The sequence below is a fragment of the Podarcis pityusensis genome, assembly GCF_964106645.2.
Source record: "Podarcis pityusensis genome assembly, chromosome: 3".
Taxonomy (NCBI): domain Eukaryota; kingdom Metazoa; phylum Chordata; class Lepidosauria; order Squamata; family Lacertidae; genus Podarcis; species Podarcis pityusensis.
This window is the reverse complement of record NC_138026.1, coordinates 16,124,589-16,412,946: the sequence shown is the minus strand read 5'-3', so window position 1 is coordinate 16,412,946 and position 288,358 is coordinate 16,124,589. Positions and strand designations below refer to the sequence as shown.

At 43.9% G+C, this 288,358-nt stretch overlaps 3 protein-coding genes across 3 annotated transcripts; 1 reads left to right on the top strand and 2 right to left on the bottom strand.

Annotated features, from left to right (window-relative positions):
- Positions 1–26,473: 26,473 nt before the first annotated feature.
- On the bottom strand, positions 26,474–42,634 carry LOC308473544 (prokineticin receptor 2-like). Its single transcript, XM_080999263.1, has 3 exons — positions 42,270–42,634; positions 37,967–38,609; positions 26,474–30,219 (listed from the first exon to the last, which is right to left on the bottom strand). Exons 2-3 carry the CDS (start codon positions 38,458–38,460, stop codon positions 29,526–29,528), a joined length of 1,188 nt encoding a protein of 395 aa, XP_080855389.1. The 5' UTR covers positions 38,461–38,609; positions 42,270–42,634; the 3' UTR covers positions 26,474–29,525.
- Positions 42,635–110,721: 68,087 nt separating this feature from the next.
- Positions 110,722–133,741, top strand: BFSP1 (beaded filament structural protein 1). Its single transcript, XM_080999130.1, has 8 exons — positions 110,722–111,241; positions 113,216–113,276; positions 121,751–121,846; positions 122,413–122,505; positions 124,716–124,823; positions 129,093–129,313; positions 130,739–130,824; positions 131,979–133,741. Exons 1-8 carry the CDS (start codon positions 110,871–110,873, stop codon positions 132,938–132,940), a joined length of 1,998 nt encoding a protein of 665 aa, XP_080855256.1. The 5' UTR covers positions 110,722–110,870; the 3' UTR covers positions 132,941–133,741.
- Positions 133,742–154,664: 20,923 nt separating this feature from the next.
- On the bottom strand, positions 154,665–283,694 carry PCSK2 (proprotein convertase subtilisin/kexin type 2). Its single transcript, XM_080999144.1, has 12 exons — positions 283,201–283,694; positions 253,775–253,879; positions 211,745–211,858; positions 210,691–210,799; positions 207,362–207,399; positions 187,882–187,958; positions 182,754–182,842; positions 176,954–177,129; positions 164,498–164,713; positions 161,590–161,690; positions 159,916–160,143; positions 154,665–155,346 (listed from the first exon to the last, which is right to left on the bottom strand). Exons 1-12 carry the CDS (start codon positions 283,381–283,383, stop codon positions 154,860–154,862), a joined length of 1,923 nt encoding a protein of 640 aa, XP_080855270.1. The 5' UTR covers positions 283,384–283,694; the 3' UTR covers positions 154,665–154,859.
- Positions 283,695–288,358: the final 4,664 nt, after the last annotated feature.

The window sequence follows — 288,358 nt, the reverse complement described above, 5'->3', positions numbered from 1 at the left end:
CAAACTCAAAATCTTATCTCTCTCTTCTTTTGTTCGGAGAGTGATCAAACAATCTCTCACCTTCTTTCCCCCTCCTTTTCCAAGTCTAAAAGCATTCACTATTTTAAAACTGTCTTTCCCCAAATCTGGATTCCAAAAATCTAAGAATTCCTGTGTAAGAAATTCAACTAAATTGTCTTTCTCCACTTCAGGTACAGCTCTGACCCTTAAGTTCACTTGTTTCTCCTTCAACTCGATCATAGACAGGATTGACTTATGGTCTTCAAGTTGTTTATGTAGCGGTGGTATCTTCTCTTGAACCTCTGCAACAGTAGCTGTAGCAATTTCTTTAGCCTCTTCGGCAATCTCACGTGTCGAAGCAGATTCCTGTAATAATTTCTGAATAGTTTCTGTATTAGTATTTACTTTCTGTCCCAAATTATTGATACTTGCTGTATTTTGGTTAATACTTGTCGTATTTTGATCAATCTTATCCGATGCCTCTGCTACTTGTTTACTTATTCTATCCAAAGATTCATTAATTTTAGCCGGTGCCTGAGCAAGGGCATCGTCACTTGCCATACCTTTAGTTTTAGGTTGTGCCGATGAGGTTGCTGTTGGGACTCCAGGGGGGCCAGATGTCGAAGCTCTCCTTTGCAATCCACCGTCTGTGCGATATAGTCTGCCGGACCTTGTTGCTTGTAACAAATCTAACTTCTCTTTCCCATCTGCCATACCCCTCTAGATAAAACTCAAGGTCAGTCACACAGTCAGAGTCAAGTTTGTTTTGAAATGGAAAGTTCCAGGAAAACAATGTGAGAAATTTCCTCAGGCCAGCTGCAGTTGTAGCTAGTTCCAAATTCCACTAGGGGGACACTGTAACAGTCATAAAATTCTTAAAGTAGTTTACTTCTCCCTTAAGTCCCCCAATTCACCAGAAAGATAACAATCTATCTTAGACAGTTACTTTAGGACCAGGAGATACCTATCAGCAATATTGTATCCAAATTGTATTTCAGATGCAGGGCTAGCTGTCAAAATACGTTCAAGGACAGTACATTCTCTTAGGCTTTTTACTGTCACTGGGAACCCGTTCCAGGGGGTTTGAGCAGTGGTTTTTCTCTCCTCTTTCTCACCTCTTCTTGGGGAAATAACGTTCAAAACTTCCCCCCCTCTTCCCCCAAATTGGGGGGGGGGGGGGAAATCCCGGTTAGATGATCGGATTGTAATCCTTTTACGCGTCTTTTAAAGCTTCCGCTTTCAAGTTCAATGCTTTGTACTATCTACAAGAGCGGGAGGCAGACTTCCCTTTTATACCTCTCCGCTTCAGCCAATTACTTTCAATTTTTGTACAGTTCCTTTAATTACGTAGTAATCCTACTCACGGATCGTTATTTTCGAAGCCAAATTGTCAAGGAAGAAAGGCAGCGCTCTCCGGCAACAGCTACGCAGCTTCACTCCACAGAAGAAGCAGACGACTCACCGCACAGCGCCACTTCCCCGCTCTGTTCCGGAGCCCGTTCCCGGGTTCCTTTGCAGATTGGGGGGGCGCAGACAGTGCCCGCCGAGTCCCAGGGTCACAGGCTTCACCCGCCTGTGGTTTCAGGGGTCCCCGCTGCGCCGAAGCGGTATCCGACCCTATTTCTGTGGAGCGGGTTCCCTCCGAATCAGAGGGAATCCGCCATTACCGTTGGCGCCACCTCCGGAAGTCCGTTTGGCACCATTTTTGAGTGAATTGCCAAAAGTCAGATTTTTTATGAAATTGTGACCCCGGGGCTTAGGGATTTTTTCAAAAAAATCTTTGTCCGCTGTTTAAGTTGTCGAGGGCTGATTTCTTGTCCTGTGATAAAAAGTCTTCTGTTTCGACCGCCAAACCTTTCAGGGGAGCATTTGCTACCGTTTGGGACCATTTTTGAGTGAATTGCCGAGAGTCAGATTTTTGCTGAAAGTGTGACCCCGGGGCTTAGGGACATTTTCAAAAAAATCTTTTTCCGCCGGTAAAGTTGTCGAGCGCTGATTTCTTGTCTTGTGATAAAAAGTCTTCTGTTTCGACCATCAAACCTTTCAGGGGAGCATTTAAAACCGTTTGGCACCATTTTTGAATGAATTGCCAAAAGTCAGATTTTTGCTGAAATTGTGATCCCGGGGCTTAGGGACTTTTTCAAAAAAAATCTTTTTCGGCCAGTAAAGTTGTCGAGGGCTGATTTCTTGTCCTGTGATAAAAAGCCTTCTGTTTCCAACGCAAAACCTTTCAGGGGAGCATTTGCAACCGTTTGGCACCATTTTTAAATGAATTGTCAAAAATCAGATTTTTGATGAAATTGTGACCCCGGGACTTAGGGATTTTTCAAAATCTTTGTCCGCTGTTTAAGTTGTCGAGGGCTGATTTCTTGTCCTGTGATAAAAAGTCTTCTGTTTCGACCGTCAAACCTTTCAGGGGAGCATTTGCAACCGTTTGGCACCATTTTTGAATGAATTGCCAAAAGTCAGATTTTTGCTGAAATTGTGACCTCTGGGCTTAGGGACTTTTTCAAAAAAATCTTTGTCCGCCGGTTAAGTTGTTTTTTTTAAAAAAAATTTCCGCAAGTTCAGACGTCGAGGGCTAATTCTGTTTCCGATGATAAAAAGCTTTCTGTTTCCACAGAAAAACCTTTCAGGGGAGCATTTGCAACAGTTTGGCACCATTTTTGAGTGAATTGCAGAACGTCAGATTTTTGCTGAAATTGTGACCGCGCGGCCTAGGGATTTTTTCAAAAAAGTTTTTTTCCGCAAGTTCAGACGTCGAGTGCTAATTCTATTTCCCATGATAAAAAACGTTTCTATTTCCACCGAAAAACCTTTTAGGAGAGCATTTGCAACAGTTTGGCACCATTTTTGAGTGAATTGCAGAACATCAGATTATTGCTGAAATTCTGACCGTGCGGCTTAGGGATTTTTTTTTTAAAAAATGTTTTTCCGCAAGTTCAGACGTCGAGGGCTAATTCTGTTTCCGATGATAAAAACCTTTCTATTTCCACCGAAAAACCTTTTAGGGGAGCATTTGCAACAGTTTGGCACCATTTTTGAGTGAATTGCAGAACGTCAGATTTTTGCTGAAATTGTGACCCAAGCATAGTAATATTTCTCAGTACCCTCCTTTGACTGCAATTGAGGTGCACCCCTCATCTTGAGTTCACGGTTAGGAGGAACAATAACATTGATGGGGTACATGAGATTGGGTTTGTGGCCCAAGGTCACCGAGACGTCCAGTTCTCCTCTGGATTGTTGTGTAATGTGGATAGCAAGCTCTTCTTGCCCTTCTCCTCCTAATCAGTTCAGTGCGTTCCCACACGTTACCTTCTCCCAATCCAGAGCTTTTCATACCCTTTCCTTTTTGAAATATACCAAGCATGCCCCCCAACATTTCTCTGATGAAAAGAGGGACGCCCCATTCCATAATTATAATTTTATTCTTTATACCCCACACAACTGAATGGGTTGCCCCAGCCACTCTGGGCGGCAGCCAATATGTATAAAAACATAATAAAACACTAGACGTTTTTAAAGAAACCCTTCACTGTGCAGGATTGCCTTCAGACGGCTCGGGAGTCGGAGAACTCCATACCCCCCAACATTTCTCCATTGAAAATAGGGACACCCTAAGGAAAAGAGATTAACAGTAATCCTTCAAGTGGGTTGATTGGTTTGGCTATGCGTTGGTTAATTGGTTAATGGGTGAGCTATGAGGTGAAGGGGAGGGTCAGATGCCTTGTCAATCAAAGAATGCCTTGTCAACCAATCAGAGGCAGCTTTGTCAATCCCAGCAGCCTTGCCAACCAATGAGAAGCTGCTTTGTCAATCCCAGCAGCAGGTATAAAACAGCATGGCCATTGGCCTGCGCTCAGGCCCCCCAATTTCTCTCTCTCTTTTCCCTCTTGATTTGGCTTTTCTTCTTCTCCCCGCCCCACCTATTCTCAGGTTTTTTGTTTTCTTTAATTCCTTTACCACTCTTTTCTTCCTTCACTCTCTTCCAGATAGTGCAAAGTTTCCTCTTTCCTTCCAGCTCCTTTTGTCTCATGCTTTTACACTGGTCAGCCCAAAAGGAGGAGGATTTCTATATGGTAAATGCTTCAAAGTAGGGACTTCATCTGTGGTATGTCACAAATGGGACCTGCAATGAAATGTTGCAGTGCGTTCTGCTGCTTCTGTTTAGAGTTCCAGCCAGCTCTTCCCTCCAAGTGCATCACACACACACACACACACACACACACACACACAAAACACAAGTTCTCCCAAGCATAGAAAAAATAGGGATTTTTTTTTAAAAAAGATTTTTCCGCAAGTTCAGACGTCGAAAGCTAATTTTGTTTCCGATGATAAAAAGCTTTCTGTTTCCACAGAAAAACCTTTCAGGGGAGCATTTGCAACAGTTTGGCACCATTTTTGAGTGAATTGCAGAATGTCAGATTATTGCTGAAATTGTGACTGCGCGGCTTAGGGATTTTTTTCAAAAAAAGATTTTTCCGCAAGTTCAGACGTCGAGGGCTAATTCTGTTTCCGATGATAAAAACCTTTCTGCTTCGACCGAAAAACCTTTCAGGGGAGCATTTGCAACAGTTTGGCACCGTTTCCGATGATAAAAATCTTTATGTGTCGACCGAAAAACCTTTTCAGTCTGAACTTGCGGAAAAACCTTTTTCAGCAAAAATCTGACGTTCTGCAATTTACTAAAAAAAAGGTGCCAAAATCCCTAAGCTGCGCGGTCACAATTTCAGCAAAAATCGGAAGTTCTGCAATTCACTCAAAAATGGTGCCAAACTGTTGCAAATGCTCCCCCAAAAGGTTTTTCGGTGGAAACAGAAAGGATTTTATCATCGCAAACAGAATTAGTCCTCGACTTCTGAACTTGCGGAAAAACATTTTTTTGGAAAAAATCCCTAAGCTTGGACTGGTTCAAACCAGCTTGAACCGGTTCCAACTAGTCTTGACCGCTTCGAACTGGTATGAACCTGTTCAGTCCGGCTGGCACTGGTTTAAACCGTACTGAACCAGTTCAAACCGATCAGTACCTGTTCCAAAGAGCTTGTACCGGTTCTAACCGCTCTCAAATTCTTCCAACGAGCTTGGATAAGTTCAAACAGGCTTGGACTGGTTCTAGGCAGCTTTGACGTGTTCCAGCCAGCTTGGACCAGTTCAGTCCAGACTAGGTGGAACCGGTTCTAGCTGGTTGGAGCCAGTCAAAGCTAGTTTGAACTAATCCCATCCAGTTGGAACCGGTCCAAGGTGGTTGGAAACAGTTCAGACTGGTTAGAACCGGTCCAAGCTGGTAGGAACAGGTCCAGACCGGTTGGAAGCAGTCCAAACTAGGTGGAACCGGTTCAAGCTACTTTGATCTGGTCCAAGCCTGTTTGAACAGGTCCAAGCCGGTTGGAAACGGTTCTGACCAGTTGTAACCAGTCCAGACTAGTTGGAACCAGTTCTAGCTGGTTGTAGACGGTCAAAGCCCATTGGAACTGGTCAAAGCTAGTTTGACACCATTCTGAACCAGTTACAACTGGTCTGGACCTGTTCCAACCACCTTGGACCGGTTACAACTGGCTGGGACTGGTTCCAACCAGCTTTGACCAGTTCCAACCAACTTGAACCGGTTACAACTAGTCTGGACCGGTTCCAACCGGTCGGAATGGATTCTAGCCATCTGACACTGGTTCAAACCAGTCTGAACTGGTTCCAGCCGGTCTGGACCTGTTACAACCAGCTTGAACCGGTTCTAACCAGTCTGAACTGGTTTCAACCAGCTTGGACCGGTTCCAACCGGTCTGAACTGGTTTAAACCGGCTGGACAGCTTCAAACCGGTCTGAACACATTCCAAACGGCCTGGACCTGTTCCTTTTTTTAAAAAAAAAATATTTATTGAGTTTCCAAAAATTTAAACACAACAAACAAAAAAGAAAAAACAAAAAACAAAAAACAAACGAAAAACAACACAATACAATACAAAAACACTACAAAACACTAACACATAAGACAAATAAAACAAAACAAAGACCATTTAAAGCACATTAAACAATTTCAATGTCATATATTTCGTTCGCTTATTTCCATGACTTCCTCACACCTCCCTTTTTGTATTCCACATCAATTAATTATTTCAGCAATTCCTTTCCATCTTCCTCTGTTTTCTATCCTATAATTATCTTAACACATTCTAACCTTATTTTTTTCCCTTTAATGCTCTATTAATCTATTTATACTTAATTCCTTATAACATTTCTGCTAAAGCCATATAACTTCATTCCAACTTTGTTCTAACATTCATTAGAACAAATGAATGCTTGGCAGGGGGTTGGACTCGATGGCCCTTGTGGTCTCTTCCAACTCTATGATTCTATGATTCTATGATTAATTTTGCAATATTTCTATAAATAGTCTTTAAACTTCCAGTCTTCTTCCACCAGCTCTTCTCCCTGGTCTCGGATTCTGCCGATTCTCTCAGCCAGCAAAAAGCAGATGATTCACAACAAAATTTAGGGGTCTGGCAGGGCAAGTCCACCTCCTTCTTTAGCATCCATTAATATCTTAAATTTTACTCGAGGCTTCCTGCCCTGCCAACCAAATCTAGAGACGTCCCTCTGCCACCTCCTGAGACAATCCCTCCCATCCAAAGCTTGCAATGTTTGAAACAAAAGCAACATCCCCAACATCACAGCAACCCTCGTCCCCACCACAGCAACTCGGCCCAGCAATAACAACTTCCAATTTAACCCTATTTCCAAATCCCCCTTCTCTTCAAGCCAACATCCTTCACAGTTGCCCTTGAATAGATTCACATTTCTGGCGGTCATACTAACCCCCAAATACCTCTCTTTCTCAACCAATGTTAGTCCTATCTCCTCCTGAAACTCTATCAAGCTTTCCTTTTCCTCAGGTAGGGCTCTGATCCTCAATTTCATCTGTTTCTCTTTAAGTTCAGTCATAACAAGTGTCAGCTTGTATTCATCAAGTTGTCCTTGTATGGATGGGACTCTCTCTCTCTCCAGTTGAATTACTTTAACTTCAGCAGCAAGGGTTTCCTCCTTAACTTCATCCGCAGTTTGCCGTATCAGGGTAGATTCCTGTATCAATTTCTGGGTGGTTTCTGTATTGGTATTCACCTTCTGTCCCAGGTTATTTAAACTTTCTACCATTAAGTCAGTTTTAATATTTGCAGCATCCACTCTCATATTTATCACATCCGTTTTCTTGTGAAGCTGTTCCAGCGAGTCATTTATTTTCACTAATACAACCGCTAAGGCCTCTTCTGGCGACATTCCGTCTTTCCCATCTGCCATAACACTCAATAGATTCAAGGTCAGTCTCACAGTCTCACGGTTTTTATCTTACAGCTGGAAATTTCCCAGCCCAGATCTTATATAGCCGCCAGTTTCAAGAACTTCCACTAGAGGGAAACAGTTGCTATTTGTATTGATAAATAATATCCTCTTATAGGCACAGTTCAAACGACCCAAAACTCTTTTCAATTTTCAGTTACTTTCACTGCTGGAGACAGTAGAAACAATGTGTCTTCTCTTATGCTAACTGTCAATGAACGATCCAAACGCTGTCAATAAACGTCCCACCAAATGTCGGACCTACTAGCAGCCCGTTCCCAGGGTCCGAGCGGCGGTATTTTACCTCTCTTGGTCTCTTCCGCAGGCAAACTCAGTCCACAACTCCTGCCCCCTCTTCTCCTGCCTCCAAGGGGGGGATTATATTCTTTAATTATGGAAATTTAGTCTTTTACAAGAAGCTTTCCAAGACTTCAGCTTGCAGCCTCAATTGCTTCAGTCTATTTACAAAAGGGGAAGGCGGACTGTATTGAACCTTCCCCGTTTCGATGCCAAATTAGACGTTTTAAAAATCCAATTTTCCCGATTAAGCTCTACTCACGGGTAGTTACTTTAGAGTCAAATCGTCCACAGGAAAAAGTCAGCACTCTCCGACAACAGCTATGCGGCTTCGCCCCGTGGAAGAAGCAGATGATTCGAAGCACCGCACCGCTCACCCCACGTCGCTCCGGATCCCCGAAACCGGGTTTCCCCGCGAGTGGGGGAGGCGCAAAAGGTGCCAGCCGAATCCCACGCTCACAGGCTTCTCCCGCCTGTGATTTTTAACGGGTCTCCGCCTTCGCCGTGGCAGCCGGACCCAGATTTCCACGGAGCTGATTCCTCCCGATCAGAGGAATCCAGCCATTGCCGGAGGCGCCTCCTTGGAAGTCCCCGGTCTGGACCTGTTCCAACCAGCTTGGATTGGTTCCAACTAGTCAGGACCGGTTCAAACCGGTCTGAACTGGTTCCAACTGGTCTGAACCGGTTTGAACCGGCTGGACCTGTTCAAACCGGTCTGAACTGGTTCCAACCAGTTTGGATCGGTTCCAACTAGTCTGGACCGGTTCAAACTGGTCTGAACTGGTTCCAACCGGCTGGGAACGGTTCCAACCAGCTTGGACCTGTTCCAACTGGTTTTGACCGGTTCCAACTAGTCTATGCTTCCAACCAGCCTGGAGCGGTTCCAACCAGCTTGTATCGGTTTTAACCGGTCAGAACTGATTCCAACCAACTTGGACCAGTTCAAACAGGCTTGGACCTGTTCCAAGCGGTTTGAACCGGTTCTAACCAGTTGGAACAGTTTCCAAGCAGCTTGGACCAGTTCAAAGCAGCTTTGGCTGGTTCCACCTGGCTTGGACCACTTCCAATAAGCTTAGATCGGTTTCAACTAGTCTGGACCGGTTCAAACTGGTCTGAAACAGTTCCAACTGGCTGGGATGAGTTCCAACCAGCTTGGAGTGGTTCTAAACGGTCTGAACTGGTTCCAGCCAGCTTGGACCAGTTCAAATCAGCTTTGACCAGTTGCAACTGACTTGGACCGGTTCCAACCAGCTTGGACCAGTTCTAACCGGTCTGAATCAGTTCCAAACAACTTGGACTGTTCCAAATTGGTCTGAACCAGTTCCAACTTGCTGGGATGAGTTCAAACCAGCTTTGACTGGTTCCAACTGGCTTGGATCAGTTCAAACAGGATTGGACGGGTTCCAAACAGCTTGGACCGGTTCCAACCGGTCTGGACCTGTTCCAACCAGCTTGGACCAGTTCTAACTGGTCTGAAGTGGTTCCAACCAGCTGGGACAAGTTCAAACCGACTTTGGCTGGTTCCAACCGGCTTGGACCGGTTCAAACTGGTCTGAACTGGTTCCAACTGGCTGGGACCGGTTTCAACCAGCTTGGATCAGTTTCAACTAGTCTGGACCTATTCCAACCGGTCTGGACCGGTTCCAACTAGCATTGACCGGTTTCAACCAGCTTGGACCGATTCTAACCGGTCTGAACTGGTTCCAACCAGCTTGGACCAGTTCAAACAGGCTTGGACCATTTCCAACTGGCTTGGACTGGTTCCAACAGTCTTGGACCGGTTCCAACTGGCTTGGACTGGTTCCAACCAGCTTTGACCGGTTCCAACCAGCTTGAACCGGTTCAAACCGGTCTGAATCGGTTCCAACTGGTCTGGACCTGTTCCAAGCAGCTTGGACCGGTTCTAAATGGTCTGAAGTGGTTCCATCCAGCTTGGACCAGTTCAAACCAGCTTTGGCCGGTTCCAAGCAGCTTGGAACGGTACAAACAGGTCTGGAGCTGTTCCAACCAGCTTGGACTAGTTCTAACTGGAACGTGCAAATTTAGCAGGGGATCAAATACTTTCCCCCCTCACTGTACATACATACATACCTACCTACCTACCTACATACATACATATGTATGCCATAATTTTGTCTGCAATGATAGAAGGAGACACACACAAAAAGCGCGCGCACACACACACACACAAGCGTATGTATGTATGTATGTATGTATGTAGATCCCCCAGCTTTTTTCTAATGCTTGTAATTATATCCAAATGTCACTAGATGGCAATCTTTCCTTTATTATAGGGAAATACTTAGAAAGAAAGAACAAAAACCCTGCAATTATTTTTTCAGCCACACTGTGTCACTATTTCCGATCTTTGTCTCTCTGTAGACAGCATCTTGAAAAGCAGAGATACCACCTTGCCAAGAAAGGTCCATATACCGTATTTTTCGCCTCATAGGACGCACCGGCCCATAGGACGCACCAAGTTTTTTGGGGGGGAAATAAAGGAAAAAAAATTATTTCCCCCCCAGGCGCTTGTGGGGCCGGCAGCGGGGAGAAGCACTCTTCTCCCCGCCTTCAGACCAGGTCCGGGGACAGCGGGAAGACGCGCTGCGCCTCCCCTCTGTCCCCGGAGCTTGCTGGGCTGGCGGCGGGGAGAAGCACGCGTCTCCCCGCCCTCAGCCTCCAAACCACATCAGGAGACAGCGGGATGGCGGCGTTCCGCCTCCCGCTGTCCCCTGACCTTGTGGGGCTGGAGCTGGGGCTCTCCTGATGCCTGGAGAGCGAGAGGGGTCGGTGCACACTGACCCCTCTCGCTCTCCAGGCTTCAGCGAAAGCCTGCATTCGCCCCATAGGACGCACACACATTTCCCCTTCATTTTTGGAGGGGGAAAAGTGCGTCCTATAGGGCGAAAAATACGGTAGTTAAAGCTATGGTTTTCCCAGTAGTGATGTATGGAAGTGAGAGCTGGACCATAAAGAAGGCTGATCGCCGAAGAATTGATGCTTTTGAATTATGGTGCTGGAGGAGACTCTTGAGAGTCCCATGGACTGCAAGAAGAGCAAACCGATCCATTCTTAAGGAAATCAGCCCTGAGTGCTCACTGGAAGGACAGATCGTGAAGCTGAGGCTCCAAGACTATGGCCACCTCATGAGAAGAGAAGACTCCCTGGAAAAGACCCTGATGTTGGGAAAGATGGAGGGCACAAGGAGAAGGGGACGACAGAGGACGAGATGATTGGACAGAGTTCTTGAAGCTACCAGCATGAGTTTGACCAAACTGCGGGAGGCAGTGGAAGACAGGAGTGCCTGGCGTGCTCTGGTCCATGGGGTCATGAAGAGTTGGACACGACTAAACGACTAAACAACAAATAGAGATAGATATGCCTACCTTGAAATGTGGCATTTGCGCTGCCAAACCGTGGGGTCAATTTGCAGGTGTTTGGCACAGTTTTTGAGAGACTCGGACGATGTTGGAATTTTGGCGTAACCACCCCACAGGCACTGAGGGCTCATTTTATGGCCAACTGTGAAACATATGTTTTGCACAGTCAAACGTTGCAGGAGACAATTTGCAGGGGTTTGTTTTTGACAGAATCAGATGACGTCGGATTTTCGGCCAAGGGGAAGCCGTGGGGTCATTTGTGGGCCCCTGTGAAACGTATTGTTTTAACCACCAAAGGTTGCAGGGGGCCTTGTCCTGGCATTTGGCACTGCTTTGGAGTGAATCGTACATCGTCTGTGTTTCGGCAAAATCTTGACCCTGCAGGTGCTTTAGAAATAAAACTGCTTTTCAAGGTACAGACAAAAATGACAAAACTGGATGCTTGTCATGTGGAAAAATAGGAGATTTTGCAGGGAATTGTACAAAACAAAGTGGCCTTCATAAAGAAAAGTTCCGGGGTGGCGACATAAAGCAAACTAAAACCGCTTTTGCAGTTCATCAGAAAGATCTAGCAATATCAAGTTATAGGAAAACTGGTGCTATTAACAGTAACCCTTCTAGTTGGTTAATTGATTCGGCAGCTTCCATGCCCATGACGTGCGATGCCAATTTTTTTCAGAGAGTTAAATGAAAACTCATAAGAGACAGTTACAGTTGCAACTGGCAACAAAATACTGTATTTTTCGCTCTATAGGGTGCACCCGACCATAGGACACACCTTGTTTTAGACGGGGAGAACAAGAAAAAAAAATTCTCCCCCTCTCTGCTCAGCGCCCCTTCAGCGAAGTGGCAGGAAAAACGGAGCCCCTTCCATTTCTCCCGCCGCTTCGCTGAAGGGGCACTGAGCAGAGAGGGGGAGAATTTTTTTTCTTGTTCTCCCCCTCTAAAACAAGGTGCATTCAGTGCGTTCAGTCACCTTCAGTGAAGTCAACCCGAAGCCTCAGAGCGAAAAATAAGGTATATGTGCAAGGAAAAGGAGCTACAAGTGCAAACTGTGTTCATCTCTGGCACCAAAGGCTTAGACACAGAGGCTTCAAGATTAGACCAGACCTGCCAAAGAAAGGTTTGTTGAGAGGAAATGAAACCATGTCAAGTAGGCCTGCATAGTGAAATATGTGAAAGTTGTTTGGTGGGCAAAGGAGCTTCTATCCCCAAGCAAACCAAGGAAAGAGCCTTTGCAACTTATTCATACTGATATATGTGGTCCAATTCAACCGACGTCTCATGGGAAAAAACAACAAAATGGGAAAATAACTTTCCTGCTTGTATATGTTGACAATATAATTTTGGTTGCTGGGAACAAACAAGATTGTTCAAAAATTCTTGATTTTCCAAAAAAGAAAGTTTTGAGAATTTATAAGGTAGGTCAAAATTGATGAATTAAAATTAGGCAGGTTGAGAAGGTAAGTTGAGAAAGTAAGGCACGTTTAAAATTAAGGCACGTTGAGAAAGTAAGAAAAACACTGGGGCCTAATTTGAATAGTAGAGTGCTTGGTATCTGGTGGGCGGAGCTTGTGTGCTTGGTTCCGCAATCAGCCCCTCCCTTCAGCGTGTGTTCCGTTAAGAATGTCAGTTAAGAGGGAACCAACTCCCTCAATTTGTTTCTTGCCTCAGGCTTGCGTCCTATTGCAGTATTTAGTTTCTCTTGCTATGTCCTTTTGTTCAAGTGCAACCTGTGTTCATCTGTGGCACCAAAGGCTTGGAAGCAGAGGCTTCAGGATTAGAGCAGACCTGCCAAAGAAAGGATTGGTGAGAGGAATGGAAATGAAACCTTGTAAAGTTGACTTTTGCAAGAGTGGAATAGCTCAGATAGGGCTCACAAGCTTGTGACGTAGGTGTGTGATGCCTCAGTTGGAATAGGCTCAGGTGAGGGTCAGATGCCTCGTTTTGCACCGCCAAACGTTGCAGAGGACAATTTGTAGGTGTTTGGCATCGTTTGTGAGTGAATTGGATGACGCCAAGTTTTTGGCAAAACCATGACCTTGCGGGTTAGGGCGACGAGGGTTTTTTTTATGGCCTGTTCTGAAATGTGGTTGTGACACCACCAAACATTGCAGGGGGCCATTTGAGGTGTTTGGTGCCACTGTCAAGTGAGGGCCCCCTGCAACGTTTGGCAGTGAAAATAATAATAATAATATAATAATAATTTATTATTTATACCCAGCATGTCTGGCTGGGTTTCCCCAGCCACTCTGGGCAGATTCCAACAAAGATTAAAAATACATTAAAATGTCACACATTAAAAACTTCCCTAAACAGGGCTGCCTTTAGATGTCTTCTAAAAGTCTGGTAGTTGTTTTTCTCTTTGACATCTGGTGGGAGGGCGTTCCACAGGGAGGGCGCCACTACCGAGAAGGCCCTCTGCCTGGTTCCTTGTAGCTTTGCTTCTCGCAGGGAGGGAACCACCAGAAGGCCCTCGGCGCTGGACCTCAGCGTCCAGGCAGAATGATGGGGGTGTTTCGGTGCATTCCACAACATGAGCCCTGGGTCATGATTTCACTGAAAACCAGATGTTATCCTCGAAGTAAAAAATTCTTTCCTGTAGCACCTTAAAGACCAACTAAGTTAGTTCTTGGTATAAGCTTTCGTGTGCATGCACACTTCTTCAGATACACACTTCAGATGTTATCCTGTTCACTTCAAAGCAGTGCCAAACACTGGCAAAAACACCCCTGCAACGTTTGGCAGTGAAAATCCCACGTTTCACAGTGCCCGTCAAAATGTGGCCTCGGCACCCTAACCCGCCGTCATGGTTTTGCCTGCAAACTCCGGCAAAAGGCCACCTGGAATGTGTGGCTCAGGAAAGGATGAATGAAGAGATAACCAATACAATGAACAGGCTTCAAAAGGAAGTTGACAGACTCAAGACATAGATTACACCATCAATTTTCAAAAGAAATATGCCTAATAAAATTACGTGTCTGGGTAAGGTAAAGGTAAAGGGACCCCTGACTGTTGGGTCTAGTCGCAGACGACTCTGGGGTTGCGGTGCTCATCTCACTTTAGTAAAAGGCGAAAGATTTATACAATCTGAAGAGAAACCAGAGTATCTCACTTTATTGGCTGAGGGAGCCGGCGTACAGCTTCTGGGTCATGTGGCCAGCATGACTAAGCCGCTTATGGTGAACCAGAGCAGCACACGGAAACGCCGTTTACCTTTCTGCCAGAGCGGTACCTATTTATCTACTTGCACTTTGAAGTGCTTTCGAACTGTTAGGTTGGCAGGAGCAGGGACCAAGCAACGGGAGCTCACCCCGTTGCAGGGATTTGAACCGCCAACCTTCTGATTGGCAAGCCCTAGGTTCTGTGGTTTAACCCACAGCGCCTCCCGCGCATGGTGGGTAGGTGTGTCTGGGTAGGCATAGCTAAACAAAAATATTATTAGCAGGTATTGAAAGCAGAAATTGTTACAGAGCTAGAGAGAATCTTTGCATAGGAAGAAGCACGAAAGGCAAAACAAAATAGCTTGTATCAACTGGTTCCTTACAGCACCTAGCGTGCGATTTTTAAGGCTTAGGCCAGGAGTTTTCAAACTTTGTGGCAGTGAGCCTCCTTAGATCAAGGCTGACATTGCCACTCATAGCAGCAGCCTCAAGGAGGCAGCAAAGTACTTCTTTGCTTGTTACTCTCCTCTGTTTCTCAGACGGAGAAGCTCACAACAAGGAAAGTACAGTAAGGTATTATAGCTGGATCCCAAGTCTGGTTGGTTTCTTCACACACGTCTCTCTCTCTCTCTCTCTCTCTCTCTCTCTCTCACACACACACACACACACACACACATGGTGCCAAGCTTCACTTTCCATTACTGAGTACATGACAGATACTTGCAGTCTCATCATAAAGTCCTTTACAGCAGAACATGATTGGCAGCTGTTGCAATATGCGACCTTACTCGAACACAGCATAACTTATCTGAGGGGATAGGCAGTGACCTTGCGGAGAACCAACTTGGCCCAGTTAATCTGATGAGGCTAAATAGATTAATTTCCCCCTTCTCTATGGTCTGGTTCTGTGCACCCCACCCCACCCTCAGGTTAAGGGGAAAAGAAAAGACGGGTTTGCCAAAGCATTTTTGCTTTTAATAGAGATTGCTAGAGCAAGTAAAATTGAGAGTGCAAGCAATCTTTTAATAAATTCACCAAAATGCCTTCTGTACTGCTGCCCTGGTTTTTGCATCTAATCCGGCAAGGGATGATATGAACAGATTATTAGGATTTCTGCTGACCTTTTGGGCACCCTGTGCCATGTATAGGCTGTAATGGAGGAAGAGTTGATGTGCTTAGAAAGCAGATCTGTGCTTGTATAGAAGTATTGAGAAGGTATAGAAGTATTGAGAAGGAGGTACTCCAAAGTGTCTCAAGAAAGTGCTGAGCAGGGCTGAAGGCGGCTGCTTCTTGCATCATATCTGAGGGGGCACAGAGCTATGTATGTTATGTGGCCTGGCCTGGACCTAGCCTCAGAAAGCACGCCAGTGCAAGTAGATAAATACAGGTGAAACTCAGAAAATTAGAATATCGTGGAAAAGTTCATTTATTTCAGTAATTCAACTTAAAAGGTGAAACTAATATATGAGATAGACTCATGACATGCAAAGCGAGATATGTCAAGCCTTTATTTGTTATAATTGTGATGATCATGGCGTACAGCTGATGAAAACCCCAAATTAACAATCTCAGAAAATTAGAATATTAAATGAAATCAGCAAAACAAGGATTGCAATTAGAGCAATATTGGACCTCTGAGAAGTAGAAGCATGCACATGTACTCAGTACTTGGTTTGGGCCCCTTTTGCATCAATTACTGCCTCAATGCAGCGTGGCATGGATTCTATCAGCCTGTGGCACTGCTGAGGTGTTATGGAAGACCAGGATGCTTCAGTAGCAGCCTTCAGCTCTTCTGCATTGCTCGGTCTCTTGTCTGTCATCTTTCTCTTGGCAATGCCCCATAGATTCTCTATGGGGTTCAAGTCAGGCGAGTTTGCTGGTCAATCAAGCACAGTAATTCCACTGAACCAGGTTTTGGTACTTTTGGCAGTGTGGGCAGGTGCCAAAGTCCTGCTGGAAAATGCTGGAAAATGAAGTCAGCATCCCCATAAAGCTCGTCTGTGGAAGGAAGCATGAAGCGCTCCAAAATCTCCTGGTAGATGGCTGCGTTGACCCTGGACTTAATGAAGCACAGTGGACCAACACCAGCTGATGACATGGCTCCCCAAATCTCTTTTCTGATGAGAGCAGCTGTTGCATCTCCTTTGGAAACCAAGGACCCAGAGTCTGGAGGAAGAATGGGGAGGCACACAATGCCAGATGCTTGAAGACCAGTGTTAAGTTTCCACAGTCTGTGTTGATTTGGGGAGCCATGTCATCAGCTGGATCCAATATCATCATTTGAACGAAGTATTTAAGATAGGATACAAGGGTTTGGGGAACAATCATCACGACTGGGGAGAGACCTGTTGGAATGTAAAGTAAAAATGTTGTTTAAAATGTAGAAGATATTATTGGAATGGGAGACGAAGGATGAACAAGTAAAATCCTCAATGATACATTGGGCAATAAATATTGGTCATAATATAGATATGGAAGCATGAGAATGATAGTGGAATATTGCCCAGAGATGGAAAGAAGATAAAGTCCCTACCAGAGAAGAATGGCAGATCAAATTGATGGATTATGCCCAAATTGGCTAAAATGACCGGAGGAATCAGAAATCAGGAAGACCAAAATTTTAATAAGGAATGGGGGAAATTCATAACCTCTCTTAAAAACCATTGTAAACTGTTAAAATTGTTAGTAGGGTAGGAATATCACTTGTAACTTAATGGTGAATTTTGAACACAATGGAGATTTGGATTATCATAAAAGATGCAGGAGGAAATGATTAACAATAGGACCCACAAATGGGAGGAGAGAAGTCCAAGAGATTCCTTGGAATCTTGTTTTTATGCTGTATGTTGGACATGTGACTGTAAAATTTTAATCTGAAAAACCACACACACACACAATCGTGTCCCCTGCAAGACCAGCTTTAACTTTCATTTTTCTGACATTGCACTCTACAATAAGCACTTTTGGACATGCTAGCGGAGCAGATCTCAAGTTCAGGCTGTTAATCGACCATCACAATAGCCCTGGAGCAAGCAGGCCTTTCTGAATTGCTCTTATGGCTTTTCGTTCTACCTGGAGATCTTAATTTAATTCTCCAGACACCTCTCTAAGGAAATCAATTAAGCTTGCAGAATTGCCGTTTCGCTCTTGGCTCACAAAGGGCTGGAGTTGCCTTCCTTATGCTTTTGTGCGGCTTCCACAAACGACAAAAGATAGTGGGCTTTCAGAGACCTTTGTTCCCTGTAAAGCCTTCTATACATGTTCACTTGGACACACAAAGACATAAATCACACAGGGGATGTGCTTGAATGTTCTTAGAAGATTTCTTGTGTGCAGGAATCCTGACAGCTCAAGGTTCCAAATAGCAGGGAGACGTGTTTAGTTTGTTAAGTTGAGCACTGAATTTGAAGCCTCCTTCAGACATTTCCACTCAATGTGGGAAGATTGTGGGTGGGCTGGATGGTTTGTGTCTTTTGTATAGATTGATTCTGGAGTTGCATACTAAGGATGCGTTAAATATGTCATGATACATTGGGCGAGGGATTTGTGGCATAATATCTAACTTTCATCTTGGGAAAACTGATTTGATATTTTCGGCCTCCTCTCCTAGAGTGGGGTAACTGTGCCAGGTACGCAGCCTGGGAGTCATTTTGGACCCACAGCTGTCCATGGAGGCGCAGGTCAATTCTGTGTCCAAGGCAGCTGTCTACCAGCTCCATCTGGTATGCTGGCTGAGACCCTACCTGCCTGCGCACTGTTTTGCCAGAGTGGTGCATGCTCTGGTTATCTCCCGCTTGGACTACTGCAATGTGCTCTACGTGGCGCTACCTTTGAAGGTGACCCAGAAACTACAACTAATCCAGAATGTGGCAGCTAGACTGGTGACTGGGAGTAGCCGCCGAGAGCACATAACACCAGTCCTGAAAGACCTACATTGACTCCTGGTACTTTTCCGAGCACAATTCAAAGTGTTGGTGCTGACCTTTAAAGCCCTAAACGGCCTCGGCCCTGCAGACCCGAAGGAGTATCTCCACCCCCATCATCCAGCCTGGACACTAAGGTCCAGCTTTGAGGGCTTTCTGGTGGCTCCCTCAGAAGTTAGGTTACAGGGAACCAGGCAGAGGGCCTTCTTGCTAGTGGGGCCTGCCCTGTGGAATGCCCTCCCATCAGATGTCAAGGAAATAAGCAACTATCTGACTTTTAGAAGACACCTGAAGGCAGCTCTGTTTAGGGAAGTTTTTAATGTTTGATGTTTTATTGTGTTTTTAATATTCTGTTGGGAGCTGCCCAGAGTGGCTGGGGAGACCCAGCCAGACTGGCGGGGTATAAATAAAAAAAATGTTGTTGTTGTTGTTGTTAGGCAAGGGCAGGGTTGTACTCTTACTTCTCCTGCCCTCTCTATATTCCCTGGAGCCCACTGAAGAGTTCTTCCTGATCTAAATCGGCCACTAAGATAGTGACACAAGCGTTGATGTACAACATGGGATTTTGGCTTAACATGTGAACAGAGAAGCAAGTGAGAGAGGCAAGTCACTTTGCCCAGTGTTCCTGGGAGAAGACAATGTTTCGTGCATACTGTATGCCATGGGTAGGCAACCTAAGGCCTGGGGGCTGGATGCGGCCCAATTGCCTTCTCAATCTGGCCCACGGAGGGTCCGGGAATCAGCATGTTTTTACATGAGTAGAATGTGTCCTTTTATTTAAAACGCACCTCTGGGTTATTTGTGGGGCATAGGAATTTGTTCATTTCCACCCCCCAAATATAGTCTGGCCCCCCACAAGGTCTGAGGGACATTGGACCGGCCCCCTGCTGAAAAAGTTTGCTGATCCCTGCTGTATGCTTTGCAGATACCTAGACATCTGGAGGAACCAAGGTCATATTTAGGACTCCTGTTTATATTCTGAGGAATTTAGCTGCAGGCAAAAACAGCACTGGCAGTTCTCTGCTCTGCAGCTTCCTCTTGTGAACCATTTCTTAGTGCAGAGCTCTAATTAAGGATCCTCAAATGCCATGATATCTAACCAATTGGGTACTTATCAGATCCCATTTAACACAATTCCTGTTCTTTGTGAAACAAAACACTCGCATAATGCTGTGTAGTAGGGATGCGCTTCAGACTCAGGTGAATTCCAAATCCCAAGTCAAGGCAGGGAGCCTCAGAGGGATGGGGGCTTGCCAGAGGCAAATCAGAATCGGTGCAAGGCAGCTTTCTGCCCCAAAATGAAAGTTATAGATTCCTTTAAAAAAACAAAAACAACCAACCACCAAACTTTAAAGGTGCCCAACAAAAAAGCCTCTAAGCCCATTTGCCTGTACTCTTTGGGCTGGCATTCTTCAGAGACAATAGAAAGCCTGAAAGTATTGCCCACATCTGTCAAAACGGCGGGAAAGCTATAGGCATTTTTAAGTGTCCGAAGGCAGGGGAATGAAATGAGATAAACTCAGATTGACGCTGAGTCAAATTGGGTAGCCCACAAATATCAAAATAGCCCACAAAATATCAGTGACTTCCCTTCTTCTCTTTCCATGGTTCATTTTGTATAACATAAATACCTGCATATTTTACATAAACGAAACCATTGAGTATTCCATTATTACATCTGTCAAAACTTATTTACACTGTTGAATTCGTAATGAATGGGGGGGGATTTCATTACTTTTCCAAAAAAACCCCAAAAACCAGGTCCCTTTTTGATAGGGATAATTCAGAAGGAAATTCCCAGGTGTCAGGAAAGGTTATTTATGTATGCCACTACTGCAGCCTGTGTTTTGTAAGCCCCCAAATGGAAAACGATTGAGGTCCCAGCTAAAGAAGAATGGCAACTTAAATTGATGGAATATGTTCAACTGCGGACCTAACATATAGAATAAGAGAACAAGAAGAACGTATGTTTAAAGAAGATTGGAAAATGTTTGTTGAATATATGGGGGGGGGGGAATTGTGTACACTTGAAAATGTGGGCAAGCATTAAGATGACTTCAACTGAATCAGGCTTCTTAACCAGGGCTGGAGTTTTTGTTCTTTTTCAACAGTGCAATATGTAAACGGCATCATATGTAAACTGCCCCAAGCTCATCTCCAGTTCCTTTCCAGCAGGTGGAAAATCAAAGAGAGAAACATTATATATTACTGAAAAATAAAGGGGAGAGGGAAAGAAAGCCCCAAGCTTTTAACTCTGAAATCCAATTTCTGAGCAATTTCCTTTCCCTACACTTTGGGATGCTCAGAAGATCCAGGCTTGCTCAGCCTGACCTCTTAAGCCCTTAGTATTGAGATGATAAATGGCTTTTCATTCACTAAACACCAGTGATAGAAGATGCTACTCCCAATGATAGCACAGCGGTTTATCACGAAACCTCCCACAAACTTCAGGCTGAACCTACACAACTGAAAGAAGAAACTTGTCTTTCTGCCCCCGCATGACACAGTCCTAGATGGAATTCCGAAATCACGCTGTCTCTAACAGAATTGCAGTATAATTCTCCAGCAGAGACGGAAACCTATGCAGAGATAATTGTGCTCATAGCGACTTGGAGCAGGCAGGTATGATGCATTTGTGACTCACGATAATCCGAAGTATGGTCAAGAGACAAAACAAAAAGGCCATGGAATTTTTATTCTTTATTAAATTTGTATACCGCCCTGTCCCTGCAGGTATTATTACGTCAAGAGACACAACTAGTATACTATCTGCGCTAACAGTATCATGAAAGTGACACGAATTATTTTTAGGGCGTGGATCCAGCCTCCAAGGAATGCATGGCCCGCTGCTGTGGTGGCAGTACTGCCGTGGCATACTCCTTCGAGGCCAGAGCTGCTGCCTCTATAGCAGCCTAATGGAGATGTGGAGGTTTCATTATATATTAGGCTTCCTCAACCTTGGCCCTCCAGATGGTTTTGGCCTACAACTCCCATGATCCCTAGCTAGCAGGACTAGTGGTCAGGCATGATGGGAATTGTAGTCTCAAAACATTTGGAAGGCCGAGGTTGAGGAAGCCTGTTATATATCATTTCCCAGAACGCTTTTGTTATTTTACATGTCCACCACATATGATAAACCACCACATCTTTACATTTCCAGCAGATCTTTGTACCTGTGTTCTACATTTTTGCTAACTTACTAGGAGTTAAATGAGGGACATGGGTGGCACTGTGGGTTAAACTACAGAGCTTGCCGATCAGAAGGTCGGCGGTTCAAATCCCCACAATGGGGTGAGCTCCCGTTGCTCGGTCCCTGCTCCTGCCAACCTAGCAGTTCGAAAGCACGTCAAAGTGCAAGTAGATAAATACTGGCGGGAAGGTAAACGGCGTTTCCGTGTGCTGCTCTGGTTCGCCAGAAGCAGCTTAGTCATGCTGGCCACATGACTCGGAAGCTGTACGCCGGCTCCCTTGACCAATAAAGCGAGATGAGCGCCGCAACCCCAGAGGGCCATGACTGGACCTAATGGTCAGGGGTCCCTTTACCTTTACCTAGGAGTTAAATACCAACGGTACATCATTTTCACTTAATTCTCTTTCAACCTACAGCACTGGTTTCCTTCCACCCCTAGGTGGGAAATGTCGCCTGCCTTTACAGAACAATATGATTGATTGATTGATTGATTGATTGATGCTGCCACATTGGGAATACTGGGTAGAGTGTAGGGTGGCGCTGTGGTCTAGACCACAGAGCCTCTTGGGCTTGCCAATCGGAAGGTTGGTTGTTCAAATCCGTGCGACGGGGTGAGCTCCCATTCTTCTGTCCCAGCTCCTGCCAACCTAGCAGTTCAAAAGCACACCAGTGCAAGTAGATAAATAGATATCGCTGTGGTGGGAAGGTAAACGGCATTTCTGTGCGCTCTGGTTTCCGTCACGGTGTCCCATTGTGCCACAAGTGGTTTAGTCATGCTGGCCACATGACCCAGAAAGCTGTCTTTGGACAAACACCAGCTCCCTCAGCCTGAAAGCAAGATGAGCGCCGCAACCCCAGAGTCACCTTTGACTGGACTTAACCATCCAGGGGTCCTTTACCTTTACCTTACCTATATGGCTTCCACTTAATTCTAAGACAAGTGTGGGAAAACATGGGCTCTCCAGATGTTGCTGCGGCTACTATTCCTATTATCCCCAGGAAGCATGGCCAATGGGAACAATTCTTTTCACTGGTGCTAGAAATAAAAGGAGGTACCTGTTTTCCCCCACACTTCTAGACCAACCCCTCATATATTTTCCTCAGACAGATGGACCATCCAAATAACTAAGTTAAAATACATAGTTCTGACTGTTCAAAAGGGATGTTATTGGAGCTGAATACACACCTGCAATGAATTTTGTTTAAACCTGTCAAATCCCTCTCCGAATTTCATTGTCACACCTAACATCTGAAGGAGGTGCTTCATCCTCTTCTGTAGTGTGATTGAATATTCATGATATGGCTTTGCGAAGAAGCAAGTCAAAAGTATTTCATGATGAATGACTGCTACGGTGTCCTGCATTTTCATACGGCTGATATTGACCATGAACTGCCCGATTTCATGCTGCCCGTGTGCATTTCAGGCTGCGTCTGATGTGTGGGCAGCAACTAGGCGAGATGCCCACAATCAGGTGCTGAAGTGTGGGTGACGCCTCTGAAAATCCTTTTGTGGGTCAGTCACACGGACTGAGTGTCACAATCCTTATTGGGTTATTGTTTTTGTTTGATACTATGTTACCGTATTGACCCGAAAATAAGCCGTACCCGAATATAAGCCGCAGCTTTAAAATTAGAGGGGGGGGGGGGAGAAAAAAGGAAAAGTACCCCAAAATCAGCCGCTTCCTTCTTCACTGCTCCTGGCTGTATACTGGGGGGGGGGGGGGGAACTCACGCTGCCTTGCCGGCAGCCTTTTCCCTTCCTTGCCCTCTGTCCCTTCCCGTCCTTAGGGAAGAGGACGGGGGACTATGAGTTTGCCCCTCGCTCCTGGCTGCAGACCGTAAGGTTGCGAATATAAGCCGCATTTTAACTTTTCATGATCAGAATTTGGGGGGAAAGTGTGGCTTATATCCGGGCCAATACGGTATGTATTTTTGTGTTTTTATATTGTGAACCACCCAGTGAAGTGCGGTTTAGACATTATTACTATTATTATTATTATTATTACTATTATAGTGGTACCTCGGGTTACAGACGCTTCAGATTACAGATTATTCAGGTTACAGACTCCGCCAAGCCAGAAATAGTACCTCGGGTTAAGAACTTTACCTCAGGATGAGAACAGAAATCGCGTGGCGGCATCAGCAGGAGGCCCCATTAGCTAAAGTGGTACCTCAGATTAAGAACAGTTTCAGGTTAAGTACGGACCTCCAGAACAAATTAAGTTCTTAACCCAAGGTACCACTGTATTATTATTATTATTATTATTATTATTATTATTATTATTGACAATGAGCAGCAATCTCTGAATCCTTACCTGTAGAAGTGCCTGTTGAGACCGACACTGCAAAATCTAGAATAAATTCAGAGGTAGGCAAAAGCTTCCTCCAGGTTTCCTGATCACCAGTTCTGAGATGGGGAGCGTGTGGCAAGTATGTCCCATTGCGTCAAATTACTCTCAAATGACCCCCTACAAATGCTCCCACTCACAAATAATTCCTATAAAATTGCCTGCTGCTTCTGCCAGCTTGTTATGTCACATCATTTTATTGAGCAATAAGAGCTTTCTCTCCCGCACAGATTCAGGAATAGACAAAACCATGTACAAAAGTTCCACTGACTTCAAAAGTAGATACTGTCACACATTTTACAAAAGGACAAACGTAGCAGTACAGTACAAAAGTCTTACCTTGTAACAAACAGAGCAAAACAATCCTGGTTTAGGTTAATGTACTTCGTTGACTTCTACGATCCGATATAGCTGTGTTAATTCATTTAAAAGCTGGTCATAGAAGGAATATAATAATTGTAATGACAACAGACTTCCAGAAGGTTGTGCAAAGTTAATCAGACTCAGATTACGCAAACCTGTTATGGTCTGAACCTAAACTAAAACAGACAATTAACAATGCGATAATATGCATGTCTGCTAGGAAGTAAGCCCTAATGAGTGTGATAGGACTTTCTTCCAAGTGTGAATAGTCTGAAACTACACAGTCTGAATCCAAGTCCTAATAGATTCTGTGGCATCATTCTGGGTAAACTTGCACAGACGCCACAGCGAATGTTCAGGGATGATGGAAATCCAACAACATCTTCCCCATCCTTGTCTTAGGAGCTCAAGGTCCAAATATGGCCCTATCTTTAAGCCACCTTGGAAAGTTAGACTAAACAGGGATCAAACCCAGATCTCTTCTGCCCAAGTGCGGAAACCCCTCTTTGGGTTGCTTGTGCATAAGGCATAATAAAACATGCATCTTATAAAGCACAGCTTTAAAGGAAGTTTGAAGAACACAGTAAAGTAATGCCTACGTAGCCAGGGAAACATTTTGATCTGCCATATCATGAATTTCCTATTAAAAGAGTTACTTTAGATGTATGGATTTGTGTCTAAAATGTGAAGGCTCAGTGCAGCCACATTCTCATATAAATTCAGACCTGTGGATAAATCAATTTCACCAGCCCAAGGATTATTCTTACCAAAAGGAAAGCACTTTTCAACTGCAAGAAAGCAAGAAAATTCAGCAATTTTAGTTCAGAGAATTGCTGCAAAAGTGAGCAAAAGGCAAAAGCTCATTCAGAGCAAGGTCATTGTCCTCACTTTGTTATGTCAAGACATCTTGACATAACAAAAATATGATGGATTTACCACATGACTTTGTGAAATCACATTCACTGCATAGTCCCCAATTTGTTAGGACCACTTTTTCAAGAAGATGCCCTTTGTTAAATATAGCAATGAAACATTTGCCAATTGGCTAGCAAACAGCCCTCAAATCACCGGCAAGAAAAGGTGGGCAACATTGGGGGGCGGGGTTATTTTGACTGTCTCTGAAAGCACTCTTTGTGGTTGTACATTAGCATAGCCCTAATACTTTGAACAAAAACCAAAAATAATTATCTCTCTAGAGGTCCTATGAAGATTAGGTATTTTTTTCTTTTAAGGATTGGGTACTGGCCAATACAAAGTACCACCATCATAGCTATTTTATACAAGAAGGTTTCGTTCTGGATCTCTGCCGTTCTTACTACAGTAGCCATTGGTCCTTGCAATCCTGTTGGATCTTGAGTTCCTAGGACAAGCACCTGGCTAGCACCCTCGGTTCAGATTGAAAAAGTTAACGATAGGGGGTTTCAGACAACCTCCCCACCATACGTTAAAAGAACACATGAGAGGGGGTGTAAGCAGGAGCCACACAGCCCCACCATACACAGCAACCACATTGTCCATGCCTTCTCGGTAGTGGCGCCCGCCCTGTGGAATGCCCTCCCATCAGATGTCAAAGAGATAAACAACTACCTGACATTTAGAAGATATCTGAAGGCAGTTCAGGGAAGTTTTTAATGTGTGACATTTTAATGTATTCTTAATCTTTGTTGGAAGCCGCCCAGAGTGGCTGGGGAAACCCAACCAGATGGGCGGGGTACATATAATAAATTGTTGTTGTTGTTGATGTTGTTGTTGTTGTTGTTGTTATTATTATTATTATTAGACTGGCATTTGGGAGCTCCTTGTTAGTATATAGTTCTGTTCCACCGTTTACATCCTCCCCCTTTCTGTGTAACCTGTAGTACCTGTGGTTCGACCCAATTGCAACCTCTGTACATAAACCTTAAGTTGTTCTCCGTTAACAACCTTAGAGAACAACTTAAGGTTTATGTACAGAGGTTGCAATTGTGTTGAACCACAGATACTACAGGTTACATGGAAAGGGGGAGGATATTAGAATATAGTTCTGTTCCACCTTAAACGGTGGAAGCAATCAGTCATGTTTTTCCTTTGTTCTGAACTATGTTGAATAAAACGATGGAACGGAACTATTTCCTAACCCTCCTTTATGGGGGGGGGTGTCTCCCCCCCATAAAGAAGCTCTCCACAAATAGATCAAAGTGTGCATGTAGCCCCTTCACACACCAGCCAAATAAGTGAACGGCAAGGTGTTTATCCACTGCCTACATAGGGAATAGGGCTAGCCCGCAGTCCTAGTCACTCCATCAGTCCTTCACTCCCCATGTATGTGTGGCATTGTGTAACCCCCCACCCCCAACATCTGGTCCTTTGCTGAATATTTGAAGCTGCCATATACCTTGGTTCTCAAACGGCTTAGTTGTCGAAGAACTAAGTGTTCTGGTTTGTGAACGTTTTTCAGAAGCCAAATGTCAAACACGGCTTCTGATTGGCTGCAGGAAGTTCCTGCAGCCAATTGGAAGCCACGTCTTGGTTTTCGAATGGATTAAGTTTGAGAACCAAGGTACCACTGTACTGAGTCAGATCACTGATAAATCTTTTTCACTATAGTCTATTTTGACTCGCAGTGTCTCCCCAAGGTTTCAAGTGAGAGATCTTTCTCTACCCTGCTATTAGCTGAAGGTGTTAAGGGTTGAACCTTCTGAATGCAAGCACGACCTTTTTGCACCACTGAACTCTGGCCCTCCCCTGTTCAGGAATAATTTTTTACACCCAGAACAATATGTGTGCGTGTTAACTAAATGACCATTCTCCCCATGCCCAGGTCTGTGTACCCACAAGAATCACCCAGGGCTTGAAATATTGGCACGGTGTGTTTGTGTGTTGGTCAGAGGTAGAGATGGACAAACCTGTCCATTTGGGTTTCTCATTTTCCCCATCTTGAGTCCCGTTCTCCACAGTTCTGTGTCGGTGTGTGATGGTTTAGTGCTCATTTTCTCCTAAATTTAATGTTTTCCTATGCAATGTTGCCTACAACATACATTTTTGCAAGCAATTTCCCCTAATACGCATTTCAACATGTTGCTTTCACTAATAAATGCACTTTTTGGTACTCGTTATTTGGTTGGAGAAACAACCAAAACTCAAAACTCGGAGGAGTGTGAATTGTGAAGGAGGGTTGTGTTTTGGTTCACACATTGTTTCAGGAAATGTTTTATCCGGTAGGTTTGCATGAAAAAGCTAATGGAACCAAATTACTCCCCCATCTCTAGGAGGGGCTCTGCCTCCCAACCTGTTGTGCCAGTACCCAGTTTTGAAGGCTCCAAGTGGGGGCCTGATTTGGTTAAAATTTAGGGGAGTCTGGAGGTGGGCTTACTTCCCCATCCCCAATTTGAGCACCACCTCAGCTACTTCTAAAACATCTTACCTGGTGCTTTAAAAAAAAAAAAAAAAGTCAGGGATACTCTCATTTTCTTACTAATATTGAAATAACGGCCCTTCAGGGAGGTCAAACCTAGATTCACAAAATGTTTAGAGGTATGCGTACCCCTGTGTACCCCCAAAGTCCATAACTCCCTAGTAAGAGCAGATGCACTGCAAGTTGGATCCTCTAACTGAGGGTCCATGTTGTGCACGGCCCTGGAACTCTTCCCCAATTGGCTTGTGGGCGGGGCTTGCCCCGCTCCAGCCGGTGGTGCCCCAATTAGGCCACTGGCCTTTAGCCAATCAGCAACGTGGCAAGGTTGGGGGTTGGGGGTATTTATTCGACGGCACGACATGGGGACCCTCTCTTGCTTCGTGCAGCCAAACACCCGCCCGCCCACCCGTTAGTTAAGTCGTGTCTGGCCTTGCTTTGGACTTCGGTTGATCACCTGTTTTGGAACGGAGGCCAAGTAGGATTTTTGTCCAATGTGGCAGATTGGCTGTGGCCACTTGGTTTTTGCCTACCTCTTAGCAATCGTCACAACTTTGTAAGGTTTGGCGGTTAGGCATTGGTTTAGGGGAATGTGGGGAGGGGAGGTGTAGCCATCACCTGCCCCTCCAATTAATAGGGTATTCCTTTAAAGGAATACGGGGGTCTGGATCTCGCCCGAAGCTCGGGGAGGGGCTAGGGCCATGCCAGAACCCTCGGGAACCCCAGGGCTGAGCCCCAGTCAATATGCATTGATGGAGTTCCCCCTGCTGGTTGTTTACCCTTCCAGGCTTCCTGCAGGGTGGGCAGGAGCTAGTTATAGTTTTGATACCGATGCCTAAGCCAATACCAGTCACACTTGTGTATTCACTAAAGTTGTGGCCAAAATTTGCCCATTAACCTTTAAACTAAATTCTCTCTCCACTGTGTCTTTATTTCCATGGGGGACGGGTTTTGGGGCTCGGAGCACAAGTATAAGGTCCAAGGTGCCATCTCCATCGAAAGGACATAAGTTCATGTGAACCTGTCTCTGCTTTGATATCCTGTAATAACATAAGCCAAGCAGCCTAAAACAGCAGACAGACCCCACCGATTAAGTAATGACCACAAGCATGAAATAATACCATGGTACTGAAAAATTTGGGACATGTGATTTACAGATGTAGGGATCCAGCTTCCCCCTCATTTGCACAGGTAAGTTAGCATTATATCCATCACTAAAAATCCGAAGAACTCAAGAGACCAATTACAGCAACATGTCACTGCTCCATTTATCAAGAACATGAAGATACAAGAAAAAATAACATTCCACCCATGAGTCCAAACTGGGCCAAAGTATGGCAAAAAAAATTTTTTTTTTGTAATAAAAGAACATTACTCAAGTAGGAAACACTATTGCGGAAGAGATTATTTTTTGACAGAAAGCGAGCTTGGTTCCAGAAATGCTAGTGTCCATCAGGAAGAAACATATGGAGTTGCTTGGGCATGTTCAGAAAATACAGGAAGCATATGTGAAGCATAAATATTTGATCCATAAAGCATTTTGCTGATCTTAGACATTCGCCTGCCTTCTGTTTGTCTTAGATAAACCATGAGTTTTCTTGCAGTTATCCTAAGAAAAAACCAAAACAAAATCGGGAAATTCTGGTGAGAGTCAAGATGGAATCCTGTGTTTGTAAGAATAACATTTTATGTGATTAAGGATTTGCGGGGGGGGGGGGCGCTTTTAGAGTGCCAAGTGTAAATAGTATAGTCTAATAAAAGCGAAACTGGGATGTAGCAAAATCGGGTGGCGTGTGGCTACACAATTTCATTTCCCAGTGGTCTGTCCGAAGTCCATTTTGGGGGCCTAATTCTGCCCACCGGTCGGTTTAATCCAGCCCCTGTGGCAGTTCATTTCCTGGGGTAAAATACCTAAAAATACCTCAACAACTTCAATCCTAAAAGAAGCTCAACAACTTTGGTTGGCCCTTTGGTCGGCCTCCACGGCCCTTCACTTCATCAAGTCTGGCCCTCTTTGAAAAAGAGTCTAAGAGAACATGGAAAGATCTGTCCATGTGAAGAAAGAAAAGAAAGTTAGATGAAATCATGAGGCCACACACCACAAAGGAATCTTTGCTGTGAGGAGATTTCTGCCCAAATTTCACTTTAGCCTAATGCAATCCACCTCTGTCACAGGCATGGCACTAGTTCTGATGTCGGTATCTACACTAGACTTGGCTCCATGGTAGGTGGACCTCCATCTGAGCAACATGATCTTCTTGAAGTACTTCATGGTGTTGTTCTTTACTGTTACGAAGCACATGGTGTTTATCATGCTGTTGCTCATGGCTATGCATTCCACTATGTAAAAGGCGGTAAGGTAATGCTTCTCTTTCACAAACACAGTGGGGAAAAAATCACGGACGATTGTGAATCCGTAGAAAGGTGCCCAGCAGAGGACATAGGCCGTCAGGATACACATCAGCACCAGAACCGTTTTCCTCCGGCAACGGAGCCTCTTCCGGATCTGTTCCGTCTGAAAGCCCGGGACCGTTTTGAACCAAAGTTCCCGCGAGATCCTGGCATAGCAGAGGGTCATGGTGAGAACGGGTCCGACAAACTCGATGCCAAAGATAAAGAGGAAATAGGATTTGTAATACATCTGCTGGTCGACAGGCCAAATCTGGCCACAGAAAATTTTCTTTTGGTTTTTGATCATGAATAATACGGTTTCCGTCGCAAAATACGCGGATGGGATGGCAATGATTAGAGAGACGATCCAGACAACGGCAATCAGAAAGGTTGCTGTTTGGTAGTTCATCCTGGGTTTCAGTGGGTGAACGATGGCGAGGTACCTGCAAAAGACAGATGTTTCCAAATTCTTGTTAGGAAAGGCTTGCAATTAAATTATGTTAAATTATATTTACTTGTTACTGGGTAGAAATAGCAAGTCTTTTTCTTAACTCCCACCAACACTGTAATCAATATTGAGGAAATACGTTGGGCTGACAGGCAAAGGTAAAGATAAAGGACCCCTGGACGGTTACGTCCAGTCAAAGGCAACTATGGGGTTGTGGTGCTCATCTCGCTTTCAGGCTGAGAGAGCAAGCATTTGTCCACAGACAGTTTTCCGAGTCATGTGGCCAGCATGACTAAATTGCTTCTGGTGCAACGGGACACCGTGACAGAAACCAGAGTGCATGGAAATGCTGTTTACCTTCCCGCCACAGTGGTACCTATTTATCTACTTGCATTGGTATGCTTTTGAACTGCTAGGTTGGCAGGAGCTGGGACCAAGCAACGGGAGCTCACCCTGTCACAGGGATTTGAATTGCCGACCTTCCAATAGGCACAGCTCAAGTGGCTCAGTGGTTTAGACCACAGCATCACCCACATCCCTTCTTGGGCTGGCATAATATTGATGGCGGTGCATAACCCTGCAATCCAAACCCAAACCCCTGATCCTGGGAGTGTCTCTGCTGATGGTGCAAAGGAGCATATCAGATTTTGTCTTAAAGTATAATGACATGAGGTTTTAGAGTCATTATTATTATTATTATTATCATTATTAAAAATTTAGATTGTTTCTGGGTGATTTTTTTTAGCAATGATTTTATTTACTGCAGTTATTTTAATGTTACTTAATGTTGTCTGTAATCTTATTGTATTGTTGCTTTACTGATTGCTTGAGAGGGTAAGCACCCTAAAAGGCAAAATGATATATATATTAAAAATACAGACTATGGTTTTAAAAAATACAAGCCCTGTGACATCAGGAAAGTGACAAGGTTATAGGGCTTACTCAGCCAATGCCCTGATTTTCTCTTGTATTAATCAGTGGATCCCACGGTCACCTGGGGCCGTCTCTTTAGATTTCAGAGTAGTGTTACAGTCGTGGCTCATCATAAAGCAAGACCATGTTTTCCATACCATTTCTTTCAGCAGCAATTGGCTGCAAAATACTTTCCTGCACTGAAAAAGGTTGTAGGCAAACTCCTAATTATACCTGATGCTTTCCTGTAACATGAATGGTTTCCAGCACTTCTTATCTGTAGCTGCCCAGCTACTCAGATGGGAAGTTGAAACACATTCTGTCTGCATGTATTGACAGTTTGTTCTTATTCGAGATTAATGTTTTTAATCAACCGAGAATGCAGTGTGTTCATATTTCCACATGAAGGCAAACGCAAGAGGTTTGCATTGATTCCTAACAGCGTCTGTGAATTAAGGTCCTGATAGGAATGCGAGAATTCCTCTGAAAGAAAGACACTGGGAATTAAGATTTCATGCACAGCTTTCCATAAGCATTAGTGCTTTGGTTGACAAGAGTGAAAGCTATTTTGCTTCTCTTATTCTCAGAGCCGGTGGGAGTGAGCATGAAACCTTCCCTCTTTCGATAACATCAGCTGGTGCAAACCCAAGATAAATAAGCATTCGCCCTGATCTAGACAGGGAAATCTGTAGGAAGGAGTAACACTATATCAGGATTCATGTTCCCAAAGTGGACCTCTATTGAAGTGGTTGGATGTGGCTTTAAATCAAGAGGGGCTAACCTGTGGCCTGCAGGCTGCGTACGGTCCCTTAAATATTTTAATGTGGCCCCAAGGACCTGCCCGCTAAATTTGCTTCTCTTTTTTAAGCCTATTTGATGCTTGTTCTTCACACACACAACCCTGTTTTGGGTATCCAGATCGGGAGCCTCTTTTTACCTTTAAAGGGGGACTTGGGTGGCGCTGTGGTCTAAACCACAGAGCCTAGGGCTTGCCGATCAGAAGGTCAGCAGTTCGAATCCCCACAATGGGGTGAGCTCCCGTTGCTCGGTCCGTGCTCCTGCCCACCTAGCAGTTCGAAAGCACTTCAAAGTGCAAGTAGATAAATAGGTACCACTCTGGCGGGAAGGTAAATGGTGTTTCCATGCACTGCTCTGGTTCACCAGAAGCAGCTTAGTCATGCTGGCCACATGACCTGGAAGCTGTACGCCGGCTCCCTCGGCCAGTAAAGCGAGATGAGCGCCACAACCCCAGAGTCATCCGTGACTGGACCTAAAGGTCAGGGGTCCCTTTACCTTTACCTTTTCCCCTTTTGGGGGCAGCATCATCGTAAGAAGGTCTTATAGCTGAGGAACCAAGAAGGAGAGATCATTCAAGACCTTCTTGCAGATCATTGCAGATCCAGAGGTCATTTGTTAAGGTAAAAAGAGGGCTTCGCTCCCCCTTGTTTCCTACCTCATTCAAGTGCAGCAGAATCTCTCCCTGCTCCCCAGCCGATTGGTAGAAGAGCAGGGGTTGGGGCTACTGAACATATATGTATGTTTCACTGTATCATTAGTAGTATCATTACTAATATTATTCATCTCCTTCCATATCTATCTCTATCTCTATCTCTATCTCTATCTCTATCTCTCTCTCTCTCTCTCTCTCTCTCTATCTCTATCTCTATCTCTATCTCTATCTCTATCTCTATCTCTATCTCTATCTCTATCTCTATCTCTATGTTGTGTTAAATGCCATCCCAATCTCCATGCAGTGAGAGATTCCAGTGGTTCCAGGCACTTACCCAGGGTTTGTGTTTCCTTCTGGAAGTGAGGATCTGCAGAGACTGAAGTGTCTTTATGATATATGGTTTATTTACACATAAAAGGTAAAAAGGTAAAGGACCCCTGGATGGTTAAGTCCAGTCAAAAGTGACTATGTGGTGTGGTGCTCATCTCATTTTTCAGGCCGAGGGAGCCGGTGTTTGTCCACAGACAGCTTTCCGGGTCATGTGGCGAGCATGACTAAGCCGCTTCTGGCACAACGGGACACCATGATGGAAACCAGAGTGCACAGAAACGCCGTTTACCTTTCCGCCGCAGCAGTACCTATTTATCTACTTGCACTGGCGTGCTTTTGAACTTCTAGGTTGGCAGGAGCTGGGACAGAGCAATGGGAGTTCACCCTGTCACAGGGATTCGAACTGCTGACCTTCCAATCGGCAAGCACAAGAGGGTGTGTCCCATTCCCTTTACCTTATTTACACATATATACAACCTGAGTCTAGATAGAGGAGCTCCCAGCATTACACTCTAAGAGGGTCCCTTGCTTCTCCCATAGGCAAAGCATGAGAAATTAGCCATGCTCTGTGTCCCCTTCTACAGCCCCCACTCTCACCTCTAACAGACTAAAACGATTCCCCTCTGTACACAAGGGATTGCATCACAGGAGTTAGACCATATGGGACTGCGTAGTAAAGGTAAAGGGACCCCTGACCATTAGGTCCAGTCGTGGCCAACTCTGGGGTTGCGGTGCTCATCTCGCTTTATTGGCCAAGGGAGCCGGAGTACAGCTTCCGGGTCATGTGGCCAGCATGACTAAGCTGCTTCTGGTGAACCAGAGCAGCACACGGAAATGCCGTTTACCTACCCACCGGAGCGATACCTATTTATCTGCTTGTACTTTGACGTGCTTTCAAACTGCTAGGTGGGCAGGAGCAGGGATCAAGTAATGGGAGCTCACCCCATCGTGGGGATTTGAACCGCCGACCTTCTGATCGGCAAGCCCTAGGCTCTGTGGTTTAAACCACAGCGCCACGCGTTCCTGGGACTGCATAGAGCTTCATGCATTTTTTTATAGCTCAGTCAGAAAAGCATGAGACTCTTAATCTCAGGGTCACGAGTTTGAGCCCCACGTTGGGCAAAAGATTTCTACATTGCAGGGGGTTGGAATAGATGACCCTTGTGGTCTCTTCCAACTCCATGATGCTATGATTAATCTTTTCATATGGCTTTTCACTAATGCACACATTTTTGCAAGCAAATTTTCCCCTAACATAATGCATTTTTGTATGCTATTTTCTATTATACACACTTTCCTCTAACGTTTTGCAAACATCGTTGGGCTGGAGAATTGCACTGCAAAATTCTGATGAGTCCAAATTTTGAAGGCTAGCTGCGCTCGGTTCTCATATTGTTTCGGAAAGTGCAAATTCGATAGCGCAAATTTGGCTTTAAAGGAGTACCGAAATGAATTTCTCTTCCACAAGGACTCAAGTATCCACAGATGTCGGTGAAGATAGAAGCTGAGTTCGGGTAACTGGAGAGCAGGGGAAGAGGGAGGAAGTGTGGGGGGGGAATAAAACCCACAGGTATAAGAAAATAGCATATTTTTAATTTTTTTTAAAAAAAATCCAGATGGAAAAATTCTTAAGATGAAATATTTCAGCTTCTGTGACTTTAGTTTCTTAAAAATTGTTCTGCAGGTGAACTGGTAACAGACAACAAGCGCTGCATGGAAGTGACAGTGGGGATGGTGACAGTGGTTCCATCAATCTTGCAATCGACTTCTACTAGCTCTTGGAGTATCAGAATGCACTGTGATTTTTAATTCCCTTTCTAGGTTACCGCGGGCCTCTTATCAGAGAAGAGAATGCTACATAAAACCAATTTCAAAGCTACATTGGTGTTTCACAAAGCCAGACTGCCCATTAAGCTACTAGGTTCCCCCCTTCAACTTTCACCTCTACTGAATTCTCTTCCCGAAGCCTAATACTTTGCATTCTACTAGTCTCACTCCTTGAGAAGCATGTTGTTACTCTTTATTTCTGCTTCAGAATTAAAATCTTGGACATTTATCAGTGTAGTTCTTTTTTTTCTGATATGTGGCTGTATACTAAACACATTTCTTATATATTAATGTGTCCTATTACAATGGAGGAACATTAGCTGTAGATTTTCCATTGATGTTACAAGCCTACGTTTTTATATAAAACATTCAGAAAATAAATTTCCTTGGCACTAAACATAATTGCAGAAATAATACTGGTCTCTCCAGAGCTGAGACTAAGAGAGAGAGAGAGAGAGAAGATTGCCGCTCTTCCAGATTATGATCCCATATTGCAAAGATACGGCCATTATATGATCACTAAACAATAATAGTCTGTAGAAATGGATTCGTCAAAGGCCATTTATGTTTGTGCGCCAACAAGTCTGCCGTATTATTGGTAATTTCAAAAGATGCCGAAAACCCCAAAGACGCCATTCTGACCTGTCAAAATTAGGTTGTTACGCAAAGAGGAGGCAAAGTTTATTTGGCTTGGGGGCACTTTCAGTCTGTTGAATGGGATTCGACCACATGCCAGGAAATTCAGATTGCACAACCACAGTTGATTAAGAGGTCTTGTACAACAAATCTGCTTTCACTGCTTTGCACTGGAAAAAGTGCTTTGAGGCAACATGATCTAGCCTACCCCTCCCCCCAAAAAAAATCAGGATAAATGTTCAATAAGCAAGTTTCTTGGAAGTGCCCTTCAGTACAAATACTAGTTATGTGACCCTCAAGCTCCGGATGTTTTTAATGTTTGCCATCCATTTTTAAAATATTTTTATATGTGCTGGAAGCTGTCCAGAGTGGCTGGGGAAACCCAGCCAGATGGGTGAGGTATAAATAATAAAATGATTATTATTATTCTTTTTATAAAGGAGGATAGACTCTGCCAATTGCTGCGTGCTTCTGGTTCTGCTTGGCAATTTGGTATACTAATGGCATACACTATCCCCACCAGCTCCTTAATGATAATTATTGCTAGTTCCCAAGGTATCTCTTTCAAATCATGCTCAGGTTTCACACTCAGAGAGGATATTGTTTTAAAACTTCAAGATGACTAGAAACTCATTTTTCAAATAAGAGGATGGCTGGATAAGCCACATGCAGCAAAAGCTAGCTTTGATTGCAGACGTTTGACCCCAGCACTGAAATCCTTTGCAGTGATTATGAAGCAGTGCTTCAACCTAAATTTTCTCATAAATTGAAAAAGAAATCTTTTTTGCTTCTGCTGAATCATGCTTTGAATTGGAAACAAAAGATAATCCACTGTAATGCATCCTTGCATACTCACAAGCTAACCTGCTGAGCGATTTTTAATATTAAATGGTAATGAAATGAAATTAAATCAATCCTAGGCATTTATTTATCTGGATTTTTGTTTAAATAAAAGATTAAGAGATGGGGTATTTCTTTCATGGCTTTTAAACCTGCTTTTGGCACCCCTTCTCTCTCTTTCCCCACAACTGCTGGCTACAACAGCCTGGAAAGATAGAGCACAGGGACCTGGAAGGATAATTCGTGTCCAGATCAGAGGTGCAAAACAATGGGCTGCCTGAGAAGGTGTGCAAGGAAAAGGAAATCCTTCTATTGAGTATTGCAAACCCCAGGGCTGAAACAGGTTGCCCTTCTGCCACAAGAATGCTGATAGCCAAATGGTGGAAGGGAGATACAATACCAACTAAAATGGAGTGGCAAGCGAAATTATTTGATCATGCAGAATTGGCAAAGATGACAGGAAAAATTAGGAACCAGACAAACCCAAAGTTCAGTGCTTTTTTTCTTTAAAAAAATGTTTAGAGGTACTCTCATTTTCCTACTCATATTGAAATACTGCCCCTCAATGAGGCCAAACTTAGATTCACAAAATGTTAAGGGTACCCCCAGAAAAAAAGCACTGCAAAGGTTTAACAAAGAATGGGATATATACCGATTATATTCAAAAGAGCATTGTTCATATATGGAATCTTTGACATGCTTTGATTCACTTCTGCAATGTTATATGCGACAAAGATTATAGGTAATTTATGATAAGTTAAAGGTCATACAATATGCAGACAACAAGGAAACGAAGGACGCGTACTGAGGAAGACAGGAGTCTTAACGTATGGAATGATTTTATTTTATATGTAACGTTTTCTTTGTATTTGATGGGCTTTGTTTTTTCTTTTGTTCTTTTTGTGGTGAATGGACTTAATATGCAAAATCAATAAAGATTAAATTGCAAAAAATGAAAAAAGAAGAATCAGGTTGCCCTTTGCTGGGAAAACAGTCTGCATCATCCACTCTGCTAAGCCAAAATGTCACAAAGTCCTTTCACCTCAAGCCTCTGAGATGCTGTGAAGTGTGTACACTGCGAAGTGTGTTGCATTTTGGAGCACGATGTACATAGATTCTGAAGCGGAGAGAAGACTTGAGTGCCTAATTAACTGTTCAGTATTTAAATTGCTAATGTGTATTTAAAGGGAAAATCTGTTTGGATAATAGAGTGCATGAAATATATTCTAAAATATATTCTACAATATAGAACCAAAATACACATGCCTTAGAAGTTCACACAATTTTGCAGTGCAATTCTCCAAGCAATCGGTGTTGATGAAAATGCATATGTTAGGGAATAGTGTACATGAAATATATTCTAAAATATATTCTACAATATAGAACCAAAATACACATCCCTTAGAAGTTCACGCAATTTTGCGATATGGTTCTCCAAGGAATCGTTATTGATAAAAATGCATATATTAGGGAACGGTGCACATAAAAATCAATACATTAGTGAAAATAACATCCAAGATTGCATTCTCTTAAGGAAATTTGCTTGCACAAATGTATACATCCGTCAAAATTGCACATAAAAATGAGTTTATTAGGAGGAATTTGCACCAAAATGCTGAGGCTTTGGAAGAAGAAAACAAAAACAAAAATTGGGTGGAGAACTGAATTTAAGACGTGGGAAATGAGAAACTGGCAGATCCCACCCTCTCTAGCTACAGGCAAACCCATTTCCAATTACCCTCCTTACCTGTCCACAGCAATCGCCAAGAGCGCATTGGTGGAGACGTAGAGTGAGACAGTGCGCAAGTAGTTGACCGAGGCGCAGAGCACATGGCCATGTTCCCAGGACAGCTGCCGGACCACATAGTAGTCCATCTCAAAAGGGCAGCAGACGATGGCCACAATGAAGTCAGAGATAGCCAGGTTTGCAATGAGAAGGTTGGTGAGATTGCGCAGCTTCTTATATCGGGCCAGGGCGGCGATGAAGACAAAGTTGCCGATGCCACAGACCAGCATGATACCAACCAGCGCCACGCCGATGACGATCTTGGCGGCGAAGAAAGTGCGGGTCTTGGTCACGTCATCGCCATCGTCCAGGGGTAGATCATAGTCGTTGTAGCTGAAGTTGAAGGGGAAACTGTAGTTTGGGTAAAAGGAAACGTCTCTGCTGAAGTGGCTGTATATTGCAGCAAAGTTGGTGCTCGCGAGCGTGTCGTTGGTAGGGTGCCATTCATGCCTCATGATGTTGCTCTGGTCAGTCTCTTCTTATCTCACGAGGAAGCTGTTGTGAGCTTATGCCTTCTCAGTATCTCCCAGGAAGGTCCAGCCAGGGAAGAGAGCTTACACTTCTGCAAATTGGGATCTTTGACAGCGACCCAGCCATTCCTCACCTTTTAAAATCAGAACAGAAAAGAGAATCAGAGGGAGCAGCAAATGTATGGGAAAGCAGAGGCATTCCTGTGCTAAAGAGCCATATATCAGGAAATGAATAAAGCTTTGGCAGACCATGTGTAAATATTTCCAACTGCTCTGCATTTATATCACTCGCAATAAATATTTGAGATGCAGTGCTTTACAGTAGCATTTTGAAATAACATATCGGGGTAGGTGAGAGAGGTAAAAACAAATATTTTCCAGGTTAGGTTATGCTCCTTCTAGTCTACCTATTTGTGTAGCAATTATATAGAGCTGGGTGAAGCTACCAGATCTTTGTGTTGTCACCAATACTGCCTTGTTAATGGCTGCCAACACAGTAACAAATTTCCTCAGCTGCCTCTCTGGAAATTGCCACTAGACTGTGTCACCTCACTTCAGAGCACATGTCATGGACTTTTCCTTCAATTCTTTTACAATCTGCTAAGGGCTCAGAGAGAAACTGCATCTTGAAAGAAAGTGCATCTTGTGCACTTTGGAATGTTATAAGTAATTAAATTGAGTGGAAGCAATCTCACGCCAACAAGGCTTTTTATTATTATTTTGGAAGTGGTTAAACAGATACACAGTGTCAGATTTCCAAACTGTGCAATGGCATAAGCTTTGGTTTGGGTCAGTCAGCAAAACTGATTTTCAGCATGCATCTGAGGATAGGCTCAGGGATGCTGGGAAGTCTAGCTTTCAAGGGAGCGGAACAACAAATCTGAAACCACAAACTTCAGGGGATTGTTTGTTTTCTTGCATGTTCACATTTGTGTGTCGAGGACCCCCAAGACACCCCCGAATAAAAACACAGTTCACACATCGTTTTGGTTTTTGGCATAATTTTGGCCACAATTTTATTGAATTACAGTACGTGAGTGGTTGCTTAGGCATTGGTTAGTGACTATCTGTTCCCACTTGGAGGTAGGAACAGAACAAACAACCGCACCCTTGCGGAAGTCAGAAAGGGTAAACAATTTTGGGGAGAGAATAAAGCTGGGCGCCAGGCTCTCCCCTCTCCCCAAATGCTCCCAGGGGCTCTTGCATGGCCCTAGCCCTTTGTCAGGGATACGGACAAAAGCATGGCGAGCCCCTGGATTCCTTTAAGGGAAAAGCCTTGCAGCAGCAGCATTGGAGGGGCAGGCACAGCCAATCCATGCCCCCTCCACCAACCAAAAATTAACGAGTGCCTAACCGCAACCTTGGGACGTGGGTGGCGCTGTGGGTTAAACCACAGAGCCTAGGACTTGCCGATCAGAAGGTCAGCGGTTCGAATCCCCGCAACGGGGTGAGCTCCCGTTGCTCAGTCCCTGCTCCTGCCAACCTAGCAGTTCGAAAGCAAGTCAAAGTGCAAGTAGATAAATAGGTACCGATCCGGCGGGAAGGTAAACGGCGTTTCCGTGCGCTGCTCTGGTTTGCCAGAAGCAGCTTAGTCATGCTGGCCACATGACCTGGAAGCTGTACGCCGGCTCCCTTGGCCAATAAAGTGAGATGAGCGCTGTAACCCCAGAGTCGGCCACGACTGGACCTAATGGTCCGGGGTCCCTTTACCTTTACCTAACCGCAACCTTACATGTTGTGTCGATTTGCTACGCAGTAGGCAAAACCCAAATGGCACCAGCCAATCAGCCAAATGGTGAAATTCCTACCACGCCCCTGCCCCAAAGCAGACAACCCCATGACACGCATAGCAAGGTCAGCGCAAACAAACCCTAAATAAAGGGAGGCTGGGCAGGCAATCCGATGTTCGCAGCAAAAAGAGGAAGCTCAACGCTCCACACAGGGAACATATATAGCACCCCCATCAATCAAATAAAATTGCAACAATAAATTTCCCCCAGCAACAACTGAAGGTGTCCAATCAAATTCATGGCCATCCAAACTAACCCACCCAGCAACAGGGGATGTCGTGGTTGCTCCCACTGCAACACGTGCTCTCCATGAAGGAGAACCTGCTTTGGCAGATAAAGGAGTTGTATCCATGTCTGCATATCTCGATGGGCTGTGGCTCAGCGGTAGAGCATCTGGTTTGCATGCAGAAGGTTCCAGGTTCAATTCCCAGCCTCTCCAGGTTCAATTCTCCAGCCTCTCCTTGATAAAATATAAATGCTCCAAAGTTTTGTGTATGGCTCTGATTCATTCACTGAGCCCTGCCTAGGGGAAGGTTTCCCCATTCCCAACAGTGATGATGGACATCTGCAGCACTGGATGGGTGCATAAATCCTGGAGCAGTTATTTGGCGGCAGTTGTGTGGATGCGCAATGCACAGAACCGACTGACTTGTGCAATTCAGGCTTTGTTTATAACCTGTGCATTGCTAATTCACATGGTACGTATCATTTACTTCTGCGGATGGGTCAGAAATTTTTCTTGCGTTCACAAACGTATGAGATGCAAACTTCTGAGCCTGGTTTGGTCATATTGAAAGCAACACAATAAAGGGCCACTTTATTTACGATGCAGACTGGCAAAGTGTTGCCTTTTGTCAGTTTCTCCTGGTTGGAGACCATGCCAGCTTCACCAGGAAAAGGGGAAGAGGACAGAGGGGCATTTAAATGAGCTTTATCTGCTTAATGATTGGAGGGTAAAGTATAATTAGAAATAATAATAATCAAGTGATCCCTTTCCTCTTGTTGAAAGGTTTACTTATTTACATGTAGCAATCAACACAATTTCTTTTCGTCTCCATACCCACTTTGCCTTGAAGCACACCATCATACTTTCAAATACTCTGAACCCATCTCTGGAAATGGACCTGCTTCTGGGTTCATAATATTAGGATGCCAAGCTGTGCGCACAAAAATGCCAAAGAGCAACTGAGAAAAGCAGCTGTTGGCAGTAGCTGTTCAACAATGTCCACTAAACAGCATGGCTTTTTTTTTTTAGACAGCAAAGGAAAGCCTGCACAACAGGGGAGATCAGCTCCCGCTTGCACCCATCGAACAGTGTTTTTCAAGAAGCACATCAGTGTTCACAAGGCAGCTGTGCTGATGGATTTTTTTTCCCCTTCCAGAGGAAACTTCTGCGGGCAAAGTTCAATTCTTTATCATGTTTCAGCCATCAGAGGTACAAATGCACGCTTACCATTTATGTTAGCAAACCTCACCAAAATGAGCCTGAAGATACTAACAACGGTGATGATTGATGATAAAGCAGCATAGAATCTTTGAGGATTTTTGGTGGTTCACGGAGACATCGGTTTTTGTGGGCAGCCCAATAAACTGATGTCTCTGAGGTCCCACAATGCTTATTGCCTTTTTGTTACTGGAGACTAGCATAAATCTTGTAATTGAAAAGTCTTCAGAATGCCAGCTGAAGCAGCTTTATCTGGAAGTAAGTTTCACGAAAAACAATGAGACCTTTGCCACCCCCACCAAGGAAATGTGTTAGGATCAGGGTGTAAATAATTTCTAGAAATCAATCCAGGACAATGTTTGGGGAGGTGTATGTGTGCCAAATTGCTGCAGAAGAACAGCAGAAAACACCCAAGCTCAAAATCAGTTGATAGGTACAGCTATTTATCTACCGTATTTTAAAAAAGCAAATTAGGAGTTTATACATTTTCCAAATCAGCTTCCTGTACCTTGCAAAATAATAAATACAGCATTTTTTAAAAAGTACAAATCAGACTTTACCTGTTTCAAGGCTATGCTTTGTCTCTTTGATGCCGTGCAGAGATTCTGAGTTCTTAGTGCGCTACACTCCACAGAATGCTTGCAGTCCTGCTGGAAGCGCAGCACTGAAGGTTATCTAGTGATGCTGTGCAGGACTAAAGACGGAATCGCACATCTGCCTTGTAGCTGAGAGAAATCGGAAGCCTGCCTCCCTCTGTGGCTGCATCTAAATCCTTTTCTCTGTGGGAGGCATCTCTACGCTTCCTGTGCAGATCTAATTTTAAAGAGCCAGTCCGCAGTAAGTCACACACCCCTTCCCTATGTGTGTCTGGGTATGTGCGTAGACATGCATAAGATTCCGTTTCTATATTCAGAACGATCTTCCAGAACACAAGCAGAGCTCTTTATCTCTGAATTCATTATACGAAAGCATATTGCAAAACCTGATCACTGTGGGCTGCATAGATCATGGACTGGATCACTAGGCTCAATGTTGTCAGCTGTGATACCCTTCTCCCTTCTCCCTTCCCCCAAAACAATTACCCTTCTCACGGCAGTTTTGACTGTGATATGATTTCCCCAACCACAATTCTCAGAGACTGAAACCATTTTAGAGAAGCACTGAGATTTCTAGGGTTTCTGTATGTTGGTAGTCACTTGGAATATGGGGTGACTGGGCATCCAGCATAAACTGTATTCTTGACCCGAAGCACCTAAATAAATAAATATTAGGGTACAGAATATGTATGTGAACTATGGGCACAATCCAGCTGAAAACAGGCATTTTAAAAAAACAAACAAACCTTGAGAGTTATGCATATTGGCCTCTACAGTCACTTACGGACCGACTGTTAAGACCATTTTCATGGAAGACAATCTTACTACTCTCTCTCTCTCTTTTAATTCAGTCTTTATTGGTTTAAAATCAACATAGACACACACACACAAACTTAGAAAAAGAAAAAGAATAAAGAAAACAGAACAAAAAACACACAGCATATCTCTTACAAATAAAAATAAAGAAGAAAATAGAACAGTACATCGCGAATACACAAAAGTATTTCAGCCATCAACTTCTGACTTCCTTGATGCGGGTTCTTTGTTTCCTCAATTACTTGCCTCTATTTTTTTAAATAAACTTAGTCTTTATTAAATCTTATTTGTGTTCTTTATACCTTATTCAATTCCAAGAGTTATTCAAAGTATTCTAAAGTTTTAATATGGGGACACTGTTCTTTTAAATATTGTCTATAGATTTCCCTTTCCCTTTTCAACTTTTGGGTTGGTCGATCTCTGATCTTTTCCGTCATATATGCTAGTTCCACATATTCAAGCAGATTTGCTTGCAACTCCTCTTTTCTTTATTATTATTATTATTATTATTATTATTATTATTATTTATGTTTAGAGGGGATTCTGATTTAGTCATAATCCAGTCATAATCCCACAGATGGTAGCTTTGCCCCACTGGCTCCTCAGCCAAGCACATACACCAAAGGTCTGAACCTGCAGTTCCTCTCATACTGAGCAGGATTTTGACTGCAACAGCTCCTCACCAGCAGGGTAAAACTAACCTGTCTCACAACGGTCTAACTGCCACTCTTCTTTTGATGGAATTTTATCTCCTTTCCACAGTCGTACTCGGCTACGAGTTACAGTGGTAACCTTCAGCTTACATATGCTTCAGGTTACAGACTCAGCTAACACAGAAATAGTACCTCGGGTTAAGAACTTTGCTTCAGGATGAGAACAGAAATCGTGCTCCGGTGGTGCAGCGGCAGCAGGAGGCCCCATTAGCTAAAGTGGTGCTTCAGGTTAAGAACAGTTTCAGGTTAAGAATGGACCTCTGGAACGAATTAAGGACTTAACCCGAGGTACCACTGTATTGCCAAAGTAGAAGAAGAAATTGCAAATAACACAGAGGAAAGAGAGAAGCGCCAGTCACTTGAAAGGGCCATCCCTGTTTGGATGCATCACTCTGGAGCAGTGTCCATGGGGGTGGGGAAATGGGGAGGGTTCAATTGCCATTAGTTGCTAGCAAGCCAGTCTCAGTGACTTTATCTACAACTGCCTGTACAAAATTGCTGTCCTCCAGATGTTTCGGACTCCCAGACTGGAGAAAGCTAATCTTCAGCAAAGCTGTTAGTGCGAGCTCCATTCAAGAACAGGAATGATGAACAGCATCGTCCCAATGGCTGAATGGGATTATGCTATAAAACACCTGCTGTGAATATTAGGAAAACAGTACATTTCCCCCTGGTTGTGTGTGTGTATGTGGGGGGGGGGGTACTTTTCAAAAATACAGTCATACCTCAGGTTGAATGTGCTTCAGGTTGTGCGTTTTCAAGTTACGCTCCGCAGCAACCCAGAAGTAACGGATGGCATTACTTCCGGGTTTCGCCACTTGCGCATGCACAGACACTCAAAATGATGTCACACACATGCGCAGAAGCGGCAAAATGCAGCACGCGCAGACACGCAGATGTGTCCTACGTTCTATTCAGAATGCAAACGGGGCTCTGGAACGGATCCCATTCGCATCCAGAGGTACCACTGTACAGTGGTGCCCCGCAAGACGAATGCCTCGCAAGACGGAAAACCCGCTAGACGAAAGGGTTTTCCGTTTTGGAGGTGCTTCGCAAAACAAATTTCCTATGTGCTTGCTTCGCAAGACGAAAATGTCTTGCGAGTTCCTGCGGGGTTTTTTCCCTCCCCCCCCCCTTTTTCCCAAACTGCTAAACCGCTTATCAGCTGCTGGCTAAGCCGCTTATCAGCTGATCTTTAAGCCGCTTAACAGCTGATGCTAAGCCGCTTATCAGCTGATCTTTAAGCCGCTTAACAGCTGATGCTAAGCCGCTTATCAGCTGATCGTTAAGCCGCTTATCAGCTGATCTTTAAGCCGGCTAAGCCGCTAATACTGTAGCGCTAAGCCGCTAAACCTCTAATGGGCTTGCTTCGCAAGACGAAAAAACCCGCAAGACGAAGAGACTCCCGGAACGGATTCTTTTCGTCTTGCGAGGCACCACTGTATTTGAAATTCCGTCAGCCTGCTATTTCATACCCATGGCTAGCTCAGTTCATATGGAAGAGGGAGGAAGGTGCCTCTGATGACAGATACTGGACAGTGTTGATGAGCTACAGAGCCATTGGTCTTTTCTGTGCTCTGTCCTGCCACCTGTCAGGCTTCAGGGAATCTGATTCCTCCCATGGTGGCAGCCAATAAGCAGATAAACAAGAGGAGTTCTTACCAAGTAATTTATTTCATAATTTACATAGAGAGAAAATAACAACAACAACAACAACAATTTATTATTTGTACCCCACCCATCTGGCTGGGTTTCCCCAGCCACTCTGGGCGGCTTCCAACAAAGATTAAAAATACATTAAAATGTCACACATTAAAAACTTCCCTGAATAGGACTGCCTTCAGATGTCTTCTAAATGTCAGGTAGTTGTTTATCTCTTTGACATCTGATGGGAGGGTGTTCCACAGGGCGGGTGCCACTACCGAGAAGGCCCTCTGCCTGGTTCCCTGTAGCTTTGCTTCTCGCAGCAAGGGAACTGCCAGAAGGCCCTCAGCGCTGGACCTCAGCGTCCGGGCAGAACGATTGGGGTGGAGACGCTCCTTCAGGTATACTGGGCTGAGGCTGTTTAGGGCTTTAAATGTCAACACCAACACTTTGAAGGAATGCTGCCTCGCTAAGATAATGGTGTCACTCCAAGTAAAGTCCAGCCCCCTCCATCTCTCCTATTCTACGTCACTCTTGCGTCGGCTAATCTGAGCCTTCTGTCTCTGAGCTGTCTGCTCTACCACCCTCAATGCCCGCCTGGTCCAAGGACCCTGAGTCTGTCAGCTGTCTCTCCTCTGGTGTTCCTTCTTCCTGCTGTTCCTTGTGGGAATGTTAAGGATAGTAGGAAAGGATATATTGGATAAGTATTATCCTTCCTTCACTCACGCTAGTAAGTGATATAGCAGAGCAGATTCCCCTTCAATATAACTCGAAGCTAGTTTGCAGATTCATTTGAATCTCTTACTAAAGATTATTTCCTGGTGTCCCCTTTAATCCCTCTTAAAAAAATAAAGACACAAGTGTCTTTCTGAGTAAAGTAACAAAAAGTTTACTCACATTTCAGTTCACGGTTTGATCCCTGAAAGGCAGACTTTTACTTGGCAGTTACACAATAAACTGTGAGTTCATCTCATATGGAGACTGAACTCGTGTGCAAAATTACATTAAGACAACAAAACGGCTGCAAGAGAGCAGCATGGCAGCAAAAGAGCAGCAAGACAATAGAAAATCAAAACAGACTGAGAAAATGGCTGCATGACTCTGCTGTTTTATGGAGTCAGCCAGTGCCACACCCATCTCCCAGATCACATGCAGGGGGAGGAAGCTCCAGATCAGTGGAACAGGAAGTTACACTGACTGGATTCCCCCCTGCCTGTGCCCGCTCTAGGGAAATAAGGAATGTTGCATTTGACTGCACCAACGGATTACATCCCACATTCCTCTCCCAATATTTCCCAGCTTCTCCCCTCTGTAGCCTCTGAACCTTCTGCAAACCACTGTTCTAAATCTATACTGTCTTCCTGTTCTCGGGAAGGTTCAGGAGGGGGCGGCGGCCCCCACCATTCCTCCTCAGTCCAGCCCCTGACACCACCACTGTTTAAACAATAATCAACTTGCAGACCCTCCAGCTTGTATGCACAGAACAGGAAGGGGCAATACTGTGTTCTTTTTCTTGGTTGGCCAATGCTTTGGCCCAGCACAAATAAGAGCCCCGGTGGCCCATCTAGTCCAGCACACTGTTCTCATAGTGCCCAGTGTGATGACCGTGGGAGGCCTGCAGGCCAGAACTGTGCACAACAGCCTTCTCCCTTCCTGTGGTTTCTGACAACTGGCATTCAGAAGCACATTGTTTTCATCAGCGAAGGTTAGGGGTGGGTATTGCAGTCATGCATCTGTTCATTTCCCTCCTCACTTAACGGTACTAATTGAGCTACACAATTAGAATCATTAAGCATTAAGATCTCCCTCCTTCCCTTCCACGATCACAGCAGGAGACAGGAATAGATACAAACATTGAATGGCAATGGCTGCTGTCCTCACCTCAATTAAATGGAGTTCAAGGGAATGCACTTTCAGCAACACAACTGCACAGTTATAATTGGTTGGCTTTGATAAGTTGCCACTTGCTTCATTGTTTTTCCATAATGAAATAAATTTGTACCGGTAAACATTGCTTAACACGTGCATGAAAGCTGATTGGCTCGCAGAGCTCCTGAACAGCCATGAGTGGGGCTCCGCACAATGACTGCAAAAATTGTCACCATCTCTAGTGGAGGTAGAACATAGCTATCAGTTAGGAAAGCTGTCATGACAAAGGGACAAGGCTGGCACTGTGCTCTAAACCACTGAGCCTCTTGGGCTTGCCAATTGGAAGGTCGGCGGTTCAAATCCACGCGATGGAGTGAGCTCCCATTGCTCTGTCTCAGCTCCTGCCAGCCTAGCAGTTCAAAAGCATGCCAGTGCAAGTCGATAAATAGATACTGCTACTATGGTGAGAAGGTAGACAGTGTTTCTGTGTGCTCTGGCTCCTGTCACCAGAAGTGGTTTAGTCATGCTGGCCATGTGACTTGGAAAGCTGTCTGTGGACAAATGCTGGCTCCCTTGGCCTGAAAGTGAGATGAGCGCCCAAGTCGCCTTGGATTTAACCATCCAGGGGTCCTTTACCTTAACCTTTTACCATGACGAAGGGGAAAGGGAGGCAATTGAATGAACCTGCTTCCTGCTTCCCCTTGGGGAAGCAGACCGTTGGATTTTTTTAAATGTTCAATATGTGCAACCCCAGCTGCGTGACTGGAGAAGGGAGCTGAGCAGAGGGAAGGAAGGAGACAGGAAGACAGATGGATTGATGGAGGAGGAGAGGAGGCAGAGCAGAACAAACTTGACTCGAATGGCTGTGGAGGAAGAACCTGGTGGAGCACAAAAAGCGATGAAAAGCAAACTTTTTGAATTTCTGGTTCATGGTCTCTCCTGGTTTCGGAGGCACTGGTACATCTCCTTACCAAGGGTGCAAGGGAGCCATTGCCCAGATTGTCCCCCATCCTGCTAGGTATACACATGAGGAATGAAGAAGAAGAAGAAGAAGAAGAAGAAGAAAAAGAGGAAGAAGAAGAAGAAGAAGAAGAAGAAGAAGAAGAAGAAGAAAAAGAAGAAGAAGAAGAAGAAGAAGAAGAAGAGGAGGAGTTTGGATTTGATATCCCGCTTTATCACTACCCTAAGGAGTCTCAAAGCGGCTAACAATCTCCTTTTCTCTTCCTTCCCCACAACAAACACTCTGTGAGGTGAGTGGGGCTGAGAGACTTCAGAGAAGTGTGACTAGCCCAAGGTCACCCAGCAGCTGCATGTGGAGGAGCAGGGAATCAAACCCGGTTCACCAGACTACGAGTCCACCACTCTTAACCACTACACCACACTGGCTCTCTGAGTTTACTCTCTTTATGAGTTTAGTGTCATATTATCATGCATTTGTTGAACCTTCTCTCCATCAGAAAGAGCATTCATACTGTAAACATCAGTCCATTACAGCTGGATGCCTTTTGATATTAAAAATAGTAGGCTGAATGGATCTCTGTGTACTCACTTGAAAGGTCAATCTTTTAATTTTTTTTCATGGTGCAACAATTCTTGACAGCTCATATGAATAAACAAGAAAATGGTTGATGGGACTGGGATTGAGGAGCTGTCAGAATCTAAAAGGAACTGTTTATTTCTTCTGCCACTGGGGATTCTAATATTATGTTACCTTAAGATGAATTCTTTAGCACGCTGACGTCAGTGACAAAGGCTTCATTCCTGCTCCCCCTGCCCTCTTTTGCCTTTAGACCAGCTCTGAGTTTGCCATGTTCAATAATTCCTGGTGACTAGTGAGATTGGATAGCTGTTTTCTGAAGGCTTAGCTAGAGATATTTTGCAAAGGTTTGTAAAGGTAGCCCTCCAGGTATTTTGGGCAGGTACCAAGATAACTAAGTGTTCTCCAAGTGAACTCTTGCATATTTGGGCCATAGGTGTGCAAGGCACTGCGCCAACTAATAAACACAGAGACTTTCCTCAGATGGCTTAGAACAGTGGTGGTCCTCCAGATATCGTTGAACTCCTATTCCTGGCAGCCTGAGCCAGGGATAATGGAATGGGAGTTGTGTTCCATTAACATGGAGAAGGGACAAAAGTTGTGCATCCCTGGCTTAGACCAACCTTCTACCACTTGGTGCCCTTCAAGCTGTTGTTGAATTACAACCTCCATCAGCTCCTGCCAGCCTGGCCATTGTGAAAGGATGATGGGAGTTGGCCCTGCAAGCAAGAGGAGCCGGTTGGCCCTGAAGATACAAGTAATGGTAAGGCTAGTGTTATGATAGCTAGGAAGTGGAAGGAGCAAGCAGAATATTAAATGGAAGAATGGTATAAAGAGGTGTGGGATATAGCTATTAATGATAAATTAATATGTGCCATTAAGGTAAGACAGGGAATCTGCAGGAGAAATGATTTTCAGGAGAGATAGAGGGTGTTTGTAGAATTTGTACTGTTAAAACAGAAAGGTGTCAACCCATCGCAAGAGGTGTTGAAATTTTGGGAGGTTGGATAGTTACAATGGAATGGTCTTGGTGGTAGGGTGCACATTTTTATTCTTATTTATTTATTTATGTTTATTACATTTTTTTAAAAAAAGAATGTATAGAATGTAAATAAATGTATACAACATAAATAAAAGAATGATTTTTTAAAAAATAAAAAATATATGAATAACAACCAAGAAAATAATGCTAATAATAAATATTTTTAAAATCGGGAAAAACCCCATGCATACCATCTCAAAATCCAATGCTTTTTAATGAAATCCATCATGTATATCTGTGATTAGAGGCCTGATTGGAGAGTATGGCTTCTAGGCAGACCTAGAATCGAATGGTAGAGTTGGGAAGGATTCTAAGGCTCTTCTAATCCAACATCCCATAATGCAGGAATATGCAGGTGGCCCATAAGGAGATTGAACCTGTGATCTTGGTGTTATCAGCACCATGCTCTAACCAATGGAGCTAAACCCGAGCACCTCTTTCTTTAGCATTACCCCACAGTTTCTGACCCATTTGTTCATGCTAAATTAACTCTACGGCATAACCCAGATTAAAAGAAAGAGGGACAGTCCATTCTTGTGGAAGAAATGGGTTGGTAATGGGGTTTAAATGTACATTAAATCAATTGACAGGATCAGATAGAGAACTTGTGTCATTTTCTATGCTGTGGTTTAAAGGTAAAGGGACCCCTGACCATTAGGTCCAGTTGCGGCCGACTCTGGGGTTGTGGCACTCATCTCGCTTTATTGGCTGAGGGAGCTGGCGTACAGCTTCCGGGTCATCTGGCAAACCAGAGCAGCACACGGAAACACCATTTACCTTCCCGCCAGAGCGGTACCTATTTATCTACTTGCACTTTGACGTGCTTTCAAACTGCTAGGTTGGCAGGAGCTGGGCCACAGCAAAGGGAGCTCACCCCGTCGCGGGAATTCGAACCGCCGACCTTCTGATTGGCAAGTCCTAGGCTCTGTGGTTTAACCCACAGCGCCACCCACGTCCCTCATACTGTGGTTTAGATGCCACCTGACTGTCAGTGCTGTTTGACCATTATAGCACCTTTGGGTGTCTGTTTATGGATCATTAGATTTGAGTGCTTCAGTCTCTTTATGGAAAAGTAAACCCCTAAATGTTTATACAGTGGTACCTTGGTTCTCAAACTTAGTCCATTCTAGAAGTCAGTTCCAAAACCAAAGTGTTCCAAAACCAAGGCGCGCTTTCCCATAGAAAGTAATGCAAAATGGATTAATCCATTACAGACAACCCCTAAAACAGCAATTTAACATGAATTTTACTATCTAACGAGAGCATTGATCCATAAAATGAAAGCAATATACAATGTACTGCAGTCCCCACAATCAATCAATCAGTAGCTGAACTGGGTTCCACACAGTCACAAAAACAAATCAAAAAGAGCTGCAAAAACAAAAATGCAAAATAAATGGCAAAAACAGACAGACCTCAGCGTAACATTCAAAATGAAAGTGTGGCACTCAAAATGGAAGTGTGGCACTCAAAATGGAAGTGTGGCACTCAAAACGGAGCACGTTTGGCTTCTGAAAAAAGTTCGCAAACCGGAACACTTACTTCCGGGTTTGCAGTGTTTGGGTTCCAAGTTGTTTGAGTACCAAGGCATTTGAGAACCAAGGTACCAATGTTGATTGGGATGTTGTAAAGCAGATGTTCAGGTTCTTCGAGATGATGTGAATAGGGAGCAGGCAAGAGTGCTCCACACAGTCCAGTCAAAAGAAAGTTGCTTTAGAATCTATAAATGATGTTTCTTTAGAGTTTAAACTGCAGCTGATTCAATGAAAATTGATGTTTTGGGTGCACTGGGCTCCACCATGTCCAATAGGAAGGAATTGGTCAGTTCAGATAGATGCTGGCGATGCCATGCTGACGACGCCTAACTGTATGTCCTGTGGTGTCTCCCTTTTGTTCAGGAACTGCTGCTTTGGAAAAATCTTTGATGGATGACAAAAGTGGGTCACATGAGCTCTGATAGCTGCAAAGAGGCTTACAGTCACAGGTAAGGCAAACAAACACCCACCACCCCACTACTCAGTGATCTCAAGGCTGTGTGTGTGTGTGTGTGTGTGTGTGTCCGCAATTGGGGTCTTCAATGTGACTGAGAATCATGCAAGATCGTTAACAGACAGGATAGTAAATTGTTTTCATATGCAATAACGGCAGCAAGAGTACTATTGGCACAGAAATGGAAACAAGAAGAATTACCGACGAAAGAAGAATGGCAGACGAAATTAATGGACCATGCAGAATTAGATAAGATGACAGGAAGGATTCAAAACCTGCGGGACCAGAGATTCTCAGAAGACTGGAATAAATTTGTGAACTATTTGAAAAGCAATTGTAATAAGCAGATTACGCTAGCAGGATTGCAAGAAGCTTTGTAAAGAGGACTATGTGAAATATTTCAGAGAAGATTATTAAGGATAATTAAGGATAATTAAAAGTAATAAGGAAATAAAGAAATGTAGATTAAGTGATAAAGACTGAAAAATCTTCAGATGTGGTTGATGGACATCCAAAACATTGTATAAGATAAGAAATTATGCTATATGTTTGTTGGGAAAGATATGTAAAAAATAATAATAATAATAATAATAATAATAATAATAATAATAATAATAATAAATAATAATAATAATAATAGAGAATCATGCAAAATCAGGGGGAGGACCTTGTTCAGATGAATGTGCTTCCAATGCGCATGTTGTTGCTGCCCCTCCACAGATAAAGGCTGCATCTATACCATAAATGTAAGGCACATTTGAAACATACCCACCCAGTAATCATATGAACAGTAACTTATTCCTGACAGAGCTACAATTTCAAGCACACTTAACAAAGAATCCCAGGACTCTTTGGCGGAAGTCATGTGCTCTAAATTACTTTAAACGTACGGTGTTTATGCAGCCACTGAGTAGGGTTATTGATATGACTGGATCTATCAGTGTATTTTAAAGAAACTGAGGTTTATTTAAAATGGCAGGCATACAAAGAAATGGCAAACGCAAACACAAATTCTATGCTAACTGTTTTCAGGAAGCAGAATGGATTATGCTTATTGAATGTTCTGTGAATTGCTGCATGTTTAGGGATAGCAAATTTTCTAACTAAATAGCACCAGGCAATCTAGGGAAACTGTTGATCGATCCTTTAAATTTCTCGAAGAACTGGAAGTGGTTGACCATCTTATTATCACGAAGAAACGACAAATCCCAGTGCATGCTAGTAATTTATATAAAATACAATTACCATCATTTCAGTGGCATTGTTCTGAATTCTTAACATTTCAAAGCACAGGGAAGAATGCTGGTACGATATGCTGAATGCTCAATACAAGAGTGAATAAAATATATTGATTGTTCAGCAAATGTGAGGCAGTGAGGGAAATTAATGTGCAGCTGCATTATTTTGTGCTTATCCCATCAACCATAAATATCAAGTTGTCTTTCCTCCTGGTTTATTGTTTATCCACAATGCTTTCTTCTTTGTTTTTAATCTTCCTTTGTTATGCAATAGCGAAGTGCTGGTGACTTTAAAGAATTTCATCAAGCGCAACTCTGTAAATGAAATGAGACTATATTGTACAACAGGCATAGGCAAACTTGGCCCTCCAGATGTTTTGGGACTACAACTCCCATCATCCCTAGCTAACAGGACCAGTGGTCAGGGATGATGGGAGTTGTAGTCCCAAAACATCTGGAGGGCCGAGTTTGCCTATGCCTGTTGTACACTAAATATCTCAGGGCAACACGTACTATAACTTTCCCATTTGCCACCGTTTCCTGCTGAATAGTTTGCTTATTTTTTAAGGAGAAATACTGTACCTCCCTCCCATTCACCAACCCTTCCACCTACCTGATGCTTTGCCTTAAATGCCTCACTGGGGTTATGAGTTCAACATGCATGGCTTTCTGCCACACCCCCCCCCCACCCCAAATGGACTTACTGCCTTTTGATAAGAGAGGTGATAGCCCAGTGGGAAAACCCATGACTTACATAGTGAATCTAGGTGCAATCCCTAGCATCTCATGTTAAAAGGGATCTTGAGCACAGAGGGAAAGATGCCTTTTGCTTCAGAGCCTTGGACAGCTACTGCCAGTCATAGTAGAGAAGAGTTTCTCAAACAGCGAGCCAGGACTCACCAGCAGGTCTACTTTCTGGTGGGCCTCAGCAGTACAGCCTGCCCAGGAACTCCTCACTCGCTTGCTTGCTTGCTCACTCACTCACTCCCTAGCCACGTGGTAGACTTTTTGTTGGACCATCAGTATGCGGATGATACCCAGCTCTACCTCTCTTTTAAATCAGAACCAATGAAGGTGGTGAAGGTCCTGTGTGAGTGTCTGGAGGTGGTTGGATGGTTGCTAACAGATTGAGATTGAATCCTGACAAGACAGAATTACTGTTTTTTGGGGACAGCGGGTGGGCAGTTGTGGAGGACTCCCTGTTACTGAATGGGGTAACTATGCCCCTGATGGACCAGGTGTGCAGCCTGGGAGTCATTTTGGAACCACAGCTGTCCATGGAGGTGCAGGTCAATTCTGTGTCCAGGGCAGCTGTCTACCAGCTCCATCTGGTACACAGGCTGAGACCCTACCTGCCTGCAGACTGTCTCGCTAGAGTGGTGCATGCTCTGTTTATCTCCCACTTGGACTACTGCAATGCGCTCTACGTGGGGCTACCTTTGAAGGTGACCTGGAAACTACAACTTATCCAGAATGCGGCTGCTAGACTGGTGACTGGAAGTGGCTGCCAAGACCATATAACACTGGTCTTGAAAGATCTTCATTGGCTCCCAGTATGTTTCCAAGCACAATTCAAAGTGTTGGTGCTGACCTTTAAAGCCCTAAACATCCTTGGCCCAGAGTACCTGCAGGAGTGTCTCCACCCCCATCGTTCAGCCCGGACACTGAGGTCCAGCTCCAAGGGCCTTCTGGCATGGAAGAGAAAAACATAACAGAAAAACCTTCTTCGCTTAGAACCATTGGATCAACAAATTCCCTAAAGGGTTATTGCATAGTACCTCTAGAGCAAATGTTTCTCCTTAGCTAGAGTAAAGCTGAACTATGGACATGCTTATTTTAAAGAAAATTCTGTGGCGAAAAATTTAGCTATTTTAGTATCCGTGGAAAAGAATGCCAGTAACTACCAGCCGATTATTTCAACCTCTGCTTCCCTCTGCCACCATTTCACAGCCTGAGGGCATCTGTAATTTTCAGGGGTTTTAAATAGGCCCCGGTGGTTGGAGAGTCTTTCTTGCTGAATATTGGGCTGCAATGTATTGCAATTACTGTACATGTAGCTGCTCTGTTGTCAAATGGTGTTATGCGGTAAAATGCAGCTTAGTCGTATATAGCATGCTTGGAATCATTATGCAAACCGACTGGAAGAAACATGCCACACAAATGATGTGTGTAAAAAAATGTTTTTACTTGTTACCTTTAAAATTTTATCATTTTCTAATTTTATCTCTATTAATGATCAGAAAACTCTTGAAAAGGGCAGGGAAATCGAATAGAGATGTGTCCATTTATGCATTTGTCCTCATTCCACCCATTTTGTGCGTATTTTATCTTGCAATAAGCAAAAACTTTGAAGAGAAGCTCCATGGACTGAAGAATAGGAAGCAAATGGTACATTCTTGCATTTCATGTCACAAACATATCTACTGTTTGCCCTAGTTTTCAGAGATGGTAAGCATTTGCTGTTTATGCACGAATGAATCAAAGTGTAGCCTTCATTTTGGCCTCTGGATAAATGTTCAGAAGAAAAGTATCTGGAAGCAAATGTGCTTTCCCCAAACAGAGCCATAGATGTTATTAGTGGAAAAGTACCGCACTGCTCAGTGTGAGCCCAAGTTCCCTTTTAACAAAGTCAACCTGTTGACACTTGTTTTTGTTTAGCTCTATTCCAATGCACAACTCTGGACCAGGTGGTTGACAAAGAATCCATTTGCAACAAACAAGGACTCACACAATTGCTCCGAGTGGAATTCAAAGCCACACTATTACAAATGTAATATCTGTATATATCGACTTGATCCCCGCTCCCTCTGTGCACTCTTCTGGGGGATCCCCCGCCGCCGCCAATTTCAGCAAAGGGCCAAGGCAAGAGAAAAGTTCTCTTTTGCGCAGCTTCCACTGATGGAAGTCCCTGCTCCTGCCAACCCAGCAGTTTGAAAGCACACCAGTGCAAGTAGATAAATAGGTACCGCTGCAGCAGGAAGGTAAATGGCATTTCTGTGAGCTCTGGTTTCTGTCATGGTGTTCCATTTCACCAGAAGTGGTTAAACGGCCTCGGTCCTGTATACCTGAAGGAGCGTCTCCACCCCCATCGTTCAGCCCGGACACTGAGATCCAGCGCCGAGGGCCTTCTGGCGGTTCCCTCATTGCGAGAAGTGAAGCTACAGGGAACCAGACAGAGGGCCTTCTCGGTAGTGGCGCCCGCCCTGTGGAACGCCCTCCCATCAGATGTCAAAGAGATAAATAATTACCTGACATTCAGAAGACATCTTAAGGCAGGCAGCCCTGTTCAGGGAAGTTTTTAATATGTAACGCTGTACTGTTTTTAACACTGATTGGGAGCCGCCCAGAGTGGCTGGGGAAACTCAGCCAGATGGGCGGGGTATAAATAAAAAATTATTATTATTGTTATTATTATTAGTAGTAGTAGTAGTAGTAGTAGTAGTAGTCATGCTGGCCACATGATCCAGAAAGCTGTCTGTGGACAAACACCGGCTCCCTCGGCCTGAAAGCAAGATGAGAGCCGCAACCCCATAGTCACCTTGGACTGGACTTAACCATCCAGGGGTCCTTTACCTTTTTACCACCCTCTGTGTCATTTGTCATCTTTTAAAATATTTGTACCCTGCATCTCCTTCTGAAAGGAAGCCAGAAAACTATAAAATAAACTTTAAAAGCTTGGGACACCCAGAATTTTTGCCAGCCTTTGCATTCTCTGAAAGCAAGCAGAAAGGCTTTCCTGGCAGAAGCGGTACTGTAATGAGCTGTGAATCAAGTTGTCACTTGGCTCCAACCTGTACCTAGTGGCTGCCATATTGTTTTCCTCCCACAGCAAGATGCCCTCTCCCATTCCACAGAAAAATGTTGACCAGAACAATGGGATATTAGCTCCACCCAAGGTATGATGGAGAACAGCAACAACCAGGAAAAGATAGACAAAATACAAGGACAGGAAGAAACTTCACGGGCAGAATAACTGCCACACACAGGAAGAACAAGGATATAGTTTGAGTTCCTCACTTGTAGTTTTACAAATTAAATGGTGTCATTACGAATGGAAGTCATTAATATTGCAGTTATATAAGGGATTGTTATTTTGACTGGAGTATAACTGAAATTAATAAGATTTTAAAAGATGACAAATGACACAACTACCTGGTTGTAGTTTTATAAATCATTCTTTCTCTTTAAATTTACAGCAGGTATTTGTACTTGTTCTATACATTTTTGCTAACTTACTAGGAGTCAGATACCACCTGTACATATTTTCATATAGTTTTCTTTCAGCGTACAACATGCTGTAAATTTCAAATCCATTTTCCATAACTGTCCCCAATCTGCAATGTTGTACCCCAGATCCTTTGCCCAGTGAGAAACAGGGTTTTAATACATCTGTCTTGTTGGTGTGCAGAACAAATGAATTTACTCAGCTCAATTTACATGTTTTTGGAATATTTCAGTTGATTGCAGATGGTTATCATTTTATTTTTAATTGTTTTTCCATAGACTCCCCTGCGCTAGATAGACACATTGCAGTGGAGAGGTTTGTTTTCTCCTTCCAGCACTCTCTGTCAGTTCTGGTGAGCTACAGTCTCTTCTTTGGACTCCAACTGTGCATTGACTGAGGGCAGCGAATGTCCCTGGGTATCATGTCCCAACAGTTTCAATATGGCCCTGAGGCAGCGTCAAGAAACGTGTAGCGAACTTTTATGCAGAAAGCGAGCTTGCAGTAGGCGTTCTCGTGGCAGTGGGGGGAAAGGAACTTGGCCTGATTTAGAAGAAATCTGCCCTCTTAAATAAGTTGAAACTTGCTAGGTTTTTTGTTTCGTTTTTTTAACGGAAGACCCTGTCATTTGATTTGTCAATGACACATCTCTTATACTGCAGATAGATTTGTTTCCCCGTCTCTTGCTTCATTGCCCTTATAAATAGGAACCCCAGACATTTGGTGGCCTGAAGCAGAGTCCTCTTGCTAGGGACACTTCTCAAAAGTCTCACCGAACCATTCGGTTCATGCCTACCCCCTCAGTTGTGCCACCTGAAGCTAATACACAGCAGTGCCAACTTGAATAAAATATTGTGGGGGGGGGGCCTAAATAAGCCCTGCCTTGCAAAATTGATCACATGACGCAGTGCACACACACCATTTTTAAATGTGTATCTGAAGAAGTGTGCATGCACACGAAAGCTTATACCAAGAACTAACTTAGTTGGTCTTTAAGGTGCTACAGGAAGGAATTTTTTTATTTCGACTATGGCAGACCAACACGGCTACCCATCTGTAACTGGAACCATTTTTAAAAAATTTTATTTACATTTTCCAATTTTATACGTAATTTTGCAACCCTTTGAACATTTTGAAACTCAACTTCTCCCCCCGTCTTTCTGCATTTTCTTAAATTTATTTATTTTTATATTTTCTACCTATTCCAAATTAACTGTGCACACGCACCATTTGAAAGAGAATGTCCATCAACTTTGTGGGGGCAAAAGCCCCCTCAAACAGATATATTAAATATATAATTTTCATTAAATTTTCTGTTTTACAATTTAAAGTACTCATTTATACATCCTTGAGATATCAATGACCTCCCTTCTTCTCTTTCCATGATTCATTTTACATATCATAAATCCCTGCATATTTTACAGAAACTATACCTGCCAGTATTCCATAATTACATCCATCATAATTTATTTACACTTTTGAGTTTATCTTAATGCTGCCAGCGTTTTCAGCTGTACACAGTTCTTTCCCATATAGTCAATAAACACTTTCCAATCTTCTTTAAACATATGCTCTTCTTGTTCTCTTATTCTATATGTTAAGTCTGAGAATTGTGCCTATTCTGTCAACTTAAGTTGCCATTCTTCTTTGGTTGGGACCTCACTTGTTTTCCATTTTGGGGCTAACTAAACATGGGCCAAAGGGACGCGGGTGGCGCTGTGGGTTAAACCACAGAGCCTAGGACTTGCCAGTCAGAAGGTCGGCAGTTAGAATCCCCGTGACAGGGTGAGCTCCCGTTGCTCGGTCCCTGCTCCTGCCAACCTAACAATTTGAAAGCATGTCAAAGTGCAAGTAGATAAATAGGTACCGCTGTGGCGGGAAGGTAAACGGCATTTCCGTGGGCTGCTCTGGTGCACCAGAAGTGGCTTAGTCATGCTGGCCACATGACCCGGAAGCTGTACGCTGGCTCCCTTGGCCAATAAAGCGAGATGAGCGCCACAACCCCAGAGTCGTCCGTGACTGGACCTAATGGTCAGGGGTCCCTTTACCTTTACCTAAACATGGTCCGCAGTTGTTGTATACATAAATAACCCTTTTTGACACCCGGGAATCTCAGTCTGAATTATCCCCAACAGAAAAGACACTGGGTTTTTTTAAAAGGTACTTTTAAACATTTTTTTTTTCAATTCATTATGGATACTTTCTCAATACTCTTTTACCCTTTTACAAGTCCACTACATATGAAATATTTTATTGGTGGGGGCAAAGCCCCCACAACCCTTAGGAATTGACGCCTATGGACTAAGCATTCTCATTGGGTGTTGAATATTTTCTGGCTGTGGAGGGCGGAGGGGTGGGGTGCAGAAAACCATTGGGAAGGTGAAATGTCATGGCTGCAATCCTGAATTGAACCACTCTGTACCGCAACATTTTGTTGCAGGACCTCCTGGCACTTCATACTTGCTTTTTTGGGCCATGACCTTGTTTATTTGCTAATCCATTTCCACAAGGCTAGTAACTGGTGACCCTGTTAAAAGTTTAATCTGTCATTTCTGTTGGCATAACTGACACTGTCCTGCGTATCGGTATATACGAGAATTACTGCTGAGCTCTAAAAACCTTTCTGGGATGGCATTTAACATATTGAGCTTCACAAAAAAAAATCATAAATCCTTAAAAATGCTGTGCTTTGACAGATTTAATGTGTGGCCTAATTCAGGAATGTCTAATTCACTGAAATAGCACAAATGGGCTATTTTTGAATGGGCTTATTGAATTGTTGTTATTATTGTTGTTGTTGTTGTTATATTTATTTATACCCTGCCTTTCTCCCAGACCAGCACTTAAGGCAACCCACACAAATTAAAACAACACAGATAAAATACAAAGAGCTAAAGACACATAAAAGTTAACAGTTAAAAAAGGTAATTAAACTCTAACAGAGTGAAAACAATGGAAAAACAAATGGATTAAAATACAGAGAATAAAAACAGTGCAGCACAGTTAAGAGCCCTTTCCTTAAAAAAAAAAGTCAGTTCTCAAATGCTTTTCAGAATAAAACATGTTAAGTCTGCAGGTTGTGCATATTCTGTCAACTTAAGTTGCCACTCTTCTTTCGCCCATTTCCCATTTTTGGGCTAACAAAACATAGCATACATAAATAACCTTTTTTCTTTTTTTTTTTACACCTGGGAATTTCAGTCTGAATTATCCCCAACAGAAAAGACTCTGGGTTTTTTGGGAAACTACATTTAAACATTTTTTCCAATTCATTATGGATTATTTCGCAATACTCTTTTACCCTTTTACAGGTCCACCACATATGAATGAACGTACCTCAGTCTCATTGCATCTCCAGCATTTACCTGATTCAATCTTATACATCTTAGCATATGGGTAGGCAAACTAAGGCCCGGGGCCCGGATCTGGCCCAATCGCCTTCTCAATCTGGCCCAAGGACAGTCAAGGAATCAGCATGTTTTTACATGAGTAGAATGTGTCCTTTTATTTAAAATGCATCTCTGGGTTATTTTTGGGGCCTGCCTGGTGTTTTTACATGAATAGAATGTGTGTTTTTCTTTAAAATGCATCTCTGGGGCATTAGTGGGGCATAGGAATTCATTCATTTTTTTTTCCAAAATATAGTCTGGCCCACCACATGGTCTAAGGGACGGTAGACCAGCCCACGGCTGAAAAAGTTTGCTCACCCCTGCTCTAGTGCCCTAGCGACCAATGAGCTAGCAGAGGGAGGTGTCACAATGAAGGGCGTGTCACAAGGACCTCCGCAACCTAGCAACCACCAGCACTCAACTGACACTACTCTCAACTGACACTACTAAGCTAGCTTATATGGCTTTTTATCCATGTTCAGCTTTTTAGGTAAAGGTAAAGGGACCCCTGACCATTAGGTCCAGTCGTGGCCAACTCTGGGGTTGCAGCGCTCATCTCGCTTTATTGGCCGAAGGAGCTGGCGTAAGCTTCTGGGTCATGTGGCCAGCATGACTAAGCCGCTTCTGGCGAACCAGAGCAGCGCACGGAAACGCCGTTTACCTTCCCGCCGGAACGGTACCTATTTATCTACTTGCACTTTGACTTGCTTTTGAACTGCTAGGTTCGCAGGGACTGAGCAACGGGAGTTCACCCCGTGGCGGGGATTTGAACCACCGACCTTCTGATCGGCAAGTCCTAGGCTCTGTGGTTTAACCCACAGCGCCACCCGTGTCCCGTTCAGCTTTTTACAAGTATGTAAAATGAAATTTATCCCTTTATATTCAAGCTTCCGTTGTTCCTGCACCTACTGAGCATTAGCTACCGTATTTTTCGTCCCATAGGACGCTCCGTCCCATAGGACGCACCTAGTATTTTTTTTTGGGGGGGGGAATAAAGGAAATTCCCCCCCCAAAAAACAGGTCGGAGAAACCAAACCAGGTCGGGGAACAGCGGGATGGCGGCGCTGCGCCTCCCCGCTGTACCCTGAGCTTGTGGGCCTGGTGCTGGGGAGAAGTGCCAGCCTCCAAACCAGGTCGAGGAACAGCGGGATGGTGGCGCTCCGCCTCCCCGCTGTCCCCCGAGCTTGTGGGGCTAGCCGATGTCTGCCCGAAGTGCGGGGCGCTCTGCTTCAGCGCACCCCGCGCTCCATGCAGCAGGGAACTCCCGCTGGGCTCCCCAGGCTGCGGATGTCTGCCCGGCACGCAGAGCGCTCTGCTTCAGGGCGCCTGTGCGCCGGATGGCAGGCTGCTATCCGCAGCCTAGGGAGCCCTGTGGGAACTCCCGCAAGGCTTCTCAGGCTGCGGATGTCTGCCCGGCGCACAGGGTGCTCTGCTTCAGGGCGCCCCGCGCGCCGGGCGGCAGGCTGCTATCCGCAGCCTAGGGAGCCCTGCGGGAACTCCCACGGAGTTCCATGCTGAGAGCCAGCGTGGTGTAGTGGTTAAGAGCGGTGGACTCGTAATCTGGTGAACTGGGTTCGATTCCCCGCTCCTCCACATGCAGCTGCTGGGTGACCTTGGGCTAGTCACACTTCTCTGAAGTCTTTCAGCCTCACTCACCTCACAGAGTGTTTGTTGTGGGGGAGGAAGGGAAAGGAGAATGTTAGCCACTTTGAGACTCCCTAGGGTAGTGATAAAGCGGGATATCAAATCCAAACTCCTCCCCAGGCTGCTTCAGTGTGCCCTGCGCGCCGGGCGGCAGGCTGCTATCCGCAGTCTAGGGAGACTCTCGCGGGCTCCCCAGGCTTGCTGATAGTTTCCTGAAGCCTGGAGAGCAAGAGGGGTCGGTGCGCACCGACCCCTCTTGCTCTCCAATCTTCAGCGAAAGCCTGTACTTGCCCCATAGGACGCACACAGATTTCCCCTTCATTTTTGGAGGGGAAAAAGTGCATCCTATAGGGCGAAAAATACGGTATATAACTTATCTATCTGCCTCTTTGGTCTTATATTGCTGAACAGTGGAAAACCAGAAATCACCCCATGTGTATTTATTCATTTTATTATCCTCCTTCACTAGCAGGTCCCAGGGCAAGTTACAGCCATCTAAATTATAAAAAAGTTTGCTGACCCCTGTTAGCAAGCCTACTCTGAGCCTACTCTGTGAATCATTTTCAAGTAGTTCTCCTTCAAAGAATGACACTGTAAACTTCAAGGGCTATAGGTTTATTATCCCTGTCCTGATTCTGTAGCATCTCCTACTTTAATGCAATTTCTTAAAATGGGGGTTCTGAAAACAAGCTGCTATTCCCCACCGTCCTTTTGTAAGAGAGCTAAAATCTCCCTAGCCTGGAATGTGTGTGGCCCACAGGGAGACTTGCTACTTTATTGTTGTAAAAGTAATGTTAACCCCCCCCCCCCAAAAAAAACCCCTCTGTTTTTTATTTAAGACACCTTAGTCTCAAGAAGAATAAAACTGTTGGAAATGATATATAATGAATTGAAAAAGATGTTTAAAGTAACGTTTGTTTAAAAAACCCCAGAAGCTTTCCTTTTGGGAATTATAGGGGCAGAACTACCCAAACTGTATAGAAATTTATACCGCGGTAAGAATGTTACTTGCCCCAAAATGGAAAGAAGAAGAAGTCCCAGCAAAAGAAGGATGGATACAAAAACTTATGGAATATGCAGAAATGATGAAACGTACCAGAAAAATAAGAAATCAAGATAACAACCTTTTTATAAAAGAATGGAAATGGTTTATTGAATATTTACAAATAAACTGTAAATAGATAAGAACATTGGCAGGATTATTGTAATAACCTGCAGTTTCATAAGAGTATATATTTAAAGTAGATGAATAAATGAGTAAATTAAGTTAATTTGGACATGCAGAAAATATTAAAAATAAATTTAATAAACCTCAGAAAGAAGGGGAAGGAAGTCAAGTTTTGAAATGTTAAAATGATTGTTAAATTATTGAAATGTAGAAAAATGAAAATCATAAATATAATAATAATAAAAACGAATAAAACTGTCTGAATGAAAAATGTGCATCACATTTTTAATATTATAGACTACATATTGATCTTTAAAGTTATGTAAAGAAGGTGTAGTCTGTTGTATTGCATTGTGGTACCATAAGTATGTACCGGTATACGATTGCAACAGAGGAAAATATATAAAAAAATAAAAGGGACTGCATGGTGGCATTATTTATAAAAAGTTTGTGCCATGCATTGATATATGCTGAGGAAACAGAAAATATCTCTTTTGAGTTGAAAATATCTGCTTTGATTTGTTGCCTTTGCTGCTTTTTCTTGGCTGTGAAAAGCTCTGCTGTATCTCAAAGACATTCTGCAAGATTACTGAATGGGTTACTCAGAGCAGAGATTTAGCATTTCAGTTCCAGATGTTTGCAGCAAGGGGGGGGGGGGGAGAGAAGATCCCAGAGGGTCACTGAATGTGCTCAGCTTGAATAAGCTTGCCTCTAAGTGATTCCCCCCCCCCCCCCGTTGATGAGCAAACAGCTCTCATGTGTCAGCATTTATTTTGCATTTGTTAGAGCCTTCGGGAACCAGAACAGGGCACTGACTTTCAGAAAACGGCCCCAGAAACTGTGTGTTCCTCTATGGCTGAATAACCATGGGACAGAGGTTTTAGGTAGTACAAATCAGGTTTTTCTTTTGGGTTTTCAACGGACTTAAAGCGACTTAAAGTGATGCAGCCCTGAAACCTTGGGCGAATGCCATGCACGCTGCTTACGGGCTAATTGCATTTCAAATGTAATGTTCAGGCAAATAAAACTGCCTGCCCTTTGACTGCTAATTTTAGCTCAAGGCCAGCTCTAAGGTCAGGTGCTGTGAAATATTGGCCGCCTCGTTGCTACATGCATTAGCGCCAGTGTGAAATGGCACAATTTGGCCTCATGCTACTGCCATTATCTGGGTCCCGGTTCTCCAAACTGGGGCATTAAAACGGCGACTGGATTGCAGATGATGTTTGGAACTGGAATACTCCTCCTTACAATATACAGTGGTACCTCGGGTTACATACGCTTCAGGTTACATACGCTTCAGGTTACAGACTCCACTAACCCAGAAATATTACCTCGGGTTAAGAACTTTGCTTCAGGTTGAGAACAGAAATCGAGCTTCGGCGGCATGGCGGCAGCAGGAGGAGGCTCCATTAGCTAAAGTGGTGCTTCAGGTTAAGAACAGTTTCAGGTTAAGAACGGACCTCCAGAACGAATTAAATACTTAACCTGAGGTACCACTGTATAGGTAGAATCTGTGACTTTCCAGAAGCTAAAATGGCAAGGTTTTTTAGCGGGGGCAATTAAAATAAGATCTATTATTTGTTGATGTAAACGTCCAAAATGTATTTTGTATAGTTTCTATCTTCAGTACATTTCATTTTATTGCCATGGCTAGTGGCTGATGCAAATAAAGATTCTTCTGGTTTTGTTTGTTTCTTTCTTTGTTTGTAAATTTATTTATTTGGTTTTTCAGATTAAAATTTTACAATCGTGTATCATCATATAATATAAAAACAAGATTCCACAGAATCTCCTGGACTTCCCTCCTCCATTTTGTGGGTTCTATTATTAGTCCTATCCCCTTGCATCTATTATAATAATCCAAATCTTTTGCATCTCCATTATATCCAAAATTCACCATTAACACCACAAGTGTTATTACAATCCCACTAACGATTTTAGCTGCTTACAATGGTTTTTAAGATAGATTATAGATTTCCCCCATTCCTTATTAAAATTTTGGTCTTCCTGATTTCTAATTCTTCTGGTCATTTTTGCTTCTGATCTGATCTGATCTTTAATTTGTGTTTTTTTACAAAACATCATTCAAATGGGTGTCATCTCTCAAGATACATATTTAATTTGTGCATGAATGCACGAATTGAAACGTCCATGTTTTCTCAGGACCTGTATTTAAATGTGTGCTTTCTCTTGTATTTAAACATGCTTTTTAATATGTGCTGAGAATGGCATCAGAACATTTGGGGAACAGCTAATCCTGTAGATACTTAAGTTCTTAAGCCTACTATTAGTCTGAGGCACAGGCCAGTTCATATAAGTATTTGCGAAGAGTGAGCTCCTCTGGCTTCTCTAGGTTCAAGATGATCAGAGTCTAAACCAGAGTTTTAAATAAAGGAGACAGAGAGGAATTGGATGACTTGGGGACAGGGGGAGAGATCTGGCAGCATGTCTCTGCATTTTTATTTTTATTTTAAATGAAACTTATTCAAATGTGAAAGATAAGGCAGCCAGTTCTTAACTGGTGATGAATCTCATTTATATTTTTTGCCCTGATCCACTGCAGATTTCAGGGTAGATATTTGTTTCTGCTTTCCCACAAGCCTAATGACCTCATGTATCTGGATGACCTGATGCTAATCTCTTTACAGTGGTACCTCGGGTTACATACACTCCAGGTTACATAAGCTTCAGGTTACAGAGTCCACTAACCCAGCAATAGTGCTCCAGGTTAAGAACTTTGCTTCAGGATGAGAACAGAAATCGTGCCCCGGCGGCACGGCAGCAGCAGGAAGCCCCATTAGCTAAAGTGGTGCTTCAGATTAAGAACAGTTTCAGGTTAAGAACGGACCTCCGGAACGAATTAAGTACTTAACCCGAGGTACCACGGTATTGCGTCTGCTGCTTCCTTTTAAGGTGCTATTCTGCACTGGCTATTTTTTTCCTTTTAAACTATTGCAATGCACTCTATGTGGGGCTACCTTTGAAGGTGACCTGGAAACTACAACTAATCCAGAATGCAGCAACTAGACTGGTGACTGGAAGCGGCCGCCGAGACCACATAACACCGGTCATGAAAGACCTACACTGGCTCCCGGTACTTTTTCAAGCACAATTTAAAGTGTTGGTGCTGACCTTTAAAGCCCTAAATGGCCTCGGTCCAGTATATCTGAAGGAGCGTCTCCACCCCCATCGTTCTACCCGGACACTGAGGTCCAGCGCCGAGGGCCTTCTGGCGGTTCCCTCGCTGCGAGAAGCCAAGTTACAGGGAACCAAGCAGAGGGCCTTCTCGGTAGTGGCACCCGCCCTGTGGAAGGCCCTCCCACCAGATGTCAAAGAGAACAACAACTATCTGACTTTTAGAAGACATCTGAAGGCAGCCCTGTTTAGGGAAACTTTTAATGTTTGATGCATTGTTGTATTTTAATATTTTGTTGGAAGCCGCCCAGAGTGGTTGGGGAAGCCCAGCCAGATGGGCGGGATATTATTATTATTATTATTATTATTATTATTATTATTATGCTACACTTGCCAGAAATTATGCAAACTTTAAAACCGTTCATGTATGAAAGTAATTTTTTTCATTGCTTTCTATGTCGTGGGGGGGGTTTTGTGTCCCGTTGCTCCAGAAGCAGCTTCATCATGCTGGCCACATCTCCCGGAAAGCTGTCTGTAGACAAACGCTGGCTCCATCAGCCTGAAAGGCGAGATGAGCGCTGCAACCCCTTTGACCGGACTTAACCTGATCCTTTGCCTTTTCTCTCTTTTTTTTAACCTTTTTTACCTTTATACATTTAAAGCACTATTAAGCCACTTTGGCAGCAACAGAGAATTCTGGGAGCAGTAGTTTATTAAGGGTGTTGGAAATTGTTGTTTACGCTCTTGACAAACTGCAACTCCCAGCATTGGGGTTTAAGTGGTATAGTTGTGGTTTTCATGCATGGTGTGGATGTGACCTCAGATAATTCTGCCAGATAAATACTGACTTGTACTGGAAGCATGAGGCATCAAACGTTTCACCATTTGTAACGTCTCCTGAACGAACCATTTTTGCCTCACGATATACACTGCACAAGACTGTCATTTGACGTGGTGTGCTGCTTCGTTGTTCTTCTGAAAAGGCCTGTGACGTTTCTATTTATAGATTAATGGCAAGTTTCATGTTCCACAGCAGTCTCCTCAGCTCCTTGCATGTCATTGCAACCTAGCAATTTTGTATGCCTGTCAGGCAAGGACTGTGCACTCCCTTAGACAGCCCCTTCGAAGCTTCTCATGAAATCAACTTACATTATACAACCTTTCCTTTCCCAATCAGTTCTCTGAAATGCTTCTTTGTACAAGAAGTAACAACCCCCCTTTAAAAAATACCAGCAGACGAGGAATGCCAGAAAAGAGCAGGGCAATTTGCAACCATCTTCAAGCAATCAGCCAACCGATTAATTACAACCTTTCATTTATTTCTAGCCAAACGCTCCATAGAACCGTAGATGATGTCTTCTTAGGTATGGTTTCCTGTGTGCGCACGTAGCTAGTGGTTCCCACTAAACAATGATGAGGGAGTCATGTTTAAGGCACACATACCTAAGATTTCAGCCACTTTTTTTTTTTATTCAACCCTTCCCCCCCTAATTTTTATTAAATTTTCTGTTTTACATTTTAGAATTTTCATTTAAACAACTTTAAAATATCAATGACTTCCCTTCTTCTCCTTCCCTGGTTCATTTTGCGTAACATAAATCCCTGCATATTTTACATAAACTAAAACCATTCAGTATTCCATTATGACATCCATCAAAACTTATTTACAGTGTTGGATTTATCTTAATGCTGCCAACGTTTTCAAGTGTAGACCATTTCCCCCATATATTCAATTAATATTTCCCAATCTTCTTTAGACCTATGTTCTTCCTATTCTCTTATTCTATCTGTTAGGTCCACAAGCTACACATATTCCAATGATTCAGAACTTGGTAATGTAATAATTCCCCCCCCCCCTGACAAAATGGGAGCTGTTGGCCATTGGGTGCTCCTACAGCCGAGATGTGGCCCCAGCGATGCTCCAAATCTTATTGGACTCCGACTCCCATCAGCCTCAGATGGCTTGACCAATGAATGAGGATGATGGGAGTTGTGGTCCAACAACATCAGAGGACCACAGGTTGCCCATTAAACACAGGAAAAAATTAGATAAGCCTGCTGGATCAGACTAACAACAACAACAACAATTTATTTATACCCCACCCATCTGGCTGAGTTTTCCCAGCCACTCTGGGCAGCTCCCAACAGAATATTAAAAACACAATAAAACATCAAACATTAAAAACTTCCCTAAACAGGGCTGCCTTCAGATGTCTTCTAAATGTCAGTTGTTTATTTCCTTGACATCTATTGGGGGGGGGGGTGTTCCACAGCGCAGGCACCACTACCGAGAAGGCCCTCTACCTGGTTCCCTGTAACCTCACTTCTCGCCATGAGGGAACCAGCAGAAGGCCCTCGGAGCTGGACCTCTGTTTCCCAGCTGAACAATGAGGGTGGAGATGCTCCTTCAGATATACTGGGCCAAGGCTGTTTAGGGCTTTAAAGGTCAGCACCAACACTTTGAATTGTGCTTGGAAAAGTACCAAGAGCCGATGTAGGCATCTAGTCCAGCATCCTCTTCTGACAGTGGCCAAGCAGGACCTAAGCACAAGAGCCTCTCGTCTCCTATGGTTTTAGCAACTAGTATTCAGAAGCATTGCTGCTTCTGACTGTGGAGACAGAGCATAGCCTCATGGCTAGCAGCCATGGATAGCCTTATCCGCTGTGAAGAGAACATCCATTGGAATTAATCCATCTGAAAAGTAATCACTGGACTGGTTGCAAACCAAGCTTGAAAGAGCTTTTCTCTGTGAGCAAACATACCAGCTGCCATTATAGCTACAATTTTAGTATTGATGAGGGGGCTGCTGAGGGAGGGGCATGCCCACACAATTCTGTCGTCCCCTTTTGCTTTTTTCGTTATATTAGTTTTGGCATTTTGGTTTTTGTCACACATCCGCGGCAGCCATTCTGCAATCGGCAACTTATTCACACTGTAAACATTCCAGATGCTGGCCACTTGGCCCTTTGCAGACCCAAGAACCTCACTAGGGAACGGTGGAGTCCAGAGACTTCTGCATCCCTCCTTCCAGAATACCCCCCCCCCCGCAGCCTTTTGAAGCATGGAGGTACAGGATCCGCAGAGAGTACGCAGAGGCCTTGAGGATCCCAACACATGTCATCTTGCCAACTACCTAAACGCCCCAGACCAATCTCTATCATTTGACAGTATCTAATGCAGTCCTTTCCAAACAATACACAGTGCCATCACAGCAGTAGGGAACCTGGTGGAACCTGGTGATGTGACTGAACAAAAGACGAACCCTGGCTTACTTGGCATGAAAAGCAAGATGAGCGTCGCAACCCCATAGTCGTCTTTGACTGGACTTAATCATCCAGGGGTCCTTTACCTTTTTTACCTTGAGACCCACTGGCCTGTCACCTGGTTTAGCTGGCCAGTTGAAATTGTTCCTGGGGTGTGGCCACTGTTGCATGCTGACAGAGTGTGTTTTCCTTCATGGAGAGCACGTGTTACGGTGGGGTCTAACAAGACATCCCACTGTTGCTGGGCAGGTAAAGGTAGTTGGTCACCATTGCGATTGGGCTCCCTTTGTCTTTGGGGAGAATTTGATGTCCCCCAGGCCACCCCAATAACTCACACTTCACACATCAATTTTTGTTTAAGGTTTTTGGCATGATTTTGGCCACAACTTTATTTAAATACACACACGTGAGTGGTTGCTTAGGCATTGGTTACGACTATCTGTCCTTGCCCCAGGGACAGAACTGACCTCCGGATTCCAGCGGAAGCCCTTGCCCCAGGGACAGAACTGACTTCCGGATTCCAGTGGAAGCCAGTCAGGGGGACAGGACTGACTTCCAGATTCCAGCGGAAGCCAGTCAGGGAGAACCATACTGGGGAGAAATGAAGCTGGACATCAGTCCCTCATCTCTCACCCTCATGCCCCCTGGGGCTTGCACGGCAGTAGGCAAAAACCAAATGGCAATAGCCAATCAGCCAAATGGACAAAATTCCTACCAGGCCCCTGCCCCAAGGCAGACGACCCCATGACAGGCATAGCAAGGTCAGAGGACAACGAACCCCCCCCCCTTTTCAGGGAGGGTGGGCGGGTGATCCGGTGCACGCAGCCCAAGAGAAGGCCCCAGGCTGCGAGCTCTGTATTTAAGACCTCTGACCCCTCCCACACTTTAGCAACATAACATTCTCCCCAGCAACACTCCATGCCCAATCACAGCATGTGGCCAATTTGCCCAACAACAGTGGGGTGGCCTTTTTGGCCCCCACCGCAACATGTGCTCTCTATTATGGAGAACACGCTTTGCCATTTTGTGATTGACAGCCAAGAATTCTTATATTCCCTGCACGCAACGTTGAGCTTCCTCTTTTCGCTGCGTGCATTGGATCACCCGCCCACCCTCCCTATATTTAGGGTTGTTCACATTGACCTTGCTATGCCTGTCATGGGGTCGTCTGCTTTTGGGGGAGGGGCCTGGTAGGAATTCTGTCCATCTGGCTGATTGGCTGGTGCCATTTGGTTTTTGCCTACTGCGCAGCAAATCGTCACAACTTCTAAGGTTGCGGTTAGGCATTGGTTTTATGAATTGGTTGGTGGAGGGGCATGGATTGGCTGTGCCTGCCCCTCCAATGCTGCTGCTGCAAGGGTATTCCGTTAAATGAATCCAGGGGCTCGCCATTCTTTTGTCCAAACCTCTGTCAAGGGGTTAGGGCCATGCAAGAGCCCCTGGGAGCATTTGGGGAGAGGTGAGGCATGGTACCCAGCTCCATCTTTCTCCCCAAAATGTTTTCCCTTTCTGACTTTCGTGGACATGCGAATGTCAGTCTGTCCCTGGGCGGGGTCAGATAGTTGCAACGAATGCCTAAGCAACCACTCACATTTTTGTATTTTAATAAAGTTGTGGCCAAAATTATGCCAAAAACCTTAAACAAAAATTCTGTGTGAATTGTGTGCTTGGGGACCTCGACACACAACTTCTAGGAGCCACAGGGGAGAGCAGACTCATGCAGGGATGGGCAGCCAAGTTCACTTGCTCCAAGCCTTGGAGGACCTGCCAGACTTACGCTTGTCATGTCAAGAATGCCCTCTGCCTCCCAGCCACACTGGGTCTCAGACAAGCTATGCACGGGCTTGGGTGAGAGCTTAGGGCAGGGTGGAAACAAAGGGTGAACAAATGACCCCAGAAGGAGCACGACATGTCCCCTTGAAGTATTTCTACATTTGACATTATGTTTATCTCCATGGATTTAATCATAGCTATTGAATCTCTAACCCTTCGAAAGCAATTGTTCAGATGAATGTTCACAACGAATCTGCAAGGCACACAGATCAACACAACGTGACATTGTAATAAAACCACTTCTCCAGGGATGAAGGGCAGAGGAAGACGTGCAATTAATTCAATAGGGAAACTTGAAGGGGACGTAATGGAAACAAAAGAAACCAGCTCTTAGGAAGGCAGAGAAAATGTTTCAGTTCACAAAGCAGAAAAGTTGAGAGAGTTCATTCACCGTTACACTGCTTTTTCGGCTATGAAAAAAACATACTTTGGACTGAAATCCTGTAACACTTCCTTGGGAGTCAGGTCCATTGAACTTGGTGAGACTTACCTCTGAAAAGAAATGCATAGGGAGCTGTAACTAACCTGTGGTCCTCAATTTGTTGCTGGACTACATCTCTCATCATCCCTGATCTTTGCTCATTCTGACTATGGCAGTGTTTCCATGCTTTGCTGGACAAACCATGCTTTAAACATCCCATGCGTTGAGATACAGGTATACCAAAGGAGCAAAGACGATTATTTATGCATGCAACAACAGCAGCGCGGATACTACTGGCCCAGAGATGGAAAGGAGATAAAGTCCCAACCAGAGACGAATGGATGATGAAGATGTTGGACTATGCCAAAATGGCAAAATTGACCGGGAAAATCAGAAACCAGGAAAAGAATAATTTTAAGAAGGAATGGGAAAATGTTGCAATGTATCTGAAAGAACACTGTAAACAACTAAAAACTTTGGCAGGATTTGAGTAACCCTTGCAATGTGTTAAAAATTAAGGTAAAAATGGAGTATTTAAGAAAAGTAGAGAAAATAGGTGAAGCAATTGAAATAAGATGGACAATGAGATCACACTAGACAAGAGTTTCAAAAAGCATGGGGGAAATGCAGAGAATACTTTACAAAACAGTGCCCTAAAATACATACCTGGACTTGTTTCGATTAATGTCTGTAGGAGACTTTGTACATATTTAAGTTATAATTAGAAAAATCTTAATAATAAAGGAAACAGTTTATAAGAAGTAAATAAGGAGGCCAGATACAGGATAAAGGAAGTCTTTTATTTGGTTGCTTGTATTGTTGTATGTTATGCTCACTGTATGTTATGTTCATGTTTAATGAGGGTGGATTTGTGTATTGGGGGGTGGGGGGTTGTGTTATGTTGTAAATAAAATTCCAATAAAAATAAAGAAAGAAATAAGATGGACAATGGTAACCATGGAAGGGCAGAGGGGAGTTAAAGTATTCAGGGAATCCTAAATGAGGTTGTTAACGTTTAATGTTTGAATTTAAAATTGTAACGTAAAACTTAATAAAAAAGATTTAAAAATAAATAAACATCCCATGCGTTGAGCATAGGTTTGGTTATTGATGGTGGTGGCAGAGAGTATGGGCTGCTGCTAAAACCTACAGACATACAAGGATACACAGATACAAATTCCAACTTACACTGCAGGGATTCAAGCAGATCTCTGGTTTGTGGCAATCATAATTTAAATGGGGATAGATTTCTTACGATGTCAGCTGCTCATTTCCATCGGTAGAAATTCTTAATGTTTGGAAGCAATTTTTCGTGCAGAGCACGGACTCTGTGGAACAAATCGTAATGATGCAAATGAATAAAGCTGTCTCTGGTGCTCAGAGTGGCAAGAGAGAGAAGAGCCCAAAAAAACTACAAGTCAATATGAATCTTATAACTAGAGAAGCTTGTAACTCCGGAGGAAAGCCAGGCTGAGAACGTGCTAGTGGTTTATACTGGGAATGGTCAGAGAGTCCATATGGCAGGAAGGAGACGAGAAAGGGAGAGAAAGAGACTCAAATGACATGTTTTATCACCAGTACAGTGGTACCTTGGTTCTCAAACTTAATCCGTTCCGGAAGTCCATTCCAAAACCAAAGCATTCCAAAACCAAGGCGCGCTTTCCCATAGAAAGTAATGCAAAACGGATTAATCCATTCCAGACTTTTAAAAACAACCCCTAAAACAAGAATTTAACATGAATTTTGCTATATAACGAGACCATTAATCCATAAAATGAAAGCAATAAGCAATGTACAGTGGTACCTTGGGTTACAGATGCTTCAGGTTACAGACGCTTCAGGTTACAGACTCCACTAACCCAGAAATAGTACCTCAGGTTAAGAACTTTGCTTCAGGATGAGAACAGAAATCGTGCAGTGGCAGCGGGAGGGCCCATTAGCTAAAGTAACCTCAGGTTAAGAACAGTTTCAGGTTAACAACGGACCTCCAGAATGAATTAAGTTCTTAACCCGAGGTACCACTGTACTGTATTATAAAATAAATAAGACAGTATTGTATATGATAAAAATTTAAAAATAAAATAAAATTCTTACCTGCACTGATGATAGCCACTGTTTGGATGGGGGGGCTTTTATCCATTTCCACAGTCACACAATCAATCAATCAGTAGCTGAACTGGGTTCCAAACAGTCACAAAAACAAATTAACCGAAAAAGCCTCAAAAACGAAAATGCAAAATAAATAGCAAAAACCAATGCGCCAAACTTAATCTGTTTCGGAAGTCTGTTTGATTTCCAAAATTTTCGAAAACCAAGGCACAGCTTCTGATTGGTGCAGGGTGCCAACAGCCACATTGGACGTTCAGCTTCCAAAAAACGTTTGAAAACTGGAACACTTACTTCCGGGTTTTTGGCATTTGAGAACCAAGGCACCACTGTATTCTTTTTCACCCACCAATGAATTACATGCTGTCAGGGGTTCAGGGACAGAGGCACAGGATAGGCAGGAGATGGAGAGCGATGGGGATGGGGATGAATCCCAGGACAGCGAGGAAGAGGATGACAATGACTCAAGAGATTCCATGAGTCTTTCCAGCGAATCAGAGGATTCCCAGAAGGGGGCACCGGTGGTCAAGGCCAGGGGAGCCCCAGGGGGAACGTGTCAGGAGCAGGGGGCCAGCGGGGGATCCCAAAGTGGCAGCTGGGCGTCAGGACCAGCCGCCCCGCCAGAGTGCAGCGAAGGGGGTGGAGGTTCCAGTGTATCAGGGGAAGCAGCTCCGGCAGCAGAGAAGGGAGGGAGGTCGGAGCAAGCCACCCTCCCGGAAGGGGAGGGGGGTAGTGAAGGGAGTAGTGTAGCTGTCAAAAGGAAGGTTAGAGGTTGGGCGCGCGCGCCAAGTTCAAATGTGAAGGCGCGCGGAAGCACAGGGAGCCCGGAGGAGGGGCCAGGTCCCAAAGCCCGCAGGAGGGGGGAAGAGCAGTCTGGGGATTCCGCGTCAGGGGAATCCAGGAGGGGCGAAACCCCAGCGGGCAGGAAGACCCTGAGGAAAAGGAAAGAGAGAAAGAGGTGGAACAGAGCAAGCCTCTTAAACTGGTGCAGGGGAGGGACTGACTCAGAGGGGACTTCAGCGGTCTAAGCGTAACAGACGTAGGGCTGCGCGCCTCGGATGTGAAGCAAACAATGAACTGCAATAAACACTTTTGTATATAAGAAGAGATTGGCGTTGGTCTTTTGTGAGCTGAGACTTGAGGCAGCCCTGACACATGCGATTAAAACATTTTCTGGGAAGTGTATTGAAAGCAATGTTTTATACACCTTACCTTCTCCTTATCTATTTCTCTTTTTTTCTATTATTATGAGCATCTGTATCTTCTTCTCTGCAGGGAGAAAATCATTTAGGGGAGGAGCAATTTTGAGTGGAAAAAGTTTGAATGTTAAAAATCTGCACTATTTGCATTTTATTTGTGTCCAATCTCATTGCTTTACGACTCCTCCGCCCTTACAGTTATGTGTACATATATCCACAAATATGGCATAATATTTCATGCATCTGATAAAGTGGACCCTAATCTGCAAAAATTATGACATAATACATTTCTTAGTCTTTCGTGTTACTAGACTCTTTGTTGTCTTTCCATGATACACTGGAATTCAGAATGAAAAAGTATCAGTTTCAGAAGAAGACTTATTATTATTATTATTAACTTTCATTGCTATTCTTGAATCATTGATGGATGTTACAATAATGAGTTTCCTGGCATTTTAATCTACACTCTAATGCTCAGCTTGTTTCATTTTGTAATTAGGTTCAGATGATACACAGCATTTCAATGTCTGTTTCCTATTCTGGCCTATCTCATTAGCTTCAGGATAGAATTGACTACAGTTTTCTAAATCTGTCGGATGAAAACCAATCTGCATATCTCTGCAACACTGGAAAGGGCAAAAGGGGGCTAATTCAATTGGGTTGCTGTTGAAAATGAGCTTGTTGTTTTGTTTTTATTCTCTTTTATTTATAACTCACCTTTTATCATGGAAACATGTGGTTTTCAGGCAGTTAGTTACCTTTCCAGACACTGTCCTAGATAGGTTTTAGCAATATGGTGGCTTTTGACTTTCTAGTGAAGATAACTGGCAGTCAATAAATGCTCATGTTATGACCGCAGAGTTCTTGGTCAATTCTGTGTCCAGGGCAGCTGCCTACCAGCTCCATCTGGTATGCTAGCTGAGACCCTACCTGCCCTCAGACTCTCACCAGAGTGGTGCATGCTCTGCTTATTTCCCACTTGGACTACTGCAGTTCGCTCTATGTGGGGCTACCTTTGAAGGTAACCCGGAAACTACAACTAATCCAGAATGTGGCCGCTGGACTGGTGACTGGGAGTGGCCACAGAGACCATATAACACTGGTCCTGAAAGAACTACATTGGCTCCCAGTACGTTTCCGAGCATAATTCAAAAGTGGTGCCCTCCCTGTGGAACGCCCTCCCATCAGATGTCAAGGAAATAAACAACGATCTGACTTTTAGGAGACATTGCTAAATAATAGGCATGTGGTATAATACAACTATTGTACTAAACGGGAACAACAAACAAGTGGTTTATGATTACAGTGTACATAAGTGTAGGGTTTCAGTCTGCAGTTTTTGTTACTCTATTACCTATGCAACAATGGCTACTATAATAATGCTCCTATGTACATTTAACTGAGACAAAGCCCACTGAAGGTGTGTGTGTGTGTTACTTTTGGCCTATGAGAGAATTGCTTCACGCATTGGTGACACGTGAACAAAACAAATATAATGTCCCTGCAGATAACTCCTCTCTCAAATTAAATGGTCCACCACTGTGCTTCTTTCAAGCAAAGTCTGTGGGTCGTGTTTATACTTTTTCAGCCAAACACTCAGAGCAATTAGGAATGCAGGAAATGAGAAACACAATAAGAGTGCACCTAATGCTTTTGTTTATCACCCTTATTATACTGCACTTGTTATGAAACAGCAGCATGCATTTCTGGCTTCTGCAAGGGGCTATGTAAACATTAGGCGCTCCGGCAAACACCCATTAACGGGACACCTTTGCTCTACCGCATTTCGATGACGCCCACCCCTAATGTTATGCTCCCCATTTCTTATGTGCTAGCTTCACCCAGTGGCCTCATCGTAATGCAGAGAGAATGAAGACTCGCAATGTTCTAAAAATATCCCAAAGATGTCAATTAAGCCTCAAATCCAGGATCCAGTATGACATATGAAACTGCTTTGTATCACCAAGTTTCCGACTGTTTTATTTAATCCTGCTACCTAGTGGAAAACCAACAATTTCCAGTTTGGTAAGCTGCTTAAGGAGACGTTATGTGCTCCATAAAACCCTTCATGGAAAACCCTGCGCAACAGTCAATATTAATGATTTTTTTAAATTAAGAGTTTAATATCCTCAGCCTTTTCTCCTTCTGTCACTTGAAGTCAAACTATTATTTTCACTCACAAATGCTTGAGCAAGTGACATTTTACTTCAATGATAATAATGATAATAATTATAATGATGATTATTATTATTTGTTATTTATACCCCGCCCATCTGACTGGGTTTTCCCAGCCACTCTGGGTGGCTGCCAACAGAATATTAAAAACATGATAAGACATCAAACATTTGAAACTTCCCTAAACAGGGCTGCCTTCAGATGTCTTCTAAAAGTCAGATAGTTGATTTAAATATGCAGGACTTCTTGCCATTATACTGATAAATTTCCTAATCCCAGAGTCAGGGCTTGTCAGGGACTGGGCAAAGGAGGAATGGTGGAGACCACCTCCCCATCCTGACCCTTCCAGGGACGAGGAAGAGGAAGACAGTATAGATTTGGAACAGGGATTTGAGGGAGGTCACAGCTCAGAGGCAGATGAAGGGGAAAGCTGGGAAATCATGGGAGAGGAAGAGCAACACATGGCTGACACATTGTCACTAGAAAGCATTCCAGACCCTCCATCTCCCAGAACCCGGCGAGCCTTAAAAGGAGGAGAGCAAAGAGCTCAAAGGCAGAGGGCACTTAGTGGCACCCATAGAGAAGATGATGAGAATGACAAATGAGGAAGTGGGAGAAATGGGGGGGGGGTGGAGATTCACTCATGACAACACCATTATCCAAGAGGCTGGGTTCTATAGCCTCTCTCTGTAAAGATTTGGGGGGGGGGGATGGTAAGAAACTTTATACTTTCCTGGGCAACCAGCCGGGAGGCACTGACAGCATCCCGACAATAGCATAAACACTATTAGGATATACAGTGGTATCTCAGGTTACATACGCTTCAGGTTACAGACGCTTCTGGTTACAGACTACGCTAACCCAGAAATAGTACCTCGGGTTAAGAACTTTGCTTCAGGATGAGAACAGAAATTGCGCAGCAGCAGCACGGCGGCAGCAGGAGGCCCCATTAGCTAAAGTGGTGCTTCAGGTTAAGAACAGTTTCAGGTTAAGAACAGACCTCCGGAACGAATTAAGTTCTTAACCCGAGGTACCACTGTAGTTGTAGTTTCCAGGTCACCTTCAAAGGTAATGCCACGTAGAGCGCATTTCAGTAGTCCAAGCGGGAGATAAGCGGGCGAAACAGTGTGCAGGCAGGTAGGGTCTCAGCCTGTGTACCAGATGAAGCTGGTAGACAGCTGCCCTGGACACAGAATTGACCTGCGCCTCCATGGACAGCTGTGAGTCCAGAATGACTCCCAGGCTGCGCACCTGGTCCTTCAGGGGCACAGTTACCCCATTCAGGACCAAGGAGTCCTCCACACTCGCCTGGTGTGGGGCACACCAGCTATATGAACATTTCTTGGATGTCTTCAATGCACATAGGAAGCGGTTTTATATAGAGTCTGGCTTTGGGGCCTTTGAGTTCAGTATTGACTCCACTGAGTGGCAACAATAGTTCAGGATATCAAACTGGGTTCCTTCCCAGCTCTATCCTGAGATGCTTCATCAGTTTGTGTGTGTGTGTGTGCAGATAAGTTTAGAGCTGCTGATAGCATCCTGATAGGGCTGTGGGATTATTACTAGAGCAGTCAAGTACAACATTTTCCTTCTGCCTAGAATGGACATACAGGGGGGCAATGTGGATCCAGACAGGGAGGACTTTCTGTTGTACCTGCTCTAGAGCATCTTCTTCCTGTTTGTGACCAGGCATGACCCTAGCTGACCAGATAAAAGGGCTGACCACGCAACCATCTCTCTCTTGGACTCTTACTCTCATATTCTTGGACTCTCCTGGCTCTTAGCCAGCACATGGCTCAACCTACACATTGGATGGAGCCCGCAAGCAGAAAATCTAAGATGTAGCTCATACTTCTTTTCACTGTAACCCCAAGATAAAGCCTGCCTTCAGATTACTGCTGTGAACTGATTGCAAGTAAAACTCTGTTCTTACTTTTAAAGAAGACTGTGTTGTGCTATTATTATTTTGAGAGGGAAATAAAAGGGGAAACTTAACCAGACTGGATTGCTTAATGAAAGGATTCTCACGAATCCTCAACTTGCTTCCAATAGGTTGCGAAGGGAATGTGATCTGCTGTTTACTCACTAGTATGAGTGAGGAGGGATAATATCAAAACAATATATCTTCTCCTATCTTCCTTAACATTTCCACAAGGGCATCAGTTAGACAGTATTGAAGGCTTAGGCCCTCAAAATGTAGAAAACATATGTATACACAAAAACACACCCCTTTCATCCCCCTTCAAAATATTTGCCTTGCGAGGATCAGAAACACATATTTGCTCTTCAGCATCTCCCATTAATTTCACTGAGGCTTCAGGGGAAGATGTTTGCAATCGGCTGCGCTCAGTATCACATTTGAGTAATATATTTTCTGCATAAATATATTTTCTACATAAAATGCCTGGCATTAAAAACCAGATGTTATATTATCAGCCACTCCATGGGGGAAAAAAGAAAAAGAATGCTGCCTCCTTGTAACTGGAATTTAACTAGAGGAGCAATATATTTAGTCCACAGGTGTTTTTCCCCCCAACCACAAATGCAAATTTCTGTTATGGAATGAAGTCTTCCTCGGCTTCTAGTGGCTTTGAATCAGCAAAGGCAGCTAGTGTATAACCAGAATATTCAGAGCGGGAACTGACCGGTATGATAATATTCTAGGGGACTGCTGCAGAAGAAAAGAAAAAAAAGATTCACTTAGTTTGTAGATCAGAATTCAGGGTCTTTGTCTTGGGCTGCTTGGCTCAAGGCTAGTCTGCCTTTTGCTGCCACTGCAGGGTGTTAAAGAGGGAAGGTAAGAGCCAACCATTGCAAGATGGTGGGGGACGCAGGTGCTCAGCATGGTCAACTTGGGGCTCCCCCAACCCCCTCAAATATTTTGGGGTGTCCAAGGGGGTCTGGGCCGGCTGGGAGGGTTCCTTTGCCTGAAACCCTGGAGAGCCACCGACGATATTGAACTGGATAGACCAATGGTCTGACTCAATATTAGGCAGCTTCTTGTAATGTAATCCTACTGTCCTCAGATGACAAGCGAAGGAGAGTTTAATCCTGCTCGGTTTGATTCCATGCACCTGTTCCCAGGACGGGTCCTTGGGGGGGGGGGCAGGAGCAGAGCCCCCAATACCATACCTGCACCAGGCCCCATGAATCCTCTAGTTGACCCTGCAAAGCAAAGGTACTCCTCACCCAGGGCACTATTTCCCTGAGGATCGGTCCGGACAGCACCATTGGCACTTCAAAGCACCTTGCAGCTGACATCATTGCTATGTCAGGTGGTTGACAGGGGTGGGTGGGAGTCCCTGCCCACCAATCACATTTGGTCTGTGAGGCCGATTCCCCTATGGAGCCAAAAAAGGTTCCCCACCAATGGTTTTTATTTTATTTTATTTTATTTCATTATTTATATACTCTTTTAAAAAATATTTTTTATTGTTTTTTCAATTTCATCATAATCACATTCCGTTACATAATTCCATAACCCCAAATGTTGCTCAAACTGAGCATCAACCTTCCCCTGTCCCTCTTTCTGACTTTCAAACATTCTTAGCATTTCTATAACCACTTTTTAAACTTCTATATTCTTTTTTGTACTTCCCCTCATTAAATGTAATTCAGTTCCTTACATTCACATTACCAAACATTTCAACTCAAGCCTACAAACGTTTTCACATGTTTACAATGTTCTTTCATATATACAGTGGTACCTCAGGTTAAGTACTTAATTCGTTCCAGACGTCCGTTCTTAACCTGAAACTGTTCTTAACCTGAAGCACCACTTTAGCTAATGGGGCCTCCTGCTGCCGCCGCGCCGCCGCAGCACGATCTCTGTTCTCATCCTGAAGCAAAGTTCTTAACCTGAAGCACTATTTCTGGGTTAGCGGAGTCTGTAACCTAAAGCGTATGTAACCCAAGGTACCACTGTAATATAAATTTGCTCCAGTCCTTTTGAAACAGTTTGTCGCGCTGATTCCGGATCTTCCCCATCAACTTTGTTAACTCTCCGTATTCCACCATCTTAATCTCCCATTCTTCCAATGTTGGAAGTTCCTGCTGCTTCCATTTCTGGGCCAGAAGTATCCTTGCTGCCGTTGTGGCATACATAAACAAATTTACATCTTTTTTATTCATATACTCACTGGCGGAGGAAGAGGAGTGCGGGGGGAGTGCACTGCCCCCGACAGCACGATCCCAGTGGGGTGCCATCATGGCTGCCCCCCCGCCTGTGCTGGGTGCCACGCCCCTGCAAGCGTCGGGCCACACCCTCAGGACTCGTGCCAGCCCCGCCCCCGCCTGCTCTCCACCCCCCAGTGCCGGAGCATGAAGCTCCACCATTGTATTTACTGCCCTATATCCGGGGGTCTCAGGGCTGTTCACAGAATAAAATCAAGATATAAAACCACAAAATACCTAATAAAAATGAAAACAGCACCCCAATAACTCCCCCCCCCAAAAAAACCACATTTTAAAAGGGTATAGGATGTAAATCGGATTAACCAAAGGAACATTTTTGCCTGGCGCCTAAAGGTGTACAATGAAGGCACCAGGTGAACTTCCCTAGGGAGAGCATTCCACAGACGGGGAGCCACTGCAGAGAAGGCCTGTTCTCATGTTGCCACCCTCCAAACCGCTCAATGATGAGGCACACAAAGAAGGGCCTCAGAAGATGATTTCAGGGTCTGGGTAGGTTCATATGGAAAGAGGTGGTCCTTGAGGTACAGAGGTACCTCAGGTTACATACACCTCAGGTTACAGCCTCCGCTAACCCAGAAATAGTGCTTCAGGTTAAGAACTTTGCTTCAGGATGAGAACAGAAATTGTGCTCCGGCAGCGTGGCGGCAGCAGGAGGCCCCATTAGCTAAAATGGTGCTTCAGGTTAAGAACAGTTTCAGATTAAGTACGGACCTCCAGAATGAATTAAGTTTTTAACCTGAGGTACCACTGTATTGTGGTCCTGAGCTGTTTAAGGCTTTATAGGTCAAAACCAGCACTTTGACTTGGGCCTGGAAACTAATTGGTAGCCAGTGCAATCGGACCAGGATCAGCGTAATATGCTCAAACCATCTTGCTCCGGTGAGCAACCTGGCCACTGAATTCTGCACCAGCTGAAGTTTCCGAACCATTTTCAGAAATAGCCCTACATATAACGCATTGGAGTAATCTAACCTGGAGGTTACCAGAGCATAGACAACAGTAGTTAGGCTATCCCTGTCCAAATAAGGGCATAGCTGGGCCACCAGCCGAAGCTGATGGAAGGCACTCCAGGCTAATGAGGCCACTTGAACCCCGAGCGACAGCGAAGGATCCAGGAAGACCCCCAAGCTACGAACCTGCTCCTTCAGAGGAAGTGTAACCCCCATCAAGAAGCTATAGGAAGCTAAATGTGAAGGTTGTTTGGTTAACACAATGGTAGTATGTATGCATAAGTGCCGTCTAGCAAAATAAAATCCTTTTCTCACTTGATTTAGTGTTTCCACATGGGATTTTCTCATCATTCGCTTCAGTCGATTCTTTGTTAGGGCAGCTTACCAAGTCTTTAACCCATGGCAATGTGTTCACAAAGCATCAACTCCTGGCAGGAACGGCATACAATCAAGTATATTCCTTATCTCGCTAATTTCTCTGGCTGCTCTGTTTTGACCCTCAGCCGATTGCTGATGCCAGCGAAACACCTTGACATTTCTTCATATTTCAAGGAACTTGACTTCACTCAGTCTGATGAAAGGTGGGGGGGAAACCCAGATTGGCTCAGTATTCTTCCATAATATTTGTTAGCTGAAGCTTGTGGTAATAGGGTTTCTTTCCTACCTAAAATGCTCCTGCAATGTTTTGTGTTCTTTTCAATTAATATTTGAATCACCCATAACAGTAGTTTTTCTGGTGATTTCTCATTTACATTTTAGAGATAAAGCATTCAGGATGTTTTTCTCATGAAACACTAGGAACAAGTTTTCCCCTTTGAAGCGCCTAAATGCTTAACACCTCCATGTCAATTGCACATCTTTCCCCAAAGCTTTCTTGCAATTTTCAATTTTCTGTACTATTCAGTCTGTAGTAATCAAGCACATTCTTTGAGCAAAAGTTACCAGTTTTTCAGAGCTCTTCCTGTAACCAAGCAACAATCGGCAAAGAATAAAAGGGACACCTTTTCTCAAATAGGATGGTGTTCATGGCTTCAAGGGAAATTTTTGCCATTACTCTGATAACGCCACTTCATTAAAGCATATTTAAACTAGATGTACAAAGTAAATGTTGGTTTCCTGGTTCAGCTAAGGATGCTGTTAACAATAAGAATAAGCAACAACAAGAAATAAACCTGCAAAACTTGAAAAGAGCGGAGGAAGACGATAGGGGGTTAAAATGAATGAAACAGCTTCAGGCTTGTGTTCTGCTCAGCTGGCTACTTAAGTCATAGATGTTTGACTGCAATTATCTACATCCTGTTTTGTAGGAATCTGTAATTGTATGAAATGAGAAGCCATGCCAGGGAAAGTTAAGAGTACATCCCTGTTGCCAAATCAAGCAAATTTTCTTTTCTCAGTCGAGTATTTGGTTTGGGGAAAATATGGATGGATATATGAACTTTCTTAAGGAAATCAGCTCTGAGTGCTCACTGGAAGGACAGATCGTGAAGCTGAGGCTCCAATACTTTGGCCACCTCATGAGAAGACTCCCTGGAAAAGACCCTGATGTTGGGAAAGATGGAGGGCGCAAGGAGAAGGGGACGACAGAGGACGAGATGGTTGGATAGTGTTCTCGAAGCTACCAGCATGAGTTTGACCAAACTGCGGGAGGCAGTGGAAGACAGAAGTGCCTGGCGTGCTCTGGTCCGTGGGGTCACAAAGAGTCGGACACGACTAAACGACTAAACAACAACATATGAACTTCAGGTGCTCTTTTGTATGAACATCCCCCTTTATATAAGGAAATGTATCGACACCCACATTCTTGCGCACATCCCCTTCCCCAATTCTCAAGTTCACGGATGTCAGGGACCTTGCTGGGGAGGGCTACACTGAGGAGGAATAGTGGGAGCCTCCACCACCCCTACACCTGATCCGGATCCTGAATCTTCCCAGGAGCAGGAGGACAGTATAGATTCGAAACAGTGGTTTGCAGAGGGCCATAGTTCAGAAGGCGGAAACTGGGAAATACTGGTTGGGGAACAGCTAGGAGAAGAAACACTGGAAGAGAGAGGCTTAACAGATTCCTTCTTCTTCTTCTTTGGCGATCACTCGTAGCAGAGTAAGACTGTCTTCCATAAACATGGTTTTAACAGTGAATCCATAAGTGTCTGTGGACGCCAATTCTGGACCCACGTGTCCTTCCACAGTGGGAACATTGGTTCCCGGGCGGGAGTTGATCACGGTGTAGATTTGCCAAGCGTGCCTTCCTCTTACCACATTTCTCCCTTGAGTTCTGAGTTCAAGTGTCTTCAAAGTCCATGACACCTTTGGCAAAGGCTGTTCTCCAACTGGAGCGCTCGCAAGCCAGTGTTTCCCAGTTGTCGGTGTTTATACTACATTTTTAAAGATTTGCCTTGAGAGAGTCTTTAAACCTCTTTTGTTGACCACCAGCATTACGCTTTCCATTTTTAAGTTCGGAATAGAGTAGTTGCTTTGGAAGACGATCATCAGGCATCCGTACAACATGACCAGTCCAACGAAGTTGATGTTGAAGAATCATTGCTTCGACACTGGTGATCTTTGCTTCGTCCAGTACACTGACAGTCTCTGGACAGCAAGTCATGGAGAGCTCAGAAAGTGGCAGAACAGAAAGAACAGAAAGCACAGAGGGGACAGGCTCAGATTACAAGACACAGGAGTGACGTCGCTTAATAGGGACAAAAGGGAGTGGGATCCTTAATTGGGAGCACCGCCATTTCTAGGAGATGTGTTCTTTGTTCTCTCACTGTGATTATTAAATTTTCTAGCTGGTAAGAAGACTCCTTTTCCTTTGTTCTGCTTATCTACTGCCATGGGGGAGGAGGTTGATTACCTGAAGCCTGACACACATTAGAAATCAGTAGTCTGCAGAATTGCAAGACAGATAGGATCAGCCTCATTGCCTTGGCAATCGACCACATTCCCTGTTCCTTCCCATATTCCAACCCAAGAACTTCTCCCCCCCCCCCCGCTCCCCAGTTTTATAATCATGTAGTGAAATCCAACTGGCTACTCAGTGCCTTCTGCTCACCATGGCATCTAGGACTGCCTGGGATCACACAGTGAAGAAACCATTTCATGTAAAATAAATTGCCCCCAAAGCAAATCTAGGCAGCAATGGTCGAAAACAACTGGGAACAGAAATGCACAAAAGAGTGGAACTTAATGAGGTCCCCACTCGTCCCCCAAGCACGTCCCTGGAGTGGCAACTTTTGCACTGGACATTGTGAGCTTGTTGACAATTTGGCACACTACTAATTGCAACATTTTATATTTCTCCGTAACAGGTTGCTAATGAAATTGAATTCTGGAAAGGCTCTTGTACGCCCTTTGGTGGTTGCCATGCATACTAGACTCATCGTAATTTATCTAAAGAGCCTAATTGATCATAATTAAGGAGCCACACAGGGGAGGAAAAACAATGCAATTTAATCTGGGAGGGGAAAAATGTGCTTCTCCCCAATTTCACACTGTGATGGATAAGCAGTCAAGCACAAACTTAACAGGATCCTAATATAAAATGAAAATGTGAAGCAGAGAAGAATTGCTTTTAACAAATTGCACTGTGTTTGTTTAAAATGACAGGAAATATAATTTCCCTCTGTTCCTCTTTGGTACATACAATATTGCTTCAAGTCATTTACCTGGGGCCAAGAGGAGAGGCTGCAATGTACTATAGATATATATTTCAGCTCAGAATTATTAACTTCCAAGTCTCTTGTTTTATTTTGAAATTCACTGGGCTGGAAAGGGATTAATGAGATGTGTTCTCCAAGGCTTAGTTTGATAAACAGTTTCTTGATTTGCTCACATGTCCTTCTCTCACAGGTTTTTTTCTTCCTTTCTCTTGCTAAACACTTACTACTTGAAGTCAACAATGTGTTTAGCATTAAGAACCGTGCATTAAATACCTGTACTTGTCTAGACATCTGCAGCCCACTGGCATGCATTTGTATAGACTGTCGTCTCCTCCCAGCCCTACAAGCTATGCAGAACCACTTTATGAACACAGAGATAGGTACTTTTCTGTGAGTCCAGTCCTCAAGCTGTCAGTGGAAATGGTAAACCGAGGGATATAAGGTTGGGATGCCACAATCCATCTCTGAAAAATGAAGTAAACTGCTTGAAGTCAGCCCTTGCACTCCAAAGAGCTTCGAAGTCAGGCTTTCCTTCTGGTTTTGAGTAGATAGGAGTGAAAATGTTCTGGACAAGTACCAAGAGCTCTCCTATACTTAGTTCAGATAGAATGGAAAACCATGGTTTGCTGCTATGCTAATGAGCCACAAGGTGCATTGGGCTTGTGTGCAAACCTCTTCCTTCTCTCATCTTCCATGTGCTGCTGGAGATCAGAAGTGTCTTATTTTGCTTTCAGATGAACCACAGATCCCTGTGGCATCTAAACTTAGGGAAGTATGAAACAATGCTTTGACCCAGTTTTGTTTTCACTCCATAAAAGTGAACATTTACCCCAGTTTAGCTGCCACAAGGAACTATGGTCTGCTTAAAATTGGAGGCAGAGCTCTGTTTGTTGAGCTATCTGTGTGGGTTGCCCTGTGTGTGGCTTTCATGCATCTTAGACTTGACAAGATGAGCCATGATGTTCCAGTGGTGCATCATCATGGGAGCTAAGGAGGCGAGCTGTTGGTCAGAAGTGATGACCCAGCTGAATATCTCCCATGCTCTAGCCAGTGGAGGGGATGAGCTATGTAGAATAAAACATTTGCAGATAAATAAACGCATTAGGTAAAGGTAAAGGGACCCCTGACCATTAGGTCCAGTCGTGGCCGACTCTGGGGTTGCGACGCTCATCTCGCTTTATTGGCCGAGGGAGCCAGCGTACAGCTTCCGGGTCATGTGGCCAGAATGACTAAGCCGCTTCTGGCAAACCAGAGCAGCACACGGAAACGCTGTTTACCTTCCCGCCGGAGCGGTACCTATTTATTTACTTGCACTTTTTGGCGTGCTTTTGAACTGCTAGGTTGGCAGGAGCAAGGACCGAGCAACAGGAGCTCACCCCATCGCAGGGATTCGAACTGCTGACCTTCTGATCAGCAAGCCCTAGCCTCTGTGGTTTAACCCACAGTGCCACCCACTTCCCCACAATAAACACATTAAATAACATTAAAGTGCCTGCAGGAGGCTCTGGATTTGATCAGAGCTGCAGCCCCAGGAGAGACACTTTTAGACTTCCCCCAGTGCTGTTTTCCCATTCAAATTGCCACCTCCCCTCAAAACTGGTTATGAGGTCCTCTAAAGAGAAATACTGTGGGAATGTTAAGGATAGTAGGAAAGGATATATTGAATAAATATTATCCTTCCTTCACTTATGCTAGGAAGTGATGTAGCAGAGCGGATTCCCCTCAATATAGCTGGAAGCTAGTTTGCAGATTCATTTGACTCTCTAAGTTAAGATTATTTCCTGGTGTCCCATTTAATCCCTCTTAAAAGAATAAAGGCACAAGAGTCTTTCTGAGTAAAGTAACAAAAAGTTTACTCACATTTCAGTTCACGATATGATCTCTGAAAGGCAGGCTTTACTTGGTAGTTACACAAAGAAACTGTGAGTTGATCTCATATGGAGACTGAACTCATGTGCTGCTGGCTGAGAGCCAGCAGACAGCAAAATTACATTAACACAACAAATTGGCTGCAGGAGAGCAGCATGGCAGCAAAAGAACAGCAAGGCAATAGAAAGACAAAACAGACGAAGTGGAGACTGAGAAAATGGCTGCAAAACTCGGCTCTTTTATGGAGTCAGCCACAGCCACGCCCATCTCCCAGATAACATGCAGGGGGAGGATGCTCCAGACCAGTGGAACAGGAAGTTACACTGACTGGATGTCCCCCTGCCTGTGCCCACTCTAGGGAAACAAGGAATGTTGCATTTGACTGCACCAATGGATTACATCCCACAAATACAGGTGACAATAATTGCCCCATCCTGTCAGGATGCTGTCAGCAGCCCCTGGCTGGTTGTCCAGGCAAGTATAAAGACAAGCGTCTTTTTATTTCAATCTTTACAGAGAGAGGCTGTAGAACCCAGTCTATTGGATAATAGCATTGTCCCGAGTGGATCTCCACCCCTCCATCTCTCCCACTTCCTCATTCGTCATCAGCATCACCTCCTCCATGGGTGCTGCTACGTGCCCTCTGAGCTCTTTGCTCTCCTACTTTTAAGGCTTGCCGGGTTCTGGGAGATGAAGGGTCTGGAATGCTTTCTAATGACAACATGTCATCTGGGTGTTGTTCTGGCTCCCCCACGATTTCCCAGCTTTCCCCCTCATCTGCCTCTGAGCTGCGACCTCCCTCAAACCCCTGTTGTAAATCTATACTGTCTTCCTTTTCCTCCTCCCTGGAAGGGTCAGGATGGGGAGGCAGTCTCCACCACTCCTTCTCTGCCCAGCCCCTGACACATCCACATCCCAGTACAACTAACAGCAGCTTTGGGAATGAGGCAATTACAGCGCATTCAGAAGTACTGTAACTCCCATTATGTTCAGTGGGGCTTATTCCCTACTAAACATGTCTAGGATTGCAGTCTTAGGTGCAGAAAACAGGGGAGAGTTAAGCAGAGACAGAGTTGCAACCCAGGTCAAAATTGGAGCCTATTATGGCTGATCACTCATCAGATAACACATTTTCTGTGTCACATCAGTTTTGACCCTGTGCCACCTTATTTTCAAGTCCTCAAATATAGACTGTTGCTTGCTTTCTGTGGAGAAGTGGTGCATGGCTCCAGGAACAGACCTTTAGAAGGAGATTAATGAGGTGGTTTGTTTTTCTTTGTATGTAATTAGAAGCCACCTATTAGAGTCATTTGATAAATGTATCTGCAGAGAAGAAGTGATGCAAGGAAGCAGAGCTAGAACACAGGAGAACAGGTGTTATGGAGGAACTGATTATGTAAGCCAGGACACCTTGGGGAGTGTTGTTTTTGGGATGGCCAGGATTTCTGCAGTGGTGAAGATACTTTAGCACATATCCAGTGGAGTCTTGGGCATTAGATTTACTGGGCCAAAGCCACAATAAACTTTTATTTTTTATATAATATCGTATTTTTCGCCCTATAGGATGCACTTTTCCCCCTCCAAAAATGAAGGGGAAATGTGTGTGCGTCCTATGGGGCGAATGCAGGCTTTCGCTGAAGCCTGGAGAGCGAGAGGGGTCGGTGCGCACCGACCCCTCTTGCTCTCCAGGCTTCAGGAAGCTATCCGCAAGCCTTGGGAGCCCACGGGAGTTCCCGCCGGGCTCCCACAGCTTGCGGAGAGCTGCCTGCATCCCGAAGCCTGGCCGTGCTGAGCACTCGTGCCTGGGCTTCGGGTAGCTCTGCGCAAGCCGCGGGAGCCCTCCCACGGCTTGCGCAGAGCTGCCTCTACACCTGAAGCCCGGGCGCGCTGAGCAGTCGCGCCCGGGCTTCGGGTAGCTCTGCGCAAGCCACGGGAGGGCTCCCACGGCTTGCGGACAGCAGCCTGTTCTGGGGGCTGGGGAAGCTCCGGCTTCCCTCGACCCAGCGCCGCGCCTGGGGGGGAAATAATTTTATTTTCTTTATTTCCCCCCAAAAAACTAGGTGTGTCCTATGGGCCAGTGCGTCCTATGGGGTGAAAAATACGGTAATTTTTATTTGGTTTTACAAATATAAAATTATAACAATCCAAACTACATATCCTTATTTCTAGATTTCTCCAGCTCTCTGGACTTCCCACTTTCCCTCCGTGGGTCCTATTGTACACCCTCTTAACTGCATATTATTTCACAATCCATATATTGTATCTTTCCATATTGTCCATGATATTCATTATGTAACAAGTGTTATTAAAATCCTGCTAATGTTTTCATCTGTTTACAATGGTCTCCTAGATAAATTATAAATTTCCCCCATTTTTATTGAAGTTTTTTCACTTCATTATATATCATTTCCCAAAATGCTTTCGTAATCTTACACGTCCACCACATATGATGATAGGTACCTTCTTTTTCTTTACATTTCCAACAGGTATTTGTGCTTGTCTTATACATTTTTGCTAACTTACTAGTTGTCAAATTCCACCAGTACATCATTTTCATATAATTTTCTTTCGGCGTACAGCATGCCAAGAATTTCCCAGTCTGAAAGTTGAATATTATGCCCCAAATCCCTCACCCAGTGTATCATTACAGATTTAACCTTTTCATCTTTTGTATACCATTCCAATAGGAGTCTATACATTTTAGATAGTAATTTTGTATTATTTTCTAACAAGTCTTTTTCAAATCTTGAAGTCTCATAACCACAGTAAACTTTTAAACTCCCTCTCTCAAAACCACACTATTTCTGTTTTCCTTCCATTTCAACTTAGAGAGATCCCAGAGGACAGATCATTCAATTTCTCATTATTTGGCCAATCATCTGTCTGCACTGCTTAGCCAATCCTATTCCAAAACTATTGCTATGGCCAGAGAGAAAACCCATGCAAAAATTTAGCATTTTACTAGTGCTGTCCCTAGTACTTTCACAACATCAACTTCATTGGATTGGTCATGTTGTGCGGATGCCTGATGATTGTCTTCCAAAGCAACTACTCTATTCCGAATTTAAAAATGGAAAGTGTAATGCTGGTGGTCAACAAAAGAGGTTCAAAGACTCTCTCAAGGCAAATCTTTAAAAATGTAGTAGGCATCCTGATCAAATTTGCAGATGACACCAAACTGGGAGGGGTGGCTAACACCCCAGAGGACAGGATCACACTTCAAAACGACCTTGACAGATTAGAGAACTGGGCCAAAACAAACAAGATGAACTTTAACAGGGAGAAATGTAAAGTATTGCACTTGGGCAAAAAAAATGAGAGGCACAAATACAAGATGGGTGACACCTGGCTTGAGAGCAGTACATGTGAAAAGGATCTAGGAGTCGTGGTTGACCACAAACTTGACATGAGCCAACAGTGTGACGCGGCAGCTAAAAAAGCCAATGCAATTCTGGGCTGCATCAATAGGAGTATAGCATCTAGATCAAGGGAAGTAATAGTGCCACTGTATTCTGCTCTGGTCAGACCTCACCTGGAGTACTGTGTCCAGTTCTGGGCACCACAGTTCAAGAAGGACAATGACAAACTGGAACGTGTCCAGAGGAGGGCAACCAAAATGGTCAAAGGCCTGGAAACGATGCCTTATGAGGAACGGCTAAGGGAGCTGGGCATGTTTAGCCTGGAGAATAGGAGGTTAAGGGGTGATATGATAGCCATGTTCAAATATATAAAAGGATGTCACATAGAGGAGGGAGAAAGGTTGTTTTCTGCTGCTGCAGAGAAGCAGACACGGAGCAATGGATCCAAACTACAAGAAAGAAGATTCCACCTAAACATTAGGAAGAACTTCCTGACAGTAAGAGCTGTTCGACAGTGGAATTTGCTGCCAAGGAGTGTGGTGGAGTCTCCTTCTTTGGAGGTCTTTAAGCAGAGGCTTGACAACCATATGTCAGGAGTGCTCTGATGGTGTTTCCTGCTTGGCAGGGGGTTGGACTCGATGGCCCTTGTGGTCTATTCCAACTCTATGATTCTATGATTCTAGTATAAACACCGACAACTGGGAAACACTGGCCTGCGACAGCTCCAATGGGAGAACAGCCTTTACCAAAGGTGTCATGGGTTTTGAAGACACTCAAACTCAGGACGGAAGAGAGAAATGTGCTAAGAGGAAGGCACACTTGGCAAACCCTCACCATGATCAACTCCCACCCAGAAACTTATGCCCCCACTGTGGAAGGGCGTGTGGATCCAGAATTGGCCTCCACAGTCACTTACGGACTCACTTCTAAAACTGTGTTTACTGAAGACAATCTTACTCGGCTAAGAGTGATCACCAAAGACGAAGAAGACTTTCACAGGTTCCCACCCTCCCCTGTTGTGATGAGGGTGATCCAGGAAATCATGACAACCATAGCATGCACATGGGGATATATTACAATATGAGTAGGCCTGCCTTTGGGTAGACCTAGCAGCCTGAGAACATGACAGTGTATTATGTTACCAGTGCTTCTTTGGATTAAATATGCTCCATTTCTCCTTCTCTTATCCAGCCCATGTCACAATACTTTTAATTGTTAATCTCTGAGATGCTTTATAATTGTAAATGTTGAATCATGGCACTTTCACATTGGGTGGTATTCAAATGTGCTTCAATGTGCACTGGACTGCAGCCAGTCTGTCAGCCTTCATGGTTCGTATCTTTTAGAACTATGATATGAACAACTAGCATTGCTAAAAACTTGTTTACCGAGCTTTCGGGTCAGGAAATATTTATGTATGTAAAGCTTTGGTGCATAATCTCCTGAGAAGTGCCTGGTTCCAGCTCGTTGGACAGTCGTGACCATATTTTCTGTGAGGCTTTTTGCCTGTTTCAACATGTTTGCAACGAGGCTGTGGTTACTTGCTGGAAGCAGAAAAGCACATTTTCAGAGGAATTGTTTAGACGGTCCATTGAGTCGTACTGAGAGCGGTGCCCTGTTTCAAATGCAGCCCTGGCATTTTGGGGAGCTCAGTGCAAAATATGAAACTTCGGCCTACCACCTCATTTGGAGCTAGAAATTGTATGCTTTTGAAAGACATGGTTCCAAACCACACCGATGAAGTCCCACTAAAGTCCATGGAGACTACTCATAACTAAAGTTGCATAGGATTGCATCTTTATGATGAAAGAATGCCAGACTTGGGATATTTCTATTTCAGCTGGATGTTAAATGCCTTGGTCTTATTTAAATTCAACTGAAATTAATAGTAGGGCTACTATTATGAAGAACAAGATCTCCCCACCAGCCTCTGGCTTTCAACCCTGGTTGAGAAATTAATACAATCATCAATTCCAGAACCTTGCATTTCCTACTTCTCATTATACAATGAACACAAGTCCCTTGCTGAAAAATTGTGGGAATTGCTTTCTCAGGAGACTCAATGAAGTGAAATCATTTTCTAGGGAACCCTTGGCTCATCAGTTGAGGGTTCATCAATGAAAAGAATTGCTGTGAGGTAGCTTGGGGACCAATAATATTAATCCTGACCACTTTGAGGTCTTTTTCTACAAACAAGCAGTATATAATTTTTGTTAAATAAAATATATAATAATTTTCCTTGAAATGTTGGGTGTATTTGTCAACATATTCTCAGTTCACAATGGATTGTGACAAGGCTCAAAGCTAGCCTTTTAATCTCTTTGTGGCCTGCCAGAAGAAGAGAGGAGAAAGGGGAGCATCTGAGCCTAAGACTCACCTAGGTTTCCCCCCATCCTATCACATGTCAGTACAGAAGTTATGTTCTGGGGTAGATAGAAAATGTGAAAAGCTGGTGCAATAAGCCATTTCAAGTCAGATTTCAACACTACCAAAAACCAAATAAGATTGCATCAAGAATCGCAAAGGGGTTAACTATCAAATCTCTGACACTGGCATTAACTATTGTTGAGTGTCAAATATAGATGTTCAATATTCAATGAATATATGAGCTCTGATGGTATATCAGGAGAATACTTGGCATTCAAGGTTAGAAAGGAAGCTCTTTGGACCAATTTAGTTTCAGCTCAGTTTTCTAAAGTTATGCCTGTACTAAGTGTCCTGCAGGGTGTTTTATCACTTGACACTTGCTGCTTCAGCTGCTGAAAGTATATATTATCTGAAAAACTGGTGTGTGGTGCTCATCTTACATCACATAGTGGAGTGATTCATAGCCCCATGCCATGCATATTTGCATCAGCAGAGATAAAATACAACATATGGTGTGGTTATTATCAAAAACATTATCATGTTGACGGGACCAGCTGGCTATTCCATCACAGCAGCCAAATGCTTTCTTATTGGTTCATTGCAGATTGCCATTTAACACAGTAGGAAGGCTGCTCCAAATGAAAGAAATGGAAATCCACTTGAAGTCAGACAGCAAGCAGCATGGACTCTCTGTCCATAGATGACATGAGCCCGCCATGTAAACAGGAGTCACTGAACATATGCTAGCCAAACACATGTACACATCCAAATGTGTGCATGTCTGCTCCCAGAAACTTACTACTAGGTAAGTGTGCTTAGAATTGCAGCCAAGATGCTTACAGCACTATGCAAAAAAGCCAAAGATTGTATGTTGATATGGTAGGGAGGGAAGTATGAGTTGTTGTTTATTGAATATATATTCCTCCCTATATACCGCTGATCGCCGAAGAATTGATGCTTTTGAATTATGGTGCTGGAGGAGACTCTTGAGAGTCCCATGGACTGCAAGAAGATCAAACCTCTCCATTTTTAAGGAAATCAGCCCTGAGTGCTCAGTGGAAGGACAGATCCTGAAGCTGAGGCTCCAGTACCTTGGCCACCTCATGAGAAGAGAAGACTCCCTGGAAAAGACCCTGATGTTGGGAAAGATGGAGGGCACAAGGAGAAGGGGACGACAGAGGACGAGATGGTTGGATAGTGTTTGCGAAGCTACCAGCATGAGTTTGACCAAATTGCGGGAGGCAGTGGAAGACAGAAGTGCCTGGCGTGCTCTGGTCCATGGGATCATGAAGAGTCGGACACGACTAAATGACTAAACAACAACAACAACAATACCTCCCTATACCCGGGGGTCGCAGAGCAGTTCATAGAATAAAATCAAGATAAAGAAACACAAAATACCTATAAAAAATAAGAAACCCCAATAGCCCCCACCCCACAAAAAACAGACATTTTAAAAGGGCATAGGGTGTAAATCGGATAAACCAAAGGCCTGTTTAAAAAGGAATATTTTTGCCTGGTGCCTAAATGTGTACAATGAAGGCACCAGGCGAACTTCCCTGCAGAGAGCATTCCACAGATGGGGAGCCACTGCAGAGAAGGCCCATTCTCGTGTTGCCACCCTCTGGACCTCTCGATGAGGAGGCACATGAAGAATGGGCTCAGAAGATGATCTCAGGGTCCCGGTAGGTTCATATAGAAAGAGGCAGTCTTTGAGGTATTGCAGTCTTGAGCCATTTAAGGCTTTATAGGTCAAAACCAGCACTTTGGACTTCCGGGGTGGCGCCATCGGCAATGGCGGATTCCCTCTGAACTGGAGGGACTAGCTCCACGGGAAACGGGTCTTTACCGCTACGGCGAAGCAGGGACCCACTCAAAAATCACAGGCGGATGAAGCCTGTGACCATGGGACTCGGCGGGCACCCTTAGCGCCCCCCCAACTTGCTAAGGAACCCACTAACGGGCTCCGAAGTGAAGAGGGGGAAGTGGCGCAGTGCTGTGAGTCAACTGCTATTTCCGTGGAGCGAAGCCGCATAGCCGTTGCCGGAGAGTGCTGCCTTTTTCCTGGGACAATTTGGACTTTAAAATAAGCACCCGTGAGTACTTAGACTTTGAACAACTGGACATTAAATAAGGACTTGCGAGAGAAAAGAATTAGATCTTAAAAACCTATTTTAATTCGGGACGGAACGGGAAGGTCTAAACAGGAAGTCAGCCTTCCGTTCCTTTGTAAACAGAATAAAGCAAAGACAACGTAAACTAGAGCTCAGAAAATCGCCTTTAAAGGATTGGATTTCATCATTTAAAATTGTGGAACCCCCCTTCGACAGCAGGAGAAGGGGGGGGGATCTTTTTCGGACTGTTTAAAGTGAGTTTAAAGTAAAGTAACTTTCCTCCGTCCTGATCCTGGAGAGGGGTGTCAGGACTGACGTTTGAAGTTCATTGACCAGAGACAAGCGTTTTTGACAGATAGCTAAAAGAAGAGAAACACAGTGATTCCACTGTTTCCCTTTGCATTTTAAAGGAACAAATATTGACAAAGTATCTCAAAAAGGGAAACTTTGTTGCAAGAACAAATAGAAGTTTTCCCCCTAGAGGGAGACTGTGAAACTGTAACCAACTCTAGGGAGCCGGCAGCTGTTACATATTACAATCGTGGGAACAGGCATTTGACCTTGCAGGACAATGTACTCAGAAGCTTTGTTGTGTGCTTTCTATAAAACAAATGCCCTACTGGAACAGTTACATGAGAAGGTGAATTGGATGGCGACTTCGACTAGAAATTTTGAACAGGCAGTGGGAAATTTTGAACAGACAGTGGGAAAATATGTGGAGCCCACTCAGGAATTAAATCAGGAGTGTGTCCTGACAGAACAGGCCCAACAGGAATATGAGTTTTCGGATTTGACAAATGAACTTGGAAACAGCCAGATTTGGAAAGAAAAAGTTTGGTTTGGCTTGGAAATGGGGGGCTGGATTGACCCCCCTATGCTGGGATGTTTGGACTTTTCAAATCTGGCAATGGGCCGTGAGATGTTTGGGATTGTGGGGGTTCTTAATTTTGGAGGGCCTTTGAAACATGCTTTTAAATATCATATGGAATTCAGTGTTGAATATGGAAAAGGAGCTGATCTGTCGAGAAGGGCTAAAAACATTGCCAAGCTGGAGTTACCACGAGCAGGAGACAAGGGAAAATACAGTTACAAATATGAAGAAGAGCTGCGGAAGGGACATGGAAGAGACTTGAGGGCCTCGGATATAAGGTTGCCAGGTTAATGGGCTAGATCGACGGGATAATAAGGACTGACAAAACCCGGAACCAGGAGGAAGGGACGTTGGATGAAGATTGGACCTGTTTGTATCTCTTTTCTCTACCATTAGAACTGTTTTATAAAATTGATGAATGTTAGAAAAATGTTGGAATGAAATTACTTGGCTTTAGTAAAGATGTTTAAAGAATTATGAAAGAATATTATGGTTATGAGAAGTTGGTAAGGATAAGATTTAAGTTTTAAGCTTTAAGGTTTATTCTATTATAGAAAGATAAGATTAAAACAGTTTAGGGCAATGTAATGACAGAATATTATGAAATATGGAAAGGATTTGCTGGGATAATTAATAACTAGGATACAAAGAAAGGGAGGAGGAGGAGGTCAAAGAAAGAAGGCAATGACAGTTGAGGATTTGAAAATAATGAATTTGTTTTTAAATGTTTTTAATTGTTTGTGATGTATTTTTGTATTTTTCCTTTTTTTGTCACTTTTTTATTTTTGAATTTGTATTCGTATGATTGGAAGGGGTTTGTTTTTTTTCTTTTTCTACTTTGTTAACTATTTTTATTTTGTACTTTCTTCTGCCTTTATTTTATTTTGTAACACTTTGAAAATTTCAATAAATATCTTATAAAAAACAACAACAAAACCAGCACTTTGAATTGGGCCCGGAAACTAATTGGTAGCCAGTGCAGTCGGACCAGGATCAGTGTAATATGCTCAAATCGTCTTGCTCCAGTGAGCAACCTGGCCGCTGAATTCTGTACCAGCTGAAGTTTCCGAACCGTCTTCAGAAACAGCCCTACATATAACGCATTGCAGTAATCTAACCTTCAGGTTACCAGAGCATAGACAACGATAGTTAGGCTGTCCCTGTCCAGATAGGGGGGAGCTGGGCCACCAGCTGAAGCTGATGGAAGGCACTCTGGGCTACTGAGGCCACCTGATCCAGGAGGACCCCCAAGCTATGAACCTGCTCCTTCAGAGGAAGTGTAACCCCATCAAGAGTAGGTGACCTCTTTGGAAGATGGACACAAATGAGCCAATTAGAGAAGAATATTTTGAATCAGAGGTTACTGCCATGCTTAATTGTTTTGCCTTTCACTTTTCCCAGATGACTTTCCATTTTTATATGTTGAGTGACAATCACTCGCTTCAGGCTACCCAAAATACGACTCACCAGGATTGTGCAGTCGTTTGAACCTAGAACTCTTTTAGCCATTGTGGTATTGCTGATTCACAACATGAAGGCACTTGTCACAAGCCTGTTTGGTTCCCTTCTTTCTGCAGGACAGATGCGGCCGTTTTGACGTTATCAAAAGGAAGCAGCATGAACGAGCCTTTCCAGGACAAGAAACACAGCAAGGCAAAATCCTAATTGACCAGCGGGCTGCCACTTTAATGAAAGAATAACCAGATAAATGCACCTGCTTATTTTATTTGAAAGCCAGCCCGTTTCTGCCACAATGCTGTCATCCATGCATAGCTGTTCTTTTGATCAACAACATTACCTTCTTTTCCTCAGGGCCTCAAATTATGAACCTTTCAAAAGCAATACCATCACTTTGGAATGTGACGCAAAGAAAGCTGATCATAGCGGACCGACCGTAACGTTGATGGTCCTATGCAGAAAACAATTATCTGCTTTTCCATTGCAGTCTGCTGCAGAAAGGTATTGATATGTGATATGGTCTGATTAGCGTCTGTGATGCTGCTCATATAAAACTCATTCCCAGAAAGGCCAGGAGTCCAATGGCACTGTTAGGGCACTTACATGACTAAATGGAAATTTTAAAAGGGAGCAGACATGGTGTTTGTGTGTAAACTTACCATACTGGCCCGAATATAAGCCACACCTGAATATAACCCACCTTTAAAATTCAAGGCGGGAAGAGACAATAACCGAATGTAAGCCGCTCCCTTAAAATTCTGCAGGCACCCACACACCTGTTCCGTTTTACCGCATGTCTGTTTCAGCAGCGATTTCACAAGAGCCAATTTTTGTAAGGTCGCAAATTTAAGCCGTACTTTAACTTTTCAAGGTTGGAATTGGGGGGGGGGGGAGTGAGGCTTATATTCAGGCCAATACGGTAATTGGTTGCAGGGTTAGGGTCAGCAACTGGGCACCAGTCTAGCCCATATATCAGTATTACTTGCCCTCTCCAGTCATAAATTTAGAGCCTAACGGGGGTCATGCAGAGATGGTTGTCTGGGTCAACAGGGCTTGGTAAGTCCGGTCAACTTTCCTGGTGGGCGGCATTGCGGCCGGGCAGCTGGGAACCAACTGCTATCTGACAGAGGGGGCGGAGAGTTGACGTCCGTTTCCGAGTCATCCTGGCCACATCGGTTAGTTTTCTGAACCCAATCTGGAACATTTCTTTATTGTTGAAAAGTCATCTTGAGCTACAAATGTGGGACATATCTTCTTTTCCTAACCCCCCCCCCCCAAAAAAATATATATTTGCACTTGGTTGTTACCCTGCAGCTGCCCAAAACATGCTTCAAAATCCCAGGAAATGTTTTTGGGAGCCTTCTGAAATTTGCTTTCAGCCTCTGATGCATAATGTACCATCACTGCAATTTTGGCACTGAAGTGCATAAGAACAAGATCAGAATGAGGACTGTTTGTCATAGGGGGGAAATGAATGATACTGCACCTGGCAAATCAATGCATCTTCTCTTCACATGCAAATCTGGCTCAAAGAATCCAGTATTTGCATGAGATTTTTGTTTGTTTGTTCAGTATCGGGATCTTCTTTTTTGCTAAATGCGTTTTATACACAGCTGTAGTTGAACGTTCAGAAGCATCTTTTTCGCATTGGAAGAGAAGCCTCCACAGCCCAAAGGAACACTTACCTCCCATTGCAAATATTGGCTTCAGAGGGGACCGTTTTCACCAGGACCATAACAGAAGAATAGGTGAACTTTCCCTTCCACCTTGAATTCCCTTGAATTCCTGCTACGACTCAGGCCCACCAGTGATTGATATCTCTTTTCTTTTTTTTAACATTACAAACCTCATGCCTAATTTGGCCCAGAATAACTAGTGTCATATACTGGAATTAGAATTTGCATTTGAAGGATAGTATCTGTGTTCCTTCTCTCCAGCTTAATTTCTTTTTGATGATATTGTTGCCATAATTTAGTCCTCTCAGCTTTAGATGGTTGATCTTGGCCTCAGAAGAGCAGTTTCAATACAAGAGGCAAGAAATTACACCCAATAAGCAAAGAGCCCTATGCGAGATTTCTGGATGGCGTAAAAACATTAGTTGCAATTTATTGACCAAGGCGATATTAAGTTTTTAAAAGAGAAAATGGAAAGTCCTATAACTAAAGTATCATGACCTATGGCAGCCACACACACTTTGTTCCACTGCCATATCTGACCAAATAGTGTGTTTTTTTAGTTTTTTTAAAGGTTTTCAAGGCACTGCAAAAATCAACAGGGATGAAAGTACATACCATGATCGGTGATGACTCTTTCGACTTTTAGAACAGAAGAGCCCTGCTGGATCAGACCAAAGGCCCATCTATAATAATAAATTTATACCCCGCCCATCTGGCTGGGTTTCCCCAACCACTCTGGGCAGCTCCCAACAGAATATTAGAAACACGGTAAAACATCAAACATTACAAACTTCCCTAAACAGGGCTGCCTTCAGATGTCTTCTAAAAGTTAGATGGTTGTTTATTTCCTTGACATCTGATGGGAGGGCATTCCACAGGGTAGGTGCCACTACCAAGAAGGCCCTTTGCTTGGTTCCCTGTAACCGTGCTTCTCACAGGGAGGGAACCACCAGAAGGCCCTCAGTGGTTTAGACCACAGCACCACCCACTACCCTTTGGCTGGCTGTATGAATATATGAAAAATCACCCTCTCCCCACCCACAGAGAAAAAGGTGTTGGGAAGATGAGGAAACCTTATCTTTTCTACTGCAGGTGAAAACAGTGTGGGTTATTTGGAGTGGGGAAAGGAACCATGGAGAAAGGGGAGAGCAGGCTTTCTTGGTCTGCACAGCCCACCAGCCCAACTGGCAGCCTCCTCAGACTTCATGTTCACGTAATCTAAAATGGTGCCACCAGCAGTAATGGCAAGAGTTATGGGGACCATGGTGGGATCCGAGAACAGCTTCCACACTGGCTGCATGGCAGAGCTCGAAGAAGCTACAAAATGGTGAGCTTGCTTCATGGAACGACCACACCTTGGCATAGGTAATACTTGCAAGGACGCAAGCATTTCCACTGCAGATCAAGAAGATATTTACTGGTTTCTCTTGGGAATTATAGGGACAGAGCTACCTAAATTGTATAGAAACTTATTCATGTATGCTACTACAGCGACAATAATGTTACTCACCCCCAAATGGAAAGAAGCAGAAGTTCCAGCAAAGGAAGAATGGATACAAAAACTTATGGAATATGCAGAAATGGCAAAACTTACCAGAAGAATAAGAAATCAAGATAGCAAACTTTTTATAAAAGAGTAGAAATATTTAAAGAAGATAAATAAGTGAGTAAATTAAGTGAATTTGAATATGCAGAAGATATTAAAAAATAAATTTAAGTAACTGCAGAAAGGGGGAAGGAAGTCAAGTTTTAAAATGTCAAAATGCTTGTAAAATCAATGAAATGTATATATCTGAAAAGTATAAATAAAAGTTTTAAAAAAGAAGAAGACATTACAGGTTTGTTTGTTCAGTTTATATCGCACCCTTCTTTCAAAGGAAAAACTATATTCTCAGTGTCTACTTTGATTGTATTCTTTTTCTTAAAAAAAGATTAAACTTTGACAAGGAACGTAAGAAAATTAATGCTAATGAAAGTCAAAACTTAGACATTTAATCACATCTGGCTGTGTTTAATCTGCTCCAGGAGCATTTTTTTTAAAAAAAACACACCCATGGGTCCCAAAGGAGCCTAGCTGAAGGCATTTCAGAACAAATGGCTTTTATCTTTGAGAAGAACTTGAAGTCTCCTGATGTCCCAGGAAAGGGAATATCACCATGTCACTTTTTATAGGGCAAAGGGTGCTGCACATGCGTACTTGTGATATGACTGCTGTGATTTTTCGTAAAGAAATCAGTTGAGGTAGAGTGAAATTTTAAGAAAATGTTTTCTTCAAATTTGCCTCCCAAGTCAACATGGAAGAAGGTACCTTTTGGATAAAATACAGAGGCTCTAAAGCAATTCATCTCAAGGCAACCAAGCGGTGATTAAAGCAGTATCCTCAAGCTGATAACATTCTCCAGAAATTGGGACTTTTACTAAGGAACTGGTACACAAAGGTTGGCTCCGTGGGGAATGGAACACATACCTGGAATCAAAAAGAGAATTGTACAAACTAATTTCTGAGAATAATCAGCAGCAGGCACAAGGGTGATGTGGTTTGCTGAACTTTGAAATCATGGAGATTAGTCATTTTATTTGTACACCAGTGGCACGGACCTCAGCTCCTTTTATTATTATTACTATGCTTTTCAACAGGCTCAAACGTTTCCATCAATAGTGCCCTAGAGGAGAATGAAGACTCTTAATTCCTGGAAAGATATTAAGGGTAGGGCATTTAATTTATTGCATTTGGCAGCTACTCTCACACAGAGGGAAAGAACTTTGTAGCTTAGTCCCTTTGTATTTTGAAATCTTAAACTCCCAGAAAAGGTTCCAAAACATATTGCCTTGGGGGTGAAGGAGTACTTATCTTTCTTTCTCTTATTCTTGTTTGATTGTCTGCATTTGCTAGAAAAACAACACAGCTCCACTCTTCCTGAATCGAGCTTCAGCCCAATTTCTGATAAAAGCTGGGCCACAGGAGATAAGCCGCTCTCTCAATAACTATGACTTCTTGCCACTTCTTCAAAAGCTGGCCTATCAAGGCCCATTTCACTCAGCAGATGCATATTGGTGATGCTCTGTAGAAGTGAATGGCGTTCAGGAGAAATGATTTTGAGGAGATATGGAGGGTGTTTGTAGAATTTGTACTTTTACGACAGAAAGGGGTCAAACCATTGCGAGAGGTGTTGAAATTTTGGGATGTTGGATAGTTAGAATGGAATAAAAAATAGTGGGTTTTTTTTGGGGGGGGGGTGCTATTGGGTTGTTGTTTTTGTTTTTATTATGTACTTTGTGGGTTTATATCTTGATTTTATTCTGTGACCCGCCCTGAGACGCCCAGGTATAGGGTGGTATATAAATTCAATTTAAAAAAAGAAAGAAAAAATTGAATAAAAATGGTCTCGGGGTGGAGTGCACATTTTAGTCTTATTTATTTATTATCATTACTTTATCAGGGACGCGGGTGGCGCTGTGGTCTAAACCATAGAGTCTAGGACTTGCCAATCAGAAGGTCAGTGGTTCAAATCCCCGCGATGGGGTGAGCTCCCGTTGCTCGGTCCCTGCTCCTGCCAACCTAGCAGTTCGAAAGCACGTCAAAGTGCAAGTAGATAAATAGGTACAGCTCCAGCGGGAAGGTAAACGGCGTTTCTGGTTCTCCAGAAGCGGCTTAGTCATGCCGGCCACATGACCTGGAAGCTGTACCCTGGCTCCCTTGGCCTGTAAAGCGAGATGAGCACCACAACCCCAGAGTCGGCCACGACTGGACCTAATGGTCAGGGGTCCCTTTACCTATTACTTTGTCAAAATAAAAAAAGAAAGGAGGAGGAGGAGGAGGAGAAGGAGAAGGAAGAAGTGAATGGTGTTAATATTTCAGTTTCTACTTTAAGAGGACACATAATCAGTAGTGCCCACTCTTTTTGTACCCTGGTAAGTAAAGGTAAAGGACCCCTGACAATTAAGTCCAGTCGTGAACGACTCTGGGGTTGTGGCGCTCTTCTTGCTTTACAGGCCAAGGGAGCCGTGTTTGTCTGCTCCGCAGACAGTTTTTCTGGGTCATGTGGCCAGCATGACTAAACTGCTTCTGGCACAAAGGAAGACCGAAACCAGAGCAGCACACAGAAAAGCCGTTTACCTTCCCACTGGAGCAGTACCTATTAATCTACTTGCACTTTTTGGCGTGCTTTTGAACTGCTAGGTTGTCAGGAGCTGGGGCCAAGCAACGGGAGCTCACCCCATCGTGGGGATTTGAACCGCCGACCTTTTGATCGGCAAGCCCAAGAGGCTCAGTGGTTTAGTACTAAAACTAATATTCTGCTTTCCCCAAATACCCAGTGTGTGGAAGCAGGGCTGTCCCACCCATGAGGCAATAATAATAATAATAATAATAATAATAATAATAATAATACAGTGGTACCTTGGGTTACAAATACCTCATGTTACAAACATTTCGGGTTACAGACTCTGCTAACCTGGAAGTAGTACCTCGGGTTAAGAACTTTACCTCAGGATGAGAACAGAAATCGTGCGTCAGCGTCACAGCGGCAGTGGGAGGCCCCCTTAGCTAAAGTGGTACCTCAGGTTAAGAATGGTTTCAGGTTAAGAACAGACCTCCGGAACGAATTACCATATTTTTCATCCCATAGGACGCACCGGCCCATAGAACGCACCTAGTTTTTTTGGGGGGGAATAAAGGGGGGGAAATTCCCCCCCAAAACCAGGTCGGGGAATCCAAACTAGGTCGGGGAGCAGCAGGACTGCGCCTCCCCGCTGTCCCCTGAGCTTGTGGGGCTGCCCGATGTCTGCCCGAAGCGCAGGGCGCTCTGCTTCAGCGCTCCCCGCGCTCCGTGCAGCAGGCTGCGGATGTCTTCCCAAAGCACCGGGCGCTCTGCTTTCAGCGCGCCCCGCGCTCTGGGAAGCAGGCTGCTATCCGCAGCCTAAGGAGCCCTGCGGGAACTCCCGTGGCCTCCCCAGGCTTGCTGATAGCTTCCTGAAGCCTGGAGAGCGAGAGGGGTCGGTGCGCACCGACCCCTCTCGCTCTCCAAGCTTCAGCGAAAGCCTGCATTCGCCCCATAGGACGCACACAGATTTCCCCTTCATTTTTGGAGGGGAAAAGGTGCGTCCTATAGGGCGAAAAATAGGGTAAGTTCGTAACCAGAGGTACCACTGTAATAATAATAAATATTATTATTTATTACTATACCCCACCCATCTGGCCAGGCCTCCACAGCCACTCTGGGCGGCTCCCAACAGAATATTAAAAATACGCAAGTTAGGCGACTGTTGTGGTGGCAGCACTGCTGTAGTAAACTTCTTGGAGGACAGATCTGCCGCCTCCTCGGCAGCCCATGCCGCCTCTACAGCATCCTCAGGGAGACATGGAGGTTTTGCTAGTTTCCTCCGCCCCTTAGGTGGGAAATGTCACAATGCCTTCATGGAACAATATGGTGCTGCCACACTGGAAATACTGTGTACAGTTCCCGTTACTGCACCCAGAAAAAGGATAATGCAAAGCCAGAAAAAGCATGGTAAAGGGCAAATAAAGTGGATTGAGTGGTAATACCCTATGAGGAAAGGTTGCAAAGTTGAAAGGAGGAGCTTAGTTTAGAAAAAAAGGGGGCAAGGGGAGAAATAATAGAGGTGCAAAATCATGCACAGTGTGGAGAAAGTGTGGTAACTGGCTTCATTGAAAGGCATTGTGAAAAGGACAATAGTGATTCCGAAAAAGAATGGGAATCTTTTACAATATATTTACAGAAACAACAAAAATACATGGACTCGCTAGCAGGATTTAAATAATCATTGACAATTTTATTTACAGAGAACAAGAAATTTAACAATGTGACAACATAGTACTATATACAAACAGCAGAATGTAACATTTGACATAATGAACCAGAAGTGGAAGCTGAGGGAAGTCAATAGGGAGGGGGGAAATTGGAAACTGAATGTTATTGATATTGCATATTTGTTATGTGGAAAAAACAAATTAATAAAAATTATATTTAAAAAAGAAAAAAAAGAAAGGCATTGTGTTTAAGACAAGGAGCCAATCCGAATGTTTGACCTAGGGCCTTGGATCACTGTCACACAGGCAAAACACAATATGGTGTTTCTTTATTTATTGAAGGCATTTCCATGCCACCCTTATTTACTTATTTAGATTATCGTACCCGGACCACTCGCAAGAATGCAAATTGGTTTCTCATGAACACAGTGCCTTAAGAGGCAACAAAATCTCAGCAAAACCGACCCATTTTAGCAAAATGACTGCTTTTTCTTCACACAAAAGCAACAAACAAAAAACCAGTTATCTTAAAATGCAAGCAATCGTTTCATGAGACACAGAGTGGTTTGCTTTGGGAACTTGTTCGCCGGGGAACCATGCAAAAGGCACATTCCCTTTGCTTGGCCTCAAGAAATTGCCACAACTCATGCATTTTCATTCCTTTGACACGTTTCAGTCATTTTTCTTCATTTTCAGACATTTAATTGATTCCAGATGGAGTTTCCTACAAATATCCTCTCTGTCCAATTTTATCTCCTGAGCCTGACAAGCTCTCCAAGCCTTCCTTTTCTTTTTAATGGCGGTATGCTGAAAGAGGGAGGGCGCTCTACCATTTGATTACCAAACAATTCAATACAGTGGTACCTCGGGTTAAGTACTTAATTCGTTCCGGAGGTCCGTTCTTAACCTGAAGCACCACTTTAGCTAATGGGGCCTCCCGCTGCTGCCGCACCACTGAAGCACAATTTCTGTTCTCATCCTGAAGCAAAGTTCTTAACCTGAAGCACTATTTCTGGGTTAGCGGAGTCTGTAACCTGAAGCGCCTGTAACCTGAAGCGTATATAACCTGAGGTACCACTGTATTACCAAACATTTGCTTAGTTGGGTTGCTCAAAATGGTGTTCCAGCCGCCAGTGGACTGTGGCTGAATATGCACCATACATTTAACCCCCCCAAAAAAGAAAAGAATATCACAACTGGAGAGAGATCTGATGGAATGGAATGTAAAAGTGTCATCTAAAATGTATAAGATATTGTTGGAATGGGAGACAAAGGATGAGCAAGTAAAATCCTCAATTATACATTGGGCAATAGATATTGGTCATAATATAGATATGGAAGCATGGGAATGATTGTGGGATATGGATCTGAAATCTACAGCATGTTATGGTCTAAGAAAATTATATGAAAATGTTATATTGATGGTACCTAACACTGAGTAAATTAGCAAAAATGTATAAATCCAAGTCAAATAAGTGTTGGAAATGTAAAGAGAAAGAAGGTTCTTTTGATCATATGTGGTGGTCTTGGAGTAAGGTTAAAGCTTACTGAGAAATGATATATAATGAATTGAAAAAAGAGGTTTAAAATAACTTTTGTGGAAAAAAACCCCCCAAAGCCTTCCTTTTGGGAATTATAGGGACAGAACTACCCAAACTGTATGAAAATTTATTCATGCGACTACAGTGGCAAGAATGTTACGTGTCCAAAAATGGAAAGAAGAAGAAGTCCCGGCGAAAGAAGAATGGATACAAAAACTTATGGAGTATGCAGAAATGGTGAAACTTACCAGAAAAATAAGAAATCAAGATAACAAACTTTTTATAAAAGAATGGAAATGGTTTATTGAATATTTACAAATGAACTGTAAACAGTTAAGAACATTGGCAGGATTATTGTAAGAACCTGCAGTTTTATGAGTATATATTTAAAGTAGATGGATAAATGAGTAAATTAGATTAATTTGGATATGAATAAAATATTAAAAATAAATTTAAGGAACCACACAAAGAGGTAGAAGGAAGTCAAGTTTTGAAATGTTCAAATTATTGTAAAATTATTGAAATGAATAAAACTGAAAATCATAAAGAAAATTAAAAAAGAAAATAATATTGGGAATTGTAGTTTCTCAAGGATAATTGGAGTTGTACCTCTGTGAGGGTCAAACCACCATTCCCAAGTTTCTTTCTTGGAGGGCTGTGTGCCTTAAATGTGCTGTGCTCTAAATGTATGGTATGCATATAGTCTGTTTGGTTTACTTTTGTGGAGGTCATCATGGAAGTAATATTCCAGAGTTAATGAGTGCTGTGATTTTCTGGGGTGTTTGTGGGTTGGACTTTTTCTGCATTTCCATTATTTATATTTCTCTCAGACCCTCAGGGGCAGGATGAGCATATCTCAATCAGAACACAGTTCCACCCATGAAGCTTCTGCTATCACAGTGTTACAGTGACAACAGAAATTGCATCTGCTAAACATTGACCCGCTTCAGTTTTCTTGTGGAATTCCAAAAATCTTGTCTTAAAAGGTAGTTTTTAGAAGGAGGCAGGGAGGACAGGCTTTCCTGCAAGGCATTATTTGGGTTGGGGATGAGGAATGGGATCCAGTCAGGGGATTGGTTCCTATATATATATATATATATATATAATTAAGTTTTCTGTTTTACAATTTCAAATAAACATTTTACATACTTAAAACATCAGTGACTTCCCTTGTTTTCTTTCCATGGTTCATTTTGCATATCTTATATCCCTGCATATTTTACACAAACTATACCAATCGGTTTTCCATTATTACATCCGTCAAAAATTATTTACACTGTTGAATTTATCTTAATGCTGCCAGGGTTTTCAGCTGTGCACAATTATTTTCCATATATTCAATAAACGTTTTCCAATCTTCTTTAGACGTATGTTCTTCTTGTTCTATATGTTAAGTCTGCAAGTTGTGCATATTCCGTCAACTTAAGTTGCCAATTGTCTTTTGTTGGGACCTCGGTCATTTTCCGTTTGGGGGCTAACAAAACACGGGCCACATTTGTTGCATACATAAATAACCTTTTGTGACACCTGGGAATTTCGTTCTGATTTATCCCCAACAGAAAAGGGGGTTTGGGGGAGAGGGAGGGGGCTTATCTTCCTTATTTTCCCCCATGCCACAAGTTTGATGGATGGGCAGGAATGCCCACCTGTCAATCACCAGATATCCCAATGATGTCTGGGGAACTATTTTCACACAGTGCATAGGCATTTGTGATCCTTGGCCAGTGTAAAGTTTGTGAAAATTAAACTCTTCCCAGTGTTTCTCTTACTTTGCCTCTCCCTCACTTTCAACTACAATGTTAGCGTAGAAATTATTGCTGTAGCCTTACAGCCCTCTGGTGGTGTTCAACAGACATGATTTTTCATTTAGATACTAGATATATATCTCAATCTGACCAATCAACTCTTTAGTCAGTGCAGTCTGCCCCATCTTGAGGACAAGTCCAAAGGACATCTGAGATGGAAATTGTTCAACACAAGCACATATTGCGATTGAATCTGGATGGGAAAAGATGGAAGATGCCATCACTGCACACACACACCCTTCACTGACACCAGTTCATCTCTTCCTCTCTTGTTACCTTCCTAGTCCCTGGTAAATATACTGAATTGGATCCAGACTGGACCTTCAGTGAATAGAAGGTCTTCTACACATGGGAAGGACTAGTTCCAAAGGTGGCTGCTGCTGGACAAAGGAGGACAGAGGACATTTTAGCCGAATGCCCTGTATTTTATTTTATTTTTGTGCAAAAATGTCTATCCTCCCAGTGTTAGTTTTTGGTGGTGGGGAGAATAGGGGCCTCCCAATGACTCTCAGCACCCTTAACAAATGACAGTTCCCAGGATTCTTTGAACGAAGCGTCCTTGAAGTGGCGTCCTAGTGCTTTAAATGTCTGGTGTGGGTGTTGCCATGTTATAAGGCAGTCCTTAGGATGAAACAGGGGCATGGGTGGCGCTGTGGGCTAAACCACTGAGCCTCTTGGGCTTGCCAACCAGTTCAAATCTGTGTGATGGGATGAGCTCCCATTGCTCTGTCCCAGCTCCTGCCAACTTAGCAGTCTGAAAGCATGCCAGTGCAAGTAGATAAATAGGTACCACTGCGGCGGGAAGGTAAACAGCATTTCTGTGTGCTCTGGTTCATGTCATGGTGTCCCGTTGCGCCAGAAGTAGTTTAGTCATGCTGACCACATGACCCAGAAAGATGTCTGTGGACAAACACTGGCTCCCTCGGCCTGAAAAGCGAGATGAGCGCCGCAACCCCATAGTCACCTTGCCTGGATTTAACCATCCAGGGGTCCTTTACCTTAGGATGAAAACATTCCTGCGCCTTTAACAAAAAACCAAAAATGAAGCCAGCATCCCACTAGGCATCGATGAAATGTGACATCCTCATGCAAAAATCCCTGACTGAGATGGACAAAAAAGAGAGGAAAAAAAGCAGTGGAATGTTTGGGCGCATCCTGTAAAGCCACACAGCTTTTGTTTTCTGCCTCTCCAGCAAAAACAGGACATCTCCCGCCCTTTGCTTTTAATTGGGTTTCGCACAATTGAAACAGACGGAGAGAAAGAAAGCCCCAAAATGCTGACAGGATGGAAACACCGAGGTCGAGAAGGTGGGGCCGTTGGATTTTATTTAGTCTACTGCATCTAGCTAGGGTTTTAGAATCCTAAACTACAGAGAGGCAGGTCAGTCCTCGAATGTTGTGGCGGGAGAGCTGAGCGCATCCCCTTCCTTTCCATTCCCAGTCCCAGAAACATCGCGCCGTCAAACTGGAGAGAGAAAGGGAGTGGCAAAGGGGATCTCTGGGCCCACACACATCCGCCCAGGCCGCCATGTACAGAAGCAGCTACCTGCGTGAAGTTCGCAAGGAGAAGTATGAGAGGTCGGATGCTTTCGAAGAGCTGCCCCAGTCACCCGAGTTTGGCAGCTTTGCCCAAGCTCAGGGCCTGGAGAATCTGCAAGAGCTCAACGAGCGCTTTGCCAACTACATCAACCGGGCCCGGGTCCTCGAGCAGCGCAACGCCATCTTCCGTAAGCAGCTTGAGACCTTTCAGCGCATGGATGAGCTGGCCGGGCTGGAAGAGGCTTTCGCAGCTCAGATTGACCTGAACCGCCAGCGGGTTCGCGAACTGGCCTCCGACAGAGCTAAGTTGGAGCGGGAGGAGAAAGATGCTCAGCGTATGCTGGATGAGTTCCGTAACAAGTAAGTTGGCTGTGGGTGAGAGGAGAGGGGAACACAGTGACGGAAACCAGAGTGCATGGAAACGGACGCGGGTGGCGCTGTGGTCTAAACCACTAAGCCTCTTGGGCTTGCCGATCAGAAGGTTGGCAGTTCGAATCCCCTTGACAGGGTGAGCTCCCATTGCTCTGTCCCAGCTTCTGCCAACCTAGCAGTTCAAAAGCACACCAGTGCAAGTAGATAAATAGTTACCACTGTGGTGGGAAGGTAAACAGCATTTCTGTATGCTCTGGTGTTCCGTTGTGCCAGAAGCGGTTCAGTCATGCTGGCCACATGACCCGGAAATCTGTCTGTCCACAAACGCTGGCTCCCTCAGCCTGAAAGCGAGACAAGCACTGCAACCCCATAGTCGCCTTTGACTGGACTTAACTGTCCAGGGGTCCTTTACCTTTACCTTTATAGAATAATGTGGTTGGAACCCCCTGCAATGCAGGCATCACAGCTAAAGAATCCCTGACAGATGGCCATCCAGCCTCTCCTTTAAAAACTGTAATGAGGGTTATTCTTAACGTTTAGTCGGAATTTCCTTGCTTGCTATTTGAATCCATTGATTCAAGTGCTACCCTCTGTATTGGAGTCATAGATAAGGCTGCCTGTGGTTTTTGAAGAGAAGTAAACACACACACACACACACACACACACACACACACACACGTAATCACTAGGTGATGCCTGTGCATGTATTCATTTGGTGCTTGGCTACATTCTGAACCAACAGAGCCTCAGTTAGATGCATGTGGCTTAGATTACAAGGATAGTAGTGGAGATGAGGTGGACCATGTTCCCCACCTTGAGCTCCTTGGAGCAAAGGTGGGTTGGAAATGTAATGAACCAACAAATGAATAATAAACCCACTACATGAATTGTTGGGGACCTGGTTTTGCAGGTTTAGAAGCCCCACTCTGCACTTGACATTGATTGGTGGGTAGCAGAACCCCAAGGACTGTCTCATCGAGAGTGCATGCCGTACAACAGTGTATAATTATTTTCGAGAAATAAATACCTTGCACAACTTAGCGATCTTTAGGATGCCTTTATGGCAGGACTGGCGACACTTTTTCAGCAGTGCAACAGATGTGCCCCCCCCCAACTGCCCATGGTGTCACATTCCAGCCAGGCAAAAGCCAGTGTTTTCTAACCCCTACCCCCATTTCTCTATCCTCGGTAAGGGAGAGACCTTATAACAGTTCAGAGGGCCAGATTGAGAAGTCGGAGGGCCACATTAGTCCTTGATCCTGATCCCTATTTTATGAAGTATTTTGTTTACAGCCATGGTTCCCAACATGGGGGCGGGCGGCAATTTGAGAATGAGTTATTGACAGTTAATGGCCTTTTAGGCTTCCCCCACGTGAATAGGAGTTCATTTTTTGAATAATAAGAATTATATGTCACCGGGGGAGAGGGGGAACAGGATTTTAGAGATGCTTAGGTGGGGCATGGCCAAAAGCAGCTTGGGAACCACTGGTCTACAGCAACAGTTGCCAGTTGATAATCTCAATCTTGCCTCCTGACACACATAAAATTGCCCTTCTTTCTTTTATGTTCTTTCATCATGTTCTCCCCCCTCTTATGTACCTCACTGAAAACAAAGACTGGATTTTCAATTGATCCACAGAAGTCCATGACAACTGACTAAATAACTAACTAACTGATAAAAATATAACAAACTAATAGCAGGGGTATAACAATTATTAGAAACACTGCCCCCCATGATGATATTATACCTGGTTTTCAAAACGTTTTTGTTCTATCTTGTAATTTCTGTTATAATATTATCAATTTTTTTCATCATTATAAATGACGAATTATGACAAATTGTTTGTTTCTGCCATTATTCACTTTTACCTGGAAACAAAAAGGAGAACATTGAGCCACTTACCCATTTCTTTTATCATCTTTATTATTTACATTTTCCTTTTTGCTTCTCTTTTTCCGTAGATATAAAAATGAATGTGAGTATCAGCAGATGTTGAAAACTACTCTTGAACGACTTAATAAGGTAAGTTCACAATATCAAAGGCTATCTGCTTCCCCTCAGCCAATGTTTTTTTCATGTGGTGTTCCTTGTTAGCAACCATGTCATGGGCACTGTTCAATAGCTGCCAGCAAAAACCAGGCAGTCACATGGCACAGGTATCACCATTCTGAAGTTGACATGCTTACTTGAGGTGTAACAAACTGCATTTTTCTAACAATACAGTGGTACCTCGGGTTGCATACGCTTCAGGTTACATACGCTGCATGTTACAGACTCCGCTAACCCAGAAATATTACCTCAGGTTAAGAACTTTGCTTCAGGATGAGAACAGAAATCGTGCAGTGGCGGTGCAGTGGCAGCAGGAGGCCCCATTAGCTAAAGTGGTGCTTCAGGTTAAGAACAGTTTCAGGTTAAGAACAGACCTCCAGAATGAAATAAGTTCTTAACCTGAGGTACCACTGTATTTAGTTTATTTATTTGAAAAATGCATAAACTGTCCTTTTTCCAAAAAAGGATTCTAGGGCAATATGCATAATAATAATAATAATAATAATAATAATAATAATAATAATACAGAAACAAACTACAAACCAACAATACAGTACAACAAAAATAAGAGGAATAAACTCATTCAGTAACGTAATCTGAAAATATCATCCTTTAAAATGCTTCATCAAATCAAAAACTTCTAACCTGGTGCTGAAAAGAATACAAATCTGACCCTAGCTGCACCTCTCTCAAGAGGCTATTCCATATTTGGAGCCACCACAAAGACCCACCTAACTTTTGTACATACATTATGTACTTCTGTTCTGAATATGAAGCAGAATGACCTTATGGTCATAGTGCACCATACGCTTGTTCAGAAGGAGGCGTTCCTTCAGTTATTGGGGCCTCAAGCCATTTTAAGCTTTAAAGGTAAGCACCACACCTTGAATTGGGCTGGGTCATGAACAGAAAGCTAATGTAGTTCATCTGGAACTCATGTTTCAGCCCATCATTCAGCCCGGACACTGAGGTCCAGCTTCAAGGGCCTTCTGGCAGTTCCCTCACTGAGAGAAGGGAGGTTACAGCGAACCAGGCAGAGGGCCTTCTCGGTAGTGGCACCCGCCGTGTGGAATGCCCTCCCATCAGATGTCAAGGAAATAAACAACAACATAACTCTTAGAAAACATCTGAAGGCAACCCTGTATTGGGAAGCTTTTTAATGTTTAATGTTTTATCGTGTATTTAATATTCTGTTGGGAGCCGTCCTGAGTGCCTGGGGAAACCCAGCCAGATGGACGGGGTATAAATAAGTTGTTGTTGTTGTTGTTGTTGTTGTTTGACATGGCTCCATCTAGCTAAAGAAGCCAGAACTTTGGCAGCCAAATTCTGCACTAGTTGGAGTTTCCAGATGCTTTTCGGCCCCACATACAACACAATATAGGAATCCAACCTGGATTACTGTAGCCAGATGGGCTATTTCTACGCAGGAAAGGATGCAGCTGATAAACCAAGTAAAGCTGGCAGAAGATGCTCCAAGCCAAGATGCATCTTGGGTCCCTAGTGATAATGCCGAGTCTTAAAAGCATTACCCGCAAGCTGGGCACCTCCTCCTTCAGAGGGAGCATCGGAAACCACAAACTCACAGGTTCCATCTTGTCGGGACAGTTTATGAGTCTTCGTCTATCCCATTGCCCAGATACTAAACTAAGGTCAATCTAAGAAGGACTTGTGGATCCCACAAAAACAACCATGTAAGAACTGTGCAGGTATTATGAGGGCATGTGCATGCACACAGAGAAGCAAACACACATGCCTCCTTTAGAAAAGCATTGAATAAGCGCCTTCTGGGTATCTGGGTATCTGAAGGTTCAGAAGAAAGGAAAAACTCTGTAGCAGATTACATCACAGTCAAATCTGTACATCAGCCAGGGCCTGTAAAATACTTTATCAGGATTGTCTGTTTAAGGAAAGGACCCACTCTATATCTGTATAACACTAGGCTCTTGCACAAACCTAGTTTCCATGGCAAACACATAAAACCTCCTGAGAACAGATTCTTTTCAAATGAAATCTGAAATATGCTTTTTTGGACAGGGGCGATAAGGTCTTGATACAGCAATGGACATAGCTGTAAAACATTGTTCTCCTTTGAGAAGAAATTCTAATATTAAAATAGCTGCTTTATCCTACTGGGCTATTTTCTTACTTATGGGCTGAAAAAATGGACCCTATTCCCTATTTCGGATGGCTAATTTTTTGCTTTTCATGTTTATCTTCCTATTGATGCTTTAGAGTGCCTTTCCTACCTCTTTGGTAGATAGATGCTTCTTCAGTTTAATTGAAATAATTACCAGCATTCTGTCAATTATATTCTGATGTGTCGCTCCCCTGATGTGTTGCCACTATCGTAACCAGAAAGTTACGTTTCCAGAGCGGTACATAACTAGAGGGTCCACTGTATATATTATTATATTTTTAGCTTTTATGATACAAGCGCCTCTTTAAAAGAGGTGACCCACAGCATGATTGCCAACCACCTTCCTCTCTTGATAATAATAATAATAATAATAATAATAATAATAATAATAATTTATTTATTTATTTATACCCCACCCATCTGGCTGAGTTTCCCCAGCCACTCTGGGCGGCTCCCAATCAAGTGTTAAAAACAGTACAGCGTTAAATATTAAAAACTTCCCTGAACAGGGCTGCCTTCAGATGTCTTTTAAAGATAGGATAGCTGCTTATTTCCTTCACATCTGAAGGGAGGGTGTTCCACAGGGTGGGCGCCACTACCGAGAAGGCCCTCTGTCTGGTCCTGTAACCTCACTTCTCACAATGAGGGAACCGCCAGAAGGCCCTTGGTGCTGGATCTCAGTGTCCGGGCTGAACGATGGGGGTGGAGACGCTCCTTCAGGTATACAGGACCGAGGCCGTTTAGGGCTTTAAAGGTCAGCACCAACACTTTGAATTGTGCTCAGAAACGTACTGGGAGCCAATGCAGATCTCTCAGAACCGGTGTTATACTGATGAACACCCAGCCCAAACCCCCTGATGATCTCTCCCAGTGGCTTCATATAGATATTAAAAAGCATGGGGGAGAGGACGGAACCCTGAGGCACCCCATAGTGAGAGCCCAGGGGTCTGAACACTCATCCCCCAACATTGCTTTCTGGACATGGCCCAAGAGAAAGGAGTGGAACCACCGTATAACATTGCCCCAGCTCCCAGCCCCTCTAGATGGTCCAGAAGGATGTTATGGTTGATGGTGTCAAAGGCCGCTGAGAGATCCAGCAGAACTAGGAAACAGCTCTCACCATCTTAAAGAAAGTTTTCCACAGTCCAATCCCTCCTCCCCTTTGGCATTTATGTGCACATAAAACTCTCTTGACTCATCAGCTCTCCTCTGAACCCCGTCACCCAAATAGCTGCTATGAGCAGTGCTGCTGTCAAACACAGAGGTGCGATGGGGTTGTTGCACTGCGCAGGTGCCAACAGAGGGTAAAAGGAACATAACAATTAAATTGTGTATTGGACATGTGGCTGTGGCTACCAAGGGCTCATTTGCTTGCAGATGTAATTCAATCGAGGAAGTAAACACTTTCCTCTGACATAGGCTGACCTGTCACAAATTGTAAATATCAAATGGTTAATGCAATTCCCATGATGGCAGCTCGCAAGCAAGCCATTAGATGAAATTTGCTGCTAGAGAACATTTGTAGATCAGCCTGAATAAATATCAAAATTGCCCAAATGCATTTGTTCCCGGTGCATCTGCAAACACAAAAAGGAGTTGCACGGTTCAAATTAAAAATCAGTGGTACCAGCTCTTAGAAAGGGCAAAGCAATGAGCATATACTGTCACCTTTTTGAGAGGAAGATCACAAACACCTGGCTTCATTCGTGCACACAAATAGGATAGAAGCAAGCCTTCCAGGTTTTTTTCCCCTACCTGCACATCATACGAAACAGGTGCAGAATAGGCACTAGAAGGACAGGATATAAATCTCTCTCTAACTGAAATAAGCTGTTTATGTTTTTGCTTGCAAATGTTCAGCTCTTCTTAAGCTGTTTTTTTTTCTTTTGAGAGGGGGTGAATGCTGCCTAATATATACATTTTTTACAAAGCAATTTGCCCTAAAGCAACACAGTTTCCCCTAAAACAGTATGTTATTTTCACTAATATGTAGATTCCTCAATATGTGTGCATTTTTCCACTTCGCTGGATAACTGCATTGCAAAATAATTGTTAAGGCTAGCTGACTGGGTGTGTGAGTTTTGCTTGGTTTTGTTGTGCAATTTATCCTTTTGCTGTATTTGAAGTAGTCTGGAGTACAACATCAAATTAATGGCCTTCTGATAGCCAATATACTATTGAAATATTATTGATTGATTGATTGATTGATTGAATTAATATACCGCCCTCTACCCGGAGGTCTCAGTATCTGGGCAATGGGATGGACGAAGACTCAAACTGTCCTGACAAGGTGGAAGCACTGTGAGTTTGTGGTTTCCGATGCTCCCTCTGAAGGAGGAGGTGCCCAGCTTGGGAATGCTTTAAGACTTGGCGTTATCACTAGAGACCCAAGAGGCTTCAGTGGCTTGGAGCATCTTCTACCAGCTTCACTTGGTGTTTTGTACTCAACGGTTTTTAAATACATTGAACTTAATTTTGCTGAAGGTCGAAATTCAGACATTTGTTGCATTTTAATTGGCTATACCTTATGCAATGAGACACCATTTAATCACATCCATCACCTTTAGACTGGTGTATTAAGACTTTGAAGACCAAAGGTTGCAGCAGAATGTCCACAGAAGAGCTGGAAGTGTTTTGCTTGACTAGTTTTTTTCTGAGAATGTGGACCGGAAACAGTATCCCGAGGGATGTACCTGAGTAGATTCAGAAATCAGGACTTGCCAATGAAAGGAAGCATTAATCAACAGCTCTGCAAACCTGTCAGGTTCCTGTCTTGTATCTAACGCTTGTGGGAAAGAATGTTGATTAATCACTTGCTGAAATCACCTTTTAGGACTAGGAGTCTGGGGAAAGTATTGCACAGAAACAATAATGCAAAGGGTCGGGGGAGGGGGAGAGACTCATGGGCCAATCTACTCTAGTCATGCTCAACTTCTCACAGGTCTGTGCGCTCCTGCACACCAAGGATCAATGTATGGGGTGGCATGGCTGGCTACAGTGCTACAGTGACAAGGGACACCCAGACTCCCCTTGAATCTTGCAAGACCTTACCTGCTTTTGTTTCGCCTTGTAGGATCTTGGGGAGAAGATGGAGCATCAGCCTTAAAAGGGTCTTGGTGTTCACCAAACTGGGCCTTTGTTTCCCTCAATGAGCTTGCAGGACCAGGCGTTGGGCTCCCCATATCTCAACTCATGCAAATAAGAGACCAATAAGACTGGTTTGGGGATCAAAACAGGCCACAGCTTTATTGAATACAGATGAAAGAGGTTTGGCTTGGGCATGGGGCAATCTAAATACTTCTGGCCTGCCAGCCAGAAGTGACGCGTGGCCAATCCAGTTCTGAAGACTTACATCAAATAGGGTGACCTTTGGCCCTGGCCCTACCAGCGCATGCAGACATGGCCACTCCCCCTGAATCCCTTTAAGGGGATACTTCAGCGTTAGGAGGGGCAGGCAGAGACTACCACCTCCTCTCCATCCAAAACAAAGGATTGGCCCAATGCCCAGCCAGTTGTGACGATTGCTATGAGGTAGGCAAAACCACTGGGTTTGGTGCCAGTTAGCCTGGTGGGCAAATTCTTATCCGGCCCCATAGAGAGTGGTGACCGCCGTAGCCACAGCAAAGTCGTTGACTATCAGCTTAAACCGAAGGTGGGCGGGCGGGGAAACCCGGCGAAGGAACGAACAGGTAGTTCCCCAGGTGTGGGCAGCTTAAATGGGGCAAGAGGCGGATCTGAGGGAAGTCCCCTGGGCACAGCCCGCATCCCCAGACTGCATCCCCATTCGCCAAAACAGGGTACAGGCTTTGATAGGTGGAGGGGGCTTAAGCCCTCGCTGCCTATCAGGGAGGGCACTGCTGTTCCAGTTCTCTCGCCGGGGCCCCAGTGAAGCCTCTGATGCCCTGCAATGCCGCCGCACCAAGAGGGGTGAGCAGACTTCCCCAGCAACCCTCACTTGGTCTAAAGTCTTTCCCTGAAGCTTTACGTGGTCTCTGGTTTCTCATGGCTGGAGTACAATTTGACTCTTCTTGACTGGCTCTTGGTTGTGAGGTGAGGTTGAGTAGTGTGAGATTCAAACATCCAGCACACTTCCCTGTGCCTCTGGACTTTTCCCAGCTTCGAGCAGAGTATCGCAAACAGCGGTGTGTGTCTTGTGTGGGTGTAGAACTAACAGTCCATACACAGCTTCTTTCTAATCTGAGAAGCGGTTTATTTCCAGCAGAGAAATAAATCATCCAGGAGAACAAGCCGGCATGATTGACTCCCTCAGAGCACAAAACAAAAAGTGTTCTGTCTCACATAACAAAGAACAATCCTGAACACTCTGAGCTATTAACCCTGTAAGCTCTGGTTCTCCTCACAAGTAGGATACCCTTATGGGGTTCTAAGCTAATGCACCAGCACTTGGCCACAGCTTGGGCAGGTGGGGCCGAGCCTGCTGTCGTACATGTCAGGTTGCCAGCGCCTGGCCCTCACCACACTGGGTCCTCTCTGCTGGTCAACTCTCAAAGTCATTCCTCTGTGGGTGTGCTGGGATGGGTCCCCCCCCCCAAACAGAACACCTAGGCTTGAAACAGAAAACAGACCTGTGCTACAATGCAATGCCAAGCCTACTTACCTTGCTGCAACCAATGAAATTATGGCCTCTTTTAACTCAAGTATCTGTTTTGCTCTGATGGTTACCCAGCCTTTTGTTTTGGGATCACCTTGATGCGCCTGCACCACAAATCACAAGTACTGAATCCAGATATATGTGAGTGCTCGCATTCTGATCCACATCACAAGATGCATGCGGCTAGATTGGTGGGTCTAGAATGAGTTTCACTATGTGACTGCATCTGAAGCTACTGTCAGAGATGCCGTTGCTCTGTATGTGGCTTTCTTTTGCTGGAAGGGGTGTTGGTTCATGAGAAGAAACAGGGAGGGAATCGCCAAAAGGCCCTCAAAGCTGGACCTCAAAGCTGAATGATGGGGGTTGAGACTCTCCTTCAAGTATACTGGGCCGAGGCCATTTAGGGCTTGAAACGTCAGCACCAACACTTTGAATTGTGCTTGGAAACATACTGGGAACCAATGTATTTCTTTCAGGACCAGTGTTATATGGTCTCGGCTGCCACTCCCAGTCACCAGTCTAGCTGCCGCATTCTGGATTAATTGTAGTTTCCAGGTCACCTTCAAAGGTAGCCCCACATAGAGCACATTGCAGTAGTCCAAGAGGGAGATAAGCAGAGCATGCACCACTCTGGCGAGAAAGTCTGCGGGCAGGTAGGGTCTCAGGCTGTGTACCAGATGGAGCTGGTAAACAGCTGCCCTGGACACAGAATTGACCTGCACCTCCACGGACAGCTGTGATTCCAAAATGACTCCTAGGTTGCGCACCTGGTCCTTCACGGGCACAGTTACCCCATTCAGGACCAGGGAGTCCTCTACACCCATCTGCTCCCTGTCTCCAAAAACAGTACTTCTGTCTTGTCAGGATTCAACCTTAATGTGTTAGCCGCCATCCATCCTCCAACCACCTCCAGACAGGACTTTCACCACCTTCACTGGTTTTGATTTAAAAGAAAGGTAGAGCTGGGTATCATCCTCATACTGATGAACACCCAGCCCAACTCCCCTGATGATCTCTCCCAGCGGCTTCATATAGATGTTCATATAGTACCAGTGGGCTAATGAGTTCACTGTTTTGCTGCTGATTCATCTCTCAAAAAGTGATAGAAAAGAATGCAGAAATGTTGAGCAAATGGCTGGTCGCTGGCTTAGAATGTTCTGGTCGTGGTCTGTATTAATCTCATTTGCTCACAGTGCAGATAACAAGGCCCAGAGCAAAAGCCCATGCTAAGTTTTTATCTTTATCATTCCTGGCACATCAGCAGACCTGGCCAGTTCTGCATTCCATGATATAATGGAAAGAGCAAGCATCTACACATTTTTGAACAGCACAGCAGACGCTTTGGATTAGCTTGTTGGGCCATGTCACAAAAGCTGTTCTCTTTGAATGGCTCCCCATCACATGTCCTTGCCAGGAATGTCACTGTTTTGCAACCCCTAAATATGGTGGTTCTGTCTGAGCACTGGCAGCTGAACGTTTGAGGCAGATAGCACATCTTGGGCTGCATGTGATTGGCTGTGCATGTGTAAAACTGGAACACTCATTGATGGGTTGGTTTTACTTACACGCAACTGTGCCCAAAGCGGTTCACAGCAAACATTCAAAACATTAAAACAGGGAACACTGGAAATATAAATATACAAAATACAGAACGTGTCGGTAAAGTCAAAATAACAAAAAGAAATGCTTTTATTACAGGAAGCTGATGAAGCTTTGCTGTGTAATCTGGAACTACAGATTGAATCACAGTTCTTGCAGGATGATGTTAATGCTGCAAAGGACAGATACAAAAAGGTAATTACTGTGAACTAACAGAGGAGCTTTGATTTCTTCTTAGTTTTCTTTGCTTGCCAAGAAGTGTAGACAACAGAGAGTAGGCCCTTGACCTCTGCCTGACAAGGGACCTTCAGCCAATGAACAAAGTTCTATCTCCCATTTTCTTCCCCCTCTATTTATGGCACCTTCATAGCAGATTAAAAGCCATAGTGGGATGATATAGTGGAAGTTGATCTACCTTCTGGTTCTACAGAGCTGTGGCTATGAACAGAAAACCTTGGGGGAGAAACCATAGTGGGGGGACCCCAAAACAAGCCAGTGGGGACTATGAATGGTCAGTGGCCAAAGAATGCAAGATGACTTGTTGAAGGAGGGGAGTAGAAAACCAGAAGGATGGATCTCTGAACAGGAGGTATTCCACAGTGCAATGTTTTGTTGCAGGTCTCACTTGTCTAGAACAATTCCTTATTGACCTAGGATGGATCTACACACGGGGGGGGGGGGATTGAGTTGAGAGGGGAGTCCCTCGAACGGAAATCCTGCTTTTGATTCTTTCAAATGTAAATCATTTTGCTCTGCCACAGAACCTCATGGAAATACAGACCTACGTCAGTATTTTACAGCAAATAATGCAAACGACTCCTCGCGTATCCACCATCGCAGCTGGAGCTAGCGAGGTAAGTGTTTTATTTCACCAACAATGTTTGTGGCACGTTAAAAGAAATGATCCGAAGGATCCGATTTTCAAATAGTAGTAAAAGGGTAAAAGAAAAATGGAGTGATTGAGGATTGGTGAAGCAACGTTTGGAGGATTACATGGTTATTCTTGGCGGACAACCATTGCACAGCAGTATATTGCTGTTCTTTTTAACATAAATTTTATTTTTTCATTTTCTGTTTTACATAAAATAATGAATTAAATACATCAACATATAATCCCTTTTGACTCCCCCACCCCCAATTGTGGATCTTAATGTAATGATTTTCCCTTCTGCATCTCTTTCATAACTCTGTTTTTATAAATCCCTTGTCAATCCAGAGCTCAAATTTTCACTACAAGTTTTCCGTCAACCCTATCAATGTACGAAATAGTTTACAATAGCTTTTTTCAAACAAATTATAGACTTTCCCCATTCTTTATTAACGACCTCCTCTTCCTAGTTTCTCATCCTGTACGTTTTGCCATCTCGGAATAATTCATCAATTCTGTCTGCCACTCTTCTTTAGTCGGAGTTGTACCATCTTTCCATTTCTGGGCTAAGAGAGTCCATGTAGCCGTGGTCGCGTACATAAATAGTTTTCTTTGGTCCTTCAGGATCTCTGGTCCTACAATACCTAAAAGAAAAGCTTCTGGTTTGTTAGAACATTGTATATGTATTGTATATGTATATTGCTGTGCTTTGATCTCAGCGTTATCGTCTCTCCCTGCCCTCATCTCCCCTCTGAGTTGAGCTTGCAAACGGACAGCTTCCACCCAGTGGCGGAGGAAGGGGGTGTGGTGGGGGCGGTCCACCCCAGATGTCATCCCTGGGGGGGTGACATTGCTGCCCCACCCCCTGGGACACTCGTCATGGGTGGCGCCCCCTGGGACACTAGCCCCACCCCACAGGGTGGCTAGCCACGCCCCCGGGTGCCGGAGCAGCTAGCTCCGCCTCTGCTTCCACCATTTTGAGGAAAGTGACACACAACCAATGTCTCCCAAACCACACCCACCAGCTCCCACCTTCTCCATACAAAAATCAGGTTGATGCAATCCACACGCCACACCACTGATCATATTGGGGATCCATCTGGATCTTTCACAAAAGTTGGATTTTTCTGTGGTAGAAGAAAAAGTGGTGCGCGTGTACCCTATTCTGAAACATGAACTGCATAATGGCAACGTTGTGTGGCGGCATGCAAAAAAATCAAATTCAAAAGAACGACAAGATGGAAATGGTAAATGGCAAGCTTCGAAAGGCTCAAAGCTTGCATTACTTGGCTTTTTCTCTGGCTTCACTACTGTTGGCCTCTCTGCCTTCCACCTTACGAGTCTGAAGGGACGTTCGCCACCCCTGTTCATGACAGAATGATGGAGATCATAGTCAAACAACTGCTTGTAGGGATGGATCAATTATCTGAAGCAAAGGTGCTCAGATATGTGAACGCCCTTGCTCAAATTAGGGGGCCTCTCTTATGCTGAGTGACCCATCCGCCACAGTGTCATCCTTCCCCAGGGAAGAAATTTTTGGCTTATTTATTTGTATCCCCCCTTTTCTCCAATGAGTTCAAGGTGGTGCATGTGGTTCTCCCTCTTTCTGCATCATCCTCACAGCAACCTTGTGAGGTAGGTCAGGCTGTGAGACAGTGACTGGTCAAGGCCACCCTGTGAGTTTCATGGCTGTGTGGGGACCAGAACCCCTGTCTCCCAGGTCACTCAAATCACTGCACCATACACAGGAAGTGAGTAGCAGCGAAGGAGGAGTTGTGACATTTTCTTTTTTCCCCAAGACATATTGTCAATCGGTCAAATATCCCTCCTAGGTTTCCCAAGGGATTGATACAAATGACTGGAACTAAGGCAGTTCCGTGCATCTAAATATATCCTCCCATGAAATCAACCTAGTTCTGTATCACTTTCCAAGAGCTGCCCTTTGAAATCCTGTCAATATTTCTTGCTTGTACATTAATGGTCTTTTGCTATTCATCATTTCACCACAATGTGTATCCCTTCAAATCAAGTACAATTTCTGAAAACCGCATGACTTTGATAGAATTCCTGCTGGAAGCACTTGGCCTAGTCGTGCTTTTTTCATGTCCTTTTCCATGCATAATCAGATTTTCGGTGGTACTTGCACACAATCCGATTCCCCCCGCGCAACCCTCCCTCTTTCTGCTTTCATCTTAGGAGAAGCTGATAACTGAGAGGAGGATACCGATTCTTCAAAGCCAGTTAGAAGAATACAAGAGCATCCTATGTCAGCTCCAGGCTCAGAAAACTAAACTGCAGACTGAGGTACTTCCCCCAGAAATATAGTTGTGTTAGGCCTGTGTACACACTCCTGCTTAAACCACTGAGCCTCTTGGGCTTGCAGATCAGAAGGTCGGCAGTTCAAATCCCTGCGATGGGGTGAGCTCCCTTTGCTCTGTCCCAGCTTCTGCCAACCTAGTAGATAAATAGGTACCACTGCAGCAGGAAGGTAAACAACGTTTCTCTGTGCTCTGGCTTCCATCACGGTGCTCTGCTGTGCTAGAAGCGGTTTAGTCATGCTGGCCACATGACCCGGAAAGCTGTCTGTGGACAAACGCCGAATCCCTTGGCCTGAAAGCAAAATGAGCACTGCACCGCATTGTCACTTTCTACTGGACTTAACTGTCCAGGGGTCCTTTACCTTTTTACCTACACACTCCTGTTTACTCTGCATCCAGTATGCCCCAAAACTGTTTTGGGAACCTGTGTACACACGCTGTTAGCCACAACAAACCGTATCTATCCTGTGGTTTCTTTTGAAATAGTGTGTTTTCATGCATTCCCCCACCTCCAAGCTAGCTTTGATTCAAGCCAATAATTTGCACACCATCTAGGATAATTCTGCATCAGTTTGCAAGATGACTGCTTGGGTGTGTTTGACATTTTAACACAGCTGCCTTCACAGGCAAGAGTTAAAGAGCTAAATTCATGGGATTTCTCCCGTTAGATTTTTTTGATCCAAAGCCAGTTGACATTCTCATCCAAGAGAGATGGGAGGTATAATAAAATTTTAACTTCTCCAGCCTCTGTCAGGAGTGCTCTTGTTCAGGACTGTACTTGGTTCGCAGTGTGGATGAATGAGTTCAGTATCTTTAGTCAAGGCCCCAGTGGAACAATATACCAAAGTCAATAGCTAATATGGGGTCAGGGGGAAATTATCATGTCAAGTCATCCTCCTCCCCACTTTCTCAGCAGATAAATGATCCTGCAAAATGGGAGGGGGGCGTATTCAGCCCAGCTTTAATGTGAAATGCTTTCAACACTTTGAAGCACTAGACTAGTGGCCAAAATTGTGGGAACCTTTTGGGGAAAGTGTATTTCTGAGGTTTGATGGCTCACAACACCACTTCTTTTTGGATTAATACCATAAAATTATATATCAATGGAAAGATAATTTAATGAAGAATGTAATGCGACTAAGTTTGTTCAATTATCTGTATTCTATAAAAAGGAAACACAACTTGCTTAGGTTGATATGCAGTAGCTTTTCTTCATTCGAATGTAGCCAGTGAGTGTGAGTGTTTAGAGAGTACAGTGGTACCTCGGGTTACAGACGCTTCAGGTTATAGACGCTTCAGGTTACAGACTCTGTTAACCCAGAAATATTGCTTCAGGTTAAGAACTTTGCTTCAGGATGAGAACAGAAATTGTGCTCCGGCGGCGCGGCGGCAGCAGGAGGCCCCATTAGCTAAAGTGGTGCTTCAGGTTAAGAACAGTTTCAGGTTAAGTACGGACCTCTGGAACGAATTAAGTACTTAACCCGAGGTACCACTGTATATTAAAAAGTTAACTCATTTAGTTAGCTCATGCATTCATGCCCAGTCAAACATATGCATTTGTTGCCATACATACATATATGTGCAAGGAAGGAAAACCTACAAGTGGTTCATTATCAGGGCAACTGGATTTAACCCAGTTCTCCCAATGGAGGGATGTAAAAACTGGAGTCCCCCAAGCATCAGTCCTGGGACCCATGCTTCTTAATTTGCTCATAAATCTAGGGATCTAGGGTTAGCAATGAGCAGTGAGGCAGCCAGGTTTGCTGATGATACCAAATCGTTCATGACGTTCAAAACAAAGAGGTATTGCAAGGAGCTCCAAATTGTTCTCTCCAAACTTGGTGAGCAGGTAATAGAATGCAAAAGACAATTCAATGTAAGCAAGTGTAAAGTGATGCAAAAACCCACACACCCTCATTTCACACATACATACAGTCACAGGTCTGAATTGGTGGTGACTGACCAGCATAGCTGTCAACATTTCCCCTTTTTAAAGGGAAATTCCCTTATTCCAAATAGGATTCCTCGCAAGAAAAGGGAAAAGTTGACAGCTATGCTGACCAGCAGTGAGACTCGAGGGTCATATTGCATAGTCCAATGAATATACTTACTCAGGGTGCAGCAGCTGTGAAAAAGGCAAATGCCATGGTAGAGATTGTTGGGAAATAGATTGGAAATAAAAATAATGTCTATCATGTGGCCACACTTTGGATAGTGTGTACATTTCTGGTTGCCTCACCTGAAAATGATATTATAGAACTGGGGGGGCGGAGTTCAGAAAAGGGCTGCCAAAAAGATCAAAAAGATCCCCTACGAGGAAAGCTTACATGCATTTGGGGCTTTTTAATTTAGAGAAATGAGGGACGCGGGTGGTGCTGTGGGTTAAACCACAGAGCCTAGGACTTGCTGATCAGAAGGTCGGCGGTTCAAATTCCCGTGACAGGATGAGCTCCCGTTGCTTGGTCCCAGCTCCTGCCAACCTAGCAGTTCGAAAGCACATCAAAGTGCAAGTAGATAAATAGGTACCGCTCCAGCGGGAAGGTAAACGGCGTTTCCGTGCGCTGCTCTGGTTCGCCAGAAGCGGCTTAGTCATGCTGGCCACATGACCTGGAAGCTGTACGCCGGCTCCCTCGGCCAATAAAGCGAGATGAGCACCGCAGCCCCAGAGTCGGCCACGAATGGACCTAATGGTCAGTGGTCCCTTTACCTTTACCTTAATTTAGAGAAAATGCGAGTAAGAGGAAACATTATAAAAGTGTAGAAAATTATTTTTGGTGTAGAAAAAGGGGATGGAGAAAAGTTTTCCCCCTCTCTCATCATACAAGAACTCGGGGACATCCAATTGTGCTGAATGCTCAAGACAGACAAAATAAAGTACTTATTCATCCAGTGCGCGATTAAACTACGGAGTTTGCTCTGACCAGAGGGAATGATGGCCACCAACTTGAATGGCTTGAAAAGAGGTTAAACAAATTGATAGGGCTATCAGTGGCTTTTTGCTATGATGGCTGTGCTCTGCCTCTGCCATGCTTTTCGTACACCAGTTTTGGGGGAATCACAAGTAATTGTGCTCCCACTTGTGGTCTCCTCGTTGGCATCCGGCTGACCACTATGAAAACCAAATGTCAGGCTAGATGGGCTACTGGCCTGATTTGGCAGGACTATTCTTATATTGTTATGAGCTATGAGGGTCCTTTGCTTTGCTTTTTGTTTGTGTGTTTTTTGGGGGGGCGCGGTACCAGCCTGATCCAACTCTCCAAGTCTGGTGATTGAAAACATAGTAAAGGTAAATGGACCCCTAACCATTAGGTCAAGTCATGACCGACTCTGGGGTTGCGCGCTCATCTCGCTCTATAGGCCGAGGGAGCCGACATTTGTCCACAGACAGCTTCCCGGTCATGTGGCCAGTATGACTAAGCCGCTTCTGGCGAACCAGAGCAGCACACAGAAACGCCGTTTACCTTCCCGCTGGAGCAGTACCTATTTATCTACTTGCACTTTGACGTGCTTTCGAACTGCTAGGTTGGCAGGAGCAGGGACCGAGCAACGGGAGCTCACTCCGTCATGGGGATTCGAACCGCCAACCTTCTGATCGGCAAGTCCTAGGCTCTGTGGTTTAACCCACAGCGCCCCTCACGTCCCTAATTGAAAACATATTCCAAGGTTTTATGGAGGTACACGTTAAAATAAAATTAAAGGTGATTTCATCTATAATGTACTCTTCAAGGCTACCTGAGTGGTGCCCATAGAACCTTTTTTTAAAAAAATAATAATGTGTTCTTGGAGCAGCAAGAAAGGAATAAAATGTGTCCACAGCAGGCAAAGCCTTTGCTTTTCAAGTGATTGATCGCCACCTGGTGGCAAATTTATATTCCACAAAAACCCTTTTTGGCAAAGGATTTTTTGCTTCACCAGATTGTCACGTAACCTAATCTGCAAAATACTTGCTTCCTCATTTGTCCTTGTCTCTGAAATTAACTTTAGTTTCTGCAGTCAGGTCAAATCACTGCGTTCTAGAGTTTGCTTTGTTGCCCGTGTTTTCATCAGAACGACCTGTGGCAAAGTTTTGCAACAAAACTCAAACATAACCTGTCCAGTGTAAATAGGCAAAGCACAGCCCCTGGTTTAAAGTCAGTGAACCTATGACTGAAACAGGCAGACAGTGACCAGCTGAGAGGGTACCAGTGCAAAGTTTTCCAGGTGATAAATGCTCAAAGTCCTCTCTTTCATTTCCTTTTTTTTTTTTTTTAAACAGACAACAATGCTGGAACAGGCTATTAAAAACACCCAGGAAAGCTATGACGATGAGATTCAGTTGTACAATGAGCAGATCGACACTCTGAGAAAGGGCATCGAAGATGCTGAGAGGACCTTGGAAAAATACACCAACGACTGCCGCCAGCTCTCCATTTATAAGCAGTCTCTGGAGAGTGAACTTGAGCGCTACAAACGTATTATTGAAAATGAAGAAAGCAGGTGAGAGATTTGGGGGGTGCTGGAGATGTTCATGGGTTCAGTGTATTGCTGTGTCTTTAAGAAGCCTCTTTCAAACCAACCAACAAACCAAAAATGACATTTGAAGTTTCCTATGAAATTGGTGGTACCTTGGTTAAAAGCGGTCCTGCTATAGGCAGAGTTAGGTGGCTGCCTCACAGAGACGATGCAAAGAGCAATAGGCAGAGCTGCATGTAGCATGTGCTTTAAAGATAAAGGGACCCGCGACTGTTAGGTCCAGTTGTGGACGACTCTGGAGTTGTGGCACTCATCTCATTTTACTGACTGAGGGAGCTGGCGTACAGCTTCCGGGTCATGTTGTCAGCATGACTAAGCTGCTTTCTGGAGAACCAGAGCAGCGCACGGAAACGCCATTTACCTTCCCGCCGGAGTGGTACCTATTTATCTACTTGCACTTTGACATGCTTTCGAACTGCTAGGTTGGCAGGAGCTGGGTAAAAGGTAAAGGACCCCTGGATGGTTAAGCCCAGTCAAAGACAACTATGAGGTTGTGGCGCTCATCTTGCTTTCAGGCTGAGGGAGCTGGCGTTTGTCCACAGACAGCTTTCTGGGTCATGCGGCCAGCATGACTAAACCGCTTCTGGCGCAACGGAACACAGTGACAGAGACCAGAGCGCACAGAAACGCCATTTACCTTACCTATTTATCTACTTTCACTGGCGTGCTTTTGAACTGCTAGGTTGGCAGAAGCTGGGACAGAGCAACGGGCGCTCACCCTGTGGCAGGGATTCGAACCGCCAACCTTCTGATCGGCAAGCCCAAGAGGCTCAGTGGTTTAGACCACAGCGCCACCCGCGTCCCATGTGCTTTACCATTAACACATCCACAGACTTGTGAGTCTGCTGCCCTCAGTTGTGCAGTCAACTTCTGTGTGCAGAATGATATTCCATGAGATCTATTCAAAATAAGTGGGGGTTGCCATATTCTGAAGAGCAAAAAAGAGGACACATTTGCGGATTTCTACTTTCAGCTATGGATTGCTATGCCAAGACTCTAATTTTACATACCCATGAAGAAGAGGATGTGTCTGGGGAAAAGAGGACATGGTGACAACCTTAAAATAAGTAGGACTGCTTCTGTAACTCATGAAATATTGCTGTGATGAAAGCATCCTCCTCTGTTTCTAATAATTCTAGCCAGCAAGGTGCTCAGGGAAGTGGACATTGGAGAATGTGATGTCATAATACTCTCCATGTATTCAGCTTGAGGCAACACAAAAGAATAAAAATAACTTATTTGGAAGATGCCCATACATTATGCAGAGAAATAAAGATCCATAATTATGCAGATGCTGTGCTTGTTTTGTTTGACTTTTCATAGCCTTCATTCTTTTTCAAGGCGTTATTTCGCTAGGCATTTATTATAACTCGTTTCCCTCTGTTCCAGGTTGAATTCTGCCATTGTTGGAACCCCCGTGACACTATTTACACAAAGCTACAAAACCACACAGACCACAGCTCTTGGAAGGAAAGGTAATGACCTAAGGCTAGGATGGGGAAGGAATTAGATTCAGGTGCCTTTCAGGGCAAGCCTATTATTATTAATAATAATTTTATTTAAGATTTTCAGTTTTATACATTTCAATAATTTTAAAATCATTTTAACATTTCAAAACTCAACTTCCTTCCCCCTCTTTCTGCAGTTCTTTAAATTTGTTTTTTTATATTTTCTTCATATTCCAAATTAGCTTAATTTACTCATTTATTCATCTACTTTAAATATATACTCTTATATAACTGCAGGCTATTACAATAATCCTGCCAACGTTCCTATCTGTTCACAGTTTCTTTGTAAATATTCCATAAACCATTTCCATTCTTTTATAAAAATTTTGTTATCTTGATTTCTTATTTTTCTGGTAAGTTTCGTCATTTCTGCATATTTTGTGTCCGTTCTTCTTTTGCTGGGACTTCTTCTTCTTTCCATTTCTGGGCAAGTAACATTCCTGCTGCTGTAGTCACATACATGAATAAATTTCTATACAGTTTGGGTGGTTCTGTCCCTATAATTTCCAAAGTCAGGGCAAACCTATTTAATGGAGTTACCCTCTCACAGTTCCCCAAATCTCTACCCCCTTACTGCACATGCATTAAACAAACTGATGAGCGTGACAATTGCCTTGGATTTTTATGTATGTAGGAAGATGCATATTTATGTATAGTGCAATGAATGCTTATGCTACTTGAAATGATGACTGAACATTATTACAGCCTCAGCCCAGTATATGTGAAGGAGTGTCTCCACCCCTATCGTTCAGCCCGCACATTGAGGTCCAGCTCCGAGGGCCTTCTCGTAGTTCCCTCACTGCAAGAAGTGAGGTTACAGCGAACCAAGCACAGGACCTTCTCGGTAGTGGCGCCTGCCTTGTGGAACGCCCTCCCATCAGATGTCAAGGAAATAAACAACTATCTGACTTTTAGAAGACATCTGAAGGCAGCCCTGTTTAGGGAAGTTTTTAATGTCTGATGTTTTATCGTGTTTTTAATATTCTGTTGGGAGCCGTCCCGAGTGGCTGGGGAAACCTAGGCAGATGGGCAAGGTATAAATAATAAATTATTATCATTATCTTCTGTTGGATCTCACACAATGGCTATGTCTGTTTCCCCTCCTTTCCTCTTCTCCACAGACATTACGTTGGTTGCTCAAGACATCACCAGTGCAAAGACCAGACAAAGAAGTCTGCCGAAGAAGATCTCAAGGAGGAAGGAGATCACCGCTAAAGACCTCGCCAATGGTGCTCCATCGGAAAAAATGTATGACCGGCCTTTGGAAGGCCTTGATCACGATCAGCTGGATTTCAAGCACGGGGGATTAATGATCACAAGTGAACACAGGCAGGATGAAGTTGAAGACGTGGAGCAAGAGAGGGCTGCAGAGGATGTGCCTGATGGAGCACAGATAAGCAAAGCTTTTGATAAACTTTGCAACATAGTGAGAGAGAGGATCAGATGCTACCAGAGACCGGAACCCAAAAGCGACTTCTATACTAAAGGGCGGTATGTACTTGTCACCGGAGAGGGGAGTTATGATGACCCCTGCTTCTACTCTTCACCCATCCCTTCTGGAGGTGGAATCACTGTCTCTGACAGCGAAGGCACGATGCCCAGTGGAGGTGTTGTAGAACCAATATCAGAGCTACCAGAACCTCTTGAGAGCGACAAAGGTGAACTCGAAGCCCAAGAAACACAAGAGGGGCCCAAGATGCCAGAAGACCTGAAATATGAGTATAAACCAGAAGAAGACAAAGCGAAGGAAGATGTCTTTGAACAGTGGGGGAAGCCTGAAGGGAAACACGAAGAGCCAGCAAAACAGCCGGGGATCGAGGAACAGGGGCCAATGACCCCAATGGGTCCGAGTGACCGAACTGAAGCAGGCGTATACATAGGCAAGGAGTATGGCAGGGCAGGTGGCCTCTCTTTCAAGGAGCTGAGCCCACCAAGCACTGTGAGTTACGAGAAAGTGGAAGTGGTGGAATCCATCGAGAAATTCTCGGACGACAAAATTCAGACGTACGAAGAAACCGCCATGATTGTGGAGACCATGATTGAGAAGACCAACAAGAAGAAGCTGGGAGACAAAAGCTCTTAATGAGCATCTCCGAAGCAGCCAGTTTATCCAGCTGTCAGTCATTAATGTGGTGTGCTCCTCAAGGCTTCTTGGTCCATAAAGTTATCACTAATAAGGTCAATGGAACTATTTCAGAGTGAGTGGGTTTGAGGACTGTAGCTTAAAGGCTATATTTTGCTTGAGTTCTTCCCAACCCCTTTCCATCTTTGGATGGAACGATAAAAATAGTGGGTTTTGTTGCTTGGAATGAAGCTGGCTTGTCCGTTAACAGCAAAATATTGAATTACATTGCTACACTTCTGAGATCTTAAACCTGATTCATGAATTACCTGCTCTGGTGCCATCTGCTTAGAACAGACCCAATTATTAGCCATGGTGGTGAAACATGTACACTGCCAGTTGCACAATGACTTCTCATGCTAACCCTCAACAACAAGAATGGCTCTAACCTCAGAAGAAGACAGCCACACCACAGAATGCAAGGTGTGAACCCCAAACAACCGGGTCTATTTAACTACCACTGCCACCCAGGTCCTAAACAGTCATTTTGAATTTAGGTCTAGTACTTTTAATTTCAAGCCAAGTTGCCCCCAATTCAGTAAGGGAGAACTAACTGTATCAAGATGGTTATAATCAAAATGTATAATCAAGGTGCCCACCTAGACTCCAGTGAAGTGGATAAATGCAAGGGATGCAGTGAGGCAAGCACAGCCTCTTCTATGGATGCCACCAGACTTCTGCAACTGATCTGCACTGGGGCCAGTGTCCTCGGTGTCATGGCATCTGTGTGATTGTGTCAAATGTCATTACTGGAATCAATTAACTTCCTGTGATGGGACGATGAGCTGCTTGTGTGTAAAATCCTAGTCCCTCAGAGTTTGGTCAAGTTTGCAAACCTCTGTCTGTAACGGAGCCCCTTAAACATGGCTCCGTCAGTCGCTGGCAGATTCCGACAGTGGTTGCTTTCGGAATCGCTTCCAACATAAAAGCTCCTTAACGGAAACACGTCTTCTGGACTCTCTGCGTGACAGTTTCCGGCGAGGAGTGGGTGTCCCTACAGGAGGTCCTGAAACCTCCCCACTGTTTTCGCTGGAAGTGTCTCTGAGCCATCCCTCCAGCTCCCTTTCCCTCAGCCCAGCTCCTCTCCCCCTACTGGTTCCCTCTTCAGCTGCTGAGTCTCTCCCAACCTGTGTGAGCCCTTTCACTTCCCTTCCTTCCGATGGCAGTTCCCTGACATCCACCTCCCCTCCAGGGCCCCCTTCATCCCCTCTCGCCCCCTCCTCTACGGGCGGTGAGGAGGCAAAACCCCGGAATGAACTTCCTTCATCTTCCGATGTCCCGAACACTTCTCTCCACCTGTTGCGGTTCCTGGTCTCGAAGTACTCCTCCTCCTCAGAGTCCATCTCCCCTTCCCCTTCCGATTCCGAGAATCCTTCCAACTCCTCCTCCTCATCGGTGGTCCCAAAGTATTCCCTCCGGAACCTCTCCACAGGCTGAGGTTTCCTTGGGAACCTTTGATGGAACGTTTCTATCAATACCTCGTCATTGATATCTTCTGCCATTACCCAAGTGTTTTCTGACTCCGGTTCTCCTTCCCACGCTACCAAATACTCCACCTGATCCCCCTTCCATCTGGCGTCGAGGATTTCTGCCACATGGCTGCTGCATTCCCTTTCTTCTATGACCGGTCCCCGAGTGGCCATCCCTTCTCGTCCCCCCTCATACGGTGACAGTAACGACCTGTGAAATACTGGGTGCAGTTTCATGTGGTTGGGTAACCGGAGCCTGAAAGCCACTGGGTTGACCTGTTGAATGACCTCAAAGGGACCCAATCTCCTGGGTCTTAATTTCTTACAACCTCCTTTGAACGGCAACCCTTGGGTTGACAGCCACACCCTATCTCCCACCCTTATGGTTTCACCTTCCCTTCGGTTCTTGTCTGCCTGCCTCTTGTATTCTTCCTTCGCCCTTTCTAAGTTGAGTTGGAGCTGACGATGGATTGCTTCCATTTCTTCTACAAAATGCTCGGCTGCCGGGACACCCCATCTCTCCCCTTCTCCCCCTGGGAAAGCCCTGGGATGACACCCATAATTAGCCAAGAAGGGGCTCATCCCTGTGGACACATTCTCGGCATTGTTGTAGGCAAATTCCGCCAGCGCCAACTTTTCTACCCAGTCATTCTCTCTGTCATTGACATAACACCTCAGGTATTGCTGGAGGACCCCGTTTGCTCTTTCCGCCTGCCCGTTGGTTTCAGGGTGCCGGGCAGTCGAAAAGTTGACCTCCACCTGCAGTAAGCTCATGAGCTTCCTCCAGAACCTGGAAGTAAATTGTTTTCCTCGGTCTGAGACCACCCTCAATGGCACCCCGTGCAACCTAAAAATGTGTTCTACAAATAACTTCGCTGTCTCTTCCGCCGTGACTGCATGCGAGCAGGCTACAAAGTGGCACATCTTTGTTAGTAGGTCTACCACCACCATGATGGCTGTTTTCCCCTTGGACTTCGGCAGATCAGTCATAAAATCTATCGACACTGCCTCCCAAGGTCGTTCTGGGGTTGGTAAGGGTTCTAATAGCCCCGCCGGTGCCCGCCTCTCCCCTTTGGCTCGCTGGCATTGCTCACACCCTCTTACATACTCCCGTACATCTTCCCTCACCTTAGGCCACCAAAATTCCCTGGTGACCAACCACATGGTTTTGTGTTGTCCAAAATGCCCCGCCGTGGGGCTGTCGTGCAACTGCTTGAGTACCCTCCCCCTTAAGTCTCCTTCAGGGATATACAGTGCCCCTTTGTAATACAAAGCTCCATTTCTTTCCTCGAAACCCCCTGGTTCCTCTCCCTCACCCCTAAGACCTCTGAGCTTATTCTGGGCGTATTCATCATTCTCTGTTTCCTCTACCAGTTCTCTTTGTCCCACCAATGCCGCCCCACACACCCAGCGGTCCTCTGGAATGACATGTCTCTCTTCGGGTGCTCCCTCCTCCTCCAAATATTCAGGTTTGCGTGAGAGAGCGTCCGCCCTAATGTTCTCTGGGCCTGGCACGTAACAAATCTCAAAGTTAAATTTGGAGAACTCCTGGGCCCATCTCACTTGCCGTTGGTTGAGCACTCGTGCCGTCCTCCAATACTCTAGGTTCTTGTGGTCAGTGCACACTTGCACCTTATGTTGTGCGCCAATTAGCAGGTGCCTCCATCTCCGGAACGCCTCATGAATGGCTAGTAGTTCTCGGTCATACACCGTGTAGTTCCTCTCGGATTTGTTCAGCTTTCGCGAAAAAAAGGCACACGGTCTCCACTCTGACTCCTCCTTCCCTGGCTGCAGAAGCACCGCCCCAATCGCTCTGTCTGATGCGTCAGTTTCCACTCTCATCGGTTTTTGTAAATCCACATGCAGGAGTTGTTGTTCCGAGGCGAAGGCCCTTTTTAGTTCCTCAAATGCTCGCTCCGCCTCCTCAGTCCAAACGAACTTCTTCTTACTGCTGAGACAGTCCGTAATGGGCGCCGTCAGGTGGGCAAAGTTTCGGATGAACTTACGATAGAAGTTCCCAAATCCTAGGAACCTCTGCACATCCTTCCTTGTTTTGGGTGTTTTCCATTCCAGCACCGCCTGGACCTTGCCGGGATCCATGGCCAATCCCTTGTCTGACAGGCGATACCCCAGGAATTCCACCTCCTTGGTATGAAACTGACACTTCTCCAGTTTCACCCACAGCTGGTTGGCTTGCAGCCTGCTCAACACTTCTCTGACGTCTCTCACATGCTGCTCCTCATTCTCAGAATACACCAACACGTCGTCTAAGAAGGCCACACAATTCTTGTAAAGCAAAGGCCCCAGGACGTGGTTCATAAACGATTGAAAGCACGCGGAGCCTCCTTGTAGGCCGAAGGGCATAACTAAATATTCAAATGCCCCCAAAGGGGTGAACATGGTGGTTTTCCATTCATCCCCCTTCCTTATTCGTATCAGGTTGTACGCCCCCCTTAGGTCCAGTTTAGTAAAAATCTTTCCCTTCCTGACCCTTGTCAAAATGTCGTCAATCCTGGGCATAGGGAAAGCCACTGGTTCTGACACTGCATTTACGGCCCTGAAGTCACACACAAGCCTCGGCTTGTTCGTGTTTTTTTTATCCACAAAAAACACTGGGCTGCCCCCCACCGCCCTGGACTCTCTGATGAACCCTCTCTTCAGGTTCTTGTCAATGAACTCTCTTAGCTCCTGCATCTCTCTGTCTGACATGGCGTACAGCTTGCCTACAGGGAGCTGTGCCCCAGGGAGTAAATTGATTTGACAGTCAAAGGGTCTATGCGGGGGTAATTGGTCAGCTTCCCTTTCGCTGAAGACGTCGCGGAGATCTGCGTATTGTCGTGGTACCTTCACGTTCTCCGTTACTTCAGTCCCTGCTAGGGTGGCTTGGGCCCCTGCCAAACCCTTTCCCTCTTTGCAGTGTTCTAAGCAATGTGCTGAACCAAAAGAAACCACTCTCTGATGCCAGCCCACCAGCGGATCATGTAACGCTAGCCAGCTCATCCCCAATATAATGGGAGCTCCTCCCAAGGTGGCCACATTAAACGCTATCAGTTCGGTGTGCCTTGCCACCTTCATTATCATTGGGACGGTCTGCAAGCTGACTTCTCCTCCCAACAGCTCCCTGCCATCGATCGTGGTCACCTGCAGGGGGTTGCTTAAAGGGATCGTCTGTATCTGGTGTTCAGCTGCAAACTCTTTGCTCATGAAATTGCAGGAGCTGCCTGAGTCCAACAGCGCCTTTATCTTTAGAGGGTGTCCGTTTGGCAGCTCTAGCGCCACTTCTATCACTAGGGCGGGTTTAGGAGGTTCTGGCGTGGGCACTTTCACTGCTCTTTGGCCTGACTGCTGTGCCCCGACGGTGGCAGCCAGGCGTTGGCTTTTACTTGCTTCGGTATTTCTTCCTCTCTTCCCTCCACAGCTCCTACCATCCCTTGCCATTCCTTCCTCTGGGGGCAGACTCTGGCAAAGTGACCTGGCTGTTGGCAGAGATAGCATTTCCGGGCGCCTTTTCCCTCCTTCTTTCCCCCCTCACTGGGCTTTGAAACTGCGCGCGCGCGCGCTGTTCCGATTTCCATCGGCTCTGCCGGCGGGAAAGTTGGCTCTGGAATGTCTGGAATGCGGAACTCCTTCCAACGTTCCCCCTTCCCTTCCCGCCTCTCCAATGCTCTCGCCTCCTGGCGCGCTCCTATGGTCAGCGCTGATTTGGTCAGCTGGTCCATAGACTCCGCCCTGGGCGCCCGGGAAAGTTCGTCTTTCACAGCCGAAGAAAGCCCTTCTTCAAAAAGCATTTGAATGGGTTCCGCCGATAGATCCCACCCCAATTTATGGATCAACATGGTGAATTCAGTCCAGTACTCACGGACAGATCGGCTACCCTGTTTGCAAGCCATTAACTGTCTGCGGACCACTCCCTGTTCAATATCGCTGGAAAACATCAGATCCATGGCGCGAAAGAACTTCATCGTGTCCTTTAGGACGTCACTATTCGCTGCCATCAGGGGTCTAACCCAGTCTCTCGCCCCCTTTTCAAGATGCCCAATCACGAAAGCCACTCTTGATTCCTCGTCAGGGAATTCATCAAACTGCAGATTGAGGGCATATTGCATCTCTGTCCGAAAGCCATGATAGTCTTTGGGCTCCCCCCCAAACTTCTGCACCAATCCTGGTACCTTTCTGACGAGCTGGGTGTCTTTCCCCTTTTTGTCTGCATCCTGAGCCCTCCTCTCCTCAAGCCTCGCCGTCTGCAGCGCTAGCTGGACCTCCAACACCCGGTACCTTTCTTCCAGGCTTGGACCCGCTCCAGCTCCTGCTTCTCCGGTTCCGGCTGGGTTGCTCATGATGCCTTCTCCTGCACAAGCTGCTCACGAAGACTGTCGGAATGCTGTGATGGGACGATGAGCTGCTTGTGTGTAAAATCCTAGTCCCTCAGAGTTTGGTCAAGTTTGCAAACCTCTGTCTGTAACGGAGCCCCTTAAACATGGCTCCGTCAGTCGCTGGCAGATTCCGACAGTGGTTGCTTTCGGAATCGCTTCCAACATAAAAGCTCCTTAACGGAAACACGTCTTCTGGACTCTCTGCGTGACAGTTTCCGGCGAGGAGTGGGTGTCCCTACAGGAGGTCCTGAAACCTCCCCACTGTTTTCGCTGGAAGTGTCTCTGAGCCATCCCTCCAGCTCCCTTTCCCTCAGCCCAGCTCCTCTCCCCCTACTGGTTCCCTCTTCAGCTGCTGAGTCTCTCCCAACCTGTGTGAGCCCTTTCACTTCCCTTCCTTCCGATGGCAGTTCCCTGACACTTCCCTACTGAAGTGTTTCTTGCGCCATACTGATATCTGTCTTTCTAATTATATGGTACTCCAGCTACGTACGGTAGATGGGGACATGTAGCTGAGTTTCATTTAATAAATATTTTGCCTTCCATAGACAGTGTTTTTCAGAGGATGGGTGTTGACATTTAACCACAAGAGGCAGATTTTTTGGGGGGGATTCACTGAAACTTATTAAAGCCACAACTAGGCTTCAAACGGCCTTTGTAAATGTTGTTAAGAGACACCTAAAATGTAATCACTGGATGTGAATAGAGATGTAATACATTCAGAGGAAGGGGATCAGACTCCTCTTTTTTCTAGGAGAGGGGCACTCAAATATTTTCATCTTTAACTAGATTTGGTGGTCTGTGTGTGTGTGTCATACAAACGAGACTAACTTGTATGTACAGCAAAATAGACTCAGATAGAATCACAGCCCTGGTCCAGAGGTGTTCTCACACAATATTGACAATGATGTCCCCTCACTGAGCAGAGAATTGATGCAATGAGCTGTGAAGGGAGAAGGGAACTTGGATTCAGTTCTTCCTCCTACCTCTTACCTGCCGAACACTTAGATAGTATCAATGGACTGTTCAGCAGCGATGATGCAGGAACATCTCTTGCCTACAGGTGGGTACTAAATGTAGGATTCTTACCAGTGCAAGCATCATGAGTCAGTGCTTTTGGGAAGCTGCTGAGGTCCCAGTTCACCAAGAGGGGCCACTCCTGATCCAACTGATCCACAGCTGTAACAACTGGATTGTGCTGTGTAGCAGTGCAAGGATTAGGTTCCTATTTCTCTGTGTAATGGTGAAAGGATTGGGTCCTTCTGGCAGCACAAGCAAACCTTGGGGGTCCACTGTGGTGTGGACACCGTGCCATGCTGCCACTTACAGCAGTGACTGCTTTTGAGTTTGAGTTGAGTTGAGTAGTTCAAAACAGCTTGTTTGTCCTCTGGATGTGTGAGGTGAAAGCTGAAGAGTCCTGTGCCTTGAGATAAGTTCTCACTGGAGGCAAAGTGCTGTGCACACCATTTGGGGTGAATTGTGGAGCACAAGAGGCAAAACGGGGCAATAGCTTCACATGGCAGTGGATCCAATTTCACCCAGGAAAATGTGACCAAGTTGCTGGCAATAAACATAGGAAACTGCCACATATAATCCATCTAGCTCAGCCTTGTCTACACAATGACTGGCCGTGGCTCTCCATGATTTCAAACAGGGAATTTTTCCCAGCCCTTTCTGGAGATGCCAAGGATTGGGACCATCTGTATGCGAAACAAGTGCTCTACCACTGAGCGATCACCCTTCCCACAGGGCTAAGGAGCCTTCTGTCAGCAAGTAAAATCAACAGGTGGGCCCTGGCTCCTGAGCAGACAAAACAGTTGTGACGATTTCCCTAGAAAAGATTGCAGAATTCTTACAATTGTCAGGTTGCATTCCACAGGATTGGACTTGCCCCAAAGTTGCACCCCACAAAGTACAATGGCTGGAAGACTTCTCCCATCTTACCCAATGGTCTAATCCAAGGCTTATTAGTGGACAGGGAAGCTCTGATGGCATTTCCTGCTTGCGAAAACCTTCTCCATTTCCAGGGAAGCAGCTCATTTGTACATGTTTATGAAAAGGGCAGTCCACACATGCAAGAACACTGTGCATGTATCTGATCAAATACAGCCCACGCACGCAGCCCAAGGAAGTCAATGGGAAAACTCGACTCAATATGAATGCATGGAGATTTTGCCCATATCTTGCCCTTCCAGGTGCTCATATACGAATGAATTGTTGAGGAATTCTGAAAACCTGGTCATAGGATTTGCAAGATCACCCCATTCGTATTTTGGGTTACCTAGTTACAGTGCTTGGTTTGCCCATTGGATGTTGTTCTCAGTCACTCATTAACCAGTTTTCTAATCCTTCCAAAATCTTACAAGAACTTTGCAGCTGAGGATTGCTAGGATTGCTCCCTGTGTTATTTCCTGATCTATAGGTGCCCTCCATTAGGCAATGATGTACTAATAGGGACCTCAATGAAGCTGCCTATTGTGTTTTCTTCTTCTACTGCTTAGACAGAGTTGTCTGTCTGATTTACATTGAAATATATGTCAACAGTGTCTTCAGTGGAAATTAAAAGACTGCATAAAGAACGTGCCAGTTCTCATTTACATTTTTCAAATTCTTTTCCTACATGCATGAAACTTTGCTCTGTAATAAAGCCAGTTCAAAGCTGGTTCAAACACTACACAGTAGCAAACTTGGGTTTCTGACCGTATATTCTTGACCAGGGGTTATAGCCAGTCAAAAGAACATAGGAGAGAGATTTTCTGGATCTGACCTAGACCAGCATCCTGTTTCACAAAATGGTCCACCAGATGAGGACAATAGACTTCTTCCACTGTTGGGTTTCAGAAGCATGCTTCTTCTGATCATGAAGGTATCATACAGTCATCATGGCTAGTAGCCATCGGTAGCCTTGAATTTTTATGCCATTCAAGTTGCTGGCTATCGCCACATTTTATAGAAGGAAACTCCATAGACTAACCATGTGCAGACTCTCCTGACTCCCTGGCAAGTCCACATGTGTTTGGTGCAATCACACCTCAGGTGAACTACATATTACACAAGACAATCCCAACATAGCCCTTAGTGGTATTGCTGGTCTAAAACTAAATTGCTTCTGCACTCAATCTTCTAATGCAAAATATATAACGGTTTCACCACAGAGGTACCAAGAGAGATGCTGCTCTGTATATCTAGACAACAGTGACCAATGATGGATTTTGATGATCCACAGAGGCTTCATATGGATATTTTAAAAAACCATAAAGGATGAAATTGAGCCCTCTAGAAAATACATAGATAAGTGCCATGAGCTCAAGCAGAAACATAGCTGTCAACTTACAGATTTGAAAATAAGGGACCAGCAGCCTCGAAAATAAGGGATCAGCAGCCAAAATAAGGGATTTTCCAAGCACAGGTATGTTCAACTTCTGAGCCCCTCTGAGCCAAAGGCAGAAAGCCCAGCCAGCAGCCAAACGAAGCCTCAAGTGGTGGTTCCCACAGTGCAGCAACCCGGCAAAGGGGATGCAGCAAGGAAAACCACCGTCACCTCTCCGCTGGGAAGCACTGAGCAAAGGCGAGTCCCCAGGTAACACGGCCGATTTGATCGGCACAAGGCATGCAAGCTCCACCCCCCAGTCGTTCTTAGACTCCTTATTGGGTGAGCAACGCAGCCAAGCAACACAGTTGGAGCCTCCCTCCCCCCTGGCCGGCAGGGAGGGAGGGAGAGGAGCTGCTTCCTTTGAAACCCAGGAAATTTAAGGGACATCAATAAGGGACAGCAGCGGGACACGGCGCTGGGATAAGGGAGTTTCCTGCCAAATAAGGGACGGTTGACAGCTATGAGCAGAAACTTCATTGCCACCCTCTGGAACCAACCCTGGAGATAGGAGTGACATCAATGTATCACTGTGCCTCTTGAATCTTCCCCACTGAGTTTGTCCAGCAAGTGATCGTGGCTGGTGGTAGTAAATGCTGCTGAGAGATCAAGAAGAATCAACAGGGCCACATGCCTCCCAACTCTCTCAGCAGAGGCCACCCTACTGCAGGGATCGTCAACTTAGTGATCTCCAGGTATTGTTGGACTAGAACTCCCATCACCCTTGATCATTGGCCATGCTGGCTGGGAATCATGGGAACTGTAGCCCAATAACATTGTGGGGGGCACCACATTGCCTACATCTGTGTTAGGGTGATCAAGGTTGTTTCAGTTTGGACTCCAACTGAAATGGATCCACATAAACAATTTCTATTTAAGTGCCTGGATTGTCTCTGTCTCTCCAGGGGCAGAATTTGGTGAACTTTTGTAATAAGGCAATGTGTGAGGCCAAAATTTGGCTCCCCAAAATGGATCTTCTCCATTATGGATCTTCTCAATTTTGCACCCCCTCAGCTCAGCACCCTGCTCTCTCTCATACCTTGCCACAAAAGGGAATAGTTGTTGTTATGCACTGAAGTTCTCACCCTGGGCCAGCAGGGGGATACTGTAGATAGTTATGCAAATGAAGGATCGAAAGTGACGTTCAGTGATTGGATAGTTTGTATGCAAATGAAGGATCGAAAGTGACGTTCAGTGATTGGATAGTTTTAGAAAGTTCATAGAATCATAGAATCATAGAGTTGGAAGAGACCACAAGGGCCATCGAGTCCAACCCCCTGCCAAGCAGGAAACACCATCAGAGCACTCCTGACATATGGTTGTCAAGCCTCTGCTTAAAGACCTCCAAAGAAGGAGACTCCACCACACTCCCTGGCAGCAAATTCCACTGTCGAACAGCTCTTACTGTCAGGAAGTTCTTCCTAATCTTTAGGTGGAATCTTCTTTCTTGTAGTTTGGATCCATTGCTCCGTGTCCGCTTCTCTGGAGCAGCAGAAAACAACCTTTCTCCCTCCTCTATGTGACATCCTTTTATATATTTGAACATGGCTATCATATCACCCCTTAACCTCCTCTTCTCCAGGCTAAACATGCCCAGCTCCCTTAGCCGTTCCTCATAAGGCATCGTTTCCAGGCCTTTGACCATTTTGGTTGCCCTCCTCTGGACACGTTCCAGTTTGTCAATGTCCTTCTTGAACTGTGGTGCCCAGAACTGGACACAGTACTCCAGGTGAGGTCTGACCAGAGCAGAATACAGTGGCACTATTACTTCCCTTGATCTAGATGCTATACTCCTATTGATGCAGCCCAGAATTGCATTGGCTTTTTTAGCTGCCGCGTCACACTGTTGGCTCATGTCAAGTTTGTGGTCAACCAAGACTCCTAGATCCTTTTCACATGTACTGCTCTCAAGCCAGGTGTCCCCCATCTTGTATTTGTGCCTCTCATTTTTTTTGCCCAAGTGCAATACTTTACATTTCTCCCTGTTAAAATTCATCTTGTTTGTTTTGGCCCAGTTCTCTAATCTGTCAAGGTCGTTTTGAAGTGTGATCCTGTCCTCTGGGGTGTTAGCCACCCCTCCCAATTTGGTGTCAACTGCAAATTTGATCAGGATGCCCTTGAGTCCATCATCCAAGTCGTTGATAAAGATGTTGAATAAGACCGGGCCCAAGACAGAACCCTGTGGAACCCCACTAGTCACTCTTCTCCAGGATGAAGAGGAACCATTGATGAGCACCCTTTGGGTTCGGTCAGTCAGCCAGTTACAAATCCACTGAGTGGTAGCATAGTCAAGACCGCATTTTACCAGCTTCTTTACAAGAATATCATGGGGCACCTTGTCAAATGCCTTGCTGAAATCAAGGTAGGCTACATCCACTGCGTTCCCTTCATCTACCAAGCTTGTAATTCTGTCAAAAAACGAGATCAGGTTAGTCTGACATGACTTATTTTTCAGAAATCCATGCTGACTATTGGTGATCACAGCATTCCTTTCTAGGTGCTCACAGACTGTTTGCTTAATGATCTGCTCCAGAATCTTCCCTGGTATTGATGTCAGACTGACTGGGCGGTAATTATTTGGGTCCTCTCTTTTCCCCTTTTTGAAAATAGGGACAACATTTGCCCTCCTCCAGTCTGCCGGGACTTCGCCTGTTCTCCAGGAATTCTCAAAGATGACTGCCAGTGGTTCTGAGATCACATCTGCCAGTTCTTTTAATACTCTTGGATGCAGTTCATCTGGCCCTGGAGACTTGAATACATCTAAACTAGCCAAGTATTCTTGTACTATCTCCTTAGTTATTCTGGGCTGTGTTTCCTTTGCTGAATCATTTGCTCCAAATTCTTCAGGTCGGGCATTGTTTTCTTTATCGGAGAAGACTGAGGCAAAGAAGGCATTGAGGAGTTCAGCTTTTTCTGTGTCCCCTGTTTGCATTTCACCATCTTCTCCTCTGAGTGACCCCACTGTTTCTTTGTTCTTCCTTTTGCTACGAACATACCCATAAAAGCCTTTTTTGTTGCTTTTAACCTCTCTAGCAAGCCTGAGTTCATGCTGTGCTTTAGCTTTTCTGACTTTGTGTCTACACGTGCTGGCTATTTGTTTGAATTCCTCTTTGGTGGTTTCCCCCCTTTTCCATTTTTTGTACACATCCTTTTTTAATCTTAACTCAGTTAAAAGTTCTTTAGATAGCCACCCTGGCTTCTTTAGGCACCTTCCATGTTTCTGTCTCATTGGTATTGCCTGATGTTGTGCTTTTAGTATCTCCCTCTTAACAAACTCCCAGCCATCATGAACTCCCTTTCCTTTTAGTATTACTGTCCATGGGATCTCACCCAGCACTTCCCTAAGTTTTATGAAGTCGGCTTTCTTAAAGTCAAGAAATTGAGTCCTAGTATGCTTGGCTGCTCCTTTCCGCTGTATAGTAAACTTCAGAAGAGCATGATCACTCGCGCCTAATGATCCTTCCACTTCTACCCCACTAACCAGGTCATCAACATTGGTTAGGACCAGATCTAAAATGGCTGTTCCTCTTGTTGCTTCTCCCACTTTCTGGACAATGAAGTTGTCTGCAAGGCCAGTGAGGAATCTGTTTGACCTTATGCTCTTGGCTGAGTTTGACATCCAACAAATATCCGGGTAATTGAAGTCCCCCATTACTACTATCTCCCTTCCTTTTGCATGCTTGGCCATCTGTTCCAGGAAGGCATCATCTATGTCCTCCGTTTGGCTTGGGGATCTATAGTAAACTCCCACAATGAGGTCACTGTTATTCTTCTCTCCCTTAATTTTGACCCAAATGCTCTCACTTTGGCTTTGAGGTTCTAAATCTTGGATCTCTTCACAGGTATACACATCCCTGACATATAACGCCACTCCTCCTCCTTTCTTGTCTGGTCTGTTTCTCTGAAATAGATTGTATCCCCCCATTATTACATTCCAATCGTGGGACTTATCCCACCATGTTTCAGTGATGCCTATTATGTCATATTTAGTTTGCTGTACCAAGAGCTCAAGCTCATCTTGTTTATTTCCCATGTTTTGCGCATTAGTGTACAGACATTGAAGTCCATTAATCATTCCCCCGTGACTCTTATTTAAGGATTTTTTCCTCCCACCACTAGGTCTGTGTGCTGTTTGCTCCATTTGGTCTATGACATTTGGATGATCATCTTCATCAATTGATAGACTCCTACCTTCAGGAGCACTGTCTCCTTCCCCCACATTAGTCAGTTTAAAGCCCTCCTGATGAGGTTTCTGAGATTTTTAAGTTGCTACAGTTACGTTGTTCTGGAGCTCTATATAAGCAGGCGGACTGAGCTCTTCAGTTCAGTTCTGTTCTGGCCTCTGAATAAACAAGAGCTGTTTGAAGAATCGCTGTGTCGTCTGATATGTTCACCCACAACTTAACAGTTGTAAAAGAGGAGGAGGAGGGGGGGGGAGGAAATAGTTGTACTTGAATGTTATTATAATACTCTGGGTGCAAATAAGTGTTTCTTAAGGATCACTCCCTGTTTCAAGGAGTCATTAATCATTGGCTAAGACCCCCTGGCTTGCTGGGCAAGGACTGAGAATCCAGGTGGCTGACCAGACCACCTTTTATATCAGATCTACAACCCCAAGCCAGATCAACCGCATCTGATCCCAGACCACACAATTAGGCTCCGGAATGTCAGTTTTAGATATTGTTTGTTAAAGGACAATGTTTGCTCTGTGCAAAAAAAGCTTGATAGACTTGAAGAGATTGTCTCTGAGCACAGGGAAAGTTTGATAAAGTTTGACTTCCAAACAACCAAAACCAGTACTCGTACATCTGGGCTTCCACACAGCAATTTTCATTCTACAAAGTTGACAAGTGCGATACCACATAATTGGTGATGAGCAATGATGATGGGATATGCTGCTGTACAACATCTTTTTTTTTATTTTACTCATATTATAAAACGTTTGCACGAGGCTTTAGAAGTTAACAATGTTCACTGCCTGTAAACAAGCCTAGGACACCCACTTTAAAATAAATAAATTAGAATAAATCATTATTCTTTTGCATCAGCAATACAACAAAAGGTACGCAATTTATTCTCGGTTTCTACTCTGATGCAAATAATAAAACAAAAACCGTCAAATTAAGTCTGTCATATATACCATTGTTAGTAATAATATCAAAATGTGCTGTCACTCCTCAGAGTTATCGTTCAGTTCAGGTTATGAAAATATGTACACCCATTTAGTAATTTTGCTGTTATATAGGATATTTAATGTTCAAACAGAAAAGGGGAAAGTTACATCAAAGCAATGGCATCTATACATTTTCTTAAATGAAGATCCGCTTCATTTAACATTTTGAAGACCATCTAAGATGTGAATGTGATCTTTGCCTTTATCATAAGTACATGTATTTTAGAAATATATATATATATATATATATATATATATATATATATATATATGCAATATATTCTTACTCTTATATACAATTGGGTGTGTATATATAAATATATAACATACGATGGGTTGATGTGATATTACACATTCCATATATACTATAGCTATTGTTGGTTACTTTAGTTTATATATTTAAATATATATGGCCTCGACCAGCAAGGGAGATCAGAACAACTGATGTATCACAATGCCGATCTGGAGGTCCGCCCCACTAAACTTGATGGAGATGCATGAATCTGATGGGGATCTGTGTGGGGTCTCTGCTTTCATGCTGGAAAGTGGCACTAGAAGCTGGTCAAAGGCCATAAGAGCAGAAGCAGAAGCAAATTCTGCTCTCAGATATGCATGTCCATATGCTCATTTAGGTTTGCTTTGTTTTTCACCCCAGATTCAGATCAAAATAGGCTGAACTCTTTCATTTTCTGGCTCTAGATTCAGCCTATAACCATTTAACTCAATGAACCCCCTATCTACACAAAGGCTTTGTCTTGTTTTCCATCAGGGCTTTGAGCATGGGATTAGAAATAGTCATATATGAATGGCTGGTGAAGATGATGGACTATGCCAAAATGGCTAAATTGACCGGGAAAATCAGAAACCAGGAAGAGAAGAACTTTAAAAAGGAATGGGGGGAATTATAATGTACCTAAGAGAACGCTGTAAAAAACTAAAAACTTTGGCAGGATTCGAGTAATGTTTGTAATGTACTAAAAAAACTAAGGTAAAATTGGATTATATAAGAAAAATAGAGAAAATAAGTGAAGCCGTGGGAAAAGATTGAAAATGGTAACCATGGAAGGGTGGAGGGGCGTCAAAGGATTCAGGGAATCCTGAATGAGGGTGAAGATGTTTGTTGTTTGAATTTAAATTTGCAATGTAAAACTCAATTTTATTATTTTTTTAGAAAAAAGAAATAATCATTTATATGAAATGCAAATCGGCTCATAGAAGGGATCAGCAGCCTTTTTATTCAAGGTGTTCTGGGTTGTTGATAAGAAGAGTTTTCCTACGGTCCGTCATGGGATATAGACTGCAGTTATTAAAACTCGAATGTCCATGCATATATCTGAGGTTAGAATTAGCCCCATATTATCCTTTGGTTTGTTTTAAGCTTACTAGCTTAAAAGGTTTATACATATCTATATATATATCTATGCTTTCCCCTCTGTAAATGAACAAGCAAAAAGCACTCAAGCAAACACAGCTCCTGTCGGTCATTATACATTTCTGAAACTTAATGTGTTCCTCACTTGTGAAACTCTTTATTGCATTCCATGTATCTCCAGTGGCTCCAAGACTTGCACAGAGCTCCTTTTATTTCTGAAGCATGGGAGAATTTTCAGTGTAGAATGTTCAATGCACACAAATGGGCATTGTTACGCATCACACAAAAAAGAATGAGAAGCTTCTGTGCACAGATTATGTGCGATTTCTTCAGCACAAATAACTCATATGTTTCTTATATTATCTTCCTGACTTGGTTTAAGCTGCACATTTTTACATATCCCATAAAGAAACAGCAGAACTGCCACTGCCCAGATCTGAGTAATTCCAAATTTTCTGGTGTACGTATTCCCTGCTTACATGTCTCCACTTATCCTAACCTGGGATCCACAGCCTTCCTAATTATATTCAGACATATCTTTAGAGACACCTTTTTAGATATCCAATATTGTGCTTTGATAAATTAGACTGTGCTAGAACACATTCCGGAGACGTGAAAGAGAAAAAAAGGAGCCAGGGTTAACAGCAGTGCTATTTTTCTGGAAAAATCGGTGCCAGAACTCACCACAAACACCTCCCTTTGAGTTCCGGTGAGTTCTAGCTGAAAAAAAAGCCCTGGTTAACAGTTAGGAGAAAACAATTCATTTGCAAACTAAGAAGCAAAACATGCTTAAACTCATGTGATGAGAAATATGCACACAAGTCCTTTTGACTCTGGGATATGCCTCTGCATCACACCTAGAGCAGCAAGAAACAGCTGTAGGTTTCGCTGGAGTCAAGGCAAATCTCAATTAAGCAACGAGACAACTGGTTTGTTGTCAAGATTGCTCCCCCCTTTATGACACACTGGGCAATAGATATAGGACATAATATAGATTTGAATCTCTGTGGAAAACTTTGGAATGGTGATCTGAAGTTCACAGCATCTTATTCTTCAAAGGAGAACTACCTGAAAATGATTTACAGATGATATTTAAGTCCAAGCAGACTTGCTAAAATGTACAAGTCCGAATCAGATAAGCACTGGAGATGTAACGAGGTTGAGCGTACGTTTTATCATATGTGATGTAGTTGTAAAAGGGTAAAAGAGTATTGGGAAATGATATATAATGAAGTGAAAAAAATGTTTTAAAGTACCTTTGCAAAAAAAAACCAGAGTCCTTTTTGTTGAGGATAATTCAGTGGGAAATTCCCAGGTGTCAAAAAAGACTATTTAAGTATGCTACTACAGCGGCCTGTTTTTTGTTAGCCCCCAAATTGAAAACGAGCGAGGTCCCAACCAAAGAAGAATGGCAACTTAAACTGATGGAATATGCGCAGCTTGCAGATTTAACATATGGAATAAGAGAACAAGAAGAACATACATTTAAAGAAGACTGGGAAATGTTTACTGACTATATGGAGGAAAATTGTGTTCATTTAAAAATGCTGGTAGCGTTAAGATAAATTCAACAGTGTAAATAAGTTTTGATGGATGTAACAATGGATTACTGAATGGTTTAGTTTATGTAAAATATGCAGGGATATATGGTATGGAAAATGAACCACAGAAAGAGGAGAAGAGAAGCCATTGATTTAAGATTGTCGAAATGAAAATTTTGAAATGTAATTTAGAAAATTTAATAAAAATTATAGAAAGATTGCTCCCCACACCCACCCAAAAGGAAGGCTCCAGTTACTACCACATTTTCGGTAAAATACTTTCTGCTGAATCACATCTCTTTGCAGGAGTCTGTTAAAGAGCTAAACTCGAATCTTGTGAGAGGAGAGCAGGGATGTGCTTACAGGCCCCACTTCTTCCAACCTCCAAAGACTAAAGGAGAAAAGCTGCAGTGGGGAGCTGGTGAAGTTCTGGCTTTCTGGAGGATTTAGAGAAGGAGGGGAAATTCCATTGTCCAAGCAGAAGTCTTTGCATGAATTGGATGATTTTGCTGGATGCAACCAAACGAGCATAGGATGAAAAAGGCAGAGATTTGCCACCTGGTAATGTAAAGATTTGAAATTTCAGCTGATTCAGAGCAGCTCTTACAAGTTGCTCTTTGCTGGAGTCAGGGCCGTCTTACTCGTAGATAAGTGTGGGGCGCCAGGGCGCCAGCTTCTGGAGGGCACCAGAGAAGAAGCAGAGGCTGGACGTGGCGCCTCCTGGCATCAGCTTGCCACCCTCGCCTGCCTCCGCCATGTGGCGCCAAAGCAGCGCCGTGCCCAGAGCCTCCGTCTGCCGTGGCCACCGCGGCACAAAGCAGCCAGCTGAGCCGGGAGGCGCTGCGTCCAGCCTCCGCCTCTTCCCCACCGGAGGAGCTGCCCTCCAGCCACTGCCCACCACCTCCAGCCCTGCCGGCAGTGCCGTCCTCCCTAAAAGAAGGTAGACAACTCTGGGAAATGGGGGGGGGGCGCCAGAGGGAGCTTTGCACCACAGCGCCGGATATGCTTAAGACGGCCCTGGCTGGAGTCACCCACCACCGTGGCAACATCTGTGTTTAACTTGCTTTTCTAGAAAGGCCAGAGATTTTAGATGATTCGAGTCAGGCTCTTATAAACCACAAACACTAATGTAAGTGGCTACATGATTTTAATTCCAAGGTCATGTCGCAGCCAAGACTATATGAACTTTTAAGTCTGCTTTGTCTCCACGGGAGACATTTAAGCACACGTGTCACTTGTCCCATTTAAATTAATAAGACCCAAAAGAGCTTAAATTGGGTTGAAGGGTGCCACAATTATTCCCTCAGGTTATAAATGAGTTTCCTAATATATATCCCAATCAAAAAGTAGCGTTATGAGATGCACCATGATCATGAAATAATGACAACCAGCCATCCTTTTCATCGGTGAAGTGTGTCTGTCTTTCTCATTATTAACATTCAGGTGGGATTTAAACACCTTCCTGTCCACTTTCCTGTCCCTTGATGGCTGAAATATACAGTTTCAGTGGCAACCCTGGCATTTTCAGCTCTGAGGATATTTGATTTCAACGTTTTGTATTGTTTTGCTGCTTTATTGGATTATTCCTTCAGCAGCAAAGACATTTATTGACTGTACGGATAACCAAATATGTTATAATTTTAACATTGCTTTGTCGTACTGAAGCATCTTTGACAATGCTTTTGGAATTGGGTGGCTCCAATTCATTCTTCAGTTCCAAAAAATTCAGATGACGTTGTGACTTCATGATAATTTCTAGAATGCAGCACACAAGGGATTGTGAGGCTGCTAAGGACCCACAGTCCAATACAAAACCAGGAGGGAGTGTTTTAAAGGCCTCTCTGCACTGGTATCCCAAGAGCTATTGGGATGGGGGGAAGGGTATGGCACAGACCACCAAGCTTTCCTAGAATCTCTCCCCCCTCCACTGCCCCCACCTACGATGGTACGGTCTGGCACGGTCTGGCAGCGAGGGACTGTGCTTTACCTGTTCCCATGCTGAAGCTGCCCTGCAATACCTAGCAAGGCCCAGGGGCTGGGATAAGAAGAAGAAAAAGGTGAAGGACCCCTGGACGGTTAAGTCCAGTCAAAGGCCACTATGGGGTTGCGGTGCTCAGGCCAAAGGAGCTGGCATTTGTCCACAGATAGCTTTCTGGGTCATGTGACCAGCATGACTAAACCGTTTCTGGTGCAACGGGACACCATGACGGAAACCAGAGTGCACGGAACCACTGTTTCCCTTCCTGCCACAGCAGTACCTATTTCTCTACTTGCACTGGTGTGCTTTCGAACTGCTGGTTGGCAGGAGCTGGGACAGAGCAATGGGAGCTCACCCTGTTGCGGGGGTTCAAACTGCCGACCTTACTGGCAAGCCCAAGAGGCTCAGTGGTTTAGTCCACAGCGCCCCTGTAGCTCCATAGCCCCATACAGATGTAGAATAGGAGTAGCTCAACACCACCCTCTCTGCACCATGCTGGAGCTTTTGTGGAGTGGGCAGGGGCAGACCTACATTTTGGGGGCTCTGAAGCTTGAACTGTTATGAGGCCCTCCTTACAACCAGCAATGAGGTCTGGGTAACCATGGTTATCATCTTCAATGGGGTTGTTCCTTGGCAGGTCACCAAACCTTTACAACATCTGTGCTACTGAGTCTCAAACTTTGGGATTGTTGAACTATATACCCCCTCCCCCCGAAAAATTAAGTTGTGCGACTTAAATTGGGCCTACTAGACCCAAAGTTTTTAAGCAATGTGGACTAAACTTGCTTCTGAGGCCACTCCAGGATTAGGGGCCTTGAAGTTTAAGCTTCATCAATTTCATAGTAGATCTGCTCCTGGCATTCGGATGGCTTCAAAATTACTTAGCAGGTTCAATCTGACAGCAATTTTGCTTCAAAACACCCCACTTTGCTCCAATCAATGTGATTATTCTAGAGACAGTTCCTTAAGGATTGCGGCTTCTCTCTATTTCACATACCTTCCTCCCATCTTCCTAGGAAACTATTCAAAATGCTAGTCTTAAAGGGATTGAATTGTATTGATACTGGCGATCACAACCTGATCTACCCAAGAGAGCTATGATGAAGCAAAAGACATTTATTCTTTACCAGCCCTGCCCCTCAAATGCAGATGGATGGATTTCTCCAGCTGACAGTTCCACTAAAATACATACAAGGATCTGGGAGGAGAACCAGGATTGGGAAACATTAGAACTCTTTGAGGACGCTTTGTCCTCAGGTTCCAAACTCTTTTTTCCGGTGAGTACATGTCTATTCAAAGTAAGTCCCACTGAGTGTAATGGGACTTAGTCTCGGGAAATCAAGTAGTCGTACCTTGGATCCCTAACACCTTGGTACTCAGACGTTTTGGCTTCCGAACACCACAAACTCGAAAGTGAATGTTCTTTGGAATCAAACGTTCAACGGGGGTTCCACTGCTTCCAATTGACTGCAGAAGCTTCCTGCAGCCAATCAGAAGCCGTGCCTTGGTTTCCAACATTTTGGAAATCAAACGGAATCGAATGGATTCCGTTCGACTTCCAAGGTACGACTGTACAGTCATACCTCGAGATAAATACGCTTCAGGTTGAGCGCGTTTGGGTTGTGCTCCACGGCGACCCGGAAGTAATGGAGCGTGTTACTTCTGGGTTTCGCCGCTGGCGCATGCGCAAACAGTCAAAATGACGTCACGCACATGCGCGGAAGCAGCAAAACGCAAACTGCACGTCTAACGTTATGTTCAGGATGCGAACGAGGTTCCGGAACGGATCCCGTTCGCATCCTGAGGTACCACTGTACTAGAGTCTTAAGTGCAAAATAGCATAAGGCAGGACCTGCGCTCTGTAACCTCCTTCAGCTTATGAATCTGGTTTTTTTGTTTTTGAACATGTGTTTGAACATATATTGGGCCCAACTACACTATTCCCACTTTTTTTAAAAAAGCATGCTTAAATTACCCACTTTTGGGGGGAAGGAAACAAAGCCTTTGAGGGCAAATGTTCCTCAGCAGAAAATTGCTATGGGTTCCCATTCTGGATCAGAACCCCACCATTGCTATTCCTTCCAGTCAAAAGCGGTGAATTAAAGCATGCTATTCTTTTTAAAAAAGCACGAACAATATTGCAGGTGATTTGGTCCTGTGACAACTGGTTTTGTTTTGCCACGATTACAGCTGCCATGGCAGTATTTCAGCAAGTCAGAACTGCCAGTTTTGAACATTCAGCTATCTAAGCAGATAGATAAAATGCCAAGTGATGCGTTCTCTGCAAAAACAGTAAGAGGAAAAGGATCACAGCTGGTTGGTTGGATACTTTTCACATGACATAAAAAAAAAGAGCACCCCAACCCCAAATCGAAGATAGTTTAGTTACAGTCATTCACACTTACAAAGTAGTTGGTAGATAATAATAATAATATATTTGTGGCTCAGAATTCAAAAGTTTTCACTGTAATTAAGTTAGACAATGCAGATAATTGGGGGGGGGGGGACCAGGGAGTTAGGATAATGTTCTAAAGACAATAACTGGAATATGCCTAATGTTTAGGAAAGGAAATGGGGAAAGGATGCTGTCTGACATGCAAAGCAGAGCTAGTTCTTGTTCAATATACTCTTCAAGCTTCTCTCTACAGCTTCATCTAATTCTTCTTCCAACTCTTCCTTCTTGGACATGGCCAATTTAGACTGGTAATCTTTTACTATTTGGTCTATGTAGGGTGCACTTTGAGTTCCATGTAGCATTAATGTCCACTCCTTGAGGACTCCCTTCTGAGGCAGGAGACCAACAAACCCAACTTCCAGAACCCAAGTACCCCTGGGGTCTTCTCCCCAAGAATGTGTTGTCATGAAAGGCCATTTGTCAAAGCCCACCTTGGAATCATCATCTCTGGGACGCCGACTCAGCAAAATGGATTTCGTCCCCATCGGGGATGTCATGTTGACATTCAAGTCCCCTCTCCTGGTAGAGTTCACTGTTATGACGGCCTGGACGTGTTCAAGGTAACGGACAAAGTTCTCCTTCCCCTCGCAAGCATCAGTCGTAAGAGTCAGAATCAACTTGCCACTGGATGGTATTTTCCTGGGGTGTACAAATAAATGAAATGGTTTTGAATGCCACGTTTTTCGTAGCACATCTGTTTACCAGAGCATATTCACTACGGCTTTGTGCATGAATACTGAAAGTATTGCAACAAGATCATTATTAACCAGAGAGTGTCACATTTCCATATAGCTAATGGTTAAATCAGGCATAGGCAAACTTGGCCCTCCAGATGTTTTGGGACTACAACTCCCATCATCCCTAGCTAACAGGACCAGTGGTCAGGGATGATGGGAATTGTAGTCTCAAAACAGCTGGAGGGCCAAGTTTACCTATGCCTGGATTAAATGTTGGTTTTTGAAGACTTCAAAACAGATGAGGTTATGTAATGAAAGGGAATATAATTCCTCCTTCCATACTACTTGCCCACGGACTCACCAGAATGGTGCAGGCTCTAGTTATCTGTCGCTTGGACTACTTCAATGCGCTCTATGTGGGGCTACCTTTGAAGGTGACCTGAAAACTACAACTAATCCAGAATGCAGCAGCTATACTGGTGATTGGGAGCAGCCGCCGAGATCTACAGTGGCTCCCAGTGCATTTCCAAGTAGAATTCAAAGTATTGGTGCTGACCTTTAAAGCCCTAAACGGCCTCGGTCCAGTATACCTGGAGGAGCGTCTCCACCCCCATTGTTCTACCTGGACATTGAGGTCCAGTGCTGAGGACCTTCTGGTGGTTCCCTCGCTGCGAGAAACCAAGTTACAGGGAACCAGGCAGAGGGCCTTCTTGGTAGTGGCACCTGCCCTGTGGAATGCCGTTCCACCAGATGTCAAAGAGAAAAACAACTACCAGACTTTTAGAAGACATCTGAAGCTTTTAATGTTTAATAGACTATTGTATTTTAATATTCTGTTGGAAGCCGCCCAGGGTGGCTGGGGAAACCCAGTCAGATGGACAGGGTATAAATAATAAATTATTATTATTATTATTATTATTATTATTATTATTATTATTACTGGGGCATGGCTCTTGCCAACCCCTAAAGTCATCCATGATTCCTATCCTTGACTTTGATTCAACAACCTACCCTACGCACAAACATACTGTGGGTGTGGTTGGGTGTCATCTCTGGAACAAGTTTTAAACCCATAGCCTAGCCTAGCACCATGGACCAAAGTCTGGGTACAGTTGTGGGATTGTGTCAGTGGCCTGACTGGTTGTCACAATGTTCGGGGTGTGTGTGTGTTGTAGGATAATTGATTTTGCCATTTGCTTTCTCAAGACTTACTTAATATATTTTCTTGTTTCTAGACATAGCACCCAAGGTGGCCAACCCCCAAAAAGCAAGAAAACAGATATCGATAGCTGACTGGCAGATGTGGGCCAATAAGAAAAAAAACTTATTCAAATCAAATAGCAATAAAATACCAGAGAGAGAGAGAGCGCACCTCAAAATATTCTAAGATGAGCCATAAATATATCAAGTCAGCTTGACAAGACTGAGGCATTATGGCAAATGGCCATTAGAGGAGAGGCTATTTAATTCCCCCTTAGTGTCTGCTGAGCATTGAAACCACCACGGTAGCTTATTAAGACAAGCCTAGTTGCCTGTGCAATAGCTTTCCTTATTCCCACTTAGAGAAAAACATTACTTGTATGTTTTGTTGTCAGTGATGTAATCACACAATCAAATTTGGTTTGAGACCTGGATCCATCATGTAACCATGCTTAATATATGATCCCTGATTGGTTGAAATCAGGACTCCCTGGTCCTGAATGGGGTAACTGTGCCTCTGAAGGACCAGGTGCACAGCCTGGGAGTCATTTTGGACTCACAGCTGTCCATGGAGGTGCAGGTTAATTCTGTGTCCAGGGCAGCTGACTGGGAGTGGTCACCAAGACAATATAACGCTGATCCTGAAAAACCTACATTGGCTCCCAGTACGATTCCAAGCACAATTCAAAGTGTTGGTGCTGACCTTTAAAGCCCTAAACAGCATCAGCTCAGTATACCTGAAGAAGCATCTCCACCCCCTTCGTTCAGCCTGGACACTGAGGTCCAGCACTGAAGGTCTTCTGGCGGTTCCCTCCCTGTGAGAAGTGAGGTTACAGGGAACCAGGCAGAGGGTCTTCTCGGTAGTGGCGCCTGCCCTGTGGAATGCTCTCCCATCAGATGTCAAGGAAATAAACAACTATCTGACTTTAAAAGACATCTGAAGGCCGCCCTGTTTAGCAAAGTTTTAAATGTTTGATGTCTTATTGCTTTTTATTATTGATAATAATATTCTGTTTGGAGCTGCCCAGAGTAGCTGGGGAAACCCAGCCAGATGCGTGGGGTATAAATAATAAATGATGATGATGCAGTAATGAAGTGGGAGGGAGGGGAGATACAGAGCAGCATCAGATCACAAAAAATAGATATGGGAAAATAAATGTAAAAGGGGAATATAAGCTTTCCCTGCCCCATGGGGGATGTTTTCGTCCTCTGTCCCATCTCACAAAATGGCACTCTTCACATCAGAAACAGAAACTCTTGAAAACTCAGCACAACTCTAATTCTTACTATTGTAAGCTTAAGGGCACATCTTTAACAGTTCTTACTTTCACGATATACATGAAACCCCTTATGAATTCTATATAAATAAAATAAAGTAGCATGCTAATCAAACTTTTGCAAACCATTAACCTCTTCATTCTAGAGCTAGATCTCTTTTATTTCCTATAAAGCACAACCACTTTGGGAAATAACACTGAAAAGGTGAATTGCAGCTGTTAGAGGCATAAATTGTCCATCATTAGGTTAGTATTTCAAATAACTCAATTGAACTTTAGCTGTTGCAGTCAATTAGCATTAATTGATTTGCTTGTTGACTCATTCTGTTTACTGCATGAGGATAATCAGAAAATAATTGGACTGCCTGGCCCTTAATTGGAGATTTAGCGAACACTGAGCGAACAAAATATTTAGTGCTGCGATGGTACAGCATTCAAACACCTTGTATGGAGTTCTTTGAAGTGTTTTGGAGTTATCACCAAATGACATAATAAATCAATGAAGGATCTAATAAAGTAGGCCCTGTGATCCCCTGGCCCCTGTAAAGGAGTTCCAGGGGCCCAAGGATACACCAGATCTCCCCCTCTGACATAAAAGAGAGAGGCCTCAGAGTGGGAGATAGACAGGTCCTCCCCCCACAACTGCAGAAACTTCTGCAGCCCTGGTATTTGAGCCTGTCATGGGCCCCAATCCAGCACTACTCCCAGGAAACTATTAGTTTATCACCACTGCTTAGCCACCCTGAGTGGTACATGCACACCAGGTCAGGACAGAGATCTTTATATAAATGATGTCGCCAACATTTTGATTTACTGGGCTGAAAACACATACTGTTCCAGCTTGAAATGTTCAACTGTTTTATGGAATGGGTTAGCTCAGTATGTTCTTGTCCAGCTCAGAAAGCAAACTGAGCTTCTGGGCATGTGCTGTGAGCAATGAGCTCTAAGTCATGGTGTTTTCCATGTTGCCTCAGCACTCCATAGGGAGATCAGGTTCCTGACAAAATCTTCAGGCATAAGAAACAAAAGGGCATGTTGTTTCCAGGGCACCTGTTGTTTTTACGGAGTGCTAAGGTGCCCTGGAAAACTACATGTCCCTGGGGACTGGGGCACTGCAGTTTCAGTGCAAAGACGAGAGGAGGCTCCACAAAGGCTTCACAGTTGTTGTTGTTGTTGCTTCTGCTGCTACAGCCACTGTCACCATCAATTTAAAAGCTGCCCTTTGAAACTGATATGGCAGAAAGTATTAAAGACATAAAAGCATGATATGCATAAAATGTAATGTTTGTAAGCATTGTGTTTGAAAACACTTTGCAAAGAGAGGTTTGCATTAGGCACGGGAGGTTTCACTCTGGCGAATGCAGAAGAAAAGGTTGGATGTTTCTGTTTCAACCCAGAAGCCAGAACTGCAAATCTGCAGAACAAGCAATTTACTTAGGTACCAGAGAGAGGAAAGTTTTTGAACTGCATTAAGGACTAAAAAGAAGACTCTACTTTGTTTAAGACCAATGTGTTACTTTGTATATTTCAAATGTTTATTTATAACTATTTTAAAACTGTTTCCAGTAAAGCTTTGGAACTCATTCTTGTGGTGGAGAACATTCATTTCTACTCGCATAAGGTCCAAATAAGGACTTCCAATGCAGTAACTCCAACAGACGACAGGGAAGCCAGCAGTAGGTGGAGTCAGAGCCAACAACAGGAGAAACCAATTAATTATAGTGTTGCCCAGATTTGTTGCTACTATTGCAAAGGCAAGTTCCTTCACTATAATTCAACACACAACTCTTCTTCAAGCAGGAAACTGCCTTATGTTTTGTTTGCCACCTGACAACCCTTGTTTCATACCTGAAGAAAACTGTTATGTAACTCAAAACCTTGCTACAATATACACTCCCTTCAAAACAGCTAAAGGTGTCTTCTGAACCACTTTGGACAATATTTTTTTCTCTGAGACAATATGGCAGGTAATCTTATATTCGTAAGTGACACAATCCCGCTGATTATAATGAGACTACCCCTGAACTGAACCCCTTATGTTTGTTATCACTTACTGAGGCTCTTGTATCGACCCACCGACACAGTGAAATCTTTCTGGAACCGTCTTCCAGTCTTTAGCCATCTTAACCATTGCCCCAGCATCAAGGACGCCATAGCCGAACAGGTGGTTGAATTCTAGGCCGACACCGTTTCTTCGCCACTGGTGAACCTCGTCATGAAGTTGATTCCTTTTGGAGGTGAGCACTGTCAAATGTTGCATGTCTCTCCATGTCAGATCCAGGCTGCAAGAGAGCAATATGGTAAGAGATGATATCTCTAGGCAGCGGCATAGGAAGGGGGGGCGGGGGTGGTCCGCCCCAGGTACCATCATGGAGGGGGGTGACAAATTATCAAGGAACAATTACTGCCCTACTAAGGCGGTTCATAAAAAAACTTTTTTTAAAAAAATGCTGCTCCAATGGTCTTATCTTACTACACTAGGGATTATATAGCTATATATGAAATTTCATGCATATCAGTTAATATCTTGACCCTCCTCCACGAAAATAGCTCCAGAGCTGTCTGAAGAAATCCACAAGTAATATGTTATGTTTATGAGAATCACAGAGAGGTGAGCAAGCTTTGGAGATCATCAGATCTGCCTCTGTATATCTGCTGGCTCACATATTTCCAGAAAGGACAGCAGCCATTTGCTTTTGCATTCCACAATGCCTTGCTGCAACCTAAGGTCCTTTTTGCACCAAGCATAGCACTGTTCCATTATTACCAGCCATGGCATGAGCAGCAGGGCAGAGCTGGAGAGTCACCCTCCCAACATGGAGATGGGTGATTTTTACTTCAATGCGGCTAGGGTCAAGCAGGGACCAGGTCAGGCCCCTGAGGTTGTACCAAGAGCAATGAGTTGGTGATGAAAAAGGGATGATCATTCCATCTGGTAAGCTGAATTCCATGCCCTGACGGAACAATTGACATTGTGCGACATCGAATTCAACATCATGCTATGTTTGTTTTTTTAAAAAGGTAAAGGACCCCTGGAAAGTTAAGTCCAGTCAAAGGTGACTATGGGGGTTGCGGTGCTCGTCTCGCTTTCAGGCTGAGGGAGCTGGTGTTTGTCTATAGACAGGTCATGTGGCCAGCATGACTAAACTGCTTCTGGCGCAACGGGACACCATGTCGGAAACCAGAGCGCACGGAAATACCGTTTCCCTTTCCATTGCAGCAGTACCTATTTATCTACTTGCACTGGTGTGCTTTTGAATTGCTAGGTTGGCAGGAACTGGGACAGAGCAACGGGAGCCGTGCAGATTCAAACTGCCGACCTTCCGATTGGAAAGCCCAAGAGGCTCAGCGGTTTAGACCACAGTGCCACCCGCATCCCTGCACATCATGCTATGACACTCATTCCATCAGGACACGCATTTCAGCTTTCCTAATGGAAATTTGCATTTATTTATATGAATCATCAACATATGCAAATTTCATGCAAATCTGTGTTGTCTGGTTTGATGATGCATAAATGGCCAGGGGGGAAAAGAGCAACAGAAGATGGTTAGGAAGATGCCGAGTGCATTTACATTAGTAAAATTAATACTTATTCAAGAATAAACCATTTAATGTAACATGGAATTTTGCGTTTTGGCTCATGCAAGCTTAAGAGGTTTGTTTATAGCCATAAATAGGAGTCATTTAAATTTGTAACAGTATAATTGATGGCTGTTTTCACTCACTTTGCCTCCAGTGCCAGTGCAAACACTCCCGCAGCCTCTGGTGCGGCTGCAGATGTTCCAGAGTGGCGCAGTGTACAGTTGCCATATAAATCTGTCGTAGCCTGAAACAAGAATATAGAAAAATTAACCTGGGGGAGGGAGAACATTCCATTCTCCTACAAGCTGGCTAGGCAGATGAAAATGCTATGAAATATTTTTGCTTAAAAGGGGGATTATTTTAATATACTTCAGTTCTTTTCATTTACTAAACAGAAGCAGACAGTTAAAGCATTTTTTAAAAAAATTAGGAAAATGTAATTAACCAGTAAATACTAACTTCGTTTCAGATTCATTCACCAGTTATTCAAAATTCAGTTAGATTATTTGCTTAATAACAGAGACGCAGAGGCTCCCACCAGGAGACTAGAGGGAGGGGAGGGGAGGGGAGGGGAGGGGAGGCCATGTTTGCTCATTTCCCTTTTCCCCTGAAGACCCCCGTGCCAGCTCTCATATAGTTTCAGAGGGTCCCCCAACGCAATATGAACTCTGGATCCAACCCATCAGGAGCCAACCTAGGGCTATCAATTTCTATTGGCTCACCGTCGTAGAAGGCTGAGAAGCTTTGTGTAACACAGTCACTAAAGGTTAACTATAAGCCATAATAATAATAATAAATAATAATAAATAAATAAATAAATAATAATAATAATAATAATAATAATAATAATAATAATAATAATTTATTTATACTCCACCCATCTGACTGGGTTTCCCCAGCCACTCTGGGCGGCTCCCAACAGAATATGACACAGAATAAAACTTCAAACATTAAAAACTTCCCAAAACAGGGCTGCTTTCAGATGACTTCTAAAAGTCAGATAGTTGTTTATTTCCTTGACATCTGGTGGGAGGGTGTTCCACAGGGCGGGCACCATTACCAAGAAAGCCCTCTGCCTGGTTCCCTGTAACCTGACTTCTTGCAGGGAGGGAACTGCCAGAAGACTCTCAGCGCTGGAACGATGGGGGTGGAGACGCTCCTTCGGGTATAGTGGGCCGAGGCTGTTTAGGGCTTTAAAGGTCAGCACCAACACTTTGAATTGTGCTCAGAAATGTACTGGGAGCCAATGTAGGTCTTTTAGGACTGGTGTTATGTGGTCCCAGCAGCCACTCCCAGTTACCAGTCTAAGTGCCGCATTCTGGATTAGTTGCAGTTTCCAGGTCACGTTCAAAGAAAGCCCCACGTAGAGTGCATTGCAGTAGTCCAAGCAGGAGATAATTAAAGCATGCACCACTCTTGCCAGACAGTCTGCGGGCAGGTAGGGTCTCAGCCCTGTGTACCAGATGGAGAATTGACCTGTGCCTCCATGGACAGCTGTGAGTCCAATGACTCCCAGGCTGCTCACCTGGTCCTTCAGGGGCACAGTTACCCCATTCAGGACCAGGGAGTCCTCCACACCTGCCCGCCTCCTGTCCCCCAAAAGCAGTACTTCTGTCTTGTCAGGATTCAACCTCAACCTGTTAGCCGCCATCCATCCTCCAACCGCCAATTTGATGGTCTGGATGCCATGTCAAGCTGTGTTTCAGGAATAATGGAAGCGAAACATTTCAAACTCCTCCATGCAGCTGCACAGGAGGGCAGGAAGCATGTTGCAGCTTCTTCATGTCATGCTAAGCTATGGTTTCTATGATTTTAATGATTGATTGATTGATTGATTGATTGGATTTCTATACCACCCTTCATCCAAGGATCACAGGGCGGTTTTCAATATAAAACACAAAAATACATACCATAGTAACAAACAAAAAACAATAACTCCCTGCCCCCACAGTTTAAAAGGCTAAATGTGGCTAAAGCATACCTTTCCTGGCCAGTTTTCCTATAATGAGTCAGTTTTGCAATGATCATAAAAGCAACATAGGCCCAGTCTTCTTAGGACCATGTCAATGAAAACATTTTCAGGTACACCAGTTACCATGGGATTATCACTGAAGGCTGATCCCAGTGAAGATTTTTGTGTTGGCTGGGCAAAAAGAGTGAAGGTTGGTTTCACCAGATAATGAACTTGAACTCATTGTGTTTTCTGTTTTGTTTTTAAGGTGCTTCCAAATCAGAACTCACTGGGTCCTTTTGAAAATATGGTTTGCCGCTACATGGTGAAGTCTGAACAATCGTAAACTGAACAAGACCAGGGTATAATATGATGATGATGATGATGATGATGATGTGGATAATAATAATAATAATAATAATAATAATAATAATTTATTATTTAAACCCCCCCATGTTGCTGGGCTTTCCCAGCCACTCTGTGCGGCTACCAAAAAAACATTAAAATACTGTAATACATCAAACATTAAAAGCTTCCCTAAACAGGGCTGCCTTCAGATGTCTTCTAAAAGTCTGGTAGTTGTTGTTCTCTTTGACATCAGGTGGGAGGGCGTTCCACAGGGCGGGTGCCACTATCGAGAAAGCCCCCTGCCTGGTTCCCTGTAACTTGGCTTCTTGTAGTAAGGGAACCGCCAGAAGGTCCTCGGCACTGGACCTCAGCGTCTGGGCAGAACGATGGGGGTGGAGACGCTCCTTCAGGTATACTGGACCAAGGCCGTTTAGGGCTTTAAAGGTCACCACCAACACTTTGAATTGTGCTCGGAAACGTACTGGGAGCTAATGTAGGTCTTTCAGGATGAAATATACTGAGAAGTTTGTCTATCTTAGGGCAGACCTACACAGGGTAAAAGCTGTTTCAAAACCACTTTTCTCTTCAGCTCCCCCAAGTGTTAAATATCTGCTCTAGTCATTAGATGCTTACTGGGAAGATTTAGCAAGGCTCAGCTGGTCAAAAGATGTAGAGGGGTGTTTCTTTTTGGAAAGGAAGACCCCTTAATGTTGTGAAAAGACAACACTACAATTTGTGATTTCTCTACTCACCACGCCAGCTTCGGGATTTCTCTTCCTCCCATTGCTAAAAGTAGAAGCCAAGGTTGAGGAGCAGCTTTCATCATACAAAGCCGTCCGGCCGTCGTTAATAGCTGAATTGATGGAGATGGTCCACATGCTTGATGCATAACCATCACAGTTGCAGTCATCGTAGCTTCCTCCATCTCCAGAGGCCCACACATAGATGCTTCCCTTGCCGCCTCGGCCCTGTGGGAAAGGGGAACTCAGACTTGTCAGGTTCTTTTTTTAAAAAAATGATATTTATTTAGAATTTTAAGATTACAGAAAAGTCAAAGAGAAAAAGAAGAAAAAAACAAGGAAAAAACAAACCACAATCAAACAATACACGTCGATAAAAATCAAAAGCAAAAAGCAAAAAACAAAACACATAACACATCAAAATCAAAAAACAAAAATAAACCACAAAAGTTTAAAAACAGATCCAATATTCCCAAATCCTTAACTGTCATTACCTTATTTCATCGACCTCCTCACCCCTCCCTTTTTTGTATTCTAGTTATTGATTATCACAGCAAATCCTTCCCATTTTTCATAATATTCTGTCATTAAATTACCTTAATCTATTTTAACCTTATCTTACTATAAAAAACCCTAAAACTTAAAACTTGAGTCTTATCTATACCAATTTCTCATAACCATGACATATTCTTGCATAGTTCTTTTTAACATTTCTGCTAAAGCCAAATAATTTCGTTCCAACATTTTTTTAATACTCATTAATTTTAGAAAACATTCCTAAATAGAATTTTTGAAACTTTCTCCAATCTTCATCCAACGTCTCTTCCTCCTGGTATCGGGTTTTGTCAGTCCTTTCTATCCCATCCATCTAGTTCATTAACCTGGTAACCTTATTTCCGAGGCCCTTAAGTCTCTTCCATGTCCCTTCTGCAGATCTTCTTCATATTTATACCTGTACTTTACTTTGTCTTCTGCTCCTTTCACTCGTGGAGACTCCAGCTTGACAGTATTTTTGTCCCTTCTCGACAGATCAGCCCCTTTTCCATAGTCCACACTGAACTCCATGTGGTATTTAAAAACATGTTTCAAGGTCCCTCCAAAATTGAGGACCCCCACAACTCCAAACTCCTCCCGGCCCAACACCAGACTTGAAAAGTCAAAACATCCCTGCATAGGGGGGTCTATCCAGCCCTCCATCTCCAAACCAAACAAGACTCTATCTCTCCAAATCTGGCTTTTTCCAGGTTCATTCGTCAGGTCCAACCACTCATGTTCCTGCTGGGCCACGGTTCCCTCCATCTCTGCCTCCCGGGGTCCAGCCACAACCTCCTCCTTCATCTGATCTGTCAGAGCACATTCCTGAATTGATTCCTGAGTGGGTTCTATATAGATACCCACTACCTGTCCAAAATTTCTGATCGCAACAGTCATCAAATCCGTCTTCTCATGTAACTGTTCCAATAAAGCACTTGTTTTGCAGAAAGCATGCACCAGAGCCTCTGAGTACATTGTTATACAAGGTCAGAAGTCTATTCCCACGATCTTAATCTGTTGCAGCTGTGAAGCTCCCCAGTTCAAGTTTAATAACAGTTTCACAAGCTCCCTCTAGGGGAAGAACTTCTATTTGTATCCAACTCTTTTCTTTTTCTTTTTTAACAGCAGATCTAACAACAAAGTTTCCTTTTTCAGATATTTTGTCAATATTTGTTCCTTTAAAGTGCGAAAGAGGACAATGGAATCACTATGTTTCTCTTCTTTTAACTGTCTGTCAAAAACATTTGTCTATAGTCAATGAACTTCCCAAAAACGTCTGTCCTGACACTCCACTCCCAGGTTCAAGACGGTGGAAAATTACTTTTCTTACACTCTCTTCTGCAGGTTTAAGCAATCCGGAAAAAATCCCCCCATTTCTCCTGCTTCCGAAGGGGGTTCAGTAATTTTAGATGATGAAACTTGATCCTTTACAAACGATTTTCTACACTCTAGTTTGCCATGTCTTTGCTTTAATCTATCTACAAGAAACGGAAGGCTGACTTCCTGTTTAGACCTTCCCGCTTCAGTGCCAAATTAAGAGGAATTTCTTAATCCAATTTTCCGTTCTACTCACAGATCGTTGTTTAAAGTCCAATTGTCCAAATTTGATCTGCTCACGGGTAGTTGTTTTTGTAGCCAAATTGTCCCAGGAAAAAGGTAGCGCTCTCCGGCAACGGCTGTGTGGCTTCGCTCCACGGAAGAAGCAGTTGACTCTCAGCACCGCGCCACTAACCCCTCTTCGCTCCGGAGCCCGTAATTGGGTTCCTTTACGAATTGGGGGGGGCGCAAAAGGTGCCCGCCGAGTCCCATGGTCACAGGCTTCATCCGCCTGTGATTTTTTAGAGGGTCCCCGCTTCGCCATAGCGGAACAGACCCGTTTCCCGTGGAGCCAGTCCCTCCAGATCAGAGGGAATCCGCCATTACCGATGGCGCCACCCCGGAAGTCCTCAGACTTGTCAGGTTCAGGCCATATATATAGGCTCATGTTATTGTGGAGCTATATTGTGGACACGGGTGGCACTATGGTCTAAACCACTGAGCCTCTTGGGCTGGCCAATCAGAAGGTTGGCAGTTCGAATCCCCACAACGGGGTGAGCTTCCATTGCTCTGTCCCAGCTCCTGCCAACCTAGCAGTTCAAAAGCATGCTAGTGCAAGTAGATAAATAGGTACCGCTGTGACAGGAAGGTAAACGGCGTTTCCATGCACTCTGGTTTCCCATTGCACCAGAAGCGGTTTAGTCATGCTGGCCACATGACCCGGAAAGCTGTCTGTGGACAAACGCCGGCTCCCTTGGCCTGAAAGCAGAGATGAGCGCCACAACCCCATAGTCACCTTTGACTGGACTTAACCATCCAGGGGTCCTTTACCTTTTTTACCTTTTGTATTAATATGGGGAAATGCAGATCAATTCGCAGATACCCAAAGTGACAAATGTATTGAGTCCTACACACCTTTCTTTGGGGCAAATCACAGCCATACTTTTGTGCTCAGGATGTTGCCCTTTAAATCTCTATTTTCTCAGTACACAAAAGAATTTCCCAGCAGTTAGTAAGACACACATGAGAGAGAATCGATTCCAGGGATAATAGGAACAGAGCCAGTGTTTTGTTGTGACAGACACAAGTCCACTTAACCTGCTCTGCCCTTTGGTTATCTGGCAGTCAGGCGCAATTAGAGAGTTTATGCTCGAAAGCATCCCTGGTTTGTTAAGAAGGCCGAGTAGCTTTGACACACATATGTCTGTTTTGACAAAGAAAAGAGATATGATAAAGCAACTCTGCAATAGACCAGGAGTGGGGAACTGGATCTGGCTGCCCACCTATCAGCAATCTGACATCACACTGATGTTTGCTGGCCCATTTTCATCCCCACCTTGAAATTCAACCATGTTGGGTGAGTGACGCTTTGAAGCCGTGACAATCAGCTGATCATCAAGGCTTCACAGCCCAACTGACTGCTCTCTGCAAGCAGTGATGATCAGCTGTAACTAAGCCTGCAGCCAGAAGTTCCCCAGTGTTGCAATAGACAAAAATGATGGGGCTCTTTAAACAGGGAAGGATGGGACAGAGAGAGCTAAGAAGAGCGGTAGGATCACCTAGCCAGAAAGAATTTCTGTGTCCTATCAAAGGCTGCTTTGGGCAGATCACCATCATAGACTGAGGGTCTAATGAGACAAGATGCCCATTCACACAATCAGCAATTGTTACGACCCAAATAAACCATCAAATATTTCAGACTATTTAAATTTAAATTTAATAATAATAATAATAAAATAATAGATTCCGGTTCAATACCACAGCCTGGAGGATGATGGAAGCATTCAAATTGATCAAATATACATTCCCATGTACCACCAACTGCTCCCGAAGTGGCCTAACTTGATGTATGTCTGAACATATATCGAATGAAAAAGCACATACTCATTTTTTAACAATCTTAGATCAGGTATGGTCAAAAACTCTGGAAAAATAAGAAAAGTTCATCGACATACAGTCATGCCTGGAATGTATACGTGTGTGTGTGTGTGTGTGTGTGTGTGTTTCTCAACTTCATAGGTTTTTGGTGGGTGGGCAATAAGCCAATATTATAATAGGCCCCTTGCAAGAGCTCCTCTAAGAAGCTGTGCAAAAGGGAATCAAAACCTAATTCTGATTTGAAATTGCAAATGGAAGATAAAAAGCTCCTGCTGTTTTTTCTTTATAATGGCAACATAAAGCATCTGGATCATTTTTATACAATTGTAGGGATGTGATCTAAGTGTGTGAAGAAATAGAGCACACTGCTTATACAATGATAAGAGCTTCTAATTTGTCGAGGCTCCTCTGAATAAAGCTTATATACATATATATATATATATATATATATATATGAAACTACGCACTCCTCGTTCTTGGTGCCTCTTGTTGGACCCAGAAACATTCCATCTTATGTATCAAAACCAACTGATACAGATTCATTGGGTCAGATTTAAGAGCTGGATGGTAGCAATTGGTGGCCCAGACTTGCCAGCATTTGATCTGTATTAACACTTGCCAATAGCACAAGTAAGGTGAAAGTGGAGAGGAGAAATGCAAAATAACCTAATTTAACAGATCTTCTGGAACAGGAACTGTATGTAAAGATGCAAGGTGAAAACTTCCAAATTGAGAGATGTGCTAGTCCAGGAGTAGCCAATTCCCAAGAGAATGTGATCTACTCATAGAATTAAAAACTGGAGGGTTCAGGTCAAAGTTGTAGCTTCTTTGGGGGGAGTCAGTGATCTACCGGTGATCTATCACAGACGTCCAGTGATCTACAGGTAGATCACGATCTACCTGTTGGACATGCCTGTGCTAGTCCATAAGAGCATAAACTTTGCAAAGGCAGGGGTTCTAAGACCTGTTGCCATCCAATCAATAATGGCCAACATTCACAAAGAAGCTGCCCTTCACTCACTGAAGACACTGAGGTAACACTTATAAGAAGGTCTGATCAAAGAGTAAAGATATAGATATATGAGATATAAATGGCAATGCAATCACAATTCCAGCTGTAACAGCACACCTGGGATGTCAACAATCACCAATAAGGTAAATGAAGGATCCTAAAATGGGAGAGAAATACAAGGTGTGACTGGAAAGCTCGGTGAATGGTCACAGAAATCGGACAGCAAGAATTATTTGAACATACCATCAGCTTCAGAAACCAACAAAATGCTCATAATTGGGGAAGGAGATGAAGCTGAAATTTGAAAGACAGTGTATGAGTGGTTTAAGCATTTCTGTGAGGGACGGCAAACCATCGAAGATGACTCTGGGTCTGGCAGAGCAGACCATCAACGAGCAGAACGGCGGCAAATGTCGACAAAGTTCATGAGTTATTGATGCGGAAGAATTGCATATTTTGTGTGAAATCGTCACTGAGGTTACTAAGTTGTCCCACCCTCCATATTCTCCCGATTTGGCCCCACCGGATTTCTTTCTTTTTCCAAAACTGAAATCTGCACTGAAAGGGCATGACTTTTCCAACATTTCACACGTCCAAGCTGCTGTGATGAGGGAACCAAAAGCAGTACAAAAAGAGGACTTCTCCAGAAGTTTCGAACAGTTCTACAAACGTTGTCAACCATGCATTGTATCAGAGGGGGCCTACTTTGAAGCATGGGTACGCAAACTAAGGCCCAGGGGCTGGATCTGGCCCAATCGCCTTCTAAATCCAGCCCGCGGACGGTCTGGGAATCTGTGTGTTTTTACATGAGTAGAATGTGTGCTTTTATTTAAAATGCATCTCTGGGTTATTTGTGGGGCATAAGAATTTGTTCATTTTTCCCCCTTCAAAATATAGTCTGGCCCCCCACAAGGTCTGAGGGACAGTGGACCGGCCCCCTGCTGAAAAAGTTTTCTGACCCCTGCTGTAAAGCATGTATGTTCAAATATTTCTCACTGTCCGATTTCTGTGACCATTCACCAGACTTTCTGGTCACACCTTGCATTAGGCTGCCGCTGGACTTGAAACATATATGAATAATCTTGGGCTGACATGCAGAGAAGCTGCATTGAGTTCAACGACACTTACTCCCAGGTGAGTGGGTTTAGAACTGCTGTCTGAATTCATTTTAATCTTAGCTTCTCAGTGACTTATTCAGTGACTTGCATAGTTCTATGACATTGCTACTCGTATTTCCCAACTTGATTTTTGTTCACCTTTAACAATGACAAATCCAGTTGCTCATAACTGCAGCTAAAGGAAAATGAGAACAGCCATTTATTTTTTAACACCTGGGTTTTTCCTTCCACTGGAGAACCCAATTACAATGCCTTGATTAGAACATAAATTCTTAATACTTCCCTCCAGGCAATTTCCACCTTTGCAGAATTTTTTGTGCCTTAGGCACAGCCATCTTACTGAGGCAATATAACATTCACTGGCAATGCAGGAAGGAAGGTACAGATGACATATTGCAAATTGTGATGAAGCTCAGACCAGAGCCTTAGTAAAAAAAAGTTTGATCTTTTTCCAAGAGTGACTTCTTTTTGAAAAACCTGCTGATGTAAAAAGCCAACCACACACACAGCAATTGGCTGGTTGAGAACTTTTCTCCTTTAAACAAGGATAAGTTGAAACTGGATAAACACTGTTCATGAAGCCACAAATATATAAACCAAGACAATATAAGCAAGTTCAAAGATCTTGGGTGTAACATAAAAATGGAAACAAAGTTGAAGAATCATCATGCTTACAAGGCATGATTATCTTCATTCTTACAGAGCGTCCTCCTCTAACTTGGTGTCCTATAGAGGTTTTAGATCAGGCATAGGCAAACTCGGCCCTCCAGATGTTTTGGGACTACAACTCCCATCATCCCTAGCTAACAGGACCAGTGGTCAGGAATGATGGGAATTGTAGTTTCAAAACATCTGGAGAGCCGGGTTTGCTATGCCTGTTTTAGATCACAACACCCAGGAATGATGGGAGCTGTCCAAAATATCAGGAGCACAACTTGGCTGAACCTTGGCTTCTTCTGAGCCCCTTCTCGAATACTGAGAAGTATCATTTTCAGTTTAGCAGCGCATTAACATTCCCGATGTGCCTCTCTTGCTCAGCCAACATTTCAGTTCTCATTATTTATTCATGAGTAATCACCTTTGTATATTAAATTCCAGCTCTGGTTGGCAAAGGAAGAGTCCTCAATGTTTATTCACCTAGGATTTATATTAAAGATCCATGACATTTCTGTAGAATAATTACTTTCCTATTCTGAAAATAGTCCTAATTGGATTTATATTATGCATGTAACAGAGATCTCAACTATGCAGAGAGGGAGGAAGAAAGGGGGGGGGGGAATCACATAAAATTACAATGTGAAGGGATACGGTTCTTAAAATAATAATAATAAACAAACTTCATAAAAATACACTACTTCTAAAGTGTGCAAAAAATACTTGTTTTCAATTATTTTTCTTCTCCAAGGATGCTAAGTGAATCCACCAAAGCTAGATTTCAAAAAAAAGAATAGGACTATTCTTTTATCATATGCAGACGAACATATTCAACATCATACGTAGATGGTAAGGTATAGATCCTAAGAAGTTGTGGGATTATCCAGAGGTCTACCTAGTCCAGCAATCTACTCCCAAATGAGGCCAACCAGATGATTTTGGGAATCCTACAAACTGATGGCATTTGCCCCCCATCCTGCCTTCCCCCCAGCAGCTGCTATTTATCAGCCTGCTATATACTTTATATAGAGAGTTCTCTGTGTTTCCTGTTCCCTCCTGTTCTTTGGGTTCATAAACAAGCATGCAGAGGGAAGTGATCCAGTTGACATAGTGTACTCAGACTTTCAACAAGGTACCTCACCAGTGACTCCTGAGTAAGCTTAACAGGAATGGAGGAATAGGAGAGGAATTAGTTAAGCAGCAGGGAGCAGAGGGGAGGAATAAATGGAGAGTTATCCGAATGGAGAGATGAAGAAAATGGAGCCCCTCAAGGACTGGTAAAGGTAAAGGTAAAGGTAAAGGTACCCCTGCCTGTACGGGCCAGTCTTGACAGACTCTAGGGTTGTGTGCTCATCTCACTCTAGAGGCCGGGAGCCAGCGCTGTCCGCAGACACGTCCGGGTCACGTGGCCAGCGTGACGAAGCAGCACAGCACACGGAAACGCCATTTACCTTCCCCGCTATAAAGCGGTACCTATTTATCTACTTGCACTTAAGGGTGCTTTTGAGCTGCTAGGTGGGCAGGAGCTGGGACCGAACGATGGGAGCTCACCCCGCCACGGGGATTCAAACCGCCGACCATGCGATCGGCAAGTCCTAGGCGCTGAGGTTTTACCCACAGCGCCACCCGCGTCCCGCAAGAACTGGTATTTGGTTTTTTAATTGGGTGAGCAGTGAGGTGGGCAAGTTTGCTGAGAATACTAAATTGTTCAGAGTCGCAAAGAAATCATAATGAGAGATTGTGAAGAATTCCAATGGGGCCTCTAAAAAGTGAGTGAATGGGCAGTAAACTGACTTGGACCTGGGAGTCTGAGTCATGAAGCTCATGAAGACAGTCAGAGTCTCCCAGTCTAACATACCTTACAAAGGATATTGTGAGGATATGGGGAGGTTGAGAAACATGCATGACAGCTTGAGCTCCTTAGAGGAAAGGTGAGATATGACTGTAAGAAGAAAATAAAATTTAAAAATCATACTTTTTTTATCCATTTCGGACTGGGGCTGGATGGTTGTTATCTAGTCCAAAAACTATTCTGAAGGGGTAGAAAACTTCAAAACTAATATCTGAACACCCCTTCCTCAGCCAACATTTCTTTCTTTTCTTTTTGAAAACTTTTCATTTATATTTTTCATATTTATACATTTCATTGATTTTACAATCATTCTGACATTTCAAAACTTGACTTCCTTCCCTCTCTTTCTGCGGTTTCTTAAATGTATTTTTAATATCTTCTGCATATTCAAATTAACTTAATTTGCTCATTTATCCATCTTTAAATATATACTCTTATGAAACTGAAGATTATTACAATAATCCTGCCAATGTTCTTATCTGTTTACAGTTTATTTGTAAATATTCAATAAGCCATTTCCATTCTTTTATAAAAAGTTTGTTATCTTGATTTCTTATTCTTCCGGTAAGTTTGGCCATTTATGCATATTCCATAAGTTTTTGTATCCATTCTTCCTTTACTGGGACTTCTGCTTCTTTCCACTTTGGGGCAAGTAGCATTCTTGCTTCTATAGTAGCTAGCATATGTAAATAAATTTCTATACAATTACGTAGTTCTGTCCCTATAATTCCCCAAAGAAAAGCTTCTGGGTTTTTTTAAAAAATAAAAGTTATTTTGAATATCCTTTTCAATTCATTGTATATCATTTCCCAGTAAGCTTTAACCTTACTACAAGACCACCACATCTCAGCCAACATTTCAAACCTCACAGGTTACTGCAGTTATTATTGAGATGTTATTACCTTGATAGCTGACTTTTCCAGATATATGATTATTTTGAGATAAAGAATTATGATCTCCATCTATGAGACTGCTACAAAACTGAGAATATTTTGCAGGTTGTGCTTTCTGTCTTTAATATCCCCCCCTTTTTTTTGCCAGGTTAGTACTGCTGAAGCTTTGAAATGGAACATCGTAGCAGGGGTGCTAATTATCTGACTTTAGCAGCAACCACTGAGAGCTTTCCAAAGAAAAGAAAGGCTTGGATGTTTCTGTGCATAAGCGAAAGGCAGAAAATACAACAAAACAGAAGAGAAGAGCATCCAGGGGAAAATATATATAGTCATAGTTCCCTTTTTTTAAGAAGAAAATGCTTAGGAGTAAATCCTACACAAATCCACAGTGGAGTCCTTAAGACAGTTGGATGTGTTGGCTATTTGCAGTTTAGTAGCGATGCAGAGAGCTTGCTGGGGAGACCATGCATAACAAGGAACTCAAAAATAACTTTAACAAGGTTTTAATAACAAAACAAAAACTCCTTTTACACTAAAGATAACAACAACAACAACAACAAACATGACACATGACCCAACCACCAACCCATCCCCCAGGGTAAAGGGAGAGTTAGGTGCTGCTCTTTATATACTATATCCAATTGCTGACACAGCTTAATTAACACAACCTAGCAGCACCTGCTATGTTTCACAGCTGTAAGACTGGGTCTCGTTATTTGCCCTGGCCCTTAAAGACATACACAACTTGTGAAGCAATAATGAACCTTCACATTTTAAAGTGACCATTCAACAGGATGGTGTCATGTAAACCTCCTTCCAGAAACTTCTGAAGCTCAGTGATGCCAAATGCATTGCTCAACCTTCCTTTGGACCACATCAGTGAAGCTGAGGGTGGGGGTCTTGTCATCTGGCAGCCCAGGACCTCCATGCACACTGCCTAGGCCAGCACCCCAGAGAGGTCACTTTGCTGTTGCGAATGCAGAAAAAAAAAAAAGAAAAAAAAAACACTGGAGGAAACTGTTACGGGTTACCGGTCTCTACAGCCATGGCAAGTGCTGTGATTCTCCAGCGGTGTGGCTTCACCCATGGAAGTGAACTCCATTTTCTCGAGACAGACCGACGTCAACAACAATAGTTTAAAGAAGTCCCACATTTGTCATTCAAAAGACTCATAACCAGGGGTGTCATTCCCACCCTGGGGTTGAGCTGGGCACATCGCAGCCCCACCTTTCTGGCTGTTCATGAACGGAATATTGTTGTACCTTGGTTCTCGAACTTAACCCGTTCTGGAAGTCTGTTCTATTCCCGATACCATTCAAAAACCAAGGCACGGCTTTCAATTGGCTGCAGGAGCTTCCTGCATTCAGTTGGAAGCCACGTCGGACGTTCGGCTTCCAAAAAGCGTTCGAAAACACTTACTTTCGGGTTTTCGGCGTTTGGGAGCCAAAACGTTCAAGTACCAAGGCATTCGAGAACCAAGGTATAACTGTAATGGAAGACCTTCTCGTGTTTGATTTGGCTGCCAGAACAGGTCACAAGAATCATAACGGATTTCAGTTGACTAGTTTGTATTCCAGACAATGTCGAGCCCTACTCAAAGAGTGGCCTGGATGCTCTACAAAATGGGAGGACAAGACGAGAGGATTGAAATAGTCATTTCTATGGAATCCTGCACACAATCTTTGTAATCCAAAAGTTGCTGAGTAAAGCTCTTTCAGAATGGACTGGAATCCAGAAAGGTTTAGATTAGCTTGCCTTTTAATACAATTTGCAACAAATTGGGGACGTTCACACTATGGAAGTTCCCCATGCTTCATCCCTGACACCTCCTTTGTCCTCCTCATGCCCTTGTGGGCTGTGTCAGTACAAAACACCACACGAGATCAGCAAGGAACATGGAATGGGCTAAGATTTACGACTCATTAGGGCCAAGCTATTAAATATATTTCTGCCATGCTTGGATATTATTAGCAGGTTAAGTTCACCGGAAAAGATGTGAAAAGGTTTTTAGTGAGAAATCATCACAGACAATAGAAAGAAATTATTCGGGTGGAAAATGAGCAATTGTACAACAGTTCTGCTAGATCTCCCTAGATTTACTGTGCAGCCTAAATAAGTTGATATACTATCACTGTGACGATTGCAGGGAGAGAAGCTACTCTTAACAGCATCCTAAGGACCAAACCAGAATACTATGATTAGCAATCACATCTCTTAATAATAATAATAATAATAATAATAATGCCAGGCACAGTCCCTACCCCACCCAGTTTTCATTAGGAGCACATAAAGCAGGCCAAAATCATCCTGTGTGGAAATTAGATTTACAAAAAAATTCCCCTTTGCACCAGTGGGAGCTTTTCTCCCATTGTGCCCATGGGAGCTTTTCTCCCAGTGCTGTCATTCATGGTGGTGGTGTGATTGTTTTTCGGGATTGGAGCCATGAAGGGTTAAACTTCCTCTCCCTGTGTGTTGCAGTCTTAATACAAATTGGGGGTCCTATTCCTGGTATTTTAATATTTTGATGTAAAACAGATGTGTTTGCTAATTGTGCTATTAACGTAGCACTTGTTTTAACACTAAGCGAGCAAGTTAATCAATCTAACGTCATTTTGGTTACCCTTGTGATGGCAATTGCAATGAAGAAGGATGGGTGAAAGGGAAAATAGAAAAATCACTAACCAAATTAGTGGAGCAAAAATTCTCAGTAATTCTGAGGGCTGGGTTTATTTGGAGCGGCAACGGCAATCTCTCTCCCTCTCTCAATGGCATAGACTTAAATGGAATAAAGAATTAAGTAGGGAAGATCCTTCAGCCAATTTAGTGATATATAAGATCAAACACAGAGAAGTTCTAGGTTTGATCTTCTCCATTAGTGAATAGGTTAAAGGACCTTCCCTGCTGATGCTTTATCCCATTTGAGCTCTTTTGATCACAAAAGATCAAACATCACAGGGACATGATAAAACTGTTTTAAACCAGACACATTACCTTATTCACACCATCTGCCATGGCTTGTAAGGTGAGCTCTCTTGGTCCATCCACAGTCTTACCATTATCGGTCGGGCCCCAGCTGGCACTGTAAATATCTATTATTTGAGGCATGTGGCTGATCGAGGAAGCTTCTATGATGTCTGTCATGAACGGCTGATCCAGCATTCGGATGCCTGTGGATTTAAGCAACGTAAATGTGGACAGTGAGCGGAGGAAACAGGTCTCAAGGTCACTAAGGTCTCTTGACAGGTGTAAACCCTGCAACACCAAACTTGGATCTGCATTTCACAAAACATGATCTCATACACCACATTGGCAGAGGCAGGATTTTCTGAATGCAAAGCTTTGCAGTTAAGAAAAGGTAATCCAAAAGCCTGACTGGGTCTTAATGGAAGGTAAGGTAAAGGTAAAGGTAAAGGTAAAGGTAAAGGTAAAGGTAAAGGTAAAGGTAAAGGTAAAGGTAAAGGTAAAGGATCCCTGCACAGTTAAGTCCAGCCAAAGGCAACTATGTGGTGCAGTGCTCATCTCACTTGCTAAGGGAGCCAGTATTTGTCCACAGACAGATTTCTGGCTTATGTGGCCAGCATGACTAAACTGCTTCTGGCGCAATGGAACACCGGATGGAAACCAGAGTGCACAGAAACACCGTTTACCTTCCTGCCACAGCGGTACCTATTTATCTACTTGCACTGGCGTGCTTTTGAACTGCTAGGTGGGGAAGAGCTGGGACAGAGCAAAGGGAATTCACCCTGTTGTGGGGATTCAAACCACCAACCTTCTGATCAGCAAGCCCAAGAGACTCAGTGGTTTAGGCCACAGCGCCACCCACGTCCTTAACGGAGCAGCATAGCCATGGCTCCATCCACAGGCCCATCACTGCACTATTTAGGCAGTTAGTGCAATGGTGCAATGTGGGGAGGGGAAAATGCTTTTTTGCTACGGTAGATCCTAGGCTGGTGCAGGAAAGAGGATCAGATTGGGCTTATTGCTGTCAAATGTCTAAAGCAGAGTTAGCTCAAGATCCATTGGATCTTTGTGTTAGTCACACACACACACACACACACACACACGGAGGGAGGGAGCAAGGTGGGAGAGAGAGAGAGAGAGAGAGAGAGAGAGAGAGACCACACACACCCATTTGTTTCCCATTGGCTACTCTGGCTGCTGGTACTGATATTGCTGGAGGTAGCTTCTGCCTGCCCTTGGGTGGGCAAATTGGGGAGTTCCTCACAGGGAGGGCTCCCTTGCTGGTCCCCTGCTGGCAGAGGCTGGCAGATCCAGGCACCTCATCCATCCCCTAGCATGGCAGATGGGATGTTTGGATTGCTCTGCCCAAAATGTTCTGTATTTTTAAAAAACTATTTTGATGCACATATTTTACTTCAGATCGATTACAGCAGTAACAGTAGATCAGCATCATGTAGAAATGTGTAAAGTTGGAAAGGAAATGGTCTCTGTTGAAATTGTTAGACTGAGCATATGATCTGAAATGCAGGGAAGCCCATTCAACTTGAGAAGAAGAAGAAGAAGAGGAGTTTGGATTTGATATCCCGTCTTTCACTCCCTTTAAGGAGTCTCAAAGTGGCTAACATTCTCCTTTCCCTTCCTCCCCCACAACAAACACTCTGTGAGGTGAGTGGGGCTGAGAGACTCCACAGAAGTGTGGCTAGCCCAAGGTCACCCAGCAGCTGCATGTGGAGGAGCGGAGACGCGAACCCGGTTCCCCAGATTACGAGACTACCGCTCTTAACCACTACACCACACTGGCTCTCCAGTGAGGATGGAATTGGAAAGAGCCCAGCTTCCTAGCTATCTACTGCCATGCTTTTAACTCATTGAACTGATCTATGTAGAAGCAGTCAATGGACCAAGGTGACAGGATTCTGGGCTATACCATTTCAGACTCGATAAGTGGAGGTTCTCTTATCTAGAAACCCACCCGCATGCAGCAGAACATCAGAAAGAAGTTTCCACTCAAACTGTCCCTCTGGTGTGCTGATTTCCTAAAGGGGTTCCAGCTCTTTTGCTGCCCTCTTCCCTTTGAAATGAGCTTTTCCAGCTTCCTTCAAGAGCTCACTGCAAGCTTTTACCATTACTGGTACAGGTCTGACTGGAAAGAGGGTGAATCATTTGCTACCATCCCGAAACTGACTTGGAAAAATCTTTCTTTTTCAGATTTTAGCTGGCCACTTGATGGTGCTGTAGTCCTCAACAATAACCTGGTTTGCTAAATGGTGAGCTTGTATGTGGCTGCAGTCATTTCTGTCTGACACATTATCGCTCCATCAAAGGGGCAAATGGAGCTGTACTTTATAAATAAAATAGGAAACAGCTGCCTACATTTACTGGCAGCAGTTCCCCAGGGTTACAGCCAAGGGTCCTACCTGGAGATGCCAAGGTTCAAAGCAAATTCTCTACCACTGAGCTACTATCTCCATTCTTGGTGAAAGATGCCTGCCAATAATTGAATCCCAAAGCTATTTGTTTTGGATACATTTTATTTTTATTTTTTTTTAATAATCTTTATTGCTTTTAAAACTTACAAGAAAAGAAAAAAGAAAAAAAGAGGCGAGAGAGAAAGACAAAATAGAGCAGAGAAAAAAAGAAAAAACAATACAATAAACAATACAAAACACAACCTTAACACACTAAACTAAACAAAGCAAAACAACAACAATTTAAAAACATATACCATACCATTTCATTACTCTATCTTTCATTCCCTTATTTCATCGACCTCCTCTCACCTCCCTTTTTGTATTCCACTTCTATTACTTGTTTCAGCAATTCCTTTCCATCTTTCTCTATTTTTATCATTATGAATATCTTAACATATTTTTTACCTTATTTTCCATTAATACTGAAATACTTATTTATACTTAACTCCTTATAACATTTCTGCTAAAGCCATAAAGTTTCATTCCAACAATTTTCTAACACTCATTAAATTTACAATATTTCTATATATAAACTCTAAACTTTCCCAATCTTCTACCACTATCTCTTCTCCCTGGTCTCAGATTCTGCCAGTCATTTCCGTCCATTCCATATAGTTCATCAACCTGGAGATCTTCTGTCCGAGGCTCTTAAATCTTTTCCAAGTCCCTTCTGCAGTTTTCTTCATATTCTTTGATGCTGAAGATGCTAAAGCGCAGGTCTTGGGGGGGCCCCGACCCAACCATGCCCCCATTCCCTCTCGACAGGCCAACCAACTCTCCACAGCTAAAACCAATGTCCATACAATATCTCAAATCATGTTTCAAGGCTCCTCCAGATCCAAAGGCCCCCACATCTCCAATCACCTCCTGACCCAGATTCAGGACCCAAAGGTCAGTAAATCTCTGCATGAAAGAGTCTATCCAACCTTCCTTCTCCAATCCAAGCAGGACTCCAATCTTCAAATTCTGACTTTTTCTATATTCATTCATAAAAGGCCTCCACTTATAGACCTCAATTTGCCTCTGTAAGACTGGGGCTTCCACTTGTATTATTTTAGGTTCAACAACACCAACATTCTCCTTCGTCTTCTCCCCAGTTTGTCCTGTCAAAGTAGGTTCCTGTGTCAAATCCTGAACAATTTCTGTATTAATGATCACTTTTTGTCCCAAATTAATCACTTTTTGTCCCAAGTTCTCAAGTTTGGTATTCATAACATCCGTCTTCTTGTGGAGCTGTTCCAACGAATAGCTTATCTTACATAATACAGTCACTAAGGCTCCTTCTGTCAACATTCTTAAAATCCAAGGTCAATCTCTAATTCACAGAGTTCTTATCTTGCAGCTGGAAAAACCCCAGCTCCACTCTTGTAACAGTTTGAAAAGCTCCCTCTAGAGGGAAACAGTCTCCACTTGTATCAATCCTTTCAAACACAATTTAAACTATAAAGTTAGTTTCAGTTTTCAGTTACTTTTCCTGCTTTTTAAACGCAGATGAGGACAATGGAAACAATATATTTCTCTTATTTAGCTAGCTGTCAAAAAACGTCACTCTTTCTGGCAGCCCGTTTCCAGGCTCGGAGCAGTGGTAATTTGGTTTTTCACTCTCTCCAGCAGGCTCACTAGGTCCAAAATTTCCCCCCTCTTCTCCTGCTTCCAAGGGGGGTTTAATAGTTTTAACCGATGGAGATTTAATCCTTTACAAAAATAAACTTTCCGAGGCTTTAACTTGCAACTTCTTTGCTTCAATCTATTTACAAAAAAGGAAGGCGGACTTCCTGTTTAAAACCTTCCCGTTTCGATGCCAAATTAATGAATTTAAGGATCTAATTTTCCGTTCTACTCACGGGTAATTGTTTAAAATCCAATTGTCCACAGGAAAAAGTCAGCGCTCTCCGGCAACAGCGATGCGGCTTCACTCCGTGAAAGAAGCAGTCAATTCGAAGCACCGCGCCGCTCACCCCACTTCGCTCCGGATCCCCAAATCAGGGTTTCCCCGCGAGTAGGGGAGGCGCAAAGGGTGCCAGCCGAATCCCAGGTTCACAGGCTTCTCCCGCCTGTGATTTCAGTGGGTCTCCGCCTTCGCCGTGGCGGTCAGACCCTAATTTCCACGGAGCCAGTTCCTCCCGGTCGGAGGAACTCCGCCATTGCCTGGAGGCGCCAACCCGGAAGTCTCCTGTTTTGGATACATTTTAAAGCAGTGGGGGCCTACGTTTGAGGTAGGTGTGCCACACAACTCGACTACACAGTGAGAGACAATACCACCACTCGGTTCCACAAACTGCTACAGGAGAGATGGAGAAACCTGGTTTACAGCAGAGAAACTTGCAACCATCCAGAAATTGTTGGACTACAACTCCCATCATCCCTTACTATGGTCCTAGCTGGCTGGGGCAGGCAAGGTGAGACTTCTAGAGAAACTTTGCAAGGTATTAATCAGGCTGCATCTTTCAAGTAACAATGAGAGACTTCGGTCACTTTGAGCAATGATGTGCAATAAGAGAGCAAGACATATGGTTTTCACGTATCCAGGGCTGTCTTAAGCATATGTGGTTCCGGGGTGCAAAGATCCACCCGGCATGTTCCCCCCCCCAGGTTGCCCAGTCCCAGGCGTGCAGAAGGCCAGACCCAGCCAGCTGGCTCAGCGTCTTGCTGGCTCAGTTGTCCCCAAACTCGTGGCGCAGAACCACCTGCAGCAGAACAGCCTGCCATGGCACTCCGACCAACAGGTGGGCTCTTCCCCGGACTCAACTCTCGGGCCCTGAACTATCAGCCTGGTGCCTGGGTGCCCCGCACTCCTATTACCTATGGGAAAGACGGCCCTGCATGTATCATGGGAGGAAGGAAGTGCAGGATGGAAAAACTGGCATGAAGACTGAAACAACTAGTTATGTTGTGTATACACACACACACAAACACCCCTGCTCCATTCACCAACCCTCTGCCATTTCCCCCGGCATGAACACCCTAGTTTCCCCTTCCCAAACCATACAATTACAAAGCTCGTTTTTCACCTTCCAAACTACATTTCTAAAAACAGTTCTCTTTTCTATTTAGTTCTGCTTTGCAGCCCTGTTTTCACTTTCACATCCATGCCCCCCTCCCACTCCTTTTTGTACACACAAGCTGCCCCCATGGTACCCTCTTGCACCTTCCTCCTCTCACATATTGTGAGTGCTAAGTACTTTCCTCACTTTCCACCCAATTCAGAAGAGACCATCACCTCCCATCCCATAGTTCCTTTCATGCCCTTGGTTTGATCGCCACACCTCAGAAGAGGCTCCTTGTCCCGTTTTTAGATAAAATTGCAGTTTTGCTTCTGAGAGAAACCTCAATTGTGTGTTCCCTGATTTATCCCATACCTGCCACTTTTGAATTATATGCCACTCCAACACCACAGATATTGTTGTTTGCTGCAGCAGATACTTCCCCAGCACATCTGGTTCCATGACTGTGGAGAAAGACAGAGATTCCAGTCAAGGCTTCGTATTAGCATCAGAATCCACAAAAGCTTGCAAAGGCGCTGTGTAAAGCTTTTTAAATCAAACAACAATCAAGAAAATGACCTTTTTGTTGTGTTTCCTGGAGCCCAGAGATCATGATGCACATTTGGTCTGAGAACAGTGAGGGCACTTGCAAAATGACCCCACTGCATTCCACCCATTATATAATGAAAACTTTGCTATGGTAAAGTACACTTGTCTGATTCTGGCTGCTTGCTTTGTTTTACTCTGCTTTGGTTTCTAGAAAATGTATGTGCTTTTTTCACCTTCCAACGAAGCAACGGGGCAAGGGCCAAACCAGCTTTTTCCTATTTTGTTTTGCAGGAGAAATTTCCCCTGACAGCTCGGGGCTTTATGGTAACTCTATTAAAGAACTGTTGGAGAGGCTTCTATGTTGCTAGGCATCTGCAGTCTAGCATCTGTGGACTGCCTGTTATGCATAACACAGGTTATACTATTGCCTATCATCTTCTATAGATCCTAGGGCAGGAAGGCTGCTGACGTCTCAGATGATCTTCGTCTCCCCCAGATGAGCCATCTATTCAGTATGCACAAAATTTATGGCAAGGTTAGGCTACGTCCAGTCTTAATCAAACATTAATTCTGATAGGTTTACAGGGCAGTTGTATGACAATGAGAGTTCATGCTGATTTTCTTGTGGGGTGTTTGCATGTCTTCTTGTTAATTATTCCTTCGTCCCACATTTTTCAGTACACTTCCCCATTACTTTCCTAAATAAACTATTATTATTATTATTATTATTATTATTATTATTATTATTTATATCCCACCCATCTTTTCCCCAGCCACTCTGGGTGGCTTACAGCACATAAAAAATGGTAGAACGTTAGACATTAAAAATTTCCCGCTACAGGGTTGCCTTCAGAGGTCTTCTAAAAGTCAGATAGTTGTTTATTTCCTTGACATGGGCTGGGCTTGAGGAGACTGGAGGTTGTGTCTAACTTTATCTGAAGAAGTTAAATGTAAGCCAAGGGTAAATGGGATAGGTAAAAAGGTAAAGGACCACTGGGCAGTTAAGTCTAGTCAAAGGCGACTATGGGGTTGTTGCGCTCATTTTGCTTTCAGGCCAAGGAAGCCGGCGTTTGTCCACAGACAGCTTTCCGGGTCAAGGACCTCAAGGACTGCCTCTTTCCATATGAACCTCCCTGGACCCTGAGATCATCTTCTGAGGCCCTCCTTGTGTGCCTCCTCCTTGAGAGATCCCGAAGGTGGCAACATGAGACTAGGCCTTCTCTGCAGTGGCTCCCCGTCTGTGGAATGCTCTCCCCAGGGAAGTTTGCCTGGTGCCTTCATTATACACCCTTAGGTTCCAGGCAAAAACGTTCATTTTTAACCAGGCCTTTGGCAGATCTTATTGACATCCAACACCCTTTTAGAATGTGGTGGGGGGTTTTTTGGAGTGGGTTATTGGGTTACTGCTTTTGGTTTGATTTTATATGTTGTGGTCTTGTTGTGAACCACCCTGAGACCTCTGGGTAAAGGGGTGTGTAGAAGTTGAAATAATAATAATAATAATAATAATAATAATAATAATAATAATGTGGCCAGCATTACTAAACTGCTTCTGGCACTTCTGGCGCAACGAGTGCCAGAGTGCACGGAAACACTGTTTTCCTTCCCACCGAAGCGGTACCTGTTTATTTACATGCACTGGTGTGCTTTCGAACTGCTAGGTTGGCAGGAACTGGGACAGAGCAATGGGATCTCACCCCGTCGCACAGATTCAAACCACTGACCTTCCGATCAGCAAGCCCAAGAGGCTCAGTGGTTTAGACCACAGCGCCACCTGCATCCCACAAGGGGGTCAGGTGCAGAACAAGTTAGACTGGTGAGTTGCTTGCCCATCCTTTCCCACACCTTTCTGATTCCACCTACTCAATTGGGCAAGGGCTGGCTCAGCACCTGAACAGAAATTTGTTAGGAGCTCCATATGAGCAATTCTGTGCTTTGTACAGAAAAGGCAGGCTGTAAACAAAGGCTAAGAGCTAAAGGGCCATGCAGATCGTTCCGCATGCCCAAAGGGCCTTTTAACCTGTGTTTCTCAAACAGACTGAGGTAGCTTGCCTGGCGGCATGGAACCACAACAGCCAGCCAGCAGTGGCATCGTTGCCTTTAACAGGAGGACCGAGATGGTGGCAAATTTGGGACTGTGCCGGCACACCAGCCCAGCCAATCTCCCACTGGCGCACCTGCACAGTGCCCAGCCTCGCTGCCACCTTGCCGTCCCCCCGTAAGTGGCAGTGATGTCCCAGCAGGTGAGCTGCTCCTGCAAACATGCCACATGTCTGCTGTATTTTGAAATGATCAAAACAGATTGTCATGTGGCGTGAGGAATCTGCTGTTATAATCATGTGCTGGACACATGGTGGGGTGACAGAAAGTCGATAGAAATCCAAGAAGAATATACCTGTAACGTAATGTAATAAGTCTTACCTATTTATTTTTTCCCTTTTTTTGTCTTTATTGATAATACTTCTGTATGCTTTTATTTCTTGTTTTGTTTGAACGAAGCATATATATATATATATATATATATATATATATATATAGTGTACTGGATCAGTCTGGGGCTCATCCAGATTTGTCTTTGCCCACCGTTTTCCTTGGGAAAACCTGATTTTTACTGCTGAATTGGAGCAAATGACAATCAGGGTTTTTAGCAGATTGCCATTTGCTCTGATTTATCACTAAAGAGCAGGTTTTCCTGGGGGAAACCATTCACACCTGTGCTTAGAAAATGTGGAACAAGAAAAAAAAACTACTTGGACCCATGCTTTCTATGCACGGGACAAGTGCAAGTCTTGATGAGCCCCTATTCAGTAATGGCATGCAGAAATCTAGTCCAAGCCAAAATCTGTCTCATTGCTAGATGAATATGAGCTTCTGAACTAAAATGGTAATCAGTAACTAAGCGTAAGTGCTGTGCTGTTCCAGACTTCTCTCCTAGACATCTAATTTGCTGAATTAGGGCATATAATAGAAATGCAGAAGCCCAATGATCTTTGAAGTCCCAGAGTTGTGCAACTCTTCACTAATTAATTACAGCACATTAGCTAAATGTCAGGTGTCATCTCATCTGCAAATATATGAAAACTTCCATGTTATCCTATGCTTCTGGCAGAAATGGCACAAGTACTAACGAGAATGTGCCGACACATCAGTCATTCTCAAGAGCAACTGCAGGGAGCTGTGAATGTACATATGTACATGGAAATGCAACATGTCACCCTGAGAATGAACTGTGTTGGGAAATCTGTCACAAACATCTCCCGAAGATCACAAAATTCGGAGAAGTGGCGATTCTGAAGGATAGAGTTGGAGGATGGATGGCGGCTAACAGATTGAGGTTGAATCCTGACAAGACAGAAGTACTGTTTTGGGGGAACAGGAGGCGGGCAGGTGTGGAGGTTTCCCTGGTCCTGAATGGGGTAACTGTGCCCCTGAAGGACCAGGTGCACAGCCTGGGAGTCATTTTGGACTCACAGCTGTCCATGGAGGCACAGATCAAATCTGTGTCCAGGGCAGCTGTTTACCAGCTCCATCTGGTACGTAGGCTGAGACCCTATCAGCCTGCGGACTGCCTCGCCAGAGTGGTGCATGCTCTGGTTATCTCCCGCTTGCACTACTGCAATGCGCTCTACGTGGGGCTACCTTTGAAGGTGACCCAGAAACTACAACTAATCCAGAATGCAGCAGCTAGACTGGTGACAGGGAGTGGCCGCCGAGACCATATAACACCGGTCTTGAAAGACCTACATTAGCTCCTGGTATGTTTCCGAGCACAATTCAAAGTGTTGGTGCTGACCTTTAAAGCCCTAAACGGCCTCGGTCCAGTATATCTGAAGGAGTGTCTCCACCCCCATCGTTCTACCCGGACACTGAGGTCCAGCACTGAGGGCCTTCTGGCGGTTCCCTCACTGCGAGAAGCCAAGTTACAGGGAACCAGGCAGAGGGCCTTCTCGGTAGTGGCGCCCTCCCTGTGGAACGCCGTACCACCAGATATCAAAGAGAACAACAACTACCAGACTTGTAGAAGACATCTGAAGGCAGCCCTGTTTAGGGAAGCTTTTAATGTTTGATGTATTACAGTATTTTAATATTTTTTTGGATGCCGCCCAGAGTGGCTGGGGAAGCCCAGCCAGATGGGTGGGGTATAAATAATAAATTATTATTATTATAGTTGCATTTCAGTTTATGAACGAGGTCCATTTGCATCAAAATGTGAGCAGAACCACAATTTCCCTTTCCTTACTTTGGACACACTCCAGCCAAAGTGAAGCATTAAAAATAATTCCACTGAGAGAGTTGAGCATTTGCACAAACCTTTTGGCCAGAAATTAATGTGCCTATGTGCCTGAACAGCGCTTAACTTTGGCTGAGAGAAGCCTGGTTCTTCACTCGTTCTCTAAGACAGCAAAGGTCATTGTGAAGAAGAACTTTCATCATGCCAATAATGTCACATTAGACATGCGCTCTCCACATGGGTGCCCAATTGTGCAACCATTTCATGCACTTGATCTTCCGCCTCCTCCTTTTTCTTTTTGGAAGGGAAGAATCATGAGAACTGGGAGTTTGCTTGGAGCACCTTCATCACCATTGAATCTGCATCCGTTTAAGTCCAGTTGCCACAGCAACTGCAATCTTGAAAGAAAGAAAATGCTCCAAAAAGTGCATTATTTTAAAATGTATTTTCCATAAAATACGCATGCTATCCAAAATATGTACTTTTAGATACATTTTTTAAAAAAATAAAAAACCCAAGAACGATACAGCAAAATTTGGTGACTTGCACAAACCAAACAATAATTACATTCTGATCAGCTTATTACAACAGGGAGTGAAAATCAGGTTGTTTCATTTGAAGATGTGGACCAAGCAAACTGGCAAAAGATTGAATTGGATCAGAGATGCTACGAGGAAAGTTTGTAACTTCCCAACAAGGAAAAGGGTTAGATGAGCTTCTCACCTGTTAAACCAATCATCTGTATAGCGGGGGTACGGATAGGGGTCATTGCTGCTGAAATCATAGCTGGCTTGAGCATTCTGGAAAAGAAAAAGTTGGACAAATAAGCGTTAATAGATATATAGAAAAATTAATGCACATCAGCCATGTTTATTCATTTATTATCTCTTCCTTTAAATTTATATCCCACACTTCCTTCACACAAAAAAGGCCAGAGTGCCAAACACATATGTCAGGAGAAAATACAATTAATGTGTTTTTTAAATAAAAAATTAAAAACTTAAAAAACATATTTGAAACAGAAATTTCTGGAACAACAATGGGATATCAGCTCTGTACAAGGCATGATGGATAACAGCAACAACTGGGGGAAAGAAAGACATAGCATCTTACAAGGACAGGAAAAAACACCACAGACAGAATAATTGCCACACACAGGAAGAACAAAGATATAGTTTGAGTTCCTCACTTGTAGCTTTAATGTGTCGACATGAATAGAAGTTATTGATATTGCAGTTTTTGTATAAAGGATTATTATTATGACTGGATGGATTATTATGGCTGGAAGGATTATTATTAAAGACCCTGATGTTGGGAAAGATGGAGGGCACAAGGAGAAGGGGATGACAGAGGACGAGATGGTTGGATAGTGTTTTCGAAGCTACCAGCATGAGTTTGACCAAATTGAGGGAGGCAGTGGAAGACAGAAGTGCTTGGCGTGCTCTGGTCCATGGGGTCACAAAGAGTCGGACACGACTAAACGACTAAACAAGAACAACATTATGACTGGATGTACCTTAGAAGGTGACCAGAAAACTACAACTAATCCAGACTGCGGCAGCTAGACTGGTGACTGGGAGCGACTGCCGAGACCATATAACACCAGTCCTGAAAGACCTACATTGGCTCCTGGTATGTTTCCAAGCACAATTCAAAGTGTTGGTGCTGACCTTTAAAGCCCTAAATGGCCTTGGTCCAGTATACCTGAAGGAGCATCTCCACCCCCATTGTTCAGCCCAAACACTGAGGTCCAGCTCCGAGGGCCTTCTGGCGGTTCCCTCACTGCGAGAAGTGAGATTACAGGGAACCAGGCAGAGGGCCTTCTCGGTGGTGGTGGCGCCCGCCCTGTGGAACACCCTCCCATCAGATGTCAAGGAAATAAACAACTGACTTTTAGAAGACATCTGAAGGCAGCCCTTTTTGGGGAAGTTTTTAAAGTTTGATGTTTTATTGTGTTTTTAATATTTGTTGGGAGCCACCTAGAGTTGCTGGGGAAACCTAGCCAGATGGGCAGGGTATAAATAAATTAGTAGTAGTAGTAGCAGCAGTAGTAGTAGTAGGTCCAGGGAATCAATCTCCGCCATCTCTATCTGAGATCCTGGACGGTTACTGCTAGTCAGAGCAGACAATACTAATCTCAACGGACAAGCAGTCTGATCTGCTTTAAGGCAGCTTCCAATTAGACCAAAAAGATTAGACAGAAAGAATATCCTTCTGCTGTTTAAATATGTCTGAAGTAGCTGTCTTTTAGACCTGCTGCCTTCTTTTGCCTGGGGCAGGGAAGGATGCCGATCTTTGCCTCCTCCTTTTGCACTGCTCTTGAGAAGCAACCTTGCCAAAAGAAGATCAGAGCTTCCCCTACCCTTTTATGAAAATATTGTGCCATGGTGTGACCAGTAAGCCCAGATGCTTCTCCACTGTGGCAGTAATGACACAGACAAAACAAATGACCAAATGTGGATAATTAAATTTATACATTTGCTTTCTCCAGCGGGAGAAGTGTTTCTGAATGAAGAATTAAAAGAACCCCATGTATTATTCATAGGAAGGATTTGAGCAGATTTGAGAGGAAATTAAATCCAGCCTCTAATTTACCGAAATCTCATTCTCTTAACAAATAACAGATTTTCACCAAATGCCAGACTCCTTGCCTAACACATCACCTTCAGCTGTACCTCTTCCAAGTTGTATTGCACCCATTGTTTCTGTTGAGGTCCCTTTGCATCACCGTCCACATTTGATGAGACCTATTGCAGTGGTGGAAAACCTGTGGCTACCCCAGATGTTGTTGGACCTCACCTCCCATCACTCCCAGACAGCATGTCCAATGGTCTGAGATGAAGAGCCAACATCTGGAGGATCTGGAATGGGGCAAGGGTAGGGCAGAGCAGGAGCAAGGGCAGGGTTATGTGACTACACTGGCAGGAATATCACTGGCTTCATGTGTGTGTCTTCACGAGTGACCGCCCCCCTTCCACTGTATAGGTAAGCCCCAGTGACCCCAATGTCAAGAGGACAATGTTTTGGCATTTCCCACCACATCAGTCACTGTTATGGAGGGCCACAGGTTCCCTACCCATACTCTATGTTAAGCCTTTGAGATTTGCTTAAAACTGCATGCTCAGCTTGGGACTTCTGAGTGTAAATAAACCTTCCAAGGATTCCTCTGCATTTGATGCATTATTGCATAATGACCACTCCCCACATAAAATGGGGGGGCGTCCTTTGCGTGGTCGTGCACAGCCCCTGGACCCTATGCAGCACCATTAGCACAGGTTTGGCTTCGCCTTCCCCAGGTGGGATACCTGGAGGTCTCTGCCTACCTCAGCCAGTTGCCCAATCCCTCCTGGGGAAGCGTTGCCAAGGTGAGCAGGCCAGGTAGGGGGAGGGACCACCTGCCCACACAATAGGGGGAGGATCTCACCTGGGAATCTCAGTTGGCTCCAGAGCTTCTCCCGCCCTACCCACCCTCAGTTAAGACTTCTTTTGCAGGTTAACCTTTTCTCCACAGGTACGCAGGCGCTGTTACGTCAAGGTCGCTATTGAAGGGCCGGAAAGGAATTCTCCTGCATTGGCAGGTTTGCCTTTCCCGTAGCAAAACATCACAACTTTGGCGGTATCAGGCCTTAGGCAGAATCCTTCCCTAAATGGGGGAGGGCGTGCAGTGGTGACCCACGCCCCCCTCCTCTTTGCAGCAGCGATACCAGGGTTCCCCGTTAAAGGGGTTGTTTTAGGGGAGGCTTTGGCCCTACGCCTAGAGGTTGTCATTGCTCTCCCCTGCGACAGCGGCATAACGGGGGCGGGCTTTCTCTGCTTGAACATATGTTCTCCAGAGCCAGCCCATCCCCCCCCCACACACACTGGATAACCCTGATGTTCCCCAGATCCCCAGCGGGGAATTGGGAGGGATAAACGCCCAATGCCTGAGCCAAGGTCTACCCACATCTGAAACATAATAAAGTTGTGGCCACTTTTAATCCCATAGCACGTTGTCTTGGGTCATTATTCCACAGGGGGCCACCCAGGGTTTGGGGCACTCTGCCTGTCCACGCAAATGTCTTCTGCTTGATCTGGATGTATGTCCTAAAATATCAAACTGCTGGACTGTATAGCCCCCAGATGCCTATTCCTGGACTTTGAAGATGCTCAAACTCAGGACAAAAGGGAGAAACATAACTTGGGAAGACAGGCGAACGAATGCCACTGTACTGGAAGAAGCAAGGATCACCAGTGTTGAAGCAATGATTCTTCAGCATCAACTTTGTTGGACTGGTCATGTTGTTTGGATGCCTGATTAGCATCTTCCTACGCAACTACAGTCATACCTTGGAAGTTAAATGGAATCCATTCCGGAAGTCTGTTTGACTTCCAAAACATTTGAAAACCAAAGTGCAGCTTCTGATTGGTTCAGGAAGCTCCAGCAGCCAATCAGAAGCCGCAGAAGCCCTGTTGGACGTTCGGCTTCCAAAAATAGTTCGCAAACCGGAACAGTCACTTCCGGGTTTGTAATGTTCGGAAGCCAAAACGTTTGAGAACTAAGCTGTTCGAAAACCAAGGTACGACTGTACACTATTCCAAACTTTAAAAATGGAAAGCATAATGCTGGTGGTCAACAAAAGAGGTTTAAAGGCTCTCTCAAGGCAAATCTAAAAAAATGTAGTATAAACACCGACAATTGGGAAACACTGGCCTACAAGTGCACAATTTGGAGAACAGTCTTTACCAAAGGTGTCATGGACTTTGAAGACGCTCAAACTCAGGACGAAAGAGAGAAACATGCGAAGAGGAAGACACGCTTGGCAAACACTCATCGTGATCAACTCCCGCCAGGAAACTTATGTCCCCACTGTGGAAAGATGTGTGGATCCAGAACTGGCCTCCACAGTCACTTATGGACTCACTGTTATAACCATGTTCATGGCTACGAGTGATCGCCAAAGAAGAAGATTCCTGGGGTACTGCAACATGGTACCAACAGCCCACCAAGGGCTTCCATGGGCCCCACAAGAGATTGTGAACCCAATGAAACAACAACAACAAATGGATATAAGCAGGCCACACAAACAAACAAACAAACAAACAAACACATTCTCCATGCCCAGAGCAGTTTCTCCTCACTCTCTGACCTCCTCACAAAATTTAGACACAACCCCTACACTTCTGATAGGCTGCTGTACCTTCACTGCTTAATTCTAGGTGGAGAAAAGGAGACAATGAGCTGGAATGGATGTGCTGATTAGGAATAGAAAGGTGGGAAAAGGAGATGTGTGAAAGTGGCAGTGCCTTTTGGGGGCACAAGGGAGGGCAGTGCCACCATAACACAAAAACATGGGTCCAAGGCTTGGATCCTCATCATGTTTGACAAGGCATGACTCCCAAGCCACCATTAAATAAAAGCTGAGATTAGCTTCCATGGATTGCAAAGTAGAGACTGCCTATTACTTGCTTGCCATGGTCACCATGGCACTTGGATTCATTCCAAGTTCATATTTTGTGTCACTGGCAATAATGGATCTGTAATTTTTATAGGCCACTCCACGGAGACAGATGTGATCTGCAATTTGATGGCGGCATGTCATGTAAAAATCATGCAAATGGTACAAGAAGATACATATTCTATTTTAGTTTTAGTTTTAACATATTTACAGTGGCACCTTGGTTCTCAAATGCCTTGGTACTCAAACAATTTGGAACCCAAACACTGCAAACCTGGAGGTAAGTGTTCCAGTTTGCGAACATTTTTCAGAAGTTGAATGTGTTCCATTTTGAGTGTTACACTTCCGTTTTGTGTCCTTCACTGAGGTCTGTCAGTTTTTGCCATTTATTTTGCATTTTTGTTTCTGCTGCTCTTTTTTGTGTGTGACTGTGTGGAACCCAGTTCAGCTACTGATTGATTGAGTGAGTGAGTGAGTGAGTGACTGCAGTACATTGTTGATTGCTTTCATTTTATGGAGCAATGGTCTCGTTAGATAGTAAAAATGTTAAATTGCTGTTTTAGGGGTTGTTTGTAAAAGTCTAGAATGAATTAATCCATTTTGCATTACTTTCTATGGGAAAGTGTGTCATGGTTTTGAACGCTTTGGTTTTGGAAAGGACTTCCAGAATGAATTAAGTTTGAGAACTAAGGTACCACTGTGCTTAGTTTACATTGCATACCTCGAACGAAACAGTTAACAATAACAATTCCAAAACAACTGAGGTGCTGAGTGGGTTGCATGGATTATTTTAGGGGATGTAAATATAAGTATGGTTACAAATCATGATTTTGAAATTTCCTTTTGTGGTTCAAATAGTCTTGCGGTTCCCTCACTGTGAAAGGCCAAGTTACAGGGAAGCAGGCAGAGGGCCTTCTCGGTAGTGGCGCCCGCCCTGTGGAACGCCCTCCCATCAGATGTCAAAGCGATAAACAACTACCTGACATTCAGAAGACATCTGAAGGCAGCCCTGTTCAGGGAAGTTTTTAATATGTGATATTTTAGTGTATTTTTCATCTTTGTTGGAAGCCGCCCAGAGTGGCTGGGGAAACCCAGCCAGATGGGCGGGGTACAAATAATAAATTATTATTATTATTGTTGTTGTTGTTGTTTCCATGTATATGATATAAAGTACCACTGTGTGGTTGGACCATAAAGAAGGCTGATTGTTGAAGAATTGATGCTTTTGAATTATGGTGCTGGAGGAGACTCTTGAGAGTCCCATGGACTGCAAGAAGATCAAACGCATCCATTCTTAAGGAAATTAGCCCTGAGTGCTGACTGGAAGGACAGATCGTGAAGATGAGGCTCCAATACTTTGGCCACCTCATGAGAAGAGAAGACTCCCTGGAAAAGACCCTGATGTTGGGAAAGATGGAGGGCACAAGGAGAAGGGGACGACAGAGGACGAGATGGTTGGATAGTGTTCTCGAAGCTACAAACATGAGTTTGACCAAACTGCGGGAGGCAGTGGAAGACAGGAGTGCCTGGCGTGCTCTGGTCCATGGGGTCACAAAGAGTCGGATACGACTAAATGACTAAACAACAACCACTGTGTGGCATCATAGTGACTTCTCCTCTGATTTCTGCATTCTTCCTTTTCCATGCCCTGTGGCAGCCACTTTGTGACTGGCTCCCACACCACTTTTTTAGAATTCCACATGTGCCCACCAGCCTCAAAAGTTAATTGATTCCAATTGGCATTTTGCGTTAAACACCAACAGTATAATAATATTGGAGCAGTAACTGTGGGAGGTGAGGGGGAAATCCTGGAGTTGGAAAGGCATCATCAACAACAACTGCTTGAGAACTTAATGGCATACTCATTCATCACCAACATTTTCAGAATCTTCCTGAAGTTAACAAGATTTGCAACCCTCGTTGCTTGTTTTTCACAAAACTCAAAATAAACTAAAAGACAAAAGCCGACTGCCAAGCTCTGATTTTTAATGTGACCCTGACTAATCTGGAAACATGACTTTTCAGAACAGAAAGGAGGACTGAGGGTAAAAATGAAGGGGTCTATTGTTAAGTACTCGCTGTGAGATCTCCACTTATTCATTCTAATTGCAGAATGTTCTCCATGCCAATTTCTTTGCAAGCTGGTTCAGTTATGCAGCTGGTTCAGGGCTGCCAATACTGTATGCATTTACTTAGGCTGCTGCAGTGCATACCTGCTGTTTCCTGAAAGCTCAGAGCAGATCCCTCCAGTTTTTCAACTGCCCTTACAAAAAAACAAAACCCTGGGTCCTTATCCATCCCTGGAACTGCCTCACCACCACCAAAACCACCTCCCCACAAAAGGTATGACCTGAAGGTACATGAGTCCACTGCTTTGCTAGCTGTAGGTCTGGTCAGTTCCTTGGATGAGTGACTGTCTGAAAATCACATGCTCACTGCCTAAGATTGATTCAGTGATGGAAGAAAGGCAGGATATAAATCAGGCGTGGGAAACATTGGGCCCTTACAGAGGTTGGTGAACTCTGACTCCCATCATTCCTGACCACTGGCCATCCTTGGTAGGGCAAATGGGACTTGTATTTCAGCAACATCCAGATCAAATGTTCCCCACATCTGATACAGATGTAAGAACAAAGTAAGAAATTCAAAGGCGAGCAGCAGCATGGTCCAGAACGGACATTCATTTAGCATTGTTTCCTTGCTACCGAGAGCACATTATCATTTCTATTTCTTCGACGAGATGCTGTCGGCAAGACTGCGGCCAACATTTTACCAGCAATTTACTGAATGTGTAAATTGATGGAATTCCTGCTATCATTAGCTGACTCAATAAGAGCTCCAGAATTACGTTAATCAGATACAGTGGTTTCTGCAACTGATTCGAGCATCGTTCAGCTCCTCTTCTGGGGAAACGTTAAGAAAACTCATCCATCATATGGATAAGAAATCTGCAGATACTGCAGCGGCAGCAAAAACCCTATCAAAGTGGCACATGTAGACTGAGGCAAGACTGTATGGTACCCACTGATGACTGTCCCTTTTATTTTAGCATATGCTGCGTCTATTTTGTATTGATGTGCACAGATGTGTGTGTTTTTCTGTCTGCCAACAGAAAACCTAAACATTAGGAAGAACTTCCTGACAGTAAGAGCTGTTCGACAGTGGAATTTGGTGCCAAGGAGTGTGGTGGAGTCTCCTTCTTTGGAGGTCTTTAAGCAGAGGCTTGACAACCATATGTCAGGAGTGCTCTGATGGTGTTTCCTGCTTGGCAGGGGGTTGGACTCGACGGCCCTTGTGGTCTATTCCAACTCTATGATTCTATGATTCTATGATTCTAACCCCCATCATTGAGCCCAGACACTGAGGTCCAGCTCCCTCACTGCGAGAAGTGAAGTTACAGGGAACCAGGCAGAGGGCCTTCTCGGTAGTGGCGCCCGCCCTGTGGAACGCCCTCCCATCAGATGCCCAGGAAATAAACAACTATCTGATTTTTAGAAGACATCTGAAGGCAACCCTGTTTAGGGAAGTTTTTAATGTTTGATGTTTTATTGTGTTTTTAATATTCTGTTGGGAGCCGCCCAGAGTGGGTGGGGTATTAATAAATTATTATTATTATTATTATTATTATTATTATTATTATTTTATAAAGATTGCCAAAGGCTGGTTATTTGCTTCACACCTATATGTTGTGGTGTATTTAGAGTTCCTCAAATATAAATTTGGCTATCACAACACCTCCGTCAAATGCTGGGAAGGAATGAGCATTTTCATGTCTGCAGCTGGCAAATTAAGACCTGCTTGAGGAGGAGTGATGAAGCCCTAAGTAACATTTCTATACAGTACTGGTAATTGAAAAGGAACTATTAAAAGCCCTCGACCTTGAGACCTTTGTCAATCATTTTGCAAAAGTGCATAAAGAGTGGTGCATTCAGCTTCTTTAGCTCTACAAATGTCTCCATTCCCTCTCAGCGAGTGACAATCTGTTCTGCCAGAGATGGCTATTCAGATACAAAACATGCACAGGCCCCAGGTATCTCAGGCTGCTCTTACCGTATTTTTCCGTGTATAAGACACCCCCATGTATAAGACGCCTCCTATTTGGGGGGACTCCAAATTAAGAAAACACCCCTTAGGACTACCCATGTATAAGATGTGCCCCGATTCTAAACCAATTTTTTTGGTAAAAAAAAACCCTAGTCTTATACATGGAAAAATACGGTACTTTCCTTGTGCTGAGAGTCAACATTCCTGGTCCTGCCTGTGCTGCTTCCTGAATCACTTGTTTTGATTGTCTGATTTGTATGTCAAGGAAATGTTTGTAACTCTACAGTGGTACCTTGGTTCTCAAACACCTTGGTTCCCAAACACCGAAAACTCATAAGTAAGTGTTTTCTAATGTTTTTCGGAAGCCTAATGTCTGATGTGGTTGTTGGCTATTATTTCTGTGGTGCCTGCAGCAATCAGAAGCTGCACCTTGGTTTTTGAACATTTCAGAAGTCAAACAGACTTCCGGAATGGATTAAGTTTGGCGCTTTTGTTTTTGCTATTTATTTTGCTTTTTTTTTTTTCTTTTTTTTTTGGAGGCTTTTTCAGTTAATTTGTTTTTGAGACTGTGTGGAACCCAGTTCAGCTACTGATTGATTGTGTGACTGCAGAAATGGAAAAAAGCCCCCCATCCAAAGAATGACTATCATCAGTGCAGGTAAGAAAAAATAATAATTTTATTTTTATCATCTACAAAATTGTTTTATTTATTTTATAGTACAGTACATTGTTTATTGCTTTCATTTTATGGCTCAATGGTCTCGTTAGATAGTAAAATTCATGTTAAATTGCTGTTTTAGGGGTTGTTTTTAAAAGTCTGGAATGGATTAATCTGTCTTGCATTACTTTCTATGGGAAAGCGTGCCTTGGTTTTGGAACCCCTTGGTTTTGGAACTGACTTCCGGAATGGATTAAGTTTGAAAACCAGGGTAAAACTGTACCTAGTTTGAAAGCCTTTTTCCTTACTGTCATTTGAATTTGGTTAGTGTACACATACACACACACACACACACACACACACACCACTCCTAAATTGATAAATAAATGACTTATTTCAGAAAAAAAAATGTTTAGGGTGGCAGTTTTAGCATAAAATATACCATTATTTTTCTTTCACAAATCTTAGCATGCAGGGCACAGAATGCCCACCTAGAAATATACTTTTCACTTTCCCCCTTCCAGGATCTACAGAGAAACGAATGAAGCTTAAATTTCAGGGCCCCCGATCCCAGAGGAGCCCCAGAAGTGACTATAATCCACATTTCTTTTTTAAAAAAATGGGTCTAGTAGACTCAATTTGAGTTGCACAACTCGAAAACTATAAAGCATAGGAAATTTTTATGCACACTTTGACATGTGAGATAATCCAGTGCAGCAATTTTAACCAAAATCTGAGGGGCAGTAGTTGTTGTTTTGTTTTACAGTGTTGATCTGTCATGGAACAACCCCACTGTAAAAGATAACAGTGGTTACCATTACAGTTCAAGCTTCAAGCCCCCAAAAGTGTAGGTCCACCACTGACCCCTTCTGTGCCCCCCCCCCCCCGATTTTAAAGTGCTTGAATGCATGTGCTATTTTGCCTGCATTTGTGTCAGATGCTTTTCATATGAAGCTGTGGGAGTTTCCCAATCACTGGTGTACACACCCATGAGTAAGTGTCAGACATTCCTCTCCAGAGGGGGTAAAATATTGCCTATAGCCTATTTTACAAGCTACTGGTTTTTTTAAAAAAATATATTGTTAATTTTTGTAAACCTGAAGCATTGCTAGAAGTTTGTTCTTGTCCACGTCCCCCTTGCAAATGTACAAATCAAACTGTCAGTTCATGGTAAATTCTATTATAAGAGCCTACTAGTGCTCTTCCAAGATAAAACCCACCATCCAGTGGGAAGTCCAATCTCTCTGTTTAATGGTATGTGTCATGGATGGGGAACCTGTGTCTGTGACCCTCCAGAAGTTGCTGGACTAAATCTCCCATTATTCCTGACTATTGGTCATGCTGGTTGAGGCTGTCAAGAGCTGAAGTCCTAAAAACATCTAGAGGATCATAGGTCCTCCACTACTGGTATAAGTACTCATGAACATAAAATAAGAAAGTTTATTGTGTTCCATGCAAATGTCAGTTCACATTTCTTAGTGCAGAAAGTATTGATCTGATGTGTAGAAATCTCTCCTATTCTACTTAATTCAAGAGGGTTCTGGAAGCTTCTGGAAGCTTCTCTGTGTGAAAGAAACAAGCAGAAGGTTCATGATATTTGGGTTGTTCCTTCAGAGAAGCTGAGTACAGCTGGCTTAAACTGGTTCTCTTATCTCTTCTGTCAAGGTCATGCTGACTATAAAAATAGGCCAGAAGGAGTCTGGGTTTCACATCCACTTTCTATCTCTTTTCCTTCTGGTGTGGTGTTCTGTACATAGTATGCTATAGTGTTATAAGTTATTGTAAGTTTAAGTTAAGTCTGCTACAACTAGATTTCTTATGGACAGTGCCAATCCTGAACATATTGGATTTGTCACCATTAGGCTCATTTGCCTTCAGTAGCAGTAAAGTTCTGCTGGATGAAATATTAATTGCCTCTGGTCTATTTTTTGGGAATCCTGCAATGTGTTTAAGTTTTTACTCTGCTAACTATACGTTGGAATCTGCTCTGGATCAATACTGAGTAGAATTTCAATGACAGTAAAATGGCAGCCAGAAATATCTCCTTGGAATACAGTGGTACTTCTAGATACGAACGGGATCCGTTCTGGAGCCCCGTTCGCATCTAGAGGTAAACGTAACTAGCGACGGAACGTCTGTGCACGCACGAGTCGCTTTTCATCACTTCTGCGCATGCCCGTGATGTCATCTTGAGCGTCTGCGCATGCGCAAGCGGCGAAACTCGGAAGTAACGCGCTCCGTTACTTCCGGATTGCCGCGAAGCGCAACTCGAAGCATCTTCAACCCGAGGTATGACTTATGCTAAAACATGCAAAACAAAACAAAACCCCCACTCAGAGTAGAGTATACTTTGGCTAAACTCTGGACTTAGTTACTCAGTTACTAGTTTAATTTACTGGTTGAAGGCTCCTGGTCCAGTCACTATGTGAAGTAGAAGTATGGGGATAAAGACTAATCAGCATGATTCCAATCATTGTCCTCTCCCAAATACTTCTCCCTCTCTCTTACATGTTTTTTTCCCCTTCCACAATTTGTAAACATGAAATCCACAGCTGTTCTCCTCATATTCATCTTTTCAATAGACACTTTTCTCTCACATTGTGGTATAGCTTTATTATTCCTTCCAGAAGGTCTTTTATCCTGGAGAAGTTTTGCCTGGCAAAATTACCGGCTTTGTGTGTGTAGTCTGAGCTGTGTAGCAAACTGTGGAATACATTATGCTTCGTATTTTAATTATCAGCTCAGAATGAACGATCCTCTTGATGGAGAAAAATAATAATAATTCCTTGAAAGTCAAAGCTCCATGGAGTTTTAGTCTCAGAGAAGAACATTACTTCTTATGTCAAACAAAGCCATCTCTCTGCTCCATCTTGGAGGAAATGTAGGATATAAATCTATCCAATCAATCAATAGATCTCTACTCTTACTTTGTAGAAAGGAGAACTTTAGATCTCTGAGCAAATTAAGGTGGTGCGTACTTTTCAGCATGCCCAGCAGCCTTGCAAGTGAAGTTTTTAAAAACATAATAAGGGGGAGAAGGGGCAGAAGTTCTGGGGCCCAGTACAAACATATTGGGGACTTACCCTCTAACCATGGTCCTGGGAATCCCTATTAGAAAACAAGAGTTATAACTCAAAACAATGAGGCTTTCTTTATGAACTTGAAAAATGTAATACAATGGTACCTCAGGTTAAGCACTTAATTTGTTCCGGAGGTCCGTTCTTAACCTGAAACTGTTCTTAACCTGAAGCACCACTTTAGCTAATGGGGCCTCCTGCTGCTGCTGCGCCGCCGGAGCACGATTTCTGTTCTCATCCTGAAGCAAAGTTCTTAACCTGAGGTACTATTTCTGGGTTAGCGAAGTCTGTAACCTGAAGCGTATGTAACCTGAAGCGTCTGTAACCCGAGGTACCACTGTACTACAAGGAGAGTAACTATTATGATGACGCTAACGTAAGCACACCAGACCTTAAAAACCACCCGTACCCCGGCAGCAGTATTCATTTGGACACTGGCATTTAAACCTAAGAGCCAAGTGACAAGTTAATGGCTTGATTTAAATATTAATGATCCAGATGCCACTTCAATAGACCAATTTCTTTACCAACCTCTGAGGCATTGTGCTGGTCATTTTGCTACATTCTTCAAAAACGTAAGAGGACAGAACAGAAGCCATCTGTCTAAGGCAGCAGGCTACAACTCTATAAGTCATGACGAGGTTTCAATGAAGTTATTATACAAGTTTGGATTCCGGTTTTATACATTTCCACCCCCACCCATACATACTTGGGGGGAAATACGTAAGTTGGATAGAACTGAACAGATGGTTGGTTTGGTATAATTGCACTAAATGGGGGTACAATATCTGCTTCAGAAATGAAACCTATGTGATATCCAGAGTATCCTCAGCCTCAGGGAACCAGATGATTTGTCTCTAAAAGTCCTTATGCACTGGGTAGGATGCATGGAGACTTGCTACTTAAAGGTAAAGGGACCCCTGACCATTAGGTCCAGTTGTGGCCGACTCTGGGGTTCCGGTGCTCATCTCGCTTTATTGGCTGAGGGAGCCGGCGAACCTAAATTCAGTCAGGTGCTATTCTGGTCCTGAATTGCCTCTTAGTTGATTCTCAGGCACTGTGAAATGGTTCCCATAGAATATGGAGGTGGCATCAAAGACCTTCAGGTTTCAGAGGTTCCTGTCTCTGAGATAAGCAAGAAACTTTGAGCACTTCAGAAGTTTGAATGGTCATGACATATTCACCCTGGGGTCATCAGGCACCGAGAGTGTCAATGGCAAGATCAGGATATTTTGGGAGAAGTTCCTGAGATCTTCAACCACTGATGATTTCTTAGTTTCCTTTGCTATTTAGGAGCTGTATGCTGAGAACCTTGGGAGAAAGCTTCCTTGTTTGAATAAAATAGTATCATGTAAATAACACCCCAGCTTGCAGCTTGTCTACAGCAGACCAAACAGCCTGTTAAAATGTGTAAAGGTAAAGGGACCCCTGACCGTTAGGTCCAGTTTCGGACGACTCTGGGGTTGCAGCGCTCATCTCGCTTTACTGGGTGAGGGAGCCAGCGTACAGCTTCCAGGTCATGTGGCCAGCATGACTAAGCCACTTCTGGCGAACCAGAGCAGCGCACAGAAATGCCATTTACCTTCCCACCGGAGTGGTACCTATTTATCTACTTGCACTATGATGTTCTTTCGAACTGCTAGGTTGGCAGGAGCAGGGACCGAGCACCTAGACTTTGTCACACTTTCTGTGATTTCCTATCCCTGGACTTCAGACACCTCTTCCTCTCCTCTCCTCTTTCCTCCCAATCCATCCATCTTCCCTGGAATATCTCCACTTTATACAAGCAACAGTGATAAGCCCTTTGACATCCGAGTTGAGATGCATCTATTGCCATCCAATAAACGGAAAGCCAAAAGTCTTTCCCAACAGCTCAGCGTCTTTCCTTGCTGGATGGAAAATGCCAAAGAAAGAGAACAATAAGAACTTCTGCTTGCCTTCAGCTGTGGAATGGTGGTTGCACGACAGCAGCTGCATCCATGTGTGGTTGCTGTTGCCTTATATGAAGGGTAGCCAACTGTCATGGAAGAACGCTAAGAGTTAGGGGATTGGTGGTTGGATAACCATAAGTGGTCAGAGGGAGGAGAAGAAGCCAATTGGGAGGAGCAGATGTCAGAAGTTGAAGAGCTAACAGGGTTCAGTCTGTGGCAGAGGAAAGTCCAGAATTAGAGGCAGAAACAGAGGTTTGGGGGTGGGGGCAAGAGGTAGAGATGAGGCAGGCTGCTGAAGAAGCCAGGGGGTTTCCCTGTCCTGCTGTGACCAGCTCCCCCCCCCCTTTGTCTCCCAGAAACTGCAGAGGTATGGAGAGGGCAGAGCAAATGCAGGCAAGATGAAGGAGCCTCATATTGCTTGGAAAGGAACTGGGGAAGGAGAAGACTTACAGAGCTGTGGGAAGGTGGAGGACTTCAGTCCTCACAACTGTCTCATTGGGGCAAGATCTACTGGGAAAAGTTGCTCTGCTCACTAGGCCTAAGCTGTATTGTTTTTTTTTAATAGAGTCGATTTCACTGACACCTTGCGAGTTCATGCTGATCTGCTCCTGATACCAACATATGCTCTCCATGTGTTGTCAAATCCATTCCTGGCCATTTGCCATGCTGACTGGGGCTGACAGGAAGACACCACTCCATAGAGCAATCCCTGCCTTACACCACATTGTAGATCACCACACTGGCAACACCTACCTTCACGAAGCCAGGCTTTAGGTCCATCTAGCTTCATAATGCCTAGTTTCATGACAGTAACATTGCCTCAGATAGGGGTCCTTCCCAACTCCCTGAGATATTTTGACCACACATCTCAGGGACTTGAGCCAGAACTTTCAACATGGGAAACATGCCTTTGACCACTGAGTTATGCTTTTCTAGAGTTAGAATATATCCCAGTGGCTACTGAATGCTCTCAGCCACTGGTGCCTGTTGTAAGAAATTCATTCTATGCATCTCCAGAGTATAATTAAAAGCCATCTTTACGTTACTACATTCTCCTGTCATCTTTATTTAGAACAACCTATTATACATCTCGTCACACCTCCGGTGTTGCTAGAGGGAATTCAAAAGGGCAATTCTAAATGTCACCCATCCTGCACAATATTTCACCAGCTCTATTTCCAATTTTCTTCTCTTGGCTGTGTGTGCCTTTTCTTCCCACTCAACAGAAGGTTTCTCATGGGGCGACTTCGGAGCTGTGTTAAATCATGGCATGCATGACTCCATCTATCCTCAACCTGACTCATTGCAGCAGAGAGCCCTACTGTGCAGCTGACATCAAGTTTGGGAGGCTTATATATGGGAATTCATAAACTTTGCAAACTGCTGGACCATCTATCATAGACGAGAGGATAGCCTAATCATGACAGACCATCTCCCTTTCATAGGTACATTTCTTAACTATTCTATATATTCTGATCGCTTGCTGATCAGAAGATTGGCGGTTTGAATCCCTGTGATGGAGCAAGCTCCTGTTGCTCTGTCCCAGCTCCTGCCAACCTAACAGTTCAAAAGCGCACCAGTGCAAGTAGAGAAATAGATACCGCTATGGTGGGAAGGTAAACAGTGTTTGCGTGTGCTCTGGCTTCTGACACGGTGTCCCATTGTGCCAGAAGTGGTTTAGTCATGCTGGCCACATGACCCGGAAAGCTGTCTGTGGACAAACGCTGGCTCCCTCAGCCTGAAAGCAAAATGAGTGGCATAATCCCATAGTTGCCTTTGACTGGACTTAACTGTCCAGGGGTCCTTTACCTTTTTACCTATCCCATTTACCCTTGGCTTACATTTTACTTCTTCAGATAAAGTTAGACACAACCTCCAGTCTCCTCAAGCCCAGCGCATGGTATAATATTTCCTTCCCTAACATGGAAACATCTTGAAATTGCTCCTATGCAACAGGCGATTATTCTGCAAGTATGTATGCAATGAACTGTTGCAAGTTGGCATAGTTCTCTGCTGTATTCCAGTCCACATATGACTCCACATCTAAAATCAAAACAATCACCCTCTTCAAAGCCTATATACTACTCTGCTCCTCCAATCTCTTCCCTGGCATCAATCTAAAGCAATCAGACTTCGCTCAGTATACCTCTGCTCTTGCCTTCAATTACTCAGACTCCAACACTGTTTTGAAGGACTCTTTTGTGATGTCCGTATGCCTTAATTTCCTGAAGTAAACAAAAGCCCTGCATCCCTCTGGGATGAATCCATCTCTAGACGCCTCATTCATTGTGTGCTTGGTCTGAAGCCTAGCGATGCAAGCAGAATGACACAGAATGACTCTTTTTTGCTTTGCTCCCCCCTCCCTTTTAGCTCAAAAGGCTTTGGAACGGGTTGTTATGTGCCTCAGTCTTGTTATCAATGTTATCAGGGCATTCACACTGTAAAACCTATTGAGCCAAGAAGGTCTTGCTTGATATTTTATGCAAGAAGAAATGGTCCTGTTGCATCTCAGCTAATGATTTAGGAGAATGAAAAATGGACTGTCCTGTATCGTATGTGCATTCGAATTCCCCCCATAAATATATATATGCCATTTTAATAATAATATTTTTTAATAAATTGCCAGAAGATTGCCAACTGACAAGAAGGTGTTGGTCTGGGGTGCTCTTGTGTTTTTAAAAGAAGCTTAATTGGAGGAAATCAACTTTTCATGTATGAGAGCATGATTACTTGTAACATCTGTAGACTTAGCATCTGTTGGCAACTTTACCCATATTCCTTTTTTGATGCACAATTTCATTCACTTTCTGAGATTATATCTGCAGCTATTTTGTGCATGCCATGGATTCATTAATACCTTCTTCTACCAAAAAGGCTTCCAGAGCAGATGGGGAAAGGCTTGTGGCCACCCAAATGTTGTTGGACTACAGCTCCCATCATCCCTCACCATAGTCCACACTGGCTGAGACTGGTGGGAACTGGAATCCTAAAAATATCTGGAGGACCACAAGCTCCCCACCCCGTATTAGATCAATAACCAATCTCTGCTCACAGGCTTGCAATCTAAAAGACATGACCTCCCCACTCCCAAAGAAATGGTGGTGGAATTGTTGCATACAGTAAACTTGTTTCAACAAAAAGGATATCTCTGCTGGGTCTCACATAGGCCTAATAATGGCAAATATGAAAAAGCAGAAACTGATAGTGATAGCTCAGAAAATTATATAGATGTAATTCCATGTAGTATAGAGTCTTAGAGCACAGAGCATAGAATTGCAGAGCAAGAAGGGGCACTGCTGGTTACCTAGTATAACTCCCTGCAATACAGAAATAACCACATCGAAAATAAGCTGTTTACCTAATTCCACCCCTCTTTTTCTCAGCTCTTTTTATGGAAATGAGTGCCTTATGTCGCCTTAAAAATGGAAGACAATAATTTTCAGAATGCATTTTTTTTTTTTTTTTACGGTACTACTGGTGGTTTCTTTTGTTTCTTTTGAGAGGGGAGCTGCTTCTCATAAACTGGCAAAACCAACGAGATGCTGAATTCCTTACAGTTCAGCAACTTGAGGCTCCATTTATAACAAAAGCTATTAAAAAGTGAATTCAGTATGGTGACAAATTTGAGCCCCAGTTAAGAAGACAGGAAAAGACCCACCAATTATGGCAATAGAGTAAAATAGATAAAGGACCTCTGGACGGTTAAGTCCAGTCAAAGGTGATTATGGGGTTGCAGTGCTCATCTCACTTTCAGGCCAAGGGTGCCAGCGTTTGTCCACAGACAGCTTTCCGGGTTATGTGGTCAGCATGACTAAACCGCTTCTGGCGCAATGGGACACCGTGACGGAAACAAGAGCTCATGGAAACGCCATTTACCTTCCTCCCGCAGATGTACCTATTTATCTACTTGCACTGGTATGCTTTCAAACTGCTAAGTTGGCAGGAGCTGGGCAGAGCAACAGGAGCTCACCCCGTCATGGGGATTCAAACCGCCGACCTTCTGATCGGCAAGCCCAAGAGGCTCAGTGGTTTAGACCACAGCATCACCCACAATAGGAGGAAGCCTCCTAAGCAAAGAAGGCTCTGAATCCTTCTTCCTTCTCTTGTAACAATGGCAGTGTTCTCTACAGGCATAAATGCATCTTGTTCTTTCATAGAGAGTTGTAATCTCAGTGTACCACTCAGGACTTGCTTGTCCTCATATCCAGAAATGGTAATGATCTTATGCTGTAAGTCATCTCGGCCCACCAGATGTTTTTGAGACTACAATTACCATCATCCCTGACCACTGGTCCTGCTAGCTAGGGATCATGGGAGTTGTGGTCCCAAAACATCTGGAGGGCCGAAGTTGAAGAAGCCTGCTGTAAGTCTTTATGTTCATACATTCATTCACCCAAAGGGATTCCTAAAACCACTTTGAGGTTTGGTTATAGCCAAGTGGTATATAACTATTGAGGAATAAATAAATAATAATAAACCCATGTAACAGGAAGACTATTATATATTATTTTCCAAATTGGGACATGATCAATTATTTCCATGTTCTTTATTTTCATGAGCTTTTACCATCACTGCAGGTCCATTGAGGACACGTGTCTTTGGCTCCCCAGGACCCTCATCAATTTTCCAGGTTTCTTTCAGATTCTTCACATTTTGAAATTATTCTTCTACCATAGCTTTCCAGTCTTCCTCCACTCTCCTTATTTCTTCCCATTCATATCACACATTTTGGGGGACTATCACACTTGCAACCACATCATGAAAGCTGAATTAGGAAATAGCTGTGGATGACACAATTTCTAATGTCGAGAATGAAAGCTTGTTTAGAGCTTGGCAACAACGTAATTTCCCCTGCCTACATATGTCACTGTTTTTGTCCATGCATCAGAAGGTCACAGAGGTGAATTTATCCATACCCACCATAGACTTTTACTTGCTTTATGCCCAGTCTTATTCATCATCTACATCAATAGCATATTTATGTGGCAAACACACCCAGTGGCTAAATATCTCCTCTAAAAAGAATGCCCAGAAGAACATAGAACATTGTGTACTCACGTAGTTTGAAGCCAGATCTGGATGAAGGTAATCAATGCCTGCCAAATAGATAAATAAAAGATGGCAGATAAAATACAATCAGCACATTACAAATGAAAATAGCAAAAAAAACGTTTTGGATAGCCACAGAATTAAATTGCTCTGCATATAAGCATGCTGCAAGGAATAAGATAAGTGCATACTTTTAATCCTTTCTTATTTAGACTACTATTAAATGTTACACGTGCGGTTGCACGAATTCAGAAATACCTTTGGGATCTGAGACAGAGGTTAGGGCTGTAAGAGCTACAGATTAGATTTACCAGTGGCCGTAACAACCTCTCAAAGGGACATGTTGACAAGCCGCAAACAATTCCACCAAAGCTGTGGGTAAAATAATGAATTGAAAAAGATGTTTAAAATAATGTTTGAAAAACAAAACAAAACCCAGAAGCTTTCCTTTTGGGAATTTTGGAGACAGAAAAACCCAAACTGTATAGAAATTTATTCATGTATGCTACTACAGCGGCAAAAATGTTACTTGCCCCAAAATGGAAAGAAGCAGAAGTCTCAGCAAAAGAAGGATGGATACAAAAACTTATGGAATATGCAGAAATGGCAAAACTTACTGGACAAATAAGAAATCAAGATAAACTTTTTATGAAAGAATGGAAATGGTTTATTAAATATTTACAAATAAACTGTCAACAGATAAGAACATTGGCAGGATTATTGTAATAGCCTGCAGTTTTACAAGAGTACATATTTAAAGTAGATGAATAAGTGAGTAAATTAACTTAATTTGGAATATGCAGAATATATATATATATAATAAGGAACCGCAGAAAAAGAGGGAAGGAAGTCGAGTTTTGAAATGTTAAAATGATTGTAAAATTATTGAAATGTATAAAACTGAAAATCATTGAGAAGAAGAAGCAGCAGCAGCAGCAGCAGCAGCAGCAGCAGCCATGGGTTATAGAATATATAGTAGATGAGTTTGCAGAAAGCCTAAATTTGAAAGCTTCACACTAAAGTCATCATGTATCTGAGAGCCACAAAAGATACTTCCACGGCCACATCTTGATTCCAGCAGCCACACTATTGCCATTAATTGCCCCTGTTGCTTTTCCAGAACCATTGCCTCTCTGGTACCCACATCCATTTCACCCTTTCTTATTCCCTCATTTCATATCTTCCAACATTCCTCATGCATGCACAATGAGATTTATCTAGAACTCGTGTTCCATTGAACTTACATGTATAATGTTTGATTTTGCCTTTATTAATGTTTCTGGGTGAGCATTTTAGGTTGCATTGTTCACTGTTTTATTTTTTTCTGGTTTTATATTTCTTACATGCATTGCATTTTACCTTCTCAAGTCTCTTTGAGACTCTATTGTATAAAGTGAGTGCTTATTACAATGAATAATAATAATTCCCCACATTTCTGCATCATTTGATGAATTTATAAAGAATAATTGGTCAACATTTTCAGACATATTTCTCCCAATAAGCTTATATTTGCAAGCTGTTCCCCTAGGATAAAGCATTTTTCAGTTCTTTTGCTGCAAATATATGTATTTTTATGCAAACTTTCACTTAATATTCTCATTTTTGTGCACACTATTTGGCTGCAGAAGAGCATCCCCAAAAAAATCAGAGAAGCGTGAATTTTGAAGGATAGCTATGTTTTGCTTCCTATATTGCTTTGGTAAGCATGAATTAGATAGTTTTCCATTACAATGTAAACCAAACTAAAAAGATTTCTGCCATGCACCCCTCAGCAGTAACAGATGGCATGGTAGGGTGGAAAAACTCACCTTACCTCCCAACAGCTGAATTGCTGCTGCCTACCAGGAAGGAGAGGGACAAGGTGGCATAGTGTAAATGCACCAGCAGAGCCAATCCGGTTGATCTTGCCAGTGTGTTTGCACTGCACAGACCTCCCTGCCACCTCACCCCTTCCCCTGTCCTTTCTGGTACACAGCAGTGATCCAGTGATCGGGAGGTAAGCTGTGCACTGCCGCCACACCATTTAGGAATTCACCAAAATTGAAGTCCTCAAGTGTTCCTACTTTTAAAGCCCTAAATGACCTTGGCCCAGTATACCTGAAGGAGCGTCTCCACCCTCATCGTTCAGCCCAGACACTGAGGTGCAGTTCCGAGGGCCTTCTGGCGGTTCCCTCACTGTGAGAAGTGAGGTTACAGGGAACCAGGCAGACGGCCTTCTGGGTAGTGGTGCCCGCCCTGTGGAACGCCCTCCCATCAGATGTCAAGGAAATAAACAAGTATCAGACTTTTAGAAGACATCTGAAGGCAACCCTGCTTAGGGAAGTTTTTAATGTTTGATGTTTTTATCGTGTTTTTAATATTCTGTTGGGAGCTGCCCAGAGTGGCTGGGAAAACCCAGCCAGATGAGTGGGGCATAAATAATAAGTTGTTGTTGTTGTTGTTGTTGTTGTTGTTGTTGTTGTTGTTTTGGGGGGAGGGGGAGTTTCTATCAGCAATGTACTACCAAAATCATGTTTCATATCTGAAGCAAACAGAATTTAAAAGCTTGCTAGAGCCATGCCCAGGATTTTCTTGCATCAGTGAAATTGGTTTAAATCTATGGTTTGATTATTAGATTGCATGAAATGCTACTCCTGTTTCAGATTCTGCTTGCTCCCTCCAGTTAGCCAGGTCACATACATACCACTTCTGTGCTCAGTCACTGTGAAACGTGACAAGTCACTCTGTGGGCCCAAGTAAAATAAGCCAGGGAGCGACAAGGCATGTGCAAATGGATGGGGTGCTGGGCAGACAAAAGGAGCATCATTTCCCCTGTGGTGTATCTCTATTAACAATGATAGGTCCCTGTGGATCTGTTCCAGCAGTTACAGGGTTGCTTCTTTTTAGCAAAACGATAGAACACTTACAGCACAAATTTGAAATGCCCTGTAATGTACAGTGAGGCAGGCATTGATATATCTCACATGTTGCAATATAAATGGTAGCATGTGTGTTTGTGTGTATAATTCTTCTAAGTTGCCCTAAAACTGCAGAGCAGATTTAATGACACAGTTTCCTCTGTGAAACTCAACTTCCATTTCAGTTCTGCTGGGCAAAACAAAATAAGCCGACAGCTGTTGTACCTGAACTAAAACAGCGCTACCCATGGCACATTTTTGAGAATCATAATTATCCATGAATTGTAACCCAGGGGAGCTTTCTGTAGATGTTCCCTTGGCTGAAGTGAATCTCTTACAAAGTTCTCATTAAAATATCCATGTTTGGAAGTTATGCCTTATTTTAAAATCAGATTTCTCATGTGATACAGACTGAGAGTCATGATATTTTAGTTCGCTTACCATCATCCATAATTCCTATAGTTACACCTTTCCCTGTGTAACCCAGCTCCCACGCTTCAGCTACATTCAGATCGAGTCCAGGAGTCCCATCTGCTTGCCCAGTGTTGATCTAATGCATAAAAAAATTAGAAAAAGAAAGCACAAGAGAATTATTTGCTTGGCACAAAACAGACTGTTTACATCCACTGAGATCCATCTGCCACAGGCTAGCCTTCATTTGCTTGGGAAGGAGGCACTAAATCCAGGAATGCTGGCAATAAAATAAGAGAAGGTTTTTAAAAAGATTTGGATGCAATGGGACTAATGCATTTCATTGCTCAGTCAGAACCAGAGGTTTGCTCTAAAATCTGGCTTGAGTGACAGATCACAGCCTGTGATCATGCAGTAATGAAAATGATTATGCCTCTGAACATGTTGAAGGTTAACCATTGACCTATTTAACTCAGTAAGGGACCCCTGTATGGTTAAGTCCAGTCAAAGGTGACTATGGGGTTGTGGCACTCATCTCTGCTTTCAGGCTAAGGGAACCGGCATTTGTCCACAGACAGCTTTCCAGGTCATGTGGCCAGCATGACGAAACTACTTCTGGCACAACAAAGCACCATGATGGAGGCCAGAGTGCACGGAAACACCATTTACCTTCCCGCCGGAACGGTACCTATTTATCTACTTGCACTTTGTGCTTTCGAACTGCTAGGTTGGCAGGAGCTGGGACAGAGCAATGGGAGCTCACCCCATTACAGGGGTCTGAACTACTGACCTTCCGATCAGCAAGCCCAAGAGGCTCAGTGGTTTAGACCACAGCACCACCCACATCTCAGTAATGTCTACATTAACTGACAGCAGCTCTGCAGGGCTATCTCTATCCAGGCAGGTCTGTCATTGGCAAATCATCCATTCAAAAGAGCTTAGCTTTAGCCTCATCGTGTCAAAAAATAATTGGAAATAATAGGGTGTGTTTGCTATATTCTTCCATACCAAGACATGCTTGAGGACTGCAAAAATCTGAAATTGCTTTCCTGATGGAGAGGGATGGAAGTTCACGGTTGCTTACCAAGTACCACTGCTTTGTAAATAAAGGATCATTCATGTTGATGTCTATTTCATTGATATCTCTGTAGCCTCTCTTCCTCCTCCCAAAGCCTTCTTGCTGCACAGCCTTCTTCACCTGCAACAGTAATTGTATTAAAAGGTTATTACCATATGTGGTGTTTGCCCTCCTAGGTGACATCATGCTGGGTCATAAGGAAAGGGTTAAATGAGTGTGAAGTGATTGGCAAGTGGGGACCCAAGGGGAGGAGTTAGAGTTAGAGTTAGAGTTAGAGTTAGATTTACAGATAGGTAGCCGTGTTGGTCTGCCATAGTCAAAATAAAAAAAATCCTTCCAGTAGCACCTTTAAGACCAACTAAGTTAGTTCTTGGTATGAGCTTTCGTGTGCAAGCACACTTCTTCAGATACACTGAAACAGAAGTTGCCAGATAGAAGGATCTGGCAACTTCTGTTTCAGTGTATCTGAAGAAGTGTGCTTGCACACGAAAGCTCATACCAAGAACTAACTTAGTTGGTCTTAAAGGTGCTACTGGAAGGATTTTTTTTAGTTAGAGTTAGAGTTAGAGTTGTGAAGAAGTCAGTCGGGTGTTAGAGAAGAGAGAGGGAGGATAAATCTGTGGGTTGGGATAGTTTGATGTGAGAGAGTGAGAGAATCTGTTAAGAGGAGTCAGATAGACAGTTGGGATAATCAGTTAGAAGTTATTAGGAAGGTATAGGCCGGTAAAGAAACTAAGATTAAGAAACTGACAAGAAAAATTATCTGAAACCATAAACATGTTAAAGCTTATAAAATAAACTTGTTTATTTGGTTTAATGTTAACAACTGTCTGGACTCCGTGTGTACCCGAGAGAAACGGGTTGGTGGCAGCGGGGAAGCAATCACAGTGGTGGCACAGGGATCAATAGACCGTCAAACGTCTGGGGACCCTGTGTGATCGCCACACCATATCATTGGTATTTGTGAAACAAGGGTATTGCCTTGTTGCTTACCATCTTGTACTTTTTTTAGTATGGGGAGGGACCTAAACACAGGAGCAGAGATGGAGAAGGAGCAGCTCTCTTCCCCGGGTCTACGCTGCACCTGGGAGATGTGTGGAAGGTAGTTTCCTCAGCACTGACCCAATTCTACCAGGGCGCAGCTCCATTCATGGATCAGGCGTGACCTGGGGGCAGAAGCAGCAGAGAGGAGGAACTGTGGCAGCAGCATTGCCGCGCCTCTCCTCTGCTGGGCTCCAGCACGCAAGGGAGGCGATGACAGCCCCTGCGGGGAGATCCTCACACTACTGGCTATGCCAGCAGCTCCTGCAGATGGTGGACCAGAGTTGCTGGCTTGGGCACATCACTGGGGGCTGCACTGCAGCAGTGGCAGCCTCTCCTCTCCCGCCCACTGTCCTGCAGCTGCTACAAGCTGCAAAAGGGTGGATGCCAGCAGTGGTGGCCATGAAGAGGCTCGGCCAGCTCATCGTCCTCCCAGAGCTCAGCAGCGGTTCTGGAGGGGGAAGCAGGACAATCCCAGATCCAAAGAGAAGCCGGGAATGCTTCTGTGAATCTGAGATGTCCCAGTAAAATCAGGGCAGTCAGGGATCTGGTCTTTCAGTTTTCTGTTCTGGAGTTATCTCAATGAGTATTGGTGTCCAGTTCCATTCTGCTACTGATCAACATCCATCCATTCCCAATACAGTGGTACCTCAGGTTACATACGCTTCAGGTTACATACGCTTCAGGTTACAGACTCCGCTAACCCAGAAATAGTGCTTCAGGTTAAGAACATTGCTTCAGGATGAGACCAGAAATTGGGCTCCGGCGGTGCGGCAGCAGCAGGAGGCCCCATTAGCTAAAGTGGTGCTTCATGTTAAGAACAGTTTCAGGTTAAGTACGGACCTCTGGAACGAATTAAGTACTTAACCTGAGGTACCACTGTACCCCCTTCAGGAAGTCAGATTCACACATATTATACCAGTTACACCGTTAAATACTTAGCTTCTGCACGCACACGCTTTTGCCCTTCCTCTGTGTTTGAAGCACAGGTGGGCTACCATCAGCTCATCAATCCTGGTGTTCAAACACAGGGAGCGAGTGGGAGCAATTCTGGGTAGAAAGGAAACAGTTCATAGAACAGCAACGGCCATCCTTGTTGTGCTTTGGGATTTCCATATTAAGTGCTCTCAAGCTTCGTGCGTTAATAGTCAGCAGAAGTGGGGTGGCATACACAAATGGAGCACCGAATCATTAAGAGGTGATTCATCTACAAGCCCCTGTTTGTGCTCTTTGAGAAAGGGGTACCCAATTGAATTAAAACTGGAAAACCTACAGCTGGCGAAAGAGAACACGGTATTTTCAGAGCACCTAATTAACCAGCGGAACATTACTATGTCACAAGGCTTTATTGAGGTGGAGCGCTAAGAAGGATTCGGAAAAAGGATTAAAGCTTAACATGAATGAGGATTTTATGACTATGGTGAACAAGGTATAGAGAGAATGAAAGTGCAGCTGCCAGGTTGGGCAGAAGCCAACTGTGGATGGTTTTAAAACTGTATCAGCTTCCTAAGGTAAGCGATGAAGTTAATGCTCATGACTTTTGTGTCCATAGTGTATTCATTCTGATTTCTTTCTCACCCGGCCCCCAAGGAGTTAGTGCACAAAAAAGGGAACGTCTTTAACAGTGCATAAGCCCTGGCAATGTACAGTTGACAAAACTCAAGTTGAGCTTTATCTCTGATGGTGCAGGATTGTTCCGCCCTCCCCACACACAATGGAATGTCCAGTGGGCCACAAATTCCCGATAAGATTTGTGCCTATTGGCGTCTATCCATTTATCTGGTGCCCTCCAGATTATTGAGCAGAACAACTCCCATCAGCCCTGACTAGCCACGTTGGGTGAGGTTGATGAGAGTTGTAGTACTTTTGGAAGGCTACCGTCCTATTTAGGGACGTGGTTGGCGCTGTGGGTTAAACCACAGAGCATTGGACTTGCTGATCAGGTCAGCGGTTCAGCTGCTGGTCAGCGGTTCGAATCCCCACGACAGGGTGAGTTCCCGTTGCTCGGTCCCTGCTCCTGCCAACCTAGCAGTTCAAAAGCACGTCAAAGTGCAAGTAGATAAATAGGTACCGCTCCGGCGGGAAGGTAAAGGGCGTTTCCATGCGCTGCTCTGGTTCGCCAGAAGTGGCTTAGTCATGCTGGCCACATGACCCAGAAGCTGTACGCCGGCTCCCTCAGCCAATAAAGCGAGATGAGCGCTGCATCCCCAGAGTCGTCCACGACTGGACCTAATGGTCAGGGGCCCCGTTACCTTTTACCGTCCTATTTAGTGGGAAATCTTTGAAACAACGAGGCCATCCAATTCCCTGGCAGGCTTTCAAGGATAGCAACAGAGCTGGGAATTGGTTTTATTGTTTTTCAGACGCTTGCCTTACCGCTTGCATTTTTGTTCTTCTTTTCCAGTTATGTTCTATTATTGTTGCTGATGCTGATGCTTTAAATATTGTTAGCCAGATGGCAGGATGCATTCATAAATAAATAAATTAAAATTATGCAATGAGATTGGCTCTGTAATTTGAGTTGAATCCCTACAGTGTCGGGGGGCGGGGAGTCTCATACTGTACACATGGCTGCTGGGCTACCTTAGAAAGTGAGAAAAAGAATGCCTTAGGGATGGAGCCAGTGCAAGGATCTCTTAAGGTACTGGCTCCACTAGGAACTAGCTCTGTCTCTGTACAGCTGCAAATAAAACATTTTAGGTGTGTTGTAAAGTGCAATATACAAATGTGACACTAGATGGCAATGGTGAGCTATGGGGAATTCAATATATTTTTTTCAAAACGTTTTTTTAAAAAAGCATTTTCACAGCATTTTTTATGCGTGTGTAGATTCCACCGGTATGTATTGTTTCATATTTACAAGGCATGAATTACTGTGAACAAATAAATCAACAGAACAGAACTCAAAAGCATACTTCAAAGGAATTATGGGGTTGTGTTGACCTTCAAGTGGTTGTACACTTGCAAAATCCCACTGAAAATGCAGAGCTTAGGGCAAGATTTGCATGGATGTAAATTGTCTTTTTTACTGCTTTGCTTGTCTTGCTAACCCTATACTTCATTTGATGTTTATGGTTTGCAGATCAGAAAAATGAAACTGGGAATACATTGCTAAGTAAGTGAGAGCTGTCTATCACCCAAAACACATGCCTCTGCCCTTGGGGAATTCTCAACAAAGCATTGGTTACATAAATCATCAAGTACTGCTATAGCTCCTGGGACTCCATGGACTTCTTGCAGTCCATGGGACTCTCAAGAGTCTCCTATGGTGCTGGAGGATACTCTTGAGAGTCCCATGGACTGCAAGAAGATCAAACCTATCCATTCTGAAGGAAATCAGCCCTGAGTGCTCACTGGAAGGACAGATCCTGAAGCTGATGCTCCAATACTTTGGCCACCTCATGAGAAGAGAAGACTCCCTGGAAAAGACCCTGATGTTGGGAAAGATGGAGGGCACAAGGAGAAGGGGACGACAGAGGACGAGATGGTTGGATAGTGTTCTCGAAGCTACCAGCATGAGTTTGACCAAACTGCGGGAGGCAGTGGAAGACAGAAGTGCCTGGCGTGCTCTGGTCCATGGGGTCACGAAGAGTCGGACACGACTAAATGACTAAACAACAACAACATAGCTCCTGGGAGAATATCCTCCATTAGACTCAGCATTTTCTGATAGTCCACGGTGATATATGGGTGTTTCATCAAAAGACAGGAGATGTTTTCTTGATAGCTGGGAATCTCCCTCTAGCTGTTGGGCTGTGAAACCCGCTATGATCCCGGAGAAAGTGACAATTGGTAGAAAAGGGCTGAGAAACAGCACGGGTCCAGTTTGCAATATGAATTTAAAGAGAACCAAACAGGGGAAAGCAAGAGTTGTGGGTTGGTTAAAGCATCTCCAGATTTACTTGCTCTCTTTGGGACACAATTCAGGATTGTTTGTTTGTTTGTTTTATTTAAATTTATATACTTCCCAAGGAATCAAGAAGACCAAAACTTCAACAAAGAATGGGGGAAATTTATAAATTATGTGGGAGACCATTTTAAGCAAGATGAAAACGCTAGCAGGATCGCGATAACACTTGTAACGTAGCAGGAACTATGGAGACAATGGAGTTATATAAAATATGGACTATTGAAAAAGATGCAGCAGGAAAGGTTTGATAATGGTACCCATGGGGGGAGGGAAGGGGGAAAGTCCAGAGATTCAGAGGAATCTCTTAACTGTTGATTTGTATGGTTGCATTGTTATAATTTTGTATAGGTAAAGGTAAAGGGACCTCTGACCATTAGGTCCAGTCGTGACTGACTCTGGGGTTGCGGCGCTCATCTCGCTTTATTGGCAGAGGGAGCCGGCGTACAGCTTCCAGGTCATGTGGCCAGCATGACTAAGCCGCTTCTGGTGAACCAGAGCAGCACATGGAAATGCCGTTTACCTTCCCACTGGAGTGGTACCTATTTATCTACTTGTATATGTAAAAGCAAATAAAAAATACTTCTCTCTCTCTCTCTCTCTCTCTCTCTCTTCATCCAAAGATCAAACGGAAAGGTTTATGGCATAAAAATGCAAAATGAAAACAAAATACAAAACAAAACAAGCAAACAAATAGAAAAACCAATAGCTTTAGCGAACCCCTTGATGGTTAAGAGCAGTTCCACAATAGAACCAGATTCTTAGAGGGGTGATGCACTCTCACTTAGGGGATATCTCCAAGCAAAGAATGCACCAGGGATGGATTTCCAGCATCAAACAGGGGGTTGGACTGGAGGAATGTTTGTTAAGCAGGAGAATGGACTCTAGTGTGCTTATTAACTCTTTATTCTCACATCAACCCTGTCAGGTGAGTTGTTTTACAACATAGCAGCTGACTTCAGATCAGCCGAGTTTGAATGCGAGCCCTGATCAAAGGCCAGTACACTTCCTAGGTTATCGACAAGGTTCCGTTAAGAAGAGTACACTTCTATGGTACACAGACAATGATAAATAGCAAAGTGATTTGCCAAAAAGGGGGAGGTGGGATCCTTAAGGCAACAACAAACAATACTACTTTTTAAACACAGTCGTAAAATTCAAGATGTTTAACAATGGACATTGCATACTTGTGTTTCAGGTCTACACTTAAAACATCATAGATGCATGCCTATTGCTATGCCATTTCTGTTTAATAATGTAATCTAATTCCCTATTGCAGTCCCCCTATTTAGAGCTCTCCCTCTCACCCATGCCTAGATCATTAACAAACGCCTTGCTGTGACTCCATTAGAGAAAAGGCTCCACATACTTCAGAAGATAGCCTCGTGATTATAAAATACCAACAAGGAAAAAAATGACACCTAAGTATTGAGTTTTAATATACTTCCACTTAGGCATGGTGCATAAAATAACTGGGATGCTAATAAACCAGCAGGACAGTGAGGCAGAACAAATTAAGAAATTCATCTATCGACTTCATGACTACTCCGGGGGGAGCGCAAGCATCATAACATCGTAAACTGAAAGCATGCTGTGCGCTCCAAGGAATGGCAAGAAAATAGCCTCCGCATCTTAATGCAGCAACGTGAGCAGGGCTGATGAGCAGGATTGGCTAAGAGCATCATCCTTGCTGCCTTCAATGTGCTGCACTAGGAAGGACGATTCCTTCCCCACCCCCCACCCCCCTGCCCCCACCCCAGCATTATTCCCTTGGCTATCTTCACCCAAGCTCCAAATCCAAATCCTACTCTTTTATAGCACACGACGGAAAAATAGAGAGAGATCCCCATTGGAACTGTTGCCTGGGATATGTCTGTGAGTTTGCTTGTACAACATATTTGCATTTGCAGACTTTTTTTTTTTGCCATAAGAGAGACAAACTTATATTTGTTTGTTTGTTTGTTTGTTTGTTTGTTTGTTTATTCATTTATTTATTCAATTTATATTCTGCCTTATACCCAGAGGTCTCAGGGTGGTTCACAGAATAAAATCAAGATATAAAACCACAAAATACATAATAAAAATAAAAACAACAACCCAATAACAACCCCCCAAAAAAGAGACACGTTTTAAAAGGGCATAGGATGTCAATCAGATCAACCAAAGGCCTGGTGCCTAAAGGTGTCCAATGAAGGCACCAGGCGAACTTCCCTGGGGAGAGGATTCCACAGACAGGGAGCCACTGCAGAGAAGGCCTGTTCAAATGTGAGAAATGGGACTCAAAGTACTCTCCTGATCTACATCCCTAAACTGGTTTGAGCATTCACGACTCAAAGCTCAAGATGAATTCACTTTCCAAGGCATATCATAATGGGTATCCTGTGAAGAGAGTGCTTGAAGACTGAAGCCAGAACAGTACCCTCTGGATATTATAGGACAATTCTCATCATCTCATTGAAAGAGATGGGTTTGCTTAGTGTGGAGAAGGGATGTTTAAAAGGGAAACATCAAATACCAAATACTAATATTACTATGGAAGAAACATCAGCATGCTGAACGGTTTTGTACTTTGAAACCGTCCTTTGAAGCTGTCCTTTGAAAGACGGGCCCTGGGAGGCAGGAAGGGGAGGAAGATATATTACCCTCCCCAGAGGGCATGCTTAATGCTCCCATGGTGAGTTATCAAGTGACTTTTGTGTCACTAGCCTAAAAAGAACGTCCTTTTCCAAGGCGTGACATCTTATTAGTTTTCCTTTTCATAAAGTGTAAGCAGAATCACTTCCCTTCACTGCTACAAAACAGTGGGTGGAGTCATAAAGACTCCCAGAAGGGCTGGCTGAAGCCTTTAAATTATTCCCAATCTTAATCTTTTAAATGTTCCCTAAGACTCTCATGGAGCATTACCAGCACAGAATGTAGATGCTGATGAGAAAGTCTACTTACATCTCCTTCTCCATAATATAATAAAAATAATAATTTATTATTTATACCCTGCCCATCTGGCTGAGTTTCCCCAGCCACTCTGGGTGGCTTACATCTCCATCTCTCACTCCCTGAATGATCAAACCAAAGGAGATGGCTATGCCTCTAGAGCCCTAGCGACCAAGGAGCCAGCAGAGGGAGATGTCACAATGAAGGGCGTGTCACAAGGACCTCCGCAATCTAGCAACCACCAGCACTCAACTGACACTACTCTCAACTGACACTACTAACTTTCCTTACCTGGCTTTTAATCCATGTTCAGCCCCAACACATTTTAAAAGGGCATTGGATGTCAACCAGATCAACCAAAGGCCTGGTTAAAAAGGAACACTTTTGCCTGGCTCCTAAAGGTATATAATGAAGGCGCCAGGTGAACTTCCCTGGGCAGAGCATTCCACAGATAGGGAGCCACTGCAGAAAAGGCCTGCTCTCATGTTGCCACCCTAAGGACCTCACAAGGAGGAAGCACATGAAGAAGGGCCTCAGAAGATGATCTCAGGCTCTGGGTAGGTTCATATGGAAAGAGGCGGTCCTTGAGGTGTTGCGGTCCTGAGCCATTTAAGGCTTTATAGGTCAAAACCAGCACTTTGAATTGTGCCCAGAAACTAATTGGTAGCCAGTGCAGTCAGACCAGGATTGGTGTGATGTGCTCAAACCCTCCTGCTCCAATGAGCAGCCTGGCCATTGAATTCTACAGCACCTGAAGTTTCTGAACCATCTTCAGAGGCAGCCCTATGTATAACGCATTGCAGTAATCTAACCTTGAAGTTACCAGAGCATAGACGACAGTAGTTAGGCTGTCCCTGTACAGATAGGGTTGTAGCTGGGCCACCAGCCGAAGCTGATGGAAGGCACTCCGGGCCGCTGAGGCCACCTGAGCCTCGAGCAACAGCAAAGGATCCATAAATATCCCCAAGCTATTCATTAAACTTATTAGTTGCTACCTAAAAGGTCTCTGAGCAACTTACATTTAATGCATAAACATAAGCGGATTTTTTATATAACGGGGGAAATGGCTTCGGGGAATAGCTGTTTCACAACACGTCAGGAGACTAGGTGAGCAAAGCAGAAAGTCTGGAATGGAAGAAGCAGACACCAAGCTATCCAAGAAAAAAGATAGGGTTGGCTCAATCATGAAATCTCGCTGGCTTAAAGCTTGGCTAATATTCCTGTCCCTCCATTTCCATTTGCTTCTTCCACTGTTCCCCATTCCCTCCAAACAATGTCCAGGGGAATGCTGCTCCCCTCCATCTTTGAAGTCTCTCTGTGCTGAAATAGCCTGGCCTAAACATGCAGCAGATGGCGTAGCAGAATGGAATGTGACTCTCTGGGTGGAAGAGGCCACTTTTCAGTGCTCCTCATGGAAACAGAAAACTAAAGCAATTAAAGAGAGACCAGTGTTTTTCCAGCCCTTTCCCTGCTGTCTCTGCACTCAAAAAGACAAAAATAAAATCGCCCATGCATTCTATCCTCCCACTGCAAAATTCTTATCCCTCATTTCTGCTGCATGGGAAGACCGGGTAATTCTCTGGGCTCAACATCACCATCAATCCATTTCTGAGAAGGGTAAAAAGCTCCGCAATACCACAAGCATATACACAGACTTTAAAGGAGTATTAAAGAACTAATCGCTTTTATAAACCCATCCTCCTCCCTGATCAATTTTTACTTTGTTAAAAGCCTTGTTAGACCCTCAATCTTAATTTTCTGCAGTTTATTGGTTCATTCGGTTGCGGTGCTCTTTGAAAGGCTGTGCAGCCAGCGAGTCTGCGAAAATCAATACATATCACAGACGGGAATACATTGGAGGAGCAAAAAGTAAGGGAGCAGGCAGTCACTGTTAAGCTGCTGTATTTGACACCCAGAAAAAGGATGTGTTCACAAACATTCCCCCGCACACACAGAACCCCACTGCATGCAGCCTGAGCCAAACTATGGTGAACCATAAATATAGACAATTGGGTGTCCCGGGGGGGGGGGTTAGTCATATGACAAAAAAAAGGATGCCATATTGCTTTGCAAGCACAATATCAGTGTTCAAAAGTCTGACCAAAAAATCTGATGATTTGCTTCTATGCTTTTAAAGCAGACCTGCAGAAAGTGTGACCCACCAAAGGTTTTTTAAAAAAGGTAAAGGACCCCTGGATGATTAAGTTCAGTCAAAGGCGACTATGGGGTTGTGGTGCTCATCTCGCTTTCAGGCCAAGGGAGCCAGCATTTGTCCATAGACAGCTTTCCGGGTCATGTGGCCAGCATGACTAAACCGCTTTTAGCACAATGGAACACAGTGACAGAAACCAGAGCACATGGAAACGCCATTTATCTTCCCGCCACAGTGATACCTATTTATCTACTTCCACTGGAGTGCTTTCGAACTGCTAGGTTGGCAGGAGCTGGGACAGAGCAATGGGAGCTCACCCCATTGTGAGGATTCGAACCGCCAACCTTCTGATTGGCAAGTCCCAGAGGCTCAGTGGTTTAGACCACAGTGCCACCCATGTCCCACCAAGGGAAACACAGCTCACCTTCAGCAACATAAGGCAGCCCTCCAGAAAGCTCAATAGACTTCCTCTTTTGGCCACTTGCTTGGGGGTCAGAAATAGATTTATTCAATTTATGTATCCTTTCATGCAAAATGAGTCCCAAGACAATTTACAGGGAGAATATGCAATGTACAATAGAACAAAATAAATGTACAAAAAGTGCTCATCCACACACACACAACCACAGAGGCTGGGAATGCTAGAAGAACATGAAAATATAACCACGTGGCTAGTGATCACCTGTGACCTGTTAGGGCACAACATTTGAAAGCCTGGCAAAAATAAAAGGGTAAAGGTAAAGGGACCCCTGACCATTAGGTCCAGTCATGGCCGACTCTGGGGTTGCGGCGCTCATCTCGCTTTATTGGCCGAGGGAGCCGGCGTACAGCTTCCAGGTCATGTGGCCAGCATGACTAAGCCGCTTCTGGCGAACCAGAGCAGCGCACAGAAACGCCGTTTACCTTCCTGCCGGGGCGGTACCTATTTATCTACTTGCACTTTGACGTGCTTTCAGACTGCTAGGTTGGCAGGAGCAGGGACCGAACAACGGGAGCTCACCCCGTCGCGGGGATTCGAACCGCTGACCTTCTGATCAGCAAGTCCTAGGTTCTGTGGTTTAACCCACAGCACCACACAAAATCCCATCTCCAACTGTGGGCATCTTTCTGGTTTAGAGGAATAAAGTGGGAGGGGGGGATATAACATGTTTGCAGGGGTGGAAACCCTATTCATTCTGGTCTAAAATACACCAATGAGACATGCAATAAAAATATAACCCATAAATAGGATTTTTGCTTTGGCATATCATAAGAAGAAGAGAGGCCAGCCAGTCAGGCAGAGACCTACCTATCTATCTCCTTGACATAGCTACTGCTGGGAATTGTGAGTTCTTTTGTGACTCAAATTAAAAACTCAGCCAGAGAATAATAGAGGCCAAGGTAGGTGCCATGATTCTCACTTTCATATTGAAGGAGTGCATCAGGAGTTGCTGAAGTTCGGAATCAGAGCCAAAATGTTATCTGGGCCAAGATGTTACAAAATTCCATGACATCATTAAAAACACTGTAGATAGTGCTCATCAATTAGACAGTAGGGGGGGGAAACCTTCCATAATAGAAACGCAATTATTATTATTTTAATCAGCTAATGGAAACTAACTAGAGAGAAGGCCAGAATGATTTTTGTGTGAAGGAATGACACTTTCCCCCATTATTTTACATGTAGTTCCTTGTTATGAAAAGGTTGCTTCTCTCCCTCTCTGCTTTTTTCTTCTTAGAGGCTGATCTGACAGTCTAAGGCTGTTCTAGGGGAGAAAAGTTGCACAAGAGGAAGTCTGTTGCACAAGTGGAATGGTAGTGTTGGATACAATTGACTGTCCTGTCCCAGAAAAAAAGGCCTAAGGGCTACAAATCTCTTTGGGATACTATTGTTGTTGTTGTTGTTGTTGTTGTTATTGTTGTTATTGTTATTGTTATTGTTATTGTTATTGTTATTGTTATTGTTATTGTTATTGTTATTGTTATTGTTATTACCCCGCCCATCTGGCTGGGTTTTCCCAGTCACTCTGGGTGGCTCCCAACAAAATATTAAAAACACGATAAAACATCAAACATAAAAAACTTCCCTAAACAGGGTTGCCTTCAAATGTCTTCTAAAAGTCACATAGTTGTTTATTTCCTTGGCATCTGATGGGAGGGCGTTCCACAGGGCTGGCGCCACTACCGAGAAGGCCCTCTGCCTGGTTGCCTGTAACCTCACTTCTCGCAGTAAGGGAACCGCCAGAAGGCCCTCGGAGCTGGACCTCAGTGTCCGGGCTGAACGATGGGGATAGGTATACTGGCCATCCTCTACCTCCATCCCCTGAAGAACTAAACTGGGAGAATGGTGGCAATTTTGCCTATTGCACTTCAGGGCCTCCCTTCCATTTCTTCTGTCTGCAGGTCAGTGCTATAACATCTGAACCTCACTTTTACAACATGCCTCTGGATGTGAACCTACACACAGTATAATTTTATGATTATACCGTTCATTCAAGAGAAGTGCACTTTATCAGTTTCTAAAGGATGTTTCCTCATGCCTTTCTCAGCAATGTCAATCATACAAACTGAGGTAGTTTAACATGTAACCAGTTCATATTTAAACAGTGTTGCCTCCTAACCCTTTCTGCAACCTCTCCTTGTGACTTCCCCGAGACTTTATTGCTGCCTGGTAAATTAGAGGAGCTTTCTTATAAAAAGAAAACAAAAGCTAGGGGAAGAAATCGATATTTTTCTCCATTTAGTTAGCCTCTCACTGTGTTGAGCATAGATACAAGGAATCAATGTGAACTATGCTGCTGAGAGGAGTTTTCATTCTGTTCAACTAAACATCAATAGCATGAACCTAATCATCTCTTTCAAATTCAAAAGAACTGGTTATGCTGGAACCTTCAGAGTGGCTGAAAAAGAGTGGTTTTTCCCCACTAGGCCCTCACATTCCTGATGCACAAAAAAAATATGTTTTCTCTTTCATATGATCAAGAAAGTAGACAATTTCATTAAAACGAGGGCCCAGAAAGCAAGTGGCTTGTCCAATAACTGCATTGTTCAATAACTGCTCCCAAAGATGTATTCTACTTTATTTATAAAAGTACTTCCATGTCGCCATATCACACAACACCAGACAGGGAAGGGGAAAAAACCAATAAAACACCATTAAAAACAATACAAGGAATCAGCTTCAAAGGCATAGGGCATAAAAAAAAGTCTCCAAGAGAATCTGAAAGCCAAAAGTAAAGATTCCTTTCCTGGTTCTGTGGAGGAGACCACAGAGCAAGACAGCAAGGCAGGTCAGTTGTCAACAGCACCATGGAGAGCTCCAAAGAAGAAACTTGCTAGGACCAAGGGATGGAAATGAACAGAGCCTTTTTGAGCATCTGTCTCCAGCACACCTCTGCTAAGCTCTGGTCCCTTTTGGAGTTCTAGAGTCTCTTAAAGGACCATCCCTTTGCCTGAAGACACCTACTTTCCAGAATTTCATGGTCTCTCAGCAGATGTGATTCTTGGGGACACTGAACACTGAACACTGAAGCACAACGTCAGGCAATACCAATGAGACAGAAACATGGAAGGTGCCTAAAGAAGCCAGGGTGGCTATCTAAAGAACTTTTAACTGAGTTAAGATTAAAAAAGGATGTGTACAAAAAATGGAAAAGGGGGGAAACCACCAAAGAGAAATTCAAACAAATAGCCAGCACGTGTAGACACAAAGTCAGAAAAGCTAAAGCACAGAATGAACTCAGGCTTGCTAGAGAGGTTAAAAGCAACAAAAAAGGCTTTTAAGGGTATGTTCGTAGCAAAAGGAAGAACAAAGAAACAGTGGGGTCACTCAGAGGAGAAGATGGTGAAATGCAAACAGGGGACACAGAAAGGGCTGAACTCCTCAATGCCTTCTTTGCCTCAGTCTTCTCCGATAAAGAAAACAATGCCCGACCTGAAGAATTTGGAGCAAATGATTCAGCAAAGGAAACACAGCCCAGAATAACTAAGGAGATAGTACAAGAATACTTGGCTAGTTTAGATGTATTCAAGTCTCCAGGGCCAGATGAACTGCATCCAAGAGTATTAAAAGAACTGGCAGATGTGATCTCAGAACCACTGGTAGTCATATTTGAGAATTCCTGGAGAACAGGCGAAGTCCCGGCAGACTGGAGGAGGGCAAATGTTGTCCCTATTTTCAAAAAGGGGAAAAGAGAGGACCCAAATAATTACCGCCCAGTCAGTCTGACATCAATACCAGGGAAGATTCTGGAGCAGATCATTAAGCAAACAGTCTGTGAGCACCTAGAAAGGAATGCTGTGATCACCAATAGTCAGCATGGATTTCTGAAAAATAAGTCATGTCAGACTAACCTGATCTCGTTTTTTGACAGAATTACAAGCTTGGTAGATGAAGGGAACGCAGTGGATGTAGCCTACCTTGATTTCAGCAAGGCATTTGACAAGGTGCCCCATGATATTCTTGTAAAGAAGCTGGTAAAATGCGGTCTTGACTATGCTACCACTCAGTGGATTTGTAACTGGCTGACTGACCGAACCCAAAGGGTGCTCATCAATGGTTCCTCTTCATCCTGGAGAAGAGTGACTAGTGGGGTTCCACAGGGTTCTGTCTTGGGCCCGGTCTTATTCAACATCTTTATCAACGACTTGGATGATGGACTCAAGGGCATCCTGATCAAATTTGCAGATGACACCAAACTGGGAGGGGTGGCTAACCCCCACAGAGGACAGGATCACACTTCAAAACGACCTTGACAGATTAGAGAACTGGGCCAAAACAAACAAGATGAATTTTAACAGGGAGAAATGTAAAGTATTGCACTTGGGCAAAAAAAATGAGAGGCACAAATACAAGATGGGGGACACCTGGCTTGAGAGCAGTACATGTGAAAAGGATCTAGGAGTCTTGGTTGACCACAAACTTGACATGAGCCAACAGTGTGACGCGGCAGCTAAAAAAGCCAATGCAATTCTGGGCTGCATCAATAGGAGTATAGCATCTAGATCAAGGGAAGTAATAGTGCCACTGTATTCTGCTCTGGTCAGACCTCACCTGGAGTACTGTGTCCAGTTCTGGGCACCACAGTTCAAGAAGGACACTGACAAACTGGAACGTGTCCAGAGGAGGGCAACCAAAATGGTCAAAGGCCTGGAAACGATGCCTTATGAGGAACGGCTAAGGGAGCTGGGCATGTTTAGCCTGGAGAAGAGGAGGTTAAGGGGTGATATGATAGCCATGTTCAAATATATAAAAGGATGTCACATAGAGGAGGGAGAAAGGTTGTTTTCTGCTGCTCCAGAGAAGCGGACACGGAGCAATGGATCCAAACTACAAGAAAGAAGATTCCACCTAAACATTAGGAAGAACTTCCTGACAGTAAGAGCTGTTCGACAGTGGAATTTGCTGCCAGGGAGTGTGGTGGAGTCTCCTTCTTTGGAGGTCTTTAAGCAGAGGCTTGACAACCATATGTCAGGAGTGCTCTGATGGTGTTTCCTGCTTGGCAGGGGGTTGGACTCGATGGCCCTTGTGGTCTCTTCCAACTCTATGATTCTATGATTCTATGAACATGAGAGATGCTGTGGGAGGCACTAGGTTGCTCAGGCCAAGTTCTAGGGGCCTTTGTGCTGTTGCATTTGGTTCAGTGGACCCCTGTTTACCAGCATCAGGCTCAGGAGTCAGGATCGTGGCCTGCTTCTTTAATCAATGATAGTACAGTGGTACCTCGGGTTAATAACTTAATTCATTCTGGAGGTCCGTTCTTAACCTGAAACTGTTCTTAACCTGAGGTACCACTTTAGCTAATGGGACCTCCCGCTGCCGCCGCACGATTTCTGTTCTCATCCTGAAGCAAAGTTCTTAGCCCGAGGTGCTATTTCTGGGTTAGAGGAGTCAGTAACCTGAAGAGTCTGTAACCTGAAGCATCTGTAACCCCTAGGTACCACTGTATTGTCTCAGACTCTGTGTCCTGGTCTCTGCTGGACTCTGGGGTCATAACAGCTGGAAGTCAGAGATAGGGGGAACCTCTTCCAAAAGTGAAAGGCAATCTTGAATAGTGGAAAGGTCAGAGTTTGTTACTGAGCTGTGACTTTCAATATTTTTGGGAATTAATATGAAAATGTCAGGCTTTCTCAAGTTCTGAACTTTGTTTCCAGTACTGATATTTCCAAATAAATTGTCACAGAATTGGCATTTTGGTAGATTTCTGTGGTAGAATCTGAGAAGCATTTTCCACATTTGAAATTGCTCAGAGACTGGGTAATTGATGTCCCTTTTTTTACATCTGCAAAATCCTGAGTAAAACCCAATTTCTACCTCAGAAATTGATAGAATTCATAACCCTATCAATTCTCCCATCACATTCCTACCCCATGCTGCTCTCAAAATCAATCTGAAAGCAGCAGGAGGCTGCAAGAGTGCCAAAAACCAGAAAGAAACAAGGGGGAGGCATGGCATTTGGTTGATTAACCTGAATTTCTACATTAGATCTGCAGAAATGATCCAGAGATAGATAGATAGACAGACAGACAGATAGATAGATAGATAGATAGATACACACACACACACACAGAGTGAAGAGAAGAGGGAGACGCTCCTTTCCTTTCAAACTCAAAGCATGGCTTTTGATCTATTTTATTCTAAAGTGTAACTGCATTCTCATCAGGCCATTAGGAAACCCAAATTTAGCAGAATGCAGGCATGAATTGGACTGTCCAGACCACAGTATTGCATGATCCCAGACTAGCTACTTAGTGAAGATTACAAGAATCAGATTTTTGCATAGCTAGATGTCAAGCCTACCCTGTTATTGTACCATTGATTCTTCTTTTATGTGAACATTGATTATTTTTTATTGTGATATATTGTAATCTGCCCTGGGATTACTTAGTGAAGGACTGCCTATAAGTACAAATAAATAATAAACAAATAAACCCTATGGAAAGATGAATGCAAAGATATTTTGTATTTGACACAGACCCTTCCTCCCAAACTTCTGTTAACCTTTGTGTTTTTGTTTTAGTTTGTCTCTTATGGTTGATTTTGTGAATCTATAAATTAAAAACAAAATATAGTAGACATCATCTTGCCAACAAAGGTCTGTATAGTTAAAGCTATGGTTTTCCCAGTAGTGATGTATGGAAGTGAGAGCTGGACCATAAAGAAGGCTGATCACCGAAGAATTGATGCTTTTGAATTATGGTGCTGGAGGAGACTCTTGAGAGTCCCATGGACTGCAAGAAGATTGAACCTACCCATTCTGAAGGAAATCAGCCCTGAGTGCTCACTGGAAGGGCATATCCTGAAGCTGAGGCTCCAAGACTTTGGCCACCTCATGAGAAGAGAAGACTCCCTGGAAAAGACCCTGATGTTGGGAAAGATGGAGGGCACAAGGAGAATGGGATGACAGAGGACAAGATGGTTGGTCAGTGTTCTCGAAGATACCAGGATGAGTTTGACCAAACTGCAGGAGGCAGTGGAAGACAGGAGTGCCTGGCATGCTCTGGTCCATGGGGTCACAAAGAGTCGGACATGACTAAATGACTAAACAACAACAACAAAGAAGCCATGCCCTAATTCCTTAGGCAACGGCTGGTCGCCCAATGGCTATAGTGTTAGTTATGGCTATAGTTAGTTCCCACCCCATAGTCATCACCCTCTGCTGATTTTAATTTGAGGTTTAAATAAAAGTGGCCCAGTTCAACCCCAGATTATGTGTTTGCCTCTTTATTTGCCTATTGGGACACAATCACCACCGCCAAGGAAACTGTTGCAGCTTTGGTTTCCTTTAGTTTATGGTGTTTGTATTGGAAAACCTGTCAAATCAGCTTGACCAGAGATGACAGAGCGCCAAAGAAGCAACACTGCAGGATAAAATATTAGGCAAAACATTTATGTCGTGAATTTCAGCTCTGTCTGCCAACTCCAACCAGAAACAGGTATTCCTCACATACACAAACAAATTTTCAGGATGTTGGTGTGACTCATTTTCAAGACAGATTTTTGTGTGCACAAAGGATATCAATCAGTTGGCCGTGTCAATCTCAGGGAGGCTCCCGTAGTTCAAAACAAAGGTTTTTGTTGCGTTTATGGCTATGGTCAGAGTTATTCTCTGTTTCAGAAGACCAAAGGTAGAAGCCTTTGCTGATGCTCTTCAGAAGATCCTCCTGCTGCTACTGGTAAGGGCCGTTTGCCAAAGGCTACTCTCTCACACACAGATACACAACACTTCAAAAGCACACCAAGCACCGCCAAACATCATTCAATCCTCTCTCAGTCTCATCGGAATGACTCTTGTTTGTTTTCCTGTCTGACTCATAACCGCCCCCTTCTTTGTTTGTAGTCCATCCCGCACCATCCAAGAGCCATCTGTCACTCAAAGAGGGCAAACCTTGGTGTGCTACTCAGGCAGGCAATAACTCAAAGAGCATCCCCGTTTTACTCACGCCTTGGATTTCTCTTTCTGCATCTCTGCTACTGCATTGGGCAGGGAAGGGAAACTGAGGCATGGCAGTCCTAAAAATGGACCATGAAGCAAAACAAATATCTCAAGCACCCTATCCTTGACTTCCAGTCCCTTGTGCTGCTCTCATTCTTCCCATTTCACTCTGTACATAATTCTTCTCCACTTCGCTTTAATAGACCATAATTCCTCTTGAAACATACTCTGAATAATAGCATGGTGCCCACTGAACATCAGTATGAAACGCCTCTGGACCCTCCAGCACTATCTCTTTCATTAGGAATCTACAGACAATAGCCCTTTCCTGAGGTTTTTCTGGTTCTGCTATAATTGACTGAAACATAATGGGTGTTTTAAAATGTGCATACCTTTTGGAAACAGTTCCTCATAAAAAGCAACAAATGCTTCCATGCAGCTAACATAAAACACCACAATAGAAGTAAATTGTTGTGGTGGAGCTCATTTCCAATTCATCCTGATTGTTTTAGGCTTAAAAGCCCACACTTCATTTCCCAGCAGCCTGATTGGCTTCTGTACTACTGAAAGGAATCTACCCATAAATAGAGTTGGGCTCCATTTGCCCTTGGATTTTAGTAGACTCAAAATTCCTTGTCTTCCAATTGCCTTCATTTAGCTGGGACAGTCTTGATTTTCAGAAGTCTGTCCAGGAGAAAGATTATTCTCTTTCTTTCCTTCCTTCCTTCCTTCCTTCCTTCCTTCCTTCCTTCCTTCCTTCCTTCCTTCTCCAAACCTTTATTAAGGTAAAGGGACCCCTGACCATTAGGTCCAGTCGTGGCCGACTCTGGGGTTGCGGTGCTCATTTCGCTTTATTGGCCGAGGGAGCCGGCGTACAGCTTCCGGGTCATGTGGCAAGCATGACTAAGCCGCTTCTGGCGAACCAGAGCGGCGCACGGAAACACCATTTACCTTCCTGCTGGAGCGGTTCCTATTTATCTACTTGCACTTTGACGTGCTTTCGAACTGCTAGGTTGGCAGGAGCAGGGACTGAGCAACGGAAGCTCACCCCGTCGCGGGGATTCGAACCGCCGACCTTCTGATCAGCAAGTCCTAGGTTCTGTGGTTTAACCCACAGCACCACACAAAATCCCATCTCCAGCTGTGGGCATCTTTCTGGTTTAGAGGAATAAAGTGGGAGGGGGGGATATAACATGTTTGCAGGGGTGGAAACCCTATTCATTCTGATCTAAAATACACCAATGAGACATGCAATAAAAATATAACCCATAAATAGGATTTTTGCTTTGGCATATCATAAGAAGAAGAGAGGCCAGCCAGTCGGGCAGAGACCTACCTATCTATCTCCTTGACATAGCTACTGCTGGGAATTGTGAGTTCTTTTGTGACTCAAATTAAAAACTCAGCCAGAGAATAATAGAGGCCAAGGTAGGTGCCATGATTCTCACTTTCATATTGAAGGAGTGCATCAGGAGTTGCTGAAGTTCGGAATCAGAGCACTTTGACGTGCTTTCGAACTGCTAGGTTGGCAGGAGCAGGGACCAAGCAACGGAAGCTCACCCCGTCTCAGGGATTCGAACCACTGACCTTCTGATCAGCAAGTCCTAGGCTCTGTGGTTTAACCCACAGCGCCACCCATGTCCTAAACCTTTATCAGGTAAAAGGTAAAGGGACCCCTGACCATTAGGTCCAGTCGTAACTGTCTCTGGGGTTGCGCGCTCATTTCGCTCTATAGGCTGAGGGAGCCGGCGTTTGTCCACAGACAGCTTCCGGGTCATGTGGCCAGCATGACTAAGCCATCTCTGGCGAACCAGAGCAGCACACGAAAACGCTGTTTACCTTCCCACTGGAGCGGTACCTATTTATATACTTGCACTTTGACGTGCTTTCGAACTGCTAGGTGGGCAGGAGCAGGGACCGAGCAGCGGGAGCTTACCCCGTCGCGGGGATTCGAACCACCGACCTTCTGATCGGCGACTCCCAGGCTCTGTGGTTTAACCCACAGCGCCACCCGCGTCCCTAAAAACCTTTATTAGGCCATCTTAAAACATCCATATACAATATTTTTCAAATATATTCAAAGAAACAGTCATATAAGATATATAGTAACAGAAATTTTCATTTGAGTGTCTTCCCACTAAATAGTGCCATTCACCACTCTAAGAGGTACTACTGACAGAAACTCAGACACCCATGCAGTTATCTCCAGGTTAATATCAGACAGGTAGAATCTGATATTTTCATTGTGCCATGATCTTAAACAACCCAAAAAGGGGGATAACCCACATTTATGTAGCTGGTTGTACAGAGGACAGTAGAAAAGAATATGCTCTACAGCATCCAGCACGTTCAAATAACATCCTCAATGTCTATCATTTCTAGGTATGTTTCGATATCTGCCCTTAACAAAAGCTGAGGGGAAAACTTTCAGTCGAACTAGCATAAAGGCCCCACCACGCAGAAAGCTGAATTATTTGCAGCAATGAGGATAATGTGTGCAAACAAATCATATTTCTACTTCCCCTGAGAATTTTGGTAAAAAGAAGAAGTAAATATTGTGTGCAACAGGTGACAAACGAATGGCAGTAATTAGTAATAATGGTTAAACTATCGGATCTGAATCTGTTCTTTTATTTTGGCTATGTCAAAAGATTGCTGTCTTAATTAGAGCTTCACAGTGGCACAAAGGCAAAATAAGACAAGTCTTGCAGATAAGCTGTTTGCTAGGATCTACTTACACAACTCCTACTAGAGAGAAGCCTATTATCAGCACTTCCACTAACTTATTTATATTTTATTTGTTTGTATCCCAACTGTTCTCCAAGGAGCTAAAGACAGTTTACATAGAATTGTGGTTCCCTGCCCTCACATTTCCCCCCCACAAAACACTGAGGTAGGTTAGGTTATGAGATAGTGTCAGGCCCAAGGTCACCCAGTGAGTTTCATGGCTGAGTAGCGATTTGAACCTGAGTCTCCCATCCATCGACTAAGACTCTAAGCCTTAGCTCTCATTACATTGCCTCCTCCTCTGGAGCAATGTGACTGGGTAACAGGAAGGGATTACGGAACCTGTCAATGTCAGGTTCTGTCTCACTTTTCTAATTTTAAATTCAGTTCAGCACATTTCAGTATCAGTTTGTGAATTGTCTTTTGGAAAAAGAGTCACCACGAAAAATTCTCATCATGGTGGTCTGCATTTCTTTCAAATATACACACAGTTTCGTATGCAATTTTGCCTACAGAAATTACCTCCAGTATAATGCAAGTCTGTATTTTCACCAATATAGGCAATTTTATACACGCTTTCCCCTAATATATACATTTTGCTCACATATTTGGAGAACAGCACTGCAAAAAATTGGAGAAGTGCAAAATTCAAAGATAGTTGCCTTTTGTTTTGTGCATTGTATTGGGAAATCTGAATTAGGTAAGTACGTGTTAGAATGTGAACCAAACCAAATTTCTTTTCTGTTCGTACTGCAAGACTGAATGTGAGTCCACAACAAAATCTAAGGTAGTGTTACAAAGAATGAAGACCACATTCCATATCTGATTCCTCCTCATACTTCTTTATTGGATGATACTATAGATTCTGTAAGGAATAAAAAAAACTTAATCTTTAATTAATTAATTAATTAATTAATACTTAAATAAACACTTAAATAAAAAAGACTTCTGACAAAACGAGTCTTCCAATCATTCTCATTGTACTGTTTATACTGTCGTGTTTTTTCCGCAGTTTTATATTCTTTAATATTGTTCCCGTCTACTCCACAAACAGTATTTGTTGTGTGATTAAGTTTTTTTATGCACGTAAATCTGCTTTTTCTTCTGTACTTTCTTCTTTTCTGTATTCTTCTGTATTTTCTTCTTTTCTTTTTTCTTAATTGTTTTTTCTTTAATTTTCTTTTTGTAGTATGAGATTGTAAATTCTTTGCATATGTGTGTAATTTAAATTAATAAAGATTATTTTTTTAAAAAAGATTCTGTAAGGAATACAGAACTTTGTCCAAATGTATCATGAAACCTTGCCTTGCCTTCTTTTTTATTTCGCTTCAGTAGTTTTATGAGTCATAGACAAAGAGAAAGAGAGAGAGTACTTTAGGAGAATTCATGTAATGAAAAATTCAAGTTCAAGCAGATAGAAATAGTGGTTGCTGCCAGAAGGCAGATCCCACGGAGCAGGTTAGTGGTCTGAGATTAAACAGTTGTGTTCAATCATGTCACTGCTTACAAGTTCAATTTCCCCAAACCCACTCAGATTGCAACTGTTCGTTGCCTGTAGTATTAAGTGCAATATATATTGTTATGAATTGTGGGGGCAGGCTCCCAGTAATCTCTACATTCAGTGAAGAGTCAGAGTCTGAGAAAACTCAGGGATTCCTGAACTTAGCAAGGGCTAACTTCCTCATGAGGCCAGCCTGGTGATGGCGGGTTGTTGAAGAAACAATGGTGCCCACTGCCATCCATGAACCCCTCCATGGAAGTCATCTACCAGGCAGAAGGCTCTGTCAGGCACAGAGGGAGGTTGCCAGGGTAACAGGGGGGACGTGTTGTCACTGCAGGAAAAGAAGATGTCCTTTTTACAACAGGTGTTTTAGGAGCAGGGGTTTCTGGGAAGAAGGGGCAGAAAGTGGGCAGAACTCCATGAAGATGTAGCCTTATTGGAGTTCACCGATTGGGTTTGCGTTGCTCCCGGACAGGAGGAAGGAAGTCAAATGACACCGAGGGTTGGTTCAGAGAAAGAGTTCTTTATTTCTGCTCTCCGGAACAGCAGAAAGGCACCTGCGTGGTGTGTCCACAGTAAGTCCAAAGAAATGAGAAATTTCATGCAGTATATATATATCCTCCAGGCACCCTCTCCCCCTTCCCCAGGAATCTAGCCACGTCAGCTTGTACACGCAGGTTGACATCACAGATGTTCCTGCTCCGGCACTCTTAACCATAAAAAGGTATTCCTTCCTGTACTTCTGACCATAAAAGGATCTTCCTGTTCCTACTCTTATCTTGGAGCAAGAGGTCACCATCTCCAAGAACACCCTCTGGCGCTGTTCCCAGAGTAGGTCTGTGCGCCTTTGTGGTCAGGATATAAGATGTGTCTTCCCTGTTCTACTGGTACAGTCAAGGTCTTCCTTGCCGTCACAAACTGATAAAGGAGAGGGCTCTGAGCACTTGTTTATACAGCTGGGTTTTTGGCTCAAGAGCTCAAGTTAAAGCATTTTAGCTAAGGAAAAATAGGGATTTTGGTGCAGTTTCAAACTGCCTGCACAGTCAGTTTTGGGTTTGGGAAACCTGTTCCTTCAAAGAGACTGAAGGGGGCAGCAGACAAGAGGGTGGAACTTAGGTTACCTCTGAAATCACTGCTAAGAACGACAAACCCCTCTTGGGCTGTAAATGCTTTGAACTCTCTCTCTCCCCATCAACTCAGCTGTAAATGTGTATGGATAAAATATTTCTAAGACACTGAAGTCTCCACTGTGCCTCATTATTATAATAATTTTAAAAAAAACTTTTCAAGTTTATACATTTCACTAATTTTATACATTTCACTAATTTTACAACCATTCTGACATTTCAAAACTTGACTTCCTTCCCCCTCTTTCTGCGGTTCCTTAAATTTGTTTTTAATATCTTTTGCATATCCAAATTAACCCAATTTGCTCATTTATTCATCAACTTTAAATATATACTCTTATGAAACTGCAAGTTATTGCAATAATCCTTCCAATGTTTTTATCTGTTTGTAATTTATCTGTAAATATTCAATAAACCATTTCCATTCTTTTATTAAAAATAATAATTGTTATCTTGATTTCTTATTCTTCCGGTATGTTTTGCCATTTCTGCATATTCCATGTTATATTATGGAATACGCCTCATTTTTCCCAAAGAAACACAAACCCTTGTTAAGTGCCAAGACCTCTGGTATGTCTTGTTAACTGCTTGGCAGAGATAGCAGTGGTCCATTACTTTCTTTCTTTCTTTCTTTCTTTCTTTCTTTCTTTCTTTCTTTCTTTCTACATATCTACGTATCTACATATCTATCTATCTATCTATCTATCTATCTATCTATCTGTTGTTTGCATCTGTCTCAAGAGACAAAGGAGTACACCTCTGAGGGTGACGCCAAACCACTGTGTTAGCATCACCGAACTGACCTCCCCGGGACACAAGCCTGGGTGGCATCTGTGGAGGTGTAGGCTTGCCCAGACAACAGAACCCCCCTCAGCCTCACTGATGTGGTCCCAAGGAAAGCAGAGCAATATGTTTGGTACCAGCTTGACTGCAGGAGCTGCCAAAAGGAGGCGTACAAGGTGCTATCCAATCATCTAAGGGACTCCACTATGGATTTGTATAGAGTTTACTCCTGAGTTTTTTTATTATATATACAGTGGTACCTCAGGTTACATATGCTTCAGGTTACATACGCTTCAGCTTACAGACTCCACTAACCCAGAAGTAGTGCTTCAGGTTAAGAACTTTGCTTCAGGATGAGAACAGAAATCGTGCTCCGGCAGCGCGGCAGCAGCAGGAGGCCCCCATTAGCTAAAGTGGTGCTTCAGGTTAAGAACCGTTTCAGGTTAAGAACGGACCTCCGGAACGAATTAAGTACTTAACCCGAGGTACCACTGTGTGTGTGTGTGTGTGTGTGTGTGTATGGCTACTAAGCAATCAATCGGAAACAACAATATTGACCAGTAGTGGTCGTGTTTTATTTTGTTTTAACTGCTTCAAATGTTTCAAAGAAACCCAAACTTTAGTTAAGGAAATACTTGCAGATTCTCCCTCAGAGCAAATCACGCATTCTGTTACAACTGAAAATCAACAGACTCCCATAGGGAACATTGCTTTGCTCCAATAGCTTTTAATGGTGTGTGTGGGTGTGTGTACAAATTAAAGCCCCAACGGGACACAAAACTGGAGATACTGACATCTATGCTCATTTATGGTTTAACCCACAAACCCTCTTTTCCCAAAAGTGAGCCCAGATAGCAGAGAAATGCCCGGCTCTGAACTTGCATGATGAGGCAGCAGGTGGAAGGACAATTCAGAAGCACTGGCTGCACCTCTACTGCCCACTTTTGATCAGATTAGGGAAGATCCCCATCATTCTCATTGTTCACTGCAATTTGGCCCATAGAAACACCCCCCCCTGGATTATTTCATCCTTCCAAAATAATAGTAGTAGTAATAATAATAATAATAATAATAATAATAATAATTTATTTTTTATACCCTACCCATCTGGCTGGGTTTCCCCAGCCACTCTGGGCGGCTTCCAACAAAATATAAAAATACGATAGTCTGTTAAACATTAAAAGCTTCCCTAAACATATACAGTGGACGCTCGGGTTGCGAACGTGATCCGTGCAGGAGGCACGTTCACAACCCGCAGCATTCGCAACCCACAGGACCACATCTGTGCACGCACGGGTCGCGATTCAGTGCTTCTGTGCATGTGCAAAGCACGATATAGCATTTCTGCGTATGCGCGAGCACCAAAACTAAATTAGCTTTAGTTCCAGAACACTTACACACACACACACACACACACACACACACACACACACGACCAGAGCTGAGCTGAAGTTGCATTGTGTTTTATTTGAAGATTAGGGGGGGTGCTAGGTGAAGCAGAAGTAGAATATCATTTGTATGTGGAGGTGGGAGGCATTCTATATAATTTCAGAGGTCAGGCACTAACCTGGACAAAGAACAAGAACCGTTTGCAAAGCACTTCCCAGTGTTAAAAAGGTAGGAAGAACAGGGTCAAATGTATGTTGGAAATGTAAGGAAAAAGAAGGCATCTTTTATCATATGTGATGGAAATGTAAAGTAGTAAAAGAATTTTGGGAAATGGTTTATAATGAGTTGAAAACAATGTCTAAAATAACTTTTTCTTAAAAACCCCAAAGTTGTTTGTTTTTTTAGGAATTCTAGGTGCTGAAATCCCAATGGAGCAGGGAAGACAATTTATGTATGTGACCACAGCCTCGCAGATGTTATTGGTCCAGAGATGGAAAGAAGATAAAGTCCCTACCAGAGAAGAATGGCAGATTAGGTTGATGGACTATGTCAAATTGGCAAAAATGACCGAAAGAATCAGAAATCAGGAAGACCAGAATTTTAATAAGGAATGGGGGGAAATTTAAATTTTTCTTATAAAACACCATAAACAATTAAAACTGTTAGTAGGACTGGAATAACACTTGTAGTTTAATGGTAAATTTTGGACATAACAGAGATGTAAAAGATTTGGATTATCATAAAAGATGCAGGAGGAAATGATTAACAAAAGGACCCACAAAGGGGAGGAGGGAAGTCCAGGAGATTCTTTGGAATCTTGTTTTTCTGTTGTATATTGGATATGTGATTGATCTGAAAACCAAACAAACAAATTAAAAGAAGAAGAAGATAGGAAGCTGCCTTCTCCCAAGTCAGGCCACCATTGGGTCCTTCTATGCCAGTATTGTCCAGGGTTTTAGGCAGGCCTCCCTGGATACGTCGGGGATCGAATATGGGACCTTCTGCCTGCAAGCAGCCATGGAGCTACAGCCTTTCCCCATAACTGTTACATAGCACATTTTCTTAGCAATCCTATTCACAGTATATCCTCCCTCCCCATAATATACCGTATTTTTTGCTCTATGAGACTCAATTTTCCCTCCTAAAAAGTAAGGGGAAATGTGTGTGCGTCTTATGGAGCAAATGCAGGCTGCGCAGCTATCCCAGAAGCCAGAACAGCAAGAGGGATTGCTGCTTTCACTGCGCAGTGATCCCTCTTGCTGTTCTGGCTTCTGAGATTCAGAATATTTTTTTTCTTGTTTTCCTCCTCCAAAAACTAGGTGCGTCTTGTGGTCTGGTGCGTCTTATAGAGCGAAAAATACGGTAGGTGTGGGTAGACTTGAAAGAATCATGGCTTGCCTAAGGCTCCCTAATGAATCATGGCATAAGTTGTGGCTTTAAGCTAGAGGGCTTGCTGGCTCATAGCTCTGCTCTGTCGCTTACTCACTTCAGATACTTCATCTTCTAGGCAAAGATTCCCTGTTTCATCTCCTGTAAAATTTTAATCAAAGCTTGTGGAAATCTATGAAAACAGTTCCCAACACCCCAATTATTAACACTCATCTTGGTGCATCTGCCTGCAATGAGGTTTTTTCCTTTAAAAATAAAATCCCTGCAAAAACACAGCAGAATCATCATTGTTAAGTTTCGTCTGTCACAGCATTCGGTACGTTATATCCAGACCAGAGTCCTTATTTTCTGGTAGGACAAATCACCAGGTCAGGCTGTTCACTCATGTTGGTTGTAGAAGAACAAGGGAGGAAATAAAGTGTTAGCCCTCTGCTCAGAAGCGACTCTTCGGCAGAACACTGCAGTGTTATATAACACCCCAGCCAAATACTCATCAGCTGCCTTATTTTGCGACAAGACCTGTAGCATCCAGATATAATTATACCTGGGGATACTCAATCCCCAAGCGATTTCAGGTTTGATATCGTCTGCACATCCCTTTCTTGCCGTTGCAGAAAAGTAGTGCAATTAAAATGCACAGAGACCGAGTATTTAGGTCAGGTCCGCAACATTTCAAATTCAGATTGTGGCTGCAGTTTGAGGGGTTTTGTTTCTCTCTCTTGTTCTCCCATCAGCTTCATGACAATGCTAATCAGAAATAAGTCACACGCTGACTAATGTGCTCCCCGTTCCATGCAAAAGGAAGGTAAACGTTAAATATTGAGATTCAGAGCAGCACAAACAAAAACACTTTGCATGCTGATTGTATGGTGTGAAGTTAAGACTGTGCTGTCAAGCTTTCCCACACTAGTCAGTGCACCTGACAACAAAATAATCTCTGTGATGCTTACTAGCAATAATTACTCGATCCAGAGCTTAATTGCGGTTTAGTTTGAATTTCTGACTATTTTAGGGCCTGAGGTTGAAATGAAATCAGGGCATATGTACAGCAACTGTAACCATATACTAAATGTATTCTTTCCCCTTAACCATGCCGGCTCTCAGATATGATTAAATGTGAAATACTTATCACCACATATTGTCAAAAGCTGCTTGAGGCCTGCAGGGGCAGCACAGAGTCTGTTGAGCCACACGTAGCTCTTCTATACCAGTGAAAGCTTTGAAGCAATCCCAGATCACTACCAGCGATGGTGTCAGAGCTCACCCTCCCAGACCTTGAACCTGATGTTTCTTCAATCAAGGAGCTGGTGAAGCAAGACATTCCAGCAGATCTCCCTCTTGCCAATTATTCCGAGAAGCCATCAGACTTGGGTGCAATCTATACACATATAAAAACTGTTCTGAAAATGCTTTTTTTAAAAAAGCTTTTTTTAAAATCCATTGAATTTTCCATAAGGCTCACCATCACCATCTAGTGTCACATCGTATATTGCACTTAAAACATACAATGTTTGATTTGCAGCTGTATAGCTGAGTCCTAGACAAACCTAGACAGTATCTTAAAAAGCAGAGACATCATCTTGCCAACAACGGTCCGTATAGTTAAAGCCATGGTTTTCCCAGTAGTGATGTATGGAAGTGAGAGCTGGACCATAAAGAAGGCTGTTCGCCAAAGAATTGATGCTTTTGAATTATGGTGCTGGAGGAGACTCTTGAGAGTCCCATGGACTGCAAGAAGATCAAACCTATCCATTCTTAAGGAAATCAGCCCTGAATCCTCACTGGAAGGAAAGATCCTGAAGCTGAGGCTCCAATACTTCAGCCATCTCATGAGAAGAGAAGACTCCCTGGAAAAGACCCTGATGTTGGGAAAGATTGAGGACTCAAGGAGAAGGGGACAACAGAGGACGAGATGGTTGGATAGTGTTCTTGAAGCTACCAGCATGAGTTTGACCAAACTGCAGGAGGCAGTGGAAGACAGGAGTGCCTGGCGTGCTCTGGTCCATGGGGTCACAAAGAGTCGGACACGACTAAACGACTAAATAACAACAACAAGCTGAGTCCTTGGACTCTCCTGGTCTGGGACTGGGGAGGGGGTCCCCACACAAACTGTCTGGGTTCCTGGCCAGCTTTCAGACACCCCTCGCCTCCTTCAGGGCCGCAGGAGCAGAGGAGATGATGAACTAGGAAGGAACTTTAGAGCAACTGCCAAAATGCCCAGCTAGCTACTTGTGGGACTACTCAGGAAAAAAGAGAAGCACCTGGTAACACCTGCTCAGATAGGGTCTAATTGAGAGCCAGGAAGGGGTGGAGCCTCCAGCTGAAGCAACAGCTCTTATGCAAGCTCTAGGGCGGGGGTCAGCAACATTTTTCAGCAGGGGGCCGGTCCACTATCCCTCAGACCTCGTGGGGGGCCGTACTATATTTTGAAAAAAGAAAAGAAAAAAGAACGAATTCCTATGCCCCACAAATAACCCAAAGGTGCATTTTAAATAAAAGCACACATTCTACTCATGTAAAAACACCAGGCAGGCTCCACAAATAACCCAGAGATGCATTTTAAATAAAAGGACATATTATACTCATGTAAAAACACACTGATTCCCAGGCCGTCCACTGGCCAGATTTAGAAGGCGATTGGGTCAGATCCGGCCCCCAGGCCTTAGTTTGCCTACCCATGCTCTAGAGCAGTGATTCTCAAGCTGTGAGTCCCTAGATGTTGTTGGACTACAACTCCCATCATTCCTAGCCAGCATGACCAGTCGTTAGGGATGATGGGAGTTGTAGTCCAACAACATCTGGGGACCCACAGCTTGAGAACTGTTGCTTTAGAGGAAGGACCCTGCCAGAACCTCACATCTCCTTCCCAAAGCCCATGCCTCTCTTACCCAGCTTTGGGGGTGGGGCACCTCAAGGGCTGGAGGGATGTCAAATTTTGGCTTTGCACAGGGCATTATATTACCAAGGCGTGCCCCTGGAGCTCATCTCCCTTTCCTTTCTGACAAGTACATTTCACAACAGATCCAATGCGTTGTAACTGTAGAGGAATCTCCACTTTCTACAAGTCGAGAACCCGACTTTCCAAAAAAGTCGCAGGCAGGCCACCATCGCCCTGAGCTCTGTGGGGAAAATAAATGCTAATTGCAGAGGGAAATTGGGTGATTAGGGCTCAAACTACAGTTCTTAAAGACTACAGATGGAACATGTTGCTAACAGAAAAGGTACCTAAGAGAAAGGGGAAAATAAACAAAACATGGAGGCTCAGATACACTACACTCCAGTGGCAGCAAAATGACACACCTTTCCCTCTGAACGCATTGTGCACTGTCGACATAACAAATATGACAACGAAACAAGTTTTGATTTGATCAGTAGGCTAGCAGTAAACTTTATACCACAGCACAAGGCTTGGCTTTCTGATCTATAGGCAAGCAAGACTGTTCAGCACATAGCTTGGCTCCCACACCCTTATTCAATATTGATTTCAATTACTTTACTGCTTAATTCTCTCTTTTTAGGATTGCCCCAGTGTACAGTTTGTGTCGCTATTCAGCACTAGGTGGAAATAAGCTCCAAGTCACGCCTGCCTGTGATCACTGTGAGTTGAGCCATCCTAGCGAGATCTGTCTTTGGTTATATTTCAGACCTCAGTCCCAAAATGTACCATTTAAATTACAAAAACAAAGCAATACCTTGACATGGGGGGGGGGGGGATAAATAAAACTAATGATCCGGGGAAGCAGCAATTGTTTGCTAAGTATGTGTGATGGCCTGGGATTCGGACTCAGATGCTGAACCTGAGAGATCCCAGCCTGCACAGGAGTCCCCGCCTCCAGAACCAGCTGAGCCGGGGCTGGGGCCTCAGCCTGAAGGGTCCTCTCCTGTGCTGGATCCTCAGGTGCAGGCATCAGGTGAGTCTGCTCTGGCTCCTGAGGTGATGGAGGACCCATTGCCTGCAGGTGCTCCACTCTCAGCCCCATCAGGGGAAGCTGAGGTTGCCTCTGGGTCCGGTAACCCTCCAGCTTCTCCTGAGCTGCAGAGGCTCAGGGCAGAGAGGTGGAAGGAACTAAGTTCCTGCAGGAGGAGTGCTCACCTCCAGGCCAGGAGAGGCGAGTCACCGGAGGATTGGGGCCACCCTATGCCTTGGGGCAGATAAAAGCCAGCCAGCCGCAGTCCCAAGTTGCGGGAGCAACATGGTTGGTTGCTAGTTCCTGCCTGAACCCTGTCCTGCTTTCCTGCCTGAGCTTCTGACCTGCCCTGGCTCCCTGCTTGCAAGCCTGTTCCTGACTTCACCCGACTCCCTGCCCTGCACCCAGCTTCAGCTACTACGGACTGCCTCCATGTTGCACCTTTGACCACGGACCAGACTTGGACCTTGCCTCTCGGGTAACCCACGGGACCAGCACAGTATGGCTGTATTTGGTGCAGAAGTGCCAAATCTCAATCTGTGCCTCCCGCACAGATCACATTTGCCACCTGAGCGTCCACTGTACAAACCTGTGCATTTTAGGATAAAATGGGTAGAAATCTTTCTTGGTAAAACGCATGCATAAATGCATATTTTGTATTTTAAAAGCATTAAATATAGCATGAATTTTCATCTGAGTTTTTTTTGGGGGGGGAGATGCGGGTGGCGCTGTGGTCTAAACCACTAAGCCTCTTGGGCTTGCCGATCAGAAGGTTGGCGGTTCAAATCCCCGTGACAGGGTGAGTTCCTGTTGCTCTGTCCCAGCTCCTGTCAACCTAGCAGTTTGAAAGCACACCAGTGCTGGTTGAAAGAATGGCTACTTCTTGAAAACACTGACATTTTGGACTTGGAAGGTTTCAATAATGTATTTGGATGGCATGCATATTTATGGTATGATAAGGTCAAAGCACATAAAGCGTTTAGAAACCACATTGTCAGGAAAGCGCTATTTAATGTTTGGTTAAGATATAAGGATCTGTTAGAAAACAAAACCCCAAGGTGGCTGTCACCAATGGAAGCGAAAGCCTTGAAAAAGGTCAATATGGAGGTCAAATGGCCGAAATATTGGGAAATTTTGGAACAAGACGGAGATAGACTGAAATTGCAGAGTTTTGAAAAACTAAAAAACAAAGTGCGAGACTGGCTTCATTATTATCAGATAATGGAGGTATTTAAATTGGACAGGAAAATTGGCTTCCAGGTGGAAAGATCAAAATTTGAAACAGAACTGTTAGAACCCAAAACTAAGAATTTGTCAAGAATGTATAACCTGCTGCTGAAATGGAATACTCAGGATGAAACGGTAAAATCGGCTATGATTAAATGGGCACAGGACATTGGACATAATATCATGTTTGCTGACTGGGAACAGTTATGGACCACAGGTATGAAATTTACGGCATGTAATGCCTTAAGAGAGAATATTATGAAAATGATATACAGGTGGTACATAACCCCAGTCAAGCTTGCGAAAATCTATCATTTGCCCGATAACAAATGTTGGAAATGTAAAGAAACCGAAGGTACATTTTTTCACCTTTGGTGGACGTGCCCAAAGATTAAGGCTTTCTGGGAAATGATATATGATGAATTAAAAAAGGTATTTAAGTATACCTTCCCTAAGAAACCAGAGGCCTTCCTCCTGGGCATAGTCGGCCAAATGGTGGTAAAAAAGGATAGAACTTTTTTTATGTATGCAACAACAGCAGCAAGAATACTTATCGCAAAGTATTGGAAGACACAAGAACTTCCCACACTGGAGGAATGGCAGATGAAACTTATGGACTATATGGAATTGGCGGAAATGACTGGTAGAATCCGTGACCAGGGAGAAGAGTCGATGGAGGAAGACTGGAAGAAATTCAAAGACTATCTTCAGAAACATTGCAAAATTAAGGAATGTTAAAGTGATGTTGGACTGAAAATAAGTGGTTTCCAGCTGCACAGGTTAAAGTTAATGATAGATTAAGATTAAAGATTAAGATTAAAGACGTTTAAAGAAATGAAAATCTGATATTAAAAGGGAAAATTTTAACGTTACATGATATTAAGATCAAGAATTAGGTTTAAAGAAGTTGAAGTTATATTTTTTTAACATTTTATTAAATTAAAGATTGGGATTAAAAAAGTGGAAAAGAAACTGCTGGACAAATAATTTGGATTGGAATACAAAAGAGGGAGGTATGAGGAAGTCCAGAAAATAAGTAATCTAAAAATGGAAATGGAAAAGAGAGTTTGTTTTTAATTGTTATGTTTTTTGTTTTTATTGTTGAGTTTTGTATTGCTTTTTGTATGTGTTGTTTTTTTGTTGCTTAAAACTTTAATAAAAATTATTTTTTTAAAAAAAAAAGAAAGCACACCAGGACAAGTAGATAAATAGGTACCACTGCGGCGGGAACGTAAACGGTGTTTCCATGCGCTCTGGTTTCCATTACGGTCTCTCATTGCACCAGAAGCGGTTTAATCATGCTGGCCACGTGACACAGAAAGCTGTCTGTGGACAAACGCCGGCTCCCTCAGCCTGAAAGCAAGATGAGCACCGCAACCCCATAGTTGCCTTTGACTGGACTTAAATGTTTAAGGGTCCTTTAACTTTTACCTTTGCAGATTGATGCACATAAGTTGTCAATAGATTGATCAGTCCATACCTGAACTAGACATAAGGTAAAGGGACCCCTGACCATTAGGTCCAGTCGTGGCCGACTCTGGGGTTGCGGCGCTCATCTCGCTTTATTGGCTGAGGGAGCCGGCACACAGCTTCCGGGTCATGTGGCCAGCATGACTAAGCCGCTTCTGGCGAACCAGAGCAGCACACGGAACTAGACTTATACCTCCCAAAATGCACATAGATTCATGTGAACTGAAAAGCGGAAAAGTCAACATTGCAGATTGCATGTGCTGAGTCAATGCATATTGGGCATAGCTGTCAACTTTTCCCTTTTTTTAAGGGAAATTCCCTTATTCCGAATTGAATTCCTCGCAAGAAAAGGGAAAAGTTGACAGCTATGGTATTGGGATGTTTTGCATGGATCATCTCCTGAACTGGTGAATTTCCAGTGTGGAAGTCGACAGACACAATCCCAACACATGCGCACAGATGCGGGCTTTCATCTGCACACACATGCGGAATGTCGGCATAAGACTCTTTCTTTGCCTATGGCTATGAGAAATCTGTCTCCTGAGAAATCTCTATGTGGGACAAGAAGCTACGGTTAGAACTGGATATGGAACAACTGATTGGTTCACAATTGGGAAAGGAGTACGACAAGGCTGTATATTGTCTCCCTGCTTATTTAACTTATATGCAGAATTCATCGTGCGAAAGGCTCGGCTGGATGAATCCCTAGCCGGAATTAAGATTGCCGGAAGAAATATCAGCAACCTCAGATATGCAGATGACACAACATTGATGGCAGAAAGTAGGAGGAATTAAAGAACCTTTTAATGAGGGTGAAAGAGGAGAGCGCAAAATATGGTCTGAAGCTCAACATCAAAAAAACGGTCCCATCACCTCCTGGCAAATAGAAGGGGAAGAAATGGAAGCAGTGAGAGATTTTACTTTCTTGGGCTCCATGATCACTGCAGATGGTGACAGCAGCCACAAAATTAAAAGACGCCTGCTTCTTGGGAGAAAAGCAATGACAAACCTAGACAGCATCTTAAAAAGCAGAGACATCACCTTGCCAACAACGGTCCGTATAGTTAAAGCTATGGTTTTCCCAGTAGTGATGTATGGAAGCAAGAGCTGGGCCATAAAGAAGGCTGTTCGCCAAAGAATTGATGCTTTTGAATTATGGTGCTGGAGGAGACTCTTGAGAGTCCCATGGACTGCAAGAAGATCAAACCTATCCATTCTGAAGGAAATCAGCCCTGAGTGCTCACTGGAAGAACAGATCCTGAAGCTGAGGCTCCAATACTTTGGCCACCTCATGAGAAGGGAAGACTCCCTGGAAAAGACCCTGATGTTGGGAAAGATGGAGGGCACAAGGAGAAGGCGACAACAGAGGACGAGATGGTTGGATAGTGTTCTCGAAGCTACCAGCATGAGTTTGACCAAACTGCGGGAGGCAGTGGAAGACAGGAGTGCCTGGCGTGCTCTGGTCCATGGGGTCACGAAGAGTTGGACACGACTAAACGACTAAACAACAACAAGGAGGAATGGGAAAGCTGTTTATGAAAAAACTGACTTCAGCTTACTAAAAAGAGAATGATCTTCTGTGAGGCACAAAGAAGGATCATAGTTCAGTAGCAGAGCGTCTGCTTTGCATGCAGAAGGTCCCTGGTTCAGTCCTCAGCATCTCCAGATTTTTCTGAACCCCTGAAAAACCACCGCCAGCCATTGTGTCTATAATGAATGGTCTGAACTTGGCACAAGGCAGACTCCTAGGTTCCGAAGGTCTTTCAAATTGACATTCACTTCTCAGCTATTTCCGGGAAGATTGTGTTTTCCATCCCCACACACCACAACGTCATAAAAAAGCAATTTTAAACACATTTGCACATTGTTAACTTTTGTGTACACACTGCAATCATGTAACAATACAAAACGGAGCGTGCCTCAGCAGGAGACTGTTTCTGAGCCGTCCTAGCTCAAAGAGTGTGTATTAAAAAACAGGTTTTTTTTCCATTTTACACTTAAGTACGGGTGGAGGGTTATTTGGGCAAAAACATCTCTATGCAATCAAATTGTAGCTCCTTTCCTATTGGAGGGAGTTTATGCTGAGTCACTTTAAAGATCTCAAAGCACTGAAAAATAAGAAAATGACAGGAAGGGCTCTTGTTACTGGAATTCTTTAGCTTAATAATCCAAACTTGCTATTTGTATATCCTGGTTATTCCCCTATGGATGCTTCATACACATGCAAGATCAGTGCCTGCTAACTATTGTTTCTACAACTGTTTGAATTATATTCCAAGGAGTAAGTGCCTAAGAATAAGATCTATTTGCATAACAGACCTTTCCCCCCTCTGTTGTGGGGTTTCCCTGAGAAGATTTAGGGGGTGTGGAATGGGGGGAGATGCCCCATTGTGCAAGCAGACCTTGTGCCATGCATGAAACAACTTTAAGTGGATGATTGCTATATTTTTAACACAGAGACCGCCAGGGGCTTAGGCTGGAATAGCTCAGTTGGTAGAACATGGGACTCTTAATCTCAGGGCCGTCAGTTCAAGCCCCATGTTGGGCAAAAGATTGTGGCCCCTTCCAACTCTGCAATTGTTAAAATTATACAATTCAAATGAAAGAACTAATCTGTGAGAACGTATGCAGACGAAGCTGCAGGTGTCAGAATTTATGCAATAAAAATCAACTCGGGATCTTGAATGACCTAACATAACTGCAGAAATTTTGCTTTAGAATTCTACTAATCTAAGCATCATGTTCTTCACAGGGATATGCTTCATGAACATCCATTGCCCTGGACTCATTCAGGATGCAGAGTAGGATATCAATTCAATAAATAAGCAAATAAATATAGAATAATTTTGGAGCACAATATGCAGAAGCAAAATGAAATCTACTGTGTGTTTAGCTGTTGACCGCTAGTTAAACTGTGACAATCTGTTAGCTCCAACAGATTGCTAGCACCCAAAAGATTGCTAAATTTGACTATCTTTTGCCTTGACTCGGGGATAGCACAATCCTATACAGGGCCACTAAAAAAATGAGTCCTACTGAATTCAGTGAAACTTTTCCCCAGGTAATGGTGCATACAAGATTGATGCCCTAACCCACACCAGTTTTAAAACCCAGTTTTAATAGCAGCTTGAGGGCTCTGTGGAAGCAGCTAATGAGAGGGAAACTCTCCTTAGGGAACTCTTAAAGGAAATCCATGGGCAGCTTAGTTGGAAATTTGTTTTTGTTTGGTTTGGTTTTTTAAAAAAGTTCTCATGAATATCCACCAGCGTTTTACTGCAAATTTCCCCTAATATAAACATCTGTATGCAACTTTGGCCTGATATACACATTTTGGCAACTTTCCTTACTATTCATCTTTGTTTATAATTTTCATGAGTGTATGCATTTTTTTTAATGCACACCTTCAGGAGCGGACTTTAGTAAACCTTTGTCATAGGGTGCCCTGTGCAAGGCCAAATCTGGCACCCCCAAATGGATCTTCTCAAGTGTGGATCTTCTAAATTTTGCACTCACACTGCCCTAAATCCAGTGCTGCACCTCGCCCCAGTTTCTGTGTTTTTGGACACACAACCTGCCTGGAGAACTGCATTGCAAAATTCGTTCAAAGTCCTAATTTCAAAGGATTGACTGTGTTTCAGTTCTTGCGTTGTTTCCGAATGTGAGAGCATGCTAGGTTCACCTCCCAATGCAATCTGGGACCGTCTCTCCTTATATGTCCCACAAAGGAACTTACGGTCTTCAAACAAAAACATATTGGAGGTCCCAGGCCACAGAGAGGTTAGGCTGGCCTCAACCAGAGCCAGGGCTTTTTCGGCTGTGGCTCCGATCTGGTGGAACACTCTGTCACAAGAGACTAGGGCCCTGCGGGACTTGACATCTTTCCGCAGGGCCTGCAAGACAGAGCTGTTCCACCAGGCCTTTGGCCAGGGCACAGCCTGAATCCCTCCTTTGGTAATCCTCACAGAACTTCTAGCCCAATGGTTGCCATTAATCTGATTTGAATTAATTTCATAATGAAATGATTTTAGAATGTTTTATCATTTTACTGTTGTTAGCCGCTCTGAGCCCAGCTTTGGCTGGGGAGGGCGGGATATAAAAAAAAATTATTATTATTATTATTTCTCCCCCAGCCCTAGAGACATTAGATGCACTCTGGGCTACACAGCCCCATCAAGATCCATTGGGCAAGAGGAGGTCTTTGGAACTGTAGCTTTTTAGTTATGATACATTTTCAGGCAGAGCAGCCGGGTCATTGTGGGTTTCCTGGAAAAGAAATTTGGAGAAAAGGTGCAGGAGGAGGCACACCAGTAATGGACAAGCCAAGGAAGAAAATGAACAATTGATCTTGTAGCATACAGGATCAAATGGCCTGGAGCAACAGAAAACCACTCTTGTTAAGAATCCTCGACGGAAACTGGTGGTTCTTTGTGTATTTTGTTGTATTTTCATTTTCTCTAACTCCTCACAGGAATAGAAATGCCAGGTGATATTTAGCTCTTCGCCTCCAATAATGGCTTTTGGTTATTGTAAAAGGAATAGAATTATCTTCTCCTGTCTAGTCCAATATTAAAGCTGTATAAATCAGTGCTATGCAGGCTGGGTCTCACTGTGCTTCGCTGCTGAAGAAGTGCAATAGTGTAACTTTCTAGCCTTCATTTATTCCCTGTTTCAGCTTCGGCACTGATTATTAGCTTCTTTTTCTTTTTCTTTCCATGGAAGTATCATGTGTAAATTATGAATCCAGTTCCATCATGGCCCTACGGACCTTTTCTCTGTACGCATCATTTATTTTATGCTTTCTTCTTCTCCACGTAATTGTGTTGGAAGAAATGCAAGAGAAAAATTTCTATGTCTCAAACTCACAGAGATCCGACAAAGTCACTATTCCAGCTATTATATCCCTGACCTCCTCAGAGATATTTCAGTCTGTCTCTGAAGAGGGGTAAAAAAAAAAAAAAAAACCTGGTACAATTTTATATTTATTTTTCAATCTTGAAATTGCATATGCTCTTGAGAAAGGACGCAGGCTTCCTTAAAACATGCCCTGTTGCTATCAAGCATACCTGCATTTAAGCCAATTTATCTGTCGCTTTCCTTTATCTGGAATTAATGAATTTAATTGACTGCCAGGGGCTTAGGCTGGTAGAGCAGTTGGTTAGAGGAGATTAAAAATCTCATGGTTGTGGGTTCAAGCTCCCTGTTGGGCCAAAGATTCTGCCATTGCAGGGGTTGATTAGATGATCCTTGTGGTCCCTTCCAACTCTACAATTTTATGATTGTTCAAATTATACAATTCAAAGGAGCTAACTAATCTGTGCGAATATATGCAGATCAAGCTGCAGACATCAGAACCTATCTAATAAAGATCAGCTCTAGATCTTGAATGACCTAACATAAATAACCATACGTGAGAATATTTTGTTTAACTAGTGGCTCTCCTTTTTCTGGAATTAATTAATTTAATTGTGCTACAATCAAATCTTTAAACAGATGACCAAGTGATAATGAAATAGTAAATTGTTACGAAAGAAAAACGGGTATGTGAAAATAGAATCAGTGACTCCTGTTTGGGAGATTCTTTAAGGGACAAATGCTATGCTGAGCTACCCTTCACAATTCACTCTCAATTCCTTTACACATGTTCATTCCCAGGGAGAGAGAGAAGTGAGTCTTCAGATCTACAGTGGTACCTCGGGTTAAGAACTTAATTCATTCTGGAGGTCTGTTCTTAACCTGAAACTGTTCTTAACCCGAGGTACCACTTTACCTAATGGGGCCTCCCGCTGCCACCGCGAGATTTCTGTTCTCATCGTGAAGCAAAGTTCTTAACCTGAGTTACTATTTCTGGGTTAGCGGAGTCTGTAACCTGAAGCATCTGTAACCTGAAGCGTCTGTAACCCGAGGTATCACTGTACTCTATGGAAGCTATTTTAGTATAAACCCAGTTCTCTTGACAATAGTGACCACTCCCCACATAAAACGGGGGGCGCCCTTTGCGTGGACGCACGCAGCCCCTGGATCTGGAGAGGCTCCATCAACACAGGCTTGGATTCGCCTTCCCTCAGGTGGGATACCTGGAGGTCTCCACCTACCTCAGTCAGTTGTTCAATCCCGCCTGGGGGAAGTGTTGCCAAGGAGACCAGGCCAGGTAGGGGAGGGACTACCTGCCCACACAATCTTACCTGGGAATCCTCACTTGGCTCCAGAGCTTCTCCCACCCTACCCACCCTCAGTTAAGTCTTATTTTGCAGGTTAACTTTTCTTCACAGGTATGCGGACCCTACTACATCAAGGTCGCTGTTAAAGGGCCGGAAAGGAATTCCCCTGCATTGGCAGGTTTTGCCTTTCCCGTAGCAAAATGTCACAACTTTGGCGGTATCAGGCCTTGGGCGGAATCCTTTAGTCTATCTTCCTCTTTGCAGCGGCGATACCAGGGTTCCCCGTTAAAGGGGTTTCTGAAGGGAGGCTTTGACCGTACGCCAAGAGGTTGTCATTGCTCTCCCCTGCGGCGGAGTAACGGGGGCGACCATCTCTGCTTGAACATATGCTCTCCAGAGCCGGCCCACCCCTCCACACACACACACACACACTGGATAACCCTGATGTTCCCTAGGTCCCCGGCTGGGGACTGCGGAGGGATAACGCCCAAAGCCTGAGCCAAGGTCTACCCACATCTGAAATATAATAAAGTTGTGGCCAATTTAATCCCATAGCACGTTGTCTTGAGTCGTTATTTTACATGACGGGAGGGGCTGCCCGGGATCTGGGGGACTCCGCCTGTCCACGCAATGATCTTCCACACCCATGAGCATTCTGCCACAAATCACATTTTGAATCCATGAGGTGGACTCATGGAACAATTCATACACAGGAAAGTGTTTAATTGGAGCAGCAATTGGCTTACCGATGACCCTCTGAACTATCCTATTAATGATTTCAAACCCATTAATGACCATTCTGTCTATGAGTGACCCATTCTGACAATGGGCATACCAGGGAGTATCCTCTTGTTATTGTGTAGCATTACGCAGCTTGAACCTTTGTAGAGATAATTACTTAAGACTGTCAAGATGACCACAATTAAAGGGCAGCTTTCTTAGACCAAGACAGTCTGAGCCAATGTGGTGCAGTGGTTGCAGTGTTAGGCTGGAGAGATGCAAGTTCAATACCCCACTCAGCCATGAAACTCAGTGGATGACCCCTGGCCAGCTCTCAACAGAATCATCCTCACAAGCTTGTTGTGAGGTTAAAATGGAGGAAAAGATAACCGTGAAAGTTGCCTTGAGCTCCTTGAAGGGAAAGGAAGGATATCAATGACATAAACGAAAGAGGATATTTACATAGATGAAGTTCTTGTGGATTGTGGAGCAGATTTCCTGAATTATTATTTTTTAGTTTTTTATTTATACATTTCATTAGTTTTACAATCAATTTGACATTCCAAAATTTGACTTCCTTCCCGCTTTCTGCGGTTTCTTAAATTTATTTTTTAATGTCTTCTGCATATCCAACCTCATTTAATTTGCTCATTTAATTATCTACTGTAAATATGTACTCATAAACTGCAGGTTTATGAGTACATATTTTACACTAATCCTGCTAATGTTTTTATCTGTTTACAGTTTATCTGTAAATATTCAATAAACCATTTCCATTCTTTTATAAAAAGTTCACTAGCTTGATTTCTTATTCTTCCGGTAAGTTTTGCCATTTCTGCATATTCCATAAGTTTTTGTATCCATTCTTCCTTTACTGGGACTTCTGCTTCTTTCCACTTTTGGGCAAGGAACATTCTTGCTGCTGTAGTACAATTTAGGTAGTTCTGTCCCTATAATTCATGAATTTGACATGTAGGGCAATATTCCACATGGAAGTGATGCCATATTTTTCATCTAAAGCTGCCTTATATTGATGGGCCAATTGCCTAACTCTAACCCATCCATTCAAATTGGCAGTGGCTCATCAAGGCTTTGGGCACAGAGGGGGATCTTTCACTGCCTTATAGCACATGTCAAACATTTGATTTCAAATTGTGGCTATAAGATGGAAAACCATTAAGAGACAACTTACCCTGGGGTCTTTTTCTAAGCGAAGCTGGTGCTGAAGACTGCGCCGCCTCCGACCCTTGGACATCCCATTGTGGAAAAAATGGTACCCATCCTCTACAAAGGGTAGCTGGGGAAGATTTTGAACAGTTAAGTATTAGATAACATGCTCGTACTGACCATCATGATAATCTACAATACAATCTCTATAAACAATGGGTCGAATGGGACTGGGCAACCTTCGACCTATGGGATCTGTCCTTGGGATGCTCCTCACACTTCCCTGTAGGCCATGACCCTCAATGACCCTGCTTTGAACCCTCCTTGGGTGTTTTTGCCTGGTTGGAACGTTGACCTTGAATTCTGATCATGCCTCTTTCCCAGTTGTCTGGGTGGAGGAGAATAAAGAGGAATTTATGAGTACAGTGGTACCTTGGTTCTCCAACTTAATCCATTCTGGGAGTTCATTCGACTCCCAAAACTGTTCAAAAACCAAGGTGCGACTTCCAATTGGCTGCAGGAGCTTCCTGCACTCAAGCAGAAACTGCGTCGGATGTTCAGCTTCTGAAAAACATTCGTAAACCAGAACATAGCTGTCAACTTTCAGATTTGAAAATAAGGGATCAGCAGCCTCACCTGTCCCGGGGACAGTCTACGGGATATCTAACAATCCGGGATAGCAGTGGGAAGCAGCAGGAAACGGCGCTGGAATAAGGGAATTTCCCGCAAAAAAAGGGAAGGTTGACAGCTATGAACCAGAACACTTACTTCCGGGTTTGCAGCATTCGAGAGCCAATTTGCTTGACAACTTAGCCATTTGAGAACCAAGGTACCACTGTATGTGCAGAAGCTAGCCTAATGCACAAAGGCAAAGCTAACATTTGTTGTTCTACCACTTTTGTCTCTGGTCCCACCCACAAATGGCATGCAGTTGCACAGCACCAGATTTAGGGCAGTATGGGAGCTTCCTACACACAGGGCACTGCGCCAAAAGGGTGGAAAATTGAGATGACCCATAACTGAGAAGATCCATTTGAGGGCACCAATTTTTTTGCCTTGCACAGGGTGCTATATTACAAAAGTCTGCCCCATGGTTGTTTAGGGGCCGCCCCGAAGGGAATAAAGCTCTTGGGTTGAGAAGCATTCTCTACTTCCAGAGCAGAGCATTCAATCCCTCAAAGAGTCCTACATATTATAACCCAGAGGGGGAAGCAATAAAACTAATATCATTAAGACCAAATTGAGTCTTCGGCCAAGAATATCACACTTGTGCATGTGTAGCTGTGGCAACATAAACAGCAGCCTGCTTCTACATATCCACAGCAAATTATGGTTATGGATATAGTACCATCCATGTACATTTTGCTTCACAAATGCAGAAGAAAATGTTACGCCCCCGCCTTGAGGAGCATACAATCTAAAATTAAAAATTAAAGAAAGGCAAGGAAAACTCATAAAAGTCTAAATCAGTTAGAATTTTGCTTTTAAACGAATGCCTAGTTCCTGACTATGCTAGAAATATGGCGACATATACTGTATTTTTTCGTGTATAAGACTAGGTTTTCTTCCTGAAAAATAATGTAAAAAATTAGGGGGTGTCTTATAAATGGGGCCATCTCCCCCCCCCCATTTTCTTAAAGTCTCCAAAAATGGGGAGCATCTTATACAGGGGGGTGTCTTATAGACGGGAAAATACAGTAAATCTTGCATGGCATGGACTGTTTTGATTTTCCACCAAAGGAAATGAAATCCTCCTCTATCCCGCTCTGTTTGTCATAAAAAAAAAAATAGTACATGGATCCCACAGGGCACCTTGAATGTTACAGATCATTGGGAGCCAGGTCTGCCCAGCATTGAACATAAATCTGAAAACTTTTTCGTTCCGCTCACAAAACACAGCTAGATGCCTGTGAAAACTGGACATTCAGCGTGACTCTCAACAATTTCCTCAGATGGAAAGAAGTGTTGACAAGGGTTTTACCTTTTCATAATGAGAGACTGGGAAAATGCCTCATCACCCCATTGCAATTTTTAAAGCCCAAGTTGGGACTGATGGAGTGATGAGGTTATGCATTCTCCCTGCTTCTGTGCAAGACTAGCATGCAGGAATGAGAACATTCGTTTGACCGAGGAAAAAGTCCACACAAAAGGTGGCTGTTGCTTAGATGCGCTGTCCAATTTTCACACGAAAGATGTGGAATTAAATCTGCTGTTCCGGATGCCCCCTTCAGAGCTTGGAGTTCCTCTGTAGTCATGTGGCAAAATATGCCAGCTATATCTATTGTTAGGGGAATTACAGGAAATTATTATAGAGGATCTAGGAAATCCACTCAGAGTAGTTGGATTACCATCTCTCGCACTCACTCGCTGCCCACAAATATGATGCAATGACAGTCTGTGTTTGTGGAAAGGAATGACAAAAAATAAATAGTTTGAGATAACAACAACAACAACAATATTGTTTAAAATAATTTGATTATTTATACCATCCCCATCTGGCTGGGTTTCCCCAGCCACTCTGGGCGACTTACAACACATAAAAAATGGCAAAACATTAGACATAAAAAATTCCCAGATACAGGGTTGCCTTCAGATGGGAAGAGGCACAGACAGAGTTGAGTTTTGAGTTATGTGAACTAAAAAAAAAGGCATCTAGGAATGCAGAATCTCTCTGTCTCTCCAAGGTGAGGAAGCAATTAAGCTGTGTGCTCAGTGTCCATATTTGTAAACAAAGTCAAATGTCATAAGCATCCAGTCAAATGCCATAAGAAATGCAATAAATCTTTACTATCTTCTTCTTAGTGAACAGGGCAAGCCCAATATATTTTACAGCCTGAGGCAATGGGCAAGATGTCATTCTCCCCATTGCATGTACAGAAATTAGCCAGCCTGGCAGGTGAAACTTACTTCAACACTGATGACCTGACAGCTGGGTACCGCCTTTGGGTTTTTATTATTATGATTTTTATTATTTATTTATTTATTTACTTATTTATTTATACCCCACCCATCTGGCTGGGTTTCCCCAGCCACTCTGGGCAGCTCCCAATAGAATTAAAAGCACAATTTACAACACAACGCCTTGGGAGGGCATTCCACAGGGCAGGCACCACTACCAAGAATCAAGGGGGTTCCCCAACTGTCGTCTGAAGACTACCAGCCATCCATGTGCTTCATACAAGTGGTCCACAGTGCGTCTACACTAAATATTAATATTGACCATTAATTATATTTTCATTCCTTCTTTTACTTCTTATATTGTATTTTGGTTTTGTTTTGTTTTAATTTGTTTAATCATTTTTTCGATACAAACAACAACCGCAAAAGACATATACAACAAAAACCATAGTAACAATAATATTTTTGTTTTAATTCTATGGAATTCAAATTGTGATACAATCAGATACAGCGTAAGAAACAAAAGAAGCAATTGAAAACCAAAACAGCACATCACAACTGCTGCAACAGGCAGTAAAATCATTAAGAGGTCTGCCAAGACCCTCAGTGACTTTTAAGTGGTCCATGGAGGTGGAGATTGGCACTAAACAATGTAACTGGGGAAATAGTAGCCTATTAGTATCCCCCCACCCCCACCCCACAAACAAAGAAACTAGCTATCTGTAAAAAGAAAGGTTATTGTGCTCTATGACAGCCTTCCCCAACCTTGTGACCTCCAGATGTTCTGGGCTTCGGTTCCCATCAGTCCCAGAAAGCCTGGACTAATCTTCAGGGATGATGGGAGCTGTCATCCAAAACATCTGGATGGCATCAGGTTGAGGAATGTTGCTCTGCATTTACAGAATCTATCTTTCTCAACTTGTACTACGAAAAACAGTTGCATGAACCCACTCTAAGCCAGTCTCTTTTGGATTTCAGCTATTTAGATGGCTGCTGAAAAAATACCCTGTCTACCGAGGGACCCTGCAATTCAGCCAGACTGCTAAGACTGAGATAAATGGCACATATATTCCTCCTCACTGAGGCTGCTCTTATGGAACATTTTCAATTGCACCGCACGTCTCCATGCTATTTCTTGCTCAGAATAATTCATAACCGTCTGGTTAGCGACTCATCTGCATTTTCAACCCCATTTTTATCGGTGTTATCGTGCTACCCTCTTTCAAATTACAACAATAAAAAAGGACTGTGACCTATTTGGCTAGTTCCTAACAGAACACTTCTGATCTTTTCTTCACAATGAGAAAAGTGGAAGACAGGGTGTAACATGATTGCCTGTGATTGTACAAAACGATTAACCTTGAACGATGCACTGTCACACCTTTCTGGCATGTCTGAAAAGCCACAGAAGCCATTTTAGTTAGCATTTCTGTCTATTTCACTGGCCTTCTAATTTCTTTTGAAAACAGAAATCCTCCTCTTTAAAGGTCTTGTTCTTCTAGGTATAATCCTAAAATAAAAGCTGTTGCAACTTACAAATTCCTCTTTGGCCTTATGTAATATTAGACAGGAGTGCCTGGCATGCTCTGGTCCATGGGGTCACGAAGAGTCGGACACGACTAAATGACTAAACAACAACAATATTTCTAAAGACAAGTTTCAGTTAGTAATTCATACATGCTTGATTTCAATAAACCTGTTGAATAATCAAAAAGTAGCAACTTGCTATACTCAGAAAGGGATAGGCAACGGTAAAGGTAAAGGGACCCCTGACCATTAGGTCCAGTCGTGGCCGACTCTGGGGTTGCGGCGCTCATCTCGCTTTATTGGCCGAGGGAGCCGGCGTACAGCTTCCGGGTCATGTGGCCAGCATGAATAAGCCGCTTCTGGTGAACCAGAGCAGTGCACAGAAACGCCATTTATCTTCCCACCAGAGCGGTACCTATTTATCTACTTGCACTTTGACGTGCTTTCGAACTGCTAGGTTGGCAGGAGGAAGGACCAAGTAACGGGAGCTCACTCCATCGTGGGGATTCGAACCACTGACCTTCTGATCGGCAAGTCCTAGGCTCTGTAGTTTAACCCACAGTGCCACCCACGTCCTTTAGGCAACGGTACTAATGAGTTAATTGGTACTAATTACTTTAGTCATTTCTATATTAGTACTCTATATTTTTGTATATTTTCTTAAAAACAGATGGCCTTAGAGCAGGTGTGGGGGAACTTTAGTCCTCCAGATGTGACTAAACTACAATTCACATCATCCCTGGCCATTGTCCATGCTTGCTGGGGCTGATGGGAGTTGTATTTCAGCAACATCTGGAAGGCCAAAGGTCCCACAAGAGCTAAGGCCCAACACGATTAGAAATCCTTAAAAATAACATGGCACAGAAGTCTTGATTCAGCTTTATCACACATTACATTTAAAGAACTCTTTGGCTACTTCAACAGTCATGGCATCCTGGGAACTGCAGTTTGCCAAGGGTGCTGGGAACTGTAACTTTGCAGCAAACTATAGCTCCCAGGATTCCTTAGAGGAAGCCGCGTCTGTTAAATTGGTATAATGCATGGTGTGAATGGGACTTTTTTGCAGCTGCCAGGAAGGCATTCGTATAGCCTCTGTTGGACCGTCAGTGATGTCACAAATCAGCTTCTCAGTGGGTGATGGTAGCAGAGAAAACAAAACCCAGCACCCTCTGCTAAACAGCTGATCAGCTTACGTGGCTTCAAAAGGCCTCTTGCCAACAGACAAAAGTGTGGATTTTTAAAATTATTATTAACCATAATCACTAAGTTTCAGAGGCAAAATGTCACTCAATGTCAATCATTTTGGTGGCAGCAGCAGGAAAGGCTATTGCCTGCACCACAGCTGACTGAAAGTATTTGCCTGTCCACTGTGGGTGATGGGAAGCTGGATTCAATGGATCTTTTGTCTGATCCAACAGATTTGGTCTGATCCAAATCTTCGTAGACTTTTATTTGTACCATTGTCGGTTTCTTGACTGGTGGCAACCCTGGCAGCTAGATTGTTGGAGAGATGCGTGCCCAGCCTTCATTTCTCAGGCCCTCCCTCAGCTTCTGCATGCTCATACCTCCTTGCCTGATTTGCTGTAAGGATATTTTGTACTTCCTCTAACTAAACACAATTTATAGGTTGAAAAACTTCCTTCGGTGCCTAAAACCAGAAGACTGAAGATTCATACACACTGTCTGAGAGTGACTCCCCCAGTTTCAGCTGCATTGATTACTCTTTCCTAAGGATGGCAACAATTAAGCTCTAATTGAAATCCACACTTTTTATGATCAGTGGTTAATGGCTTAATTAATCCTGCCAATCAAATGAACAGCATTTGCTTCATGTTTTAGGTTTTAAGGGCTAACTGCCAGGCTATTTATCCCTCAGAACATCGGGAAGCAAGTTAAAGCTCACGCTGAACAAAGCTTTGTGGGTTCTGTTATTCGCCCACGAAAGAAAGGTCACAGCATCTAAAGCACGTCAAGGATTTTGCAGAAGAAGAGAAATATTTTTAGGCACGAACAATGTGGACTTGAAAATGCTTTACATTTCATCATCCTTGTGTACCACAGATGTTTTTCATGGATGGAACAAGTTGCTCACCCCTGTGAAGAAAGATTTGTGCCTGGCACTCGGCTAGCACTATGAAAAATGTAAGGCAGTGGTGGCAGCAAGAACAGATGGCTGCTGGTGCTTTGCAAAAGTCATACATTCTGATATTATCAACATCATCCGTTATACAAGCAAAAATCGGTAATGGCAGAGGAAGAATAACATATTTAGGGTTACTTGGTATCTTGTTTTGGGGGACATTTAACAAAGCCAGGCTGCTGTAAGGTAAAGGTAAAGGTATCCCTGACCATTAGGTCCAGTTGCGGATGACCCTGGGGTTACGGCGCTCATCTCGGTTTACTGGCTGAGGGAGCCAACGTTTGTCCGCAGACAACTTCTGTGTCATGTGGGCAGCATGACTAAGCAGCTTCTGGTGAACCAGAGCAGTGCACGGAAATGCCGTTTACTTTCCCGCTGGAGTGGTACCTATTTATCTACTTGCACTTTGACATGCTTTTGACCTGCTAGGTGGGCAGGAGCTGGGACCAAACAACGGGAGCTCACTCCATCGTGGGGATTCGAACAGACCTTCTTGTTGGCAAGCCCTAGACTCTGTAGTTTAGACCACAGTACTTACCTAGTCACATTGCTCCAAAAGAGCAACCATTGTAGTGAGAGACAGGACAGAGTTTTGGTTAGAGTGTTGGACTAGCACTAGACAGACCCAGGTTCAAATCCCATTCAGACCTGACATTCACTTGACCCTGAGCACTTTACTTTACTGCATCTTAGCCTAAGCTACCTCACAGGATGTTTATAAGCATAACAGCTGGGGGGGGGGGGAGAGAGAAAAGAGAAGAAAAGGACTTTGTATGCAACTCTGAGTTCCTCGCAGAAATGGTCCGGAATTTTCTGGACATGAAGTGCTACCTCACTGTTACATGCGCTTCAGGTTACATACGCTTCAGGTTACAGACTCCGCTAACCCAGAAATATTACCTTGGGTTAAGTACTTTGCTTCAGGATGAGAACAGAAATCGTGCTCCTGCGGCGTGGCAGCAGCAGGAGGCCCCATTAGCTAAAATGGTGCTTCAGGTTAAGAACGGTTTCAGGTTAAGTACAGACCTCCGGAACAAATTAAGTACTTGACCTGAGGTACCACTGTATACGTAATGCTGCAGTCCGGGCGAAAATCAATGAAAATATCCGGGGAAATCCGGGTGCCCATGTTGGCAGTGTCGTTTTTGCTGATTTCCCATAAAAATAGCTCCAAAATGGCAATTTTGTGCCAAACTAGAAACTTCATCACCCCACCCCCCAAAAGAACTCAACAACTTTGCCAACTTTCTGCCTGGATTTTCACTGTTTGAAATACAGCAACCCTGGCTACTGTACAAAGATAACAGCCACCACCATTGCTCCAGCCACAACGTCATCTGGTCCAACCAAGATTTCACCTCTCACTCTGCTCACCACGAGCCTACAGCCCCCTGAAATTTGCACACAAAGGAATATGACCCTTGAGCTGCAAAACATTCCCTAGCCCGTTTTAGAGATTTGTGTGACGCATGCCTGAGAGCGAAAGTAACCAGCCATAAGAAGAGGAAAGATGTGTGAGCATATGAAGGAGCCATTTTTAGCACCAGCAGCATATGGTTCCTGAGAAAAACGAAATGCCACCCGTCACATTCCCTCTGCCGAGTGGCTCCCTACCAACAGTGCTGCGCAAGGAACATGCTTAATTATTTAGATAACGAAAGTAAATATAATTCCAGCAGCAGATGACATCCTCACTGTTCCCCCAAATGAGACTGATATTTTTTATTGGTCTTATGCATCCTCCTTCCAAAGCACCCAGCAGGGAGATAAGAAAGGCTCTGGATGACTTCATGCATGATGTTTCTCACTCAGTGATGAGCTGATGGCTTCTGCATATAGGAAAAAAACATCACACAGCACAAATGCCGCATGGCATACACACTTTTCCAGCCTGATCCTCAATAGAAGTAGCTTGTGTCAACTCCAGGTTTTGGAGGACTCTTGGACAAGACAGAAACCCACCCATTTCCCCCAGCTACTCCTTGCCTTCCTTGTCACTGCTCCCACTTGTGAGGCAGAAAGCCAACCAGCTGTTAGGGACCATGCTGAGGAGAGCTGCACTGAGGACGAATGGTGGAAGCCACCCCCTCCCCCTGATCCTGATCCTGTTCCTGAATCTCCCCAGGAGCAGGAGGACAGTATAGATTTAGAACAGTGGTTTGCAGAGGGGCATGGTTCAGAAGGCAGAAGCTGGGAAATACTGGATGGGGAACAGCTAGGAGAAGAAACACTGGGAGAGAGAGGGTTAACAGATTCATAGTCTTTGGAAAGCATTCCTCCAGCGCCCTCCCCAAGATTGAGAAGAGCTCAGAACAGAAAGCGCAGAGGGTACAAGCTCAGATTACAAGACATAGGAGTGATGCAGATTAATAGGGACGGAGGGGGTGTGAGCCTTAATTGGGAGCACTGTCATTCTAGGTAGATGGGTTCTTTGTCTCTCACTGTGATTATTAAAGAATCTAACTGGTAAGACTTTCCTTTCGTTTGATCTCTTCTTATTTACTGCCATGGGGAAGAAGCAGATTCCCCAAAGCCTGACACCAGCAAACAAGCAGCATCCACTACTACCACTCCCCACCACTGCAGTTGCCTAAGCCAGAGCAAGAGGCAAGAGAGTAAGCAAACACGGGCAATGGGAAGAGAAGGAACATGGTCCAGGAGGCTGCTGCCAGTGGCTCTCCTGCTCAGATGTGGGCCCTCATCAGACACATGATCACGTGACACCAGCCCTTGAAGTTGTTCATTTATTATTTATTTATTTATTGAATTTATATACCACCCTATACCTGGAGGTCTCAGGGCGGTTCACAGAATAAAATCAAAATCTATAAAATCAAAATCAGAACAATAACAACACCCCCCCCCCAAAAAAAGAGCCACATTTTAAAAGGGTTTAGGATGTCCATCAGGTCAACCAAAGCCCTGGTTAAAAAGGAATGTTTTTGCTGCCGCCTAAAGGTGTCCAAAGAAGGAGCCAGGCAAACTTCCCTGGGGAGAGCATTCCACAGATGGGGAGCCACTGCAGAGAAGGCCCATCTAAAGGTGAGAAATGGGAGTCACAGCATTCTCCTGATCTACATCCCTAAACTGGTTTGGGCACTGACAACTCAAAGCTCAAGATGAATTCACTTTCCTAGGCATCCTGTGGGTATTCAAGAGAGTGCTTGAATACTCTAGCCAGAATAGCACCCTCTGGAAATTATAAGACAATTCTCATCATCTCATTGAAAGAGATGGGTTTGCTTAATGTGGAGAAGGGATGTTTAAAAGGGAAACATCAAATACCATATACCAGTATTACTACAGAAGAAACATCAGCATGCTGAAGGCTTTTGTACCTTGGCTGTCCTTTGAAAGATGGGCCCTGGGAGTCAGGAAGGGGAGAAAGATAATGCAAGATATTACCCTCTCCAGAGGGCATGCTTAATGCTCCCATGGTGAGAACCTACAGTCACTTATCTTCACTGTTACAAAACAGTGGGTGGAGTCATAAAGATGCCCAGAAGGGCTGCCTGAAGCCTTTAAATTATTCCTCATCTTAATCTTTTAAATGTTCCCTAATAATGCCATGGAGCATTACCAGCACAGAATGCAGAGGCTGATGAGAAAGTCTACTTACATCTCCATCCACTTTTTCTCTCACTCGCTGAATGATCAAACCAAAGGAGATCGCTATGCCTCTAGAGCCCTAGTGACCAAGGAGCCAGCAGAGGGAGCTGTCACAATGAAGGGCGTGTCACAATGACCTCCGCAACCTAGCAACCACCAGCACTCAACTGACACTACTAAGTTTCCTTATATGGCTTTTAATCCATGTTCAGCATTTTACAAGTATGTAAAATGATATTTATTCCTTTATATTCAAGCTTCCATTGTTCCTGTGCATTAGCTATCTAATCTACCTCTCTGCCTCTTTGGTGCAACTGCCACATACCAAAAGGCTATGGAAAGGGCTCTGTGTATTCGAAAATTCACAAAGTGATTCGTTGCAGCTCAACAGCAGCCCTTTCCTTCTTTTCAGTGTCATCCTGTATTGCTGAACAGTGGAAAACCAGAAATCACCCCTTGCGTGTTTATTAATTTTATTCCCCTCCTTCACTAGCAGGTCCCAGAGCAAGTTACAACCGTCTAAAATTATTATCGTTGTTATTAATTAAATTTGTATACCGCCCTATACCCACAGGTTTCAGGGTAGTTCACAGGATAAGATCACAATATAAAAATACAAAATACATAATAAAAACAAAAACAACCCAATAACCCCCCCAACACATTTTAAAAGGACATGAGATGTCAATCAGATTGACCAAAGGCCTGGTTAAAAAGGAACGTTTTTGCCTGGTGCCTAAAGGTGTACAGTGGTACCTCAGGTTACATACGCTTCAGGTTACAGACTCCACTAACCCAGAAATAGTGCTTCAGGTTAAGAACTTTGCTTCAGGGGGAGAACAGAAATTGTGCTCTGGTGGCGCGGCGGCAGCAGCAGGCCCCATTAGCTAAAGTGTTGCTTCAGGTTAAGAACAGTTTCAGGTTAAGAACAGACCTCTGGAATGAATTAAGTATTTAACCTGAGGTACCACTGTACAATGAAGGTGCCAGGAGAACTTTCCTGGGGAGAGCATTCCACAGACGGGGAGCCACTGCAGAGAAGGCCTGTTCTCATGTTGCCACCCTCCAGACCTCTCGAGGAGGAGGCACACAAAGAAGGCCCTCAGAAGATGATTTCAGGGTCCGGTTCATATGGAAAAAGGCGGTCCTTGAGGTATTGTGATCCTGAGCCGTTTAAGGCTTTATAGGTCAAAACCAGCACTTTGAACTGGGCCTGGGAACTAACTGGTAGCCAGTGCAATTGGACCAGGAACAATGTAATATGCTTAAACCGCCTTGCTCTGGTGAGCAACCTGGCCACTGAATTCTGCACTAGCTGAAGTTTCTGCACTGTCTTCAGAGGCAGCCCTACGTATAAGACATTTAGTTACAAGTCACTGTGTGATGAGTGTGCATGCATGATCCAAACTTAAGATGAAAGAAAGAAAGAAAGTTCAAGTAAGTTGTGGTTTCTTTTTAGTTCTGAAGGAATAACCAAGACAGAGGAAAAGTAAAGCACTGCATTACACAACAGCAATACTTCAAGACAAGTGTACACCGTTAATATTTTATTCCTGTAGAATCTAAAGGCCCGCTCTTGATCCTCACAAAGATGGCGTCAGACTCAGAGAAAACACATTTCATGCAGGTCAAGACTTCTGTTCATTTAATGGCTCTGAAGCAGGAAAATATATTATTAGTATTTCCATCCTTCCATCACTGTGATAGAAGGGGTGCCATAATGATTATTATCCATGCTACTATTGAAGGAACTAAAATCTTGTCTTTCTTAAAATGTGGCAATCCTTCTCTTAAGATTGAGTGCCTGTCCAATAGCCTGAATCCTACACTATCAGAATCTTGTTGCTGTTACATCCCCAATTTCTCCATTAAGGAAAGACCCTCACTCAACTGAACTGTGATAGCTCTACTTTACAGTGTATTTTTAACACCTCCAAGTAGTTTATCCAGTCCTCTGCATAGACTTCATTATCGTGTTTATCATCATACCTATTCTTCAAAGGAAACATGCTTTCCTCCTTCACAGAAATAAAATTCTGTTTGCAAAGGATGGGGGTGAGCAAAACAAAGGCACACAATTCTCTGCTGAATACAGTACAATAAAATGATGTTGGTGGGTGAGGATCCCAGCTCCTTTGATGGCCACACAATTGTTCTGGTACCAGAGATGCTATGTAACTTATTCAAGCAAGACCCCAGCCCCCAGTCTCCAATGCAACACAGAAGACAATTGCTCGGGCTGGTTAGATGTCCTCATGCCACCCTATTCTGTGATTGTTCCATACGCCGGCTCTGACTCACCATCTACTTTGTTTGCCTCCCTGTACATCTTGGAGATTTCCTATAATTAATTTCAGAATGGCTACATGTACAGCTTGCTGCCATTTCCAATTTGCGTCTTCCCCCCTTCAGACAGATGAGCAAAAGTGCATACACATATTGCATCAGGCAATTCCTACTTGCGCTGACTTTGATTCAATCAATACAGCTCATGCATGTCTTGTCACTGATTTGATCACAACGCAAAAGGAATCTTGCTGCTTTTGTGTGATCGCAAGATGATTCCTTTGGGCTCCAGTGTGACTATGCCTTGTAAAGAGTACTTGACCACAAGATCAGTTAATCCCCATTCCTGGAAAGAAAATCAAGTCAGGATTTTTTTTTTGTCAGCATCCTTAATGATTTCTCTTTGCATGTGTTGGTTAATCCATTAACACTCTTGTTTTGAAACTAAAGCATATGCAATGGAGCAAAGGCCAAATGCTACGAATGGATCGTTATTCATTATTCTTCACAGAGTAGCACCCAAGCAGCTTTCCTACCAGTGAGCACTCAATAAATAATTGAAACAGGCTTGAATAATACATAGGAGGCTTCCCATCTCCTTTGTTTCAGTCACATCAGTCTCAATGGAAATTCGGCAAGTTTAGCATTATGGATCCTGATGTGGATGACTAGTGTACATAACAAAACAACTGCACATTCTCAAAGCAAATTGCCAAACGTTGACGTTTCCGTTCCCTGTTTTTACAGTTACTGCCAAAGACCTTAAATATTTGCTCAGAAAAGAGAGCTGAATCTGGAGCATATCACTTAGGCTCAGAGGTTGCTGCGCCTTGCAGGTCTTCAGCTAACCATCTTTTTAAATAAAGTAAGGGCCAGACATCATGCCTTCCTGTGCCTTCGGCTGCTGATCCACTGAGAGACAACTGCTCTGGGCTCTTTGTCAACTCTTACCAAGCTGAAGCCATTCCATCTGGCTGCAAAGCAGAGGGAAAGGGGAGAAGCAGATTGCTCCGCTGACTTTGCTGACAGACCACTGACCTTTGCCTCCACCTCAGTCGCCACTCCAGCAAGCTATCTGAATTGTCTCAGTTCCAGCTGTTTGCTATAAGAGCTGTAGCTTTAATAACTGCTGGCCAAGCTCACTTTCCCCACCTCCTTCCACCTTCCTTTTGTGTCCTGTCTTTAAAACTTTGAGCCTACTTTTTATTAAGCAACCACACTGGGTGCTGTTTTGGCTAAAGAGCAAAAAGCATTTTGAGAGATTGAAGCTCAATACAGAGCTTGGGTGGACTTAAGCACAGTGCGTGCCTCTTGGTACTGCAACCATGCACAGTTCTCTTTAAATCTACCAAAGTTATGGAGGGGGGGAAAGCAGCATTTGCATTGCTTCATCCATGACACAGGTGGCACTGTGGGTTAAACCACAGAGCCTAGGGCTTGCTGATCAGAAGGTCAGTGGTTCGAAACCCCGCGACGGGGTGAGCTCCCGTTGCTCAGTCCCAGCTCCTGCCAACCTAGCAGTTCAAAAGCATGTCAAGTGCAAGTAGATAAATAGGTACCACTCCGACGGGAAGGTAAATGGCGTTTCCGTGCGCTGCTCTGGTTCACCAGAAGCAGCTTAGTCATGCTGGCCACATGACCCGGAAGCTGTATGCCGGCTCCCTCGGCCGATAAAGCGAGATGAGCGCCGCAACCCCAGAGTCGGCCACGACTGGACCTAACGGTCAGGGGTCCCTTTACCTTTTACCTTTTATCCATGATATTTCTATGCTATAACTTTTCGGAGGGGGCCGATATTTGAGAAAATAGTCTGACGACTCCAAACAAGCAAGGTTGCTGCTGTAAAATCTCCTGAGGGGCAGATGGGGCTTGTCAACCTGGGAAGGTAGCCCATCTAGGAGAAGGGAATACAGTCTTAGCTTGGTTCTCGAATTTAATCCATTCCAGGAATCCGTTCGACTCCCAGAACAGTTTGAGAACCAAGGCGTGGCTTCTGATTGGCTGCAGGAAGCTCCTGCAGCCAATCAGAAGCCTTGGAAGCCACACAGGATGTGCGGCTTACAAAAATCATTCGAAAACCTGAATGCTCACTTCTGGTTTTCGATCGTTTGGGAGCCAAACGAGTTTCAAGGCGTTTGGCTTCAGAAATTCCACTGTAAAGCAAAGCCAAAAAAAAAGCAGGCAAAAAGAAACAGGCAATTCCACAACAACACAAAGCCAAAAAGTTTTATATTGTCAGTTAAAACGGCACACTTTTGGTTTGTTTTTTTAATCTGCATAAGGAAAGCCAGATGAATAGAGGCTGAGAGAAAAAAATGAGCCAGCATTCTGCTGTGAAGCACAGTGCTTCAAGGGATGTATTGTGCTTCTCCTTGTAACGTCGTTCCTTATTCAGCAGTAGTAGAAAGTGCCTTTGGCTTTTTAAAGAAGATTTGAGAATATTTTGCCTCTATTTCAGAGCAGAAGAGCTGCAGCGAAGTATGGGTGAGCAGACCAATGATTTGGAGCCTCCACTTCCTGCAACAAATATTTTTGAAGACACATTTCAAGCAATTATGGGGAATTTGTAGCTGTGGTCACTGGCTAGGGCTGAAGGGAGCCGGAGCCCAACAGGAAATGGAGGGTCACAGGTTTGTGGAGAGGTCAGAGTTCATCGTGGATGGAGCTCATACTTGCATTGAGCATTCATGCCTTTGCCAGATAAAGGCTTTTGTTTGTAGTTAATGCCAATCAATGAATGGCAGCTGTTTCTTGGCTAGCTATATTAGAATTAATCTTTAGTGTGCTGAAGTGGGACGCGGGTGGCGCTGTGGTTAAAACCTCAGCGCCTAGGACTTACCAATCGCATGGTCGGCAGTTCGAATCCCCGCGGCGGGGTGCACTCCCGTCGTTCGGTCCCAGCGCCTGCCAACCTAGCAGTTCGAAAGCACCCTTAAGTGCAAGTAGATAAATAGGGACCGCTTACCAGCGGGAAGGTAAACGGCGTTCCGTGTGCTGCGCTGGCTCGCCAGATGCAGCTTGTCACGCTGGCCACGTGACCCGGAAGTGTCTGCGGACAGCGCTGGCTCCCGGCCTATAGAGTGAGATGAGCACACAACCCTAGAGTCTGGCAAGACTGGCCCGTACGGGCAGGGGTACCTTTACCTTTACCTTAGTGTGTTGATAAATCGTTGTACCTTTATTACATCAGTCAAGTAAAATAAACACATCATTTTAATGAGTTTCCTAAGCACTAGTTTTTGCATTGTGCTTTGTCTACTGAGATGCTGTGCAATTCATTTGGGAACAATCATGTCAAAAATTGGGAATATTCACTTCAGAGGAAAGGTAACATTAAAGAAAGAGATAAATAGGTAGAGGAAATGAAAAGATTCTTTACTCATTTCTAACCTCTTTACCTTCATGCAGCTACCAAACCATAGTCTATCAGTACATCTGAATGTAGCCAAAGTCTATGCAGACATAACAAAAGCCTATTCACAGATTTAGGACACACAAAATGAAACCATTTCTTCACACAACCAATAGTTAACTTCTGGAACTAACTGCTGCAAAGCGTGCTGATGGCTGGTGGCTTTACATGCCTTGAAGGCAGCCCTGTTTAGGGAAGTTTTGAATGTTTGATGTTTTACCGTGTTTTAATATTCTGTGGGAAGCCGCCCAGAGTGGCTGGGGAAACCCAGCCAGATGGGTGGGGTATAAATAATAAAATTATTACTATTATGAAAGCGGGGTTAGATAAAGGCTTTTGACAGCTCTTAGCTGCCTGCCCCTCCTCGATAAGGGTATCCTGTTAAAGGAATCTGGGGGTGTGGATCCTGCCCCTATTTGATGTAGGGCTCCCCCTGTTGGTGGTTTACCCTTAGTTCGACTCCATGCAGATGAGCTATATCTTGACTCCACCCAATGCCTAAGCCAAACCGTTCACATCTGTAACCAATAAAGTTGTGGCCTGTTTTAGCCCATGAAGCTAAATACTCATGTCTGTGTGTTCATTAATCAATAGGAAACTGCAGGGCTCAGGGCCTTGGCCATAAAGGCTTTTGACAGCTCTTAGCCCTCCTGGCTAAATGGAACTTCCATGATCAGAGGTTTGGTACTTCTGAATACCAGTTTGAGTAGCAAACAATGGCTGAGGTTTGACACTTTCACTCTGTTCATGGGCTCCCCAGAAGCATCTGACTGGATATTCCTGGAAAGAGGAAGCTGGACTAGAAGAATTTTCCACCTGATCCTGAATCATAGGCATGCATATGTGCCCAAGCACGCCCCAATGTTTAAAAAAACCCAGGGATTGTGGCAAGGAGGATAGAGTGAGGTTAAAAAAAAAGAAAAAGGTAAAGGACCCCTGGATGGTTAAGTCCAGTCAAAGGTTACTATTGGGTTGCGGCACTCATCTTGCTTTTCAGGCCAAGGGAACCAGTGTTTGTCCACAGACAGCTTTCTGAGTCATGTGGCCAGCATGACTAAACTGCTTCTGGCTCAAAAGAACACCATGATGGAAACCAGAGTGCATGGAAATGCTGTTTACCTTCCTGCTGCAGCGGTTGCTATTTATCTACTTGCACTGGTGTGCTTTCAAGCTGCTAGGTTTGCAGGAGCTAGGACAGAGCAATGGGAGCTCACCCCATTGCACAGATTCAAACCACTGACCTTCTCATCGGCAAGCCCAAGAGGCTCAGTGGTTTAGACCACAGCGTCACCCGCATCCCTAGGAGAGAGTACAGAGCAGCAACCCAGCTCCCTCAGCTTCCACGACTCTTGGAGAAGCAGCAGTGGGAGAGAGACAAAGGCAGAGGGAAGCATACAAAAGGCTGGAGTGGAACTGCAGCTTCTGCCTGTGTCGGGCTCCGTCTCACGGCTATGTCTCAATCTGAGTTCCACTTGCCACCTTTGGCTATGCTGGCCAGGGATGGAGGGAGTTGTAGTTCATGTTCAGCAGCATCTGGCAGGCCAGAGGTTATGTACCTCTGCCATAGCATCCAGGAGGGGGGGGGGACTCAGGCCTGGGTGGGACAAATGCCTCTATGCATACATAGCTGTCAGCTTACAGATTTGAAAATAAGGGACCAGCAGCCTTGAAAATAAGGGATCAGCAGCCAAAATAAGGGATTTTCCAAACACAGGTATGTTCAACTTCTGAGCCCCTCCGAGCCAAAGGCAGAAAGCCCAGCCAGCAGCCAAACGAAGCCTCAAGCGGTGGTTCCCACAGCGCAGCAACCCAGCAAAGGGGATGCAGCAAGGAAAACCACCGTCACCTCTCCGCTGGGAAGCGCTGAGCAAAGGCGAGTCCCCAGGTAACGCGGCCGATTTGATCGGCACAAGGCATGCAAGCTCCACCCCCCCAGTCGTTCTCAGACTCCTTATTGGGTGAGCAACCCAGCCAAGCAACACTGTTGGAGCCTCCCTCCTCCCTGGCCGGCAGGGAGGGAGGGAGAGGAGCTGCTTCCTTTGAAACCTGGGAAATTTAAGGGACATCATCAATAAGGGACAGTAGCGGGACACGGCGCTGGGATAAGGGACTTTCCCGCCAAATAAGGGATGGTTGACAGCTATGGCATACACAAGCCACACATCTTCACCAGGCCTGCTCTACTCCCTCCTTAAGTGCACAACAGAGGCAGTGTCTTTTGCTTGCCCGGATGAAAAGCAGTGTGGACTGTGTATGTATAGAAACTTCAGATATTCGCATGGCTGAAATGCCTCTTGTACATAGATAAGTGTTCTATCCATTGCTCCGCCCCTTTTGCCTCTGGCCCCGCCTACTCAGAAGGTTTCCCATGAGGGCACAGCTGCTTGATTGGCACTCAGAAAGCTCCACACTAAAGAGATTTATATTACTATTATTTGTCACAGCCAAGGAGACACACAAAGAAACGCCAGTTATTGGCAGCTCTATAGGGGTAGAAGGAAAGCATATGCATATTAACACATCGCAATCTGTTTTAACAACTGAGATTCTTTTAGCAATTAGCAAAGCATTATTTTGCAGTTAGGATGTACACAAGTGGCTTCCCCCGCTCCCTCCTTAAGAGTGATATTTTTCTCTCTCTTTTTTAATTAGAATGGAGTGAATCATGCAAAATAATTTGCTTCTTATATTATTGGCTTTGTGTTTGTGAGTAAGCTCCAATTATCTCAAATGTGTTATTTTTTCTTCTTTTTGACATTAAGAAGCCAAAATATTTTTCCCCAAAACCAAATTAGTTGAGTGGTGCCTGTACCAGTGTGAAAATGGGTTCGAATGAGAGAGAGAGAGAGAGAATGCAACTTGATAAATTTCTACCATTGGTAGTTGTGAAATACATGTTTTAAGAACTGAACAAAAGAAGACTGGGTTTAATGGCTTGTTGTGGATGGAATGAAACAGGTCAGTTTCCTCCAGGTTATTGGGGACCCGGTGGCTCCCACAGAGAAAGCCCATATTTGTCTACTCAAAAGTAAACCCCATTGAGTTCAATGGGGCTTACACCCAGGATGCTGGGTACAGCATTACAGTTGGGAAGGGCCATAGCTCAGTGGTAGAGCATTTGTCTTGCAAGCAGAAGGTTTCAGGTTTAATAATAATAATAATAATAATAATAACAATAATAATTTATTTATACCCAGCCCATTGAACTGGGTTTCCCCAGCCACTCTGGGCAGCTCCCAACAGAATATTAAAAACACAATAAAACATCAAACATCATATATATATATATATATATAGAGAGAGAGAGAGAGAGAGAGAGAGAGAGAATAAATATTGTTTAATATAAACAATTAATATATTTAAGGGTAAGCGCACTCCTAAACATAATGAGACCTACTCCTGAATAAGTATGCGCTGAATCAGGTTGCCAGGCTGAGATCCGTACAACAGGATTGCAACTCCGTGTGCACTGACCTGAGATGAAGCCCTGCTCAGGTCAAAATGCAGGGCAAGCCTTACTTGTGCCTAAAGGTAAAGGTAAAGGACCCCTGACAGTTAAGTCCAGTGGGTTGTGGCACTCATCTCGCTTTATTGGCTGAGGGAGCCGACATTTGTCCGCAGACAGTTTTTCCAGATAATGTGGCCAGCATGACTAAGCCGCTTCTGGCGAAACCAGAGCAGAGCATGGAAATGCCGTTTACCTTCCCGCCGGAGCGGTATCTATTTATCTATTTGCACTGTGACGTGCTTTCTTTGACTGCTAGGTTGGCAGGAGCAGGGACCGAGCAACGGAAGCTCACCCCGTCACGGGGATTCAAACCACAACCTTCTGATCGGCAAGCCCTAGGCTCAGTGGTTTAGACCACAGCGCCACATGCGTCACTCTTGTGCCTACTCATAAGCAAACATTGTTAACTTCATTGAGACTTACTCCCAGGTAAATGCATATTGTACAGGAGCGCAGTCTTAAATATATTCAGGGAGGTATCCAGTTGTCCAATACCACAGTGGGGGAAATACCTCTCTCGCACTGACACATTATTATTGCTTTCATTATTTTGTTGTTGCTTATATATACACAGAGCAGCTCTGGGTCAGGTTAGAGGGAGAGAATAAGGAGAGCTGGCCCGTTTCGCCTCACAGGGTCTGAGGAAGACACAAGTGCCTTTGCTGTTTGTTTTCATGTATGCCTCACAGCAACAACAAAAAGCTGGCTACTCAAGCTGCTTTAAGAAGTCCTGAATGTTGTTGAGGGCCACCAAAAATGGCCACAAGGGCTGAATGTGCCCCCCAGGCTACATGTTGGAGCATTCTGTTATAGAGGTTGCCGGGCAGCAAGTTCCATCACCCCTGACCGTAGGTCATGCTGGCTAGGTCTGATGTGACCTGCAGTCCAGAAACACCTGGGGGGGACACAGATCCCCCACCCCAGTCCTACACAATTGCATCCTGGGTAGGTCTAACCACACTCAGCTGGAAATAAATTGCATCGCTTTGGGTGGAATTGATTTGCACATAATGATATGCTGAGAATCACAGCCTTTGATTCCCCCAAACAAAAGACGTCTTGTGAAAAATACCTCTTTTGTTCCGTATACCAACTGACAAAAGCCCAAAGAATGGGCTTTAGAAACATGTCTCTTTTCTCTGAGGATGTAGGTTAGAAGGAGATGTTCTGATGCTTGCAAGCGACTTACGCATCTCACATTGGTTCTAGCACATTTCCCAGACCAGCTATGTGCTTGGAATATTTGCGGTGGTACATAGGAAAGGAAAGGGCCTGAAAGAGAAGCAGTGTAGAGCAGTTCCATTGTGTTTATAGTAGTCACCAACAGGGGGGGCCGTGACTAAGGGCAAGGGCCTCTCCAAGTGGGGCTCAGAGGGACTCCTGTCTGAAAATTGGAAAACCAGTGCCAGTCAGACAGCCTTCAGCTAGATGGACCAATAGTTTGACTGCGCACATATCACCAAAAGAAGGGAGGGAGGAAAGGGAGGGGGGAATGAAGGCATTTGCATAAATAATAATAAAATAATAATAATTTATTATTTATACCCCGCCCACCTGATTGGGTTTCCCCAGCCACTCTGGGTGGCTCCCAACAGAATATAAAAAATATGATAAAACATTTAAAACTTCCCTAAACAGGACTGCCTTCAGATGTCTTCTAAAAATCAGATAGTTGTTTATTTCCTTGACATCTGATGGGAGGGCGTTCCACAGGACGGGTGCCACTACCGAGAAGGCCCTCTGCCTGGTTCCCTGTAACCTCACTTCTCACAGTGAGGGAACCGCCAGAAGGCCCTCGGAGCTGGACCTCAGTGTCCCGGCTGAACTATGGGGGTGGAGACGCTCCTTCAGGTATACTGAGCCAAGGCTGTTTAAGCCTTTATGGTCAGTGCCAACACTTTGAATTCTGCTCGGAAATGTACTGGGAGCCAATGAAGGTCTTTCAGGAACGGTGTTATATGGTCTTGGCAGCCACTCCCAGTCACCAGTCTAGCTGCCGCATTCTGGATTAGTTGTAGTTTCCGGGTCACCTTCAAAGGTAGCCCCACGTAGAGTGCATTGCAGTAGTCCAACCGGGAGATAACTAGAGCATGCACCACTCTGGGGAGACAGTTTGCGGGCAGGTAGGGTTTCAACACTTGCTTATTCAAACTTATGTGCATAGCTGCAAATTAAGAACTAGTAATTGTAATCTAAATAGAAACTGAAGGCATCTACCCATGGTGGAGAAGTCTGTGGACAACTCTGGTGCCCTTGATTTCCATTTTTTAGAGTTAGAGTTGTATAAAGGTTAGAGTTGCATCCCTGGCTCTGTCCACTTTTGCATCTGGCCCCTCCCATCGCTGATATGCGGCTCTCAGAAAGTTGTCTTTGAGGCAGTGTGGTCCCTGGGCTGCAAAAGGTGCCCCACCCCCACCCCTGATGTACAGGAAGTGATAGGCTCACCTATCCATTCTTAAGGAAATCAGCCCTGTGTGCTCACTGGAAGGACAGATCCTGAAGCTGAGGCTCCAATACTTTGGCACCTCATGAGAAGAGAAGACTCCCTGGAAAAGGCCCTGATGTTGGGAAAGATGGAGGGCACAAGGAGAAGGGGACAACAGAGAACGAGATGGTTGGACAGTGTTCTTGAAGCTACCAGCATGAGTTTGACCAAACTGCGGGAGGCAGTGGAAGACAGGAGTGCCTGGCGTGCTCTGGTCCATGGGGTCACGACTAAACGACTAAACGACTAAACAACAACAAAAGCTTTATATTCTGGAGTGGCTAAAGATAGGGAGCTTTGCACAAAACTTTCTCCCTCTATTTCCTTAACAATTCAGGTGGGGGGCACAGCTGAGCAGTAGGGGACATCCTTTGCCTTTGGGAGGCCTCAGCCTTGGTCCCTGACACCTCCAGTTAGAAGGAGGAGGAGGAATGAGAGAGCCTCTGCTACTGCTCGAGCACACAGTACAGAGTAAATAGTCTGACCAGCTCCAAGGCAGCTGTTTCTATTCACCAAGACAACATCCACGAAGCTGAAATAGGAATAAAGGTCATAAAGTATAACGACAAATGAAACTGATACGGAAATTAAAAACACCATTGCCAATTACATTACTGCTCGGCCTATTGTTCTCAAAACGTGACGTCTGTCTCCCTAGGGATGTGAATGGACATTAATAATTGGCGAAGTGAATAGAGAGGCTCTTGCTGGAACCGCTGGGCCCTTTACGCATCTGTTTGTGTTTGCAATGCGATAACTGTGTTGAACATTGCGATAGCAGAAGGAAAGTTGGGGCACAAGCGCTCTACTTTGAAAAGCCAGCTTAGCATTCACATCCATCTGGGAGAGGTGTACAGTGGTACCTCGGGTTAAGTACTTAATTTGTTCTGGAGGTCCGTTCTTAACCTGAAACTGTTCTTAACCTGAAGCACCACTTTATCTAATGGGGCCTCCTGCTGCTGCCGCGCCGCTGGAACACGATTTCTGTTCTTATCCTGAAGCAAAGTTCTTAACCTGAAGCACTATTTCTGGGTTAGCGGAGTCTGCAACCTGAAGCGTCTGTAACCTGAAGCGTATGTAACCCGAGGTACCACTGTATAGAGAAAAATATAAAGAGCCTTTCTTTCTCTCTCTCTCTCTCTCTCTGGAAGATGGAGACATTGCATGTGAACATCACATTAGCCTGAAGTACCTCCACCCAATTTCAGAGTACTACAGATATTTTAGGCTACAAGTCCCTTCAGCCTTGATCAGCATGGCCAATGGATGGTGGGAGTGGTCAGCCAAAATGTTTGAAGGACCCCGGGTTAGGAAGGTTTGGCATAGCAGGCTGTGCGGATGTCATTGGCCCAAAGATAAAGTCCCTACCAGAGGAAAATGGCAGATCAAGTTGATGGATTATGCCAAAATGGCTAAAATGATTTGAAGAATCAGAAATCAGGAAAACCAAAATGTTAATAAGGAATGGGGAAAATCTACAACCTATCTTAAAATCCATTGTAAACAGTTAAAATTGTTAGTAGGATTGGAATGACACTTGTAGTTTAATGGTGAATTTTGGGACACAGTGGAGAGGTAAAAGATTTGGATTATCATAAAAGATGCAGGAGGAAATGATTGACAATAGGACCCACAAAGGGGAGGAGGGAAGTCCAGGAGATTCTCTGGAATCTTGTTTCTATGATTTATGTTGGATATGTGACTGTAAAATTTTAATCTGAAAACCATACACACACACACACCATCCCAAAAGAAAAAGAAAAAAGGAAGGATTGCCACTAAGCTCAATGGGACCAATAGCATCTTCAGGTGTCTAGTTATGGTAGCTCTATAGCTGAAATGGGGCTAATGAGAATAAAGAGGGAGATATCAGCATGCTGGCATGAAAGCCAAGGTTTGCATAAGTAGCTTGGGGACTTAGGGGGAAGAAACCTAAGGCCCACAGAGATTTAAAAAATAATAATTCTGAAATGCCCCAAGGACAGGATGAAGCAGACTCAATGGTCATGGGATTCTAGCTGAACGTTAGAGGGGGAAATGGAAAACCAGGAGGGGATAGAAATGGAACAGAAGAATGGACGACTGGCTTACTAGAACACCAAAAAAAGAAGAACCTTGCAGGAACAGACCAGTGACCTATCTAGTCCAGCATTCTGTTCTCACAGTGGCCAAGCAGATGCCTATTGGGAGCCGACAAGCAGCACATGAGTGCAACAAGATCACTCTACGCTGCAACATTTTGTTGCAGCAGGTTCCACTTGTCCATGCTAACTGTCTGCAGAGGCACCTGCCCTTATCCTTTCCAGCTCCACTCACATGGTTGTGTTGAGAAGCATCACCCAAGTGGGAAGCTGCCAACATGAAGCATGTATCGCATCTGAGGAATGATGGGAAATTGTTTCTTTGGCTGAAAGTGCATCATTAGAAAGTGCTGCTCTTCCCTGTGAAACTGCTGCAATGACTCTCAAGGCTTAGGTATACAATATACAAATTAACTAATTAGATGTATACAGCCCAGCCATTCATGAAGGCCCTGGCAAAATTAAGAGAGCATGTAATCTCCCATTTAAGCAAAATAAAATTAATGCACTGTAAGATATATTTAGGACACGGGTGGCGCTGTGGTGTAAACCACTGAGCCTCTGGGCTTGCCAATCAGGAGGTTAGCAGTTCGAATCCCCACGACGGGGTGAGCTCCCATTATTCAGTCCCAGCCTAGCAGTTTGAAAGCACATCAAAGTGCAAGTAGATAAATAGGAACCGCTCCAGCGGGAAGGTAAATGGCATTTCCGTGCGCTGCTCTGGTTCGCCAGAAGCGGCTTAGTCATGCTGGCCACATGACCCGGAAAAACTGTCTGCGGACAAATGTCGGCTCCCTCGGCCAGTAAAGCGAGATGAGCGCCTCAACCCCAGAGTCGTTTGTGACTGAACTTAACTGTCAGGGGTCCTTTACCTTTAAGATATATTTTGATATGATATGATTTGTTATTTTTACCCCAGGTTTTTTGTCCATGGACTCATAATGCAGCTTGTGAGAATAAAAACAACAAAACATAAATAGCAATCATGAAAACAAAGAGGCTAAAATGGCAGCAGATCAAAAGTGATAGACTCTTCCCCACCAAAGCTGCTGTTGTTCATGATCCAACTCAGCCTTGGTTGAGAACTTGCTTCTAGAACTGATGTTGAGTTGAAAGACTTGACAAGACCACCTCCCAGCAAACCACTATTCTAGGAGCAGTCAGTGTGGTGCCCTACAGGTATTTTGGACTACAACAGCCCCATCATAACATGGCCAGTGGTCAAGAATGATGGCGGCTGTAATCCACAATGTCTGAAGGCTACCTTTGGCTACCTTTGAGAAGCATCTTAAGTTATCAAGCTTGCTAGGTTGCCTTAAGCCATTGGATGACTATGAAACCATCTATGTCCAATGACACTTGTGCAAAATCACACCCTTCATATTTGAGAAGCAACAGCAACTTTTTGTGTTTCCACTGGAAAGGCATAATTGAGAGGTGCTTTTTTTTAAGGTGTCCTCCTTCTTCCACCAAGCCCTTCTTCCTTATCTAGCTGTTCAAAGGAGTCTCTTTCAAAGTGGAGGAAATTAAGCAGTGAGATCCCCCAAGGATCTGTATTGGAGATGTGCGATTTAACATACGGTGCAATCCCCTACATGTTTATTCAGAAGTTAAGTATCATTGTGTGCTTAGGATTGCAACCTTATTCATACATTATCTGGAGTTACAGGAACAAACAGAATGGTAGCCGAAGTTGCTCAAGAAGGATCTCTCCAAACCGGATGAACGGGCAACAAATCAGCAAATGAGATGCAATGTGATCAGAAAGTCAAGTATATTGCACCAGGAAACATCTCCACACATACACTCATTTGTATGTGTGCCTCTATAATGTTTGTGCCTGTGAAAAGTTGTGCATTGGGTAGCTACAGCTGTATTTAACATGGTCTACACACTATAAGGAAGCTCATGTCCTTGGAAAAGGTGAGGACAGTTGGATCGATTGTTCAGAAATTATAGGATGAGCTATTTGGGAAGGAGTACTGGGCATTGATTTAAATATAAACAGCATTTATATAGCTGCACTATAATAGGAGTTGTCTGGGTACCTCTCAAAGCAAAACATACAGCAGTTGGGATTTTACAGATACTTTGTTATATAGAATCCAGATAGTGTCTTGATAAATCAGACAACGATTTTCCCCCTCTTTTAATATGGACAAGATTTGTGAATAATTCCTGCCATCCACCTTAAGTCCTTGAGATGAGTTGGTCCAAAATTCAGACAGAGAGACTGCACACCATTAATTATGAAGTATACTGTGGGCCTACTTATTCTCAGGTGATAAAGTTTGCACACAGTGGCACTTTTAAGGAAGCATTTCTCTGAAACAACCCCCAAGAGAAAACTGCCAATATTACTGTGGGATGGGGGGGGGGGAATGCTAGCTGAAGTGTTTTATAAACTTCGGGAATATTCATGCGGTAGTAAAGTCCCAGAGTGTAGACTTTAGGATGGCAAAAATAAATGGATGTGCATCTTGGTCCTTTATTTGTGTAAAACAAAGTGCCCAAAGCTTTACAGTATAAGCCCACACGTTAACCTTAAAAAGGTGCTTTATTATTAAGCATAAATTTCACAGAAATGAAATAAAATCTGAAAATTACTGAGCTTGCCCAACTGCAGCTGAAGTTAAATATATACTTAAATGTAGGCAAAACAATTCCCTTTTCCAGTGGAAGGTTTGTTTGTTTTTATCTCACATACAGTATATCTTTTCTCAGTTTACTCCTATTAAAATCAGCTCAACATACAATGGCAAAACAGCATTTATGAATCATGGAGAAAAGGGATTTTAGATGGTCTCTTTCCCTTCTGGGGTGCATCCCAGCCCACCATTGGCAATTCTGAGAATGTGAAGGCAGTGGACAACTTAAGCTTTCAAATCTCCAAGCCATACTTGTGGGGGAAACAACTGAGCCTGCTGGGAGATCCTTGCAGAAACATGTTTCTCAATCAGAACTAGAAGATAAAGGAGTAGGAATTTCCATAGGCAGTGAAGCCAACCCTACAAAACCATCTAAGCTCCTTATTCCCCACAGAGAGGAGAAACCAAGGACTTACTGCTGAATTTATTCTCCTACAGTAGAAAGCAAATGCACATCTTGTAAATAATGCATGGCGATTTCCTTTTTGTCCTTCAAACAGGGCGTGTGGGGTTGGGAAGAAAGGATACATAAGGAAGAGATGCGCTGCTTCCTAGCGATTGCTTTGTAGTTGGGTCTTATATTTGGGGGGGGGGCAATCTTCAATTCTAAACTCACCGACTGGGGAGAAAGTGCCACTAAGCTCGATGGGACCAAGTGCAATAAGCTTTACAGAGCATGCCACACATATCTCTGTTGGTGGTTGCTGTAGCTTTTAACTCAAGAACGTCACCAGCAAAACCCTATACACATCCACATCAAAAATAGCCCCATTGGCTTCAGTGGAGCTCACTCCCAGGGAAGTGGGCACAAAGTTTCTGCCCAATCCTTAAAGAAAAAGAAACTAATTCCATGGCCACCGTTCGTTCTGCAAAGAGGAAATGGTGCTCTGATAAGATATTGCTGCTCACAATGGAAGGAAATGAATTTGCACTCCCAGCTCCTTGTGCGAAGGCAAACGGGAAAAGGCTGACATTCACTTGGAGTTACACCCTTCCAATGGGCAGAATAACTTTGTGGATCCAGGTACACATCTGGAGGATAACCTATTATATTTTTTTATTTATTTTTTTTATACCCCTTCCCAGAGTATTCTCAACATCTAGCTTGCCTCTGCTTATTTCGCCTAATAGTTTAGAAATCTCCTGTATCTGGTGTCCATTTTGTTTACCGGGGACTTCCATGAAGAAAAAGAGTCTCACAAACTAGCTGTGCAAGGAGCTGCATCTCTGAAACAGGATGTGAAATGAAAGTAAGGGAAGGGCAATCTGGAAAGAATCCGAAATATGCATTTGGCAGAGAAGCATATCTACGGAGTCTGACCCAAAGAAACTTGGCTTTTTAAAAACAGGGGCTTATGCAGAGGCTCTCTTCCCCCAAAGCTCTAGCAACTGAACCACATCACTATTTAACAGAAGAGAAACTTTGGCAATGCTAAATACCAGCTTATCTATCGGACAGCAATGGAATTAAGTTGAGGTCCCCATGCATTTTGCCTTCCTTCTCCTAATGATTCCTCTGTTGAGCTGAGGCATCTCTGGTCTGCGTGCCACAAGTTAGGCTGACTTATTATGCTACCTTGATGTGATTTCCCTCTCAACCTCCCCCTGCTTGATGCACACACTTTCAAGAGCCTGATACAATTCCCAGGGAACAGGGGAACACCCATTAATCACAATGGAAGTTAGATCAGGTCTTTCTTGCATAACTGCCAGCAGGGTGGTGGAGGGGAAAGCAGCAATGGGCTGCCTGCTTCTATGCACATATTTGTTGCTCTATTTTTTCTAGGGACTTCACAGGAGCTGCTCTGACCAGGAATGTTTCATAAGACCAAATGCTGGGTGTTTAGCAGTCTAGATTAACCAAATGCACAGCAGTCTCCTGGTTTACATAAAGAGAGTGAGAGCTTGGTTTCAACTTCAGGAGAAGCAGAAAGGAGATGTTTGAAAGACTCTTTGAAGCCATAAATTAGTAGCATGCATATATTCATCAAGAAGGTTTTCTTGCCTTAAGGTCCCTTGCTCCTCTTATTAGACATCACATTTCTAACCTTAGCTTTCAGCTTGTTTGTTACAGCCTAGCATTTCATTTTATCACATTCACACTGCAATTGCATGAAATTTAAATTTTAATCCCAGGTGCAAACTCTTTGTGTCCAGCTGTTCTTGGCAGAAATGTTTTTAAAGCAGGTCCCACAGCTAAAGGCAGCTTCATCTCCGGATTTGCATGCACAAGTGAGTTCCTCAGTTATGATTAGCATTCTGGTTACCCAGAAAAAAATGCCTCCTGCAGGCATTTCAGCAGGAGAGTGAAACCAGAGGGCGGCTGTGTTTTGCCAGCAATTATAATAGGTTACCAAACTCACCAGGTGAAGCAAGCACCAATTGGCACTGGTCTTAAACCCTACAGTGCCATGCTTAGCTGGCAGTGGGTCTTTGAACAGTCACTATCTGAACCTGCTGCATCTAAGAAACTGAAGAAGCAGAAAAATTAGCCATGAGGATTTCCTCCGCCTCCCCTTCTAACTTGGAGAACATAATCACAGAAGTGCGTGCATTTGGCTGCTAGTGGCTACAAGAACATAATGTGCATCCATCATTCAAAAGTCTGCAAAAAATGAAAAATGAAAATCTAGGTAGAGCATTTGGTTTCAGAGCAGCCATCCACCGATAAGAGTTTCAAAGAACTCTGTCTAAAAAATAATACCCCCTTTGCTCCTATAAAATGCATGTACAGATCTCTCCAACTTTGCAAGGTGATTCTATCAGCATCATGCACGATTGTGTTTTTTTAAGAGGGTGGGTGTATTTTGTAATAAATAAATAAACAAACAAATAAGCACGAGAGAGAGGACCTTACCTTTCTGACCCCATTAAAGCCATATTCTGCAGCAAGTTGCTTGGCTTCTGCTTCTCCCCCTCTGTGAAACTCAACCCAGAAATGATTCGTGTAGATGGGTCTTTCGGAGGCAGAGGCAAAACGAAGCAGCCCTATGAAAAAGAGGCCGGCTGTCTTCCAGTGTGGAGCAGCGTCTGCCTTCATGGCTCTTTCGGACAGGGAGTGCAAGGGAATGGTGGCTGAGTATGAGAACTGAAAATAACGGTAAGCAAAAGGAAGAGGATATAAATAATATAATGTCGACTTTGGGGTGGGGGAGGCTGATCAAGGGGCGAGCTGAAGGCAGCAGATCAACCGGTGCTGTGGCTTAGCATGTCTGTGCCTGGAGAAGAGGGGAAATCCGATGGGCTGGCAGCTCGTGAAATTATGCTGATGTGTGGTGTGTTTGTGTGTGTGTGTGTGTGTATGTATGTGCGCGCGCGATGCCAGATCTGCATTTTTCAGCTCCTCCTCATCTCTAACACAGCGAGGCGGCTAAAAGAAAGCACCAACCCGAGCGAGGTGGGGCTGCGGGGCTGCCAATCGCGGCCAGGCAAGAGGGTGTGCGCTCCTCCCTCCTCTGCCTCCCAGCTGAACGCGCTGGCTGGAGGGCTGGCACCCAGGACAGGCAAACCTTCCTAGCGGCGGCGACTTGCCTGATTCAGCACCTTGGAGAATTCCTCCATTTCTCCAAGCCCTGCGCGCGAGGAAGGAAAAGCCTAAGCAGGGGAAGGAGAAGCCCAAGGAGAGGGAGATGGATAAGCCCTCCAATTAGCATCCGTGCTGTCACTGTTTTGCCTCTGAGGGAGGCGATGCTGAAACAACAGCCCCCTTCCCATCCAGAACCTCTCTGACCTGATCCCAGGCTAACGTTACATTCCTGCGCGATGAGGGACTCCTCCCTTCCCGTTGCAACAAGGGAAGCTCTCTCTCTCTCTCCAAAGGGCTTCCCCCGACTAAATGGCCTTTGCCCGTTCTTCTATTGCAGGGTTGCTGAGCTTTGATTCGGAGGGACAGGGACGTTTCCAGAATCCTCAGCTGATCTTGGCTGGGGTAGGAGATCTCTCTGACAACTGGTGGATCAGGGGGTGTTGGTCGCTTTCCCACATCACCAGCGAAATGAAAGTGTTGCGGCTCAAAACACTCGATGATTGATTCGTCACCTATGTAATTTGAAGATCCCCTTATCTGGCCAAAGGGTGAAACTGATAGGCGGATCAAGGGAAAGCATTTATAAATCAATACCCCGCTTTCAGATTTTGAATGGAGTGCATGTGGGAGGCCAGAGGCTTCCTGTTAGTCAAGAGGAATACATGACAAGAACCTGCTGGATCAGGCCAAGAGGCAATCTTTCAAATAATAATAAAACTATTTTTTAAAATTTGATTCTACAAGTGTAGAGTTATAACAGTACCAAATACATATCCATATTTAGAGTTTTCTCTGAATCTCCAGACTTCCCACCCTCCCCTCCCTGGGTCCTATTGTCAACATTTTCAACTGCATATTATTTCATAATCCATATTTTATATCTCTCCATATTGTCCATAATATTTGTTACAAGTGTTATTAGAATCCTGCTAATGTTTCCATCTGCTTACAGTGGTCTCCTCCTAAATAAATTATCATTTTTCCCCATTCTTTATTGAAGTTTTTGTCTTCTTGGTTCCTGAGCTTTCCAGTCAGTTTTGCCATTTCGGTGTAATCCAACAACTTGGTTTGCCATTCCTCTCTGGTAGGGACTTTGTCTTCTTTCCATCTCTGGGCTGGCCAAGAGGCAACCTAGTCCAGCAACCTCTTTTCACAGCAGTTGACCATGAGTAGAACTTTAGTGCAACAGCATTCTCCCCACTCCAAACTCAGCAAACTGATATTTAGAGGGAGAACACTGCTATATCTACAGCACCTTCAAAGCATTTGACATTGTTTCATCCTGCTCTTACTAAATCTCAAAAATGTGGATGTGGGCAGGAGATGGTATCAGAGGTCAGAGTACAGTGGTACCTCGGTTTACATATGCTTCAGGTTACATATGCTTCAGGTTACACACTGCGCTAATAAAGAAATAGTGCTTCAGGTTAAGAAATTTGCTTCAGGATGAGAACAGAAATCGTGCTCTGGCGGCGCAGCAGCAGCGGGAGGCCCCATTAGCTAAAGTGGTGCTTCAGGTTAAGAACAGTTTCAGGTTAAGAACGGACCTCCGAAATGAATTAAATACTTAACCCAAGGTACCACTGTCTTTTGGCTTACTGTGTCATGCGAACCAGTCTAACTCTAGTTAAGGAGATCAAACCAAGGTTTAATTGTGGTTTGTTTGAATGAGAGCAAGTGTGGGGAACCTTTGGCCTTCCAGATGTTGCTGAACTACAACTCCTATAGTCCCTGGCCAATGGCCATTCTTGCAAGGACTGATGGGAGTTGTAGTTCAGCAAAAGGGCAAAAGATTCCCCACATCTGTACTAGGACTTGGGCATAAGCTACAACGAGGCTAGAACTTCGCACTCCTCCTCTCTAAGCTGTACTACGTGCAAGGACTGGGATCCATGGTTTAGTCCACTGGTCTTCAACAAGTGTGTCAAGTGGTTCAGGTTAAGAACAGACCTCTGGAACGAATTAAGTACTTAACCTGAGGTACCACTGTAGATGCAGTATTTCTTTCTTTGTATTTGTGGCTTGACTCACTTGGCTGAGCAATCTCAATTCATTTGCTCTGCGAGGACCGTTATGAGTGCAGTTGTTCCTTCTAGTGGCAGAGCCCATCATGTAGCAGTTAATAAACTGATGATATGGCAGCTGCAGCATCAATCAGGCTGGCTTTTCTGAAAGATGGTCCCTCCCATCCCTATAACTCTAGGCAAGTTACTGTTATTCACATTTTATATGTGTATAACTGAAGCTGAGAGGGTTTGCTGGATGGTGTGCCATTTCCAACAACGTAGAAATTGATCTCAATGAGGAGTAGGAGCACAGGACTTTAAAAAATATCTTCTCTTGCCACAGAGAAGACACTTCAGTAGATCACTGCTGACATTGACTGATTTGTTTTAATATTTCAGCCAAGCAAACAACTGAATGAATTTATTTGGCCATTTTCCAGCAGTGGGAACTGGTTCAATTAATTAGACACTCTCTTCTTTCCTTAATTCTCCCAGGCACCCAACAAGGTATGATGTGCAGTAGTACAAAAATCAAACTTAAGACTCATGGGTGCAAGTAGATTATTGTTAGAAGATCCCCAGCCTAAAAATATTTAAAATCATAATGGTACTGTTCAGATGTAATGTTAACTTTAACGTGTGAGCAGCAAACTCACTTCCAGGCTCCCTTCTTTTCAGCACCATTTGTGTTTGGACAGCTCCAGTTGAAAAGTTATTATGTCCGTTGACCAGACGACAAAAAAGAGCCTTATCAAGCTCACCTTTGATAGAGAAAGGATGGACTCCAGCAAAGATAGTCAAGGCTAATTCTTACTGAAATGAGTGGGATTCGTTAGCATAATTAGATGTTTGATTCCTATTTATTTCACTGGAAATTATTCACGACTGACTGTTACTGGGTTGTATCCAATCCCAGTTGAAGGGGGGGAGGCAAGATGTCTTAAGGGAACTAGCTCAACCGTCAAACAAATTGATTTCTTTTGGTTTATATCTCTTAGGTGAGTGCAAAAGAAGTTTTATAACAGAGAATAACTATTTAAAGTTATATAACCTTTGTTGTCCTGTTAATGGAAATGTAACACTCAAGAGGAATTGAGAAACATATCTTCCTTCTGAGATCGCTTTGGAGTAGACAGACAGGACTCTGTTGTAAGTGAGTTACATAATCAGGAACATACTGGCTACAAGGAAATCAATAAATTCAAACACACAGGTTACTTCAAGTCATTGTTGTTGTTGTTCACAATATGCACGCAGGGAAAAGACAGTTTTGAATTCAGATGGGATTATACAGAGGTTAAATGAGGAAGTTAAGAATATATGCCAGTGCAGTACACCAAACATCAATCCAATCCATAGGGTCCCTATGTCCAAGTTGGGATTTGAGTAATACATTTCAAGCAAAACTGAGCTTTAGCTTTAGCAGACATTTAGAGCAGATTGGATCGTTGCAAAAGATGGGAGCGGAAACCACTGGGGAAAACATCAGCTATTTTTGAAAAATTGGCTTCCTCAAAACCCCTACAGATATTTTGCATGAACAATACTCCAAATTCACCTTCAATAGGATTAATTCAACATTATCTCTAAAGCACCAATGTTTGCAGCATAACTGGGTTCTCAAAGGAAAGACTGACTTGAAATTTTCCTCACGTGCAAGTTACTAGCCTACAAAGCTCAAGGGCATTATCCAAACCTATTGGAGGAGGCAAAGAAGCAAGAGCTAGTTACTATTGAACATTTCTCTTTGTTTCTCTGGCTCAGCACCATCTCCAGCCGTAAAAGAAATGGCAAGATAGATCTTATAGCAGGAATAGTCAAAGGGGTTGCCATCCAGATATTACTGGACTACAGCTTCCATCATCCCTACCAGCATGGCCAGCATGGCCAATGGTTGACAAGATAGTCTTGGAAGTACAGGAATGGAAACTGGGAAAGCGTTTAAGGAGTCCTCTCTGACCATGTATTAGGAACACATAATATCCAGATGTTGGCTAGAACCTGGGGCAATGCATGGCCTTGGAAGTAGTTGTTTTTAGAATAATCTCCCAGAAGGAAAGGAGTAGGGGACATGTAGATTGGACTGTCGCTTGGAGAGAGAAAGCTAGGGGCTTGTAAGAATGCAGCGAGGAGCAAAATCAGTTCTGGGATAGAAAAACCAGAGACCGCTATGCACTCAGTGTCCTGCGAAGTGGTATTCAAAAGGCTGCTACGCAGCTTCTCTTCGAATAGCAGAATTTTACAACAATCCAGAAAACAACAAAGGCAGATGATAGTATTATTTTTAAGTCAAGCAAATCCAGGGCAGTTAAATACAGTGGCAGTTAAAAGCTTGTCAGGATTGTAGTTTAATAAAAATAAGCATGAACATAATCTAGGAAAAAATTAGCCATGGTTAAAGGCCACATTTACCACCTACACTTTTTTGCCTGGGGAGAAGCCACACTGAACACTTGTTTGGTTTTTTTCTGCGTTAAAAAAAG

Coding starts and splice junctions, on each gene's coding strand:
- LOC308473544 (XM_080999263.1), bottom strand. CDS start 38,460: ATGAGGCATGAATGGCACCCTACCAACGACACGCTCGCGAGCACCAAC. Junction 30,220..37,966: donor TTGGCGATTGCTGTGGACAG/GTAAGGAGGGTA, acceptor TGTCTTTTGCAG/GTACCTCGCCATCGTTCACC.
- BFSP1 (XM_080999130.1), top strand. CDS start 110,871: ATGTACAGAAGCAGCTACCTGCGTGAAGTTCGCAAGGAGAAGTATGAG. Junction 111,242..113,215: donor CTGGATGAGTTCCGTAACAA/GTAAGTTGGCTG, acceptor CTTTTTCCGTAG/ATATAAAAATGAATGTGAGT. Junction 121,847..122,412: donor CAAAGGACAGATACAAAAAG/GTAATTACTGTG, acceptor GCTCTGCCACAG/AACCTCATGGAAATACAGAC.
- PCSK2 (XM_080999144.1), bottom strand. CDS start 283,383: ATGAAGGCAGACGCTGCTCCACACTGGAAGACAGCCGGCCTCTTTTTC. Junction 210,800..211,744: donor TTACAAAGCAGTGGTACTTG/GTAAGCAACCGT, acceptor TTTATGCATTAG/ATCAACACTGGGCAAGCAGA. Junction 164,714..176,953: donor TGGCAGATGGTGTGAATAAG/GTAATGTGTCTG, acceptor CCTTTCCCACAG/GGCCGAGGCGGCAAGGGAAG.